Below are 288358 nucleotides of genomic sequence, written 5' to 3'. Positions count from 1 at the left end.
CAGGGAGACGCATCTACAAGCAGAGGAATGCCAAAGATTGCCAGCAAACCACCAGAAGCCAGGAGAGAGGCAGGAAACATTCCAAAGGAACCAATTGTGCCAACACTTGATCTTGGACTTCTAGCCTCCAGCACCGTAAGGCAATAATTTCTTTTGTTTAAGCCACCCAGTTTGTGGCACTTAGTCATGGCAGCCCCAGCGCTCAAACCAAGGCTCTCTTCTCTTCGAACATTCTCTCCGTAGGTAGTCTCATCCAGACGTGTAGCTTTCAAAGCCATCTGTATGCTGATGCCTCCCAAATTGTGTCTCTGGTCTTGATCTTTCCTCTGAGTTTCAGACTCTTACGTCCAATGGTCCGCTTGAAGGTGTTATAGGCATCTCAAACTTAATGTGTTTAACAACGACCTCTTCATTCTCTTCACCCGGATCTGCTCCTCCTCTTATCCCTCCATCTCAATAAACGGCAACTCCAACCTTCCAGTAGCTCAAATCAAGAATCTTGGAGTCACCTTTAATTCTTTTCTTTCCGTCATCCTCCACACCCAATCCACCAACAACTCCTCTTGACTTCATGTCCAATATGTAAGTCATGTCTATCTACTTCTCTCCACCTCACGCCCTCTGCCCTAGTCCAGTGCACTGTAACCTCTCACGTGTTGTCTGCACCACCTTCCCACCTGCCCTCTCTGTTTCCCCTGCCCCCCTCACGCCACACACACAATCCATTTTCCATCTAGCAGCCAGAGTGGGGTTTTTTTTGGGCTTAATTTTTAAATATAAATCAAACCATGCTTAAAACCCACCAGTGGCTTCCCATGTTGCAAAGAGACTTTAATCCCAGGTTTCGTTCTTTTTTTTTTTTAATTTTATTTATTTATTTTTTCCCCCAAAGCCCCAGTAGATAGTTGTACGTCATAGCTGCACATCCTTCTAGTTGCTGTATGTGGGACGCGGCCTCAGCATGGCCGGAGAAGCGGTGCGTCGGTGCGCGCCCGGGATCCAAACCCAGGCTGCCAGCAGCGGAGCGCGCACACTTAACCGCTAAGCCACGGGGCTGGCCCAATCTCAGGTTTCTAAGTTGTCCACCTTTGCCAGCCTCTCTGACCTCAGCTCATGCCACTTCGGGCTGTCCCACCACACCCCAGGTCCACTGGCCTTTTTTTCTGTTCCTTGAGCACGTCAAGCTCTTTTCTGCCTCAGGGCCTTGGCATGTGCCTTTCCCTCAGCCTGGAGAGCTCTTTCATTTGGCGCTTCATGTGGCTGCCTCCTCATCACTCAGCCTCTCCTTAGAGAGGCCTTCTCAGACCCACAAGTCTCTCTCTCCACGCTCTGTTACCCTGTCTGTACACCTCACGGAACTTTATCCTATCTGGCATGAACTTATTTATTTCTGTGTCAGTTATCTACTCCCCTCAACACACACACGCACACACAGACACACACACTCAAACACACACACGAATATCAACTCCACGAAGGCAGAGACTTGTCCCTCTTGTTCACCATTATTCATCTGGTACACAGCACTGACGTGTAAGGGGGGCCCAGCCAGAACGCAGTCAACATTCAATTTAAGCTTCTCCCACCCTGCCCCTGTGGTGGTCCAGACTTTAAGACACCCACAAGGAGGAGGGTGTTTGCTAAGTACGTGTGATCCCCTGCTTTCTACGCATCACTCTCCCTTTCTGTGTCTCAGTTTTCCCATATGTCAAGTGAGGGAATGAATTTAAACAGTGATGTCTTTCCTCTCCAAATCGGTGATTCATCTCCAGTATATACCAAGTGCTTCTGACCTAGACCAGCCACTGTAGAGGGTTGGGAAGGTCTTGGGGTTGAGCAGCATAGACCCAAGTCCAGGAGGCAGGTGAGACAGTGGACATGGGGCCAGGTAGAGAGGAAGAGGAGGCCTCATGGCATCATATACATCATCCTCAAAAACACTTTCCAAAGTCACAATTTTGCTGCTATTTGGTTCATGTTTGCTCCTCCATTAGACTGTAAGGTTCATGAGGGCAGGTGCCATGAATGATCTGCTCACCAGGGTATCCCCTACATCAATGGTGCTCAAACTTTTTGGTCTCAGGACCCCTTTCCACTCTTAAAATTTATTGAGGACCCCAAAGAGCTTTTGTTTATACTGGTTATATCTATAGATCAGAGGTTCTCCACTGGGGGCCATTTGGCTATGTCTGGAGACGTTTCTGGTTGTCACAACTTTCAAGAGGGAGGTGATGCTGGCATCTAGTGGGTAAAGGCCAGAGATGCTGCTAACATCCTACACTGCACAGGACAACCCCCATGACAAAGAGTTATCAGCCCAAAATGTCAATAGTGCCGATGTTGAGAAATCTTGCTGCAGATGTTTACCACATTAGAAGTTAAAACTGGAAAATTGTAAACATTTATTAATTCATTTAAAATAATGATAATAAACTCATTAAATGTTAGCATAAATAAATTTTTTAAATAACTATATTTTTTCAAAAAATATAGAACAATGCATTGTTTTATTTTGTAAATTTCTTTAATGTCTGGCTTGATAGAAGACAGCTGGATTTCCACATCTGTTTCTGCATTCAATCTGTTCCAATGAGTTGTCTTTGCTGAAGTGCATGAGGAAAATCTGGCCTTACACAATATGTAGTTGGAAAGGGGGAGCGTGTTTTAGGAGCCTTTTCAGATAACTCTGCATCTCATCTTTTTTATTACTACACCAAAACTCAACAACGGGGGTTTCTTTTTTTTTTTTTTTTTAAAGATTTTATTTATTTACTTTTTTCCCCCAAAGCCCCAGTAGATAGTTGTATGTCATAGCTGCACATCCTTCTAGTTGCTGTATGTGGGACGCGGCCTCAGCATGGCCGGAGAAGTGGTGCGTCGGTGCGCACCCGGGATCCGAACCCGGGCCGCCAGCAGCGGAGTGCGAGCACTTAACCGCTAAGCCACAGGGCCTGCCCCAACAACGGGAGTTTCTTAAAGGTTACTTACAATGTGGAATCTGAAACCACATCCATGAATTTTTTTTTTTTTTTAAAGATTTTATTTATTTATTTTTTCCCCCCAAAGCCCCAGTAGATAGTTGTATGTCATAGCTGCACATCCTTCTAGTTGCTGTATGTGGGACTCGGCCTCAGGATGGACGGAGAAGTGGTGCCTCGGTGCGCGCCCGGGATCCGAACCCGGGCCACCAGCATCAGAGCGTGCGCACTTAACCACCAAGCCACGGGGCCGGCCCCATGAATTTTTTTATATTTAGCTATTTTAAAATCCATTGGTCTGTCTTGAGCTTTGAATGAATCTTTTACCCACACATGATTTTGTGACCTCCTGTCTTGTGGGTTGAATTGTACCTCCCTCAAATTCATATGTTGAAGTCCTAACCCCCAATACTCAAGAACGCGGTTTTGTTTGGAAATAGGGTCATTGCAGATGTTATTAATTAAGATTAGGTCACACTGGAGTAGGGTGGACCCTAATCCAAAAGGACTGGTGTCCTCATAAAAAGGGGATATTTGGACACAGGGAGATTATCATATAAAGGTGACTGCATAGATCAGGTGATGTGTCTACAAGCCAAGGAACAGCAAAGATTGTCAGCAAACCACCAGAAGCTAGGAGAGAGGCATGAGATAGATTCTTCCTCATAGCCCTTGGAAGGAACCAACCCTGCCAACACCTTGATCTTGGACTTCTAGCCTCTAGAACTATAAGAGAATAAATTTCTGTTGTTTAAACTAAAGTATTGGTGTGTGGTACTTTGTTAAGGCAGCCCTAGGAAACTATTACGTCATGCACTGGTCATTTTGAAAATAGTGGTTCATTGAATGATGCAGATCTGCCAAACTTTGACGCATTTCATTATACTATACCAAAAATCACATTTGTTAATACCATCACAGATCTCATCAGAAAAGTCTGTATGTACTAAGAAGACGTCAAACTCACAGTGGCAGACACAGGTTTTCCAAAACTCTAATTTTCACTTGAAAGCTCAAATTTTATCATTGACAACAAATACCGTCATCTGTTTTCCTTGAAGTAACAGGCTCATTTGGTTCATATTCAAGAAAATATCTACCAGATACTCAAGTCTTAATAACCATAGTTTGTCAGTCATTCTTTCCAATAAATATGCTGATCCATGAAAGAAGCAGCTAGTTCAGTGTGCCACTCAAGAACAAACCAGTGTTTGTTCTCAAGGCAACCATCGGACTTGTGTATGTGTTTCCCCATTTCCCACACAGAATACTGAAGAGATGTGTACTCAAGGGCCAAGATTTAATAAAACTAATTTTGTTTTGTTTTGACTGTGACTGCATGGCTATGAAGAATACAATGACCGTAGTACATTAGGTACTGCTGCCTTGATTCATGTTAGGACAGCAACAGTTTTACCCACTATTGCTTTTGTACCATCAGTGCAAATGTCGCCACAGTGAAAAAAGCGAATAACGTCTTAGCGTTATTATTAAAATATCTTTGGGGGCTGGTCCGGTGGCGCAAGCGGTTAACTGCGCACGCTCTGCTGCGGCGGCCTGGGGTTCGCAGGTGCGGATCCCGGGGACGCACCAATGCACCGCTTGGCAAGCCACGATGTGGCAGCGTCCCATATAAAATGGAGGAAGATGGGCATGGATGTTAGCCCAGGGCCAGTCTTCCTCAGCAAAAAGAGGAGGATTGGCAGATGTTAGCTCAGGGCCAACCTCCCTCACAAAAAACATAAATAAATAAAATAAAATATCTTTGGCTTCACAGACCTCCTGAAAGGGTCTCAGAGACCCCACCAGGGGCCCATAGACCACACTTTGAGAACCACTGCTCTACATCAAGCATAGTGGTAAGAGTCAAACACATCTTTGCTGAAGGAATGATTGAATGAATGAATGAGTGAAGTAAATAAAGGAGTAGAGAAAGAGAGAAGGAAGGCCTAGTTTGCTTCTGTGCTTGGCTTCCTGTATCATCTGAAAGACTGGGCCCTACATAACTGGATTTTCAGCTGAAGATAGCTAATAGAGAGGGCTCTGTCGTGGGTTTGCCCCAAGCCTGGGAGATAATTCTGTGCATGAACATTGCTGTCGAGCTGTGTCTTTGGAGGGGCTCAGAGAGATGTGTCTTAAGAGCATACCCCAATATACCTTGGCTCAAAGAGCCCCATGGTCTTGGTGACATTATTATGACAAAAAAGAAGAATAGAGAGAAAGATCGTTTTAGTCTTCAACATATGAGGAAAAATAGTCATTATCATTTACCATCTAAGTCTAATGAACCAATCTTAAACATTTTCAAGTCCTTTTCGAAAAATTTACAGAAATAAGAACAAAGGGAGAGTGAAGAACAACTTTATTCAATATTCTAGTAAGAATTTAAACATGACAAACCTAAATTTTTTTTCCATATTTTCTGGGTTTTGAAGGTAACTGAAACAGGCAACATCTTCTGAATATAACCATCGTCTCATCCATTGTCATCAGCTGTCATGTCGTGCATGAACCACGCATCTTGTAAACACTGATTTCAGATTTGAAATACATCTATACTGGATTCTAGCTTCTCATCATTCCTAATTTCACGTCTTGCACTTGCAAATTCAAAACGCAATACTTGAGGAAGTTTTTGAAACCTTTGATGGCTCATAATTTTGTGGAAGAGAGAACAGTCATCTTCTTTGCTCCATAACTGCAAAAGAATTGTATTTTTAGGTTTATAAGCACCAGTCAGAATGAGCAATCCAATGATGTTATTTTAATTTCTACACCAGGTATTTCCTTCCAACCACCTTGAGTTGACACCAGCCTTTGCATTCGTCCACTTATGAACACCAACAGGCAGACGATGGTGCACAAGCATCACAAAAGGTGAAAGAATACTGTGACACGTCCTTGTAGTGAAACAGGAGAGTCCAGGTTCTTGTCTCTCCTACTGAGTGAGTGACTAGATGAGGACACCACATTTCCTTTTCTTCCTTAGAAATACATTGTTTACTCGTTGATTCTTGAATTTGACAAAATTCATCTAGGACATTGTCATCTGAAGACTCATATCCGAGATTTCACTGACGTAATCAATTTCCCCACCCTTGTTAACTCGAGTCTACAGTGATGCTATCTATCTCTCTGCGTTGAGGTTATGAATCATCTAATTATTTTGAAACATCTTCCTCTGTCAATTTTCTTCTCTGTCATTGTGGATGGAAAAGGAAAAAATTCTGATGTCTCAGTTGCGTTCAATGAAAGCAAAAGTCAGACTGTAAGATGGTGTCTCCAGTCTTCTCTTTATATCATCTGGCAATGCAATATTTTGGGCAACTGTATTAGTTTCTTTGTTGCTGTAAAAAAAAAATCACCACAAACTTGGTGACTTAAAACAACACAAATATATTACCTTATAGTTCTGGAGGTCAGAAGTCCAAAATGGGCTAAAATCAAGCTGTCAACAGGGCTGTGCTCCTTCTGGAGGCTCTAGGGGAGAATCATTTCCTTGCCTTGTCCAGGCTGCCCACATTCCCTGGCTCATGGCCCCATTCCTCCATCTTCAAAGCCAGCACTGGCCAGTCAAGTCTTTCTCATGCTGCATCACTATCATTCTCTGCTTTCATAGTCACATCTCCTTCTCTGACTCGTTTAGGGACCCTCGTGATTACACTGGGCCACCCAGATAGTCCAGAATAATCTCCCATCTCAAAGTCCTTAACTTAATCGCAACTTCAGAGTCTCTTTTGCCATTTAAGGTAACATATTCACGGGTCCCAGGGATTAGGATGTGGACATCTTCGGGGGCCATTATTCTGCCTACCACAGCAACACAATAAGAAACCTGTAGATGATACAACAGTGATGATTTATGTCACTATTACGTCATCCTTCTAGATAATTCCATCATTGTTCCATTTCCTTATATTTTCAGCCTTTTTAACATAGCTGAGAATAGTTGATAAATAATGATGAAATGATTCCTAGGATGAAGAAAAAGCAAAATTTTTCAAAAGATAGGAAAAATAAGATCACTGAAATCCTAAAGTATATCTTAGATTTACAAATGTGTCCAATGGATCCAAGTGGCAATTGCAAGATAGAGTAATTTTGGGGTTTTTTTGGTGAGGAAGATTAGCCCTGAGCTAACATCCTTTGCCAATCCTCCTCTTTTTGCTGAGGAAGACTGGCCCTGGGCTAACAACTGTGCTCATCTTCCCCTACTTTATATGTGGGACACCTGCCACAGCATGGCTTGACGAGTGTTGCATAGATCCACACCCAGGATCCAAACCCGTGAACCCCAGGCTGCTGGAGCGGAATGCGCAAACTCAACCACTACGGCACCGGGCTGGCCCCTAGAGTAATATTTTTCTATTTAAAAATAATAAGTACAATTTCCTTTATTCTTTGGAAAATCTGTAAGGAAGAATAAAAGCTATGGAATATTAAGCCTTACAAAAGAAATTAAGTTAGAACCAGGTGCAAAGAATCCTGATTATATCCTGAAGGTTAGGCTAGACTAGGCAGAAGCCCTATGTACTCCCAAATAAGAACATTAGTGCAGTGGATAAGACAAAACTTTGAATTCTGAACACTGAGGTAAAAATGTGTTGAGGGAAAACAAGTAGGGCAGAGAGGGCTGTATTAGTCAGGGTATGGTAAGCTGCTATAACATAAGTAAACCCCCAAATTCAGTGACTTTAAGAACATAAGAAAGCATATTTCTGTCACTCGTTCATATCCGAGGTGAACGTTGACAGTTGGCAGGTATCTCAGCTCCAGGTGGTGAGTCAGGGACCCAGGTTCCTTCCATCTTGTGGCTTTGCCCTCCTTTGGAAACTTGTTGTCATCTGTGTGGTTGAGCCTCCAGCTGGCCGGAATGGGTAATGCTCATAGAGAAGACCCAGCCTCTTACTCCATCCAGACTTAGCCCCAAAAAGGTGTGTGTCATATTCTATAGCAAGAACTTAGTCACATGACCACTCTCAACTCCAAAGGAGACTGGGACTTTGCAGCCCAGCTAGGTGCCCAGGAAGAAGAGAATGAATTTCGGTGCACAGCCGGCAGTCTCCCCCTCAGGGAATGACCAGATCCTTCGGTCATTGCAGACAAGCCCACTTCAGCTCCTGGAGGACTAGAAATAATGGACTACATTACAAAGCAGTAGTTCTTAGCAGGCCAAAATTGAGAATCAGAATTATCATGGAAGCTTTTTCTGATTCAGTTTTACTGAGTGAGACACTCTGAGGCGGTACCCAGGCCGTACATTTTGAGACAATTCCACAGACAATTCTGCTATGATTAAGATCCACTGTGAATTAGGAGAGGTAAATCCGGTGACTGAGGAGGCCCTTCTTACAGCTAGAGGCCATGCTGCGGTTTGCATCCTCAGGTGCGCTCTGCATCATCCTCAGGCCTGGGGTCCCCTCCCCAAACCCCAAGTCCCCGGGCCAGGTTCTGGCCCATAGCAGGCAGTGAGGGAATGTTCATTGAATTTACTGTGTTTACTCTCACAACAGAAAGAGCAGAGTGGAGAAGGTCTCTGAAATACCTTTAAACCAACAGACGGAAGCGTCCTGTGACTCAATCTGGTTTCAAAGATAAACGCAGATAAACCACCTCAGAGAAAAGGCACTCCCCAAGGGTCCCCTCCTATGAAGGGAAACCAAAGCTGGGCGTCCAGCAGCACTCCTCAGAGCTGGAAGACGAGACGCCGTACCACCACTCTCTGCACCGGCTCTGTGAGCCACCACGTCCCTCCACCCACCTCCCCCGAGGACCGGCCCCCACCCGGAACGTTCAAGCGCAGATGCTCCTGCAGTAGGTGTGTGTGGGGCTGAGACGCTGCAATTCCAACAACTCTCAGGCATTGCCAATGCCACTGGTCCATAGGCCAGGCTTCTCAAGTTCTCAAGTTCTAGAAAATACTCAATTCTAGAAAAGTACTTAGGTTCTAGAAAGCCAATGAGCAGGCCGAGGTGGGATGTGTTGGAGTAACGCAGAGACCCTTACCTGGCAGCCGCACCCACAGTTCTCTCCTCCCCACTGGGCTCCACTCTCCCCCTTCCCCAGGCCCTCCCTCTTTGGGGAGGAGACAGATTCCTGTCCCAAAGGTTAGGGGTCTTATGGCAGGGGCCAAAGATGTGACCCGGGGTGAAAAGTGAAATCTGGGGCTTGAGGTCCCCTTTACTATGGAGCATTATCTTCAAGCAGCCTTTGGATGGAGCAGAAGCCAAAGGACAGCTTTTCTCAATGACCCCAAGGCCAAGAATGTCAGAGCAGAGAGAAGATGGCTCTCTCCAGCTTGAGAAGAGAACTAGCTCGGACCCAAGTGATGGCTTTCCTCAGTCCTGCACGTTCGTGGCTCTAACAGGCTTTAGACTGGGCCATCCCTACCCTCAAGTTCATGCCGAATGCATTGAATCCCACAGCTGGGAAGCACCGTAGTGTCCTTGTCGAGGATCTATTTTCCCACTGAGGCAGACGGGCAAAAAATTACCTGCCTGAGGCCACCAAGTGAATATTATTTCCATGTTTCTGGGCTTCTAGCCCAGAGGTTTCCCAGGAAGTCCCACTGCCTACCAGACTCGTAGGAATCGAGGATGATAATCTGCACGCCCGGCCGCCTCCCTGCCTGGCAGCCAGCGGAAAGGGGCTGTTGGCCACGGGCCATGCTGGGTCACCTGGCTTGACCCCCCAGCTGCTTGCCTTGCAGAACGTCCTGTTTAATACTTTATTCCTCCCAGGGTTGCATTATTGATTCAGCCCCTCGCTGCCGGGTCTGACCAAACAAGCCCTGAGCATCTGTATAATGTCAACTTCATCAAAAATGCAGGAGTTGGGGTTTTACCCATCTGCACGCTACCTAGACGGTTTAAGTTGATGATTGGCGGTTTCTGTGAGCCAAGGAGGGCGCTGGCAGCCTGCAGGCTGGCTTCTGGCTTCTCTGAAGTGAGGCTGGGTCCCCAAGCTCTGGCGAACCCTGCATCCCCCATCTCTTGCAAGTGGGAAGGAGTTCGGGGATGGGATATTGACTGAGGTGGAGAGTTAGGAAGTTGGGAGTGATTTTTTAAAAATAAGCACCAACCACAAGTTTAGAAACAAATTCAGCAATGCATTATTATGCTGCTGTTAAATATTACAGACGAAAGTCTAATGAGATGAAGAAATGTCTACTCATCTATTTATTCAAAAACTATTTATTGAGCATCAACTATGTGCTAAGCACTAGATTAGAGAGGAGAATAAGGCATACAAGGTTCCGATTCTCATGGAGCTGAAATTCTATTGAAGAGAGAAAATCAGGCTCTAAAATGGAAATAATAATAACAGTTAACGTTTATTAAGCACTTAGTATGTGCCAGGTGCTGTTCTAAGTGCTTCACATAGAGAATGATTCTATTTTCAAGGTTATTTTTAAAAGCCTGTCTGTACATCTGCCCGTAGAAAAAGGACAGGAAGGATACGCACTGAAACTTAACAGACTCATCCCCAGATTGCAAATTTACGGAGGACTTTTATTTTCTTCTTTTTACTAACCCGTTATCTACATTTTCTTTTTGTCTAGAGCATAAGGGAGGAGAATTAAAGGGGGAAAGACATGTTCTTGTGCCCCAACCTCAAAGAAATCAGGCGGAGAGCCTCGAGACGCTTCTCATCACTGCCTGATATCTTCGGGCTCCGAGTATACAGGCACTGGTCTGCTCCAGCCACTCTGGGTTCTGTCCCAGCTTGGAAATCTATCGTCTCTTCCTCCCTGGAGAAGAGAGTCGCTGGAGACCCGTGAGGCTGCAGCCCGGAGCTGATGGCTTGTGGTCAGGGCCGGGGAGGGCGAGTCATCTGAGGATTGAGCCTTTAATGCAATGTCCCCAGGTTGGCATCGGGAGCCTCACTCCCTCCCGCCAGGAGTGCAGGTGCCAGGATCCAGCCTCCTCTCCTGATGAACCGCCAACCTAACCCTGGTAGCTGTGGCTGCTGGCCAGCGGGACTGGACCCCTGCCCTGGCCAGAGAAATGGACAACAGCTGTGCTACTGTCTGAAAGTCCTCACGCTCCTGAAGGCCCTGCTGGGCTGCTCTCTGGTTCTGAAGGCTCCCTGGTGGGCACCTTTGGGTGGATGGCCACCCCAGAGTGATAATAATAACCACAAAAACAGCAAGTTGCACCTGGGAAGCTTCAGCTTTGAGCTCTGGACACACAGGGAGGCTCAATGTCGAGTACTTTACATGTCTTAGTACATTTTTTTTTTTCGCTGAGGAAGATTCACCCTGAACTAACATCCGCTGCCAATCCTCCTCTTTTTTTGCTTGAGGAAGATTAGCCCTGAGCTAACATCTATGCCAGTCTTCCTCCACTTTGTACGTGGGACACCGCCACAGCACGGCTGGTGACTGGAGTAGGTCCACACCCAGGATCGGAACCCCCGAGCCCAGGCTGCTGAAGTGGCGTGCACGGAAATTTAACCACCCGGCTACAGGGCTGGGCCCATGTCTTAGTACATTTAATCCTCATTATTGTCATCATCATTATCCTCATTTTACCAATAATGAAACAGAGGCCCAGAGAGTCTAAGTCACTTACCCAAAGTCACACAGCCAGGAAGGATTCAGGCAGGCTGAATCCAGATCCCACACCCCTAACCTCTCTGCTACACTGTCACCCACTCTCTGGCTGGGATCTCTGGGGACATCGCCCTCCAGCCTCTTCCCCAGGACTTGTCACATGAGGAGGACAGGGCTCTGGTCACTGAGGAGGCAACAGAGTACTGAGTAAAGGGAAGAGGGTGGGGGTCAGGCAGTCCTGGCTTTGCATCCTGGCTGAGCCACCTACCACTGTGTGACCTTAGGCAAGTCATTTTACTTCTCTGGGCCTCTGCTTCCTCATCTCTATGGAGATGTAATGCCTGACTTTTCAGACTGCCAGGCAGATTACTTTCCGTACAGACAACTACTACTGTTGGTTGAACGCTTGCTAAGTCTGCCAGATGCTGTGCCAAGAGCGTGCCATGCATTATTGAACCTTCGTTAACGGCCTAGGACACTATGATCATCTCCACTTCACAGATGGAGAAACTGAGGCTTAACAAGAGAGAAGCAAAGTCAAGATCTGAACCCATGTTCTCTGAGGGCAGAAGCGCTAGTCTCAGCCCGTCTGCCATATGTGCCATGTCAGCATCAAACGAAATGATGCCTGTCAGGGGCTCAGCATGGTGCCCGGCTCGTGTGAGCCCTCGAGTGACCAAGCTGTTATTGCTGTTGATGTAGCGAGGACAGAGAAGATGTGTTTGCACCCGGCACACAGGAAGCCTTGGGTGAGTCACGTGCATTAAGCGGTTGCAGTTGTCCCGGGCAGGTCAGGGCAGCCTGCAGCACTCAGGGCCTCTTTGCTCAGCCCACTGAGGCTCCAAGGCGAGCAAGCAGGTCCCTGTTCTCCCCAGGACTCTACAGTTACGTGGCAAGTGAGGAAAGACCCACCGGCAGCAGTTACACAAAGGTTTCCTCCTCCACAAGCCAATGAGAGCAGACGGGAGACCTCAGAGGCCCTTCCAGCCCTGACACACTTCCCACCCTGCGCAGGACCGGCATGAGGTGAAACGCAGAATGACGCAGCTTGAGTGCTGTTTGATCAAACCATTTCCAGGGCACAGGCTGCCCACAGAGTGACTTTTCCTGGACAGACATTACCAGCTGGCCCAACACCCACCCAGGACAGGAGGAGATCCTTAGGAGGCTCTGGATCCCGGGCGTCCCAGCTGCTAGAAGGATGTACTTCTGTTCTCTGTCCATCCTACATGGACCCCACATTCAAAGGCCAATGGCCCCCCATGTCCATCAGAGGCCTCAGTAGCTCCTGTCTGACTCTAGATGGACTAAATCTGTGGTCAAGTTCTCCTAGTTTAGGGCCTGCCTAAAAGAAGATCTGGCATTACAATTGGAAGAAACCCTACCAACCTCCCATTGTGATCCCCTCACTTGAACAAACAGAGGCTCAGAGAAGTTAAGTGACTTATCCAAGGCCACACTGCCAGTAAGCGGTGTCACTGGAATTAGAACCAATATCTCTCGGCACCCATCTCAGGACTGCTTCCTCCCTCGCACCTGCTGCCCAGGCACCCAAGAAATATTCATTATTTGTCACCTGCTAAGTGATGACTCAAGACTTGAGGGTCTTGGTGGGGTTGGCCTTAACCTTGGATCCGAGTGGTCTTACCCAGGCCACAGAGGGATTCCTGGTGGTGCTGTTGAATGAAGCCGATGGGCAGCTTCTCAAGGAAGGCCAGGCTTCTCTACCTCCACATGCAGCATGGCGGGACACGCTTGGTGCATTCTGGTGGGGGGTCAAGTTCTGGCCCTGTGAACTTGGGCGAGTCATTTCAGCTCATCTGCAAAATGGGGAGGAAAATCCCTCCTTTATGGGCTTGTTGGGAGGAATGAGTGAAATAATGTGTCGAGCTCAGTGCCAGGCTTAGGGGATGCTCGGTGAAGGTGGACCGAGATCTTCTCAGCGCCAACATAGTAAGGTCTGTGTGAGAAGATGGGAAAAAGAATCAAAATCCATCAAATCTAAGACAACATCCATCATAAAACACACCATGAAGTGGTGTGCCACTCAGAATGAAAAATGCCACTGAATCAACTATGACTCACTGCTTTCTTTTTTTTTTTTTTTTTTTTTTTTTAAAGATTTTATTTATTTTATTTTTCCCCCCAAAGCCCCAGTGGATAGTTGTATGCCGTAGCTGCACATCCTTCTAGTTGCTGTATGCGGGACTCGGCCTCAGGATGAACGGAGAAGTGGTGCCTCGATGCGCACCCGGGATCCGAACCCGGGCCACCAGCATCGCAGCGCGCGCACTTAACCACCAAGCCACGGGGCCGGCCCTGACTCACTGCTTTCTTATCACCCAGAATTTGAGTTTCATGCTTGAAGAAAGAACTTTTTCAGCTTTGACATAGATTTTAATCACAGATCACTCTGTGCATACTTAAAATGAAAAAATAAAGAACACACACTGGTTACGGAATCCCTAAAACTTCTTCACGGTCAGAGCCCACCTCTTCTGAATTCCTTCCAACTTGGAGTCATTGGGGTTCACGCTTTCCCACGTAATATCACCCTCTTGCCTTTAGGAGCACTGGTGATGCAGCATTTTCTCAAAGAATCCAAGAAAGAAATACAAGTTATGGGTGCTGGGCTCCTAGGCTGGCTGCCCCATCATGTGGTACCAGCTCACTTTTGACCCCTTGTGGGCAAGGTTGCTAAACATGTAGGACCTGCCATCCCCCCAACCCCCTCCCACACCCATGTTGTTCCAAACTCCCCATGGATTTTCTACCCAGACATTGGCTCTCATTCTGCAAGCCTGACCCTGACGCTTTCGGTGTTTGCCCAGACAACAGCAACTGTAAGATGCCATCAATCATAAGATACATCCAAACTCCAGAGATGTACTATGTGCAAATACTTGCTAATAGAATGGATGGTTTTGGTAATAACATTTATTAAGGCCCCCCTCTGAGCCCGGCCCCATGCTAGCTGCTCCAACACACATCCTCCCTTGTGTCACGTCTCTTTCCTTTGAGTTTGTTGTTGTTATCATTCCCTGATAGATGAAGACACTGAAGCTCAGAGAGGTAAAGCAATTTGTCCAAGGTCACACAGCTGATAAGTGGAAAGCCAGGACCTGAACTGTGGTCTCTTTGATCTTGTCACAATAGCAGAGATAGACCCTCTCCTGGGTATTTCCTCCAAGGTGGCTTCTGAGCCCAATAGGTTCCTGAAAAATTGTCAGCCCTGACCTTGGGAAGCCTTTCCCATCTTTTGATTTCCTTACCTTAGAGAGTAATAAAAATAGTGTTCTGTGCCAGGTACTGTTTTAGCCGCTATATGTGTCCTAGCACTTTCAATGTCCCAACCACCCTACGGGGTGGGTTCTATCATTAGCGCCGTTTCACAGATGAGGAAACTGAGATACAGAGAGGTAACACCACATAGCTGGGAAAGGGAAGGACTGGGATTCAAATGCAGGCAGTTTGGCTCCAGATCTCACTCTCCTAACCCACCCCATCCCCCCATCTCACCAAACTGGCTCAGGAAACCCTCTGCCACTCCAAACCCCTCCCTCACCACTCCCACCCCTGCCACCATAAATCGTGTTAACTTTCATGGTGGCCAGGCCCCTCTCCTGCTGGGAGCAGGATCTGGGCTGTCAGGCTTGAGTCAGACGGCTAGCCTTCCCCAGCCAGGCCTGGCTTCCAAGTTTCTTCACGCTGGACCCAAACACAACACAATCCAGTGGCCTTGGCTGTTCTTCAGAAAAAAATGCGAAGGGTGTGTGGAAAGAAATCTAATTAGAATACCTCGGAGCCCAGCTCTTCCTACTATTAAATTAGACCCCTTTGAAGTCGAACTCAACTCATTACAATAATTTGAATGCCGAGGAATTGTCTCATATGATCCTGATCTGAGAAAAATTGCTTTTACAATTGCATTTATCTGTGTCCTGGTCTCTTCCCATTGGGACAAAGAATGGCTGTGGATGCCAAATGGTTCCCGCTTCAGAGAAGAGCTTGGGGAGGGCCCAGGGGGGCCGTTTCCCTATGGGCCAGAGCTGCTGAGATGCAGTGTTGAGGACACCACACAAATGTGGGGAGAGGGGAGCCCAGATTTCCTGCAACATCACAGCCATAGGCCCAAATCAGAGGGTCACACCAGGACTGGGAGGCTGGTGGGGAAGCTTAGAAGGTTGAGGCCAAATGCTTCACATGGTAAATGGGCCAGAAGAGGGATCCCCAAAAACAGATGCCCCTGGGACTGCATCAGAATCACCTGGCTGCAGACTCCAGGGTCCCACCCCCAGAGATTCTAGTTCTTCAGGTCGGCAGAGGGGTCCCATCATCTAATTTAAAGCTCCCTAGCGTGATTCTGAGGTGCGGCCAGGGTTGGGCCCTGCTGGCCTGGCGCCCTGGGGATCCTTCTGTGTTACTTTGGATCTGATTCCCTTCCACTACTTTGGATCTGATTCCCATCCACCACCCCCAAATCTCATTACTGCTACAGAAGGGGATTCCAGCACCCCCAGGCTGGCAAAATGCTAAAAGGGTCAGCACTGGGGGCCAATTCCCTTCTTTCCCTGGAGTGGGAGAACAGGACACACGGCCGCCAGTCCCGGAGTCCCTGGAGAACTCCTGTCTAATGCAGTGAGCTGCTTCCCGATATCTCCGTTTCACCGAGGATATTTTTGTGCCATTTACTGGGGGCACAAACAAGAGGTACTGTTTGCTTTGAATGTTTTTAAGGGAATGTGTTTTTTGGGATTCTGATGTCTGCCCATCTCTCCTGACCTAGTTCAAGTCTTGCCTCCTCTAAAAAAGCCTTTGCCAAATCCCCCACCCCACATGCGCTGTTCCTTTCCTGGCCTCCCGCAGCCCTCTGGATTGGCCCCTGGGCCAGCACGCGACCAGGTGCCCCGCTCCTTGCTGTTTCCCACTCTTCCTGATCTTTGCACATTATTGTGGGGACCCGTAACCAGCCATTTGGTTTTATAAAGTGCACTGGATCTAGTGAATGGAGCCCCAAAATGGATCTTCTCTAAAGCGAGCCCAGGCCAGGTTCTCAGTCAGAGATCTGATCAGTCATCCGTGAGGAGATCCCCTTGGGGCACAGGGAGCTCAGGGAGCAGGGCCCATCATCCCCTCTTCAGCGACGAGGAGGCTGAGCCCCCACCAAGGTCACACAGCCCAGAGTCCCCGCTCTCGCCCCCGTCCCTCATCCACCCAGAAGGTTGGCTTCTTGCTCCCTCTGAGTAAGCAAGTGAATGCCACGGTGTTCTTTCCTCCTGAGCCGCTATTTCCTGCCCAACAGGCAGGTTCAAGGAGGTTCCACATGGCCCCCTCCTCCCACAGAGGGTAGGAGCTGTGGATCCAGAGGCAGCTCCGACCCCCCGGGCTGGCCGCAGAGAGTGCGGCCCAGATAAGCCTCCCTGCGTGGGCCGGTCTGAAGAAAGAGCCAAATGTCCTTGAAGAGAATTGTGGTCAGAAAAATGACTTGGTCTCAATGGTCCTTTTTACTCAATAGAGCTTCTCTCTGGTGTCTCCAAGTCACAGCCACTTGCCTTCCTGACCCAGGGGCAGGGTCTCCACGGCTTGGGACACAGTAAGATACCAGCCACAGTGCTTTTCCAGTGACTGTTCATCCCTTACCTCCCCCTTCCTGAGACCCTAAAAAGAAGAACAAATCCAAATATCTGATTCCCAGAAAATGTTTTCACCAACAGCCATTAGTCCAACCCTGAAATGGAATAAATCCAACCCTTGCACTAGCTTGCAAAGAATACCCCTGCTGTGACATCACCGATGATGTCAAAGGCTGGCAACCCCACAGTTTGCAGCAAAACAACCACAGGGTACAACGTTTCAGATTTCCCTGCTTCCTTCTTCTGGTCTCTCAGTCATACTCTTACTAATTATCTATCCACACTGCCCTCTACTGGCCGACACAAGTACTGCAGTGCCTGAGACTCGTGACTCAGAACTGCTTCTTCCAATCTTCCACATCCTTTCCACCGGTCTTTCACTGTGGGGTTGCCAAAGAGGGTTCAGTCATTTGTGACCCCTTCATCCTCACAGCAACCCTAGCACAGAATATCATATGGGCTTTGGCACCACATAGACCTGGGTTCGAGTCCTGGCTCTGCCACTCTATGACCTTGGACCAGTCATATAATCTTGAAGCCTCAGTTTCTGTGTCTGTAAAATGGGAATGATAATGCCAGCAGGTTTCCTGTAAGGATTTACTGAGACCATTATGCAAAAGACTTATCGTAGTGCCTGGCAGAGAGTGAGTACCACGTTGAATTTTAAGCATTATTATTATTATTATTTTCAACTTTATATATGGGGAAACTGAGGCTCAGAGTGGCAAAGTGGTTTCCCAAGAGACACACAGATACGTGAAGAGTCCAGGAAGCAAACACATCTCTCTGATTCTACATTCTGGGCCTTTTTATTCAACGACCCTGCAGAATTCAGCCTTTAGAGTGAATTTGGGAACAAAAGTGCCTACTGAAGGCTCACAGAAGATCAGACAGGATAAAGTCACAGAAAGAGGACAGCACAAAGGACCCAGGGGATGAGGGAGATCCCTGCTTATTCCTGCCACCTCTCCTTGTGGATGTCAGAAGCACGACTGCAAAAAACATTAGGAAAAAAAGATGCGGTGGGGGGCATATAAGGAGAGGAGCCTCAGAGTCTGAGGAAGGGAGCTGGAAAATTAAACACCAAACATCACAAATTCACTGCCCCCCTCAATGCTCGCTAAGTCAAGTGGGCCCCCAGGGCTGGCCCCTTTCTAGATGGAGAAATGGCTGACAACCGAGGCAAAGGACCCAGCTCTGCTGCCAGCAATGGTCGGCCCCAGAGGCAACAGAGGCTCCCAAATTCCTGGTCTCTGATCTGCCTTGGAACATTCTCAGGCCAAAATAAATGTGGGAACCCTATGGTGGAGTCTTGGAGCTGGAAGAAAATCCAAGATGTCGCCCAGTGTAGCCCAGTCCTTCCAGGCAAAACCACAGCAAAACCATCCCGACAGATGCTAATTAGATGAATGGTTTTAAATTAAATAATGGGGGATGGGCGGGGAGCAGGGTGCCAAGGATAACTGGAACAGAAACTTTGTCCAGAGAAAACAGCTGTGAAGACCAAGAATTACTTAAGCACACACAAAGGAAGCCGGGCCACAGGTAGGGGCTTGTTTCCACCCAAGGGGCTGACGGCAAACTGCAGCTACGGAGCCTCACAGGGCCAGGGAGAGCTTTGCCCTGGCCCCTCCACTTCTCAGCCAGGCCTCTGGTCTCTCCCCCACCGCGGGTTCATCAACACCAGCCCCCCGAAGCCTCCCAGGCCTGCTGGTGGCCTCTCTGGCCTCCTCTCCCTCCTCTCCCACCTTCAGTTCTTGGAACTCACTGCCCATTCCCTCTCCCTTCTTGGCCTTTGCAACTGTAGTGCCGTTTGCCTGGAACACCATTCCCTCACCCACCACCCACCCCTGATCCTGGCTCACCCATTCCCGCTCTTCCTGGCGGTCTGGGCTCAGTCCTGGGAAGCCATTTACCACCCCCATCCCAAGAAATCATGGGATCCTGCCACCGTGTGCCGGGGGAGCTCCTGGTACCCTCCCACCCCAGCCCAGGCATGTCACTGCTGCCCCCAGCTAGGCTGGAGGTTCTCTGACAGCAGGGACTGTGGCCACCTTGTCACAGCTGTATCCCTTGGACTGAGCGCAAGCAGTAAACACTTCATAAATATTAGTGGATAGAAGAAAAATGAATGCTAGTTTCCCATAGCATGGCCAGCAGCTTCAATTTCCAAGAATAATGAGAAGTGGGTATCTAACATGCCCTCAAAGGTCTCTAAATAACAATAAAACACATTTATTTTTGTGTGTGTGAGGAAGATCAGCCCTGAGCTAACGTCTGTTGCCAATCCTCTTCTTTTTGCTGAGGAAGACAGGCCCTGGGCTAACATCCGTGCCCATCTTCCTCTACTTTATATGGGACGCCTCCACAGCATGGCTTGACAAGCTGTGCGTATGTCCACACCCGGGATCCGAACCTGCGAACCCCGGGCTGCAGAAGCAGAGTGCACGAACTTAACTGCTACACCACCAGGCCAGCCCCTAAAACACATTTATTAAATGCTTCTAATGCGCCATGCCCCGTGTTAGGTGCTCTGCACTCCCCATCTCAGTTAAATGCACACAACCCGGTGAGCCAGGGGCTGCTGTCACGATACCCCTCTCCAAGGTGGAGAAATGAAAATCAGAGGGGTTGAGTAACCTGCTCAAGATCACAGAGCCTTGACTTGATTGTGGGCCTGACTGGTCCCGGATCCCACGCAGTTGCTACGGGGCCAGCCTCTCCCCCATAACCCACCTCAGAAAGCCCCTCGTGTGCCACTCTACACCGAGCCTGCGGCAAAGTCAGCCCATTTCCTCTTCTCACATCTCAAGCCCAAATGGGGTCTGAGGGACACTCATCTCAGCCCCCGACCCGTCATGGGGCTGGAGCCCGGCAGAGCCCTGGAACATGGAACTCCCTGAGGACAGGGCAGGAGGAAGTGACAGCTGGCCCGAAGGGGGCTTTGTCTCCCAGGTCTGAAGGCGCCATCTGGGCCAGGCTGTCACACGCCTCATGTCAGTAAAGCAGAAGACTCAGAGACAGGGAGGGAAGCCAGCGGCAAGCAGACTGTCATCACAGGTTAGGTGTCCTGTCTGAGAACAACGGGAACTAGCTGAGGCTGCCTCCTCCATGCAGTCTTTCCTGATGCCACACTTGTGACCGAGTGTCGCTTGAGCTCCCAAGCCCTCTGCTGGCACCTGTGCTACAGCTCTGCCCCGCCCTTGTGTGGACCTTGTAGCCCAGCGACAAGCAGCTCTGCTACCAACCTCACCTCTCAAGTGCCCACTTACCTTGTCTGTAAAATGGGGCGGTTAATAGCACCCACCCCATGGGGCTGTTGGAAGGAGCGTGTATGTGTGTGTACTCATAGATGACTATAGATAATGAGACTATATAGAGGAGTGTGTAACGTGTGTGTGAGCCTGTAAATGCTTAGAACCATTCTTCGCATATAATAAGTGCTTAATAACCATCACCTGCTCTTATTAATGTCAATATGGTTATGGTAATATGCCAGGAAGGGACAGAGGACAATGCCTTTTACAAAATCCAGCCAAGGTTCCCAAACACCCATCTGTGAAACAGCCTCCAGGGGCCTCCCTGGGACATTTGTTAGTGACAGATTCGCAGGTCCCTCCTGGACCTCTGACTCTGAGCCCCTGAGACGGAGCCAGGAATTCATACTCTTACAACCTGTCCAGACGATTACAGTGCTCAGCCAGGTGTGGGGCCCCTGGGCTAGGCTGCTTCTTGAGTGAACAGAGTGGGCTCTGCTGTGATTCCAAAGTGGAGAGGGGTCACTCCCTCCCTCCCTCCCTTCCTCTTTTTCATCAGCATCTTGAACTTTTCTCTGCAGTGGTTTCTCCAGAACTCCTGGCAGACCTTCTCCTGACCACGTGAACCCTGGGTATATTAAATCTCATTTTCCACCCACTAAATGTCCTTGAGCAGTTTATTTCCCCTCCCCTGTGCAAACAAAGGTTTGCTACAAACGTGACCCGTGTACACTGGATTGCGGGGGCATGTCTGATCTACCAGAAAGATGCCTTGGAGCATCTAACTTCTCTTTACAGCTGAAGAAGCTGAGGCCCAGAGAGGCTATGTGATTTGTCCCCGGTCACACAGCAAGCAACCTTAGTGGAGACTACAGCTCAAGTCTCCGGCCTCCTAGCCACTGCCGTTTCCACTATGACAGACTCCTGTTCCAAATCCCATGGGACCGCTCATTTATACACCAATGATGAGGGTATGAGTTACAAAGTTTTATTTAGTGAATACTCTATGTACCAGGCATAGTGCTAACCGCTTTACATACATTCTGTCATGTAAGTCCCAGGAGCAGTTCTTCATCGTGGGCATTATTATCCTCATTTTGCCCTAAGTCTCAGCAAGGTGCAGTGACCTGCTCTACGCCACACAGCTGGGAAGGGCCGGGATCATGGGCAGGCCTGTCTGAGTCCAGAGCCGGGAGTCTTGGCTGCCACGCCAGCCCTGGAGCTAATGTCTCGCACCTCAAAACCTGCCCTTCCGTATCTACTCTGTGGGGCTGGGCGGGGACTCTGCAAACCGCAGTTCTGCTTTGCCAGCTGGCTCTGTGTCTGCTCCGCCATTAGGGGACTAACGGGAGACTGCGAGGCTGGAGCAGGAGGGGACTCGCCCCTCCCTGTTTGCTCCCTGGGCCTTCATCATGTCCCACCCAGCGACACCAGACCAGCTTGATTGCACCTCCTTCTTAAAAGTTGGGTCCCAGGCGCACGGGGCCCCTCCTCTGACCAGAAACACCAGCCCCAGCTGAGCCACACCCGCTCCTGACAGGTCTGAGTTTCAGCTCCACAGGGCCACTCCTCTGAGTTCCTCAGTCGTAATAATTCCACCCTCTTCCATTTGTTCTCCCGGCTTTAGGAGGCATCACTTCTGTGATGTTTCCTCATCAGGTTACCTACATACCTCAGTGTTCTATTTCGACCCTTTCTGTTCCTCAGTCAACAACTTTACGCCTAGTTAACAATTATTTATGTTACATTCTGTCTGTTTAAATAACTGATGTGGTTTCTGTCTCCTGACTGGATTTGACTGATCCAGGAGTGGTCCCAGGAAACAGAGCCCCAAAGATTAAATTTGGACATTGGTTGGCTCCTGTGAGGTCATCCTAGCAAGACAATTTCACCCCGGCAGAAGCAATTCCCTCTTGCAGCAGAAGCTGAAGACACTTGGCAGTTTTTCCGACAAGTGCAGAATGGATTCATTGCCCTCACCTCACCCCCACAGTCCAACACTAGCGAGCCAGCGCCCCCTGCTCAGAGGTCTGGGTCCCAGTCTCATGGAGCCTCTGAGCCCAGAGTCACCAGCACCAGCCAGAGCTCTCCTGAATGGACATGACATAGTTTAAGTTACTATAGCGGTTGCAAATAACAAAAGGAGGGTCAATGGCAGAGAGTACAATCCCAAGACATCAGTTTCACCTAAGCAGGACTGTTTATTGACTAACAGATCTCTCCAGAGCGAGAGAGCTTGCTCTCTTGGGCAGAGAACTAAGTCCGGGGGGGTGGACCAGGCCTGATTGTATGACCAGTGCTGCCCAACAAAACTGCCTGGGATTTCACCAAAGAGAACGTACAGATGCAAACCAGCACATGACAAGATCTTCAGCATCATTAACCATTAGGGAAACGCAATTTACAAGCCACAGCGAGATATCACGGCAAACCTATCAGACTGGCTAAAATCAAAAACAGTGACAATGTCAAAGGCTGATGAGGATGCAGAGAAACTGGATCACTCATACATTGCCACTGGGAGTGTAAAATGATACAGCCACTGCAGAAAACAGTTTGGCAGTTTCCTTAAAAACTGAACATGCAATTATCATATTACCCAGCAATTATACTCCTGGGCATTTATCCCAGAGAAATGAAAACTTACATTCATACACAAGAAAGCTGTACATGGGTGTGTATAGCAGTTTTCTTTGTAACAGCCATAAACTGGACACAATTCAGATGTCCTTTAATGGGTAAATGGTTAAACAAACTGTGATATATCCATACCATGGAATACTACACAGCAATAAAAAGGAACTATTGATACACAACAGTATACACAACTATTGATACAAATGAACTATTGATACACACAACGACCTGGGTCAATCTCCAGAGAATTATGCTGAGTGAAAGAAGTCAATCCCAAAAAGTTGAATACTACATGATTCCATGTATATAATATTCTTGGAATGACAAAACTATAGACATGGAGAACAGATTAGTGGTGACAGGGGTTAAGGAGAGGGTGGGGGCAGGAAGGAAGTGAGTGTGGCTAGAAAAGGGCAGCATGAGTGATCCTTGTGGGGATGGAGATGTTCTGTATCTTTGACTGTATCAATGTTAATATCCTGGTTGTGATACTGTCTATAGTTTTACAAGATGTTACCACTGGGGGAAACTGGATGAAGGGTACAGGGGATCTCTCCATACTATTTCTTACAACTGCATGTAAATCTACAGCTCAAAATAAAAAATTTAATTAAAAAAGTAAGTAAATAAAACACCTGAGAGTCCTTTTCAAAGCACCCACCCGAGTTGAGACTGATTCAATGGGTCTGGTGTGGGGGCCAGGTATGTGTTTTTTGGAAGTCTCCCCAGGAGTTAAAAACCACACAGTTAAATGATTTCTAAAGTCCCTTCACCTAAAAATTGAACATTTTCACATGAAAATATATCGTAATCCAAACATTTTATGGATTCGGGATTCAGGCTACCCCCTCCGACACCCGCCCTCCCGAGTCACCCCAGCAGAAAGGAAGAGGAAGCCCTGAAAGACGGAATCAGGACGTGAGGGGGCGGCCCGAGAAGGGGGCAGCTCTCTCTTTCACGGTCCAAGAACTGCCAACCGAGACTGTCAATCTAGCATAACTAAGAGCCACAGTGGCCGGGGACGGGATTAGAACCCGGCTTTCTGGCCCTGTGCTCAGCGGCTCAGCGGAGCGCTGGGCAGCCCCGCTGTGGTGTCGGAACAGTTAGAAATGGTTCTCATTATAACCAGGAAGTTTTTAAGCGTGTGGGTGGAAAGGAATGCCCATTCCTGTAATAACCATTCCTGCACACAATAAACCCCCACCAAGTGTCCTTGGCCCCGTTTTTGAGGGTGACAAATGGTGTCCCCACTGGCACAGACAGAAGCCTTTATCACACAAGCGAGAAACGTCTGGAGAAGAACAATAGCGGGAAAGGTCTTGGGGAGGACAGTGGTTCTCTGTGTCCCTGGGCGCAACTGGATAGCTGGCAGGGTGCCGGGGTGGGGGCTGTCGTCCTTCCCTCTTCATAATTAATCAACTAATTATCCTCTTCTCTGTGCTAATGAATCAATCACCCACGACTCTTTAAGGGAGACGGGTAATCGAGATGTTTCACTTCCTGGGGCCCCGCAGCCTCCCTCCTTTCTCCCTGGCTCCCACCAGACGGCTCCTCTGCCACCCGAGCAGAGAGCTGCCAGCTTGTGATCCGGAGCCAGTTAACTTCACAGCCACCATGCTGAGCAGGGAGGCGGGCGGCCCCAGGGCATCGCCAGCAGGACGCTGGAGCCCCACACTGAGCGAGGTTCCAATTCTCCCTCCTGGGGTGGCCAGCTCAGCCCCAGCAGCAGCCCAACCACAGGGTACTGCCTCAGATGTCACTGTTTCCTTCTTCCTGGTGTGTCCAGCAGCCCCCTCAGCTGCCAGCAGCAGTGTTACAAATCACTGCAGGAGGCCTGCAAATAGGAGGCATCTTCTCTACCATTTGCTAGCTGTCTAACTCTTGGCAAGTCACTTCCCCTCTCCGAGCCTTCCAGAGTTTCTGTCTCTGTAGAACTTTCTTCACAGAGTTATTGGGGGGTGAATGGGTAGAGGAGGTGCTGCCCAGTGCCTGGGCACAGAGTGGGTGCTCCACGAGTGGCAGCCACAGAGGGGATGGAGATGTTCTACTTCCACACTCCCAGACCCCACTGACCCCGTGGTAGATCCTCCGTGCAATTCAGCTCTTCACAGCTTTGACTTCAATAGGTTTGAAACACCTGATAGCCATTGAGTACCATGTTCTCGAAGAATATTTAAGGATATGGAGGAAGTCTCCCAAAGACTCCTGAGTGATAAGCACAGAGTAGCAAACTACATATGAAGCAGGATGCTAGTGTTGTCACAGGTGAAAAAAAGACAAATGAAATCCACCAAAACATTAGCAATGGCTTTCCTGGGCGATGGGATGATGGAGGGTGGGGGGACTGCAGGGAGGGTTCTTTTCATCATTATACCTCTAACATTTTTGAAATTTCTACCATGAACATTTAAAACCCATAGAAATACTATTTTATGTTTACATGCTATCTAAAATGTTTTTACATTATATATATAGAAAAGCTACCTATCTTTAAAATCTTTCAATAGAATTGTTTAAGGCAGAAGAGCTGATTTCCCTTCATTCATGCATTCAACTAGCATTTCTCTGGTTGTGGCAGCAGGCACAGGGGTGCAAGAGACCCAGACCTGACCCTCAGGAAGCTTGACAGGCTAGCAAGAAAGAAACCACAGGCATTATCAAAGAAGTCCAGGCAGTGTTCTGGGAATCTCGCGGCAGGAAGATCAAGGAAGGCCACTTAGACGAGATGCTGTACAGGCTGGTTTGGGACAGATGGAGTTGTGGGACTGGGACATGTGGTGCTATTTCACCCCACTGTACCCCAAACTAGGATGCTGGAAAAGATAAGTCTCCTGCTCCCTACTCTCTACCTCCTGCTCTTCCCTGGACACGGCACAGAAAAATATCCCTCTCTGGGCATCTCGGAGAATCACAGGACCACAGTGTGCCAGAGGTGGAAGGGTTCCTTAGAGATCATGGAATCGAATGTCCTCATTACGTATATGAGGAAATTGAGGCCCAGTGAGGGGAAGGGTCTCGTCCCCAAGGTCTCCTGATTTTCCATCCAGGGAACCACATAGCCTCACATTCAAGTGCAGACTTGGCTTCTAACACCATTGCTATAAAAGGTGTATCTTCCAGAAATAAGTGACAACAGCAGCACCACAGCCCCGTGATACTGCTCTGGATGCTACTAATTCCTTCCTCCTGGTTGACTTTTACATCTGACAAGAGTGTTATAATGTGATACAAATAGCTACACAGTCTTGAAAGTGAGCCTTCAGCTGCCTCAGTCCTGTACCTTGGAACTCTAAACTCTGATCATGGATTAGCCTGACATGTCACCCAAGTTCATCCTAAGAAAACTAACAATGGCTTCTACCTGCATGTTCCTCCACCCGTGTAAGAAAGAAAGTGCCCTCTCTTCCTGGCATACCCAACAGTGCCCTTTATTCACGTAATCAATGGCATCGTGGTTAAGGACAAAAACTTTGTAGCCAGAGAGACCCAGGGTCAAGTCCCTGCTCACCTCTTACTAGCTGTCTGACCTCAGGAAATTTACATAATTTTTCTGTTCCTTCTTCTCCTAATCTATAAAATGATTGTATACTACCCACAAGGTTGTTATGAAGATTAAATTAAATAACAGATATAGTGCTTAGCACTGTACTGAAAATTCAAGTCACTGGACTATGAGCCTGATCGGGGCAGGCCAGGGTTGGGTCTGCCCTGTCCTCCCTGAATCCCCAGGACCTATCAAAAAGCCTGGCCTTTAACAGAGGATCAAAAAAATTTGATGAATGAATGATGAGTGAATGAGTGAATGAATATGCTAGCCCAAATTAAAGATTCGATGTCATGATGATTATATCTGACAATGTCCTCTATTGGCATGTCTAAAAACAATACCATATTAAGAAAGGGGCTGGCCCCATGGCTTAGCGGTTAAGTGCGCGCGCTCTGCTGCTGGCAGCCCGGGGTTCAGATCCCGGGCGCGCACCGACGCACCGCTTCTCCGGCCATGCTGAGGCCGCGTCCCACATACAGCAACTAGAAGGATGTGCAACTATGACATACAACTATCTACTGGGGCTTTGGGGAAAAAAAGGAGGAGGATTGGCAATAGATGTTAGCTCAGGGCCAGTCTTCCTCAGCAAAAAGAGGAGGATTGGCATGGATGTTAGCTCAGGGCTGATCTTCCTCAAAAGAAAAAAAAGAAGAGAAAACAACCCAGAGGCTGATTTCACAGGTTTCCACTAAAGAATTGCTGGCAGGCGAAAGAGGGGTCTTGTGTTTCCAGCAGGATGCTGTACTAAACACTCTTCAGACTCTCCAACCAAAAACAACCAAATACGCCAACTAGAAAAAAATACTTTAATTGCAGCAATTAACTCTCAAAAAGGAAAGGCGTATTCAGAACCAAAAACTAAGTGAACACTGGAACTCAGAGATGTTAATGATGCTCTGAAGCTACATGAAGTGCAGATTGGAGAGGAAACCCAGGCCCCACCCAAGGTGAAGACATTAGGAGAAAATCCCCTCCACATAAAGCCAAGACCCCAAAAAGATACATATTGGTGTCAAGATGGACTAGAACCAAACCGCCCTACTCTCTACTCCCTGGGGACTACATGGCAAATTGCTTGTACTGAACCTTGGCAATGAGTAGAAGGGGGAAAAAAATCTCTCTTAGAATTTGTAGCTACAAGCCAGCCCTAATAAGAGGGTTTACAGCCTGAATTCACTCTACTTGGGTGGTCCAAAATACCAAGCCAAGAATCTAGTTTAAAGCAGTCTCAGGCTGGTGATGACCACAGGCTCCTGGCAGGAGTCATTGCAAATTCCCTGTAGGAATCTACCTTCAACACAGTCCCAAAGATTATCCAAAGGTGGAATTCTGATAAATGAGCTCACAGTCACAAGTACAAAACACACAAGAAAACCAGGCACCACGATTGAGAGTCAGCAGAGACAGGTAGTACGTCCAGACACATGAAGACCTCAAACACTGGAATTATCAGACTTAAAACTTAAAATAATTTTAACATATTTAATGACATTTTTAAAGGATATTGAACATATAAGTAAAGAGTGAGTGTCTATAAAAGTGACTTCATGGGGGCCGGCCCGGTGGCACAAGCGGTTAAGTGCGCACGCTCCGCTTCAGTGGCCCGGGGTTCCCCGGTTTGGATCCCAGGCACGCACCGATGCCCTGCTTGTCGAGACATGTTGTGGTGGTGTCCCATATAAAGTAGAGGAAGATGGGCACGGATGTTAGCTCAGGCCAAGCTACCTCAGGAAAAAAAAAAAAAAAAAAGAGGAGGATTGGCATCAGATGTTAGCTCAGGGCTGATCTTTCTCGCCAAAAAAAAAAAAGCGACTTCATGGATTTAAAAAAGAACTAGAAATGAAAAACATAATGACTGAAATTTAAAGCTTGGTAGATGAGTTTAACAGCAAATTAGACACAGTTGAAGAAGAATGAAACAGAAATCTTTTTGTTTTAATTTTTAATTAATTTATTTTTTTTATTGCAGTAACATTGGTTTGTAACATTGTATAAATTTCAGGCATACATCATTATACTTCTATTTCTGCATTGATTATATCATGTTCGCCACCCAAATATCAACTACAATCCATCATCACACACATGTGCCTAATCATCCCTTTCGCCCTCCTCCCTTCCCTCTTCCTCTCTGGTAACCACCAATGCAATCTCTATCTCTATGTGTTTGTTTGTTATTGTTTTTATCTTCTACTTATGAGTGAGATCATATGGTATTTGACTTTCTCCCTCTGACTTATTTCGCTTAGCATAGTACCCTCACGGTTCATCCATGTTGTCACAAATGGCTGGATTTCATCTTTTCTTATGGCTGAGTAATATTCCATTGTGTATATATACCACATCTTCTTCATCCATTAGTCCCGTGATGGGCACTGAGGCTACTTCCAAGTCTTGGCTATTGTGAATAATGCTGCAGTGAACACAAGGGTTCGTGTATCTTTATGCATTGGTGTTTTCATGTTCTTTGGATAAATACCCAGCAGTGGAATAGGTGGATCGCATGGTAATTCTATCCTTAATTTTTTGAGGAATCTCCATACCGTTTTCCATAGTGGCTGCACCAGTTTGCACTCCCACCAGCAGTGTATGAGAGGTCCCTTCTCTCCACATCCTCTCCAACACTTGTTGTTTCCTGTCTTGTTAATTATAGGCATTCTGACAGGCGTGAGTTGATATCTCATTGTAGTTTCGACTTGCATTTCTCTGATAGTTAATGATGTTGAACATCTTTTCATGTCCCTGTTGGCCATCTGTATATCTTCTTTGGAGAAATGTCTGTTCAGGTCTTTTGCCCATTTTTTAATTCGGTTGTTAGTTTTTTTGTTGTTGAGATGTATGAGTTCTCTATATATTTTGGAAATTAACCCCTTATCAGATATATGGTTTGCAAATACCTTCTCCCAATTGTTAGGTTGTCTTTTCGTTTTGTTGATGGTTTCCTTCATTGTGCATAAGATTTTCAATTTGATACAGTCCCATTTGTTTATTTTTTCTATTTTTTCTCTTGGCTGGTCTGACGTGGTGCTTGAAAATATGTCGCTGACACCAATGTCGAAGAGCATACTTCCCATGTTTTCTTCTAGAAGTTTCATGGTTTCAGGTCTTACATTCAAGTCTTTAATCCATTTTGAGTTAATTTTTGTGTATGGTGTAAGATAATGGTCTACTTTCATTTTTTTTGCATGTGGCTGTCCAGTTTTCCCAACACCATTTGTTGAAGAGACTTTCCTTTCTCCATTGTATGTTCTTGGCTCCTTTGTTGAAAATTAGCTGTCCATAGATGTGTGGGTTTATTTTTGGGCTCTCGATTCAGTTCCATTGATCTGTGTGTCTGTTTTTGTGCCAGTACCATGCTGTGAAACAGAAATCTTAGAGGTGGACAATATAAAAGAGAAATTAAGATACAGGGAGAATAATATGAAGAGTTGTAATATATACAGAAGGAAAAAGGAGAAAGAATGGGCAGAGGCAATATTTGAAGAGGTAATGGTCATTGAATCAGCCATTATCTCTGAGAAATTTCCATAAATAATGAAAATACATAGCCACGGATTTAAGAACCTAAAAAAGCCCAAGCAGAGTAACTGAAGAAATTAACACCTAATAGTGTTACCAGATTTAGCAAATAAAAATAGAAGACTCCTAGTTAAATTTGAATTTCAGATAACAATGAAGAATTTTTTTTTAGCATAAGTATGTCCCATGAAATATTTGGGACATACTTATACTAAAAATGTATTTGTTGTTTATCTGAAATTGAAATTTAACTAAGCACCCTGTATTTTTTTCTGGCAACTCTAATGCCTAGACACATTATAGAGAAACTGCAAAGCACCAAAGAAAGAGAGAAGTTCATAAAAACAGACAGAGATAAGACAGATAGCCTCCGTGTTGAAAAAAACATAACTAGAATTCTATATTTAGAGAAAATATCTTTAAAAATGAGACTAAAATAAAGACATTTTCAAACGAATAAAAACTGAACAGGTTTGCCATAAACAAAGCCTCGTTTTTTAAAAAATGCTAAGGGATTCCTTCAGGCAGAAGAAAAGTAATTCCAGATGGAAGGCCAGAGAAGTAAGAAGGAATGGAGAACAACGAAGATGGTGAATGTGTGGATAAATCTAAGCAACACTGATTGACCGAACCATTAATACCACGTGAGATTAAAGAACCCAAGTAGAATACGTGGCAACAATAGAATGAAAGAGGGATGATGACCTTTAAGCTTGTACTTAGGGGGAAGGATAATGGCAATTAACTTTAGAATTTTACTAAGGAAGTGGGTATGTTGACATTTCTAGAGTAATGACTCAAAGAATAGCAATAAACTACATAACTTTCAAACAGATGATTAGGATGAAATGAAAAAATAATAAATCTCCCCAAAATGACTAGAAAAGACAGGAAAAAAAAACCCAGAAAATGCAAAACAAATAGCAAAATAAAAATTCAAATAAATCATTAATTACCTAAAATCTCAATTATTAGGGTGGAATTTTTAAATCCACATAAGTACCACTTATACGAGTCACAACTAAAACATAAGTACCCAGAAGGTTTAAAAGTGAAAGAATGGAAAAGATATTCTAGGCAAATACCAACTAAATGAGAAAGATAGGGTAGTTATATTAACATCAGAAAAATAGACTTTAATGCAAATGGTATTATCAGAAATGAAGAGGGTCACTAAATAATGATGAAAAGTCCAATTCACCGAGAAGATACAACAATTCTAAACTTATATGCAACTAATAACATAACCTAAAACCAGTTAAGGAAAATTTGACAGACCTACAGAAGATATTGACAAGTCCACTGCATAGTAGAGATTTTAACACACTTTTCTCCGTAATTGATAGATAACACAGACCAGAAAAATCAGAAAGCATATAGAAAATTTGACTGACAGTTAATAAGCTTGATTTGATGGACATATATAGAACATTGCACTTGGTAAACTTTCAAGCTTACATGAATCAATTTTCACAAACATTTCAAAGATTTGGTGTCGTACAAATCACATTCTCTAAGCACAATGCAAATAAGTCAGAATCAATAACAAAAACATAATGGAGAAACCCCATACACTTCCAAATTTAAAAGAACATTTCTAAATAACTCATGGATCAAAAGAGAACTCACAACAGAAATTAGAAAATATTTAGAATGGAATGATAATGAAAATATTTTGTCAAAACTTGTGGGATACAGCTATAGCAACACCAGGAAGGAAATTTATAGCTTTAAATGGTTATATTACAAAGAATAAAAGATGAAAACTAATGAGTTAAATATTCTATTTAAGTATTTTCAGAGACTAAAGGAAACAATAAAGAGTAGAAATTAATGAAATAGAGAACATACATTTTAGAGGATCAATAAACCCAAAAGTTGATTATTTGAAAAAACCAATAAACCTGAATCTAACCATGAAGAAGCAATCAAACATACCCAAATTTAAGAGTGTATTAGTTTTCTATTGCTGCTATAACAAATTACCACAAACTTAGTGACTTAAAACAACACTGATTTATTATTTTACAATTCTGTAAGTCAGTAGTCTCATATGGGTCTCATCAGGCTAAAATTAAGGTGTCAGCAGGGTTGCATTTCTTTCTGGAGGCTCTAGGGGAGGGTCTGTTTTCTTGCTCATTCAGGTTGTTGGCAGATTTCAGTTCCTTGTGGTTGTAAGACTGAGATCCCCATTTCCTTGCTAGCTGTCAGCTTAGGATCATTTCCCACATTCCTTGGCTCATATCCCCTTTCTCTATCTTCAAAGCCAGCAATAGTGGTCAAGTCCCTCTCACACTTAGAATCTCTCCTTCCATGTCTGACTCAGCTAGGGAACGTTCTCCACTTTTAAGACTCATGTGATTAGATTGGGTTTACCTGGATAATCTAGAATACTCTCATCATCTCAAAATCCCTTAATCACATCTCCAAAGTCTCTTCTGCCATATCAGGTAATATACTCCCAGGTCCCAGAGATTAGGGCACAGACATCTTTGGGAGACCATTAGTCTACCTACATAGGAGCATTCTATAATTTTTCTGAACTTTCAAAAATGTCAATGTCATAAAGGTGTTTTCTTTTTTAAAAACTGGAAAACTGTTGTAGATTAAACAGGAGTAAAGAGACAGGACAACGAAATGTATTTTAGAGTGTAATGTGCAATACTTGATTGAATCCTGGATTTAAAAGAGATAAAACAGATATCAAGTTCGTTACTGTGGCAATGGGGAAATTTGAATATGGGCTGTATATTATATAACAGTATTTTATCAATGTTAAATTTCCCACGTGGGATCAGTGTATTGTGGTTATGTAGGAGAATGTCCTTGTTCTTAAAAAATATGAGCTTAATTGTTTCAGAGTCAAGTGTCATGATGTCTCTAACTTGCCCTAAAACTGTTCTGAAAAAACAATGAGAGAGGGCCGGCCCCATGGCTTAGCGGTTAAGTGCACGCGCTCCGCTGCTGGCGGCCCGGGTTCGGATCCCCGGGGGGCGCACCAATGCACCGCTTCTCCGGCCATGCTGAGGCCGCGTCCCACATACAGCAACTAGAAGGATATGCAGCTATGACATACAACTATCTGCTGGGGCTTTGGGGGAAAAAATAAATAAATAAAATTTAAAAAAAAAAAAAACAATGAGAGAAAAGGAAAGAGCACAGATGTGGCAAAATGTTAATATTTGGTGAATCTAGGGAAAAGATGGATAAGCATTCATTGTACTATTCTTGCAACTTTTGTTAGGTTTGAAATTTTTCAAAATAAAAAGTTGTGAGGGGCCAGCCCTGTGGCGTAGTGGTTAAGTCCAGCATGCTCTGCTTTGGCGGCCCGGGTTAGTGGGTTGGGATCCCGGGTGTGGACCTACACTGCTTGTCAAGCCATGCTGTGGTGGTGATCCACATACAAAACAGAGGAAGATGGGCACAGACGTTAGCTCAGGGCTAATTTTCCTCAAGCAAAAAAAGAGGAAGATTGGCAACAGATGTTAGCTCAGAGTGAATCTTCATCACCAAAATATTAATTAATTAAAAGTTGTGATATAATTAATGCTGAGGGAGAAATAAGATTAACAAAACTGAAAAAAAATTCTGGCAAAACTGATAAAAAGAAAAAAGAGGAAAAGCACAAGTAAACAATGATAAGAATGGAAAAGGGGGCATAACTACAGATGCTGTAGAGATTTAAAAAGATAAGCAGATATTATAAACAATTATATGCCAAGAAATTTGAAAGCTGAGATGAATTGGGCAAATCCGAAGAAAAAAGTATAGATTACCAAAACTGACTCAGGAAAAAATAGAAACTCTGGATAATCCTAAAACAATTAAAGAATTTTGTTTCAGTAAAAATCTTCCCACAATGAAAAGATCAACGCAGATGGTTTTATCAGCAAAATATTTGAATAAATATTTCCAAATTTATACAAACTATTCCAGAGTAATGCAAAGGAAGAAACACTCCCCAGCTCATTCCATTATGCATAATCTTGATTCTAAAACCTACTAAGAACAGTATGAGAAAGAAAAATTACATGCCAATCTCACTCGTGAACATAGATGAAAAATCCCAAACAAAATACTAGCAAACCAAACCCAGCAATGGGTAACCAAAAAAAGGTAATAAATACATCAGAACCAAGCTGCATTTATTTCAGGAATCCAAGATTGGTTTAACATTAGAAAATCACTCAATATACTTCGCTACATTAACAGACCAAAGAAGAAAAATAATATGGTCATTTCACTAGTGCAGAAAAATCATTTGATATCATTCAACATCCACTCGTGATTTTTTTAAAAAGAGTTAGCAAATTATAGGTAAAAAAAGAAATTTCTCCATTTGTTAAAGGGTATCCAGGAGAGCAAGAGAAAGAGAAAGAGAAGAAATAAATCCATCTTACATCAAACGTCATACTCAAAACATGACAGCACTTTCTTTATGATCATGAGCTGGATAGTGTCTCACTATCGCCCCTCTATTTGTCACAATACTGCAGTTCCTGGCCAATGTAGCCCTGCAATAAATAGAAACAAAAGGTATCCAAACTGGAAGGGAAGAAAAAGAATGCCATTATCATACAGAGAAACAAAAAAAATTATATACAAATTATTAGAATTAATAAAAATGTATTCAGAGTGATCGCTGAATACATAATCAATCTGTAGGATTCAGTTGCATTTCTAAACACTAGCAACAAAATTTGAGAATATAAGTTTAAAAATACAATACACAGGGCCCGCCCCGTGGCTCAGCAGTTAAGTGCGCGCGCTCCGCAGCTGGCAGCCCAGGTTTGGATCCCAGGCGCGCACCGACACACCACTTCTCCGGCCATGCTGAGGCCGCGTCCCACATACAGCAACTAGAAGGATGTGCAACTATGACATACAACTATCTACTGGGGCTTTGGGGAAAAAAAGGAGGAGGATTGGCAATAGATATTAGCTCAGAGCCGGTCTTCCACAGCAAAAAGAGGAGAATTGGCATGGATGTTAGCTCTGGGCTGATCTTCCTCACAAAAAAAATAATAATAAAAATAGAAAAAATAAAAATACAATACAATACAATCAAAATTTACAATTAAAATTTTGCATCAAAAATTTAAAAATTTTTAATTTAAAATTTTTAATTTTTTTTTTTTTAGAGTAAGAGGTGTTGATTTATTTTGTTTATTTATTTATTTTTTTGCTCAGGAAGATTTGCCCTGAGCTAACATCTTTGCTCACCTTCCTCTTTTTGTATGTGAGCCATCGCCACAGCATGGTCACTGACAGATGAGTGGTGTAAGTCCACGCCTGGGAACTGAACCTAGGCTGCCAAAGCGGAGCGCACCAAACTTAACCACTAGGCCACTGGGGCTGTCCCCATAATTTTTAATTTTTAATGCTAATGTTAGCATCAAAAAATATAAAGTAGGGGGTGCCGCCCGGGAGCGCAAGTGGTTAGGTGCGCAGGCTCCACTGCAGCGGCCCGGGGTTCGCCAGTTCAGATCCTGGGCACACGCCAACACACCACTTGGCAAGCCACGATGTGGCGGTGTCCCATATAAAGTAGAGGAAGATGGGCATGGATGTTAGCCCAGGGCCAATTTTTCTCAGCAAAAAAGAGGAGGATTGGTGTCGGATGTTAGCTCAGGGCTGATATCCCTCACACACACACACACAAATATATATATATATATAAAGTATCCAGGACTAAACTGAACAAAAATTGTGCAAGGCCTTTGTAGAGAAAATAAAGAATATCTAAATAAATGGAGAGAGGGCCAGCCCTGTGGCTTAGCGGTTAAGTGCGCATGCTCTGCTACTGGCGGCCCGGGTTCGGATCCCGGGCACGCACCGACGCACCGCTTCTCTGGCCATGCTGAGGCCGCGTCCCACATACAGCAACCACAACTAGAAAGATGTGCAACTATGACATACAACCATCTACTGGGGCTTTGGTGAAAAAAATAATAAATAAATAAATAAATAAATGGAGGGAGATACCCTGGATAGAAAGACACAATAAAATATATATGTCAATTTTTCCCTCAATTGCTCAAACCCTCAATAGAATTCTTTTTGTGGAACATACAGGCTGATTCTAAAATATATGCGGAAGTACAAAACACGAAGACACTTCAAAAGAACAAAAGGGGGCTTGTCTTTAAAAATATCAAAAATTATTTTAAAGCTATTCATTATTAAGCCAATGAAGTATTGGCACGGAAATTGACAAAATGATCAATGGAAAGGCTAGAACGCCTAGAAATAGACCCACACTTATATTGACATATGCGTTACGTCCAACTTGGCATTGTAGATCAATGAGAAAAGGATGGACTCTTCAATAATTGCTGCTGGGACACTTAGCCATACATGTGGGGGGGAAGGGAATGACATTGAATCCTTACCTCACACCATACACTGAAATCAGTCCCAGGTAGACTAAAGATTTACAAAGCTCTTTAGTAGAAAAACGAGAATAATTTTTTATGGCTTTGGGATAGGGGAAGGACTTCTTAAATAAGACATAAAAGAACTTACCACAAAGGAAAAGAATGATACATTTAATTACATTGAAATAAGAACTTCTTTCATCAAAGCACATCATAAAGAGAGTAAACAAACAAGCCATGAACTAGGAAAAGATATTTGCCATCCATGGTCAGAGGAGCATAAAGAACTACAAACCAAGAGTAAAAGACAAAACATTATATTTGTAACATAAATAAAAATCTAAAATAAAAATTAAAAAAAAGACAAAACAATCCAACAGGCAAAAGATTTAAAGCAAGCACTTCACAGAAGAAGAAAACAAATGACTAGTAAACATGTAAAGACATCCAACCCTATTGGAATTCAGGAAATGCAAGTTGAAACTGTAATGTTTTACCACATTTGCAAAATCAAAAAGTCTAATCATATCAAGTGTCATCAAAGATTGTGGAACAGTACAACATTGAACAAACGTGGTCACAAGATACCTTTGCTTGATTCCTGATCTTAAACGGAACACACACTGCTAGTTGGAGTGTAAATTGGTACAAGCCCTCTGAAAAACAATGTTGCACAATATAGAAAAGTTGACAGAGTGTGTTCTCTCTGAAGCAGCAACTCCACTCCCAAGTACCTGCTTTAAGAAACTCTTGTACCTGCACTACAGAAGCAGACAAAATGCTCACAGCAGCACCTTCTGTAACAGCAGAAACTGGAAACAACCAGAAAGTCGATCAGCTGCAGAACGCATAAATAAACTGTGAGATATCCATGCAGCAGAGAAAATAGATAAATTACAACTCCATGCAGCTGCACAGCTGTGTCTCAGGAACAAAATGCTGAATACTAAAAGGAAGTCACAGAAGAAGACAAGATTCAATTTATATAAAGTTCAAAGATGTGAGAAGCAGACAATATTTATTCTTAGAAATACATTCATCTGGTTAAACTACTTCTGAGGAGTGAGGTTAGGAAATAAGATTGAGAGAGTGGCACTCAAAGGACTTCAAAAATAATGCGAAGTTATTTTTCTTATACTGGGTGGTAGGTGCTGGGGAGGGAGAGAGGAGGTGATGTTAGTTCATTGAGGGGAGTTTTGCAAGTCAGTCCTCATTGAAAGGAGGGAGAGGGGTCACACGTTCCTTCACTGAGTGTGTTGGGAGGCAGAGATAAGGAAAATTGGGAGAGACACACAAAGGGAGTAAGAGAGACAGGAGGGTCTGGGGAAGATGGAAAGTGCAGAAGGCAAGTTTTCCAGGGAGTCCAGAATGGAAAGGTCAGTATTAACTACACTTTAGAATCTTTAACATTTGTCAACGCAATCCTTAGTGATCCCACCAGAGAGGTATTGTACCCATTGTACAGATGGAGCAACTGACATCCTCAGGCTAGTCTGCTCACTCCTCTTCCAGCTCTCAAATGCCCCAAGGCTAAGAGATCTCTTAGATCTCTTCTCCACCCGCACTCACTTCTGGGTGATCTCACCCAATCCACAGCTTTACATGTCATCTGTCCACTGATGATTTTCATATTGATATCTCCAACCAGACCTCTCCTGGGAACTACTGTCCAGTAGCCCTAGCAGCCTGCTCAACCTCCACACTTGGGTGTCTAATTGGCTTCTCAAATCTAATGTGTCCAAATGAGAATGCTTGGTTTTTCTCAGGATGAGGGAGCACTTCTCAGAGTCTTCCCCATCTCAGCAAATGGCGGCATCCTTCACCCCGGTCTCAGGTCAAAATTCTCAGGCCATCCCTGGCTCCCGTCTTCCCTTAGGCTCCACATTTAATCCAGGAGCAAACTCTGCGAGCTCTTCCTTCAAAATAAATCTTGAATCCAGCCACTTCTCGCCCTTCACCACATCCTCCCTGGTCTAAGGCCTCATGGTCTCTCATTAGCACACGGCAAATCTTCCTGCGTCCACTCTCTTTTTTCTTTTTTGTGAGGAAGATCAGCCCGGAGCTAACATCCATGCTAATCCTCCTTTTTTCTGAGGGAGACCGGCTCTGAGCTAACATCTATTGCCAATCCTCCTCCTTTTTTTTCCCCTTTTCCTCCCCAAAGCCCCAGTAGATAGTTGTATGTCATAGTTGCACATCCTTCTAGTTGCTGTACGTGGGACGCGGCCTCAGCATGGCCGGACAAGTGGCGTATCGGTGCGCGCCCGGGATCCAAACCCGGGCTGCCAGCAGCGGAGCGCACACTTAACCACTAAGCCACGGGGCCAGCCCCCCTGAGTCCACTCTTTACCCCCTTTTCCATCCACTCTCCACATAGCAATCAGAATGATCCCTTATTATGTAAACCATCCAGGTGGTGGTTATAAGGATGTGTTCACTTTGTAAAAATTCACTGAACTTCAGGCCTATCATTTTTGCACTGTTCTGAATGTATTTTATGCTTTAATAAAAAGTTCACTTCAGTTTCCTCCTCCTCTTCCTCTCTCTCTCCCCTTCCCTTCCCTTCTTTTCCTTTCTGAGCAATTTAGTGAAGACCACTAGGTGAGGTGGGGCCAGGCAAGGGTGGAGGTGGAGAAGACAGGTGAAGAGTGGCCTGGAGTAGGGTGGGGAGTCAGAGCCTGAGTGGGGTGAGGAGGACGTCCATCTGAGGAGGCAACCCTGAAGAGGTGTGGAAGGCCCCTCAGGGTAAGGGAGTCTGTCACACGGAGTGGGGATGGCCCAGCACTGGGGTGTTAGAGACTGACTGAATAAGGAGGGCCTTTCTTCAGGAGTGTGGCCAGGGGCAGAGCAGCAGGACTGAAGCCTAGTGAAGAAGACACCTGTGCAGCAGAACAGCCCTGAGTAAGGTGAAATAAATAGAAATGTAATGAGATGCCGGGAGCTCCTATACTACCACCACTGAAATAGCAATGAGCGCACCTACGTCCCAGATCTTGGTTTCCAAATACATTCCCCACTTAAAAAAAAAAACCCAGAGATCCTTGGAGAAATGGCTGATTTCAGGGCTGGGGCAGAGAAAGCACAAGAAGATCTTGTTGTGCCAGAAAGTGAGGAAACAAAGAAAGATGGGGGCATGTCACAAGGACAGAAAGTAGCCTGAAGGGGCTCCCACTGGCTAAATCAGGGACAAGTTGAGTATCAAAATAAATAATAATGTTAATATCACATCAACAGGCTAAAGAAAAGTCACATCATCTTATCAATAGATGCAGAGAAAGCATTTGACAAAATCCAACACCCAATAATAATAAAAACTCTCAGCGAACTAGGAATAGAGGGGAACTTCCTCAACTTGGTAAAAAAAAATCTATGAAAACCTACAGCTGACATCATGCCTAATGGCGAAGAACTTTCCTGCTAAGATCAGGTACAAGGCAAGGAGGTCCCCTCTCACAACAAATTTTCAACATTGTGCTGGAAGTCTCAGTTAACGCAATAAGACAAGAAAAGTAAATAAGAAGTATAAAGATTGTGAAGGAAGAAATAAAACTGCCTTTGTTCATAAATGAATTGATTGTCTATGTAGAAAATCCAAAAGAATCAACAACGACAACAAAAAACTCCTGGAACTGCAGCTTTATTCATAATGCTATAACTTGGAAGCAATCAAAATATCTAGGAATACAAAAAAAAATCTTGGAACTAATAAGCAATCATAACAGGGATACAGAATACAAGGTTAATATACAAAAGTCAATCACTTTCTTATATACCAGCAATGAACAAGTGGAACTTGAAATTAATAACAATATACCATTTACATTAGCACTCCCCAAAATGAAATCCTTAGTTAAATCTAACAAACTATGTACAATATCTATACGAGGGAAACTACAAAACTCTGAGGAAAGAAATCAAAGAATTAAATAAATTAAGAGATAGTCCATGTTCATGGATAGGAAGACTCAATATTGTCAAGATATCAGTTCTTCCCAACTTGATCTATAGATTCAATGCAATCCCAATCAAAATTTCAGCAAATTATTTTGTGGATATTGACAAACTGATTCTAAAGTTTATATGGAGAGGCAAAGGACTCAGAACAGCCAACACAATATCAAAGGAGAAGAACAAAGTTGAAGGACTGACACTACCCAACTTCAAGACTTACTATAAAGCTACAGTAATCAAGAAAGTGTGATATTGGCAAAAGAATACACAAATAGATCAATGGAACAGAATATAGAGCCCAGATATAGACTCACATAAATATAGTCAACTGATATTTGACAAAGGAGCAAAGGCAAAATGATGGAACAAAGATAGCTTTTTCAACAAATTGTGCTGGAACTACTAGGCATCCACATGCAAAAAACTTAATCTAGACACAGACCTTATACCCTTCACGAAAATTAACTCAAAATGCATCATAGATCTAGACGTAAAATGCAAAACTATAAAACTCCTGGAAGATAACATAGGAGAAAATCTAGTTAACCTTGGGTATAGTACAATCCATGAAAGAAATAATTGACAAGCTGGACTTCATTAAAGTTAAGAACTTCTACTCTGAGAAAGACAATATCAAGAGAACGATAAGACAAGCCACATATTGGGAAAAAAAATATTTGCAAAAGACATCTGATAAAAGACTATTACCCAAAATATACAAAGATCTTTTGAAACTCAACAAGAAAACAACCTAATTTAAAAATGGAAAAAATACCAAAACAGATACCTTACCAAAGAAGATATACAGATGTTAAATAATCACATGAAAAGATACTCAGCATCATATGTTATTAGGGAAATGTAAATTAAAACAATGAGATACCACTACACACCTATTCAAATGGCCAAAATCCAAAGCATTAACATCACCAAATGCTGGCGAGGATGTGGAGCAACAGAAACTCTCACTTGTTGGCAGGAATGCAAAATGGTACGGCCACGTTGGAAGACAGTTTGGCAGTTTCCTACAAAACTAAACATACTCTTACCATATGATCCAGCAATAACATTCTGTGGTATTTACCCAAATGAATTGAAAATTTAGGTCCACACAAAAACCTGAACACATATGTTTACAGCAGCTTCATCCATGATTGCCAAAACTTGGAAGCAACCAATACGTTCTTCAGTAGGTGAATGGATAAATAAACTATGGTATATCCAGATAATGGAATATTGTTCAGCACTACAAAGAAATGAGCTATTAAGCCATGAAAAGACATGAAGGAACCTTAAAATGCGTATTACTGACTGAAAGACACCAATCTGAAAAGGCTATATGTATGTGCTATATGATTCCAACTATATGACATTATGGAAAAGGGAAAACTTTGGAGACAGTAAAAAGATCAGTGGTTGCCAAAGGTTAGGGGGGAGGGAGGGATGAATAGACAGAGCATAGAGGATTTCTAGGACAATGAAACTATTCTGTATGATACTACAATGGTGCATACATGTCATTATACATTTGTCAAAATCATAGAATGCACTACACTGATAGTGAACCCCGATGTAAACTATAGATTTGGGGTGATGATGTCAATGTAGGTTTATCGATTGTAACAAATGTATCACTGTGGTGTGGGATGTTGATAGTGGGGGAGGCTGTTTGTATGAGTAGGCAGGAGGTATAAGGGAGATTTCTATACCTCCCACTCAATTTTACTGTGAACATAAAACTGCTCTAAAAAAATAGTCTATAAAAAATAACAATAACAGATTATAACCCATCAAATAAAATGGGAAATCATGATATAAATTAATAAATGAATAAATTGAAAGTGTGATGAGGATTGGGATATTTACAGTTTCCAAGAACCTCCCCACAAAATACTTATTATTTACAAGGATCAAAAGAGTAACTTGACAGTGGAGAAACCTGGCAGACACTCTTAATCAATGGCTCAAAGTGAACTTCATCGGTAATGGGACAAATCGAAATCAGACCACATGATGGGATGCAATGAGAAGAGACACAGCCTCACTTCTGTGATATTCCTACCAAAGATGCAAAAGATATCAAAAAATATCAGTCAAACCAAAAAAATATCAGTCAAAGCCAAACTGAGAGACATGCTACAAAATAACTGGCCTGTCATCTTCAAAAGTGTCAAGATCATGAAAGTTAAGGAATGACTGAGGAACTGTTCTAGACTGAAGGAGACGAAAGAGACATAACACTAAATGTTTCAGAAATTGTATCCTTTGCTATAAAGGACACTATTGGGACAAGTGGGGAAACTTGAGTGGAGTCTGAAGATTAGACAGTAGCAATGGATCAATGTTAATTTCCTGATTTTGATGGTTGTGTTGTGGTTCTGCAGAACTATCTTGTTTGCAGGCAATACACACTAAAGTATCGGGGGTAATGGGAACCACGGTGGCAACTGACTCTCAAATGTTACCAAAAAAAAAAAAAAAAGGTTTTTGTACTATTCTTGCAACGTTGAGGTTTTTCAAAATTAAAAAAATTGAAATTTATTTTATAGGCTATCTGCATGCTATAGAATGAAGTTGGATCCCTACCTCAAACCACATGCAAAAATTAACTCAAAATGGATCAATGGCTTAAACATAAGAGCTAAAACCATAAAACTCTTAGAATCAAACATAGGGGTAAATTTTCATGACCTTGGATTTGGCAATAGATTCTTAGACATAACATCAAAAGCACAAGCGGCAAAAATAAAAATGGATAAATTGGATTTCATCAAATTAAAAACTTCTGTGCATCAAAGGACATTATCAAGAGAGTGAAAAGACAATCTACAGAATGAGAGAAAATATTTGCAAATCATATATCTGATAAGGGGTTAATATCCAAAATATATAAAGAACTCATACAACTCAATTGCAAAAAAAAAAAAAATCTGTTTTAAAAATGGTCAGAAGATCTGAACAGACATTTTTCCAAAGAAGACATACAGACGGCTGACAGGCACATGAAAAGATGTTCAACATCACTAATCATCATGGAAATGCAAATAAAAACCACAGTGAGATACCACCTCACACCTGTTAGAATAGCTATCCTCAAAAAGACAAGAGATAACAAGTGTTGGTGAGGATGTGGACAAAAGGGAACACTTGTGCACTATTGGTGGGAATGTAAATTGGTGCAGCCCCTATGGAAAACAGTATGGAGGTTCCTCAAAAAATTAAAAATAGAACTGCCATGTGATCCAGCAACCTCACTTCTGGGTATATATCCAAACGAAACAAAAACAGGATATCAAAGAGATATATGTACTCCCATGTTCATTGCAGCATTATTCACAAAATCCAAAATACAGAACCAAACTTAGTGTCCATCAATGAACGAATGGATAAAGAAGGTGTGATATGTATACAGTGGAATATTATTCAGCCATGAGAAAGAAGAAAATCCTGCCATTTTGGATAACATGGATGGACTTGGAGGGCATTATGCTAAGTGAAATAAGTCATACAGAGAAAGACAAATACTACATGGTATCATTTATATGTGGAATCTAAAGAAAATGGTCAAACTCCTCGAAACAGAGAGTAGAAAAGTGATTGTCAAGGGCTGGAGGTGGGAGAAATAGGGAGAGGTTGGTAAAAGAGTACAAACTTTCAACTATAAGGTGAATAAGTTCTGAGAATCTAATGTAAAACATGTGTGATTATAGCTGTTAACACTGTATTATATAATTAAAGTTTGCTAAGACAATAGACTTTAAATGTTCTCATCAAAAAAAATAATAAATGAGGTGACAGATGTGTTAATTAACTAGATGGGGAAATCCTTTCACCATATCAAATCACCACAATGTACACTTTAAATATCTTACAGTTTTATATGTCAATTATATCTCAATAAAGCTGAAAAATAAAGTATTATTTTAACCTTCTCACATCTGTCTAAAAAAAATAAATAAATACAAATGGCCAACAAGTACATGAAAAGATGTTCAATATCATTAATCATTAGGGAATGCAAATCAAAACCACAATGAGATATCGCTTCATACACACTAGAATGGCTATAATTTTTTTTAATGGAAAATAGCAAGTAATGGGAAGGATGTGGAGAAATTGGAAACCTCATGCTTTGCTGGTGGGAATGTAAAATGATGCAGCCATTTTGGAAAACAGTTGACAGTTCCTCAAAATGTTACTAGATGACCAGCAATTCCACTCCTAGGTATTGTGGAAATTAATAAAAGAAACCTCAACTAAATTTGAGTCAGAAAGGCCTGTAGGGGGAGCTCTCACACCCTATGGTATATAGATAATCACTCCAAACAGGAAGAGACATAGGCTGGCATCTTGGACAGAAAGTAAACCTACTTTACTACTGAAGGAAGATTTCTCTCCCCACCCGGCAACAGCCCAGCCAATGAGAAATGCCACAGCTCAGCCAATGAAAAGCCTTTGCTGCCCTGACCTGTGAGTTTCCCCCAATGGACTGTCCTTTAGAACAGCCCCTCCCTACTCCCCCTTTTTCTCTATAAAAGCAGCTCCCCTTGTTTGTTTTCCTGATTCGCCTATGGTTTGCCATAGCAAGCATATCCTGAAGTGCAATTCTTTGGGCTATTCCCAAATAAACCCATTTCGAGGGTAAAACAACAGGCAAATTTCCCTTTTAAGTTGACAGTATATACTCAAAAGAATTCAAACAATTATATGTACATACATGTTCATAGCAGCACTATTTACAACAGCCAAAGGACATTTGGGAAACAACCCAAATGTCTAGGAATGGATGAATGGATAAACAAATTGTGGTGTGTACATACAATAAATTATTATTCAGCCATGAACAGAAATGAAGTATAGATACATACTACAACAGGGGTGAACCTCAAAAACATTATGCTAAGTGAAAAAAAGAAGACACAAAAGCCCACGTAGTGTATGATTCCATTTATATGAACTATCCAGAATAAGCAAATCCATAGGGACAAAAAATTTGGTGGTCGCCAGGGCCTGGGGGAAAGGGGAATGGAGAGTAACTGCTTAATGGGCACGGGATTTCCTTTGGGGATGATGAAAATGGTTTGGAACTAGACAGAAGTGGTGGCTGCATAACATTGTAAGTGAAGTAAATGCCACTGAATTGTTCACTTTAAAATGATTAGTTTTATATTATGTGAATTTCATCTTAATTTAAAAGAAAAAAGTCTACTAGTCTCCTTCCCTGAACCTCATCTTCTCCCTATATATGAAAAAAAAAATCCCTATAAACTTTCAGATTATAACTCAAAGTATAAAATAAATATGTATCCATACTGATACAAATAAGTGATTAAATTAAGAAATCAATAAATAGGTAAGAAGACACAAATCTCCCATGCACAGGAATTCCAAACCATTTATATAGCTACTCCCCCACTCCTCAAGGAGGTGGAGCTTAACTCCTTTCTCCTTAAGTATGGACTGCACATCACGACATCCTTCCAAGGAATAAAATATTGAAAAGGGTCAGAGGGAGTAACTTTACAGTGGAGAAATCTGGAAATATGGTATTAACCAAGTGATCAAGGATAATGTCACAGCAAAAAGTCCTGTTGATAACGTGTCCCTTGATATGATGTAATAGTACTTCACCTCTGTGGTCTTCCTCCCCAAAACCTGTAACCCCAATCTAGGCATGGAAAAAACATCAGACAATCCCAAATTGCGGGACGTGCTACAAAACACCTGACCAGTGCTCCTCAAGACAGTCAAGGTCATGAAAAACAAGGAGAGTCAGAGACCAGAGGAAACCATGGAGACACGACACCCAGGCATAATGTGATGTCCTGGATGGCATGCTAGAACAGGAAATGGACATTAGGGAAAAACTAGTGAAATTAGAATACACTGTGGAGTTTAGTTAGTAGTAGTGTACAAACACTGGTTCTTTAGTAGTGAAAAGTGGACCATACTAATGTGAGATGCTAACAATAGGGGAAACCGGGTGAAGGGTACACAGGAACACTTTTACCATCCTTGCAACTTTTCCGTCCATCTAAAACTATTCTCAAATAAAAGCTTTATTTTTTTAAAAAAAGGCAAGGACAGAGAAATAAATATTAATGCCATCATATATGCAAACATATGCATGTGTAATACATATATGCTTATATACGCACAGTATATCTCAGAATGTGTACTCCAGAAACCAATAACACTGGAAGCCTGAAGCACAGGGCAGGGAGGACACTGCATCCCCTTTCTATCTTTTGAATGTTGACTATGAATGGTTACAAAAAGAGTGTTCTTTGCTCCCCTCAGCAGTCCATGTACTAAAATCGGAACGGTACAGAGAATATTAGCATGGCCCCCGCACAAGGATGACGTGAAATTTGTAAAGCATTCTATATTTTTTAGTGTTTAGTGGGTATAGAGTTTCAGTTTTGGAAGATGAAAAAGTTGTAGAGATCTGTTGCACAGCAATGTGAATACAGTCGGCTCTCCGTATCCACGAGTTCCACATCCATGGCTTCAACCACCCTGGATGGAAAGGCCTATAATGATTCCATCTGTACTGAACATGTATAGACGTTATTTTCTTGTCATTATTCCCTAAATGATACAGTATAACAACTATTTCCATATCATTTATTAGCTATTATAAGTAATCTAGAGATGATTTAAAGTATACAGGAGGATGTGTGTAGGTTATATGCAAATACGACAGCATTTTATATAAAGGACTTGAGCATCCTCGGATTTTGGTATCCACAGGGGTCCTGAAAACAGTCCCCCACAGATACCAAGGGATGACTGTATACTAAATACTAATGAACTATACACTTAAAAATGGTTAAGATGGCAAATTTAATGTTATATGTTTTTTACCACAATAAAGAGAGAGTGGAGTGCCAAAGCAAAAGTGATAAAAAAATCTGTTCAGAGATGAATACCCAGTTTATCTGAATAATTATATTCTGTCATTTTCTGCATATTTGAAAAATTAAAGTCTCAGGCAAAGGATTCTACATATGCAAAGGCCCTGAGGCAGAATGAAGCATAGCCAGTGTGGGCTGGAGAGCAGGGAGCAAAGGACAAGGTGGCACAGGATGAGAGAATTAGGTGGGGACTCAATATACAGCCACAGAAGACAACACCCTTCCCGCACATTCCAGAGGCTCCCACCCCTGCCAGCCTGGAAGCCGCTCCTTTCTCAGGCATTAACAGGGCTTGAGTCTGCCTCCCAAATCACCCAGTGCCAGCCCCAGCCCAGGCCCTGCTTTATCCTGAACATGACAAGCTCATTGTTCCCCTTCTCCTGAAGGCTACTTCCCCTCCACACAAGAGGCAGTTCTGAGCCGACAGGTTTCTGTGGGCGGATGCCCCGGGGCAGGGATCACAAAGACACGACTGTCTGTGGCACCAGGATCCTCGCCTGATCCTCCAGCCCCCACATCAAAGAGGAGAGATCAAAGCTCCCGCCAGCTGCCCACAGCACACAGTCCAGCCCTGGTCCCGAGGCAGCTCTCTTGTGGCACATTTCACCCTCGGAGTTGAGGAGGGAGGTGGGGGCAGGACACCAGCAGGAGCTGGTAGGTGCTAGCTGGGTGCCCGCCAGGAGAGCCAAGCCACAGGGCAGCAGCATCTCCTATGTGCACAGCACTCTACAGTGCACAGCACACCACGAGGAAGGCAGGGCCGGTACTGATGTGATCAAGACAGGTAAGGAAATGGAATTGGAGTGGGCTGAGGTCACACAGCTGGCCAGAGGGCCCAGGCCCTCGAGCTCCCTGTCCAGCGCCCTTCCCAGGAGTACAAGAGGCTTCCACCCCCAGAGCGGCAGTCTGGCTAATGCAGACGCCGGGGCGAGGCCCCCAAACTGTACCACTTAGTAGCCGGGATCTTTGGGCAGACGATGGCCTTCTGACCCTGATCTCCGAAAGGTGCCAAGTGCAGTGTCTGGCACATGGTAAATATTCAACAGACAGTAGCTCTTCTTACTGTGAGGCCCCAGAAACAATCTACGGAGAGTTGTTACTGAACAGCCAACTCACGTACGCCAGGGAGCATTGCATGGGCTGAAATAGGAGGAGGGGTGAGGGCAGCAGAGAGGCAGAGCACCTCCTGCGCAGGCCCTGTAGGGTCGGGCTGCCTCAGGCCTCAGAGAGGACCCTCTAAGATAAACCCCCAGCCCCAGCCCCAGGCTCGGCTTTGCTGAGATTAAAGGCAATCAGAGCCACAGAAGAGGCAGTGGCAGCCAGAAGACCTGGGAGTCCAGTCCCAGAGCTGCTCATAATGCATCATGTTACTCTGGCTGAGTCACTTCCTCTCTGAGCCTCGTGTTTCTTTCATCAGTAAAATGAGGAGTCTGGACTTCATGAAATTGAAGGGCCTTTCAAAACTAAGATCCTATAAATGTATTTTATTCCCAAATTCCCCCTAAAATAAACAGATAGGTAGATAGATAGAGATGGATGGATGGATAGATGGATGGATGGATGGATGGATGATGGCTGGCTGGCTTGATGATGGATGGATGGATGGATGGATGGATGGAGGATGGATGATGGATGGATGGATGGATGGATGGATGGATGATGGATGGATAGCTGGATAGATAGAAAAAAAACTGGTTGGTTATTATCTTCTTTTAAGGCTGACTCCAGGAAAAAGAAATAAAGGCAGAAAGCAGGGAGGGAGGGAGGAGTGCTGGATGGGAGGAAGTTATCATTTAGGGCATCCAGGGACCAACTGCTAAAAAGTAAGTCCTATGGGGCTTCCTATGGGGCTGGTGCTCCAGGAATCAGGATAAGGCTCAGAGACTCAGACCTCAAAAGGTACAGAACAGAGGCCCCAGAAGGAAGGCCCGACTCTTGCCTGCTCCCAGCAAGGGCAAGCCCCTCCCTGTGACTCTGAGAAGAGTATTACTCGCCGCCAAACCACAGGCAGTCTAGCATCTGTAGGGGAATCGCCTTGTGCTGTGTTTGGACTGGAATCCTTAAAAGCCCCTCTCATTACAACCAGGCCTAAGGGAGGAAGCCAGACCTGGAGAGTCAGGAGCTGCCTCACCAACGGAAGAGACTACTCAGTTTATCAGATGCTGTATAAGACTGGTGAAATACTATACAATCTTAGTGAATAAATATTCCACAGATTAAAAAGAGCCATGTAATTTCTCCACGTCGGTGTTTAACCTCTTCTGTGAACCACCCACTTGAATACCTAACTCCCTTCTGGGCACCTGAGCAAAAGTGGTCACCGCAGACCTGTCTAAAATTCACCTCCCACAGCCTCCCCACCTCACTAAGTGGCCACTCTGTTCTGGATAATAGGACTAAAATTTTGGAATCATCCATGACCTTTTTTTAATCCCAATTATTAGCAAGTGTGATGGTTAATTTTATGTGTCAACTTGACAGCCCATGGGGGCCCGGATTAAGCATTATATCAGGGTGGGTCTGTGAAGGTGTTTCCCCCCAATGTGGGTGGGCAGCCTCCAATCCATTGAGGGCCTGAATAGAATAAAAGGGGAGGAAAGAGAAAGTTGTCCCTTTTTTCCTGCCTCACTGCTTGAGCTGGGGCATCTCGTCTCGTCTTCTCTGCCCTCAGACTGGGATTCACACCATCGGCTCCCTGGTTCTCAGGCTTCAGACTCGGACTGGATGACACCCAGGCTTTCCCGGGAATCCACCTTGCAGAGGGCAGATGGTGAGAATTCTCAGCCTCCACAATCACGTGAGCCAGCTCCTCAGGATAAATCTCCTCATACATACGTAAACGTGTGTGTGTGTCTCCTGTTGGTTCTGTTTCTCTGGAGAGCCCTGACTAACACAACAAGCCTTGCTGGTTTCACCTTTGCATAGTAGCTAACGCGTATTAGACGTGCTGTGTGCCAGACACTGGTCTGAGCACTTTGCATATTAAGTCATGTAATCTTCACATGACTCCAGGAAGTAGGAACTCTGATCCTCATCTTATAGATGGGGAAACTAAGGCACAGAGAGGGTAAGTAACTCTGAAGTGTCGGGAGTGAGATTTGAAGGCAGGCCGTGCAGCTCCAGGGCACAGGTGCTTCGCAACTACAACACACTGCCCTCCAAGGACTTCTCATTGCCTCCGTCACTAAGCTTGAGCCCCAGGCACCACCCTCTCTCACCAGTCTCCTAACTGGACACCCTGCTGCCCCCTCACTGCACCCCTAACAATCCATTCACAGCAGAGCAGCGGAGAGCTCTTTTAAAAGGAAAGTCCAATCGTGTCCCACCTTTGTTCAAAGCCTCCAGTGGCTCCCATGTCACTCAGAGCCAAAGTTAAAATACTCATCGTGACCTGCAAAGCACTGCATGATCTGACCTCATCTCCTCCCACGACCCCCTTCGCTCCCTCCACGTCAGCCACCAGGGCCTCTGTGCTCAACACACACAGAGGCCTTTGCACTTGCTGCTCCATTCCCTCTGCCTGGAACACCCTTCTCCCAGCTACCCACTGGGCTCCTGCCGTCACTCACCAGTAAAGTCTTCCTTGACAGCCCTTTTCACAATATCAACTGCCCTCTACCGCCCCTAATCTCCTTGTCCCCCTTACGGCCATAGCATGCTCATCACCTGCTCTGTGGCCTATCTGCTATCTATCTCCCCACCAGACAAAACCTTCCATAAGGGAGGGACCTGGGCTTGTTTTGTTCACTGCTGTATCCTCTGGGCTTAGAACAGTCCTTTATAGTAGGTGCTTAATAAATACGTGTTGCATAAATGAACGAACACATGACTAGGGAAGTGCCTCCAGTACAGCTGCAGTCCTGTGGGAGTTCAGAGGTGGCAGATTAGTCACAGCTGGGGATGGGAGTGTCACGTGGTTGGAGGGGACATGTGGGGAGAATTCTGGGAGAAGTTGAGGTCTGCACTGGGCCAGCCGGCTTTGCTGAGAGATTTGAGCACAGCTGCACAAAATGCATGCACCACCATGAGTAGGAATCTCAGCTGAGGTGGGCAGCAAAGGCGGGGGGCCCCCAAGGTGCTCTCCCTGGCTGATTGATAAACTCCTGCAGGTCAGTCCTACAGAATGGGTTCCAATTTGTCCTTCAGCCACATTGCGAATGACCATATGTGGTAGACCTTCTTGGATGTCCTTGGACCTTCTTGGATGTCCATGAATAGTCAAAACTGTAAATGTTGAATCTGCAAACCTCAACTCTGTTGCTTCAGGCCCTGTGAGAAAATCTAATGACGTCTTTGTAGGAGGAAATCAGAAAAATGAGATAGAAAATGGGATGGGTGATGCATGGGCACCCAGGGCGACAGGAGGCCAAAGTGAAAGAAGATGCCCAGTGGGGCTGAAGGAAGGCTCCATGGAAAAGGTGTCACACGACCTGGGTCTGGAAGGATAGTCTGAATTCTGTGTCAGTTAGAACGCTTTTGGTTGCAAACAATAGAAGACCTGAGTAAAAGTGAAAACTTAAGCCATAAGGATATTTATATTGGCTGAACAACAAGTTAAGTTCAAAGAAAGGTAGTCCCAGGGTTCGTTTAATGGCTCCAAGAGGACCTACACCCCTTTTTTCCTTCCTCTCCACCATCCTCAGCTGATCAGCTATCAGCTTTTCCTGCATACTTATTGCTTCACAGTAGCAGTGTGGCTGCCACAGCTCCAGGCATTACATCCTCCCACAACACTGTCTAAGGTAGGAAAGGAAGACCAAATGTCCAACATGGATAGGTAAACTGGTGCATTCATCAAACAGAAAGCCCAGGGAAGGGGCCGGCTCTGTGGCTTAGCGGTTAAGTGCGCGCGCTCTGATGCTGGCGGCCCGGGTTCGGATCCCGGGCGCGCCCCAAGGCACCACTTCTCCGTCCAGCGCGAGGCCGAGTCCCACGTACAGCAACTAGAAGGATGTGAACCTATGACATACAACTATCTGCTGGGGCTTTGGGGGGAAAAAAATGAATAAATAAAATCTTAAAAAAAAAAAAAAAAAAAAAAAAAAAGAAAGCCCAGGGAAATTTAAAAAATGAAAGAATGGAGTATTGCTACAAGTAACAGCGTGGATACTGCTGTTCAGCAAAAGAAGCCAGACATGGGGGATATTGATAATGGGTGGCCATGTATGTGTGGGGGTAAGGGGTATATGGGAAATCTCTGTGCACTCCTCTCAATTTTGCTGTGAACCTAAAACTGCTCTAAAAAAAGAAAAAAAAACTATCTTAAAAAAAATAAAAGAAGACACCTGGGTGATTCCACTTATGTGAAGCACAAGAGCAGGCAAGACTAATCTATGGTGATACAAGTCAGAATAATGGTTACCTCCAATAGGGCTATTGACTAGGAGGGGGCGTGAGGGAGCCTTCTAGTGTCCTAGAAATGTTTCATATTTTGATCTGAGTAGCAGTTACATGGATATATACACAAAAACTCACCGAGATGTGGCTACTTCACAGTGTGTGTTTGCTTATATTTCAATTTTTTTAAATCAACACATCAAGGAGAGAAAAAAAGGGGCCACAGGGCAGCCACCACACAGCCCTCTCTAACCAGTGGTGCCCCAGCAGCTTTCCCTAAATGTGTCTTGGGCCAGACACATGCACACCCCAATACCCATCACCAGCCCAAGGGGGATGGAAGCGCCATGACCGGCCAAGACCAATCACGATCCAGCCACTGGAGCCGGGCACCCTATTGCTGGAAGAAAACTAGGGTTCAGGTACAAAAGAAGCAGGATGAGAGCTGTTGGGTGGGCAGCCAGCAGTGTCTGCCACGACTGCAGACAGCCCAAGGAGAAGTGAGTCAATCCAGGCAGGCATCACAAAAGTGGAGCTAGCTACTGCTCACTGGGCACACCCATGTGCATGCATTGCGCAAAGCACTTACTCCTGCCTCTTCAAGATGGGGGCAAGTGAAGAAGGATGTGCAGAAATGATGAAGGGAAAAGGTCCAAAAATTATTGCCAAAAGCCAGCAATATCAGTCAGGGTTCCCAGAGAAAGAGAACCAATAGGATGAACAGATGGACGGATGGATGGGTGGATGGGTGGATGGATGGAAGGATGGGCGGATGGGTGGGTGGATGGGTGGATGGGTGGGTGGATGGGTGGGTGCATGGGTGGATGGGTGGATTTATCTTAAGGAATTGGCTCACACAATTGTGGGAGCTGGCAAGTCCAAAATCTGTAAGGAAGCAGGCTGGAATCTTCCAGAAAGCTGAAACTCAGACAGGAATTGGACAGTCTGAGGTGAATTTCTTCTCTCAGAAACCTCAGTTTTTGCTCTTAAGGTTTTCAATTGATTGGATGAGGCCCACCCACACTATCAAGGATGATCTCCTTTACTTAAAGGCAACTGATTGTAGGTTTTAACCACATCTACAAAATCCTTTCACAGCAACACCTAAATTGGTATTTGAATAAATAACCGGGTACTATAGCCCAGCCAAGCTGCCACATGATACTGACCGTGAACCGAGCTAACCCAACCTCACCTGTGCTTCCCTTACTCCATCTCCCACTTCCCCAATCACCCCCAACCCAATTCCCCATCTTCACCCGAGCTCAAATATCCCCAGAATTAACCCCCAGACAGTGGCATTCCCACGGTCAAGATCTCCAGGGGCATCACCCAGGAGGGTTCCACACTGGGTTGGGAGTGGCATGGAACCACAAAGATGTTTCTATCATGAACCTGGAGCAAGAGGCCCAGACTTGGCCAAATCAGCCACAAAAACCTGAAAAAGAAAAGACAAAAAACTGCTCCCAGATCAGCTGATCTTTCTCTGGGTTCTTGTTTTTTTCTGCTCCATGGATTCTTTGGTATTCACTGTCTCTCATAAGCATATTTCTGTGATATACACTGTAAATCTGCTTCATTTGAAATTCACAGTTAATGACCTATTCCCTCATATTCAGGAAACAGAGTGAGGTTCCGGCTTTTAAAGGCCAGGAGTTTACCAGCCAGAATATGACAAGTATTACAAAGTATAGGCCTGCTCTAAAAGCACTTAAGAAACAGTCTCCGTCAGAAATTTCAAGAATACCTTCAAATAACATCATTTATCTGCCAAGAGGCCAAAGGGGTGGGGAGTGATGGTGGAGAGTAGATGAGTATTTGATCAAATCCATACTTTCAACTCCCCGAGGGGGGATAAATATTTACTAACCCTTCTTACTCTAGAAAGGTGTGTGTGCACACTTGTGTGGGCAAGGGGAGTGGCATGGGTACAAGTGTGTGCAAGTACATGTGTGCACCGAAGCCCCATCCTCTCCGCCACCAGCCCCCATGGCTGACACAAGACAAACTGGACCATAGTCTGAACTCTGTGATCCAAGAGGTAATTTAATAAGGCGAGGATTCCTGTTTTCGGGTTGGCCCACTTAACTGAAACCCAAAGCCAGCGCTGGAGTAAATTGGGCTGAGGACAAATCGATCAGGCCCATCCGCACTTTCTCATTTTCAATAGAGTCAGGGCTTAACCAGGTTAACTTTTGTTAAACACATTACCCAGGTACTCTCCTCTTACCAGCCCAATGATTTTGTGTCGGCTCTGAAGGATTGTAATTGCAATCCAGCGAGACGCCAACTGAACAGTGTGATTTACTGAGGGCCGTGGAGTGCAGGCCGGCCTCCTACCTGCCGGCCGCGGGGCGGGAACTTTCCTCCCTGAATCTTGTCATGATTAACGGCCGAGGGCCCGGAACAAGGCGCCGTGTGAGAGGCTGTCCCTGGGGAGAACAGGCTGCTGCTGCTTTTGGACACTCATTCTGTGGTTCTCTCTAAGCCTGGATGGGGGGAGGAAGGGGCGGACGAGGGCCTCTTTGTTCCATGGACTAGAGACTCAGGAGGGCTGGGCTTCCAGGAACTGGCTTGGGTGCTGCTGGTCATTCTGAGTCGTGCTTGTTCTCAGGGGCAGTGTGACCCTCCTAATTGTTCTATAGGGAGCATCCCCAGCCTTACTTTCCGGTCTCCTCAGGCCTCAGGCCTCCCGGGGACAGGCCCAGCGCTCCCACGTCAGACCCCACCTTCTTCTCCAGCCTTCTCTCCCCTCTGCTCTCTTTGGGTCCGACTCCCACACACTCAGGTTTCTATCCTGCTCTGCTGTCACCTCATCTGTTGCCTGAGCAACTCACCCCACATCTCTGCATCCTAGTCTCCTCATCTGCTGACTCGGTGTGACCAGGACACCTGTTCATAGGGTTGTGAAGACAAAGCCTGGGGAGCAGCCTGCCCAGTGCCTGGCACACAGTGAGCTTTCAACCAATGTCAACTGTACTCATTTTCCCTAAGAAGAAGAGCTGGAAAGGACAGACATAACCACCGCTGGTGAGGAGGGGGAGACACTGGAACCCTCCTACACTGCTGGTGGGGATGTAAAATGGTGCGGCCACTGTGGAAACAGTTTAGCAGTTTCTTAAAGAGTTAAAAGTGCATTTACCATATGACCCAGAAATTTTCACACCTAGGTATTTACCCAAGAGAAATGAAAGCTTGTGTCCACACCAAGACTTGTACACGAATGTTCATAGCAGCTTTACTCGTAATACAGCAAAACCAGAAACAACCCAGATGTCCATCAACAGATGAAGGGATAAACAAAGTGTGGTACATCCACACAATGGAATATTATTTAGCACTAAAAAGATACCTGCTAACACATGGATAATCCACAAAATCGTTATGCTAAGTGAAAGAAGCTCGACACAAAAGACCACATAGCGTATTATTCCACACACAGGAAATGTCCAGAAAAGGCAAATATATAGAGACAGAAATTAGATTAGTGGTTGCCTGGGGCTCAGAATGGGACAAGGATCAACTATGAATGGGCCCCAGGGGTCTTATTGAGGTGGATAAACATTCTAAAACTTGATTGTGGGGATGGTTGTACAACTCAGTAAATTTACTAAAAAGTATTGAACAGTACAATAAAAATGGGTAGATTTTATGGAATGTAAATTATGCCTCAATAAAGTTGTTTAAAAAGAAAGAATGAGAGAGGCTAGAACCTGCCACTTACAAAGAGGGCTGCTTACTTCGTGGGATTTGGGGTTGTTTGTTTGTTTTGCCAGCAAGGGGTAACAAGCTTTTGTTGGGACTGAAAAAGCTCTTGTATGTGTCATTATATGAGATACTGGTATAGATTACCGAGTGCAGGGCTAGGTACAATGTTGGAAAAGACAGCAGGCATCGTTTCTAATGTATTAGCTCTCTTTCATTGGGAAAGGTCTCCCAGGAGAGGAAAGACTTAAGCGGGGTGTAATCGAGCTTTTACAATCACTACCTGCTCTCTGGATGTTCAGCACACGGAATACCTATAAAAATTCTTCGTCAGCGGGAACCGATTAGAAATTCAACTATGCGTGCATTGCCTGTGGAGCATTTTCCATGTGCACAAGTTACTGAATCGGGACCTCAGTTTCTTCATCTGTAAAATGGGATGATATTATCAGCAACCTCATATGTTTGATGTAAGGATTACTTGAGTTAATATATGGAAAGTGCTTAGGACAGGGCTGGGCACATGGCAAGCATCGGCTACGGTCATTACTGGTAAACCAGGCCCTTCTCCCCAGCTTAGCTGCAAGAGTGGCCTGGCTAATCAGTAGTTGTCAGTGTGGCTGCCACTGCTGACTTTCAGACTGTGCACCTCGCCCCTTTGGTAAGCAGAGAACAAGAGGGGCCACTCTCGCACACCCCCGCACCTGTCCTTTGAAGCAGCACTTATACATCTGAGATGTCACTGCCATTGTGCGATTATTTAAGCAATGGCTCTCTCTCCCACTGGAACACAAGTTGCACTGGGGCAGGGACCAGGCCAGTTTCTGCTTCCTGCTGTGTCCCCATCTGCCTGACACAGGGCCTAACAAGCTTGCAATAAAGATTTATGGAAGGAAGGAAAAAAGGAAGAGGAAGAGGAGGAGGGAGGGAAGGAGAAAAGAGCCACAAGCATTGGCGGGATCAACCTTCCCAAGATAAACGTTATTGTTGCCAAACAAACCTCCAGCCGTAAACCCAGAGTCTTCCAGTCCGGTGCCTGGAAGCACTGGGGGAAAGTAGGAATTTTAATTATAATGGGGGAACGACCCACAAATTGGTACCATATTGCTCTGTATTTCAGCTTTCTGGAGTTTAGCAGCATTGGGGTGGTAAAAACACAGAAAGTGCAGTAGCTGACGTGTATTGCTCTCAGTACTGCCAGGCGCTACTCTAAGCGCCTTACACATATTATTTAATCCCTCTGAGGCTGGTACTATTACTATCCCCACTTTGCAAACCAGAGGGTTTCAGTAAATTGCCCGAGGTCACACAGCTGAGTGGTAGAGCCCGATTTGGACTCACATAGTTTGACTCTGGAACCTGTGCCCTTAACTCCTACAAGATGCTTCCAGAAGAGGGGGAAGTGTTTAAGGAATTAATGAGTAGCATTTCTTCTCTGACACTGTGGAGCTTGGGAACCCATCATGAGAAAAAGGGCCACCCCCAACAACCCACATGGGTATGATAAGCTGGCAGCTCCCTCACAGCCTCTGTCACTCATTCAGTAAGTGTTTATGGAGCACTGAACCCTCTGTTTCCCCATCTGTAAGGTGGGAATAATAATAATAGACATGCTTTGTAGGATACGGCACTCAGAACACAGCCTTGCACACAGTAGGGGCTCAATAAGTGTTTGTTGTGTTGTTGTCAATTTAAGGCAGGCCTTGTCTGGGCAATGGGAACAGAAAGATGCAGAAGACAACGGCTTTCCCAAAGGGAGACCTCTGGATAGTAGGGGACATGGACAAATAAACCATCACAACCCAGTCATTCTTTAGAAAATGAAAAAGTTCCTCCTCAACCAAAATATGAGATCTTGGCGTTATTTAAAATATAAAATGCTATTTGAATTAAATAGACACGCACACAAATGAGCGCATGTAAAACTAGTGACATCTGAATAAGGTCAATGAATTGTACGAATGTCAGTTTCCAACAGGTTGTATCCACGTTAATTTCCTGGTAGTGATATTGCACTATAGTTATGCAAGATGTTACCCTTGGGGGAAACTGGGTGAGGGGTATATGAGATCTTTCTGTATTATTTCTTACAACTACATGTGAATCTATATCTCAAAATAAAAACTTTTTTAAAAAAGCCCCTGGATCTTTCAAGATAAGTTGGTCTGTCATGCAGGCACTATATAGGACATTTAATTCCACTAATAAACACACGTAAATGCTATTATGAGTATCTATATGAGATGATGGATGTTAACTAAACTTATTGTGGTAATCACTTCACAATATATGTAAGTCAAGTCATGATGCTGTACACCTTAAACTTATACAATGCTGTAGGTCAATTATATCTCAATAAAACTGAAAGGAAAAAATGCTATTATGCATATCTAGTTTGCCTGGAAATAATAGTAACGATAGTACCACCAATAGGTGTCCGGAGTGCTTTACAAGCATCACCTCCAGTCCTCACACGAGAGCTGCAAGACGGTGTTTTTTTTTTTTTTTTTTTTGGTGAGGAAGATCAGCCCTGAGCTAACATCCATGCTAATCCTCCTCTTTTTGCTGAGGAAGACCGGCTCTGAGCTAACATCTATTGCCAGTCCTCCTCCTTTTTTTTTTTTTTTGCCCCCAAAGCCCCGGTGTATGTCATAGTTGCACATCCTTCTAGTTGCTGTACGTGGGACACGCCCTCAGCATGGCCGGAGAAGCGGTGCGTTGGTGCGCGCCCGGGATCCGAACCCAGGCCGCCAGTAGCGGAGCGCGCGCACTTAACCGCTAAGCCACGGGGCCGGCCCCAAGATGGTATTTTTGATCTCTAAATTCAGCTGAGAGCTAAAATTTGATCAGAACACGAGGGAAATTATGGTCTGGCTTTGTGTCTGCTGAGAGGTTGTTGTCCAGTGAATCTTGCCTGGGGGCCACGATGTGCCACTTCTTCCCCTCTGTACCCCGACCCTTCCAAAAGCTTAAAGAAGGTGAGGTGGCTGTGGTTGACAAGGAAGAGGAGGGGGTTGGTGGGGCTGGTGATGTCAAGATAATAGTGACTCCTGAAAAGTCAGAGAAGTCAAAAATCTCCAATAGGGAGAAACCAAAGACTGATGGTGGTCAGACAGCCAAGGAAAGTGTGGCTCTTCGTTCAGTTCAGTGGTGCGATTTGCCAAAAGGCAGCAACGTTCTGTGGCCTGAAAGGTAATCCTTCCCTCTGCTTTTCTGAGAACAAGGTTACTCGTCCATTGTTTTGTTCTATAAAAGCAACTCCCAGGGGAAGTCACCGTGTGATATAAGACCCACCCGGGTGCATGTTGCCTTCTCCAAGCATTCCATCCAAATCAGGATTCAAAACGACGCTTAAACATCAACAGGAGAATCGGTCCTGTTCGGCCTGGGATATCCTTACTGAGCCTGGAAGGAGCATTTATACCTTTTAGAAATATTTAGAGACATTAGAAATAAATTTTATAAATATTTAGAAACTATAATTTTCTAAATTATATTTAGAATATAACACCAAATGATTGGGGGGGCCCCACTGGCCCAAACAAAGTCATTTTAGAAAAGAAGCCCTTCACTATGTCACTCCTGTCCTCTGGTAATTGTGCAGGAAGAAGGTGATGACATATCACTAATATCTCCAGGGGCCGGGGGCTCCCAAAAGCACCACACAAACTTGGTACAAGGAGGGAGCTTGGTTCCTAGGAGCTGAGTCATCTGCAGGGACATGAATCCTGGGTTGTTCGGATCTGGACCCAACGCAGCATTCCACTGGGGCAGCTGCCTTACTGGTCCTGGGAAGTTCTAGGGAAGATTGTTTTTTCCCGGCCTGTGGCGTAAGGATGAGTCATTTTTATGAACCACAGTGGAGCGTCTACTGAAGGAATGTGCCATGCGTGGAAAGGTCTGGATGGGAACATCATAAATTTTTAAGCACTAATGAGATCAATCCACAATCTCTTGGTGTAAAATATGGTTGGCTGCCCACCCTTCCCTCTGCAAGCCGAGCTCTCTGGCAAAAGGAAGCAGGACCTCAGGCCCTCACCGCATTTCCGGAAAGCAGTAGAATATGCCATCTAATGAGAATGTGACATGAGGAAGATATGTGGACAACTATTTAAGCCAAAGAGCCAATTCCAACTGATTCTCCATCTCTCACCTTCCTAAAAACAATAGTCATTTTCATCCCTCACCACTTACAAGAGAGGCGGAGAAGCCTGGTAACTAGGCACAGCAGTCAGGAGGGCGTGCTTTGGCCTCAGAGAACCCTGGGCAAGTTACCTGTGTCTCAGTTTCCTCACGTATAAAACATAGATGATAATAATTATACATTGTGAGAATTTAATGCAGTTACTCGGGTTCTTAGCGGTGGTGCTTGGCACATGGCACAGGGTCCACACAGGATTTATTCATAGCATACTCGCCCCTTCAGGCACCTTGCTAAGTCTTGCCTTTGCTATTTCATTAAACCCTCACAGCACCGCATGAGGTAGGTATTTTTTCCCCATTTTACAAAGGAAGAAACTGAGGCCCAGTGAGGTGAAGTGGCCTTGGCTACGGTTATGCAGCCTCCAAGCCCAGTAGGCCGCTCAGGGTCACCCCACTGCTGCACAGTGCACTCCCGCCGTCCTCATGTCCCCACCTCCCCATAGCGCCTTTCGCTTCTCCATCTCTCTCCTGTCACAGAGGTGCTCATCCTCCTGAGACCCGGATCCATTGATCTCAACACAAAAGCAGCTCTATTGGTGGCATCTTCCAGGCCAGGGCACCCCACGAGGGATCTTTGTGTGGACAGGGCCCCCCCAGCCTGAGCCACAGCCTCGTCCCCCGCCCAGCCCAGCCCGCAGCCCTGCCCCACGGCCTCCTGCTCCGGCCCGGGCCCGATTCTGCGTCTCTGCCCAAGAGTGGAGGCTCGGCTGTGCCTTTTCTCTCCCATAACCCAGGTACTAATTACTGCCCTGGCAAACGTGCTGCCAGCTTTTCAGAACTAACCAGCAAACAAAAAGCTTTTGCTCTCAATCAGCCTCTTTGGGCCTCTCAGCCACACAGGCGAGCGACGTTCCCTCACCTGTCAGCTTCACTTACAGAGGCCAACCCAGGAACAGAACCACTCACCATCGGCCAACCACACTCTTAAAGATGTGTTTCATGGAGACCAGGAAGGGGGGAATGTGTGTGTGAGTGAGTGTATGTGTGTGTGTGTGAGTGTGCAAGTGTGAATGTGAGTGAATGCATGTATATGTGTGTGAGTGAGTGAATGTGAGTGTGTGAGAGCATTGTGAGTGTGTGAGTCTATTTGAATGTGTATGGGTGAGTGTGTGAGTGAATGTGTGTGAGTATATGTGAGTGTGTGTGTTTGTGTTTCCCAAGGCCTCCTGATGCTGTGCCCAGAGAATTTGAGCTGAGGGATATGGTGGGGATGGGCAGGGGCTCCTGCTACTACTGACTGTTTCTGGAAGGACCCAGCACCACCTGAGAGACCCCAAACCTGAAAGCATCTGCTTTCCCACCTAAGCAGGCAGAGGAGGGGGGAGTGGACCATTGTCTTCATTTGGCAAATGGAGAAACTGAGGAAAGGCTGACATCCTGGCCTCTCTCCCCACACCCAGCACTCTTCAGAACACCATGCACCCCCCACCCCAAGCCCCTACTGCCTGGGCACCTCGGGCTGACCGCCCCAGTCCCAGCAATGTGGCTGCTTTGCTCGGTGCCCTGGAGCAAGTCACTCAAGCCTCCCTGGGACCCAGCTTGTCGTTAGTCTTAGTAATAGTCAACTGGGTGCCACGTACTGTTATCCTCATGACAGCCCTCTGCAGAGGGGGGCTGAGAGATGAGCATCCCCGTTTTACAGATGAAGGAACTGAGGCTCAGAGAGATTAAGTAACTAAACTTTTACAAACATCTGTGATTGTTTCCTTAAGATAAAATCATGGACATGCAACGGCTGGGCCAAAGGGCAGACAAAAAGAAGGCTCCTAACTTATCTTACCAATGGTCCTCCAAAATCTGGTACCAGCATGAGCTCCTACCAGCCAGTTTCCTTCTTTGTTTGAAAATTTCGGTCCCACCACTCTGAGGGCCTGACCTGCAGTCCGAAGGCCAATCCCTTCACCAGTTCTGCCAGAGGTCTCACAGGTCCCGAGAGACATCCTGGTGATCAGCCAAGGTGTCCCAAGGCTCTCCTGGTGGCAGACAGGTTACCGCCTCCCCCTTGTACACACACACACAGAAGTTGTACCCTGGCCTGTGTGTACAGATACAAATGAGTTCTATTGAGTCTGTTCAGCAGGTTGGGGGCTTGATCTCTTCCCAGAGCACTTCCAACCCAGTTAAGAAAGCTCAAGTGAAACATGAATAAGCAGGTACCGACAGAGACACCAAACATCCCTGAGATTGTTGGGGGATGGGATGGGCAGGGTTTTGATTAGGCAAGAGGATGTTCTCCAGGTGCGAGGGGGCTGCCAGTTCCATCCGGTACTCCTTTACAAAATAACTCCCCACACTGGAAAACTAAGCAAGATGCTGCCTAGTTCCCATCTCAGCACCTCCCAGAAAGCCTTTGGAGCTGGAGCAGCTCTGCGAAACATTTTCCAAATTCATTAGCCCTGCAAAAATCCAATTTTGCTTGCAAAATTTCCCCTGGCCCTACCAACGCTCTCTGCAATTGCTCCCCCTTTCATTCCACCCGTCCCCCACAATCTCCCCAACCTCTTCCCATTTCACTTGGCAAAAGGAAGGCTCAAGTGTTTGCTGCCGCCGGCAAAGAACTTGAACTTGGGTTTGGCCTTGACGTGAGAGGGAACAAACAGGGAACCACGCGTGGGTTAGTCCTTGCCCCCAACCATCCATCGCCCCCCGCCTGAGTTTCGTTAACCAGCTTGGGTTTTCTCTCAGCCCCCGTACCTGGGACTGTTTTCATAGCTACAGCCCAGTGCAAGGACGTGCTCTGCCTGGCTCTGTACCACCCCTACATCCCAGCACCCCAGAGCAAACACAGAGCCAACAGCCACGCGAAGCAGCCGCCTTGACTTACAGTCAAGCACAAGGGCTGCAAGTTCTACTTTATTTCCCCAGAAACACATGAAAAACTTGGCTCTTTCATTTGCTGACACAAATCTTTTCCACCTTTCCTTTCTTTTTTTCCTGTTATTCCTCTCTCCCCAGTGTCTTCCCTCACCTCCCACCTCCGCCCCAGTCACCAGAACGTAAATGAAAAGCTGCAGTTGTAGAGGCAGGGAGCTTGGACAAACTGACTCACGTCGAAAACAATTTTCCTTCTGAATCTGCGTCTCCTCGGGAGCACGCATCTGTTATCAGGCCTCACGGGCAGGAGGAGGCGTTCGCTGGCCCCTGGCTTGTGTTTGCCAGGAGCCCACAGGGACTGCCAGCTGTGAGGTTTGGCTGAGTTGGGGAATCTGTAGCCCGGGCACCCATCCTGAGGGCCTGGAGCCATACAATGGGTTCTCCTTTGTGGAAATTAATAAAAGAACTCAACTAAATGGGAGTCGGGAAGGCATGTAGCGGGAGCTCTCACACATCCTCAACTATGCCCAACAGGAAGAGACAGAGAGGTTACATCTCACAGGAAGTAAGACTACTTTACTGCTGAAGGAAGATTTCTCTCCCCACCAGGCAACAGCCCAGCCAATGAGAAATGCAGCAGCTCAGCCAATGAGAAGCCTTTGCTGCCCTGAACTGTTACTTTCCCCCAATGGACTTTCTTTAGAACAGCCCCTCCCTATTCTCCCTTTTTTCTCTATAAAAGCAAGCCCTCTCCTTTGTTTTCCTGATTTGCCTGTGGTTTGCTGTAGCATGCACATCCGGAATTGCAATTCTTTTGGTTATTCTCAAATAAACTTGTTCTGAGGCTTTTCAAGTTAACACCTTCAACCAGCCTGCTCACTGAATTCTCACCCAGCTCTACTCCCTCTCCCACCCATTCTCCCTAAACCACACCGTGACTGAGTCAGATGTATTTGCTCACACCAGACAGGAAAGTCCCCCAGACCCCTCCCCTCCATCCATACAGACTTGCTGAGGACAACCCCACCGTCACCCACGACACAGAAATGTCAGCACTACAAGGCTTCAGAGCAAAGCCAGAGGCCACAGAATCCTCCTGAGTCCTCTGCAAAAATGTTCACCACCTAAGCAAGCTGTTTGGATGCTGGAGTTGGCGGGGGAGGGGAGGCGTTTGGTAGTCTAATGTTGCTTTTGAGTCTGGGGACAGAGTCACCAATGGATTATATTGCTATATAGCGTATGTAGAGGGGCTAGGTATGTAGAAACCTGGCTAGGACATTTCACACATCACAGGAGGAACTCATCACCTAGACCAGGGCCTTGTCCACCGGCAACTCACAGGTCTGAGATCTGTGACAGCATCAGCACCTTTCAGAGGCTGGGGGAAGGGTTGGGAGGCATCAGATCTGGTGGAAATCCAGAGTGCTCCCACCCCACCCCAGCATCGCACATAAGTCCACAGGGGAGATGAGCAATCTAATCAAAGAGTTCTGTGGGTTTGATGATGGTGGTAGTAATAATATCCTGGCTCACTCGAGGTCACTTTTCTTCCTGAGAGCCCTAAGCATTTTCACAAAGACTGTCTTATTTGTCCTAAACAGTTCTAAGAAGGTGGAAATTGACAGGAATTGCATCATTGAGTTTTATAACAAAGCTGAGATCCAGAGAGGTTAAATCATTTGTTCAAGGTCATATAGCATAATAAACACTGAAATTGGCAGTTTCTTAAAAGTTACACATACATCTAACATGCAGCCCAGCCACTCCACTCCTAGGTATTTACCCAAGAAAATGAAAACATAAAGACTTGTACCCAAATATTTAAAGCAGCTTTATTTATAATAGCCAAAAACTGGAAACAACTCAAAGGTCCATCAACAGGTGAATGGATAAACAAATTGTGGTATATCCTTACAATGGAATACTACTCAGAAATAAAAAGAAACAAACTACTGATATATGAGCAAAGTTGATGAATCTCACAAACATTATACTAAGTGAAAGAAGCCAGACTCAAAAAGAAAAAAAAGTACACACCATAGATTCCATTTATACAAAAGTCTAGAAAATGCAAACTCATCAACGGTGATAGAAAGCAAGTCAGTGGTAGTGTGCGGATGGGAGGGATGGATAACAAAGGGCATGAGGAAGCTTTTAGAAATGATGGATATATTCAGTATCTTGATTGTGGTGATGGTTAACGGATATATTCATATGTTAAAACTCATCAAATTGTACACTTTAAATATGTGTGGTTTATTATAGGTCAAATTATACCTCAATAAAGCTGTAAAAAATTTACATGTAGAAAGGAGAAGGGGAGACAAGGCAAAGAGGAAATACTAGTAGGAAAATAAAGTGCTGGAAATGAAGTCAGTGTGCAGAACGTAAGCCGTGCTACCCGCTAGAGGCGAAACTCAAGTTTGTTTCTAAGTTTTCTAGCAGTGAAGACAAAGAGGGAAAACAATGATTTTAACGCAGTGAAATAGTGTCCAGGAAGTTAGAAATGGATCCATTGTTTGGGAAAAGCCCTGCAGTTCCCGATCCTGAGCACATGAGGCTGTTTGTCTCATGACTTCTCTGGAGCATAGTAACGCACACCCACTGCTGATAAATTCCTGAAGTTAGTACAGGCAGAAGCAGTGGTGTGCTGGTAAGCATTTAACAACTGGCTCTTGGGGTGGGGCAGTCCTGATTTGTAGTGTTTGCCAATTTCTGTGGTGTCAATACTCCCACCACAGCCAATGTCGAGCTACTAGAGTGAAGTCATTGAGCACAGACTTGGCAAGAGGTGTGCAGCAGCCACCATCATATAGTGTTTCCACCACACAGAGATGATAGATCTAAATAACCTCCAGAGCATAGATAACAGCAAACTGTAGGAAAATAATTAGGAAATGGTGAGTTTTGAATACTTACTGTCCTTGTTTTTAATATAATTTAATTGTAAGTTTATGTAATTTAATTTTTAATGATGGCTGAATAAAATTCCTGAGGATTTAACTATTGGATCTCATGATCTGGTGCTAGCCAGCTCCAGCACACCACTGGGCAGAAGCTAGAGGGTGTGACTGAAGCCAAAGTCTCCACGTGTCCCAAAGTCCTGGGGTTGGATGTGGTCACCAGAGCTGGGTGGCAGAAGAGGGTGACTGAAGACACCTGTCAGACACAGATGTAGGTGGCAATGCAGGTGGTGCTAAGGCGGTGGTCCTTGGTCCCAAGGAGGTAGTCAGCTACTCCCTGGAAGCCTCAGGGAATTAAGTGAGGGGGCTTCCAGCCATACACATACTTCAGAAATGCTTTCATTCCACGAGTGACCGGCCACAGACCCACAGAATCCACTGCTGGGAGCCCAATGGGTCCCTAATGCATGTATGGTGTCTTTGGTAGCTCTTGGCTTGAAGACTTACACCATCGGGGACTCACTACTGTGCATCATTCATTCACCCAAGATTTACTGAGTGGCCGCTCTGCCAAGCGCTGTGTTAGGTGCTGACCAGGCTGAACAGGACAGCGGTGATCCCCACTATCGTGAAACTTAAAGTCTGCTCCAACTGTTAAAAGATGACACCAGGGGCTTTGGAGCCAGAGCAACTCGGGCCCTCTCTTAGCTCTGCACCATCCTAGCTATGTGACTTTAGGAAAACGCTCACCCTTGGAGCCTCAGTTTCTTCAACTATAAAATGGGACTGTTGGCCTCTCTGCAAGATCATGTTTGAAATTGTCTGGCACAGGGCCTGGCTCACAGCAGGTGTTCCTGTGGGCCTTCTTCTGCCCTCCAAAGCCACACAGAGAAAGTCCAATTCCTTCTGCACATGAGATCCCTCCAGAAAAGTGGAAGCAGCTCTCTTAATAATAATAACTAACACATGTTAAAAAACAGAATTCAACTGAGTAAATTTAAAGATCAAATTAGCTTTATTCAACAACTCACAAATTGGGCAGCATCCCGTCTAGCAGATAGAAAGGCGCTCCAAAGAGCTGTACAAAATGGGAAACTTTTACAGGCAGAAGGAGGCAGGGACAAGAGAAGAAAAGATTCCCTCATCTTTCTTTGGGGGATAGAAGGGGTCTATCAGGCAGATTACCTCACTACTGCTGACCAGGAAATTCCAGATTGCCTGGGAGAGGCTGAGACTGCAATTAAGTCTTGGTTTGCTGACGTGGAGCTTAGCACAGCTGACTCCATTTTGGGCCTGTTGTTTCTTTCTTTCTTTTTTTTTTTTTTTAACACAGATTGAATTCTGTACCTCAGAAACTATTCTGAGGCTCTCTGTGTGTTAATTCATTTAATCCTTTCAACAACCATGCAAGATGGGCACTACCATTACGCAAATGAAAAAATGGAGGCCCAGAGAGGTTGAGTAACTTCCTAAAGTCACACAGCTAGTAAGTCATGGCACCAGGACATAAGCAGGGAAAGCAACCTCAAGCCCAACATGCCCTCCTCCTGAGGTGTTTTCAGGTATCACACTACTCTGGTTTCCCCCTACTTCCTTCAGCCCCAGAACTGGACTCACTGCTCCACACGCGCACCACCCAGGGGAGAAGGAGCAGGGCTGGTGGTTTTTCCTAATTGCTGGACTCACCCCACCAGTGGTTCGCAACCCCTGGGTCCCAGACGATACCTCCCCTGCTTTCTGCCCTCTTGGACTCTCACTGGTCCAAGGCAAAAACTGTTCTAGTAAAGTTACTAACTGCTCTTTCTTGGAAAATACTGTTCTTTAATCTGAGTTTATGTCACTTCCCTTTTTTAAAATGTTCTTCCTTTTATGATATGATAGTGGTGGTCTATTTTTGGCCACAGTTTTAATATCCTCAATTGGCAAAATAAAAAGTTTGTCACCCAAAGCGGTCCCAAGATGGCAAGAGGTGGATTTTACCAATCCACGAAAGCCCAAAGCCTGGTGGCTGTCCCCTTTCAGCAGGGACTCTCCCTGCAAGTCACCTGGGGCGATGCCCCTCTGCTCTCACGGAGCCACCCACTGGGAGGACCTCATGCAGGACACCAGTCGCAACTGTGTCTACTTCGGGGTGGCTCCCCCAAGAATTCCAGAGAGAACCACACCCTCAGCCTCCGCCTGACCCACTTGCAAAAACGATCTGGTGGCGTCACCCACTCGCCAGAGACGAGCGCTTGCTCCTCAGGCGTGCTCTGAGAGCGAGGGGACAGGTTGGCCGGGAGGAGCCCCTGCAGGTGGGAGCAGAGGTAACGCTTCACCCCAGAAGGAGAACAGGATAGGGGTCCTAAGATCTCAGCATGGAAACCTCTGTGCCGCCTGCTCAGGGTGAAGGGGGAGGAGGGGACAAAGGGAGAAGAGCTGCCAGAACCCAGGCAGCAGGGCCAGTGTGGGGGGCATGGGGGCAACTCTGGGGCCCTGCGGGAATTGTGGACAAAATCCAGAGAGGGGCCTTTCGTCTCCCCTGATGGAGGGCTCCAACGGAATTCCTGTCTCTCCCTCTCTTACCAACCCCTCTCACACCCTCATACGTGCACGCTCACACACACCCACACACTTTCTCACACACACACACCCTCATATGTGCACACACACACTTTCCCACACATACACACCCTCATACATGCACACTCACATACTTTCTCACGTACACACCCTCATGTGCACACACTCACACATACTTTCTCACTCATACACACACATTCTCATACTCTTTCACACACACTCACACTCACACGTTCACACGCCGCACCCCACAGCTGGCCCCGGGAGCAATCTCTCCACCGCGGGGTCCCCAGCGCGCCCCCAGGCGCTGGGCCGCCCTAGGGGCCTGGGCTAATCCGGATCAGGGAGCTGCCCCCTGTCACTCAGATGGGGGCCTGCTTGGGTCACACAGCCCCCGAGCCCGATGTGGTATTTGTAATCGTTGGCGGGCGTCCGGCCTGGCGGGGACGGAGGGGAGCTAAGCGGGGCCCGGCTGCGCCGCCCCAGGTCTGCGGGGCTCTGGTGCCAAAGCAGGGGAGGGCGCCCTCCGTCCCGGTGAGAGATGCGGCTGTGATGGGCAACGCCAAGGCCTGCGTTTCTTTAAGTCTTAAGGCAGCAACGACTCAGAACCAACGCCGGCAGCCAAGGGATGGTTTCAGCTGGGGACTGGTTAGGCCTCCAGAGAAACACCACCGACATGGCTTTGTTCTGTAGAAGGAGAAGCTCGTTCTCACTCAGCCTCCGGACAGGGTTGGTCTCACTGCTGCATCCCAGCACCTCCCGGAACAACCCAGTGAAGAACAAAGTCACCCAGAACTTAGCTACATCATCCCCTTCCATCCTGGCAGCAGCTCCAAGAGTGCCCATTTTGCAGATGGAGAAACTGAGTCTCAGTGAGATCAGATTACTTGTCCAGGGATCAGCCTGTAAGTGGTAGAGCCCAGAGAGGAATGCAGTCAAGGCAACCCCGAGCCCAAGCTTCTGAACATCATGCTTGTGAAGGAAAAAGTAGACACTTAGTATTTGTGGGCTGAATTTTTTGAAGTTCTCTGGGTGATTCTGCTGAACAGCTGCGTTTGGAAATATCCATCCGAGATGGCAAATGCTCCCCCTCAAACTCCTGGTGGACACTGGACTTTCCCACAAAAACTCTGCCCGCTTCCTGATTCCTGATAGAATAGCTATCGTATATGGAAAGGTTACTCTGGGCCAGGCTCTGTTCTGGGCCCTATATGTGAATGGACTCACTGAATCCTCCCTTACAGTCCTGTGGGGTAGGAACTATGGCCATCCCCATTAGACAGATGAGGAAACTGAGGCACAGAGTGATTAGGTAGCACAACTAGTAAGAGGCAGGGCTGGGATTTAAAGCCAGGCAGGACAGCTCACCCTCCCCCCGGGCGGCGACCCTTGGCGCTGCCCCCTGGCACATCCATGGGCTGTCGGTGGCTGGGGCAGCGGCATGTCGAGCTGTGTGATTTTTATCTTGACAAGTGGCCCTTTCACCGTTGTTATTTCCCCTCCACAGCCCAAAGCGGAAATGAGAAGGGGAGAAAAAGAAAGAGGGTGACAGCAGGGCCTGATGGATGTGCCCGGCTGGATCACACCTTGAAACCAAAAATCCATTCTCCTTTGTCTACACAAACAATGTGTGCGAGAGGTGGGCAGGAAGCGAACGCGACCCGCCCGCCCCAGCGGGAGAGCTTGGCACATCTCCGGGCCATGCGGGCACCTCCTACCCAGGGAGCGGGTGGGGGACGGAGGAGAGGCACACAGGGTCCGGATGGCGAGATCACGGAGGTGGGAGCATGACACCCCTAGCGGCCTGACACCAGGAGGGCTCCAGAGTGCCCAGGACAGGGGGAGAGAAGCTTTGCAGATCACCAGGCCTCTCCCACCATAAATGACCCTGAAGGAGGATCTGGAAAAACATCTCCTAGGTGGCCTCAAATGCCCTCAGAAACCCAGATCAACACACCCTGAACCCGGCCTAAACCTCCCAGGACGATGTGGGGCCGCACCCTGGGCAGTGTATGGCGAGACCTTGTCTCTGGTTCCTCCCACATGGGAGGCCTGTCTGGGGGATACAGAGGTGGGAGCCAGTCTACAATGGGCTTCCAGGAATGAGCCAGACACACACACGAAGTGTGACACCAGGCAGGTTGTCTAACCCCAGGCCCAGCAGGTGTGTGTTCACTGAGTTAACCTGATGATAATAATATTAATACAAAGCTAACATTTATCAACCACTTACTATGGACCAGGCACATACATGGATTATCTCCTGTAATCCTCCCAACACCTCATATAGATACCTCATCTGTGAAAATCCCTATTTTACAGATGAGAAACTGAGGCGCAGAGTGGTCAAGTAACGTGTCCAAGATCACACAGCTGGTAAGTGACAGAGCAAGGATTTGAACCCAGCAGCCTGGCTCCAGAAGATGAATACCAGCAAGGATGGGGATTTAGAGGACTGAGACAGGGACCAGCCAGGGGCTTTGGGGACGTTTGTATAAGCAGGTGGAATCTGGATGGAGAAGAGGAATGCCCCTGCCCCATGACCTGCCCCTCAGGAACCCCCAAGTCCCCTTCTCTCTGTTGATATAACCAGTCAGAGGTTGTTCTAAATGGGCAAAGCTGGCCTGCAGGTGAGCGGAGGCAGCCCAGGGGATGAAGCAGCGGTGGCAGGACCTGTGGTGAGCAGCGTAGACCTGCTCCGTCTGGCGGGGAGGAGCAGGCCCGGGAGTCAGGCTGAGACTGAATCCTGGCTCAGCCCCATGACCGGAGTGTTGAGGGCAGGAAACCAGACAGTGCCTAGAAAGCCCGGCCCCTCAAAACGTGTCAGCTGCCACTGGCTGGGCTCATTAATGAACAGGTGTCCTCACTCTCACTGACAAAGCATCACTCTTTCTGAGCCACCGGTGGGCACCTTTTGATGCCTTGGACGACTCAGCGTCCTCCAGTGCCTCCACCAGTAACCTGTGGCTCCCAGTATCTCAGCCGTAAATCCTCACCCAGCACCTCCAAGATGTCAGCCGGCCCCTGGGAACCCCACTGAATTTACGAGCTCCAAAGTCCAGATTCACTGGCGAGGGAAGAAAGGGATCAGGTTGCCCATCAGGGACCCGGTGCTCAGAAGCCATAAACCACGCTGGTGACGGCGGCATGACAGGCCCAGGGCCCTCGTGGGTCATTTGCGCTGTGCTTAATGGCCACGATGATGGGCAGTCGCTTTTGAGAACCCCGTGCGGGCCACTACTGAAGCTTTAAATCTGTCACAGGAGGTTAAGGGAGGAGCCACTTCTTTTCCTCTTCTTTTTGGGGTGCCTGAGCCCAGCCCTTTTCTTTTTTCTCTCTTGTTCCTTCTTGTTTGTTCTGCCATGGCCCGTGAGACGGCCAGGGCGCTCCAAACACACACATCGAATTCTAATTTGGGGGCACAAGGGAGTGACTGACTCTGCATTTCCCAATCATTTTTATTGTCTTTGAAACAATAGTCTGCTGTGTCTCAAAGCACACAGGCTCATCTCGGATGGGGCAGAGCATAAGGAACGAGGGGACCGGGAGGGGGGCGGCTGAGGCAGCAGCAGAGAGCAGGCTGTGGGGCAATGGGGATCTGGAGGCAACCATGGGAGGTCAGGATCCTTCGTGTGTCCACCAGCCCTGCCAGCCACAGCGGGGTCTGAGCTGCCACCCCTTAACTACTCTCTCCCTAGACCCCAACCTCAAGCCGGTTGCCTTGTGCTGGGGCAAAAATATTGGAGGTTTTTTCAATTGAGGTATAATTATCATATAACATATTAATTTCAGGTGTACAACATAATGATTCAATATTTGTGTATATTGTGACATGATCACACAATACATCTAGTCACCATACATAGTTACAAAAACTTTTTTTCTTGTAATGAGAACTTCTAAGATTTACTCTCTTAGCAACTTTCAAATATGTCATACGGTATTATTAACTATACTCATCATGTTGTACATTACATCCCCATGACTTATTTATTTGATAACTGGAAGTTTGTACCTTTTGACTCCCTTCACGCATTTCGCCCACCCTCAGCCTCCTTCTCCTCCAGCAACTACCAGTCTGTTCTCTGTATCTTTGAGCTTGGCTTTTTTGTTTGTTTTGATTTGATTTGTTTGTTGTTTAGGTTCCACATATAAGTGAAATCATACGATATTTGTCTTTCTTTGACTAACTTACTTCATTTAGCATAATGCCCTCAAGGTCCATCCATGTTGTCCCAAATGGTAGGATTTCATCTTTTTTTATAGCTGAGCAGTATTCCACTGTGTATATATGCCACATCTTCCTAATCCATTCATCCATCGATGGGCCCTTGTGTTGTTTCCATATCTTGGCTATTGTAAGTAATGCTGCAATGAACATGAGGGTGCATATATCTTTTCGAATTAGTGGTTTTGTTTTTTTGGATAAATACCCAGAAGTGGAATTGCTGGGTCATATGGTAGTTCTATTTTTAATTTTTTTAGGAACTTCCATACTGTTTTCCATAGTGGCTGCACCAATTTATATTCCCACCAAAAGTGCATGAGGATTCCCTTTTCTCCACATCCTCGCCAACACTTGTCATTTCTTGTCTTTTTGATGATAGCCATTCTAACAGGTATGAGATAATGTCTTATTGTGGTTTTGATTTGCATTTTCCTAATAATTAGTGACGTTGAGCATCTTTTCATGTGCTTGTTGGCCATCTATATATCTTCTTCAGAAATGTCTATTCAGGTCCTCTGCCCATTTTTCAATCAGATTGTTTTTTTGCTGTTGAGTTGTATGAGTTCTTCATATATTTTGGATATTAACCCCTTATTGGATATACGACTTGCAAATATTTTCTCCCATTCAGTAGGTTGTCTTTTCATTTTGTTGATGGTTTCCTTTGCTGTGCAGAAGCTTTTTAGTTTGATGCAGTCCCACTTGTTTATTTTTGCTTTTGATATGCCTTTGCTTCTGTGAGATCCAAAAAATCATTGCCAAGACCTATATTGAGGAGCTTACCACCTATGTTTTCTTCTAGGAGTTTTATGGTTTCAGGTCTTACATTCAAGTCTTTAATCCATTTTGAGTTAATTTTGTGTATGGTATAAGATAGTGGTCTAGTTTCATTCTTTTGCATGTGGCTGTCCAGTTTCTCAACACCATTTATTGAAGAAATCGTCCTTTACCCATTGTATATTCTTGCCTCCTTTGTCAGAGATTAAATGACTATATATGCATGGGTTTATTTCTGGGCTCTCTATTCTATTCCATTGTCTGTTTCTATGCCAATACCATATTGTTTGTTTTTTTTTTTAAAGATTTTATTTATTCATTTTTTTCCCCCCAAAGCCCCAGCAGATAGTTGTATGTCATAGGTTCACATCCTTCTAGTTGCTGTACGTGGGACTCGGCCTCGCGCTGGACGGAGAAGTGGTGCCTTGGGGCGCGCCCGGGATCCGAACCCGGGCCGCCAGCATCAGAGCGCGCGCACTTAACCGCTAAGCCACAGAGCCGGCCCAATACCATATTGTTTTGATTATTATAGCTTTGTAATATAGCTTGGAATCAGGGAGCGTGATGCCTCCAGCTTTGTTCTTCTTTCTTAAGATTGTTTTGTCGGGGCCGGCCCGGTGGCATAGCGGATAAGTGCACGCGCTCCGTTGTGGTAGCCGGGGTTCAGACCCCGGGCGCGCACCATCGTACCGCTTGTCAAACCATGCTGTGGCTATGTCCCATATAAAATGGAGGAAGATGGGCACCGAGGTTAGCCCAGGGCCAGTCTTCCTCAGCAAAAAGAGGAGGATTGGGGACAGCTGTTAGCTCAGGGCTGATCTTCCTCACAAAAATAAATAAATAAATGAAAGATTGCTTTGTCTATTCAAGGTCTTTTGTAGTTCCACACAAATTTTAGAATTGTTTGTTCTATTTCTGTAAAAAATGCCCATGGAATTTTTGATAGGGCTTGCATTGACTCTGTAGATTGCTTTGGGTAGTATAGACATTTTAACAATATTAATTCTTCCAATCCATGAACATGGAATATCTTTTCATTTATTTGTGTCTTCTTCATTTTCTTTCATCAATGTCCTATAGTTTTCAAGAACAGATCTTTCACCTCCTTGGTTAAGTTTATTCATAGGTATTTTATTCCTTTTGATGCAATTGTAAATGGGATTGTTTTCTTAATTTCTCTTATTGTTAGTGTATAGAAATGCAACAGATTTTGTGTATTGATTTTGTTTCCTATAATTTTACTGAATTCGTTTATTAGTTCTAACAGTTTTTTGGTGGGATCTTAGAGTTTTATATACATAAACTCATGTCATCCACAAATAGTGACAGTTTTACTTCTTCCTTTCCAGTTTGAATGCCTTTTATTTCTTTTTCTTGCCTAATTGCTTTCGCTAGGACTTTCAACACTATGTTGAATAAAAGTGGCAAGAGTGGGCATCCTTGTCATGTTCCTGGTCTTAGAGGAGAAGCTTTCAGCTTTTCACCATTGAGTATGATGTTAGCTAGGGGCTTGTCGTATATGGCCCGTATTATGCTGAGGTACGTTCCCTCTATGCCCACTTTGTTGAGAATGTTTATCGTAATGGATGTTGACTTTTGTCAAATGCTTTTTCTGCATCTATTGAGATGATCATACGATTTTTATCCTTCATTTTGTTAATGTAGTGTATCACGTTGATTGATTTGTGGATGTTGAACCATCCTGGCATTCCTGGAATAAATCCCACTCGATCATGACGTATGATCCATTTAATGTATTGTTGAATTCGGTTTGCTAATATTTTGTGGAGGATTTTTGCATCTATGTTCATAGGGGATATTGGCCTATAATTTTCTTTTCTTGTGGTATCCTTGTCTGGTTTTGGTATCAGGGTAATGCTAGCCTCATAAAATGAGTTTGGAAGCATTTCTTTCTCTTCAATTTTTTGAAAGATTTTGAGAAGGATAGGTACTAATTCTTCTTTGAATGTTTGGTAGAAGTCACCAGTGAAGCTGTCTGGTCCTGAACTTTTGTTTGTTGGGAGGTTTTTGATGACTGATTCAATCTTCTGGGGTCTTTTTTTCTGTTTTTTTTCCAGTTTTATTGAGAAATAATTGATATACATCAGTGTATAAGTTTAAGAGGGTCCAACATGACGATTTGATTTACATATATTGTGAAATGATTACCACAGTAGGTTCAGCTATCATCCATCATTTCATATGGATACAACAAAAATGAAAGAAAGAAGAAAGGGAAAAAGAAAAAAACTTTTCTTCCGATGAGAACTCTTAGGATTTACTCTCTTAACAACTTTCCTATATATCTCACAGCAGTGTTAACTACAGTCGTCATGTATATTACATTTCGAGTACTTACTTATCTTATAACTGGAAGTTCGTATCTTTTGACCAACCTCTTCCAATTCCCCCTCTCCCTAAGTATCGGGGTCTTAACCAGAGAGTAATCTCAAATTACCAAAAGCTGGTGCTCTTATTTGATCTAAGCCTCTGTGTGTGTGTGTGTGTGTGTCTGTGTGTCTGTGTGTGAGAGACAGAGAGAATTAAGGGCAAATGGGAGTATTATATGAACTATCCGTTGGTACAAGGAGAGAAAGATCCGACATCTCTTGGCAGGCTATGAAGTCCCTTTAATTAAGTAATAAATTTGGAACCAGGGAAATGAACATAGTAAAGAAACACTCGGTTTAATTACCCGTTCGTCTATTTGGCTCTGCCAGGACACTTCTGTGCCACTGTTGCCAAGACACGGCAGCACATGGGCACTCAGGCCAGAGGCTGCCCAAGCGTGCATTCCCGTGCAGCTCCAGCTCTTTCCATGTTGAGAAAGAGAGAAACAGAGGCTGGGAGAGGCAGAAGCGGGAAGACAGCCATGGCACGGGGTAATGGCTATAATTCCGTGAAAGGACTCTGGTGACACTGTAAACCACCAGACACAGCCGGAGCGGTTTGTCACCAGAGTCCGAGTGGAATTGACTCAAAAGGTATTGTTGCAGATTTTTCCAACATGAGTTCGAGAGGCTGTTTGTGTTTGCAAACGCTGCTCTCTGTTGTCTTGAGCCCAACGTTGCTATTAAGGAGCAAACCTGGTGGTATTGACCCCGAGTTCAACTCTGAGCCATTGCAGTGAGCAGCACGGCCTAATGATGCACCGTCTGCTAGTGCACCGTGGATTCAGAGCCCTGTGGAGAGCGAGGCAGGGTCTCTGGGGGCAGGCTGGAAGCCGGGAGCCAAAGGCTTCAGGATCCTATTTCTGTGTCCTTGGCAGACCTGGAGCTCTGCAAGTCTGATCAATGTGAAACCGAGGCCCAGCTGCTCACTGCGTGATAGGCCTCTGGGAATCCATGGTTTGGGTTCTGGAGCATTTCTAGAATCCAAGAGAACAGCAAAGTGAGGAGGTTTTGGGGTACCAGAAGTGGCCTTTGTGTCATTAAGGTGACCCAGGAGTGACTGAGGAATTACCTCCCACCTCCATCAGGGATCCCAAGCCTCAGTCACTGGTTTCCAGAACCTTCTGTGTGGAGGAATATGTAAGAATATGTATTTCTGGAGGAATATGTATTATGGAGAAATATGTATTTCTTGCTGTGTAGCGGGATATTCTTGTGGGATGGACCAAATCTTTCCTGCTCTGGCCTCTGATTTCTAAAATCTGCTCTTATAAACAGCTCTCGCTCACCAGACAGCCTTGTGCTGTGTCAAGAGTAAGTGAATCTGAAACAGCAGAGGAGATTGCCTTCAAAATACTCTTGACTTTAAAAATTAAGACAAAGAAAGCATTTGGCAAAGGACATTTCCGGTTTGGCCAAATCCAGGGCTTTGGAAAAATATCTAGAGACATTTCACCAAACCCAGAACAAAGCCAGCAGGGCCCAGCTCTGGTCATTATGGGTTATTTGCAGCTTGTTTCTTTCCAAGGCAATTTTCTTCTATCTGCGAGCTAAGCTCTTCTGACCCAGCCTGGTTTCCGCAGCTGCTATGCACAATTCCTCACCTTCACAACCTGACAGGCATTGGAGATAGCTCTGGCAGGCGGCAGGAATGTGCGGGCCCCAGCTCCAGTCCGAGCCCCTGGGACCCTGGCTCACTCTCTGCTGCTCTAGAGGCATCCAGAACAGTGCAACGGGCAGCACGCACACGGGACATAGCAGGTCAGAGTTCTCCAGGCGAGGCCCAGCCATCAGAAGGCCAATACCATGTGGTCCCCAAGCTCTGACAGGACAGATCCTGGACAGATGGCAGGAGCACAGGGAGAGGGTAAGATGGAGCCTTAACACACAGGCCAAGCTGAGAAGGTGTGTGGCTTGGTGGTTGAGCACTTAACCACACCACCCACCCACAGGGCTCTCTGCGCATTAAACGAGCTCCCGTGTGGGAAGTTGCTCTGTGTACGTGGAATGGATCTTCAGGCCCATTCTTATAGTCTCTCCATATTTTTTAAGTTTCATGATCTTCCTACCCCCTTGTAGTCCATTCTCTGTTAAAACTGGATCTGTGTTTGCTGCTCTCCTGTGCCTCACTCTGTCCTCAGGGACCTGCCCATCTAGGAGACAACCACTGCCACGCCCCAGTCACTCAAGGCCATCAGCTCCCATGTTCACCCTCATCCACACAGGGGGGAGGTCACCTAGTGGGGACAAGTTCTCCAGAGCTTTCCAGGAGGTCAATTCAACAGGTACATGATCCCCAGGGAGCATGTCCTCTGAACCTGCCTCCCTTTCGGGTAATGTGGTCCTAAGGGACACGTCACCCACCCTTGTTTTCCAACAGTGGCCGGATTGGGAAGGAAAGGGGAGGATTTTAGGCCACGAAACGGTCCAATTACCGGTACCTTATACCATATCAGCCATGACCCTACTCTGCCTTCAGCACCTCCTGCAAAAAGTGAGAGTGGTCGATGTTGAGACCTTTGGGGGAAGCATTTCTCCAAGAGCACCCACACACTCTTTTCTTATTATTTCTGATTTGTACGGCCATCAACAATTCCCAAGACAACAAACAAAACACCAAGGAGTAAAAGAACTGTGTGCTCCTGGGCACATTGATTTCCAGGTGCCTTTGTCCGACTCTCTGCTCGCCAAAGGGACCTTTTCCCAGCTGCCAAAGTCAGTCTCGGGATGGGGATCCTGAGCCCTCTCCTGGGCCGGGGTAACTTGTTCTTCCACAGGCGGACACTGAAAGTTGAGACCCAGAACAGGGTCTAACAAATTATCCTGGCCAATGGAGCTTGTTTTTGTCTGATTTTCTTCCCATTGCCAATGATGGCAAGTTGCGGGTACATCTGTGCCGAATATCGGCCTTTCATCTTTGATCCCTGCGCTGCGTGTCTCTCAGCTATTCAGACAGAGGCACAGCCTGGGACCACCACGCCACAGCAAGGCTTCTGGCTCATCCCGCTGAAGACCTCCGTTTAACTTAATGGACTAAACAGTGAACCATTTCTATATGATTAATTAATTAGAGTTCTACTAGGAAGGATAATAATATAACAACTTAAATAAGACTGCAAGCCCTAGCTGCCAGTTTATAAAGAATACCAAGACTAGCACAGTTAGAAAGACATTCAAGATGGAGGGAGCACAGAGTAGAGAACTCAGCTCTGACGAATGCCAGGCTTAGTTCAGGGGGGTCAAATCCAGAGTCCAAACGTTTGACCTAAGAGTTACCTGCCTTCTCTGAGCTTCCCTCCCTCGGATAGACGGCAGGATTGAGGTGTATTTGTCAGGGCTGTCGTGGAAATCCAATAGATGCAATGTATGAAAATTGCCAGGACAAAAGGCTTAAAACACATGGAAAATGTTTCTCCAGAAATTCCAGCACAACAGGTGGTACTAAGGATGGAAATAAACGGAAAGCGGTCTGTTAAACGTGGTCCATTCTGTTTTATCAGCAACGTCTTGTTTTTCACTGCACTTTTAATCTGCACACTCACCTCAAGTCCTTTGAAAGTAAGTAGATGAAAAGTCCTAACAAGAATCGTCTTAGTTGATTACAGATGAATAAATGATTGTGATTCACAGATGAGTGAATTACAGATGAGTAAAGGCAATTCTAGTTAGTAGATTTGCCGGTTGGTATCTGGATTCGTGGACATTAGCATTTTAGTTAGTGGTCCAGAACTGTCTCAATGCCCCTTCATGCCTCACCCAGGCCTCTTGTCTCCCCCATACTCCTCATCTCCCCTCCTCCCCACCCCCACACTCTTGGCCATATCACTACTCAAGGTCTCCCACATTGGGTCCCTCAACTGTCCTGGGGCTGATGACACAATATCTCAAGGCTTTGCTAAGATAACTCTTCATCTAAACCTAAACCTTTTTCTGTAAAGGACCAGATGGTAAATTTAGGCTTTGCAGGCCATACAGCCTCTGTCACCACTACTCAGCTCTGCCTTCACAGCATGAAAGCAACCACAGACGATAGCCAATAAGTGGGGCTGTGTTCCAAGAAAACTTTATTTACAAAAACAGGTGATGGGCCAGCTTTGGCCCAAGAATCTAAACAGTTCTTAGGTGTTAGTGGATTATAATAGTTCATACATTGGACTGGAGGCTCACTTCCTAACTTTAACCCTAAGTCATGATCAATGGGGGACATTTTAGACACTGGGAAAAGTCCAGTATCAAAGATACCTGAGACATGGGTACCTTTTAGGGTCTCTCAGTCACAACACTTGTACCTAAATCCCACCACACCCTGTCACCTGTAATGCTGGCATTTTCAGATTGCTGAAAGATCTCAAGCTTGACTAGATCTGTGGCTCTCAAGCTTGAAAGTGCAACAGAATCACCCAGATGGCTTGCTAGGACGCAGATTACTGGGCCCCACTCCCAGAGTTTCTGATTCAGTAGGTCTGAGGTGGAGCTAGAGGACTCACATTGCTAATAAATTCCCAGGCAATGCTGATGCTGTGGGTCCAGAGACCATGATTCAAGAACCAGTAGGCTACGTTAAAAACCTAAAGGTATACTGCCACCTAGTGGATACTTCTTAGTAGTACCCTACGCCAACTATTCCTTTGATTTTAAAGTGTATTAAAAATTACACATCTTTTGTCACGGAGAAGAATCAAATTCATAAGGCCAATTTGTCATGTGTATACTTACGATTCCATAACCATATTCCAAGCTTCTTTAAAGAAATGAGGTGTCACATTATTTATAACATGGCAGCAATTTTAAATCAACTTAAACCAGAAACAGATTATTTTCCACCAGGGGAAAAACACTTTAAATATCTAAATAGAATAAAACCGTTGCTGGCTCTGTTGTCTGGCCGCTCTCCTGTCGCCAGATGCACATACCTCTCCTGAGAGGCAAAATCCACACCCCAGCCCTCCAACCCGCTGTGGATGAACCACTTCGACCCGGTGCAACTGATGAAGTTCGGCAGGAGATCGGCCAAAATGAGCCCGTTTCAGACCCTGGACTTTGTAATCTTTGCACACACAGAACAGTAGCAATGGTAAAGGACCCTGGTCATGGGCAAATGTGTAAACATTTGCATCCCAACACTAAAAATGCAATTACCCACTCCCATCTACCCACCCCCGCAAAGGACTGAGGTCTCTCACTCCACCTGACACAAAATAAAGGGGTGCTACAGACGTCAATAGCAGATGACTTGGGATTCCATGCTTGGCAGGCTGCTGGGTTTTTGTCAGCTTGGAGAAACATATTAGGGCCGTGCTACAAAGGATGGCGTGGTACCAGGAGAACGGAAATGACAGAGACCGGAACGGTTTTTGATGCCAACAGTTTATATTTGATCTCCAGATGCGAAGCAGCTGACAGCTAATTAGTCCGACTTAGATCTACACAGATCCCCCTTTTTTTTTCCACACATGCTGTGGGCATGCTAATGCGAAAATGTGTCTGCCTGGGGTTGTGCTTTGATTGAGAATACTCTGGAATGAGCACAGTTGGAACCCCTGAGCACACTGGAGCCCCGGCACGTGGAACATCTGGTGAAACAGTCTGTTTCTCTCCTGCTTGGCCCGGGCGCAGGTACAGCAGTGGCGTTCTTTATTCAAGTGGCTGACTCCAGCCTCACGACGCTGGAGTAAATGGTTCAGCTTCGTGTTTCAGCATACGAGGCCACCATTAACTGCAAACCTCAGTGGTCAAGAGCTACTGGATGTGAATTCTGTGGCTACTAATGAAAAAGCAATTGTGGTCCATTAGTCAGTGAGCTGTTTGGGAGGAATGGCAAAGAGGCGCAGAGCGAGATGGGAGCGCTTGCTGACACACGGAGCAACACACGGAGACAGACACAGTTCCTCCTTTTTTCTTTGTGGCCAAACTCAAATGTTACAGCTTCTGGGGACAGGAGGAGCATCAAGACCCTCCTCTCCTCTGGCCCCAGAGGCTCAGAGCTGACACCTATGGAGCCCTACTGTGTGCGAGGCATTTTTAGAAGCACATGTAGTCTTCACAAGAACCCTACGAGGCAGGCACTCTTATTACCCTCATTTTGCAGATGAGGAATCAGAGACATGAAACTGATTGTCCCAGGTCAAAAGCTGGTAGGTGGAGAAGCTGAGATTTGATCTTGGAAGCCTTCTCCAAAGACCATGCTCTTAACTGCCACACCTAAGACTTCATGAATCGGGCTTGAGCTAAGCCATCCATGACAATCCATCCCTGTTGACTGGTCTGGGGAAACGCACAGGTGGCCTTCACTCCTCTGTAGTAGAATTACGCCTCCATGCTTACCATGACTTCACAGTGGACTAAGAGGATTTCCCTGCCCCCTGACTTTGGGCTTGGCCTTGTAACTTGCTCTGGCCAACGGGATATTTCACCATGTGATCCAACCGGGGATTTGAAACATGCTTGTCCTCATGGGCCCCAGAATGAGATTCACGGAGCTGACCCAAACTGGACTGAAGCCCAGAGCCAGGCCCAGCTGCACTCAGCCTTAACCAAAACACTTCAGCCGACCTGCTGGTTGTTGACTACACAGCATCGGGCACTGATACAGCTCATGGTCATGTTCTAGTCAATGATGCACTGGGAAAGCTTTCCAGAATAAGTGGAACCTCCACAGCAGAAACATTTTTTGACCCCGCCCCCTCTTCCTCCTTGGGCACTGGTGTGACAACATTATGCCTAGTGCTGGGCACCATCTGGTGACCACGGGCAACAAGCACAGAGATGAAAGGCCGATATGCTGAGGATGCCCAAGCAGAAAGAAGGGCTGATCCCAGGTTCTTGATGATCTTATCAAGCCACTGAACAATCGCCCACCTCCACATTTTTGTGAGAAAAACAATTTCCTCTCTGTTCAAGCCAGTATTAGTTGAGATTTCTATTATCACAGCCAAAGCCATTCCTGACTGCTATTGACTTTCTTAAGCTTGGCAAAAACCTTTACAGATTCTGTATTTTCACATCTCCCTCTTTTTTGTTTAGGTTGGCTGGTCTCTCCAGAATAGCAGGAGGGAAGTCACAAATCCATGCTGATGTCAATCGATCAATACCTGCTGATACTCACCCTGGAGCAATCAGTTCAGAGTCTCCCAAGTAACTAAAATCAACACTTGAATTTTGTTGGTTGATGTAGTCAAGCTTCTAGAACATTTCCTAGCATATAATAGGTGCTCAATAAAGCTTGTTAAATGAATAATTTAATTGAGTTGTTGATATTTCTCTGGATGGGCAATCACATGTGTCTCTTGGGAATCTGTTTTGGCTGCTTTGTCTTCTCAAAGGACATCCGGGAAATCACACCCAAGTAAAATTTTTTTTTTTTTTTGGTGAGGAAGATTAGCCCTGAACTAACACCTGTTGTCAATCCTCCTCTTTTTGCTGAGGAAGATTGGCCCTGGGCTAACATCCATGCCCATCTTCCTCTACTTTTATATGTAGGAGGCCCACCACAGCATGGCTTGATAAGCACTGGGTAGGTCCATGCCTGGGATCTGAATCTGCGAACCCTGGGCCACCAAAGCAGAGTGTGTGAATTCAACCACTATGCCACCAGGCCGGCCCCGACCCAAGTGAATTTTGTGTAGCCTACATGTCAAACAGACCTTCCAAATTCAATGGAAGTCTTCACATGACAGGTGTTACAAACAAAAAACATAACTTTATTGAGATAAAATTCTCATACCACAAAATTCACCTTTTAAAGGACACAGTTCAGTGGTTTTTTAACACATTCACAGGGTTGTGCAACCATCACCGCAATATAATTTTAGAATGTTTTCATCATCCCAAAAGGAAACCTCGTACCCATTAACAGTCATTTCCCATCACTCCCTCCCCCACCCCACCCCAGCCCCTGGCAATCACTAATCTACTTTCTGTCTTCATGGATTTGCGTATTCTGGACATTTCATATAAATGGAATTTTACAATGTGTCTGATCCTTTGTGTCTGACTTCCGTCACTTATCAAAATGTTTTCAAGCTTTTTTTTTTTTTTTAAAGATTTTATTTATTTATTTTCCCCCAAAGCCCCAGTAGATAGTTGTCTGTCATAGCTGCACATCCTTCTAGTTGCTGTATGTGGGACGCGGCCTCAGCATGGCCGGAGGAGCAGTGCGTTGGTTCACACCCGGGATCCGAACCCGGGCTGCTGGCAGCCGAGCGCACGCACTTAACCGTTAAGCCACGGGGCCAGCCCAAAATGTTTTCAAGCTTTACTCATGTTGTAGCATGTGTCAGTGCTTCATTCCTTTTTATTGCCGAATAATATTCCATTGTATGGCTATAGCATATTTTATTTGTCCATTTGTCAGTTGATGGACATTTGGATTACTTCCACTTTTTGGCTATGGTGAAGAATGCTGCTATTAACATTTGCCTTCAAGTTTTTGTGTGGCAATATATCTTCGTTTCTCTTGGGCACATACCCAGGAGTGGAATTGCTGGGTTATATGGTAACTCTATGTTTAACCTTTTGAGGAGCTGCCAGGCTGTGCCCCAAAGCAGATACGTCATTTTACACTCCCACCAGCAGCATATGGAGGGTTCCAATTTCTCCACACCCTCACTAGCACTTATTATCTGTCTCTCTGATTATAGGCATCCTGGTGGACATGAAGTGGTATCTCATCGTAGTTTTACTTTGTATTTCCCCGAGAGCACACAGTTTTGAGCATCTTTTCATGTGTTTATTGGCCATTTGTATCTCTTCTTTAGAACAATGTACAGACATAAATTTAATCTTATTCATATAGGTTAATTTTGCTGACAACTTTTGTGGGGCTCCATAACGAAAACAAAATTCTTTTTCCTTAATAATGAGCAAAGTATTATTAAAACCTAATTAACTCACGTGCCACTGATTTAGAACACCTTTATTCACAACAAAGGAAAAGACTTGCAAGAAAAGACTTTTAAGAAAAGACTTTTTGTTTTCTCAGCCACTGAAGTCCCATCACTTAATATGTCTGGCAGGAAAAAAAAAATCAGTCTAGCTGAACAAAACTAGTTTTGTTTTGTAACTAAAACTAGTTCATACGGTAACTAAAACTAGTTTACTGTGTACTTTGCAATTACAATTTTTCCCACTTTTTTTATTTATCTACTAATAAGTTTGTTCTCTTGAGTTGCTCTGTGCCAAGAATTATACTCGGTTCATTTAAACTTCACAAGAACCCTACGAGGTAGGTAGCATATATTAGTTATCTATGCTGTGTAACAAATCACCCCAAAATTTAGTGGCTTAAAACAACAACCACAATTAATTGTCCCTCGCAGTTTCTGTGGGTCAGGAGTTTGGGTAAGACACAGTGGGGATGGCTTGACTCTGCTAAACAACATCTGGTTTCTCAGTGGAAAGACTTGAAGGCTGAGGACTGAAATATCAAATTTCACTCACATATCTGGCACTTGATGCTGGCTGTTGATCGAGACCCTCACATGACCCATCCATGTTCTTCACAACATGGTGGCTGGATTCCAAGACGAGGCATCCTGAGAGAGAGCCAGGTGGAAGCCATATTTCCTCTACGACCCGGCCTCAGAAGTTACTCAGCATCACTTCCATCACAGTTATAAAGGCCCACCCAAGTTCAAGGAGACGAAACACAGACCCTCCCTGGTATGGATTGCATCATGCACTGTGACGGTTAATTTTATGTGTCAACTTGGCTGGGCCACAAGGTGCCCAGATGAAACACTATTTCTGGGTATGTCTGTGAGGGCATTTCTAGATAAGATTACTATTTGAATCAGTGGACTCAGTAAAGTAGATTGTGCTCACCAGTGTGGATGGGAATCATGCAACCCATTGAGGGCCTGAATAGAACAAAAAATGGAGGAAGGAGAGCTGGCCCAGTGGCGTAGCGGTTAAGTTCGTGCGCTCCGCTTTAGCGGCCCAGGGTTCACAGGTTCGGATCCCGGGTGCGGACAGACGCACCGCTTGTCAAGCCACGCTGTGGCAGCGTCCCATATAAAGTGGAGGAAGATGGGCACCAATGTTAGCCCAGGGCCAATCTTCCTCAGCAAAAAGAGAGGGGTTGGCAACATATGTTAGCTCAAGGCTAATCTTCCTCACAAAAAAAAAAAAAGTGGAGGAAGGGAGGATTCACTCTCTTCCTGCCTGCCTGTTGAGCTGCAACATGAGTCTTCTCCTGCCCTTGGACTCAGATTTACACCATTGGCTCCCCTGGTTCTCAGGCCTTTGGACCTGGACTGAGTTACACCACTGGCTTTCCTGGGTCTCCAGCTTGCAGATGGCAGATCATGGGACTTCTCATCCTTCAAAATCACGTGAGCCAATTCCTCATAATAAATCTATCTATATATTATATATGCACATATACACAAAAGTACATATACACGTGTATATATGTGTGTCTGTGCATACGTATTGGTTCCGTTTCTCTAAAACATGTACCCCCGTAACTCATATGTTGAAGTCCTAACCCTTATACCTCAGACTGTGAAATAGGGTCTTTACAGAACTAGTCAAGTTAAAATGAGGTCATTAGGGTGGGCCCTAATTCAATATCAGTGTTATCCTTATAAAACGGGGAAATTTGGAGACAAATATGCACACCAGGAGAACACCATGTGAAGATGGAGGCAGAGATTGGGATGATGCTTCTACATGTCAAGAAACACCAAAGATTGTCAGAAAACCACCCAAAGCTAGAGAAGTGGCATGGAGCAGATTCTCCTTCGCAGCACTCAGAAGGAACCAACCCTGCCGATCCCTTGATCTCAGACATCCAGACTCCAGAACCGTGAGACGTAATAAATGTCTGTTGCTTAAGCCACTTAGTTTGTGGTTCTTTGTTACAGCAGCCCTAGAAAACTAATCCACCATCTCTTGATGGAGGACCATCAACATCATATTGTAGAAGAGCGTGCGGAATGGGGTAGATATTGGTGTGGCCATTTTTGGAAACCACAATCTGCCATAGCCCATCCTCTGGCCAACAAAAATTTACATCCCTCCCACATGCAAGCTACGCTCATCTCTTCCTGCAAAACCACCAGGTCTCATCCCATTACAGCACCAGCTTAAAGTCCAGGATCTTGTCATCTAAATCAGGTCCAGATGAAGTTGAGGCTTCTGGACTATAGTTAAGGAGCACAGCCCCTCTCAATCCGAAGAGTCATCAATGAAAGAGACCAGTTATCTATCTGCCCCCACAGGCAGCATGCCATGGTGGGACAGGTCATTGAAGTCTTCTCCTTTCAAAGTAATCCTCATTCTCCTAAAGAGCCTGAAACCATCAACTCTAAAACTACATCAAGGATCTCTCTCGAATTTTATTCTTCCCTCGTGGCCTCCCTCCGTATAGAATTAGATGATCTCAAAGTTGGAAAGTGATTTAAAGTTTAAGCTAGCCCTGCACATAACCCAGACAAATCTCACTCCAGACACGATGTTGGGCGAAAGAAGTCAGACCCAAAAGAGTAGAGACTGTACGATTCCATTTACAGGAAGCTCAAAACTGGCAAACTAATCTGAAGTGATGGAAGACAGAATAACGGTTACCTTTGGGGGATAGTTTGACTGGGAGAGGTCACAAGGGATCCCTCTACAGCTTGACCTGGTTGGTGGTTGCACAGGTTTATAAATAGGTAAAAATTCATCTGTATGTACACTCAGGATTGTGGACTGTATGTAAGTTATACCTTAGTTTTTAAAAAAGAGGTTTGAGTTTGTCCTGTGGTTCCCATACTTAAGGATTTCATAAACCAATCGAATTCCAAGCTCCCTCCCCCAACTGGAGGAAATAATTTGCTACAATGACTATGGATTAATGTCATAACGGAAAAAGCTGAATGCTTGCTTCTTGGGTTAAAAAACGACTGATTTTGAAGCTATGCTCCGCAGCTACCACAAGAGGGCGCTAAACAGCGACCGTGATCTTCGAGGCGCTGTTGAATTGTCCTGCTTTCCTTCCCCACCCCGTTCTGTTGTCAGGCTCTGTCCCTATGCACACCGGCCTCCAAGCAGCAAGACAGGCCTAGACTAGTCCTTATTTGAGGGGTTCTGTTATATTAGTAAGAATGAGAAATGCCAAGACAGGATTTTGTAAAAATTGTGGTATATTTTAGATGTTTGACATTTAACCTTTACATCCATGTTACGAACGATATATGTACGGAAGATTCCATTCATTCTAGAGTGTATTTCTGAGATTGATGGGTATTTCTGCATCTCTCCCCACGGGACCATTTCCAGCTAAAGAAACACACACCTCCCCCTCCCAGCACACACCACGCACCACCACACACACACTAACGCACATGCACACACACGGGTTTCAGCCAGATGAGATGTTGTCTGTATCTCCCAGTTTCTCGTGGTCCCTCCAGCCTGTAAGCTCCCAACAGCCTGCAGGTTTCCAAACAAAACTCCAACAGTCTCATCCACAGGGACAAGACTGAATCCAAAGCTAAACTATTCATCCAAAATGTGAACATTTTTATAGAAAAGAGGTTGTGTTTTTTTTAATGATTCGACCATACGTGCTGGTTCTATTGCAGCAAAAAGCCAGATGGGACCTCTGGTGCTCAGATCCCTGGATTCTGCAAGTAGTTGTCATTTGTCAGAAACTGGATTTTGACTCTAACTTCCTTGGATTGGAGAAGCAGCCCAGGGAGAACACAAAGTTAATCCTGAGTAAGCAATGAGCTCCTGAAGAGACCCCAGAGGAGCGAGACCAGCGCGCACAGAACATCACTCAGTGGCGGCTCCCAGCCGAGTGCTGGAGGGGAAGAGAGGTCTGGGGAAGAGGGGTTTAAAAGCTCCCGGGGTTCCTGTTTCTTCAAAGCTTCAGACTGGCAGAAAGAGGAAGGCTCTGCTGGTCCTAAAAAAAAGCGAAGGCTTTTAGGGACAGGGAGCAAGTCACATGGAAATCCTACCTCCCTCGGAGATTTCTGAACATTCGGTTTGGCGTCATCTCGATTTGGAGGTAAGGAAAGAGAGCAGACCAAGTGTCGGAAATGTCCGTGAGGATGATCAACATATTCGTTTTTTTATTACTATTTTAACTCACATGGCACCCGCTATGAACCAGGCACCGGTCTAAGCACATTATACTCATTTACTCCTCCCAACAACCCTCTGAGGTCGGTATTATTAACAATTTTTAGAGCTGGAGAAACTGAAGCACAAAGTGGGTGGGTGATGTTATGGACTGAATTGTGACCCCCCCACCCCTCAAATTCGTATATTGAAGCCCTAAGCCCCAATGTGACTGTATTTGAAGACAGAGCCTTCAAGGAAGTCATTGAGGTTAAATGAGGTCATAATTGGGACCCTAATCCGGTAGAACTGGTGTCCTTATGAGAAGACGAAGAGACACCACGAGTGCACGAACACGGAGAAAAGGCCACGTGAGGACACAGCAAGAAGGCGCCATCTGCAGGCCAAGGAGAGAGTTCTCACCGGAAACCAACCCTGCTGGCACCTTGATCTTGGATTTCCAGCCTCCAGAACTTTGAAAAAATAAATTTCTGTTGCTTAAGCCAGCCGGTCTGTGGTATTCTGTTATGGCAGCCCTAGTGGCCTGAAACAGGTGGCTTAGATCTTTGCCTGGCAAATGGAAGAACCGACATTTGAATCCAGGCCATTTGGCACCTGAGTCCATGCTTTTAATGGCTATTACCCAGTGCCTGTTACCCGGAGAGAGGAGAGAGTAAGAGAGAGTCCTATTGGAGAATGTGATGGTGATCACAGGAACTGCCAACGTGCGTGGGCATTTACTCTGCCCTAGCCCACCAAGCTAAGTGCTTTGCATGGATTATCCACTTAATACCAACAACAATCCTGTGAGATTAGTGCTATTATTGCCCCCATTTTATTAAAGCCTTACGAGGGTTCCAATGGGGGCAAACTCACTCCAGAGCCAGTTTGGAACACTATGCTATGCTACAATTAATTATAGCTCTTAGAGATCTTTCTGTTATGGTAAGCTCCACCACCTGGCCAAAAACTGTTCAACTAGGCCCCCCAAGTGACAGAACACAGGTAAGTCAAGTAATAATTAAGCCCCCACATCTCTAAGAAGGCCTTTGAAATAAATGAGACAATGAGGAAGGTGTCTCCACTAAGACATCACAGTTTGGGGAAAAAATGGCCAGTGGGGAGGCAGGGAGAGAGGGGAGCGTAATCCAGCCAGGAGTGCTGCAGGGGAGAGATGAACAGGGCCACCACCCCTGCTCCCTTTGAATAAGCAATGGCTAATGGGGACTCAGCAGCAGCCACATTCGGGTCCAAGGAAGGTTGTAACATGGCCTCTGTCCCCCACCACACCCACCTAGTGAGAGAGAATACCCCCAACTTCCATTTCTGTCGCTGTCCTCTACAACCCCTCAAATAGGCCTTACTTTGTTTTTCAGGTGCTCAATTTCATCAGTCCCGTGGATGGGTTAGGAAAGACGGAAATAAGACAACTCCATCCTGCTGGCACAGCATTTCCCAAAGGGCGAGATGTGTCCCATAGGTGGGTGCACCTGAGACAGGTAGGTCCTTTCCAATTCTTTCTTGCCCTCATGACTGTGTCAAGGAGAAAGCCTCAGCTTGGTGCTAACATGTCTTTCATAACACCTCTCATATTTGCTCACATTTGAACAAAGAGAGAACAGACTTCAGATCCAGAGCCTTCTGTGGGCAGCAGAGTCTGCCTTCCCACCTTCTTAAAACTCCAAATTACACACACAGGGTTGGGCAACTCACCAATGCCCTGTTTGTATTTTTTAATCCTTTTTACTCTCTGTGTTGAATTTTAGATGATTTCTGTTGCTATGTCTTCAAGGTCACTAATCTCTTCTTCTGTGATGTCTAATCTGCAGTTAAATCCATCCAGTGTATTTTTCTTCTCAGACATGCCGTTTTCATGTCGAGAAGTTCTCTGTGGGTCTTTTTTATATCTTCATGTCTCTTAACTTTTTGATTATGTGGAGTACAGTTATAATAACTGTTTTGACTTCTTTGTCTCTTAATTCAAACGTCTGTGTCAGTTCTTCGTTAGTTTACATTAATTGATTTTTCTTCACATTATGAGTCCCATTTTCCAGTTTCTCTGATTAGATGCTAGATGTTGTGAATTTGATGTTGTTGGGTACTGGATGTTTCTGTGATTTTCATAATTATTCTTGATCTATGTTTTGGCATGCTGTTAAATTACTTGGACACAGTTTGATTCTTTCAGGTCTTACTTTTAAAATTGATTAGGCAAGACCCAAGCATTGTTTTAGAGTGAATTATTCTCCACTACCAAGGCAAAACCGTCTCAGTATCCTGCCCCAAGTATTACGAAGTTTTCCATTCTGGCTGGTGGAAAAATACTATTCCTGGCCGTGCATGAGTGCCAGGTACTCCTCCCTCTGATCCTTCTAGGTGGTTCTTTCCTCAGCTCAAGTCATTTCCTCACACACATGTGCTGATCAGCACTGTGTCTTGTACTTTAGGAGATGCTCTGCAGACTTCCAGAGTTCTCTCTCTGTGTGCAGCTCCCTCGTCTCCGGCACTCTGTACTGTGGTCTCCCCAGACTTGCAGCTCTACCTTTTTAACTGAGGGAGCCACTGGGCTCCACCCGGGTTCTCCCTGCTCCGCCACAGCCTGGAAGTTCTCTGAAGGTGGTAAGCTGGGGGGGGGGGGGTCCTGGGGCTACCCTTGTTTGTTTGCTCTCTCTTGGGGACCACTGGCCTTCCTTGCTTGATTTCTAGTATCTTGAAAACTGTTGATTCATCTGTGCTACGCTTTTCTTTTTGGTTGTTTCGAGTGGCAAGGTAAATCTGTTCTCTGTCACTCTATCTTGGTTGGAAATAGTAGTCTCCTGCTGACTCTCTCAATTAGATTTTATAATTTTCCTCATGTAGGTCCTGTGCCTTCTCATTAAATTTGTGTCTAAATATCTTCTAATTTTTATTGCTATTGTAACTGCTATTTCCTCCCATCTCCATTTCTAGACACTTATTTCTAGAGTGGAGAAAAACTATTAACTTTTGTATATGTAACATTTGTTGACAGATGTCCTGAAATTGAACCATGCATTGGTCATAAATTTATTCAGCAGCAAGTAACAGGAAGATGAGAGGTAGGCATCTAGGGCTGGTGCAGCTGCTCAGCAACGCCAACAGGGACCCAAGATCTGCTCCACTCTCCTCCATACATTGACTTTTGTCCTCATGCTTGTTACTTCATGGCACAAGATGGCTGCTACAATGCCAGGCCTCATGTATGTGATCCAAGCAGGAAGAAGGAAGGGGAAAGCAGGGAGTGACAACTCCCTTATCAAGAAAGCATAAGCTTTCTCAAAATAAATTAGATTGTGTCTTATTAGCAAGAACTCTAAAATTTGACTACCTGTAACAGAAAGTCAGTCTGGGGAAGGAAATCTTCAGCTGGAAATTTTACCACAAACTCACAAAAAAATCAGGGTTCTGGTTGGTAATGAAGAAAGGAGAATTGATATTAGAGAGGCAACTAACAGGTCTACAAGCTACTCTTGCATTCTTAGAATAAACCTAGCTGGCTCATAGTGAATCATTCTTTTAAATACATTGCCAGATGCAACTTTCAGGATCAAAGACTTGAACTAAGGTAGTGGAGGTGGAAACAGAAACATATTCAACTTATGTTCCAAGGAGCATCAAGGCCCTGCGATCAGACCTGATTAACTGCACACAGAGATGCTAGAAGAGGGGCCAGCCCCGTGGCATAGCAGTTAAGCGCGCACGCTCTGCTGCTGGCGGCCCAGGTTCAGATCCCAGGCGCGCACCGACACACCGCTCGTCAGGCCATGCTGTGGCGGCGTCCCATATAAAGTGGAGGAAGATGGGCACGGATGTTAGCCCAGGGCCAGTCTTCCTCAGCAAAAAGAGGAAGATTGGCATGGATGTTAGCTCAGGGCTGATCTTCCTCACACACACACTAAATAAATAAATAAAACCTTAAAAAAAAAATGCTAGAAGAAACAAAATAACAGAAAGTGCCAAATAAATTCAAAAAGGGAATAATCAATCACCAGTGTTATTAAATGTTAAATTGTCTTTAAATACTGAAGCTGAAATATTTGTGAAATTTTCTGAGTTGCAGATTTCTCTTAATTTGGAATGTCCTAATTATTTACCATTTTAATCAACAAGCAAAAAAAATCATACCAATCTTTCTCTCTGGACTTTTATTAAAATAAAACTACTGTTGTGATCATAGTATTATGGTCTTTTAAGTCATTATCCATCAGATACATACTGAAATATTTAGAGATGAAATTATGCATTTAGTAATTGCTTCAAATAACATGGAAAGGAGATAGAAATAACAATGAAACAAAATTGGCCATGAATCAATTATTGAAGATGGGTATTGAGTATACTGGATTCATTGTATTATTCTGCCTTCTTTTGAATGTGTTAGGAATTTCCCATAATAAAAATTTTAATGTTTGTGGAATGGAAACATGTATGTGTATGTTTGTGTATATACACATGTATATATACAAATATTTGTTTTGAAAATGAAGTGTTTAGTTGGGATTCTATTCCACAGGATATTTTCTTTTTAAAAAGAGAACTGTTGGGGCCAGCCCGGTGGCATAGCAGTTAAGTTCGCGTGCTCCCGCTTCAGCGGCCCAGGGTTCACAGGTTCGGATCCTGGGCACAGACCTATACACCGGTGGCTCATCGAGCCACGCCGTGGCAGCATCCCATATACAAAATAGAGAAAGATGGGCACGGATGTTAGCACAGGGCCAATCTTTCTCACAAAAAAATAAAATAAAATAAAAAATAAACATAAAAAATAAAAAGGGAACTTTCCTCGGTCAATATTCATGGGAGGACAGTTCTGCTACTTCCTGAACTTGGTCATGAGCAGCCGTGCGTACAGCCTGCACCGGCCCTCCCGTAGCCACTGCCACCTTCCTCATCACCGTCCTTAGCTTCAGAGTCTACAACCCCTGCTCTAGATGTTGTCCGATTCATAACAATATTCAAAGCGACAATGACTGCATTTACATACGCTGCCAGCAATCCTAAACCCAAAATGCTTCAAAGATTAAAGTCATACGCATTTAAAATACCTAGAAAAATAATATAATTAGAATTTATACAAAGTAGGTTTTTACAAAACAAGTACAGTACAAGAAATATATCTTATATCCAAGCACAAAAATGTGGAAATATACACGGAAGTATACATTTAAGAAAAAATATTTATTTTTAAATGCTGATTGCGCAAGCATAGACAGTTCTGGTTTACTGGTATAACTCTGAAGAGAACTTCAATTTGCTAGCAGAAATTTTCACTCCATTCTCAAGCTTCTAAGACATTTCCTAAAGGGATTAGACGGCTGTTCCTCTTTCCAAATTCTGTTTAATTTCAGCTGTATATTTCCCATAGAATCTTTCTGCTTTCTTGTTGAATTTGGCATTCCTTTCATTAATGTAGTCAATATCTGCATCATCATTATAGGGACGTCTCCGGCTATATTTGTCTCGTTTCTCAATTCTGGGGAAACAAGAAAATAATTTACAAAATTCAAAACTGCTCTCTTTTCTGATCTTAATAAAACATGGCCAAATAGTTAACAACAGAATCGGTACACTTAGCACACTTTGAAGAGGGAGGGGGGCAGCCCAGTTTTCATCAAGATCAAGTTGAAACTGCTAATTAACAGCACAACCCCGGGTATGAACCATGAAATTCAGTAAATACAAACTCATCCTCAGAATGCTCCTAAAAGAGCAATGATACATTGTTAGGAACTGGACACATGAAGTATTACTTAAAAGAAAATGACTATTACAATAATAATTATATTAATAATAACCACAGTTAATATGGAGGGCATAGTATGTACTAGACACTATTCTTAATACTTACATGTATTAACTCTTAAAATATAAATTCATTCTGCTCTGCCTAATATTCACCCCTGTCAGTATTAAGAAAGACACATATAACAAAGGTACATTTACTAGAACATTTGTATTTCTTCAAATCAAACAGTGGAATGGTTGCTCAAGTAAAAGCTTTTAAAGAAGAATAATTTTCTTTAGACTTTTCCCTGCTTCAATTATAACAATTCAATTTCATCGATATTTTGCACCTCCGTTCCAAATATAGACTCAACCCATACTTGCTGTCTGTCCCCAAAATCAACTAGAGATGCTAAGTCAGAAATTAACAAGAATATCATCCGTCTTTTCAATTCATTCTAAGCACATTAATCCATTTTGTTGTTAAACATTAAAATTTCAGGTTGCTGTACTGAATACGTACTGTTTTTCCAGATCTGTCACCATCCTATCAATTTCCTCTGTGGAAGGCACATGTGTTCCATGAAGAAGACTGTTGGATGTTGGGAAAAACTCTTCTCCACTGAAAAGACAGCAAAATGGACATACAGTAACACTACAAGTCCTCCACGTTTTCAAATTTCAAAGTAAACTACCAGTCACGATGAGAGAGAAAATATGTATGTATATTTACCGTGATCTCTCACCTTAACTTTTTTTAAAAAGGAAAATACGAAATTGGAAGGGACCTAAGAAATCACCCATTTCAACACCTTCATTCTACAGATGAAAGAGCTAAGGGCCAGAGGTTAAAGGACTTGCTTCCAGGTTCAGGTTCTCTTTCCACTAAAGCAGGGTGAGCCAGCGTGCATCTCTGTTTGTGAACAGTTCTAGTGCAACACAGCCACACCCATTTGTTTATGTAGCCTCTGGCTGCTTTCACATCACAATAGCAGGGTTGAGTAGTTGTGACAGAGACCGTAGGCCCACAAACCCTAAAATATTTACTCTCTGGTCCTTTACAGAAAAGGTTCACCCATCCCAGCACTAAAGCATTCTGCCTCCAAAATATCTGAGTAACTATGATAACCTGGGTGTTAAACATTCAACACCCAGTCTTAGAATGCCCAGCTAGAAACATAACCAGGTGGTCAGCTTAACTGCTGTGGAGTGAGCAACACTGTTGTCAAGACCAGAAACCATTCTTACACAGCTATTGACAGCCCTCACCTAAGCATTAAAGTGTGCTTGTATTTAAGTACACGTGTATCTATATATACACACACACAAATATATCCATATCACTTCAGGATGAAAAAAGGACTTGCATTAATGCTGTCAACTTACTGCTTTTCTCTCAGTCTCTCATATGTTTCCATGTCAGGTTTGATCTGTTTGGTAAGCCGATGATATTGGCGTAACTGGGCAGCAGCATAATCTAAAAATAACATGAGAATCAGAGATGATATATTTCCTTGTTTGGTCATTACTCTTCAGAGAAAAATCAAAATTATTAGTAATATATGCACAAGACACTAATCTGAGCATAGCCTCTATCCTGAAGATGCTGATAATACAGGCTCTGATTAATTTTACCACAAAGAATAAAAGAATCAGCTGACTAAAGTATAGCCTTCTTTACCTCTGCCCTATGAGACATATTTGTCTTTTCCTTGGGTTTAAGCCTCTTAGAGGATATTCCATGAAGGGACATATCCTTTCTTTTTTTTTTTTTTTTTAAAGATTTTATTTATTTATTTTTTCCCCCCAAAGCCCCAGTAGATAGTTGTATGTCATAGCTGCACATCCTTCTAGTTGCTGTATGTGGGACTCGGCCTCAGGATGGACGGAGAAGTGGTGCCTCGGTGCACGCCCGGGATCCGAACCCGGGCCACCAGCATCGGAGTGCGTGCACTCAACCACCAAGCCACGGGGCCGGCCCGGGACATATCCTTTCTTAAAACCAGAAACACTGAAGGCAATGCTTATCTAACAGGCCCACTCAATAAAGTAAAAGCCAGTTTTACCTGAAAATCCCAGATCAGGGTTTTTCCTCTTCTTTTTCCTCTCCCACCTTTCTGCATCTTCTGCGCTAATCTCGAGCAACTTCACTTTCTCATAGTCCTCTCCTCTTGCTGCACATTCCTAAAAAGAAAGGAAAAAAGCTAATACCCGCAATTATGATATAAGCAATTATTCGATCTATTTTAAATCAAGATTGAATAAAGCTCTCAAGCAATACTTTAAAAATGATTAATTTTTGAAGGAAATTTGGGAATCTGCTATGACATATACAAAGAGAGTGCATCAATTTAAAAAATAATACTTACTCAACATTTACAAGGTGTCAGACCCTCTTTTAAATGTTTTACATGCATTGACTCATTTAATTCATAATTAACTCAATTATTATTATAGTCCTTGTTTTACAGATGAGAAAACTTAAGGCACAGAGAGGTTAAATAACTCACCAGAAGTGTCGCAGCTGATAAAAAGCAGAGGCAGGATTTGAACTCTGGCAGTCTGGCTCCAGAGCCAGCATACAAAACCACCACTTTCTACCGTCTCAATACAACAGACATGATTGAATAAACCACATATGAAGACAGTAGAGTAGTTCCTAACCTTTTTCTTTTCTTCTTCCTGTAGTTCCCATTCCAAACGAGCTTTCTTGGCTTCCCAATTTGCAGGTAACTTAAGTCTTTTATCTTCTTCAACAACTTCCTGGTGATTTAATTTACGAGCTTCATTCTAAAACCACAAAAAGTTTGTCAGCTGAAACATGAAAATAAACCTAAACAAAGCTTGCCTTCCCTGAGGAGCATCAGGTTAAGACACATTAACAAGGGGATCACATTGTATCCTAAAAGTAATAGAGCCATCAAAGGAGTTTAAGCAAGGGAACAGACCAATTAGGTCTACACCTGTAGACAGTCAAGAAATGTGTTGGGCTGCACTGGTTTGCTGTTTCAGAGGCCTGGGGGTTAATGTCAGCTTTGGCTGTTTAGCTGTGTGGTCCCTTTGAGCAGATCCCTTAGGTTGGATCAGACACAGTTTCGCAAAGCGGGGAAGGCATACTACAGTGGCACTTAAGTAGACTTCAGATAGTATGAAATAATATCATATCACACAATGAAAAAGATATTCTACTTTCAATTCTCTTTTAATCCTGATTAATTCAAGGAAAAAGTCTCAATTTGGGGCTGGGGACTTTAAAACCTATCTTAATATCTCTAACCTTTTCCAAGTCTCTCCTCCTCTTAAAATATTTTAACAGTTTTACATTATGGCAAATGAAAGCCATCTTCCATTTGAATTACTCTATGAAGTCTTATTAAAAATAAATTTAACTACACAAAACAAAATTAGTATATCATCTTAAGAACAACTTAAGTTAGATGTTTCTTAGGTCACAAGCTGGTGGCAGTTTGTCCAGGAAGCCATGTCTCCTAATTTCTAACCACATGTTCTTTACACAGTCCCTTCAAATAAATATTTAAGTTGTGTTTAATTCCTTATTAGACTAACTCTTTCTGGGCAAAAAGAGAGGCTCCTCTCAACCACCAGCTCTCATATACTCTGGGCTCTGGCAATGACCTCCAGTTGAAGACACCAAGAACACAACTGTAGTCAAAGTTGTGTTTGTTGCTGAAGGAGACAGCAAACCATGGAGAACTGCAGGTATTTCAGTGAGAGGGTTTTACGAGGGCCTAGTTACAGGATTTGCATTTGTGCCCAGTGACTGGGGGGAAGGTTCAAGGGAAGTACAGCTGTGCTCTGGATTAGGCACTGTCAGAAAGCCAGGGCATTCTACAATTGGGTATCTTCAGTTTTTAATTTTTTCTAAAATTTTTTTTCTTTCTTTATTTTTTCCCCCAAAGCCCCAGTAGATAGCTGTCTGTCATAGCTGCATATCCTTCTAGTTGCTGTATGTGGGACGCAGCCTCAGCATGGCCAGAGAAGTGGTGCGTCGGTGCGCGCCTGGGATCCGAACCCAGGCCGCCAGTAGCAGAGCACGCGCACTTAACCGCTAAGCCACGGGCCGGCCCGGATATCTTTAGTTTTTACACAAGAGGCAAGATTAACAAGTTTTTATATAGGAAGCAGGATTAATGGAGTGAGACTAATGCTGTATTTGGTAATAGCAGTCACTGATGTTAGCAGAAGAAGGAGATATGTGGTCATTTCTGTGGTTTGTAACAGGCTTGTTTTTGTCTCACTCCAATAGTCAGAGTGATGGGGTTTTCTAAAACCACAGCCAAGCTGCCAGTCAGGCCACTTCAAGCGGAAATAGTCAAGACCTGCTTTTTCCTTTCTCAGCTCCAAATGACGGCCAGTCCATAGCTGGACTCTTATTCCTAATGTGAATTCTCTTCCTTTGCACTTGTTTCCTCTGCTTGGATATTTCTTCCTCCAACTTCTTTATTTGTCTGATACTATCTTACTCATCTTTCAAAAAGTAGCTTAGGTATCATCTCTTATATGAGGCACTGCCTGGAGACTCCCAAACTGTATTAATCTCTCTTCCTCTGCACTCTCAGGGCACTTTGTTCCTAATTCTAGCATGAGGCTTACCACAATGTCATTTCTGGCTATAAAGTTGTCTCCCCGACTTAAGAGCAGAAGCCTTATCAAAATCATCTGATTCCCCACCAACTAGCTGAACCACTGACAATACAGACTTCCTAAGATTCGCTGATTATTTTTGAATGAAGAGGCAACCAGCTCTCTTATTAACACTGGACAAGTTTCTTCCAGTCTCTAGCTCTACATATTATCCTAGATAAACAGAAGTTTATTAGAATCATACAGCGAAGAGACTGTTAGTAATAGAGATTCTCAAATAAGCCCAGATAAATTAAATCAGATTTGGGTGGGAGGAGGACTGGAGAGAGCACGTGTATTTTCAAAAGTGATTCCAATGTGCTGCCAGGGTTGAGAACACCGGGACAGATCTTTCATCCAGCTCTGCGAGTCAGGCGCGCTGCTGCGGCTTCCTTGTCTCCCCCCGAACGCGCACGGGCCTGGCCAGGGGACAGGTGTCAGCTGGCCTCCGGGGCTACTCACCCGCTTCAGGTGCAGCTCCCGGAATTTGCGCAGTCTCTGCTCGCGCTTCTGGGCGGCCAGCTCCTCGGCGGTCGCGAGGGGCTGCTCCTCCTCCGCGCTGTCCACCGGCCCCTGCGGCGAGGAGGGCCGGCTTGAGACGGGGCCGGTGCGGCTGCTCCCGACTGCGCGGCCGATTCCCCGCCGGTCCCGCCGGGCCGGGCCCTCCCCGCCGATCCCGACCCCACAGTGTCGGCGCCCCCCTGACCCGGCACCCAGGCTTCTCCTCCACCTCCTGCCACCCCCCCGGAGCCCTCCCCCACAATAACCCCTGGCTAGAGCCGGCGGCACTTACCTTCTCGGCTAGAGTCGCAGCCGCCATCACACCCTTCCTCCTCTCACTTCCGGCAACAACACAGAGCACTTCCGTCGGCTTTTGGATCGCCCCGCCGATACACGTTAATAACTTCTATAAGCCCCGCCCCTTCCTGGCAGCCTCCGGAATTTAGGGCCAATCCCTGCCCCTTGCAGCAGTGAGATGTTTTCGATTGGGCGGGGTCTTGCGCAGCCGCAAAAGGCCGCAGAGGCAGGGCGGGGCGCGAAGGGCCGGGACGCTCTCGGATGCGGGCGGCTGGGAAGGAACGGGCGAACGGGAAGCCTAGCAGACGGTCGCGTGCACCGCGTGCCGCTCCTTTGAAGGGAAGGTGCTTTCCCTTCAGCGCTTACCCTCAGTGTCACTTCCTCCGGGACAGGTCTCCTGTGGCTTACCTTGTCTCACTTAGACCCTTTAGAACTGTCATATGGCACAATTTTAATTCTCTTCAATAGTGTAAGATATTTTTATCATCTGTTCGTTTTCCTTTTTCTCCATCAACCTTGTAAACTACAGGAGAGCAGGGCCTGTCTCATCTTGTACATTCTTCCGTGCCCAGCAGGGAAACTGCCCCAGAACTAGTAACAGTGCTGAAGTTATTAATATAATTCAGTGAGGTGCTGGATACAACAGGAATATATGAAAATAATATTTTTTCTGCACTAACAAACCAATTAGATGTGGAAATGGAAAACGAATGAAAAGATATCTAGGTATAAAATTTAAACGGTAACATGAAAAATACGAAATAATTTGAACTACAAAAAAGTAAAATTTGAATAAATAATGAAGTATTTTATGGTTAACTTACTATAAAAACGTAGTATCACAAAAGTATCTCAAAGGAGTATTAATGTAATGTTATTCCCATCAGAATTCAGTGGGTTATTGTTTTTGTTTTTTGGAACTGGAAAATAACATGGCAAAATCTAACAGTTTGACAATGGAACCGAACTCAGTAGGTCAGTCTTTTGGTGAGTACAGAGCCAAAAAGCACAACCAAGACTGGAGTGGGTGAAGAAAAAGGGTTTATTGCTTGCACAGGCAACGTAGAACACGTGGGGATAGCTCCCAAGCAGTGCCCCCCCACACCCCACCACCCCACACACACACACACACACACACACACACACACTGGGGATAGCTCCCAAGCAGTGCCCCCCCACACCCCACCACCACACACACACACACACACACACACACACACACACACACACACACACACACACACACACACACACACACACACACACACACACACACACACACACACACACACACACACACACACACACCCCCGCACGGAGACTTTATACTCCGGAGTGCTGAGGCTATGTTACAACTGTGTAACAACTGGGCCTAAACAGGACGCATGTGCAGGCCATTACATAATGAGTTCAATGCCATTACATAAGAGCTCAATGCAACATGCCATTACATAACAGGTCCAAGGTAACTTTTGGACACTTAGAGCAGGAAGCAATTTGCAGGGGTCCTGCTGCAACTGTGGTAAGTTTCACTGTAGGATGGCAACATCTGCAACCATGAGGACATCAACCTCTGAAAAACAGCACATTTAGTTTTCTCCTTGTCTGGAAAACATTTGGCAGGCTATGTTTAGTTATGGATCAGATTTTCATTAACCTTTTCCTTGCCTGGTTTCTGGTCACAACACCACACTGCATTGGTGAGACTGTGAAGAAACATGAATTCATATATTGCTGGTAGGACTGAAAATTCGTAAAACCTTTAGGGAGGGCATTTTGGCAATAGCTATAAAAATTACAAAGGCATTTCCTCTTTGACCCAGCTATCACACTTCTGGAAATTTATCCTACAATTGCACAGGTATGAAATGACTTCTGTACAAGGTTGGTCATTTCCGTTTTTTGGTTTTTTTGTAAAAGCAAAAAATTGGAAACTCAAATGTCTGTGGATAGAAAACTGGTGAAATAAATTATGGTTCCATTCAGTGGAACATTATGAAGCTGTGAAAAGGAATGGGGCAGCTCTCTGTTTACTAATTTGGAAAGATCTCCAAAATATACTAAATATAAAATGCAAGGTGCAGAACTGCGTATATAGTATGCTACATTTAGGGGGGTTGTGGGTAGGGTTAGGGTTACTAAGAATATATTTTTATTTTGCACAAAGATCTGAGGAGGAATAGTCAAGACGCCAATATAAGTGATAATATTATATATGTAATATTTGGACCATATGAATATATTTCCAATTCCAAAATTAAGTTTTGTTTTTTTTTTTTTTTGGTGAGGAAGCTCAGCATGTGAGCTCAGCTCAGTTAGTGAGCTAACATCCACACTAATCCTCCTCATTTTGCTGAGGAAGACCGGCTCTGAGCTAACATCTATTGCCAATCCTCCTCCTTTTTTTCCCCAAAGCCCCAGTAGATAGTTGTATGTCATAGTTGCACATCCTTCCTGTTGCTGTATATGGGACGCGGCCTCGGCATGGCCGGAGAAGCGGTGCGTCGGTGCGCGCCCGGGATCCGAACCTGAGTCGCCAGTAGCGGAGCACGTGCACTTAACTGCTAAGCCACAGGGCCGGCCCGCAAAATTAAAAATTAATTTTAAAAGTTTGTATAGAAACACTGAGAACAGCCAAGAGTATTTTTGAATAAAAAATACGGAGAAGGGATTTATCTTACCAGGAATTAAGAGACTTCAGTAATGAACACTTGCACAGGAAATGACACACAAATCAATGGAACAGAACAGAAAATTCACATATAGATTCAGTGGGACAGTGATGCTTTATAGAATAGAATAGAATAAATGGTGCTTGCATAATTGGCTGAAATATGGACAGAAGAAAATTAGATTCCTATCTCACAGAATAGGGAATATCATCAATAGTCAGAAAATGAAAATTAAAACAACTATATGTGGTTTTATGCCTCTCAGATTGGTAAAAAATAAAAATACCAATAAAATCAAATAATGGAGAAGATTCTGTCACTGATTAGGTGCCTTGAGAAACTCAAAGGTGGGTTTGGAAGCAATTAACTGTTTTTCCAAGTTGTTTCTTTTCCTTTTGTGTGTTAAGGAGATTGTAACCACCAGCCATCCTGAAACTGACCAAGGGAGGCACTCAAGGGAGATGTAACCACCAGCCATCCTGAAATGACCAAGCCTCACCACAAGAGCTATGCCCCTGACCTTTGCCTTATTTTTAATGCAAAGATCTCTCCAGGAGGAGCTTAGGCCTCATTATGTGGAAGCACGTTCTCCAGCTGAGCCTGTGCAAGCAAATACCCGCCTCTTCCTTTTGAATATTCATTCTCCAACCAAATAAAAGTTCCTGCTTCCCTTTTTTCAGGGATGCCATGACTTTGGAAATGATTCCTTGGGGCCTCCTATTTGCTGCAAATACACTTTACTTTGTAAGACAACTTCCACTGGTGTCCAGTCTTCTTTAACTCACCAGGAGGCAAGCCCACTTGGTTAGGCATCAGTTCCAGAAACCTGCACTTCCAAGCATTGTTGGTAGGAATGAGAATTGCTACAACCTTTCAGAAAAGTTAATCAACAACATCTATTAAAATTATATGAGCCCTTTAACTCAGTAGACTCACTTTTGAGAATCTATCCTACAGAAATAAAAGCACTAGTATGTATACACTAGTATATGGGATGTTTATTACAGCAAAAGTCTCAAAACTGTCACAGAGACATCAGAACCTGTTGAGTTCTCCTATACTCAGGAAGATTTTGAAATATGTCATGAGGAAGTGACATCATATGTTTGGTGTAATTGACAGTCCCCAGGGTGAAGCTGGAAGGGAAGAAATGGAAGGGGAAAGGGGATTTAAATAGGTTTGGGGGGCTCTGTTTGCTGGGCTCACAGATATTCTGAGGCAGCACGGACAGAATTTTTTTCCAGTTTTTTTAATGTTTGTTGAACAGCTACCAGGTGCCAGACCCTATGATGAGTCCAGGTGGCACACAGAAGTAGTCAGGCGACACTTGCCTCAGAGATCTTAGACTTGCCTAGGAAGACAGAGGGACATTGGAGAAGAGAAGTGCTCATATGCTTCTTATTTTAGTGTTTTAAGAATCCTATTCATTTTTTTCTTTTTAATTGAAGTATAGTTGACAGACAATATTATATTAGTTTCAAGTGTACAACATAGTGATTCAACATTTATATACATTACAAAGTGATCACCACGATAAGACTAGTAGGCATCTGTCACCATACAGTTATTACAATATTATTGACTATATTCCCTACACTGTACATTACATCCCGTGACTTATTTATTTATAACTGGAAGTTTGTACTTAATCCTCTCACCTATTTCAACCATCCTCCTACCTCCCTCCCCTCTGGAGACCACCAGTGTGTTCTTTGTATCTATGAGTTTGTTTCTTTTTTGTTTTTTTGTTTGTTTTTTGAATCCGATTCATTCTTTTCTATATTCCTGCAAGTAAAATTGAGCTCTATATTGCCAATTTGCTTATAACACAAATTAATAAAATTACCAAGCCTAGCTTTAAAAAAATACAAATCTTCATAATTAACTAACGTAGTCTCTGGAAGAGATAAAAGAGAATCAGCATAGTGTTAAAAACAAAATTCAACTGAGTAAATTTTAAAGATCTTATTGGCTTTATTCAACAATTGATGAATCAGTCAGCATCCAGTCTAGCAGATAGAAAGGATCTCTGAGGAGCTGTACAAAATGAAAGATTTTTATAGGCAGAAGGGAGTGGGAACAAGGAAGTTATACTCGACAAAAAAGTGTGTTGGTCATTGCAAGGTTACTTTCCTGTAGGGGATGGCAGGAGTCCATCAGGCAGATTACCTAACTAGTGCTGGTCAGGTGATTGACTGGTTTAAGATTCCGTTTCTGGGAGAACTGAAACTGTAATTAAGTTTGGTTTGGTGTTGGGTTGTTAAGTTCGGTTGGTTTGTTAAGTTCGGTTTGGTGACTTCAAGCTTAGCATAAGCAACTCCATTTTGGGCGTGTTGTCTTGTTTTTAACAATAGAAAGGAGAGATAATATTCCACGTGATAAAAATTGCTCAACAAATCTGATTTTATAAGATAATGTATTAAGAACATTCACAGGAATGTCTATCTTGTTTTCCTGTGCAATATGGAGATTTGTGTGACTCTTCACAACTCTTTTGAACTGTATAATTTGTCTATCACAGCATGACAAGTCACCCCAAAACTTGATACATTAACACAACAACTATTATTATCTCTCACAGTTCTGGGAACTGACTGGGCTCAGCTAGGTGGTTCTCGCTTTGGGTATCGAATGTGGTTGCAGTCAGATTAGGGGCTGGGGCTGGAATCATTTCAAAGTCTCCTCACTCAAATGTCTGGTGGTTGATGTTAGTTGTCTGCCAGAATATCTACACATGGCCTCTCCATTTGGCCTAGGCTTCCTCAAAGCATGATGGCTAGGTTCCAAGAACAAGCATCCAAAGAGAACCAAGTGGAATCTGTTTCACCTTTTATGACCTAGCCTCAGAAGTCACATGGTGTCACTTCCTCCATAGTCACAGATTCAAGGATTAGGGACATAGACACTACCTCTCCATGGAAGGAGCATCAATGTCACACTATAAGAATAGAACATAGGATGGAAGATCTTCTACCATCTTGGAAAATTCAATTGGCCACAAGGCTTATTCTGTTCTTTGTTAATAAATCAATGTAAATGAAACTTGAACAAAGAGGTTTAATAAGACTTCAAATTTTTTTTTAACTGTTGCCCTGTCCCATAAAAAGAATTGTGCTAGATATTTTCTGTTTGCTCCTTTAGAACCACTCTCCACCAGCCTCCACCCTGTTCTGTGCCCATGAGCGCTGGCCTGTATGGAATGCATGGATAAGCTCTCTTGCCTATTGCTCTCTTCTCATTGGGTCCTGCCAATGAGTAGCACCTACAGAAGATCAAAGGTTCAGAAGAAATGAGGTCAGGATATTTATTCTCTGGCTGGATTATGGGTTGACTTCATTTCTCTAGTCACAGCTTCTGTCTGAAGACCCTCTCGTACCCTATTCTTCCCCTTGCTGCTCCCTCCCCTTGCCTCTTTAGGAGAAGGGGTAGCAATAGCTCCCCAATGTTGCTGGCTGTGGAATGCTTCACTCTCTTTGGTTGGTTTCTTTTAACCCAGTCTACAACTTTGTAAACAGTCCCTTTATTAAACTCTCCTTAACTACTTAGTTTGAGTTTGTAGGACTCAGACAAACTATTCTTCAAAACCTGTAATTCCGTTAAGTGATCTTCCTGGAAATAATTTTATAATAGACACTTTTGTATTCCTAAAGAATATAAATACTTGTAAGATTGCTCTGTCAAATCATCCATAATATAGAAAAAATAAAAGCCTATGACTCTGCTAGATTTGCTATTTTAATAGTGGTTAAGAAACTTGTCTCATTTAAATTAACTGCATTGAACAAGCAATTCCACACTTATTTAATTACATTTACGTAAGCACCGCAAAGAAGAAAGTATGAAGAGCTATAACAGGGGAAACTGACCCTTCAGGAGGTGGGGTTAGGGCTTCCCTGAAGAAAGACATTTAAGGAAATCTCAGGCAGGAGGGGACACATCTAGTCTCAACTGGTAAAAGTCAACAATTATTCATCATTTCCTATGAGCCAGACACTGGTCACAAATACTTCAGACATATTATCTAACTTGTTCTAAACTACCCTGTGACATGGGTATTGCTTTAATATTTCTTTTTCATAGATGAACCGAAGGTGAGTTAAATAACTGAGAATGGTTATACAGTTCATTATTGAATGACCGGATAGATATATGAAGAATGGTGTTCTATGCAGAATTTTCATTTTGAGAAGAAAGTCAAAGCCTCAAGTTAATCCAAGAAATCTTTCTGCATCATGGAGACGCTTGAGGAAGAGATCTCAAATACCCTGTCAATTTTTTCCTTCTTTCCTTCATTCAACAGCATGAAATTAATTCATACTCTGGACCAGTACAGTTCGGGGCGCAGGGAATCAGTTGTGACCAAGATAGAAATAGACCCTGTTCTCTTGGGGCTTAAGTTGTACTGAGCAACGGGCCAAAAAACTGCTATGCAGAGATTAAAATGGGATGACTTGATGGTGACTGGAGGCCTACTTTGGATTGGGTAATCAGAGATCTGAATTGCAAGGTTGGTCACTGGATGGCACAACCTGTACTCTGGGTTACTTTCTCACACATTTGGCGGTTTCTTCCTTTTATCCCATTTCCTCTTACTTCCGTTTACCGTCCGAACCACATACTCCGATACCGCCAACACCCAGCCTTTCCTGCGGTTTCACGCGCGCCGCTCAGGTGTGTCCACTCAATGCGCCTGCGCACAGGACGGGCCCAATCGGATACAGCCCAGAGCTGCGGGGGCGGGGATTGGTTCTCCGGCCGGGGGGAGGGGCAGCAGAAAGGGGCGGGTTTTTGTCCCGAAACCTGTGGCTGCTGGCTGCCGGAAGTGAGCCGAGAGTCGGTAAAGTTTGTTGTCGCCGGAAATCTCGGGGGTGGGGGGGGGTGCGGGAAGCGCAGCCGTGTGATGGCGGCAGAGGATAAGGCTGAGAAGGTGGGTGGCAGGGGTTGGGGGGACAGGGGAACCTTTGCGGCTAGAGGCGTGGCCTAGATGTAGAGGCGATGGGGAGGGAGGGAGGCGCAGACTGTGGGGTCAGGATCGGCGGGGAGGGCCCGGCGGGACCGGCGGGGAATCGGCCGCGCAGTCGGGGGCAGCCGAGCCGGCCCCGTCTCAAGCCGGCCCTCCTCGCCGCAGGGGCCGGTGGACAGCGCGGAGGAGGAGCAGGCCCTGGCGACCCCCGAGGAGCTGGCCGCCCAGAAGCGCGAGCAGCGACTGCGCAAATTCCGGGAGCTACACCTGAAACGGGTGAGTAGCCCCGGAGGCCAGCTGACACCTGTCCCCTGGCCAGGCCCGTGCGCGTTCGGGGAGAGACAAGGAAGCCGCAGCAGCGCGTCTGACAGACCCGCAGAGCTGGATGGAAGATCTGTCCCGGTGTTCTCAACCCTGGCAGCACATTCGAATCACTTTAGAATTTTTAAAAAGTATACATGCTTTAAAGCACACTTCCAGGGTGTCTGATTTAATCAGTTTCTGGAACCAGATATTAGTATTTTTTTAAGCAACTTCTCACATTCTCCTTTCAGTTCAAGTGACTTTATCAAACCCTTGTTTTTATAGAGAGGGATACTGCGGATCAGAGATGGAAAGGAATTAGTCTGTCGTCACACAGCGAGTAGGCCGATCACTCATTCATCCCCAAACAGTGTCGTCTCCCTCCGTCCCCACCCCCACCCCACCCCCGCATCTAGTGTGCGATAGCCAACTAGATAGTGCGGATATAGTAGTCAAAACGGTAAGTCTTCTGCTGGTTATGGAGGCAGGTCCATAACCAATAATTACTCCCACAATGGTAATGCCCTTTAGAGACGAACAAAGTGCCTCAGAGGAGCAGAGAAAAAAAGACTGACAACTAAAGATGGAGGTGACAACTAAGCTGCTTGAAAGATGAGTAGGCTATTATCAGACATATAAAGGAGTTGGGGGAGGAGGTGTCCAAGCAGCAGGTACAACTGCGAAGGAGGAGTCCTTATCAGGGTAGGAGGCCAGTAGGCAGCTGGGTGCAGCTGGAGACAAGGGTATGTTTGGGGAGGGTAGTTATCTCTGTTGGCCCAGAAAAACTCAGATCTAAAAACTAGTTGAACACACATACTTAATTCACTTGAAATATTGTATAAAGAATAGGAGGCCAGAGAATATGTGAAGAAGCAATGATATAATTAGAACATCACCTTTTTGCAATCTTTAATGAATCACTATCTAGCTAGTAATTAATGGCTGTGAACGTCACAAAAAGGGAAAAAATCAGAGATTACGTGTCTCCTGATGGAAATAAATCCAAATCTAGTCTGCTTTGGATGACCTATCATACAAGAAGACAGGTAACATCTATTTGGATTTATTTCCATATTTATGCTGACAAACTTTGTGTGTCCTGGTGGTAGAATGAAGCTCGAAAATTAAATCACCAGAAGTTGTGGAGGAAGATAAAAGACTTAAATTACCTGCAAACTGGGAAGCTAAGAAAGCTCGTTTGGAATGGGAATTGCAGGAAGAAAAAAAGAAAAAAGTAAGTGCAATTCTGCCATCCTCATAAGCTGTGGATTCAAAAACTGTTTTGGTGAGGTGGTATATAGCATGGTAGTTAAGCATTCTGGCTCTGTTCTCCTCTGTACCTCAGAGAGTTGTGAGAATAAAATATGTAAAACACTTAGCACAGTGCCTGGCACATAGTTACAGCCACATAAGCAGTGGATATTAGGGTACAAGGCTAAGCTACAGTAACAGAAGCTCCAACAATAAATGATAAAGCTTATTAGTCACTCATGTTATCAGTTCCCAGCTGAGCAGCCTAAGTCAGAGGGGCAGCTCTGTTCCATACAAGTGTCCATTCCGTTGTTGCTCTGCCATTCCCCAGCACGTTGTTGGCTGTCTGGATGGGCAAGGCTAAGTGGCTGCAAGTTCCAGCCAGCAAGAAAGGGTATAGTGTAGAGGCAGCACAGCCATGGTTTCAAGGTCTGACTTTGGAAGCAGCCTTCAGCACCTTTTTTTTTTTTTTTTTGTGAAGATGATCAGCCCTGAGCTAACATCCATGCTAATCCTCCTCTTTTTTCCTGAGGAAGACCGGCTCTGAGCTAACATCTATTGCCAATCCTCCTCCTCCTTTTTTTCCCCCACAAAGCCCCAGTAGATAGTTGTATGTCATAGTTGCACATCTTTCTAGTTGCTGTATGTGGGACGCAGCCTCAGCATGGCCGGAGAAGCGATGCATTGGTGCGCGCCCGGGATCCGAACCCGGGCTGCCAGTAGCAGAGTGCGCGCACCCAACCGCTAAGCCACGGGGCCGGCCGCTTCAGCACCTATTTTGTTGAAAATTTAAGTCACTTGACCTGATCCAACTGCAAGGGAGGTTGGGAGATGAGCAGCCATGAGCCCAGAAAGGAGGAGAGAAAGGATATTGATGGCCAACTCATGTGTCTACCACAGGTATTTTTGGTGTCAATGTTATAGATGTATTACTTCTTACAGACATTAGCAAATTCCAGTTTTCTTTGTTAGTCAACTTAGTCTTTTTTTTTTGCTGGGAAAGATTCGCCCTGAGCTAACATCTGTTGCCAATCTTCCTCTTCTTTTTTTCCTCCCCAAAGCCCCAGTACATAGTCGTACATTCTAGTTCTAAGTCCTTCTAGTTTTTCTGTGTGAGCCACTGCCACAGCATGGCTACTGACAGACGAGTGGTGTGGTTCTGTGCCCGGGAACCAAACCTGGCTCACCTAAGTGGAGCCCACCAAACTTGAACTGCTAGGCCATGAGGGCTGGCTGTCAATTCAGTCTTAGTGGCAGTTGTTAGGCCTTTCTTTTTTTTTTTTGTGAGGGAGATCAGCCCTGAGCTAACATCCATGCCAATCCTCCTCTTTTTGCTGAGGAAGACCGGCTCTGAGCTAACATCTATTGCCAATCCTCCTCCTTTTTTGCCTCCCCAAAGCCCCAGTAGATAGTTGTATGTCATAGTTGCACATCCTTCTAGTTGCTGTATGTGGGATGCAGCCTCAGCATGGCTGGAGAAGCGATTCATCGGTGCGCGCCCGGGATCCGAACCCAGGCCACCAGTGGCAGAGCACACGCACCCAACTGCTAAGCCACCGGGCTGGCCCAGGCCTTTCTTGATTTAAAAAGAATCAAGGAATTTTTTTTTTTTTTTTGTGAGGAAGATCAGCCCTGAGCTAACATCCATGCCAATCCTCCTCTTTTTGCTGAGGAAGACCACCTCTGAGCTAACATCTATTGCCAACCCTCCTCCTTTTTTTCCCCCAAAGCCCCAGTAGGTAGTTGTATGTCATAGTTGCACATCCTTCTACTTGCTGTATGTGGGACACAGCCTCAGCATGGCCTGAGAAGCGGTGCGTCGGTGCACACCCACAATCCAAACCCGGGCTGCCAGTAGCAGAGCACGCACACTTAACCGCTAAGGCTGGGGCCGGCCCTAGGAATCAAGAAATTATATAAGGTAATAGAGCTAATGTTTTTTCCCTCTTTTTAGGAATGTGCAGCAAGAGGAGAAGACTATGAGAAAGTGAAGTTGCTTGAGATCAGCACAGAAGATGCAGAAAGGTGGGAGAGAAAAAAGAGGAGGAAAAACCCCGATCTGGGATTTTCAGGTAAAACTGGCTTTTACTTTATTGAAGGGTCCTGTTAATGGCCCATTTAATAACAAGTTTAATAATGCCCCAACATCAAAATAGTCTGTGGTTCTCATTTTTTTTAGATTATGCTGCTGCCCAGTTACGTCAATATCATCGGTTGACCAAGCAGATCAAACCTGACATGGAAACATATGAAAGACAGAGAGAAAAACAGTTAAGTCTATAAGTGATTTAATAATGTACTCTTTGTATGTTACTGGAAGGACTTGTATTTAAGAGTCCTGATTCTGGAACTTGGCTTCCTGGCCTTGGGTCCTGGCTCCACCACTTACTAGCTGTGTCGCACAATTTTTCTTCCTCAGTTTCCTCATCTGTAAACAGGGAATAATAATGGGTGCTTACCTCAAAGGGTTATTGTAAAGGTTAAATGAATTCATACAATGCACTTAATGCTTGGCACACAGTAAGCACTGTATGTGTGTCAGCTATTATCATCATCATGATTACTAGCATTGCTATAACTGTGTCCCTTACTTGTAGAGGATACCTACTTTCATGATGTGCAGTAAGCACCGCTAAGCTGCACTCTTTCTTTCTCTAATTATGTAAGGCAGATAGTGTGCTTGAGGTAAACTCTGTTTTAATAACAACAGTGTAGTCAAGTGGAGAGAGCTATAAATTGTGCAGAACAGTGTGTTCTCATTCCATCTCTCCCACTGTATGAACTTTGTTGGATAAGTCCATTGACCTCTGGTCCTCAGCCAACTCATTTGGGCACTAGAGCAGATGATTTCTTAAATACCCTTTTTCAAGTCTGAATTCTGTTTCTTTGAAATCAAATATGATCCCAAAGGTTGCTATTGTTGACCACTAATTGTCCAGTTCTGAAAGTATAGGATCTTTATAGTGTTACTCATTACCTTGCTTTTTCTCAGTGGAGAGGAGTTCTACCCAACATCAAATAGTCTTCTTCATGGAACACATGTGCCTTCCACAGAGGAAATTGATAGGATGGTCATAGACTTGGAAAAGCAGTAAGTACCCCAAATGCAACCTAAAGATTTAGTACTAATTTCACACTTAATGACAAAATTACCTTTATAGTCTTGAAGTATAGCACCTGGATAAAAATTAAGGAACACTTGAATTATTAGTTTGAAGAATGGTCCCATTCACCACCTTTATATTTGTGTTCTGAATGGGGTCATTATTACACAGAATCAATAGAGTAATATAAAAATTCTCTCCAAGTAGTGTAATGTATCACTGCCCTTATATTTCAACGTGAACCTGGGTTCTGTCCCAAATATCATCTGATGGTACTGTTAACTTACAAAATTAAATTCAAGGAAGCTCACTGAAACTATTTCTTTGTAGAATCCTTTTCTAAAGATACTGCTTTCAGTCTTGAATGCTTTTCTAAAGATAGTGCTTTCAGTCTTAACTGTTAAGATCAAAAAATAAAGCAGCTTTTAATTCTGTTTGTTTCCATTACAGAATTGAAAAACGAGACAAATATAGCCGGAGACGTCCTTATAATGATGATGCAGACATTGACTACATTAATGAAAGGAATGCCAAATTCAACAAGAAGGCAGAAAGATTCTATGGGAAATATACAGCTGAAATTAAACAAAACTTGGAAAGAGGAACTGCTGTCTAACATTCAGGAACTGTTTTGACTGCCAAATTGTACCAATAAACCAGGACTGTCTATATCTTTCCTTTTATAATTTGTAAAGAATTGTTCTATGTCTATGTATTTTCATGCTTATATATTTATTATTCACTTGTTTTAGAAAAATCTGTCTTGTGTTAAACACCAAGTGTGTGCTTGATGTGTGTTCCCTGCTGGGCTTAAAATTCTTAGCTACAAACATGGGAGTCGTCATCATCCTAAAATCTGTCATACATTTGACTTGACCTAGAGTTGAACTTGGGAGCTTCAGAGGTGGGGTGCTAAACTGGTACTAATATTTCTTGTAAGCTATGTATGGTAGGTAGTGAAAGGAAGGTGACAGTGGCTACTGGAAATTCACCCTAGCCTCTCCTCCCCAGAATGGGTCACAGTTAACAGGTGCTTGCCCGTCATCTCATGCTCTACTCCATGGTCCAGGTGTGTTAATGGGGCAAACAGGGCAGGAGACTGATTCTCTAACGGCATTTTGTAAATATCCCATCTTCCAAACAGCAAACATCCGCTGGAAGAAAATAAGTTAAAACATTTGGTCAAAGCATTATTAAAACATAATACTGCCATTTGGTATTTAAAAAAAAGCCTAGGGCTGGCCCGGTGGCTTAGTGGTTAAGTGCGTGTGCTCCACTAATGGCGGCCCGGGTTCGGATCCTGGGCGCGCACCGAGGCACCACTTCTCCGGCCATGCTGAGGCCGCGTCCCACATATAGCAACTAGAAGGATGTACAACTATGACATACAACTATCTACTGGGGCTTTGGGGGGTGGGGGGAAAGGCGGAGGATTGGCAATAGATGTTAGCTCAGAGCCAGTCTTCCTCAGCAAAAAGAGGAGGATTAGCATGGATGTTAGCTCAGGGCTATCTTCCTCACAAAAAAAAAAAAAAAAAGCCTAATTGGCATTTTAACCTTATTTCAACTGTAACTAAAAAATTAGAACATGTGGTTTGAGTATAATTATGGGAAATGCAGGATAGAAAACCTGAAATCAGGAGTATTCCATAAAAAGTGAAGGAGATATCTACTTGTGCCATGTTATGTGAATCAACACATGATGAGGACTGGGATAAGTAAGTTGGGTACACCAGTAGGAAGCTCTGATTCAGTCAATGATGGGCTGACAAAGATGGTAATATAAGTGCTATTGATACAGATATCCAATGTTCTGTGAATAGGGAAATTTTAACATTATGGTACATTCATACAATTATAGAATGAAGCAGATTTATACTAACAGGAAAAGATGCTCATAATATAGCTATAGAAAGAGGTTTGTACAGGCATAGAAAAAAAAATCCAAGATGTACATCATACTATTTACAATGATTGCCTCTGGGGAATGGAAATAGAAGTAGTAATTTGACTTATTTTTTGAAGTAATTTGAGACACACACCTATGCTGCCCAATCTTATCAAAAAAGTAGTAATCTGGGGCCGGCCCAGTGGCGCAAGTGGTTAAGTGCGCGCGCGCTCCGCTGCGGCGGCCCGGGGTTCGCCGGTTTGGATCCCCGGGTGCACACCGACACAATGCTTGTCAAGCTGTGCTGTGGCGGTGTCCCATATAAAGTAGAGGAAGATGGGCACGGATGTTAGCCCAGGGCCAGTCTTCCTCAGCAAAAAGAGGAGGATTGGCAGATGTTAGCTCAGGGCCAATCTTCCTCACACACACATACAAAAAAGTAGTAATCCACCATAGTTTTATTTTGTTCTCCAGTATTATCAAAGAAGCATTTAATACCTTTGTACTGAGGGAAAAGAAAGGAGGGGAGGGAAAGGAAAGATTAGTAGGAATGGGTTTCACACTGACCTGGGTTTCAATGAAAAACAGGATTTCTCCAGAAGAGAAAAGCACTCCCAACAGCAACTGCAGCTTCAACCAAAAAAGCAGATTTATGATTTGAGGAATACTCTGAAGACGACTGGGTAGACAGGAAAGACACTAATTCAAAAAGGCAATACCATAATAAGCTCAGTATAGGCAAGGTCCATTTTGAAGAGCTACGGCAGGCACTGGAAACTGGAGCTCAGAAGATTGGTAATCTTCAGTTCGTAGATGGTAGTTAAAAGGCAGAAAGTGCAGGAAACTGGCAAGACAGCTTGTAGAGGCAGTAGGTCAGAGACAGAATCCTAACAGTCGGCAAAGAGGCAGTGTAGAAAATGGAAGAGGTCAAAGAAAAAAAGACAAATGCATGTAAACCCCTGAATGAAAGAAAATTTTGAGGGAGGACTCCATGGAGAAACAGTGAAAAGTGAGCACTCATAAGAACAAGTTTTACTTTACTACCTAAAATGTCTTCAGCAAAGAAAACCAAAGGACAACACACTGTGGTGAGTTCAGTAAGCACAGGTGCTTCTAGTTAGTTTACACCTTAAGTAAAAAAGCAGAGCATGACACCTGAACCTATCTAGGGCCTTGCTTTCCCAAGTGGTAGCCACCCACCGTTTGTGACTATCAATCACTTGAAATGGCTAGGGAAAACGGACGTGTGCTTTAAAGTGTACGATACACGCTGGATCACAATACCTAGTACCAAAAAAAAAAAAAAGTAAAACATCACAGTATTTCTTATACTAAATGTTGAAATATTTTAGATACGCTACAGTACATAATTCACTTCTTTTTACTTTTTTCAATGTGGCTCTAATATTTCTATTAGCACTAAATCTAGTCTCGGCATAATTTCTCATAACCAGCACCATATTGTCATCTTGTCCACAGGTTATATAGTAACAGGGTATAGTAACAGGGTATCACACCTGGGCAACTGCATAGCACTTATGTAATGACAGCCAGTCTAAGGGTATGCATAATTATTTTCTGTATTACAAAGCCTAGGAGAGGCTAAACAGTAGTCTTGGCCAGGCCCAACTAACAATGTCAGGTTAGACAGAAACTGATAGGACTTGATGGGGTGATTATGAAAAAAAATGGAAAAAGGATATAAACTACACTCTCTTTCCAGGATGCTGAGTAGTAAAGGGAAAATGACCCAACAGACTAACAGGAATGAAAGAGGAATTAGGAAGTCTCAAGCATGTTACTAGACTGAAGTTCTGAGAAGCCAATGATGATGGAGGCCAAAGAGCAAGATCACTGTAGAAGTGAAATCTCAGAAGTGGCACATAACCATAGTAACTAGCAAAATCTCTTATACAGTCATGTACCACATAACGTTTCGGTCCATGATGACCACATATACGACAGTGGTCCCATAAGATTAGTACCATATAGCCTAGGTGTGCAGTTGGCTATACCATCTAGGTTTGTGTAAGTATACTCTGTGATGTTCGCACAATGATGAAATCCCCTCAAGTCGCATTTCTCAGAACATATCCCTGTCGTTAAGCGACGCGTAACTATATGAAGAAAGGGGTTTTGTTGAAGAAGTTAGACAACTTGCCCAGTCACTTAGCTGTTAAGGGCTAGTATTTGAACACAAGTCATCATCAGAGCAGGTGCTTTTTTTTTTTTTTTTGTGAGGAAGATCGGCCCTGAGCTAGCCTCTGCCAATAGTCCTTTTTTGCTGAGGAAGACTGGCCCTCGGCTAACATCCATGCCCATCTTCCTCTACTTTATATGGGACGCCGCCACAGCATAACTTGCCAAGCGGTGCGTCAGTGCTCGCCCGGGATCCGAACCGGCGAACCCCAGGCTGCCGCAGCGGAGCACGTGCACTTAACCACCAGGCCGGCCCCTAGCAGGTGCTTTCTATTACCAGGTAATACAAGGTAAAAAACAGATTCTAGTATTACCTCATTAATTCATTTCAAAAGTGTCCTTCACAAGGAAATCCTTGAGTTCTGCAACTTTGCTAAGGAGTATACCAACTAACGATACTAACAGGGTGTTCAGGTTAACCACATTTTCAATTAAAATCTTAAAGCCAATCCTGATGTTTTCTTGGACTTTGCTGTAACCAAGCCAGTCTACCAATATTCTCAGGTCTCCTTACAATAAAAACAAACCTAACCATGTAAACTTTCTTACTCCTTTAGAAGCACATGTTACCCTCCCAATAACTTGTTGTTAACCTAAATGTGAAATAGACATGTTTACCCAAAGCACAACCCTTTCTTCCAGGCAATTCCCCCTGTTCAAACCAAGTGCTGTTGGCTTGAGGGATGAAAATGTAGCCAAGGCTATATACATGATACTTAACAAGAACTATATGTCCACAAATGTACATATCCAAGTCATTGTACATTTCAATTTCTCATGGGGTCAAAATTTTTTCAAGCAGTTCTATCCAACACAATGTTCTGAAAGAAATATTCTATTATCTACACTTTCCAATAAGATAGCCACTAGTCACATGGTGCTACCGAACACTTGAGAAGTGGCTAGTACAACTGAGGAACTGAATTTTAAGTAACCACATGTGGCTAATGGCTATGTATTATTGGAAAGCGCAGGTAAAATATGGGACAGCACAGCTTTAGTTAACAGCAATTTATGACCTTCACCACCTTTTTAAAAAGGCAACTTCTACTTAAGAATTTAGGACTTCAGCCTGCTTATCTATTCATCTAATCTCTGGGTATTTGTCTTTTCCTGACTTATTTGTTGTTTTGCCTCCAGTATTCTGCCCATTCCATTCTAATTTGCTATCCCTGCCTATTGGAAATCTATTTCATTCCTTTCTAAATTTAAGAGGCAGCTCAAGATGGTGGCAAAACAGGAAGACAGTACAAAAGAAAAACATACCCATACTTAAAAAAACATGTTTTTAATCCACTTGGATTTTTATTCTTTGCCCAAGTTTTAACAAGACACGTTTTATTGCTAAGGGCTAGCACATGGGCACAATAAATTAATTAAGCTGGTACCTTACATTCAAACATCTGATCCAGTATGTCAAATACTTGCAGAGATAATCTAAAAATGGCTTAACTCTTTCTATGATTCTGGTGTCCACTAATATGTATTAATGAGCAAAAACTACAGAAGTCTATGGGCAAAAACTACAGAAGTCTATAGTCAGCCTATTTAGACCAGCTATCCAGGATCTGTTGAGTTCACAGTCAAGTATAATATTCATTTTTGAAATTCTATGTGCTGGGCCAGCCCCAGTGGCCTAGTGGTTAAGTTGGGCACATTCTGATTTGGCGGCCCAGGTTCAGTTCCTGGGCTCAGATCTACACCACTTGTCTGTCAGTGGCCATGCTGTGGCAGCAGCTCACAGACAAAAAGAGGAAGATTGGGGGCAGATGTTAGCTCAGGGCACATCTTCCTCAGCAAAAAAAAAAAAGAGAGAAGAAAAGAAAAAGAAAAAATTCTATGTGCTTAGTTAAGGTCCTTTCCAGCTACAGCAGCATTAAAGAATTTGAAATTGATGAGCTTAATATTTAGAATACTTTTTAAAGCATAATGAAGAAATGCAACTAAACCTCACAAATTGTATAGTTCAATGAGGCATTTCCCATTCAACCTCTCTGGCTGAGTTTCCTGCCCTGAAGCTCATAGTTTAACTCCTCCAGGATAACACTGCCAGTATTCCATAAATTTTAGGCCAAACTTCTCAAATTTTAATGAGTATCCACGTCAACTGGCAATATTGTTAAGATTCAGACTAATTCAGGCCTGGGGTGGGAACTTAGGATACAGCATTTCTTTTCTCACAACCTCCCAGGTAAGGTCACTGAGCCCTATGCTGTCAGTCCATGGATCTGGATTTGAGATGAGCAAGGTTTTAAACAAGAGACACCTCCTTATTCTTCTTCATTAAATAAAGACTTATTATGTAATATATCATAATAAAATGACACTAAAATAATAAAAACAAGAAATTTATTAACAAATATATACAACACAAACACAGTTCAATTACTGTTTGTCTTATAAATTTCACCTCTATAAACCAACGGATACTATACAAAACATTTACAAGTGTATACATATATATATATAAAAGACTCCCACCTGTATGTAACCTCTCATCCATTTGTGCTATCTCATATCTGTAAAAAAATGTTAACATTTAAATATTAAGTATTTACATCTTTTTGTGTCGCTGTAACTTCACCAGTTACCACTAAATGGCTCACAGGGAGACAATAATGCTAGAAACACAAACATGCAATAAAGTGCATTTCAGGCAACCTTAGCTTTTTAGTTTTCTTTTTTAGACAGGTATCCACAGTCCATATGGACTTTTCTTCAGATTTATTTTTGGGGATCCTGAGAAGGTCTCTTGAGCAGTAGCTTTAGCTGATTTCTGAAGCATTGGCTTTGCTACAGAATTCTGTAAGAGAACAAATTCACAAAGTTAGCTTCCCAAACATACATACTGTATATACTTCAAATATGTGCTTTTTACATAATACATTAAATAATTCCATTTAAGATTGAAACTTAAAAGACATCAACCAAATGCAAAGTGCAGACCTTATTTATAACTTGATTCAACCGAACTGTAAAGCCAAGAAACTATTGCAGAAATCAGACATATGCAGGGCATATTACAATAGTGAGGTGTTAAAATAGTTTTGAGATTTTGTTTTTTAAGCCCTTAGCTGATTTTAAAAGATTCTGACTACAGAGTATTCTGAAATTCGCTTTTCAAATATTTCAACAATTAAAGTATAAGGGGAATATTTAAAACAAGGGAAAATATTGAAACTGAGAATGTGGCTATAAGATATAGAAAATGCCCATTATATCAGTCACTTGTAGAACTAGCACAAAAAAATATAAAAGATTAAGTCTATTTATCAATTGGCTTACTTAGTAGCTCCCAAATTATCACCACCAAGACAAAAACAATGAGCCTTCCAACAAAAATGAAAGCCGCACATAATGGAAATATGTTCTAGGTCCAATTGTTGAGTAGTTAATGCTTAGATATACTTACATTAGAGCTAAAAGCTATGCTTTTTTGCTGGGAAGACTTTTCATTGGGCTTTTTAGTTCCATCTTCTGTTAGCTTTTCCGGCAGCTAGATAAGAAAAAGCATATTTTTAAAAAACCATACCCTTGGTTTACAGTTGTGTATAAAAAGCAGCCCAACTACAAATTTAGTTATAGAGACACAAATCAACTTGAATCTAACCATACAGTTAAAGGCCTAAACAGCATAGTACTCTGTTGAGTTTTCCCCGTAACAAAATAGATTCAATATTAGGCTTAACACACTCTTCCCCATAAAGCAGTACTGTATTCCCCTGATGCAAATTCAAGTAACTCTGAAAGTAAAGTCATACCAGAAAATACATAGTTTCAAAGAACTAAGGCATTTGTCAGTTGGTTACCTAATTGTCTTAATGAAAAAGCAACTCAACTAAGATCTTATTTGTCTACTACTAATACTTAAGCAAACCCACATCTGGGTCTGAATGATAGGTTCACCTAGATAACACATCTTTCCTATGTTAACTGATTCTCTCAATTCCTAACTACTTAAGCCTTTAATACTATGAATTCTATGCTTTGGATTTCACATAACTTAAAAGCACAGCGCAATTTGCCAATGCACATCCTGCACATTTCTGGAGAATTATAATAAACTTATCTGCAAGTGAAGCAGGCCTCTTCTTCTGTAATCTCTCAAAACATCTGGAATATATTGCATATATTATAAAAGGGACATCTATATCACAGATGCCCCACCATTACAAAGTGTACTTTTGTTTAAAAAATTGTCTTTACTATCTTATCCAAATAGTACCTGTCCCAAATTCTAGCATGCACATGGATCTACCAACAAAAAACTAAGCTTTCAGTGTGTGAACATAAACTTCAAATTAGTTAAACCTCTGATGCTTTTGCCCATGTATCAATTACCAACAGATTTTCTTCATCAATGTCTGGAGACCACATTCATGATTTCTATAAGACAGAAATAAAGCAGATAAACTATACTGTATGTTGAGTACAGAATATGTGGGAACATAATGCTGCAAATGAAAACTACAGATAAATACTCTGTAAAGACTAGTTAGAAAAATCTGGTAACTACATAGAAATCACCAAAGCAACAGCTACAATTATGAATGTAATTAGTACTGTGTCAGCTGTAAATAAAGTTCATTATCTCCCATTCCCATGGGGGAGACTCTGTCTAGTACTGTCAGTTCTGCTATTTTGATTTTAATAAATTATATTCAGCTAGCCTTTCCAAGAAGCAGTCTAGTGTAAATCAAATAAAAATGGCTAATCAGATCTTTCTGGCAAAAGCTTTCTGAAGATTTTGTTTGGATAAATGTAGAATACTTACCTCAAACTTTGAAGCATTATTTGGTACAGCTGTTCCACGGTTTGTTTCTTTTGATACAAGAGCAGTTCTGAGACTAGCTGGCAAATCAAAGTTGGTTGTTCCTAAAGCTTTTGCTGCATTGGCTTTTGCTATTTCTAACAGCTCCATTCGATCTACGAAAGAACCACAAGACATTCATTAATCCTGCAGTATTTCTCCAAAAGGATTCAGAAGCACAACATAATTGTGTTTTATTTAGAACAGCATCAGAAGGATGTTTAAATGTTTTTATTTTCATGTGTAGAATATACCTTTATCCATGGAAACAAAGTTCTCTACCTTATTTTTTTTTTGGTGAGGAAGACTGGCCCTGAGCTAACATCTATTGCCAACCTTCCTCTTTTTTGGCTTGAGGAAGATTAGCCCTGAGCTAACATCTGTGCCCATCTTCCTCCACTTTGTGGGTCAGCACCACAGCATGGCTTGACAAGTGGCATAGGTCCACGACTGGGATCCGAACCTGTGAACCCAGGCCCGAAGCAGAGCACACACTTAACCACTACAACACGGGGCAGGCCCCCTGTACCTCATTTTTCGCTGAGAAAAGTAAGAACTCCTAAACAACCGCAACAGCTAGTTTTCAGTTTTCCTTACCGAAAGCATGAATTCCATATTGTTTTTGCTTTTTCTTCAAATATGTATTCTAAACGTCTAGTTTTTTTCTAACAGGTCTTTTAATATGGTACAACTCGCACACCTAATGAACCAATACCCACACATCACTAAACCCATTTCCAGAATTCCTTAAGATTTTTTTTGACCTAATATCCTTTTTTCTGTTCTATGAGCCTATCCAGAATACCACAAGTCATTTGTTCTAAAATGCCTGGACGAAATCCAATTCTGCTCGGTAGCACAGTATTACTAAACTAAAAACAGGAGCGTTTTGCTACTATCCTTCCCGTTCAATAGTTAACGGAGCCGCAGCTTCGCGTGGGTCAACAACTAAGTCACTAACATTGAGAAGGCTCCACTAACAACGGCCAGCCTCCCAAAGAAGGGATTCCTCCACCCGAGCCACTTCGCACCCTCCGCTGACTTTCAATCCCACGGGAAAGAACGTCCATTTTAAAAGTGGACGCCGACAGCAGTGCAGTTTTAACTGTTAAGCTGCTAACATCCTCCCCTCTTTCCTCCCAGCACAACTAAGATTCCAGGAAGCAAGGCAAATAAAAATACTGAAGCTACACAGCAACTCCGGCCGCCTCGCCTCCCAGACCGCCGCCACGCGAAAACAGCGCGATGGGAGAAGTCAGCGCGCGCTGTCCTTTCCCTGAGGACGGTCAGCCCTGGAACAGCCGCGCCGATCCCCCGCTACTCCCCACGCGGGTCGCCGCCACAGCACGGCCGGCGCCTGGCGTAGGCTGGCAGCCGGGCTCCACCCCGCGGCCCCGGGCCGCCCAGCGCCGACCGCGCCGCCCACCGCCAAGGCCTCACCTTCCTCACTCAGGCGGAAGGCGGTCGGGCTCCGCGACCTCGTCCTGGAGCGGGCCCTCCACCGCCCGCGCCCCTCCGGGGTGGGCGTGCGCCCGGAGCCGCAGGGGCGCCGCCGCCGCCGGCCCCGGGAGCGCGACCTGCTGCGGGAGCGGCGCCGCCAGGGGGACCCGGGGCGCCCGTCCCGGCGCCGGCGGGCGCGCGGCCGCGAGCGGCTGCGCGAGTAGGAGCGCGAGTAGCGCCTGTACTTCCGCTGGCGGCGCCTCCTGGCCCGGGACCCGGCGCAGCCCGCCCTCCGCGGCGGGCTCCGACTCCCGGACGCCGACCGACTCGAGACGCGGGCCCGGGCCCCAGAGCTTCCGGAGGACGAGCGGCTGCCGGACGCCGAGGACAGCCGGCTGGACCGGCCCGAGCGCGCGGCCGAGGGCGAGCCCGGCCACAGGTCGTTCACGTAGCGGGACATCGCTGCCTTCTCCCGGAGGATCCCTCCCCGGAAGCTCCGTTCCTGCAAACGAACCGGAGGAAACGAAGTGAAGGCCCGAAGCCAGTCAGCGGGCCCCCTTCCCGCGCCTGAGGTACCGGCGACCGAGCCCGTCACCAGAAAACTTACCACGCGCCGGCGACGCCTCACTTAAGACGGAGAGAAAGGCCCAAAGAACGCCTTCCCCTCGACGCTGAGGACGAAGAGGGGCTTTCGCAGCTGCTCTCGAACAGCCAACTCGCAACACCCCACCGTCCCGACGCGAACAGAGCGGACCGTCCACAGACGCGTCGAAAATACCAGAATCTGGCGGCCGGAGCATGCGCAGAGACGTTGGCGCGGTGGGCGTGGCTCTCCTCTCGCCCAACCGCCGCCCTTCCTCCTCTCTCTCCGAGACCCACCCCGCCCTGCGCAAAGGCCTCCGGGATGCGCATGCGCGACCGAGCCCCGGGGGGCGGGGCTGCTCCATGCCGTTATCCCGCATCCTGTGGCTGTTTTGGTTTCTCGGCTGGAGCTAGGGGAGTGAGGCGGTCCTGTAGATGCCGGTGGAATCGTTGCCTCCACCCTCTGGGAAGCTGCAGACTCGGGCTGTGCCTCCCTGGACTCTCCCTGACCACTTTGTCCTGACCTGTGTCCAGCGGGTGAGGGCGACCGCATCTGGACTCCGCCAGGCTGTCGGGCCTCGGCCCTCCCCGGGACGTCACCGGATCTCTGTAAATGCAATATTAACTTAGGAAAGGTTCTTCACTCCCATGTTCTGGCTAGTAAAGGTAAGAAAGGAGGAGACTGAGCATGCAAAGACACCCGTGGTTGACCTTAAATTTAATCTAGGGGGTCAGAATGACGTCTGAGATGTGTCTTCAGAGGACAGTGTGCTTGGTGTTGGGGATTGAACAACGGCGACTGTTTTGTTTCCAGGCATTTATCAATAGGATACATTCCAAACCAACCTATTGTTAATAAAGCATGACAATTGCCTTGAAATAACTGTTCATTGAATGAACTAACCACATCTGTAAGGAGAGTTAGTCATTATATGAGCCTCTTTGCAAGTCGAGTGGCATTTTTACAAAAGTTATTTTCTTTGGAGGGGGGATACAAGCTCACTTTTCTCTTATTCATTTTCACCCGACATCCCCAAGTATGCACAGAAGTGGAGGGAATAAAAACCTTATGACAGAATCTGCACCCACCCATGTGATCTGTCCTGCCTGGCACTTTCCATGGTATCATCCACGTCTCTGAGGAAGCATCATGATGGAAATAGTTCTTAAGTGAAGAAATGTTTCTTTAGAAACATTTTTCTAAGTAAGTTCACAAGTAAACAGAGAAGACACAGTGCCCATCTGCCAGCAACTTTTGCTGAAAGTTTTCATGAAGCTGTGTGAATGGACAGAAAAATAAAATGAATTTCAGATTTGACAAGTGTAAAAATGATGTGTTGGGGAAATAATGTGAAACTATGCATATAAGATGATGCAGTCTTGATCTCTTGGATATGAATAAGGAAAAGGTAGTAGGAGCCTCTGTAGATAGTTCATGGTGTCAGTCAAATGTGTGCCTAACATAAGGTGACTAGAAAAATGGTGGATGTTAACAGTAAGAATATTGGAAACATAATGGGAAACATTACTTTGCCCTTATGCAGAACACTGGTGTATTTGTCTCTAGAATACGTGCAGTCTACCTGTGTTAAAGTCTACAAGAAATGTGTTTCTTTATTTTTCTAAACAATGCAGTCTTCTCTGAGCATCTATCCACTCACCTGATTCGACATCCAATTTCAGTTATCATTAAAGCATCATGTACAGAATTTGTAGGCTAATTTAGGCAGAAATGAAGTGTTTACAATAGTAAGTCTTCCCATTTGAGAATGTGACACTTTTCTCCATTTGTTTCTTTTTTTCCTTCACTGTGGTAGGCAGATTAATGCCCCCCCAAAGTTGTGCACCCCTAATTCCCAGAACCTATGAATATGTTACCTTATAAGACAAAAAGAATTTTGCAGATGTGATTAGAATTAAGGACCTTGGGCCGGCTCCGTGGCTTAGCGGTTAAGTGTGCGCGCTCTGATACTGGCGGCCCGGTTCGGATCCCGGGAGCGCCCCGAGGCACCACTTCTCCGTCCAACGTGAGGCCGAGTCCCGCGTACAGCAACTAGAAGGATGTGAACCTATGACATACAACTATCTACTGGGGCTTTGGGGGGAAAAAACTGAATAAATAAAATCTTTAAAAAAAAAAAAAAAAAAAGAATTAAGGACCTTGAGATGAGATTATCCTGAACTATACAGGGTAGGCCTAATCTAATCACAGGAGAGATTCAAAGCATGAGAAGGATCCTGTGTCCTGCTGCTGCTTCTGAAATGTTGGGGGCTCTCTGCAAGGACCCAAGAGAGGTTTCTAGGAGCCAAGGGTGGCTCCCAGCTGACAGTCACCAAGAAAGCAAAGATCTCAGTCCTACAACCTCACAGAACTGAATTCTGCCAACACATGAATGAGCAAGGTGTTAAGGATTCTCCCCTAGGCCTCCAGAAGGAACACAGCCCTCCTGACACCTTGACTTTAGCTCAGTGAGACTTCTGACCTACAGAACTGTAAAATAATAAATTTAAGTTGATTTAAGCCACTAAGTTTGTGGTTGTTACTGAAGCAATAGGAAACTAATACATTCACTAAAATTTTATAGCTTTTTTCATACACATCTTGCACTTGTCTTGCTGGGTGTATTCTGAAATATTTTAATGGTATTTGTGGATTGTGAATAGGATCCTTTTTGTTATATGTTTACTTTGTTTTATGTGTTTCAACAGATGCACAACACCTAGCTGAGTTAGGTAAATAACACCTAGCTGAGTTTTTACACCCAATATGAAAAATTTTTTCCTTTGATAGGTAAATTCAACTCATTTACATTTATTGGAGTAACTGCAGGGTTGATCTTATCTCTTCCATTGGTGTCTATTATTTCTTTTACTTTGCTTTTTTCACTTTTTCCCATTTTATTTTGCCAGTCTGATCAAGGATCTCTTTTTTCCTCCCTCCCACTATTCATTTAGAGGTTCTGCCATGCTTCATCATGCCATTAATGGTTTAATGGGTATCTTTTTATCTCTACCAAACATATTTAAACCTGTTCCTCCTCCCCTCCTGTCTCTCCTTCCACAAATATTTATAGAATGTTTACTGTATTAGATACTATTGGGTAAGTTAAGAAAAATTTAATAATCCTTTCCCCTACCAAAATTAATTTTTTTTCATTAATTTTAATGACAACTAATTTTGTAACAAGTGAGTAAATCCAAAGATATATAAAGTACAAGCTAATAATCCATTCCCTAGAGGTATGGAATCCTCTAAAAGAGGTCCCCATTTTTCTTCCCCACAATTTAGAGGTAACCAATGTTAATATTTTAGCAAGTATTCTTCCAAACTCTTTCAAATACACAAGCATATGGAATTTTTGATGAATATGGGCTCATTCTAAACAAACTGATTTGATACTTGCTTTTATAATCAGTATCCTTTAAGATAAACCATATCAATCTAATTTATTTCTATTTATCAGCTGTATCATTTTCCATAGTCTAGAAGTATCAGAAATTAATCTTTTATCCCTTATTGCTTATTCACAGATATTCATATGGTGTCCAGTTTCTCCACCACTAAAAACTATGCCTTGGAACCAGTGTTGGGTTCTGAAAATGTCAGAGCAGTTCCAGAGCTCCTCTGCAGGCTCCTAATCCATGGCTTCAAGGTCAATAGAGCCATGTCCAGGATACAACCTGGAGCAGCACTACTCCAGGAGTTACCTCCAGGATACCTGAGGTGATAGCTCAAGGGGTAAGCTTAGCTCTCTCAGACTCAGAGGATTAGAGGAGCTTCCAACCATGGAGCTCATCTGAAGAGTGAGAGCTACAAAGAGGAAAAAGGAGCTCTGCGTGAATCTGACACCTAAGACAAATACATTGATCTTAGATCAGAGATGAGTTAAAACCAGACATCTCTGTTGTTAGAGCTGCTGTAGAATCATTAGCTACAATCACCAGTGCAGCATTCAAGGCAATTAACACCAAGATCAGTAAACTCCTGCCAATGGTTCAATCATTACCCAATGTGGGCTCACCCCTCCACTGCCTGCGATGACTGAGCCTCATCATAACAAGGCTGTTATTCGTACTGCTCCTCCTGATGACTGTTTCCTGGGTCAGTAGCTCTGGCATGGAAATAGCAGGCTTGCAACGTTATTCAGGAGGCACCCCTCAATATATCAAGCTGAACATATCTATTTCCTGCCATGAAGACTTATCACGTCTTCGAGGATATCTGCAACAACACCATGGAAGCTGATAAATCTGTCCCCATTGCAGCCACCATAGAGAGAGGTGTTAGGAATTTTCCTGTACCATGTCATTTAGCCTTTGAGGTGTCTACTCAGAAGCCAGGAAAAGCAAGCGAACAGCACACAGATCCAGCTGTGTACCTGACATTATCATTCCCAATAACCTACAAAGTGCAATTACTGGTGGTGTCATTACAATATAAGGATTGATCGGTGCCTTTACCTAAGAATATGACATTTGTGTATATGCCTCTTGGCACCTATATTGCTCATTTGAGGAGTGCTCTGCTCTGCACAGCAATATAACTCTTCAGTGCACACATCTGCTCACTAGGGTGCTGCTACTCAGTCAGACAAGTTGTCTCAGCCATACCCATCTGAACATTAGAAGAACCATAATTAACTCTACGTGGATTATGTTACACGACCTGCACTAGGAATTCGACTTCAGTAAAGGCAAAGTCACAGGCAACAGAATAACGGGAATGTCAACGGTCCAGAATAGAAAAAGAGCTACTGCACAGGGCTACACTATTCGTACTATGAGACTTCCTTTTCAAAGGCTATATGTCATGCAGTCTACTCTCTGTCCTGCTCCAAGTCCTTTCACAGCCTTTACTTGACCATACTCGACTTTTGCAACCCTGGCTCAACAACCAATGATCACAGGTACTGTCTCAGGAGACTCCACACTTGTCTGACCTCTGTGTAAAAATGAACTGTTCTATCGTCAACCTGACAAGTGATCTTTACTTCAAGGTACAATGCAGTGAAGCTGTGATGTTTTACCAATGGAACAGGATATTATACAGCAATTTGCCTTCCGTAAGCAAAGGACAATACATATCAACCATCTGGCCAATAAGACAGATGTGCTCAGAGTAGCCAGCTCTGGCTGTTGCCCCCATGTTCAACAACCATTTTTATCAAACTCCGTTGATGGATAAGTTTTTACTGAGAGACTTCCATCAGGATCTTATAGCAAGCTCTCATGTGCTAGATCCTTTATATGATGCAATTGGAACTAAATCTGACTTCTCTGGAATGTTCCATGCATCTCATGATGAGTCCACCCACTTGAATTATACTTTATGGCACATTGGATTACCTTAGATTGCTTTCCTCAATCCACTAGGCTGGCGTGGAGATTTGGCCTCTTGGGCAGCCTAATTCGGTGGAATATTATACCTTATAACGCTCACAATTTGCTAGGAGCAAAAGTTACACGCTACTTTAAGTACTGGTGCTTTTATTGTTATATGATAAAGTCTCAAAAGTGGAATTGCTGGGTTAAAGGATCTGTGTGACTTCATATATTACCATATTGCTTTCCAAAAAGGTTGTAGCAACAATGTATGAGAGAAAGCCTTTCTGATCCTCCAGACCAGTTCATTTCCCCTGTTATAGGTTATCCTATTTTCCTGTGCCTCATATTTTTAGCATTTATCACAATTGTAATAATTAAAGTTTTAATCCATTTTGTCATGTGTTATTTTCCTGCTAGAATATAAATTACACAAGGACAGCCTTGTTTTATTGTACCCCAACATTGCAGACAGTGCATTGCATATGGGAGGCACTCAGCTGGTGTTTACTGAATAAACAAATGAAACAGAATCTCAAATAAGTCTTGTAGGACAGGCAGAGGGAGAGGAAGGGAATAGTTTAGAGAGGAACAAAGGTCTTAGCAAAATCTTGGAAATAGAAAAATAGCCTATTTTATAATTTGGGGATAGAAAATAAGCCAGCTTGGCTACAGCAAAGAGTTTGTGGTGGGGAATTTTGGAAGATAAAGCTGGAGATGTGGAGTTGGGGCAGATTATGGTGAGCCATGAATCTGAACATCTGCTTATCAAGCAGCAGGGTCCTAGTTTGTCAGAAATACTGAATCTACCCTTCAAAAGCTGACAGGATATACTGAGATGGTAAATGGCTTTATTTAATTGGATTGGAAGGAAGAAAACACTTGCAGGATTTGGGGAATAGGGTTCAAAAGGCTTTCAACCTTAACATATACTCTTCTTAAACAGACACCTAAAACTGTCAGCTATACTACAACAATGCACAATCTCACACCTTTTTATGCACTCCAGAATACAATTATAAAATGCTGCCTATAATGAACACCTTTAGCTTCCTTTCTACAACTTCCAGAAACCTGTCATGAGGACAAATTCATTTACTAAAGGAATTTTAAACTCTATTTTTCCTTGACATTCTGCTGAAAAGATTTTGATTAAAATCACACGAAACAACAGAGCATAGGTGACATTGACAATAGTTTCTAGGAGGTACTAGGAATGCAACCAGATTGGAGTAGGCTCAAGAAAAAAATGGGAAAAAAGGATGTCAAGATAGTAGGTTTAAGCAAATTAGAGTTTTTAAATTGAGATATAATATACATAGCAAAACATTCATCCTTTTAAGGTATATAATCCAGTGGTTTTTAGTATATTCACAAGGTTGTGCAACCATCACCACTAATTCCAGAACTTTTTCATCACCCAAAAAAGAAAGCCCCCTACCCAATGGCAATCTTGCCTCATTCCCCTCACTCCCCAGTCCCCTGCAGCCACTAATCTACTTTCTGTCTCTATGGATTTGCCTATTATGGACATTTCATATAAAAGAAATCATACAACATATGGTTTTTTGTGTCTGGCTTCTTTTACTTAGCACATTGTCAAGGTTCATCCATGTTGTAGCACGTATCCATACTTCATTCTTTTTTATGGCTGAATAATATTCCATTGTGTGTATACACCACATTTTGTTTATCCATTCATCTGTTGATGGACATTTGAGTTGTTTCTACTTTTTGGCTATTATAAATAATGCTGCTATGAACATCCACATGCAAGTTTTTGTGTGAACATATGTCTTCAATTCTCTTGGGTACATACCTAGGAGTGGAATTGCTGGATCATTTGATAATGCCATGTTTAACTTTTTGTGGAATTGTCAAATTTTTTCACAGGGGCTGCAGCATTTTACATTCCCAATGTATGAGGGTTCCAATTTCTTTACATCCTCACCAACACTTTATCTTCCCCCTATTTTTTTTTTAATTATAGTCATCATAGTGGGTATGAATTTAGAGGACTTTTGCTGTGAAGAGAAGCAAAGAATTGGGCCAGTGGTTAGAGAAGGTGGTTGGATCAAGCTTTTGTTTGTCTTTTGTTTTTTGTTTTAAGATGGGATAAATTATAGCATGTTTGTATACTGATGGAAATAATATAGTAGAAAGGGGAAAATGGATGATGTAGGAGAGAGATTGGACAGTTGTGGGAGCCATGTTGTTGAGGAGGAGAGAGAATAGGTCCAGTGGACAAGTGGAGGAATTGGCCTTACATGGGAGCACACACCATTTACCCAGTATAACAGTGGTACTATGGTCTGAATGTTTGTGTCCCCCCAAATTCACAAGTTGAAATCTAGCCCACAAGATGACTGAATTAGGAGGTGAGGCCTTTGGGAGGTGATTAGGTCATGAGGGTGGAGCCCTCATGACTGGGATTAGTGCTCTTATAAAAGAGACCCCAGAGAGATCCCTCACCCCTTCCACCATGTAAGGACACAGCACGAAGTCAGTGGTCTGCAACCCATAGGAAGGCGTTGACCAGAATCCAACCATACTGGCACTCTGATCTTGGACTTCAGCCTTCAGAACCGTGAGAAATAAATGTCTGTTGTAATAAGCCACCCAGTCTGTGGTACTTTGTTATAATAGCCTGAATGGACTAAGACAGGTGGGGATGCAGAGCACGAGTACAGGTGGAGGTCGGATGATGGCTTGGTGGTGAGCACTTGTGGAAGTCCTCTTGTGATTTTTTTCCCCAGTGAAATAAGCAGCTGAGACTGAGGAGATACTGAAGGTCTGAAAGAAGAAGGTCCAGTATAGTCATTTAGGATGAAATTGACTAGATATAGTAGGACAGCTAGGCATCACTCAGAGCCACTTGAACTTAGTGATCATGTGTTTAAAATTAGACCAGTCAGTATTATTTTTCTCCAGCATCTAATCTTCTCTTACCATATTAGAGGTTTTCAGTACTTGAATGAATGAATAAATAAAGTGAGTTAATACTGAGTTTATGTTGCATGCGCAGAAGAGTTTTCAATTTGGTACTTATATGTCAATGGGAAATGCTTTTTGCTAGATTTCATTAAAATTAAGGACTTCAGATAAGAGCAAAGAATAGCACATCCTAGTTCAGTTTTTCTGATCAAGGTAATTAGAATAAACAAGGATTTTATTTTAGTGCCTTTATTCCTCATGAGGATGATGTTGCTGAATAAAGAAAGAAGGATGTAAAACTGACAACTAGTTTTGAATCTGTCCATCTACATATTGTTTTCAGAAAAGGGGGAAACTAGAAGTAAATGGTAGCTACTTTAAGGATCTGGTATTTTCTAGAAGTTTCTTTCAAAATTCTGAACTATGCTTATCTGTTCATTTATTCATTCAACAAGTATTTTCTCACTATCTCCTCTTTTACCAGTTACAGGAAAAACAAAACTAAATTAAACATGATTCCTACCTTGAAGTACATCACAGGCATCTAGATGTTACACTGTTTTTAGAAGCGACAGATATACTTTTATTTGAACCAATTCTTTTAGAGAACTTGGTCCTATGTAGCATCACATAAAATTAACTGATAGAGAATGTTATGAAATTTGTAAAATAAAAAGTTAAAACACATTAATAAGCTTAATACATTATATATAAAATCTTTCTGGTAGGACCTCTACTTTTTTTTAACAGTAAACAGTGTGCTCATAAAGGCTGCTTTGTCACAACTACAATCATGTGCTTCGTGGAATCTTAATTAGAATATACTATTAGAGTCTTAAGATTTTTATACGTCTTCTTTTGAAGACCATTTAGTGCTTTGAAGAATTAACAATTTTGTGAACCTGGCAGCGCTTGTGATTCAGACTTCCATTGAGATCAAGGGCAGAACTGCAGTCACTCGACTGCAGGACACACAGACGGACAGAGTGTGGCAGTGTTTAAATGCTCTTCTGAAAGCTGATGCCACAGCTCTGTGCATCAATTGCAAATGCATCCCAGAATTATATTTTTCCTTTCTATTGCCCTATATGTCACAGTCTGATTGCCAAACAGAGTATGGAAAATGAATAGGCAGTTTTCTTGCACAATTCTTAATAGATAAATGGTCAAAATGAACTCCATTGTTTAAGAAAAGCATAAACACAATTTAGTCACTGAATATGGCTGTATGTAGGCTGTTACTGTGGGGAATCTTGTTTTGGCTAAAGTATTATTTTCACTGAAAATTCTGACAGACCAAGGTTCTTTTTGTTTCCATAATCCTTAAAAATAAAAAATGAACAAACTTTTCAAATTACCAAGGTTTCACTTATGTAAATGTAGTTGTACATATAAAGTTTGATTGTGAATTTACTTTTCCAGGACTTTTAAATTATGAGCATTATTTGAATGAAAGAGAACCTATCTATTGATTATTTAAAATTGAAATGCAATTTTATTTTACAATTTTTTTTCTCATATGGTACATAAAATAGAACAAATCTGAAACCACTCCCAAAATTGTGTGTGTGTTTTCCTCATTGTCCTTCACATTCTAAGGTGATACCACTCATAGTGACTGAAATCAGAACAGGTAGCTTAAACAACAGACATTTATCTTTTCACAGTTCTGGAGACTGGAAATTCAAGATCAAGGTGCTGGTGGGGCTGGTTTCTGGGGAGGCCTCTGTTCCTGGCTGACAGATGGTCAGCTTCTCACTGTGCCCTCACATGGCCTTTTCTCTGTGCCTGTGGGCTCCTGGTGTCTCTTCCTCTTCTTAAAAGGACACCAGTTCTATTGGATTAGGGACCCACCTTTATGACCTCATTTAACCTTAACGACTTCCTTAAAGGCCCTATCTCCAAATATAGTCACACTGGGGGTTAGGGCTTCAACATATGAATGGGGGGACCACAATTCAGTCCCTAACAGTAGTTATTAACAGACATTATATAAAGATGATTTTAATTTGTGATTACTGTCCTTGTACATACACTTTGTCAGCATTCCTTTCCTTTCAGATATGCTGCCATCTCAAAGACTCTGCTTTGAGAAAATGTGATTCCTTATTTCCCACATTGCAATTCCATTCCAGTTAATTATAATACAGATACATCTGTTGAGTGCTCAGTGTATTCCAGGAATTGTCCCAGATTCTGGGGATATATCCATGAATGAACCATAGCCCTGTTCTTAAGTAACTCGTAGTCTGACCACACCTTTAGAAATTTGGAAAACTGCTACATTAAAAGATACCTAGGAGATCAGGAGTCCCTGACTGTGACCCACCTTACCTAAAAATAAACAAATAAATAGATACAGAATGTATAGATATAGAATGTAATGTCAGGTAGTGATAAATATTTTGGAGTAGAAAAAAGCTGAAGAAAAAGATGACAACTTGTAGGGGAGGCTGCTAGGCAAGACAGGGTGTGAGGGAAGGCATCTCTTCAGAGGTAACATCTGAGCAGAGACTTGAAAGGAGTGAAGGAGCGAGGCATGTGCATGTGTGGAGGACGAATGTTCCAGGTAGAGAGGACAAGTGCAAAGGCTCTAGGGCAGGAGTACGGTGTGTTTCAGGGTCTGCAAGGAAGCCGGTATGACAGAGAAGAGTGGGCCGGGGGAGAGTGATGCGTGATGATCCTGATCAGGTGGCCAGGAGCTAGAGCATGAAGGATCTTGTAGGATTTCATTCTACAAGATGAGAAGCCATTGAAGCATTTGGAGAACAGAAGTAATAGAATCTGATTTATATTTTAAAGCCTCTCTGGCTGCTGTGTGGAGAAAAGATGGGGAAGTGGAGTCCCCAGATGTAGCAGGGAGACAACTGCAGTGATTAGAGTGAGAAATGATGCTGGCTTGCACTAAAGTGACAGCATGGAGGTAACGTGTGTGTGTGTGTGTGTGCGCGCACATGTGCGCATGTGTGTTTTAAGGATGGCCCAATAGGTATTATCATATTTAATTAGTAATTTTTAATCATGACACATTACATACAAAAAATAACCAACACCTACAGTATTCCTCATCAGTAGTCCTTAAATCTGCCCATCAAAAACAAGGAAAGTCTAGGGGCCAGCCCGGTGGCGCAAGCAGTTAAGTGCGTGCACTCTGCTGCAGCCGCCCAGGGTTGGCCGGTTGGGATTTTTCCCGGGCATGCACCGACTCACCGCTTGTTAAGCCATGCTGTGGTGGCGTCCCACATAAAGTAGAGGAAGATGGGCATGGATGTTAGCCCAGGGCCAGTCTTCCTCAGCAAAAAAGGAGGATTGGCATCAGATGTTAGCTCAGGGCTGGTCTTCCTCACAAAAAAAAAAAAAAAAAAAGGAAAGTCTGAGAAACTGTCACAGTCAAGAGGAGACTGAGGCGACATGACAGCTAAATGTAATGTGGTATTCTGGATGGGATCCTGCAACAGAAAAAAGACATTAGGTAAAAACTAAGGAAATCTGTATAAACTATGGACTTCAGTTAATAATGTATCAATATTAGTTCATTAATTGTACCAGACTAATGCAAAATGTTAATAATAGGGAAACTGTGTGGGGAGGAGGGTAATATGGAAACTTTCTGTACTACCTGTCCATTTTTTCTGTAAATCCAAATTAAAAAGAAAAAGAAAAAAAAAGCCAACAATGTAACTCACATCCATGTACCCATGGAGATAGTGGGTAGTGATGGTTGCACAATGTGAATATACTTAATGCCACAGAACTATACACTTAAAAATGGTTAAAATGATAAATTTTATTTTATGTATATTTTACTACAATAAAAAAAGAAGTTTGCCATTTTTGCTTCAATTTTTTTCTGTTCACAATGTTTAGAATTAGGTGACTTGCTCAAGTCACACTACTAAGTGGCAGAACTGATATCTGAACCCATATTTGACTGCCTCCAAAGCCCATTTCTTAACCACCCTGCTTTATTGTTCCTCCATTAGGGTCCCTGGAACCCCCCTCCTCTTGTACTTTACATATATTCCAAGGTCTTACCTCCTCCAGAAAACTCTTCCTCATGTGATTGTATCCTGCTTTAGGTCCTAAGATTACTAGCACACCTTCATTCATTCAACAAATATCCATCGAGCATTTTCTAGGTACCAGGACCTATGCTAATACCTCTTCCATAACCGTGTAATCCTCATCACAGCTCTGTGTGAGAGGGACTGCTACAAACCTGAGAAAACCGCAGCTTAAAGGTTAAATCACTTGTTCAGTGTTATAGACCTACTGGTGCCCGAGCCAGGCATTAAACCCAGGTGTGTCTAGCTCTGAAGCCAAAGCTTTTATGACTTCCTTTGTTCACTGGAGACAAGAATATTATTTTTATTCTCTCTTGCATTGTGTTTATTATGAGGGGAAGTTCATGCCCCACATCTTAGTAGCTTGAGTTGCCCTCATTCTCTAATTGTCTACCTAAGTTTTATTATACCTCCCTCTGGTCGTTATTTCTTCTGTTTATGTCTTTTCTTTCTCCCATAAGATATGAGCTCCACACATACATGGAATTTTTTTTTTTACCTCTGTACCCTGGCATCTGAAACTAGAAGGAAATTGAGTGTCTTCTTCCAAGCCTCTGCCCTCTCTGAGGTTATATTTCAAATATTAGGCCACATAGCGATTCAGGGGAGCCAGGACTAGAACTGTTTATAACTTCCCAGGCAGGGAGAGCACGTGATGCCACAGGTCTTCAGTTTAAATATATAGGAAAACTAAGATCAGGGAATCAATGGTGTGTGAAAAGGTCTGTAAGACAACTTTAAATCTCTTTCATTAATCTTCTAATAGAACCATCCTCTTCAAGGTGATCTCCTCCTAATTACCAAAAGTTTTTTCTCAGTTTTCATCCTTCTTATCTTAGTGCCTCCTTTGTGAAGCTCTCCTTTCCTTGGCTACTGTGGCACTGCACTCGTCTAGTTCTCCTCCTAACTGTAATCACACTTTATTTTCTTTCATTCTTCCTCCTTCCACTTCCTAAAATGTAAGCAATTCCTGAGGTTGTCTTGAACCCTCTTTTTCTTTATTCTCACATCTACTTGAAGGGTTTCTGTACAAAAGGCCCCATATCTTTATCCTTTCTCCAAGATCTAGACATGGGGCTTTAGCTGTTTGAAGAATTCCACTTGTGCAAAGCTAACTTCCAACATCTACACTCCTCACCAAACCTGTTGCTCCCCGTAATGTTCGGTGCAATGTCATCCATTCTCTCTGTCAGGACCCATGGCTTCCTTAACATCTCTTGCCTGCACCTTTACAAAAGTACCTTAAGGAGTCTTCCTATCGTTAGTCAAATCCTACTTCAATGTATCCTAATAACTGATCCCAAAGTAATCTTAAGGTCAGCTCAGATATTTCCTTCTCCTGTGCAAACAGACTTACAGGGGATTTCCATTGCCTATGAAACAGCATTTTTCACCAGTTACAACATATGCAGCTCCTTGTTGGGCAGTAAGGGTGTCTAAGACTCATCTATTTTCTAAGACTACTGAAGCAAAGCTGGAAACCTTGCTTCGTAAGGCTCGGAGAGAATTGGCTGTGTCACTGAAGCTTTTTTCTAAGGTTTTAGAGATATACATATAATAGCTTTTTCTAATTTACAGATGCCAATATGAGGAATTAATGCAGACAAATGAATGGAATCCAGTATTGTGTGTAGTGAGAGGATTGGTGCTTCATGGACTTCTCTCTCTTTTTTTTTTTCTGTGAGGAAGATCAGCCCTGAGCTAACATCTGATGCCAATCCTCCTCTTTTTGCCAAGGAAGACTGGCCCAGGGCTAACATCAGTGCCCATCTTCCTCCACTTTATATGGATGCTGCCACAGCATGGCTTGACAAGCAGTGCATTGGTGCGCGCCCGGGATCTGAACCTATGACCTCCGGGCCGCCGCAGCAGAGTGCGTGCGCTTAACTGCTATGCCACCAGGCCGGCCCCCATGGACTTCTCTTATGAGCTTTTATCTTATGAATAAATGAACCAAGATTGGTGGTTGCGTTTGTAGAGACAGTTTTCTGTATCTGAATATTGGGAGTTAATAGTCCTAATCCACATGACCATTCCAGTTTGGGGGAAGTTCCTGATATAAGGTGGTGTTGCATTGGAAATAGAGTCCTGTTCCTCTTAGGGACAGAGTTCAATTTTGATGTTCTTGGTTTGGGCAATTTGTGGATTGGTTATCCTGGGTTTCTTCAACAACCATGAGCAAGCAGCGCTTCGAATTACTGAATTTAGGTAGAAGAATTTGCCATGGGATTAGGGATTGGGGAACTGGTTGGGGAAATTTTATTGGGGTCACAGTATTGGTAATGAGCGTAGGAAGAGGAGGACCTTGTAGGGCTTTGTTGAGTAAGTCTAATCCAAACAGTTTCATTACACAATTAAGGAGCGAAAAGTCCCAAAGAGGGACCATCAGTTTGATTACTAAAAATACAAAGTGGTAAGCCAGCCCTGATGGCCTAGTGGTTAAGTTTGGCACGCTCCACTTCGGTGGCCTGGGTTCTGTTCCCAGGTGCGAAACCACACCACACTCGTCTGTCGGTAGCCATGCTGTGGCGGTGGCTCACATAGAGGAACTGGAAGAATTTACAATTATACACAACTATGTACTGGGGCTTTGGAGGGGGGGAAAGGAAGAAAAAGGAGGAAGACTGGCAACAGATGTTAGCTTAGGGAGAATCTTCCCCTGCAAATAAATAAATAAGTAAATAAATAAATAAATAAAAATACAAAGTGGAAATTTTTCTTTTATTTCAGGATGAATAGGAAATATAATTGGGGAGGACTGATAAGTTAGGTTTTGGGGATGAGTCCATATCCCAGAGTTGATACCAAACTGTTTTTTTAGCAGGACATAAATATAAAAATATGTCAAGTTCTTCATCAATATGGGTACATATCCAAAATTCTACTTGATTAGTCATGGATGCTATTTTTTTGTACAGTGTCTATTAAAGGGTGTTTACATTCAACATTAGTAAAGCTTAATATAATTACTAATAATAAAACATGTTAATTTTGGCACTGGTGATCTTGTTCCATTGACTTGAGAAAGCTGTCTACGTTGTGTGGTTGTCTGCTTCTGGGGAAAATTTTTCTCTGGATATCCTTAATTTTAAGACAGCCGTGGGTTGATAGGTCCAAGAGTCTGAAGGAGCTCTTTTTAGTTGAAAGACATGGACCTAAGTTTCAACACTCTCTAATTTGACTGCTATCTGAGAGGTTAAAAGAAGCTGATGGGGCCCTTCCTATCAAGGTTCAAGTGCAGTTTTTGGATGATGTCTTTTCTAGAATACTGTCACTGGGGCCCAATGTGTGGGACAAAGTCCTCATCAGGTGGAGGGTCTCTGAAGGCCTCTTTGACTTTTTGGAAATAAGCTTTTGAATATTGCATTAGAGCCTTACAGTATTGGGTCATGTCAGAGTTCACAGGAGCTAGATGAGCATGGGGTTCTATAATTAAGGGCCTGTGTCACCCCATGATGATCATGTTCATAAGGTCTCAGATTATGTTTTCCAAAAGGTGTTGATCTTATTGTCATAAGAGCTAAAGGTAACACTTTAGGCCAAGGTAATCCTGTGGTCTCAGTTAATTTTGCCAATTTTAATTTTAGAATGCCATTGGTGCACTCAACTTTTCCTGAAGATTGAGGATGACAGGACAGTGGTAGTGCCATAATGTTTGAATAACCTTTTTAGTTGTTTTATAATTTTCCCAGTAAAGTGAATCCCTCTATCACTTTAAGTTAAGTTTGGGATTCTCCAAAGTGGAAAAACATTTTCTAATAACTTCTTTGCTACAGTGGTGGCATTAGCTTTCCAACATGGAAAAGCTTCTACCCATCTAAAAAACAGACATACTATTGTTAAGTACATATTGATAGCCCACAGAAGGAGGCAAATGAATAAAATCCAACTGCAAATGTTCAACTGGTCCAGATGGTAGGGGAGCAGTTCCTGGAGCTGCTTTAATGGATTTACCCGGGTTATATGATTGCCAGGTTAAACACTGATTATAGATGTTTTGCACTTTCTTAGAACGGTTATCCCACCAATACTTTGTTTCATAATATGAATCATTTTGTCAGTCCCATGGTGAATAGTCATATGGAGTGCTCATAAAAGTGTGAGATTCAGATTCCTGAGAGATTCAGGAAGCACCAGGTGGCCATCCAGTCTTCTCAAAGTCTTCTTTTTATAATAAATTGCATCTTTCTTGGTGTCACTTTTGTTTTTCAGTATCAGATAACTTTGTCTGTTAAACAAGCTGTCATAAGTGATCCGATTTGGATCAACTTTATGGAGTTCATTCAAGTTACAGAGCTCTGGTACATTTAGGAATCTCTTAAGTTGCAGCCTTAGTATGCAAGTTGGCCATAGCATTTCCGTAATGTTCATGGTCTGATTTGTAGGAGCTCCAACTTTTATGAGTAACTGGTGAAGGCAGTAATAGTGCAGAGACATCAGCAATCTGTGGTCCATTTTCTATAGGCATGCCATCTGATGTTAGGAATTCCCTCTGTTTCTATAGTATACCAAAATCATGGACTATTCCAAAAGCATACTTATTATTGGTATACTTATTTACAGTTTTACCTTTGGCTAATTCACAGGCTTGAGGGCAAATGTTTCTACAGGTTGGGCTGAATTAAATTGGGGAAGAACTTCTTTTTCTAATAATTCATGTTGAGTAGTAATAGCACATCGAGCCTGATATTTTCCTGCAGAATTTTTGGCATAGGAGCCATCAACATAGAGTATTAATTCAGATTGGCTAATGGGGTTTCCTGTAAAACTAATCTAGGATTCAAATTATAAGAAACCAATTCAACACAGTTATGAGTCTCTGCTTTGCTGGGTAAAGGTAGGAGGGTAGCAGAGTTTAAAGAGTTACAGCAAAGAATGTATAGGTTTGAAGGAGACAGAAGCAGAATCTCATAAGATGTTAGCCTATTGACTGAGAAATGCTGTGAATGCTCAGTATTTAGTAAACTTTCTACAGCATGAGGAACCTGTAGGTATAAATAATTTCCCTGAATGAGTTCCGAGGAAGATTCTACAATTTTAGTGGCTGGGCTACCGCTTTTAAACAATTTGGATATGCCCTGGCTACTGGGTCCAACTGCAGGCTGTAATAGGCTATAGATCTATTTTTCCCTCCACGTTTTTGAGGACTCCTAAAGCCCAATTGTTCTGTTCATGGATGAACAATGTGAAAAGTTTAGTATAGCTGAGGAGCTCTAATGTAAGAGGATTTTGTAAAGCCCATTTGAGTTCAGCAAAGGTTTCCTCATGTTTTATTTCCTAAAGAAGAGGTTCTTGGCACTACTTTTAGTTATCTCATAGAGCAGGGAAGCCAATAATGAAAAATATGAGACCAAGATCTACAATATCTCACAAGGCCAAGGAATCCTCACAGGTCTAGCATAATTTTGAATGGTATTTATTCTTTCTGAAGACAAAAAGATTCCTTTTGCAGATTAGTCATGACCTAGATAATGAGCCATCTCTCGTGAGAACTGAAGCTTATCTTGAGAGGCCTTATGGCCTTTATAAGCCAGTTGTTGTAACAGATATGTTGAATCGATTCCTGAGTTCTCTTTAGATGAGGAACAAAGAACCAAATCATCTACATACTGAATCAAGGTAGAATTTCTGAGAAATCGCAGCAGAGTGTTTAAATCCTGCTGTTAAACTTGTGAAAAGTATAAGGAACCTCAGTAAAATCCCTGATGCATTACAGTCCAATTATACTGTTGATTTTTCCAAGTAAAAGCAAATAAATATTGACTTACTTTGTCTACTAGGATGCTAAATAAAGTAGAGAATGGTTTACCACAACCATAAACTATTTGGATTCTGCTGGCATATTTGCCAACAAAGTATTTAGGTTTGGTACCACCGGAAACTTCAGTATCAATCTTATTTGTGGCTCTAAGGTCTTGTACAACTCTCCATCCCCGTCTATGGGTTTTCTTTACAAGCAAGATAGGAGTATTGCAAAAACTGGTACAGGGAATAATAAGCCTCTGACTTACTAAATTTTCTGTTATAGGGGTGAGCCCTTGTATGGCTTCAGGCTTTAAGGAGTACTGAGGCAACTTAGGAAGCAGTTTAGAAGGATCAATCTGAATTTTAATGGGTTTGGCACTTTTGATTTTTTTCACATCTGTGGAAGAAGAGGCCCACAGAGTATGAGGATTTCAGAGAGATCTATAGCATCTATACTTTTATGGAATTTAATAGTCTCCTCAGGACAATCAGTCTGGGCTTGGAGAACACAAAATGCTTCAGCGTCTGATGAGTCTGGAAATTCTAAGGTTATTCTAAGGTTATTTCTTGTAAGGTTATTTATTTGGCCTCCTAATTTAGAAAGAAGGTCTCTCTACCTAGGAAAATTCACAGGGGCAGTATCACATAATATGAAACAGCCAAGGGTAACAGTTACGGGTTCTAATAAAGTAACTCTTTGAACTTGATTGGAAACTCCCACTGCTAAGATATTTTTATTACTCCAAGGAAGTTCTGCATGTATCATGGTGGGTTTAAAGTAAATAGAGCTGCTCCAGTATCTATGAACATGGTAGAAATTTCTCCATTTAAGTTTAGTTTAATTTTCCTTGTTGATTTAAAGGAATTGTTGGAAGCAGCCCACTGGGCAATTTCTCAGAGCCCTGTCATTGTTGACAGTTACCACAAAAATCTGGGAGTTGAGGGCTCTCTCTTATAAGGCAAGTGGATTGTTTAATTGGCCCTCTATTTAAAAGTAGGTGGTTCTTTTTCCAATGTCCCTTTTGATTACAGTATTGATAAGTTTCTTTACTAATAGGGGCAAAACTTAGAGTAGGAGTGGATCTCTCAAAGTTGGGTCAAGGTCCCTGTAATTCTTGCAATTGTAGGGCCATAAGTTTATTTGCTCGATAGCCTTTTTTCTGTTCTATTGTTCTTTCAAAATGTTCAGCAAGATGTTGAAGCTCTGGGAGAGGAGTGACTTCCCGTTCTAATTTATGTTTCTTTAACAAATCGTTGAGTTCTGGGTGAAGCCCATTAACAAAATGTGCTCAGAAGGCAAAACTAGTCCCAGGGTTTTTGAGACCAAAGTGTTGTCTAAATACTACTTCTAAACGCATTCAGAAATCTGCCACTGGTTCATCATTTTTTGTTTAAAGGATTAGATTATGGCCCAATCAATTCTCACGGGAAAAACTTTGGGAACTACCTCAGGAAGCAGTTGACTTATCTTCTTGCTCTTTTTATTCTATTTCTAGAGGCATGTTTGGTGGGGTCCTCAAAATCTTAGGTAGGGACTTCCCAATGTTTCTTGAAGCCATTTGGGAGCATCTCCTGGACTCACTATTATGTTAACAGACTGATAAAAATCAGGGAGTCCAAGATCATAGGTGCCAAGAAGAATTTTAAATTCTTCTATAAATTTAATTTGGTCCTTCTCAAGGTCTGAAAAATCATTTTCAATGGCTCAAAGCATGGCTCCAGACCGGGGTTTAAATTCTGCTGAGGCTAGTATCCCTGGTTCATTAGAAGGTCTTATCTTAAAGGACATCTGATATTCAGGAAATTTGGGGGAAAAGGGTAAAAGATCAAAGAGGTTAGTGGTTCACAAGAATCAGGTAAAGGAGGATAAAGAGGAGCAGAGGGATGAGTTGGAGGTCACTTGAGTCATTCATGTCAGTCAGAGCTTTAGCCTTAAGTTTTTCATTGGTTCATTGTAATGATTTCTTTAGAGAGGCTATCTTGGAGTTATTTTGTCTTTTGGAGGCCTCCATACCAATCAAAGAATGCATTTCATTGTTTTTGAAGGGTCGAGATCATCTCTTTTCAGAGGTACCCCTAAAGTGGACTATCTTATCTAAGTTAAAGGTTCCTCAAAGTGGCCACTGTAATTCCAGTTATCCTATGTAGAGTGCACCCATTTTTCCAAAAAGGGACAAGATCCTGTTTCTTAAGTGGGTAAACATATAGGAAGCAGGAATTTTTGAGGGAGGTGGGAAAAGTCTTAGACCAGGTGGAACTAATCTTTGCCTTTAGATTCCCTAAAATGACTATATCTATAGGGAGCCCAGGAATTTTACTGCTGTCTAGAAATCCAGGGAATCATGAGTTACAGACATAAGGGTGACCAAAGCTTGAACAAAACACAGGTATGCACAATAAAGTCAAAGAGCTCAAAACACAAAGAGAGTGGAGCTCAGATCCATAAGATAGACTTATGCTAGAACTCCGTGGTCGGTGAGAAAGCAGTGAGCACAATGGGCTCTGTAGGTACCATCACCTGGTTACTCACTGGCCTCGGGGCTCATCAGGGGTCTTCTTCAGATCCCACTTCTGACACCAGAAACTGCCAAAAATAAAATCAGGTCAAATTAAAATGTTAAGAGTTTATTGTGCATACAACAGAACAGCTTGCAAACTGGGAGACTTCAGACTGAAAATGGCAAGAATCACAAAGGCATGTCACTACAGGATGGCTTATAACAAGAGACTGAGGAAGTTGTTTAACCTTTACAGTGACTGGTTGTTACAATGGGGGTTTCCAGGTGGCAGGGGATTGGTTAAAAGTGATTATCTTATACCACTATAAGAAGACAATTTAAGTTTCATTTATGATTATCAGAGGCATTTACAAGAAATAATCTACATTAAGTTTCACTTACATTCATGAAATAAACTAGATTAAGTTTTGCTTACATGGCTTAACTAGTTTTGTCTGCTTGGGGGATTTTTAAGTCTAGTCTCCATTTTATTTTAACAGACCAAATTCGGCCTACAAGGCCCTTCCTTATCCCCTTGGCCAAAAGTAATTACTTGGTGGTTCTCTTTAGCCAAGGATAATTGGTATTGGGGAGGGTTGGGGAGAATCCTCTTAAAACAGGGACCAAAATTCCATAGTTAAGAAGGATAAAAGGACTGATTGTAGGGAGAGCCAATCTGGGACAAAATTAAAACAAACCAAAACACACACACACACACACCATAATGTAATAGATAATAATTATACATAAGTGTTATTTATTTAACATAAAAATATGGAACACAAGTGTTTACTCCAAAATACATATGCTGTATTATTTATCTTTCAGTTACATAAATGCTATTATTTAAACAAAATAGGACTATTTAACAGTGATAATTAGTAATAATAGGATTAATTAAACAAATAATGTATGAGAAATATATAACAATATTTTTATGCATTTCTCTGATCCAGCAGTTAATTAACTTTTGTAAACTACTAAATATTAAAATTTTGTAGGCTATATTATTCTGTATTAAGATGCAGAAATATAAGACTTTTTAAAAGGAAAACATAAATACAATAGGATTAACTAAAGAGGCATTGTTATATATATTAAAAAATAACCATGGCATGTTTCTTTCCAACTCATGAAACAGGATATTTTTACTCTTTCTGTTTCCTTTTCCAATAGTACTTCTCTGAACTGCCCGCAGCCTTCAGGACATCCTTCTTTTCTTTTATGTAGTGGTAAAACTGAATACAGTCGAATGGAAAATTCTCTTTGACTTGCAGTTGTGCTCTTATCAAGCCTACATTACACTGATTCCTGGTGTCAGTCCAATGTGATGACATCAATCTAAATATCCTCTCAACAAAAACATTTGAGCACGGAATACTTAGGATTTTACTTATGAGCAAAAGCAAGTTTTTATACTTGTAGGAATTTGCTTCCAGCTCTCCAAAAACGTCCATCCATTTTTTATCTACAGGCTTGTTTGGGTAGACCAGCTGTTTGTCTATCAAGTCCTTTGCATCTATAAATTCATCATAGAGGTTATCCATGTCTAAAATGTCCATCATTTTTAAACATTCTGAAGCACATTGGATGTCATTGTAAGTTAAACCTCTCTTTCTCAGGGAAAATGGTTTTAAAGCACAGAGGTAATTTGAATTTGTGAAATCGAAATTGGATTCCAAAAAAGTTATAGTTCTAGTAAAGAAATTGAGAAAGTCTTGTTTAATTTGATTACCCTTTTCTGGTGACGTTTTTTTCAGTTCTAAAGCAGTCTTCTTTCCAAAAAATGAGTCATTTTTTCGCCGTATGAGTTTTTGTCGCAACTTACACATAATATCAAATAACTCAGGTGCAGACAGTTTATCCTTTTCTAGGCTCCTTATGGCTTCTTCAAAGACCATCAAGCAGTTTTGGAGAAACAGCATATAAATTTCTGTTGTACTGTAAGCTTTTTCTCCATTCTCATCCTCAATGTATTTCCAAATTAGAGAAGGACATTCTTCTTTTCCCACACTTTGAAAATAGGATTTTATGGTAGGCCAACATTTTAACATCTTTTCTATGGCTGGCAACAATGACAGCCATCTTGTAGGCATATGTCTAAGAAGGCTATCTCCTTCCATTTCTACAAAGTCAAAAATCTCATTAAGTACTTCTGTATGTTTTGAGGAAATTGAAAAGTAACCAAAAATCTTCATTATGAAAGCCTCGATGTCACAGGAAAGCAAATCACACCCCTTCTTAGCAGTCTTGTGTACAAGGTGTGCAGGACATTTAGCAGGTAAGATCTTTTCATTTTCTTTGGTAAGAAGTTTATAGACTGAATGGAATTTGCTGAAATTTACATCTGCACTGTCTGCTGAATATGCAGATAGGTGAGCAAAGTCTAGTTTGTATTTGGACAGCATATCCATGATCTTTTGTTTTATGTTTTCTGAGGTTTCATTAAAATCTTCATAGAAATCAAGAAGACGATTTGAAACTCCATTTTTCAAATCAAAGTACCTAAGAGCTAGGGGGAACACTTTTTTATTGCCATGATTCAACACATCGCTTGATATACCATAGAAAGCATGATTGCTGGTAAGATCTGACAGAATCAGCTCTACACTGTAAGGGGCCAACACGTCTGTGATCAAAATTTCCCCTTTTGTTCGCCCACAGGACATTTTAGTTGCAACCTCCGAATCGGGAAATGTAACTTTACTCAGTTTCATAGAGCAGTCAAGGGAGCGATATGATAATGCATGTTCATTCGTGTGGTACGCCCAAGCTAATTCAGCGGCTGCTATTTTCCATTGAGCATTGGTGTCTTTTTGGGAGACAAAAACACTTTGAATTGATTCCAAAGTACTCGCTTGTCTCATCCCAGACTTGTGGGATTCAGTCTCCATATGGGCTTTTACATCCCCTTCTCCACCGTGCCCAACCCCAAATTCTTTCCTGCATATTGTGCAGTATGCTCTGTTGGGATTATTTACCTCCCTAATCCAGCTGTATATGTCCTTCCATCTGACGTTAAAATAACACAGCCGTTTAGTCTTCTTTTTCGGTATTGTCTGGGTCATGCTGGTGTTGGTATTGTACTCACTTGCATTTTCATTATTCGAACTCTTAGAAAACATGGTCACAATATTCACAAAGTTAAAAATTAAACTAGCACTATCTCCATACAAAGCACAACAGTTAACTAGACTGTTAACAGTCACGATTAGAACTGGAGTTGCTCTGAGAGAACGCTACAATGGATACATTATTGTGAACCACAAATCAATCATGGTTGCCAGTATCAATCGCCAACTGAAGGCAGACAATCGCTGTATTCATTTATCACTAAAAATGGTGTTGTCTTCAGCCTCTTTTTGGGGGACAATAATATGGGTTTTGTATCTTCCCTCTCCCCCCATCTTTGGCACTCATTGCTGACAACCAGGACTTTCTTCACCCAGGAAGGGTTTCTTGGAACGTGGGACTTTCAGGGACAGTCCCAATCTGGTATAGTTGGTCACCAAAAATAAAGCTCATTACTCTCCCATTTTCATGAGTGAGAGCCTATCTAGTATTTTCAGATTTGCTATTTTGACATAGCAAATTATATTTAGCTAGACTTTCTGAGAAGTTTAGTCTAAGGTAAATCAAATAAAAATGGTTAACAAGATCTCTCTGGCAGTAGTTTTTCTGAAGGTTTTGTTTGGATAAATGTAGAATACTTACCTCAAACTTTGCAGTATTTGGTACAGCTGTTTCACAGTTTCTTTCTTTAGCTACAGGAACAGTTTTGAGACTAACTGGCAAGTCAAGGTTGGCTATTCCTAACGACTTGGCTGCGCTGGCTTTTGCTATTTCTAATAGCTCCATTTTATCTACAAAGGACAAAGACAAACACTCGTTAATTCTACAGCGTATCCCAAAAAGGCTAAGAATGACAAATTAAGTATGCAATTTATTATAAAAGCAATATAAAGATGCTCACTTATGTTTATAAAATACTTGACAATAATGTTAATGCCAGTAAATGTAAAAAAGGGTGGAGACAGAAACTGCAAAGAGAAAGGAAAGTTAACACTGTTCTTTCCACAGTCATTAGTTAACTTATTAAGAACTGAAGGCAATATTTGTTAAATGCTGCTCAAAAAAAAATGCTGCTTAGAGCTGGTAAACTTAATGTTGTCATTGATAGACATTAAGAAATTCCATTAAGAACTGCCAACATTAGGGCCGGCCCATGGCTTGGCGGTTGGGAGCGCTCGCTCTGCTGCTGGCGGCCTGGGTTCGGATCCCAGGCGCGCACCGGCACGCCGCTTCTCCAGCCATGCTGAGGCAGCGTCCCATGTGCAGCAACTGGAAGGATGTGCAGCTATGACATACAACTATCTACTGCGGCTTTGGGGGAAAAAAATAAAATAAATTAAAAAAAAAAAACAACTGCCTACACTAGATTCCTCCATCTTGAGCCATTTAACAGTCAAAATTAATCTTTAATCCTGAGGGGTATCATGTCCCTTTAAAAATAGGCTATGGATTGCATTGTACTGTTTGTCTACTAATCAGCTAATGTCCCCCCCCAAAACCCAAAGCTTCACAGATTTCATGCATCAAAGGAAATCAAAGAAATTAAATGACACAACAACCTTGGTTCCTTAGCTTACTCATATAGTGTCGCCTTACATCTAAAAAAGGTGAACCTATGCGCTTCTCTTAACGACAAATGACCCACCCACCTTTTTCACTTAAGTGAAACGGAGTTCTGCTCCACGACCTCTTCCTGGATCTCTCCCTCCAACTGCTGTGTTCTTTCGGGTACACCATAGGGTCAAAGCCGTAGTACCGTCGCCCCGGCGAGACCGCGTAGGCCCTTCTGTAATACGACCTTCCCCGAGAGCCGGACTGCTGCGGGAACTCGACCGGCTCCGCGAGGAAGACCGCGAGTGGCGCCTGGACTTTCTCAGGTGGCGCTTTCTGGAATGAGACCTTGACCTGCTCCTTCTCCCGGGCCCGGCCCGATTCCTGGATGACGACCGACTCGAGACGCTGGAAAGGGACCGAGAGCCTCTGGAAGAAGGGGCGAGCCTGGCCACAAGTCGTTCACGTAGCTAAGACATCGTTGTTTCTGGCTTTTGAAAAGGGTCACTTCCCAAAAGCCTAGATTATTTCCTAAACGGCGGTTCTAACCCCGACGATTTTCCCCGGGAGGGGATATTTGGCAGTCTGGAGACATTTCTGGTTGTTACAACTGGGAGAAGGACACTGGCATCTAGTGGGTAGAGGCCGGTGATGCAGATAAGCATTTTACAGTGCACAGGCCAGCCCCTCATATACAAAATTATCCGGCCCAAAATATCAGTAGTGCCTAGGCTGAGAAACTGTGCCTTAAAGCAAAGAGGAAAAAAGGCCAAGTCCAGAGGCGGGTCACAGCGCCAGAATTAGCGCCGCACAGGACCGCGCACGCCGAACCGAGAGGTCCCGCCTCCCGGTAGTGCCCCCGCCCCTCCCGGAGGCGGAGCTACGGCGAGGGCGGGGCCCGGCGCTGAGAAAATAAACAAGACTTAAAAACCCCAACTAGTGCTGGGGGCCCCCAAAACCAGACCCACTTTTTGCACCACGCGGGACCCGGCACTCTTCCTGCCACCCACGCCTGAGATAACTGCAAGACCGACCCCAGCTCTAGAAAACTTACCACCTCACTCAAGAGAGATACAAAGGCCCAACAGACGCCTTCCTCTCGAAAGCTTGGGATAAAGAGCCACTTCTCCCATCTACGCTAGAAACGTGTACCCAACTACCACTCCCGACGTCCAGATGCAAACTGAGCGCAGCGGAAAGCCCCTGCAGCTGGAGCCCGGGGCATGCGCAGAGACGTTGGCGCGGTGGGCGTGGCTCCTCCGGCCCGTCCTCCGCCCTTTCTCCTCCCTCCCCGCGCCCCGCCCTACGCCCCTGTCTCCGCATGCGCGACCGAGCCCGGGTTCGGAGCTGTTCCATCCGGGTATCCGGCGGCCTGTGGCTGTTTTGCTTTCTTGGCTGCGAGTGCGAGAGTGAGGCGGCCGGGTGAGGCTGGACTCCGGGCTCCGGACTGACTGACTGCACGGGCGGGGCTGGTCGTAAGTGCCCAGCGGGAGTGGGGAAGGGGAGGGACCGCCGCCGGCCGGATAGGGCTCGGGCCCGGGACCGTGTGCCCGGCGGGTGCTGACTGAGTCGTTGCCTCCTCTGGGACGCTGCAGGCTCGGGCTGACCCTGCCTGGTCACTTCCTCCTGACCTGTGTCCGGCGGGAGAGGACGACCGCGACCGGACTCCGCCAGGCTCCTGGGCCGCGGCCCTCCCCGGGACGTCACCGGTTCCTTGAAAATCGCCTTGTCCCCCCTGTTTTAGAGCTGGAGAAACCGAGCCCCCGAGAGGAAGTGTTACTGACCCTCCAAGTCCCAGTCCACTCTGCACCTAAAATCCGAGTCTGGAGGGCGGAGTTTGAGCCTGAGTGTGCAGCTAACAACCCAGAGAAAAATGGTTCGGGGCGGGGCCCTTGGGATGAACCGAAAATAACACTTTTTGGATTGCTGTTCGTCCCAGGGAAGGAAGAAGGAGTGAATTTTCCAGATTGAACTTGTCCTAAAGGCATATTAGCACTGGTTATAATCAGTTTTTAATATTTAATTTTTTAAAGGGAGTTTACAATAGGATTCATTGCTCTTTTTTAGGATATCACGTTTTTTGGACAACCGTGATTGCTGACTACAGAGTAGCTTAATGGACGGGCTCAGATTCGCTGTAGGAGTTTGGGTGTTTTCTTGATTATTAACAAGTTATACGTAATTCAGGCTTTTCATGTTCCGAAGTAGAGATAATATGGATGTGTCTCAGGCTAGGTCTGTACAGCCCAGCTCGGAGGAATGTTTTATGTAATTTCTTAAGACAATTTAGGTCGGCTATGGTAGTTTAGTAGTGGATTTTTTTGGTCTCAATTAATATTAACTTCAATTTTGTGGGTTTTTTTGACTGGAAAACATCTGTTAGAATCAGAGATAGAGATATTAGGATGAAATGGATGTACTTCACATAGGAATGACACCAAGAGGCAAGCTTGGAGAAGGAAAATATAATGAAGTGAAAGGAAGTGATGTGGGTAGAAGACCTGCAGTGCAGTGTTTAATTTCTTAATCTGAGTTGGAGGAAACAGGTTCTATGATAAACTGTGTAAATTCCTAAGAGAAATATTTTTCGTGTGAGTCCACGCTTTAACTCAGAGCCAAAGTTTATCATTTGTCTCTCCGCTATGTTAGTGCTCCCGGGTTGTAAATATCTAAATCATATAATAACTTGGTTTGAAATTAAAATTAATAATCATTATAAAACTTTTTCGGTATTTGGATACCCACCTTGGTTCCTATTACTTAAATGTGCCAAAGCCCTTTTTTAAGTTAAAAAAGTACTAAATGAATCCAAATTTTGTTTTCCAAAGTTGTAGTGTGGAAGTTCATCAAAAGCTGAATCAGGGTCGCCTCGTGGCTTAGCGGTTAAGTGCGCGCGCTCCGCTACTGGCAGCCCGGTTCGGATCCTGGGCGTGCACTGATGCACCGCTTCTCCGGCCATGCTGAGGCCGCGTCCCACATACAGCAACTAGGAGGATGTGCAACTACGACATACAGCTATCTACTGGGGCTTTGGGGGAAAAATAAATAAATAAATAAAATTAAAAAAAAAAGCTAAATCAAATATTCTGAAGTATGTGTAGTCAAAATAAAGTATTTGTAACTTCACTTTTATTAAATTATTCTTGAACTATTATTTTCTAGCAACATAAATCAGATTTGCAGCAAGTAAATGGGAGTACTTTATTTAGTTGGTTTTGTTTGTTTTTTTAAGTGACCTGAAAAAAATGTCTGGATTTCTAGAAGGCTTGAGATGCTCAGAATGCGTTGATTGGGGAGAAAAGCGAAATACTATTGCTTCCGTTACTGCTGGTGTTCTAGTAAGTGTCATTGATAATTTGGGCCTTCATTGTTTTGGTCTGTTTCTTTTTATGTGTTTTGAATTCTGCATGATGTTTTGAAATATGTACTATTTATTTTATCTTTGAGCACTGGATTTATTTTAATAAATGTTGATATTGTTTATGAGGAAGTTGAGTCATTTCAAGAGTTCCCATTATGTTTTGAAATTTGATGAGTCCATTGATTGTTTTTCTTTAACTGCATGGTAAAAATGGTATAATAAGACAGTATATTTTATACATTTATTCATTATATGGATTATGCCTCCTCTTAACGAGCACATTAAGTTACCAGGAAGTGGTTAAGAAACAATCAGGTCAAAACCGGTCAAGAGATATGATTGCATTTCTCCATAAACCAGAGTTAACTTTCTTCTCAATCTCATTTAAAAAGGAAGGAAGGGAGAGAGGGAGAAAGAAAGGAAGGAAGGAAGGAACTCATTCAAATATATTGCTTAGAAGAAATTTAGAGTGTAAAATTCTTACCTACATTGCAAATCCCTCAAGGCATCTGATATTTGTGTTTTATGCCCTTATGTAGTCTCATGCTCTAAAGAGTTGAGTTTTAAGTAAACAAAAAAAAATTTGCGTTTAAATATCTCCTCTTTGCTTAGTCTCTGACGCTTATAACCTATGAAAAATAATTATTCCAAAGTAATGGCAAAATATATAACTAGAAATCTTGCTCTTACAAACATCAAAAAAAAAAAAGCTTTAAATTTTAGTCTGTAAAGAAAATATCTTGAATACTTTGAGCTGAAGGTGAAAAAAAAAAGTGAAAGTACTTGTGCTAGCCAGTAAAAATGTCATTAATAGAGTATGGATCTGTCTATAACCTGATAAAAAGAATTTGATTAGCCTAAAATAGTAATTTAAGTAATTGCCAGAAGATGGCAGTTCCTGGAGCTAACTGGGTCAGAGCTGGGAGTGCAGGGTAGAGAAGGGGGTTACTTTCAAAACCTAAGCTACTTATCAGAATTTGGTTAATAACGTTTTATTGTAAGTTCCTGCTCAGGTGATAAAAAATATTTGTGCAATTTTGTTTTGTTTTTGTTTTTGTGTTGGTAAGGAAGATTGGCCCTGAGCTGACATCTGTTGCCAGTCTTCCTCTTTTTGCTTGAGGAAGATTGTCCCTGAGCTAACAGCGGTGCCAGTCTTCCTATATTTTGTATGTGGGATGCTGCCACAGCCTGGCTTGACAAGCAGTGTGTAGGTCTGAGCCCAGGATCTGAACCCGTGAATACCAGGCCGCCGAAGCAGAGTGCTCGAACTTAACCACTATGCCACTGGGCTGGCGCCTGTGCAGTTTTAATGTTTTTTCATTATATATTTATCCTTGATAATATCCACACCAGATTCAATTAAGATAGATTATAATTTGGTGTTGAAACTGAATTTAGCATAGTACCTGAAACCATCTGCAGACTGCACTGTAATTCATCAAAAGGAAAAGCAGAACTGCAGAACCATTACTTACTTCACACCACCAAGAGAAAAGCTAAAATTCTATCCACAGTAATTATTCCCCATATTATTTCGAATGATTTTTTTTCATTTTCAATAATAGCTCTTTCTGGAGGCTTATAATATATCAGCAACAGGGCACTCCTTCTGTCCTTTGGAATCTGAATCACTTTTTTCCTTTCCCCTGCCATGAGATACTATAATTTATTTCTAGCTCACAAAATTAGATTACAGACTTTATTATGACAATATAAAATAACGACTGAAGTAGACTTAGAAAAGTTCATGTTAATAAATATTAATTGCTGTCGGGCTTAAGGATATCTAATATTCAATCAGATATTAAGCCATGTGCAAATTATATGCAAGAAACTGCTGGAACATTTAAGAAAATTTTGAAATTCATTTGAAGGGATTTCTTCACTTAGATACCTTTCTTTTTAGCTGGTAAGATATGAAATTACTGTAATTTCTCCGTGGTATCCCCCTTTTTGGTTTGTTTTAGTTTTTTACAGGGTGGTGGATCATCATAGATGCGGCTGTCATTTATCCTACGATGGAAGACTTCAACCACTCATACCACGCCTGCGGTGTCATAGCAACCATAGCCTTCCTGATGTAAGTGTTGTTAGTGACTCGACTTACATAGATTGTCACAAAATAAAAATCTTTTGCGTACATTTGAGTAGAGTTAAAGTTTTTAAATGTTACCAAATTAACATATTGGATGTGGTTTAAAAGTCAAATCATAAAGAAATTATAAAGTAAAGTCAAATTATAAAGAAAAGCAACAGTCCTCTTTTCTATTCTTCTTCTACCTCTCCTCTCCCATTTCTGTCTCCCAGCTTTTCTCAGCTGTCCTTTTATTTCTATACTACCAATGTGTATAACTTTCCTTTTAGGTCAGAAACCATGTACTTTGTCTAAGGGTTTGTTTATTCATTCATTCAACAAATATTCATTAAGCTTCTATATTCCCAGGCTCTGCTCTAGATACAGGAAATGCAGTAGTGAATAACAGCAGGAAAAATCCATGCCTTTGTGGAATTTATACTTTAATGAATGAGGTAGATTGTAACTAAAGAGAAATAAATTAAATATATAGTATGTAAGATAAGGATAAGTGCTAGAGAAAAAAAGCAGAGGAGGGAGATATGAGATGTCAACAAGCATGTAGAAATTTTAAATAGAGTCAAGGAAGGCCTCACTAAGAAGGTGATTTTTGAGTAAAGACTTGAAGAAATGAAGGAACTGATCATGGGGATATATGAGAGGATCATTCCAGACAGACAGAACAGCAAGTACAAAGGCTTTATGGCAAGGAGACCAGTATGGCTGGAGTGAAGTGTCAAGGTCTTACAAGCCAGAGAACATGGAGGAACTGTTCCAGACTGAGAAGACTAAGGAGACATGAGAACAAAATGTACCTCCTGATTCTGGACAGGATCCTTTTGCTCTTAAGAGCATTATTGGGACAACTAGGGAACTTGAATAAGATCTGATGATTGGATAGTGGTAATGGATCATTGTTAATTTCCTGATTTTGCTGGCTGTATTGTGGTTCTGTAGAACTGTCTTGTTTTTAAGAAATACTTACAAATTTCTGGAGTTATGGGGGCTATTTGAACTATATTTCCAAGTTTTCTGTAGGTATGAGATTATATGAAAAACTGGTAATACCAGAGAACAAATCATGATTGTTCATGTCAGAATGTGCCTGATAGTAAAGGCTGACAAGGCAGGGTCATGGCTGTCTGACAGCGGGCTATGAAATTTATTTAGATGGCTCAGCAAGGAGAACCAAGAGCTACGAACCACTAACCTGAGAACATCTGCATTTTTTTTTAAATATGAAACTTGTTTTAAAATATACTTACTGTACATACCAAATAATTTAGTTAATATAGAGATTACTGAAAATAATTATGAGTATTTTGATCATTCTAAAACTTAGATTTGAATGAATAAATTAAGACTTCGGATTATTGTGAAAAAATTAGGGTTTATCTGTTCAACACATGTATTGATCACCTGCTAGGCATTGAGAATAAAAATGGGAAACCAGACAGACACAGCCCCTGCCCTCATGAAGCTTACATTCTAGTGGTAGACACACACACATACACACACAAATATATATATCATGTTTTCTAACTTTTTAACTAGATATATTGTGAACATTTTCCCATGACATTTAAAATTTTCCAAGGGTACTTCTAAAGAAAGCAAGGCTATCTCAACTTAGAGTGGTATCCTCTGAAAGTCAGTGAAAGACTTCTTATGTTTGGAACATGTATCAGGGATTGAAAAAAGGAGATTTTACCACTTGAATCTCTTCGTGCTGAGTACGTCTGGTGTGTACAAGTGGAAAACTAGATAGGACCAAACTAGAGATTGTTCCAGTCTTAGCAAGAATAATTTTGAGAATTTTACTCTCAAATTTTAACAAGCGTCAGAATCAGCTGAGGGATTTGTTAAAACTCAGATTGCTGGGCCCCATACCCAGAGTTTCTGCTTCATAAACTTGGGGTGGAGCAAGGGAATTTTCTTTCTAAAGAGTACCCAGGTGATGCTGGTTCTGCTGGTCTGAGCACTATAACCACTGCTGTAGAGGGTCTCTAGTTGAAGGGACTTGCCTAAGGTCCTGTGAACCGTTACTCAAGACTCATGAAGCCTTACATTAAATTTGAGGAACTCCAGCTTATTGTATCTGGTAATGTGATGTCATGGATAGTTTCCTCCTGGAGTCAGAGACCCTGATTTCTTGGTTTTGTTGTATTCACACAGGATTAATGCAGTATCGAATGGACAAGTCCGAGGTGATAGCTACAGTGAAGGTTGCCTGGGTCAAACAGGTAAATAGGTGCAAACAACATCTTACTATATACCCTTAAAATGTGAATTATACATGGAAGGGCCACTTGTCTATCTCCTTCAGATCAGGGATGGGGGGGGTGTATCTGAGCAGAGGTTATAGGTTCCAAGGCATAAGGTAAAAGTTGCATTTGGTCAAAGTTCGCCATATGGTACGAATATGCAGCTTTGAGTATGTAACCCTGTACGATAATATGTAGATAAATGTATACAGTATGCAGTAAAGGACGTTATATAGTAAGGAATACATGTGCAAAATAGAATTTATAGTACTTTAAGCTATACCGTATAAATTATTTTCTTCCCTTTTTTGCCAACCTTCTTTGATTGAATTAGCATTTTTGAAATACCTTAGAATCATAGTTTTTTGTATGTTTTAAAATGCACAACATAAAATTTACCATTGTAACCATTTTTAAGTGTACAGTTCAGTAGTGTTAAGTACATTCACATTGCTGTGCAACCAGCATCCAGAACTCTTTTCATCTTGCAAAACTGAATAGAGTAATAGAATTTTAGTGCTTAGGTTCACCTAGGCCCTTCCTTCTCAACTGAGGAACTCATGTCCCCTGGACTCCATGACCATGTACCCGAGATAGGCAGAATACAGGACACGTGTGACACAGTTTCCTAGAGAGTCCAGTTTACTCAAAGATTTGAGGGTACAGATATTTATTAAGCAGTTTAAATGATGAACTTATGATATTACACCCGTACAAAAATAAACCTGGATACAGGCAAATTTCAAGTGACTTTTTTTTTTTTTTTTAGTGAAACAGGAGAAACTGCAGTAGTCAGCTCTGGTCTATGCTTTTAGACTCTCCTTTGGTTCATTCGCTCTCTTCGTAGATGATCTTAAGTAGAAGAGATCCAGGAACACTGATCTACTGCCACCTTGTGAACTCGGAACGATTAAATGAATGTTAACAGTCAGCGTTGATAATAATAAGCCAATAATAGCTAGAGCTAGGACTAGAATATGGCCATCAGATCTCTAAATAAAATTTGTTAGCTAGCTCAGCTTTGGGGGTCCAGAGCCAGTTATATTTGTTTTACTATCACATCTGTGAGTAACAGCTTATTATTTCAGAACTTTTGTTTTATGTTTTGGGTGTGAAATCAGAAATTTATTTATAACATTCTGTTTGCTGCCCTTTTGTGAATGAGGCAGTGTTTTGATTAAAATGTATTTGTGCTAATTAAGTAAAGTCGTCTCAGAATTCATTTTAGGCAGTCTAATGACTCCATTTATTTTATAGCAAATCTTCATAAATATATCAATGTGATTTATAAGTTGGTTGTCTTCCTCTGTAAACATAATTTTAATGCAACTTTCCTAAGTGCCAGCTACAATAAATTTGAACTTACTTTGCTACCTGACTTCCCTGCGAGTGAAGTATGGTGGTGTTTAGATTCACATATCACTGAATATGAATTTTCTGTTAAGTATACCTATGTCATCGTTTGAAAGTTCTCTGGGAGCATTTTAAACTTTGGAGCACAATTTCTGAAAATATATGGAGAATGAGCCTCTAAATATGGTGAAAGACATTTTGTGAGATTTTTATAGGAAGGTTGAGTCAAGTTTTTCTCAGTGTACATAGTTGGGGAAAGTAATAGATGCTTAGAATATATAGACCAGCCAATAAGAAATGGCCCGCGTCTGCTCTGATGATTCTCAGTACGGCTTCTTCCAGTGTTCAGATTTTAGACTTTGATGGCAACTGCACGTTTTTTCTGTTTGGGTTTTTGTTTTCTTTTTGAAAAGTCAGTTGAACTTACTGTTGCCGTATGAGAAACAATTCTGGTAAAATGTTACTTCTTTTAAGGTGCTCGCATCTGGCTGTTCATTGGTTTCATGTTGGCCTTTGGATCTCTGATTGCATCTATGTGGATTCTCTTTGGAGGTTATGTTGCTAAAGGTAAGAGAAAGCACACTTTACGTTTTACTCCGATGGAATACTGAAATTTTGTGTTAAAGTTGCTTATTTTAGAATAAAGCTTTTTTCATATAGATCAGCTAACTGCTAGCAGCACATTTGTGCCTGGGAACTCCCATCTCCCTGTCAGTATTTCGTTTCATTTGTGTGGTATGTTTTTAGCATTCCTTTCTTCTGTATTTTTGCTTCTAATCTAGAGCCTGGAGGAATGGGACACAGCTCCATACCTTGCTTCTCTTTGGCTTCTAAAAACCTCAAAAGCAGAATACATATGTTGTGTCGCTACTTGGCAAGTTTTGATTTGCTGAATAATATCCTTGCAAAGCTCTAACATCCTAGAATTGAAGTTAATTGAGCTAACCCTCCCTAATAATACGATATCTCCTTTTAGATAGAAAAGTAAGTTAATACTTAATGTGCTCTGCTATAAAAGGCCAGTTTAAGGCGAGCTCAGGAAAAGGCCTGCTCTTAGATCCCTGGCTGAAATTTCACCTTGAGGGACCCCAGAAAAATATGCAATCCACTCAGTGTTCCAGATAAAATTGACTGTGCTTATCATAGTAAAAATACAATATTAATGATCTGCAAAAACCGGACCAGCAGAGATCTAATCTAGTTCATATTTTAATACTTTACTTCTTTGAATAAAATCTAATTCTTGGGTTAAAATCATGGGTTTTCTGAATTTTTATTAAAATCACTTAAATCTTACAGACAGGAATGAGAGGCATTTTTAATATTTTTTTTCTTTTGTTCATATAATTTATTGTTAAAACTATATTACTGAAAATGTAGAAAAGAAAAGAAAAAGTAAACATAATAATCTACTGCTCTTAAATATTTTGGTATATTTCCTTTGGTCTCTTTTCTTGTGTTTTTTATGTAGTTATAAAGACAATTTTGAACCCAGCTTTTTGCATTTAACATGATTTCATAAGTACTTCTCTTATTGCTACAAAATCTTTGTCACCATCATATTTTAAAAACAAAAAGTTACTTTTTTCTCATGAGAATTGCATAATAGATGTTGATAATGGAAAACTGAAAATATAAGAGAGCTCAAAGAAGAAAATAAAATTACTGATAATTCTTCTTTCCCAGATGCAACTATTAATGCAGAGCCCCTTTTTGTAGGAAAGTCTTCATTACACAGAATTTTAAGTTATTTTCCTAAAGCCTTCTGGAGCCAGGTTATGCTTTGAGAATTATTAGCAGCAGGTCTGTAATTTATAAAGTTGGGCTTTATATAGGATCTTTATGAGCCATTCTAGTGGTGATAGTTATTTAATGTGGAATATTTAATGTGGCCTTCTAGTCATGAAGGGCTGTACAAACCAGCTGTAATGGTAATCAGATTAATTTAAAACTATTCAGAGGAAAAGTTGATACTTCATCTATTCATCGTGCCTCAGTTTGTCAATCAGTGAGTAATCACTGACAGCTCCGATAGTAGAAATTTATGAGAATTTCAGCTTCAATCCAGGGTAGAATTGGGACAAAATGTTCCCCTGGCAGTCTTGCCCATCTTAGTGAATGGTTAGTCTGTCCCTCCAGGTGTTTAGGCCAAAAACCCTGGGTGGTTAAGGCCTGTCAAAGACGACACCTCGGGCCGGCTCCGTGGCTTAGCGGTTAAGTGCGCGCGCTCTGATGCTGGCGGCCCGGGTTCGGATCCCGGGAGCGCCCCGAGGCACCACTTCTCCGTCCAACGCGAGGCCGAGTCCCACGTACAGCAACTAGAAGGATGTGAACCTATGACATACAACTCTCTACTGGGGCTTTGGGGGGAAAAAACTGAATAAATAAAATCTTTAAAAAAAAAAAAAAAAAAAACACGACACCTCTCTTTCTCTCATACCCCGTATCTAAGCCATCAGCAAACCTTGTTGACTCTGCCATTAAAATATATCTTGAATCTGACTGCTTTTTACCTGCTCCACTGCTCCCACCCTGGTTCAGTCCAGTCCAGTCCAGTCCTTGCCTGATGTCCTGAAATAGCCTCCTCCTGGGTTTCTGTTTCTCCCCTTGCCCCGTTTTGTCTGCTCTCACCACAGCAGGCGGAGGGATCCTATGAAAATATGTCAGCTCCTGGCACGTCTGCTCACAACCCTCCCGTGGCTTCTCTTCCACCCAGAGTAAACATCAAAGTCCTCGCTGTGACTGCAAGGCTCTGTAGGATCTTTGCCCCCAGCCTGCCCTCGTACTTCTCTGATCCGTCCCCTGCTTTTCTCTCTTTGCCCTGTGACCATTCCTCTAATGCACCAGCATGCTCCCACCCCAGGGCTTTTGCACTTGCTGTTCTGCTGCTTCTGCATGGCTCCTGCCCTCGCTTCCTTCTTCATGTCCTTATGCCACTGTCACCTTCTCATGAGGTCTTCCTGGCCACCTGTATAAATATCATCATTCACTGCATTTCCTATACCTTTCCTGCTTCATTTTTTTTCCTTACTTATTTATTCTCTGTATTGTCTAGCTCCATGAAGGCAAAAACATTTGCCTGTTTTATTTACTGCCGTATCCTCAGCACATTAAATAGTGCCGAGCATAGTGTGCACTCGGTAAATATTTGTTAAATGAGTGAAGGGAGCTCTCTTTTATTAAATCAAAGCTAGACTCTGTCATATGTAGTATGTCATTTAATACTCAAACCAGCCATAGTTACCAGAAAAACCAATTATGTTAGGCAGGAAAACTGATACTTGCCAGTATATCAGAAACTAAATATTTGAGATCATAAACCTCTAAATATTATAATTATTTTTACAGAAAAAACCATAGTGTACCCTGGAATTGCTGTATTTTTCCAAAATGCCTTCATCTTTTTTGGGTAAGTTTGTTTTGCATTCTTCATTCTATTTTTTTTAATTCTCTTTTTATAATAGTTTCTTTTATGTCCTTTACTATATTTAGTTGCTTAATTTACCCCTGTCCAATGCCCCTCCCCCATGTTATTGTCATAAAATATGAAGAATGAGACTGAGAAAGCTATTTTTAATACATGGGTTGGTTTGCTGCCAACCTTGGGAACATACATTGATTCTTAAAATTGCCATCACCTCCCCTTTAATGAAGAACTGTGATTTGCTTAGATTTAGTTACGTAACACTGACAGTCTTCATTTTAAATCTGAATCTCTAACAGTTGCTTTTAATGAAAGCCTGCTTAAAACCATTTCTCCTTAAAATTTTGTTTCTGGGTGCATTTTATAGTTCCTTCTATCCTTGGTGTCATTAGAATGTGTTCATGAAATTTGAGGTGTAGAGGAAAAGCCCTAACATTTTTTATCCTTCTGATGCAATGACAAATTGAAAGATTACTAAAACCCCTAAAAACCTTATTACTTTTATCAATAATCTTCTCTAGTGTTCATTCTTTCCTGGACACTTAGGGCCTGCCCTTTCCCTTACTCCTAGTCTCCCACTCCCCCCACAAAAAAAAAAAAAACCTTCAAAACTTCTCTTTATCCTCTGCATCAGGAATTCTTGACCTCTATTCCATGGGTAGGCTTCTGAAGATGGGGAACCACCAGACGTTTCCGTATGTAAAACATTGGGTGTTTCTGCTTATTTCTGGGAAAAGAGTCTGTGGCTTTCATCAGATTTTCAGAGAAGTCCCCAATCTAAAAAAGGTTAAAAAAAACTGCTTTATGTTCTAGAACAGTCTATTCCAGGACTTTTCCTTCCCTATCCCTTTCCACCCACCCCCAAAAAGAAAATGGATGCCCCATATCTACTTGAACAACTCATGAAATGCTGTAGTTGCCCTTCAGTAATCGTCAGCAGTTGGTATTCACACTTATTCCATTCCACCATCAGGCATTTTTTGCAATTTTATAAAATCAATTTGGAAATAAGAAAAATGTGAACTTAGATGTGGCAAAATACGCAACCTCTTTGGGTCATGCTTTGTGTCCTGAAACTAGCGGAGAAAACCCAAAGAGTTAGGGAAAAAAAAGTTAATCCATTGACTTTTATGCAGAAAATAATAATGACCAAAGTTTATTGAGCAATTATTGTGTACGAGGCACATTCTTGGTGCTTTACACGTATCTCTCAGTTAACCCCCAGAGCAACTCTGGGAGTGACTCCATGATCATCCCCGTTTGATATGTGAGGAAGTGGGTGCAGAGAAGTCAGGTAACTTGTTTGAGATCATGGCTAAAATTGGGGCTATCTGACTCCAAAGTTCAGGCTCTGGCTACTCTGATGATGAAATTTGGGATGAATTCAATTGACATTTTCTCCTTTTGCTGAGTTTAGTATTAGTTCTGTTCCCCCCCCCCCGCCTTTTTTTAAAGAATGTAACAGTGTACTTGAAAAATGCAAAATGAGTAAACCTCATCCCCCCAACTTATGAAATAAAATTTGGGTTTCTTATTTTGTTGGGTAATGTAGCATGTGTTTATGAGAGGGGCAGTGTTGCTATTTAGGATTTCGTTTCCTTTCCAGCTCAGTGCTGAGGCTTGAGCATCTTTAAAGAAGGCCCGGGCGTCCTGAGCTCACTACTGCAGTATCTCCACAGGGTAGAGGTGTTGGGGGCACTCAGCGCCCCACAACTTCAGGGTCAGAGGCAGGGGCACAGAAAGCTTCAGGATGAAGTGGGGGGAGCGGGGGATATACTAAGAGCCAGACAGGGAGGGGCCAACAGCAGCCTTCTTGATTTCAATCGTCATGTACTCTGGCAGAGATGAAGGATCCAGTAAGCTCCGCCGTGCCGTGCTGCTTTTGGCAGAGAAGTCACTGTGTCACGGCGGGGGGAACAGAGGATGGAGAGGGGAAGGTTGGTGGGAAAGTTTCTCTCTTCCAACAGGGAAGACATATAATTTCATGCAGTGGTTACCACATCTCACAAAACGTTGGAAACCAATCATTGACTTGTCAAATTAGTTATAATAAATTAGTTTTCTATGCGACGAGTTTGGTTAATTTCTCATTTATTACTATTATACCTAATAAATCTAAAAACTCATTAGGTTGTGTGAAAATATTATAAGCAAATTGAAATTAAATTCAACCAATAGACACCATTATCAGAATAGTTGTAACCGATTACCTGCCATTCTGATTTATAACAGAACAATTCTCAGCAACATCTTAGAAATTATGATTTCAGAAATCACAAACAGATGTCAGTACCAAAGGTGACCATGTGATGGTGTAGGAGGGACTGGCTGTTGCCCAAGAAACTCTTTTTTTTTTTTTTTTTTTACAGTTTTTTTTTTTTTACAGTTGACAGTTTTCATCTGTTGACCAGTTCCGAAGTTACCGACTCTCTTTTAAGCTATCTGGAGAGCAGAGACCCCTAATAACCAACTTGGGATTTTCTCTTTTGCAGCAATAGATCTGATATTCACTGGAAGAGCAGAGATCAAATCACCGTTTGCAGGTTTATGAAATCTTTTGTAAAGAGAAATTAATATACTTCCGAAAGAGTATAGCCAACTTCCTGGCTGCATTTTTGTTTTCATCCGAAAACACTGAAGTGTTTGCCTTTATAAAAGCCTATGAAACCTGCTTTAAATTGATCATTATGATTGCGGGTTTAACCCTGAGTATACACCAGTAATTGGACAACCGATGACAAAACAAATTGAAATGCAGCATATGCCATTGAAATGCCTACTGTCTTCAGTTTCCCTCGCACTTACCCCCCACATCCAAGCCCTGTTGAATCTGCCTCTTGAATTGTCTTAAACCTGTTCTCTCCGTGTCCACTTCCACTGTTTATGTGTGGTTGTCGTCATCCCTTCCTGAGCAGTTTGCATCCCTAACTGGCTCCTCCCTTGGATCCAGTTTTCCTGCTAAAACATAGCTCTAATCCTCTCATTTCCCATCTTAAAATTTTTCAGAACTCGGAGCTGTCTACAGAAGAGTTCAACACTAGTGGCCATCCAGCCAAATTCTGCCCACAGTTCTGTTTGATTTAGCCTATACAGTATTTTTTTGTTTTATTGAGCTGATATTGAAAAATCAAGAGATTTTACATAAAAATCTGAATTTGGGGCTTTTCTTGAAAAACTGAAAGATCTGACAAGCCTGTACCCCACACTGCAACAGTCGCCTGGAGCTTCTGAATAGTTGTTCCTTTTAAATAGGGGATGCATCTCTGCGTAGCCCCATTTCATTCATTGCCTGGCACTGGTTCCCACTTGCCCCCTTTAGTAGACCATACAAGCTGGCACCTGCCCTCTTGACTCATTTAAGGCACCTGGGGCCCCTGTAGGCCATTTACCACCCTGGTCAATTGGCTTACCAAACCCTGGCCACCTCCATTCCCTATCCTCCTTGTCTCTTAAACTATAATCTAGCCATATTGGACTCTTCCCTGTTCTGCTACACATCAAATATCAATATCAATACCCATATACATCTTCTTATGCATATAATTGCCCTCTTGCCCCTCTTAAACTTAAGCCTTAAGGACAACTATAGACACTTCCCCACCTAAACCCTAGGCTAAGCTCTGCAAGCACATTTTCCTGAGGCCCCATGGTCTTTTATTGCTCTTTGCCTTTTGATACACTGTTTCCCTCCTTGAAACATCTTCCTTCCTCATCCCACTAGCTCTGGTTCCTACCAACCTCCCATTTGAACTCCTGCTTATCCTTCAGTGGTCATCTAGTATTACCACCTCTGTGAATCCTTTTCTAACACATCCAGGCAGAATAAATTTTATGTGTTTCTGTGCTCCCTTAACATTTGGTATATATACCACTAATACGTACTGCATCGTGTCATCAAGGATGTGAGCAACTTGAGGGCAGGGACCATATCTTATCTTTAGAGCCCTGGCGTCTAGCACCTAGCACCTTTACACTCAAAAAGGATTTGTTGAATGAATTTGATAAAATTGGACATATAACAGTTCCATACTAAGCACTGGTTAACTTTTTAAGAGGAATGTGTGTCTTCAATGCTCAAAAGTTAAGGGTGGGGGAAGCAGGTGGTAAACAACACAGTTGAGCACGGGGGAAGAATTTCCTACCTTAGGATGACCGGTTTCTGCTCTTATACAGACAGCCCATGGTGTTTTTCATACAACTTATCAGTCATTCTTTGTTGCTGGTTTCCCACCATTCTAAATTTCCCATGTTCTTCCTTTCCCCCAGACTTAGCTCATCATGTGATGTTTCTTATTTTATTCACAGAGGACTGGTTTTTAAGTTTGGCCGCACTGAAGACTTATGGCAGTGAACACATCTGATTTCCTACTGCACAGCAGCCCTGCATGGGTTTTTTTTTTACTACTCACTCCCTATCTTTTGTAATGCCATTTTCTAAACTTATTTCTGAGTGTGGTCTCAGCTTAAATTTGTGTAATACTAAAATCATGAGAACTCCCTATTTAAACAGCAACAACAAAAATCTATTGTGGTATGCATTTGATTAACATAAAATATTAAATAAAAATATTTCACATGAGTCATTTTTATTAAGGTTTATCATGGTATAATTTGTAAAAATAAAAAGAAATTATGGATACATCTTATATGAGTATTTGTCATATCCAAGGTCCAAAAACTGCAATTAAAGTGCTCTGAAGATTTAATGTGTTTATTTAAATGTGGCCTCTTCTGTGTCAAATGTTAAAAGAAATATAAACATTTCCTTGTTTTTAAAAACTATTTGGTGGTCAGAATTTTTTCTCACTATACTTTGTGTTTGGCTTATATAGTTTTGCCAGAAATTCTATAAACATGTCAATATAGGCAGCTCTTGAGGATCTCCCAAGGGGTGAGTGAACATGTCAGAAGAGAGAAGCTCTGTGATCCAGCCACCAGGCTCCTCAAAGGTGTCCCTTCGGTGCCACTGATTCAGGGAGGGAAAGGGTGGTGATAACTCAGCCATGACATATGGTCCCAGTGGGACGCTGACAGTCACTCCACATCCACCATTGAAGGAAAGAGGAAAAAGATAGGGACTTGACACTAGTCTTTACTCAGGTGACAAACTTTTTTGTTGTTGGTTTGATAATAACTTGGATTTCATGTTTTCATTGTATCTCTGTACTGAACCACTAAGCTCAAAATAGACCAGCAAGGTCAATTATAATTATAAGCATTAATTACTGGGAATTCTCAATAGTCTGTCCCTCTTTAGAACTCTGTTATCCCCCAGGCTCCCCACCTTGGCAAAATGGGAGTTGTTTTTTTTTTTAATGAACTAGCTAACTGTGGGATACGTATTCTTCAAAACTACAGCTTGAAATGTTTTCTTTCATAAAAGTTTCTACAATTAGCCCTTCATTAAACACAGAGTATCTCTTAGATGATTTAAATTTGTGGTACTCTTTTCCATGTCAGCCATGGTTATCTCTCAGTATATGTGTTGAATATTGCCTGGTCATCAAGACACTACTCAAGGAAATGACTGTGTTGCTGTCATCCCACAGCAAATCCCTCAGGTGAGTTTTAGATCCACAGGATGTGAGAATTGGAGGAGTTCTTAGGGGTTGAAGTCCATCTTCTCTTTTTACAGATGAGGGGACCCAGACCATGGAAATTTGAATGATTTCCTCAAGGTTATAGAACTAGTTTTTAAATCATAAGGCAATAGATCTCCACAATTGAACATGACATCTTTCTCCACAATTAAATTCAGAATGTGCTCGGGGAATGAGAACTGCCTTGTGAACCTGCTGGAATAAAAACATAACGTCTGCATTACAGGACTAAATATAAGTGAGTTCTTAATTTTTCCCTGTTTTGTATCGTCTGCTCTGCTGATGTAGACAAGGGTTAATGGGGTGACATACTTTATTAAGTATGAGAAGGAATCTAAGAACTGTCAATAAAATTGAACCAAAACCTTAATTATGTGTCTGCACCCAAGAAAATATTGATAGTATCATCTTTAATGAAACCAAACATTTATTTAAAACTATTATGAAATTACCACTTAAATAAGTTTTTGGTCTTTTATTTTTAATATCAAATCTACCTCTGACCTTGTTTCATTGTACATAAGGAGACTTTGCTGTAACGAGTGTTTGTTGCACACAAAAAAAGGTGGGTAACAGTGAAAGGAAATTGTCTTGTTTTCACACAGGCCTTGTTTTCCTTGGATGCTTCTGCTTAAAATCCACTAGCCAAATGATGAAACTGTAAAAGCAAAGCAAACGTTTTTAATTACAGAGGAACCCTTATACTCTTAAAATTTGAATACATATTGATTCTGGCTTGATCTTTTGAAACTTACATTCATCAAAATGTCTCATCACAAAGGCCTTAGAGGTTTTTTCATAAAATCTGAATTGGAAGAGCTCTTAGATCTAATTTCATATAGCTCTTTACATTGATCATTGATAAACAGTCGTCTGGCTTTTGTTTGAATGCCTCCAGTGACAGGGGACTCACTACCGTATGAAGTAGCTCATTCCATTTTGCAGACACTTCACATTGTTAGCAATTTATACTGCATTGCCCACTGGGCCTAGTTAAATTCTTTGGAGAAGCATAGAAAAAATATTTTTCCTCTTCTACATGACAGTCTTTCAAGAGTTTGTTCTGAGGTCTTTGGGTCTTCTGCAAGCTGAATATATCCTGAGTTGCACCATGTTACACCCTGCCATACAACATCACTGCATGTTGAGTAGCTGAGATCACAAAATTCTACAACTGGAAATCAGAGTAGCTAACATTTATGGGGTGTTTTCTATGGATCAATGTGCTAACATTTCACACACATTATCTCCTTTAAGTCCTTGCAACAGCCTGGTGAGACATTGCTATTTTCATCTCTATTTCAGGGATGGGGATACTGAAGCTCTGAGAGATCACAGAGCTAGAGGTGGCAGAACCCAGATCTGTCTGAATCCAGAATGTGGGATTTGATGTCATTTCACAAGTCAGGAAAAAGCCCCAGAGAAGTAAAGTGACTTGCCTGAGGGCACCAGCCTGCCAGTGGGTGAGCTAGACTAGAATTCAGATCTTCCTCCTAGAACATGCTCTTTTCCCTGGGCCTCTCCAAGAGGGAGGAGTCAGTTGGCAGCCTCCTAATCTGTTTTCCCCTTTTGCTTTAAAAGCTAGCTCTCCTCATTTGAGTTGAACGAGCATTTGTTGGACCCTCACTGTGTGTCTGGAACATTTATTTTAAATCAGAAGCAGGGGTGATACCAGGGTGACAAGGCTAGGTTTTGAGATTTTGCATAAAACAGCAGGAGGAACTCTTAACACATTTTGTTGTGTTTTTCTGCCAAAATGGTGGTGTTTATATTTCTTGGCAATAAAATCCTTTAAAAAATAAACTGCAAATACTTGCTCAGAAGCCAATGGATGATCTTCGGCATATCGCACTCATTTCAGAATCCATCCTACATGCTTGAGCCTGTCACTCTACTCAACTCTCAGACATTCATTTCATTGCATCATTTCCGCACTTCAACCTGCGGGAGCTTACCGTTGCCTGGAGGACGCTGCAGGCGGCTCTAGCCCACCCTTGATCTTCCTCCTACCCACTCTCCGCTGAGCCAGGTTGCTTCAAGCATCACCTGTTCTTGCTCACAATCTTCCCCTTGCTTGGGATGCCTTTCACATCCTGCCGCTTAGCCAAATCCAACACAACTTCAAGTTCCATTTTCCCGACCTCCCCAGCATCAAGACATCCCCCTCCCGTTCTTCCAGCAGCTACGGCCAGGGTTACTCATGTAGCATCTAATTGATAGAGCTGTGCACATATAAAGATCCCGTCCTTCTGAGGGGTTAAAACCCTAGTTTCTCTGCACTCCCACATGATACTCAGAACAGGGGCCTGTCCACAGTAGACTTGCAAAAAAAGTTCCTTTCTCCAGAAAGGTTAACTGTGGAATTAATTTTAATAAGTGGATATCAGTGGCTTCTTGTGCTTTGGAGAGCATGAAATAAAATCCATGGCCTATTAAATTCAAATAAAGAGTTGAAGGAAGCAATTTATTCTCTTAGTGAAGGCACATGACATGAAAAATTGTGTTAAGCTGAATTTCTGTAAATCAGTATCTGATTTAGGATCATTATAATCGACAGGAAGATAGAGGATAGGTATATGTAGCTCCTTGAGAACTAGAACTATATTTTATTTAGATGTGTCTCTCCAGCTCTTCACACAAGAGCTCTGTAACATATTAGGTAATGCATTTAATGGAATTAATGAATGAGTGCATCTTAGCAGAACCATCCCAGGATGAGATGGGTGCCCTTGGGGAGTGGTGAGTGCCCTATCCCAGGAAGTGCCAGGCATGGTCTGAGCAGCCAGTGAAGGAATGTCCCTTCCAACCCCCAGCAGTCTGGTTCTATAAATGCAATAAGGACATTCAATAGTGTTTAAAATTTCTTTTTGGATGAATTACAAAAAAAAAAAAAACTCACTGGATTTATCAGCTTTGGATGTTTGAATTCTTGCCTCTTTAATGGATATTTGGCTTTTCAAATGCAAACTGTGTTATACTGCTGAATAAACTGTTCTACTCAGCTGTAAGAAAGTTAAATCAGAAGAGTGGGGGAGAAATAACTGTTCTCCAGTAGCTGCCTGAACACATACACACGTGCTGTGTCTTTGGAGCCAAACAGACTCCAATTCAAATTCCTCCTGTTCTGTTTACTAGCTCTGTCATTTTGGACAAGTTACTCGTCATCTTTAAGATGGGGATACTTACTCTTGTGCAGGGTTGTTGTGAGGATAAAATCAGATAATACTGAAAAGCAATTAGCACAAAATCGGAAACAGTAGGCTTGCAAAACCTGACAGCTATTATGCTTACACATTCCTTCGTGGTTGGCTAAACCCCAAGTAATAAACTTTCACATTCACGGGGTGGTTTGCGTTTCACAGAATGTAGTTATCTCATTGTTATCTCACTTGATCTTCAAAACAATCCAGTGAGGTGGCACAAAGATTACTATTCTCATTTTACCAGTGAGAGAGGTCAAGGAATGTGCCTATATGATACCTTGCAGGCTGGTGACTGGAATCCAGGTCTTCTCATTCCGGGTACACACTCGTTCCATTTCACCTGCTGCTGCAGGGGCTAGTGCTAGGTGGCGTTCCTCAGATTCCTTCATTTATTCAGCAAATATTTATTACTACTCAAATAATTGAGCTGGATATTTGTCGTGTTTGTGGTGCCCCTGGTTAATTAGCGGAGTGCGTGGTATAGAATAGTTGCTTAATAAATACTTGTGGGATGAATGGATGGATTATAACAGCTTTCTAAGGCCTGTCACTAGATTACCCTGCTTCTGCTAAAGGGGTAAGAACACCTTCAGGGGACTAACTGGGAGAGACCGGCTGTTGGGAGAGGCCAAGAGCCAAGGGCTGTAGAGAGAAGTTGGTGCAAGATCAGGCAGGTTACATGCAACAACATGGATGACTCTCAGAATAATTACTCTGAGTAAAAGAAGCCAGAAAAAGAGCATGTACTGTGTGATTCCATTTATATAAAATTATAGAAAATGTAAACCAATCCGTAGGACAGAAAGCAGTTCAGTGGTTGCCTGGGGGTGGAACGGGTTGGCGTAGGGAGGGAGGAGTTTCAAGGAGGCACGAGGAATTGTTTAGTGGTGGTGAATGTGTTCATTATCTTGATTGTGGTGATGGTTTCATGGACATATAAATATGTTTGTATGTATCAAATTGTATACTTTAAATATGTGCAGTTCCTTGTCAATTCTACCTCCATAAAGCTGTTTGAGGAAGAGGAGGAAAGAGAAAAGGAGATGAAGGAGGAGGAAAAGGAGAGAAGGCAGGTTCTATCTGTTGGTTCTCTCTGTTGTGCCCCTATAGACACAAATGCCAACACCCATAATAAGGCTGGTTTTCTGTCCCTTTAGTGGTCAGTATCTTGGCATGCTGGGTGGAGAAAGGATGGGCCTGGGACTCAGAAGGCCTGGTTCCTGGTTTTGTCTCTGCCACTCAGAAAGATGTGATGCTGGGCATTAGCCTGACTTCTGTTGGCCCCAGCTTCCCATTTATGACTTGGCAATATTGATCCCTGCTTGCCCAGCCAACCTCAGCGTCAACTGGAAGAATACCTAAGGTGACAGACATCCGAGTGCTTTGTGAACTGTGAGTGTAGGTCAAAGGGAGGAGGGCAGTGGGGTGACAGGGTATGAACTCTGACCTTGTTTCTAGCCCAGTCATGACAACAAATGCTACAGTGTAACAGAAACCCTCAGCAGCAGCTGAGTTGTTTGAGCTCTAGGTCCCTCGGCTAAATGACTCCAGACTCCTATACTACAAGTTTTCTTGTGTCCACTAGCTATCATTTATCAAAAGCTATGTTCTAGATTCAGTTCTGCCACGCACATCCTGTGAGAGCTTGGAGAGTCGTGGCTCCACTGGGAGCTTCTGTGAAATGGGGGATTGGACTTGCTGGCCCCTGTGGTTCCTTCTGGCTCTTGCATTGCAGGATTCTATCACCTTCATATCAAACTATTTGCCCACTTTGATGACTCCAGATGGGGAGAAGCGTGGCCAGCGACAGTTTTCTCATCCCTGACCCTCAATGACTTTGAGGCATCAGAGAAATGGTCACCTTTGCCACCTCCCACCCCCACCAACACGCGCACACACACATGCACACATGCATCATGGATTTGCTCCTCCCCCAATGTTCTTCATTTTCCTTTGTGTTTTATGTTACTCGCATAAACACCAAGTTAACATATATACACAGATATTTTTTTAAGTTCATTCACTCAAAATCTATGAAATTAATAGGTTAAAAATCTTACCTTCCAGAAAGTTTGGTCATCAAAATATTTAGCCTCATGAGGTGCTTTCCATATTTTGAGTTTTAAGAGACAACCTGTTTAAATTCATAATTAAATGTTAAATATTTGGAGCACAGCATTTGTTATCTCAAAATTAATCAAAATATCCTATATCAACTATGATATCAACAAAAATCCTTTTTCCTTCCACAACCAGGAGACAGACAAATTGAAGCACTGTCCTTCCTGCACCAGCTTAATTAATTCTACAGACATCTTTTAAAAGGAATTGGCAAGAGCAGTTATCTCCAAAAGATCTCGATTACACTGAGAGGTATATGATAGCCACAAATCTGACACGCTTCCCAAGACGGAATAGAGGGGCCCTGCCAGACAGTGCTCCCACTCAGAAGCTGATCCATGTAAAACACAAGAGCTACCATGGAGAGCGACTCAAATTAGGCGCCCCTGTGGATCCCTGGACACCGGCTCCAATAAACTCCTGGCAACCTCAGCTAAAGATTCCACTTGTGTAGCTAGGAAAGTAGTTTATAATAACTTGCTTTTGTGCCTGTTCTTTTCATCTGTGCAGCCTCTGCCCAGAGAGCTTGGCCCTATGCATTCCCTCAGCCGCGCAAAGTCTGCTGAATTTCCCAGGCGACAGTTAAGTGAGCACTTAACATTTCACATGAAGCAGGGAAATACCACTGATAGACTTATCAGTGTATTTTTAAGGATGATCGATCTCAATGTATTAAATAGTAAGATTAACAAGAGTAGACGTGTGCTTATTCACATTTTCCTTTTGTAATGCACGCCTTTAACTGATATTGGCATGTATGGTGCGATCAGCACACCTCATTTAGCTAGCGTTACTCAGAAATGATCTCTATCGCCTACGTGAATCCTCGAGATAGCTGAGGCTTACTCATCACTGATGAAAATCCATCTAAAATATATTATATTTTCTTGTCTTGTGAGACAACACTGAATGCATTTTGATTTTTTTTTTTCTTAATCAGAACCGTTGCTAGGAACAACCATTTATGAAATGTGCTGTACAATGCAGAGAAGGTATATAGCTGCTGAGGGTTGCTGGCCTCTTCTCGGCAGCCCAAGCTTTTCGTGTTCTAGAGTCTGGTTTTAAGAATTTCTATTTTTCTGTTAGGCTCTCTGCTTTCACTTCAAACTTCTACTGTTGTGCCTTACCTCTAGAAACCTATTCCATCTCTACTCTGCTATTTCTAATCTGCCTGAACCAGGAAACCCAATAATCATACTTAATAGGATTGTTTCTTAAATAAGTATAGACAGGCTCCAGTTAAGGGGGTCTCTTTATGAGTAAAATGCTCAGCTTTAGGAGGTCAACGGGTGCTATCTTGGCTGCTTGGGAGCCTCTTTCCCCTTCCACTGTGCAAGTTCTTTTTAATCACCAGTTCCCTTTTGTCCAAAGCAACGTGGAAAAAGGAAAGCTCATTGGTCTGAACTCTTAAAGGAGTAATATAAGTGTCTTTTCCTCTGTTCTCTTTTTTGACCCCAGTAAAGCATAAGAAAAGCCCTCCCAGGTGCTTTGCAAGACAGTGCAGGTCAGTGTCACTTTGTCAAGACCAGTGATGATGGTAAATGATGTGAGAGCCCAGTGCAGGGTTGCCAGATAAAATCCAGGATGCTCAATTAAATTTTGAATTCAAAAAATCGGCGCCTTATATTTTCACTTGCTAAATCTGGCAACCGTACTTGGGGTGGGACTGCCACCATGGATGGATAGAATGTAAACTTGGGGAGGGAGCATTTTTCCCATCTGTATTTCATGAATACTCAGACTCTGTCGAAAGCTGAGGCCAATTGGTACATTAAAGCAATTCTAGTCAATCTTACTCTCTAAAACTACCCAGGTAACTCCAAAAAGTACCTTCATCCATGTTTTAGAGCTAAAAGGAAGCCAAATGATTTGTTACCGTAATCCTTTCATTTTACAGAAAAGCCAGCCACGGCCCAGAGAGAGTAAAACGATATGCCCAAGGTCCCACAACTCTTTGGTGTCTGCTTATGTCATTTTGTCTCTTATTTGTCATTCACTCCCTGCTTAGGGACACAATAATGAGTGTCTAACCAATAAAAGCTGTTTGCTTGTAGAATAAAAATGAACAGTTCTGGACAGAATGCGTGATTCATCTAGCACATAAGTAAGACTGGCAAATGAGTAACCTCCCAAGATTCTTTGCTGTTCTGTCATATTGCAGGAGCAAAAACCTACTTTACTCCTCTGTTTAAAGATCTCCAATGGCTTCCCATCTCTCAGAATGATCTTGCTTCTTGCTACCACTCTGTCCTCAACCCCTATCGCTTTCCCCCTCACTCTATCCACATCAGCTACACTGACCCCCTTGCTGTTCCCCAAACATTGCAAAGCATGCTCCTGCCTCAGGGCCTTTGCACTTGCTGTCCCTTTTCTTGGAATGCTCTTCTCCAAAATAAACACATGATTTGTCTCCCTCCTTCTCTCCATTCAGATTTCTGCTTAAAGTTCAGTTTATCAGATAGGCCTTCCCTTCCCACCCTTCTAAAAGAGCACCCCACCCTCACAACTACTCTATCTTCCCCTCCCTGATTTATTTCTCTTCATAGCACTTATTGCCTTTTGACATAGTTAACATTTATTTGTTTGTTTATTCTCAAACGCCCCTCCCGAACTGGAATATCAGCTCCGCAAAGTCAGGGAATTCATTTGTTCACCACTGCGTCCCTAAGTGCCTGAGACCAATGCTTGGTTCATAGTAGATACTGAATAAGTATTTGCTGAACAAAATAATATTATGGATGTCCTCAGGGAATAAAAGGTAAAATTTTTGGTATAAGGTTCTCCTTGGCCTTCTGTACAAAACTGAGTGAAATCACCAGCCCCGGGCTCAAGAGGCCGCAATGTCATCATTCATCCCTACTTATAACCTCGGGAAAGTCTCTTCCTTTCCCTGGCTCTCAGAGTCCACATCTGCAGCAGGTGACCTCTGAGGGCCTTGCCAGTTCCGAAATGATGTGATTCTGTGTTTGGGTTTTTTTTGTGTGTATGTGAGGAAGATTAGCCCCGAGCTAACATCCGATGCCAATGCTCCTCTTCTTGCCGAGGAAGATTGGCCCTGGGCTCACATCTGTGCCCATCTTCTTCTACTTTATATGGGACACCGCCACAGCATGGCTTGACAAGCGGTGCGTCAGTGCATGCCCGGAATCCGAACCTGCGAACCCTCAGGCCACCAAAGCAGAGCATATGCACTTAACCACTGCACCACCGGGCCGGCCCCTGTGTTTGTTTTTCAATCAAGGTCCAAGCACTTTGCTTCATTTGGCTGGAGCTGAGGGGGTCAGTTCATATGGGCACATGTACACCCAGCCATCAGGCAGGTGCACTCTGGCCCCAGGCCCTGCGCCCTGGGCAATGGCAGAAGAAGGGTGCTCTCACACTGACCTGTTAGGAGACCAGATACCATACCGACAGCCATGACCCAGCTCAGTGCCCCGACGTCAATGAGCGCCTGGTAGCCGATCCTAGAAATGACAAAGCAGAGATAGTCACATTCAGGCATCAGGCTACAGAGGTCACTGGCATCAAAAAGGACTGTTTGCATCAGTAGTGACACTGTCAGGAAGGGTCATCAGGAGAACAAGCGTCTTCTCCCCAGGCGGTACATTCGCCTGTCATGTTCCCACAAAGCCATGCAGACATGTAGGGGGTAAGGGGGGATTCCAAGACCCTCTTTGGCTTACTTTAATCCTCAGATCCCGTGGATAATGAACTAGACCAGGAATCAGAGAACCCAAGTTCAAGTCCCAGTTCTGTCACTAGCTACGTGGGCAAGGTAGTGCTCTCTCAGAGCCCCGAGTTTCCTCATTAGGCAGTTAAAGATGAAGGCTTGCTTTATTTCTATCAGGGCAAGGTGGGGTACAGCTTGGCTATCAGACTCATCTCTCCTGCCCACCCCCCCTTGAACATACTTCTCTGTCCTCTCTCCTTCAAGGCAACCCCAGGACTTCACTTTAAATTATTAGGGGGTCCTGGGAGGACATCTACATGACCTTGCAGTAGGCAAAGATTTGTTAATCAGGACACAGAAGACCTAAACATAAAGAGAACAATGATAAACTGGACTACATTAAAATTAAGGACTTCTGGGGCTGGCATGGTGGCATAGTAGTTAAGTTTGCATGCTCTGCTTCGGTGGCCTGGGGTTCATGGGTTCGGATCCCAGGCGCAGACCTATGCACTGCTCATTAAGCCACGCTGTGGCGGTGTCCCATATACAAAATGGGGGAAGATGGGCACGGATGTTAGCTCAGGGCTAATCTTCCTCACCAACAAAAAAAAAATTAAGAACTCCTGTTCATCAAAAGACACCATCAAGAAAGTGAAAGATGGGGCTGGGCAGGTGGCATAGTGGTTAAGTTCACATGCCCCGCTTTGGTGGTCTGGGGTTCAGGGGTTCAGATCCCATGTGCGGACCTGCGCACCGCTTGTCAAGCCATGCTGTGGCAGCAGCCCATATAAAGCAGAGGAAGATGGACATGGATGTTAGCCCAGGGCCAATCTTCCTCAGCAAAAAAGAGAAGGATTGGCAAGAGATGTTAGCTCAGGGCTAATCGGAAAAAAAAAAAAAGTGAAAGATGACCCATAAAATGGGAGAAGATATTCACAATACATATATCTGACAAAGGACCTATATCCAGAATATATAAAGAATTCCTACAAATCAATAAGAAAAAGGCAGAACAGCCCAATAGATAAGTGGGCAAAAGAACATGAACAGACATTTCACAAGAGGAGATATTCAAATGTCCAAAAAGCATATGAAAAGTACTCCACTTAATTAGTCACCAGGGAAATTAAAATTAAACAATAAGTTTGATGCCTAAATGGATAAAATCAAAAAGAAGGAAAATATGGAGTGTTAGCCACTATAGCGGGTAAAGAGAATTCTCATGTACTACTGGTGATTAGATTGGCGCAAACCACCATGGAAACTGGTAGTGTCACTAAAGCGGATCGTATGAATACTGTATGATCCAACAATTCCACTTCTAGATATATAATCAACAGAAGTGCATTCGTATGTTCAAAAAAAAAAAAGTGCTAGAATGTTTATAGCAGCAATACTAGAATGTTCGTAATAGCTCCAAACTGGAAAGTACCCAAATGCTCATCAATAACAGATGAATAAATTGTGCTGTAGCCACACAATGGAACACTTGTTTTAACTGTGTTTTCTTAGATTTTGTGTTTGTCTGCATGGCACTCTTTTATCACAGGGCCAAACTAATGGCCAAAGTTGTTTACCTCTCTCTCTTGCAAGTCAGCTTTCGTGAGAGCACAAAACTCATCTTACAACCCCCCCAACCACAAACTCTAAAATACGGATTTTCACTTTCTGCCCAGTAGAGGACGTCCCCACCTCATTACACCCCACCACGATAGTCCTAAAGCATAGTCTCAGTTCCTCGCTCCTGCTGCCCTGTCCCTGCGTGTGCTAAGGTTTCATGTGGCCCTGCGTGGTGTGCTGTGTCTCTCACTTCCAGGGGAACTGTGAGTAACATTAAACTTTCCTTTCAATGACATTGACCTCTCCATGGAGTCACTCAGTCACCTTTATAAATTAAACCCAAGCACAATTCAACACTATACCCTGATGCAAATGAACAATCTACAGAGATACTCAACAACACAGGTGAACTACAATGTTGAAGCCAGGCACACAAGAACACAGACTTCCCGTATGAGTCCATGTATATAAAGGACAAAAGCAGGCAAAACTGGTCGATCTGTCAGAAGTCAGAGGAGTGATTGTCTCGGGCTGGGACATGAAGGAGTTCTGGGTGCTGGTCGCATGGGCGTGTCAGAAGATTCATCAAGTGGTACCCTTATGATATTTGCAGTTTTCTGGATGTAGATTATACTACAAAAAAAATTTTTTTTAAAAGTAATATTAAGTAGCAGAATAGAAGCTAAACCCAAATCCGCTGACTGCCAGCCCACAGTTCACTCTATCCTGATGCCATCCGAAAGCAGACATGGATGAAGAAGAAATTGACAGAGTAACACTTCCACGCAGGGTGGGTCCCCCGTGCCAGGCCCTCGGCTGATGCTTTACCGTCTGATTTCACATGATCCCCACAGCAGCCCCGTGAGCAAGCTGTTAGGGCCCCTGTTTCACAAATGGGGAGGTCCAGGTTAGGAAAGTGGACCAAGCGTTCCAATGTCACGCCGCTTGGAATGGGTGGCTCTGGGGATTCAAACCAGGCAGATCTGTCTACCCACAAAGGCCGGCCAGATCTTTCCCAAATTTCAGCATTTGAGGGTCATCTTCACAAATTTGGCCATATTGGCATTCCAGGGATACTATTTTTTAAGAAAATATTTTTCTTTAAATAGACGTTTTTATATTTAAATAAATGAATTTAAAAGGAAACTTTGTGTCACCAGTGCAAATAGAAGAGAAATGGGAGGTAACTGTAAAAAGAGATACAAAGAAAACAAAACATTGCTAAAATCTCCCCCAGACGTGGCAGCCTGGGCAAGTCTCCCAGCCTGAGGCTTCCTCTGCTGTCGTCCACACCAGAGGTCAGCCAGTGTCAGAAGGCTGCAGAGACATTCAGCACTAAATGGAGACTTTCTCCCTGATGCAGTCAAAGGATTGTATGAGAATTGAAAAAGAGCATCTGCACTGCATGATTCAGTGTTCTTTAAGTGTGTCTTCACACCACTTAAAATGCCACAATTTGTGAGAAACGCTCCACCCACCTCTGAGCACAGCATCTAACTCATTCACATTCGCTCACCTGAATAGGAAATTGGCAAATACCATTTGCAGACTGAATGAAAAGTCACCTGACTTGCCCAGTGACACCAAGCTAATAAAGTAGCCGATTCACGCTCCACGTGAAGTATTCTGACCGCCAGCTCAGCCCTTTCTCCGTCTTTCCACTATATACGATGCCCCTCCTATGGAAGCAGCAGCATCAAGCATCATCATAAAGAAAGGGGCCATGTGTTGGGTATTTACTGCATGCCAAGCACTGTCCTGAGCCCTTTAATTACTATGTGTTACTGAATCTTCACAGCAGCCTTGAGACGTAGACCTTATTATCCCGTTTACAGATAGAAAACTGAGACTTAAAGAGAGTTTGAAGACCAGGCCTAAGGTCATATAACTGGTAAATGTCTGTCTCTCCCTGAAGCCTGTCCTTTTACTTCCAACAGACCAAAGGCCTCCCCAAGAGAGATCATCGCTATTACTCTGCCTCTCCCTTTGCCAGGTTCCTGCAGAGGAGAGAGGGCTTTTGCTTGGTCCTCCACTGTCATCCTGATGAGCGTTTACTTGCAGAGGTATGCCGGAGCCAGCTCACACAGGCTCACTGACCAGTTGTTCTCATCTCTTCCCAACTCCATGGTCAGAGATGTCAACTTGATGCTTGAAATTGACCAGGGTGGGAGTATTTGCACCATAGAAATCAGCAAATGCTCTAAGTCAGGGCTTTGTTTTCCTGGAGAGCCGGTGGTTAAGTCTTTAGCAGCACACCATTGGTGGCCTGATTTTTTTTTTTTCCCTAGGCCAGTAGTTCTCAAACTCAAGCTTGCATGAGAATCACCTAGAGAGCTTGTTAAAACACAGACCACTGGGCCCCACCCCCAGATTTCTAATTGAGCAGGCCTGGCATGGGGTATGATTTGCATTTCTAACGAGTTCCCAGGTGATGCTGGTGCTGTTGAGGATCACTGTTCTAGGAGAGCCACAGAATCACAGAACTGGTGAGCTAGAATTGTCACTGGTCTAGAAGTAACAGGTTGGCAGCCCATGAGCAGAATTTGGCCCACACTAACAATTTTGAATCTTTTGCCAGTGCTTGGGAAAGTGCATGCATAACTCTGGATTCCTGGCTTCTCTTGAAAAGTCATTAGATCTGGTGACACAGCCTGGGTCCCTGCACAGTAACAGTTACCTGGCGCTGGAGATCAACTGCCCACCGTTTCTCAGCCTCCCCTCTCTAGTTCCATTTTTTACCTTACCTGCCTGGCCCCTACAGGCATCTGGGCTTGGGACCCTGCTAGAACAACCCTCATTTTTGGAGGGGGACTCAGAGGCCCAGAGAGAGGAAAGGAGTTGCTAAGAGTCGCACGGCTATTAAAGCAGTGGTAGGCACGGCACTGGAGCCCATGACTGAGATGCTTTGCTTCACACAGACCATCCCCTCCCCACCCCCAAGTGGGATCCTCCTCACTCCAAGCAGCTCGAGGAGGGATGTCTCACCTGCCCATATATGATTCCTATCATTTGGGGCTATGGTCTTCTCTGTGGTCAGAGCTATAAGGGATCCAGCCCTCCATGATTCTCTGAGATACCTCCAAACACGACGAGCTCCTCATCACTGACTTCAGGTGCTCACCACCCTTACAGCCAGATTCCAGCCAAGCAACCTTGGGCAGATAACTCCCCCTAAGTATCATTTCTTAGAGTATGATAATAATACCCCACAGCGTGGTTGTGAGGATTAAATGAGATGTTGCATGTAATGATTTTAGCATAATGCCTAACACTTAGAAAGCAGTCAATAAACAGTAGTGATTATCATCAGTAATATTATTATCACTATATTAGTTCATCTAGAAAAATCTATCCCTGTATCGTGCCCAAGTCACCTTCATTTTCTGTGAGCCACATCCAGAAGATACTAGCACAACCTCCAGGAGGTGACACCCAGGGTTCTAGTGTGTCAAACCAATCACTGCTGTCCATTGTCTGGAGGGCACAGGATCTGTCTCTGGTCCAGAGGCTCATGCTCCCACCTCACAGTGAGACCTTGGCCAAGCCCCTTACCTCTCTGGGCCTCAGGGATGGACTGTGCTTAGCATTTTCCTACCTGAACGTATCATACAGCGCCTGGCCTCAAGTAGCTTCCAACAGCCCTATGATGGGAGCTACTATCATTATCTTCATTTACAATCAGGCGACCGAGGCTCAGACAGGTTAGGCAGCATGCCCACCTGGTAAGAGGTGAAGACCAGTCTGGCTCCACGGCACCCTCTTCACCATGACCTAAACCATCAGGGATTGAAAAACGGATTCATCCGGCGTGGGCCTGACTGACCCGCTCTGTCTACATTTGGGGGACCTCAGGACTGTCTGCTTCTGCCCTGCCCCTAAGCTTCCCTTTTTGAAAAGAAGTGGCCTGGAGAGGTGATGACTCCACACAAGGTAGGGGCTGGGCAGAACTTCTGAATAAGTCGGCCAACAAACATTCCCTGAGGCCTGCTGAATCCCTGTGCCTGAAAGCATGCACCCCGGCTCAGGGCTCCAGGCACATTTCTTCCTGAATTGGATGGGAGTGTTCAGAGGGTAAGTCAAGTGACCCACATGGGATCCCCGGCCCAGCTGGCATGTAGCACCATCTGCACGATGTAGGCGATCCCTCCGAGCAGACCCGGCAAGCCGAAGGTGTAGTGCACGCCGCAGCTGTCGTGGATCACCACCTTGCGGTTTAAACACACCTGGGGACAAACGCGTCATGATAAGTAGATCTACACATGAGACTGATAGTCCCTACCCACGCTTTTCACAGGTCCTTGGCATCCAGGTCTGCTAAAGGGGGATGGGCATTAGGCTCACCTAAAGAAGAGCTTCTCAGACCTGAGTGTGCACTCATGTCACCTGGGGAGCTTGTTAAAATGCAGAGTCGGATTTGGGGGGGGGGGGGTGTCTGGGGCCTGAGACTCTGCATTTCTAACAAAGTCCCAGGTGATGCCAATGCTGCTGGTCCATGGACCAAACTTTGAATAGCAAAGGTCTGGCCCCTTTTGGGCTAGATAATTTTGTGTTGTGAGGGGGGCCGTCCTAAGCATTGTAGGATGCGTAGCAGCATCCTTGGCCTGTACCCTCTAGATGCCAGCGGCACCCCCCCACCTTGTGTCAATAAAAAATATCTCCAGATATTGTCAAATGTCTCTGGGGAGTGATTGAGACCCACTGGTCTAGCTCAACTCATGCCATCTCAAAGACAACACGGCTGGTCTAACTCAACTCATGCCATCTCAAAGACAACACGGCTGATTAGAAGAAAAGTCAGAAGAAAAGAATCTGGCCACATCTCCAGACTCCCATTCAGCGCTGCTGCTACCTCACCTCTTAGCCTCCCAGCTGGCCTTGAGCCAACAGATGTGGATACAAATGCATATTCAATCAGGTTAGTTCCCTCCTTAGAATCCCCATTGTCTTCAGAATAAAAACCCAGACTCCTCAACCAGCCCAAGAGATATAGCTGAGCATCTCCCATCTCTCAAGGTTTTGGTCCTACCTCACTCCCAAGTGAACCCTTTGCTTCAGCCACAGAAATGTTTCTACTTCCCTGCTGGGCCATATGCTTTTTCACACCGTTGAACACACTGTTCCTTCTGCCTGGAATACATTGCCCGTCTCTTTGCCTGGCTAATGTTCGTTATCTGTCAACACTTGGCTGAGACATCCTCTGCTTTGGGAAGCATTTCCTGACCCATCTCAGGCTAGCTTAGATGGGCTTCTGTAGCTGTTATCACACCGTGATGTGTTAATTTGTCCATTTCTCTCGCTACACTATAGCTTGGGAAGCAGGATAAGTGTCAAAACATATGTGCTGAATGAATGAATGAATCATCTTTGAATCATTCCCCCAGTGATAGAATCAAAGATATTGAGGCACAGAGAAAGTAATGGACACTGAGCCTGATGATAACTTATGCATTTTTTGCTGTGCCCTTCCTCCTTTCATCATAGGGCCTCCGAGCCAGAGAAAATAAAAGACATTGGTTCCCATTCCAAAGATGAAAAGTAGACTGCCCCATCTTTGGTCAAATCAAACTGTTGGTAAGTTCTTCCTTATTTTGGGTTGAAGCTGCCTCTCTGAATTCCACTGTTCACCCAAATTCAGCCTCTTGAGCCATCCAAAAGTCTATTCCTTTTTCCTCCATCAAGCCCTCAAACCCACGAGGATTTGTTGTTCCTAAATATTTCTCTTAGAAGTGTGTTATAACAAATTGGCTATAATGTGGTATTATGGTATTATTGGTACCTGTTGAATGTTGAAGGAAGAAAAATCCATCCACTTAGAAGAATAACTAAATGATTAGAATTGGACATGACCTGGATTCTCAGTGCAGCATCCTTCTTCTGGATGCTGCCCTTCCCACCCCATTCACACGGTTCATGGGCAGCAGCCACATATGGACATGCCCCACCTCCCACCCCAGCCAAAGATGGGCACATTATCCAAGTTAGACTAATGAGCACCTTCTCCAGAGAACTTGGAATTGAGGCCAAGAGATTCTAGCTGGCTGCTTTCTTGAAGAGAGACTGCATTCCACCACGAGGAGTAGGAGCAGGAAAAGAGGAAGGAAGTCTACAGAGTGAGAATAAAGCAGATATTCGGGAAAAGCAAAGGAAGAAGAAGAGCGGGGACGTCTTGGGCTCCCACAATGCTCCCATCCCTGACGCCAGCCATCTCTGGGTTCCCAGCAGCCTCCCTGTCCTTGGGTTCTCTGACATCCCAGTAGCCTTACACTAAATTCCCCCTTACACCTGAGCAAGCTAGAATGGGTTCTGTTACTAGCTCCCCAGATCCTAACAAATGAACCATCCCACACGGGCGGGTCTCTCACCCAAGCTTTGAAGCCAACCTGAGAAAGTGCCAACACCTGCCTAATGCAGCCCATGGCGCCACACCATGGCCCACTGCAGTCCCAGGGTCCTGCTGGTCTGAGGCAAAGCAGAGCGTATTCATTGCCCAGCTCCTTACCGGCAGGCATTTGGCTCCCCCGATGGAGATTAGCCCAGCTACAAGGCCCAGCACCATGGAGATCCAAGGAGAAGAGATCAGGTGACACGAGGCACCCACAGCCACACCTCCTGCCAGCACTGCATTGTGGATATGAGTCTGCAAAGAAATAACTTGTGGGTAAATGAGGGGAGGCACAGAGAGGACAGCATCTTGCCCAAAGTTACTCAGCCAACTGGAGCAAGGCAATGCTGCAATGTCCTTCCTGCTTCACTGATCCGGAAACCGTCCCCCCCACCGTTGAGACTACGTGGCCTTTATCACTGGTCTTATCTCACCCCGCTTCCCAGGCTCAGGGACCAGTCACCCTGATTGGGAGGCATTTAGGGAATCAGCTTGAAAGTGCAGTTACTCGGCATCCTAGCCACCTTCACAATGATAAGTGATGCGTCCTTGGGCACGTAACCACTCAGTGCTCCGACTTCTCTACCAGAAGAATGGGGTTTTGATTATACCTACTTAATACAAGTTATTGTAAGAATTAAGTGAATTAACACATGTAAAAGCCTTAGCCCAGTGCCTGGTACAGAATATGAGTAAATGCCCAATAAATAGAAGCCATTATTGTTGTTTTTATTATTTTTATTATTATTGGCTACTTGGGCCCTAGGCCGCCCTGTATGACCGGCCCTTGTTGCTGGGTCGTGTCTGTGCTGTCCTTCCTTCCTCTAGAACTGAGCCTTCCTTGCTCTTAGTCTACTACCCCCTGCCCCGCTCAACTCTAACCAGGTCTTGGAGCTCTGGGCCCTGGGACCAGCTTCTGGGCTTCCCTGACCTGATGACCACAGCTGCCTCCCTGGATGTCCCACCTTGTCTGATCCCAGACTCCTTGTCACCATGGAACTCACCTGTGGGGACACCCACCTCCCCTTAGTGCCTTTAACCTGTCATCCATGGCCACATTCTCTCCACTCCAGGCCTCGCTGTCTGTCTAGACTTTTCCCACCACCTCTGGCTGGCTGAGCCCACACCCTGTTCATCACGGGGACTTATTTCGTCTTTAGCTCTACCCTCTCACCATCTCTACCCCCGGAACTCACACATGGTCCCCCAGCTACACTGACAACAGCAGCTAATGTCTGCCCGGCATTTACTCCACACGGAGCACTTTACATAGGAGGCAGTTGAGGCTCAAAAGTTGAAGTGGCTTGACCAAGGTCACATGGCTAGGGTAACATACTTCTTTACTTCTGATCATTCCATTCTTGAGATTTCTTGGGGGAAGGGGAGAGGCTGCCTAATTCTATTCTAGTTTCTCTGCTGACTCTTGCTCATGGTAGCTGGCTTTCATAACCAGCAGAAATGGGGTGCAAACTTGGGTCTACGTGATGTCAATGCCAATGGACTAAAGCACTCCCCGCAGAGAGCCTTTGATCATTTCAGCCTCCTATGTTCCAGTGCCCATTGTGAGAACCCAGTGTTCTTATGCTCCATGACACTGCAGGAGGGCTGCAGGGCTCCATCACCCCACATGCTCTTTCCCAACCCATGGGCTGGTGCCGGGTGGGACAGGGCATGAATATGTGTGTCCAGCCTAGAAGACCCAAGTGCTGCCCAAGGGGCAGAACTTTCCTCACCACGTTGATCTTCCCTCGGGGGTTAGATAAGGCCGACACCGAGATGGCTGTCACCGTGCTGACCGCAAGAGCATAGTGAGTGTTGAACATGGCATTCTTCCTTTCGTTTGTCAAGTCCAGCAGAGCAGAGTTGAAACTTGGCCAGAACATCCACAAGAAGAGGGTGCCTGGGGGCCAGAGAGGGTTGATGGCGGGAACGGGCACTCCTGCTCCAGAGCCTGAGGCTCTGGGGCCTTCAGACAGGAGCATCCCGGAGCTGGCAAGTCCCAGTTTTGTCACTTCCTAGTTATGTGACTTTGGGCCAGTCATGTCTCCTCTCTGAATTCTCAAGTTGGTAGGGCCCAGCTGACTTTACATGAAGGGAAACTAAGGCCCAGAGAGTTGAAGTCACCACACCCCAGGCCTCCTGACCCCAGCCTGTGATGGCCAAATACTTATTTTAAAAAATTATCATGCTGCTTTCATTTAGCACATGGCCTGATATTCAGTCACCTGCTGTCGAGCTCAGCGCTCAATTTCCTCTACGCTCTCCCAATAGTCTGAGTTCATCGTTTTCACTGCAGTTTTGCAAAACACAACTTTATTACACTTCTCTTCCCATCCTGTTCCTTCCTCCACTCCTGGACCCTACTTTCTTCACTTGTCCAGTGCCCCCCCTTAACTTGAGAACAAAAGGATTGGGTAAACTTATCTAAACTCCAGTGTAACGAGTCTCTCCTCTATTTTGGATATTAATTCAGAGAGCTCCTCTAGAGGGCAATGCTTCATTCAGAGGTGTGAATTCATCCAACACTCCCTGAGGAAATGAGTCATTATGGAGGGGCTTCAGACACCCAGAGCAGGTTGCTAAAGGAGCGAGATTTTTCCACAGACCACCCACCCCATCTTGTCCTTACCCAGCATGGCAAACAAACTGGTGCTCGTTGCTGTCTGATCTTTCTCCTTTGCTTCCTCGAGCAGAGGCTTTGAGAGGCACCAGTCCACTATCAGCCCAAAATAGGCTGCAAACACATGGACATACATCAGGCTTAGGTGGTTGTCCATCTGCAACAAAACCGCACAGGCACAGTGAATGTCAGCATCCTCTGCCCACGGGCAAACCCCATGGAGAAAGTTCTGAGCTTCACGTAGGAAGTGTGACTTAAAGTCAGGAGACTGGTGTTCGGGGGTTATCCAGCCCAGCAGTTCCCCTTTCAGAGGAGCCCCATGTGTTTACTCCAGGGACGTTGCTGGGTGGCCTTATCAGTGGTTCTTAAATGCCTTTGGCCAAGCTCCACTTAGGTGGGGCAAAGGCCACATGGACACACGCCCTACTTTTGGGTGGAATTTCACGGAGTGATGAGTAATATAAACTTTGCAACATGAAGTAGCCAGACTTCTTATAATACTGAGCTAAAGTCTTTTTTTTTTTTTTTGAGGACGATTGGCCCCGAGCTAACATCTGTTGCCAATCTTCCTCTTTTTCTTTTTTCTACCCAAAGCCCCAGTACATAGTTGTATATCATAGTTGTAGAGTTGTAGCTCTTCTATGTGGGACGCCACCTCAGCATGGCTTGATGAGCAGTGAGTAGGTCCGAGCCCAGGATCCGAAGCAGAGAACCCCGGGCCGCCAAAGCGGAACACACGAACTTAAGAACTACACCACGGGGCCAGCCCCCCAGAACTAAATTCTGGATATATAATTTTGCTTTATGGAAGCAATTTCTGAGACCGTGAAGTAACTGCTTGAGCTAAAGCCGATCCTAATCTTGCTTTATGAATACCAAATTTAGAAATCCTTAATAACTGACTTAGTGGACTACTGGTAAGTCCTGTCAACTGTGCCTTCAAAAAATATCCAGAACTGGCAGAATTTTTACCACCACACCTCACTGACCCCACCTCGGTTTAGGCCACCATCACAGGTACCTCAAATTATTGCAATAACCTTCTAACTGGTCTCCCCATTTCCAACCTTGTCCTCTACTGACTATTCTCCATGCAGTGGCCAGAGGGGCCCTGTTAAAATCCAAGTCAGCTCATGGCACATCTCTGCTCAGAATCATCCAATGGCTCCTGTCTCATTTAATGTCAAAGTCAGCCTTCTTGCTATGACTTATAGGACCCTGTGTGATCTGCTGTCCCCCAGACCTCCGCCTAACACACCGTCCTTGCTCTTCCTCAACCCCCCGGGTTTTGGGGGTTTGATGCTCCCTCATCAGTCCCACTTCCCACTGGCTGTTCCACTGCCTGGAATGCAGGGTAGAGGGAGTGGTCTACTTGGGTGCAGGCAATAAGGGGGTCCATTGCCTGTAGAGAATTTAAAACAATAATAAAAGCAACTAAAAGTCTGTCTGCTTTTTGTTATCACCATGTGCCAACAGTTCTAAACAGTGTCGGTGATAAAATACCCTTCCCGGAAGAGGCAGACCACTCCCACCGCCTGCCCTTGATCTGCTGCTGTGCTCAGATACCCACATGGCTTGCACACTTGCTGCCTTTATGTCTTTTCTCAAAAATTATTTACTCAGTGAAGCCTTCCCTGGCCACTCTATCTAACATTTTCTCCCCCTCCCTAACTCTTCGTGTCTCCTTTCCCCATTTTATTTTTTCTCCTTAGTATGTCTTTATCGGTAACATGCTCTATCTTTGCCTATTTTATTGTTTATTGGCAGTCTTTCCCTCTCGAATGGAAGTACCATGACAGTTATATTTTTCCACTGCCTGGAAGAGTGCAGGACGTAATAGGCACGGAAGAAATATTTGTGAAATGAATGAACGGTACAGAACCCTCAGTCGTATAGATAAATGAAAGTCTGTGGAATTTCCTTGAAGAACTGAAAAGAGGGCTTGCATTTTAAATCTCTTTGAGGTCCCCCAGGAATCCAAGAACCACATTTGGGGATCGTTGGCTTGGAATACTCATTTCTTTTTTTTTTTTTTTTTTAAAGATTTTATTTATTTATTTTTCCCCCCAAAGCCCCAGTAGATAGTTGTGTGTCATAGCTGCACATCCTTCTAGTTGCTGTATGTGGGACGCGGCCTCAGCATGGCCGGAGAAGCAGCGCGTCGGTGCGAGCCCGGGATCCGAACCCGGGCCGCCAGCAGTGGAGCGCGCTCACTTAACCACCAAGCCACGGGGCCGGCCCAGGAATACTCATTTCTTGAGTTGCCTCCACTGAAAACGGCTCTGTAAGCCCTCCCCTGGAGCAGCTAAACTAGCAAATTGAAGCTGCAGACAAGAGATGGCGTTGAATTAGTGCAGCCTTTTAAGACGATCATTATGAAGACCGTAACAAAGAAGGAAAAGGTTTATAATGCGCTGCCCACAGTGAGTGTTCCATCTCTGGGAATGTATCTCTTTTCCTGACAGCCATGCTTATTACTGTGTGCACCATCTTCCTTGCCGGCTGCAGCTGATTGGACCAGAGCAGATATATGACTCAGCAGACCAATCAGATTCGCTCTTCCTGGACTATAGAATTGAGACTAGCTGAGAGAAGAGTGCAGTTTTTTGCAGGATGTGGGGCATTGAAATGCAGGGACAAATTGGGGGGTGGGGGTGGGGAGAGGATATGTTTTCCATTAAAGCGAAAGCTAGTGTGCAGAGAAATTAGATGTATGGAGAGGAACAGAACCAAAGATGGAGAGAATGAACTACGTAGGATCTTAAAAGGCTTCTCATATCCAGTTCCAGTCTCTTCCTGAGTCTGGCTGCATTTCCTGCCCTTGGTGGTCCTTATACTAAATTCCTCTCATTCTGCCTAAGAAAGCTCCAGTGGAATTTTCTTCCTTGGAACCAAGGAGTTGTAATTAATCCTTACAGTAAGCAGAGAGAAAAGGCAGAAAATGAAAGTGTGCCTACGGGAATCCATGAGCCTCTAGTGATATAAATAAATAAATATGTGACAGAATGAAGGGAGGAGAATGGAAAGCTCTTTCTCACAGAAGAATGCAGAAAACCAATATTGGCAATCATCATGGTGCTTACTAATTGATTCAGGCAAAAAAAAATTCAATGGATGCTCAAACCAGTGAGTGAAAGTTTGATAAGAGACAGGATATTTACCAGATATTATCTCCCCACAAGATGTTTATTAACTACAAAGGGGAAAATAGTAACTTTACAGTGGAGATCTTGGCAGACACCATCTTAACCAAGTGATGAAATGCAACATTCTCAGTAATGGGACAAATTGACAGCGTGTGTCTCTTCATATGATGTACTGACGAGGACACACCATCACTTCCTGCCAAAAATGCATACCCTCCATCTAATGATGAGGAAACAGTAGACAAACTGACATGCTACAAAATAACTGGCTTGTAACTTCAAAATATGTCGAGTTCATGAAAGATAAAGAAAGACCAAGAAACTGTTCCAGATTGAAGGAGTTTAAAGAGACATGAGAACTAAATGCAAGGTATGATCCTGGACCAGAAAGATTTTTTTCTTTTTCTATAACAGGTTATTATTGGGACAACTAGTGAAATGTGAATAAGATAATAATATTGTATCAATGTTAATTTCCCAATTTTGTTAACTGAACATGGTTATGTAAGAGAATGCCCTTGTTTATAGGAAATATACACTGAAGTATTTAGGGGTTAAAATAAAGTCATATATACAGATGAAGAAAACCAAAAATTAATAAATAATAAGAACTCACAGTATTACCTTCCAGACCATTGTTCCTTTTTCCTCCCCAAATATCTGCAGCTCCCTTGAAGAACATGCCAGTAGACTCTCCCCTCCTTGCTGCAGTAATCTGCCTGCCTCTTAGTCACTGAGGATTTCAGCTCCTACCTTACAATCTTTCTCTCTATCACTCCTCCAAGTCATCATCTTAGTCCAACAACTTCCTCTCTCTGTTCCTTCACCCTCTCTTCTAATATCTTTTCCTACGTTACATTTCCACCACCCGCATCCACTGTCAAACCTTAGACCTTGTCATTATCAGTAACTGTGCAACCTCCAAAATCTCAATTTCAAGCCTCCCACCTTACAACAATCACCACCTCCTATCTGTCCTGCTCACCTCCTTAAGTGTCCTCATGCCAACAATTCCAATCAATTGATCCTGATAATAACAATGATGAAAATAACAGTTAGAACTGCCTGGGGCCGGCCCCCTGGCTTAGCGGTTAAGTGCGCGCGCTCCGCTACTGGCGGCCCAGGTTCGGATCCTGGGTGCGCACCGACGCACCCCTTCTCCGGCCATGCTGAAGCCACGTCCCACATACAGCAACTAGAAGGATGTGCAGCTATGACATACAACTATCTACTGGGGCTTTGGGGAAAAAAAGGAGGAGGAGGATTGGCAATAGATGTTAGCTCAGAGCCGGTCTTCCTCAGCAAAAAAAGAGGAGGATTAGTATGGATGTTAGCTCAGGGCTGATCTCCCTCACAAAAAAAAAAAGAACTGCCAGAGCACTTACCCTGCGCCCGGCACTGTTCTAAACACTTTATATATGTTAACTTGTTGAATCCTCTCAACAGCCCTAAGAAATAGGTGTTCTTATTATTCCCATTCTACAGATAGGAAAACTGAGGCACAGAGAGGTTAACTAAGTTGTCTGAACTTACTCAGCGAGTGTGGGTTGAACTGAGATTTGAACCCAGGCGGACTGGCTGCAGAATCAGTGCAGAGTGCTCTTAACCACTAGGCTTCCCGTTTTTGCTGTTCATTGTCCCTGTCACGTTCTCGCTCCTTCCTTAACCAGTTTAGATTCCATGACCTACCATTATATTCCCTCCCTTGCAAATAGCCCCATCTCTGGCCTCTCTTGGTCTCCATGGGTCTCTCTGGGCAGAACCCCAGGCTGGTCAAGTCCAGCTCTCTGATTCTTCCACACCTGCCCTGGAGCAGTGAAGGGCCTGGAGAACTGCACACAGCCCCAGTCACGTGTGCATTTTCCATCTGACCACGACCCCAAGGGGGTCCTGGTTCTGCCCTGCAGTCCTCCTGCCTCTCTCTGGTCCTCTCAGTCTTCCACTCTCAGAGAGGTCCATATCACACCTTCCCTCTCCTCAACCCCATCCCTCCCTGCTCCCCTCACACTCAGCTGATGACTTTGCCTCTTGTTTCTCTGAGAAAATACAAGCAATAAGTAGAGAATTTTCTCCCTGCAGGAGACTGGACCTGTGGAACCTAGCACCAAATCTACCAGCCTTCCCACAGTCCCAGCCTTCTCTCCCATCATTAAGATGAGCTGTCCACGCACCTCTCTAAAGCTTCCCCCCACCGGCGCCCAGAGTCCCACTCCCTCTTTCCAACTCAAAGACTTGACTCCCACAGTTCAGCTCTCTTCTGCCTCATCAGTTTTCTCTCTCTCTCTACTGGATTATTCTTTTTTTTTTTTTTTTTTTTTTTTAAAGATTTTATTTATTTTGTTTTTTCCCCCCAAAGCCCCAGCAGATAGTTGCATGTCATAGCTGCACACCCTTCTAGTTGCTGTATGTGGGACTCAGCCTCAGGATGGAGAGAGAAGTGGTGCCTCGATGCGCACCTGGGATCCGAACCCTGGCCGCCAGCTTTGCAGCGCGCGCACTTAACCACCAAGCCACAGGGCCGGCCCTCTACTGGATTATTCTAACTGGCATATAAATATCATCTATCTTGGAAATAAACACGCAAATAAACAAAATCTCCCTTGATCCCATTCGACCCTCCAGCTTCTACTCCATTTCTCTGATCCCCTTTGTAGCAAAACTCCCTGGAAGGGTTGCCTCTGCACACTGCCTCTACTGACTCACCTCCCACATCTTAAAACAATCAACTCAGGCTTTTGCCCCTAACCTTCTCCAAAGCCACACTTATCAAGTTCCACTTGTCAAATCCAGTGGTCAGTGCTCTAAAGGCTCAATCCTCAGTCTTCTTCTCATCTCTATTTACACTCACCTCCTTGGCTGATGATCTCCTTGGCTTTAACCGCCACCTATATCTTAATGCTAAAATTCATATCCCTAGCCTCAAGCTTTCTTCTAAGCTCCAGTCTTGTACATTTCCATTCAATGTCTCCCCTGGGATGCCCAATGCACATCTCTAGCCCTCACCTTAACCCCAGCACATTCAGAACTGAACTGGATTTTCCCTCCCAGATCTACACCACCCCAATACTCCTCATCTCAGTAAATGGCACCATCATCTACCCAGTTGCTCCGGATCAAAACCTTGGAGTCGTTTTTGACCCTTTTTTTTTTCTCACACTCCTCGTGCCGTCCATCGCCAAATCCTGTCAGTTCTGCCTTCAAAGTGCAGCCAGAATCCAGCCTTCCCCCCACCTTCATGGCCATCATCCTATGCAAGCCTGGGTAATGGCAATAGCTTCCTCTCTGGTCTGCACCTGCTCCTCTTTTGCCCTCTTTGGTCTTTTCTGAACCCACAAGCCAGAGTGGTTCTCTTAAAACATAAGTCAGGGGCCGGCCCTGTGGCATAGTGGTTAAGTTCAGCATGCTCCACTTCAGAGGCACAGGTTCACAGGTTGGGACCCCAGGCGCTGACCTACACCACTTGTCAGCCATGCTGTGGCGGCGACCTACACACAAAATAGAGGAAGATTGGCAACAGATATTAGCTCATGGCTAATCTTCCTCAAGCAAAAAAAAAAAAAAAAAGAGGAAGATTGCAACAGATGTTAGCTCAGGGTGAATCTTCCTCAGCAAAAAAAAAAAAAAAAAGAACATAAGTCAGACCATCTCTCTCCTTTGCTCAAAACTCCCCAGTGTTGGCTGTATTTCTCAGAGTAAAATCCAAAGTCTTTATTCTGGGATATTGAGGCATAGCAAAGAGGCCCCATGCTTTTATTAAAAAAAGAATGCATCATCTAATTTAATTAATTCAATTACTCCCCAAACCCTATGCGGTAGTTACGTTATCTTCATATTAAAGTTGAAGAAACTGAAGCCGTTTATCCCCGAGTCATGTGGGGGATTTATGGCAGAGCCGGGGTCCAAACCTGATCTTTGACTCCAAGTCCAGTGTTCTTTCTCCTAAACCACGCTGGGTTCTGGGTTCTCACTGTGCTCTGCAGCTATCTCACTGTGTGATCTTGGGCAATCACTTCCCGCCTCTGGGCATCAGCTTTCTCATCTGTGATCAGCTCTCATCTTACTTGACCATGCCTGACCTCAGGGTCAGGACTATGGCAGAGGAGCTGGGAGAGCCATCTGGACCGGCCTTACCTTCACAGCTGGCCTCAGCCTTAGACTTTTGACAGTTTCCCCCGGTGAGATCACGTGTACAGTTACTGACACACGCTGACTGGTTTGAAAGAAGATGCTGGCCATGAAGCTTGTTGGACCACTGCAGGTGGGGCCCTGGGAGTTAATTCTCTTTTTATACATCCCATAATTATCTTGTGAATAGCATGATCCTACAGTACCATATTTTGGAAACGAAAGGCATTTGTTTGCTATGTTTAAACATTTAGCATAGACTACACTTTTGTCACCCCATTTGGACCTGTCTTTATTTTTTAAAATCCCAGAAGCCTCATCAAATGGAGGCAGTACCCTCTCCTTCAGCCTCCTCGCCGCTCTTCCCCAAGGTCCCTCCTCACGGCACCATGACTCACGTCCAACCACTTCTTGCCGAATACCCTCAAGATGACAAAGGCTGTCACTTCCAACAGCGCCATCAACACCAGCTGCACCAGGTTGACCTTCCCCAGGACGGTGCCCACGGAGATCAGCACAGAGATGGCACTCACGGTGGCCAGCTGAATACTGGGGAGAGAGGGTGAGACAGGGATGATTAAGACAGAAGGATGCCTCCCATTTATTCATTCATTTATTTACTCATTCAACAAACACTTGTTGAGGGCCTATACTCTGCCTGGCACCGTTCAAGAAACTGGAGGCACAGTAGGAGAACAAGAAGACAAGATTTCTGCCCACGTGGGGATGGATGCTGCCCAGCCTGGGGTCTCCTTCGTCCGTTTCCCCCCATAAGAGTGACATCTACCTTCTGAGAGAATGATCTGCACACACTCATCCATGCTGAGGATGCTCTGGGTTCTCACAGGAATGTCACGGTGAGTTACAGAGGCTGACTGTTTCCTCAGGGCCCCTTTCCTGCATCTGACAACTGTGATTCTGCCCACGACTTCTTCTCTTCTGCCATCATCACTCACAGATGCTCGGTAGAGGGCGCTCTTGACCTGCCGGCCCGCCCGCCATTCAGTCACCCTCTACCCTCATCTCTCCTTCTCCGTGGTAGTGAAGAGACTGGGTTTGGAAGTAGGACAAGCCTGGCTTCCCGTCCCAGCTTTTCCACTTGAGCAGCTATTTAAGCTCACGGAGCCCGTTTCTCCATCTGTTAAATAAGATGATAATAATACTTATCTCATGACTGTGCTATCAGGGATGAGAAGGAATATTCTTGCATCTAGCACCATGAGTGGCACAAAAAACTAACTCCGGAGTAGAAGCCGGCGTTATTAGCACTGTTACTGATCCCTTCCTTCCCTTGACAAATGAGCAAGCTCATTGTGGGGATTCAGAAAGAGAAAGCAATTTTTTATTTCAAGGCACTTATGATTCAGCTGGAGGGGCAGGGCTGGCATCACGAGCCTGTTGATTAAGACCACCTGTGACTTCACACGTAGTGACATCACTCATATCATCAGGGTGGGCTTCCTGGGGGAGGTGGCACTGAGCAGGACAATTGGTTAAACCAACCAACCCTCCTCTGGGCACCTTGCTCTGAGACCCCCTCCTCCCTCTAGGAGTTGATGATGATCATCACCACCACCACCACCACTACAATAATAATAATAATAATTTATTGAGCATTATGTATAACAGGCTTGCAACTACATCACTTCATTTAAATTTTAATCTTCCAAGTAACCTTCTGTAAATGGTGCTTGGGTACCATTCGGTACCTCCATTTTACAGAAGAGGACCCTGAGACCAGTGGAGGTGACTCTTTTGGCAATGGCCACACAGCTAGTTAATGACAAACGAGAGGTTCCAACCCAGGTGGCCTGGATCCAAAGCCTGTGCTCTAAAGTCGGGACACAGCCTCCCCAGTGTTTGCTGCTGAGGTAGTGTCCTGCTTAAGGCTCAGGGACTTCAGAGGGCAGGCCAGAGGAGGGCCCAGGGCCGGGGGCAGGAGTCTCACAGGGACCAGGAACTGTTTAGAATAAGGGGTCACTCAATGTCTCACTGCGGCTGGCCATGTTATGTCTTTTGCGTGAGTGCTCATTCAATTGGCAAAGGCCTAATTCAAGAGGATGTGAGCCAGTGGTGGGACTTCAGATCTCAGGGGCCAGTTGGGGCTGGGGAGGTGTTGAGACAGTGAAGTACAGTGGTTAGAAGTGCAGTCTCCATCCAGGCTGCCTAGGCTGGAATCCTGACTCAGCCACTTCCTGGCTGTGTGGCGTTGGGCAAATTACTTAACTACCCTGTGCCTCAGTGTCCTCATCCAGAAGGTGAAGGTAAGGTCTATGGAGCTGTTGTGAGGGCAAAGTCAGCTAATATATGTCAAGCCCAATAAGGCGGTTGGTTATTGCTGTGACAGGCCCTCCTAGACCTCTCCAAATACAGCATTAAAAATATCACAGGGGGCCAGCCCGGTGGCGCAAGCGGTTAAGTGCACGCACTCCGCTGCGGCAGCCCGGGGTTCGCCGGTTTGGATCCCGGGTGCGCACACCGACACACTGCTTGGCAAGCCATGCTGTGGTGGCGTCCCATATAAAGTGGAGGAAGATGGGCATGGATGTTAGCCCAGGGCCAGTCTCCCTCAGCAAAAAAAGAGGAGGATTGGCAGATGTTAGCACAGGGCTGATCTCCTCACAAAGAAAAAAAAAAAAAATCACACATTTTAGGGGTCCTTTTATTTTCATTTTTGTTCCAATAACCATTTACTAAGTCCTTGCTGTGGGAGGAAAACAAAGGCGGACAAAGCCGAATAATACAGGCCCCTGCCCTGAAGAAACTGGTCATCCGTGACTCAAGGCAGAACCAATTCAGTGCCAAGTCAGGCTGCACTGTGTGGGTGCGGCCGAGGGGGAGAGTGCCCTGTCTGGGAGGCGGCCTGGGCACCGCCCACAGCCCCGCCTGGGCAGGAAAGGTCAGGAAGGAGCCCATTGTTCAAATCTGTGAAGCCAGTTCCAATGGCGGTCACAGCTGGGAGGGTCCAGGGGTCGGGTGGGGCAGGGGAGTTCACTCAGGCTGCAAATGGCCTCTTCTTGTTTTCCCGGATTGAGTCAAGAACAAACTGGTCCCTGTGGGCGGGCCGTCAGAAGAAGGGAGCAGCCAGAGATGCCTGGGGACTAACGTGCAGGAGGCTGAAGGCTTGTGTGACCTGAAGCCAAGGTCACGCCAGACCAGGACCACCGCTGTCAGAGTTTCCCCAGAGCGCCCTTTGTCACTTCCCAGATGGTTCCTGGTTATCGAATCCCCATGGGGATTAGCTCTAACGTGTTTCAAAAGAAAAAATGTGGGGCTGGCCTGGTTGCATAGTGGTTAAGTTCATGCTCGTTCTGCTTTGGTGGCCCAGGGTTCCTTGGTTCGGATCCTGGGCGGGGATCTACATACCGCTCATCAAGCCATGCTGAGGCAGTGTCCCACACAGAAGAACTAGAAGGATCTACAACTAGGATATACAACTATGTACCGGGGCTTTGGGGAGAAAAAGAAAAAATGTGGAGAGTTTTTTTTTAGGGCCGGTGGAGAGCTGGCTTGACGGTGTTTCATGTCACGACCAGTCTGGAGTGTACAGGAAGGGTAACAGATCGTCAAAACTGAAGCCATTTCCACCACTTAGCTGTGTGATCCTAGGCAAGTGCGTTATGCTCTCCGGGCGTCTATTTCCTTGCCTTTATACGTGGGACCCCTACCTGGGAGGGTTAAACAAATAATGTTTGTGAAGCACCCGGCACAGAGCCTGGCTCACGGACAGATGTTCAACAGCAGCATCTGAGGTTTTGCAGGGTCTCGGGGGGAGGGTGGAACGGCCTTGAGAGGTGACAGGGTCACCAAGATGCCTAAGATGGGATTTACCATCATCTGGGCAGGACATAGAGTTAGAGCTGGATAAAACCTAAAAACAATTTTTAAGGAAAAATTTTACCTAGTTTCTCCTTTCGAGTGCTAATGCCTTTTTTTGGGGTGTGTACAGCTCAGTGGATTCAGATATATCTACCCTTGTGTAACCATCACCCGGGATAACATCGAGAACATTTACTGCACCCCATAAGGTTTTTTTGTGCCCCTTCCCAATCAATAACCACCGCCTTCCCAGGTAACCATTATCCTGACTCCTAGCAACACTGGTTAATTATGCTAGTTCTTGGAATTTCTTATACATGTAGCTAAATAGATCAAAGTTAATTTAAAGAAACTAAAGGCATGGCTAGTTCTTGTCCACCAGCATTTGAGGACTGAGAGTACTTCTTTCTTTTCAAGAGCCTCTCTCTCTGAGTGTGACATATCTATTTCTTTTTGTCTAATCCCTATTAACTTTTCCTCAAACCTATATTTACTGTGTAACTTTACAAAATCATAATCAATAATAAAGAAAGAATGGACTCCAGGACGGCTGTAGATCTGGGCCCCTTGCGATGCCACAGAGTAGGGTTGTCAGATAAAATAGAGGATGCCTAGTTAAATTTGAATTTTAGATAAACAATGAATAATTTGTTGGTATAAATAAGTCCTACATATTGCATGGTGTTGATGCTAGAAAAAGAAGGGGACACCCCAGCTCTTCTAGAACCCGTCTTCTAGGGCGCCAGGCCCTCAAGGACCCAAAAGCAATCCAGCGGCCATCCAGTTACCTGGATGGTTCGATGACTATTTCGTTCAAGGAGGCTGGGTTTAGGAAGCCGTCCACCAGGACAGCCCACTGTACCCCGAAGGCCAGCGTGAAGAGGTTGAAGGCCACACTGCTCCAGCCGTGTCTCCGCAAAGACGAGATGAGGAAGCCCAAGCCAAGGACCGCCATGACAGTAACATCCTGGAGGGCTGTTCAGGGAGGAGATGTTGAGAAGGAGGAAGAGAGGCAGACAAGGTGGAGGCTGTGTGACATTACAGTTTTACAGAACGGCAGCTGGAAGGGACATTAAAGGTCATTTAAGGGCCGCCCCGTGGCTTAGCGGTTAAGTGCGCGCGCTCCGCTGCTGGTGGCCCGGGGTTCGGATCCCGGGCGTGCACCGACGCACCGCTTCTCGGGTCATGCTGAGGCCGCATCCCACATGCAGCAACTAGAAGGATGTGCAGCTATGACATACAACTATCTACTGGGGCTTTAAGGGGAAAAAAATAAATAAATAAAATCTTAAAAAAAAAAAAAGGTCATTTAAGAGTGCTTGGTCAAGTTACTTCAGTTTTCTCATCTGAGTAATGAGGATAACAGATATGTACCACGCAGGGTTGAGGTTGGATGTGCTAATCCTGGTTAAGCACGAAGGCAGGGCCTGGCCCATAGTGAGCACTCAGTAAATGTAGCAATTATTGTATTAAACATAATGATATGAATAAGCGTAGAGCCTCAGGACCAGTCCTTGGTACGTGGTTGATACTCAGTAAAGCTAATTACTGCTGCTCTTAAGGATCAGGTTCAACCTCCTGATCATGCACAAGACAAAATAAGGCCACAGGAGCCAGTGACTTGGCCCAGGTCACCCAGAAAAGAGGGGGCGGAAACAGGTCCAGAGGTTCTCTTGGCAAGAACCAAATTATCTTCGCAGAAAACAGCTCTCTCCCTTTGCCACCTGCCGAGAGGGACCTGGTGGGCCAGCAGAAAGCACTAGGGCCATCTGGGTGACGCTCACCTTTCCCAGCCTCAGACCCTATGCAGGATCTGCTGTGACACGGGAGCATAAGAGACTTACCTAATGATAGGGAGAGGTCCAGCAAAAGGCAAAGGGGGGACGCTTTGACCAGGTTTGAAAGATGGTTAGCAGCTTGGGCTCTGGAACTAGACAAGCCTGGGTTCAAATCAGGGCTCTGGCACTTTCCACCTATGTGGCTTCTAGGTATTTAATGTCTCTGAGCTTAGTAACAGCCTACATTTGTTAAGCGTTAACTTTGTGCCAACACTGTTTTAATCACTGTCATAGACTGTCCTGTTTAGTCCCCACAACCACCCTTCGAGGTGGGTGCTGTTATCATCACCATTTTACAGATATGAAAACCAAGGCACGGAGAAGTTAGGGAAAATCCCCCAGCTGGTAGAGCCGGGATTTAAACCTCGACTGTCTGTGCTCTGGAGCCTGTGCCTTTAATGACCACACTATCTGCCCTCTCAGTTTTCCCATCTGTTCAATGGGAAAAATAAGCATACCTCCTTCCTCAGGTTGCCAGGATCAAATGGTATAATGCGCACGATCGCTCAGAATAGTCAAGACTATTTTATCAATAAACATCAACTATTTTCACGTGTGTGTAGATGCCTGGCGAGAGATCTTGAAGGAATTTTTTCCCATGGATATTATCTCCAAGTTTGGGAGAATTTTACTTTTTTTTTCATTTTCAGTGTTTAAATTTGCTACAACCAGCATGAGACAGTAAACAATTTTTTTAAAGGAAAAAAGCATGGGCTTCGAGTTCAGAAAGTTCTGTTTGATTCTAGCTCTGTCATTCCCTATTAGGTTAAACCATATTAAATTGCCAATATTTGATTTTTTGGACCAATAAAAATGGCCATTTATATGTTTTAACCATACAGCTGCATGGCCTTGTAGTCTGCTTACTTTCCTCATCAGCTAAACAAGAGCAGTTATACCCTCCTCAGAGGGAGCTGGGGGATCTGAAGGAGCAACGTTTTGTTCAAGTGCATAGTGCCTGGCATGTGGAGAATGCTCAGTGAGTAGTGGTTCTTCACGTGCCCCCGCCCCCCCCCCAACCTCATCACCATCACAGCAGTAAGAACTCACCTGGTCTCCACTGGTCTCCAGCCCTGGCTCTGATAACAGTGAGGAGGCTCTCATTTCCAGAACTCTCCAAAGTCTCAGAAAGCCCTTTCAAGTTACATTTAAATTCATTTTCATCGAAAAATACGCATACCTAGGGTCTTGCATATAGGGCTCGGATGGGTGTTGATGTTTCAGATCAACCTGACAAAACTGGGATGTAGGAGACCCCCGAGGACCTCCCATGGGATCTGGGGTCTTGAGGAGTGGGTGAGAAGTGGGCAGTCGGGAAGATTCAACTTCTTGTAACTTCTCCTCTGACACGGAGGAGGGGGAGGTGCAGGCAATGTCTCAGTCTCCTGCTTGCGTCCTTTTAGGAATGGGGGCACATTTTGTATAGGGGGTTCCTCTTGGGATTGCTCAGATTTCTTTAGGAGCCAAGCAGGAAACTATGTGTATGAAGGCTGCAATGCATTTTGGGGAGTGATGAGGCCTCTGGCCAATTGAGACTGCACACTCCACTGTAAATATTCAAATTCAGTCTTTTATTAAACACTGCTGTTAAAAAAAAAACACCCACCTCTGCCATTTTGCAGCAACGTTATATGCATAGGGACTTTTTGAAGATTCCACGAGTAGGGAGACCCTTCCATTTTCCTCCCATTTTATAGAAGGGGACCAGAGAGAGCCTGTGACTTCCTCAAGGCCACACAGCATGCCAGCAGCAGAGCCAAGCTCTGAACTCCTGGTACGGTGCCCTTCCACCAGCCTAAGCTGCCTCTTGCTCTCATTTGCCCTCATCTCAGTAAGGGACCTTAGGCAAGTCCCTTGCCCTCTTTAGGCCTCAGTTTCCCTATCTGTAACACATGGGAGTTGGACTTGATACTCTCTAAGGACCTCACTGCTCTGGCATATTCCAAGGAGGAGATCAGTGAGTGGGGAGAGGAGGGTCACCAGGATTAGGGCACAGGTGGGGCCCTAAAGATTACAAAATCAGAGGATCTTGGGTGGGGAGCTTTATCAGGCACAGCTGCTGTCCCAGCTGCCAGGTATAGGGGCTCAGGGCCTTCTTCCCCAAGGCCTCACACGGTCCCTGAGGGAGGAGTTGGGCTTCAGCCAGCAGGATGAACTTAGAGTTGCAGTTTCTGGGAGCTGTTGACAGAGCTCATTTACCCCAAACTGATCAGTAACAACATTTGATCTCAGGTCCCTCTTCTCTCACCCCTGCATTCTCCCACTTTCTCTCCCAGGCTCCCAGGGCTCTGGGCCCACACTCGCTCCTCCCCGTCTCACTATCTGGACCCCCACTTCAGGGCTGGGTCCCAGCTTGGGGCATTCCCACTGGTGTCAGCCTCCACCTCTCAGAGCCTGCGCTGCACCCACCTCAGCTTCTGGTCTGATAAGCGAATGGACTCTAATGTGTTCAGGGGTGATAAGGAGTGGATGTGCTACTGGGGCCCCAACGACTGGGCCCCAGAAGAGAACTTCACCGTCTAAGGCAGGCCTTCAGTAGAAGTTTACGAAAGCCCCAGGACTTGGAGAAAGAAAGTCTAACCTGGGAGTCCAGCAGTGGGAGATGGGGCAATAATTACCCTCATTGTAGCAGCTGGCACACATACAGTGCCCTCCACACACCAGGCACGGTTCTAGGTGCCTTACAGCCTAAACCTACAACAACCTCATGCAGTAGGTACTATTCATTATCCCCATTTTACAAATGAGGAAAGGGAGGCACAGAGAGGTGCTATAACTAGCCTAGGTCACACAGCTAGCAAATAGTGGTGGGAGATCTGAATCCTGACCATCTGGCTTTAACCACTATGCCATCCTGCCTCGCCTTACAGCATAGACAGTATAAAGGTGAAGAGTGTGGGCCTCTGAGTCAGGGAGTCAGGGTTCAGAGCCTGGCTCTACCTGTGTGTCCCAGCTTCCTAACCTGTAAAATGGGTATGAAACAACGACACCTGCTCAGAGGATTGCTGAGCACAGTGAGTGCTGTGAGTAGTGAGCTCAATGGCTCATGCAGATCACTGAGCACTGGGTGCACAGTAAGTGTCAGGAACTGTACTCCCATGCCTGCCACTTATTAGCTGTGCGACTTTGGGCAGGACTGTTCCCCCTTCCTCCAGCCTAGCTCCGATTCTAGCTCTGTGTCCCCACCCACCATTACCCCTCCCTCTGGCCTGCAGACACTTCGGCACCAACAGCTCTGAAGCCAGCCCCAGCTTTTGTCCCCCAGGCTCTGGGCTTGATCTCCACACCATGCTCCCCACTGCTGACTGGGAAGACCTCTGCAGCCCCAGGCTGGGACCATCCATGGAGCCCCATGCTGCCTTCCCCTCCCCACAGCTTCTAGTCCCACCCCACACTCACCCCCGCAGCAGCCTGGGAAGAGAAAAAGAATTTTCCCAATCAAAGGGGCAGCCAAGGCTAAGATGGAAGGTACTGGGATTTGCAGGTATTTACATGTCACTGGCAAAGCTCCTCTTGTGTTTTAGTAGCTCTCCTCCCTGTTTCTAAAGAGTATGGAGGGAACTGTATGGTAGCCACAGTGTGGGAGCAGGATGGTCCCCCAATGTGGCAGCCCTAGAGTAGGCTCTGTGAGATAGATTGTTACAGGAATGGCCCCAGATGGATCATCCCTTCCAGTAGAGACACCTCCCACTTGGGGTGGTCCTTGTGATCTGGTTGGCCAATGGGACATTAGTAAACACGATAGAAGCAGAGGCTTGAAAAGCACCTGTGCAGTGGGGTTTGCCCTCTCTTACTGCGGTAACTCTTCTGCCGCCATGGGAAGAAGTCTGGGCTAGTCTACTGGAGCCACATGGGCTAGCTGCCAGTCAGCACCGACTGCCAAACACGCGAATGAGGCCATCTGGGGCCATCCTGTCCCAGTCAAACCTCCAGGCTGGAAATGCATGACCCTAGGTGACCCTAGGTGAAACCAACAGAAGAACCACAGCTCTGAGCCCAGCCCAAATTGCTGAGCCACAGAATCATGATCATGAGCAAATTAAATGGTTGTGATTTTAATCCACTAAGTTTGGGGGTGGTTTGTTATGCAGCAATAGATAACCGATACGCTCTGCTTCCCCTGAGCATCTCGCAGGCACCTCAACCCCAAGCCCAAAATGAACACATCGTTGTTCATTTACCCCACAATCTGTGCCTCTCATCTCAGGAACTGGCGCCTCCATCTGCCAAATCACACTTCTGAAGCCGTCCTTCACGCTTCCTTCATTTTCACCAAGGACAGCTGATGTTATCTCCTTACATCTCTTGAATCTGACTCTTTGCTTCCCCTCCACTGTCCCTGCACTTCCGGCCTCATCACAGGTCATCCAGACCAATGGTTAACAGAATAGGGAAGACACCCTCGGAAGATGCTCCAGACAATCCATAGGGGCTGCTGGAAGAAGATATTAGCCCTCCTGGTTCTATTCATTTTTACAAAAAAGTAAGAAATTTAACTTTATTAATAATAAAAGCTAATACTTTTTCTCAGTGTTTATATGTATTAATTCTTTCAATCCTTTAACAACTTAATGAAATAAGTACTATCATCATGTGGCAGAGGTTAAAACAGAGGCAGAGAGAGGTTGAGTCATTTGCCCAAGGTCTCACAGCTAAGAAGAGGCAGAGGCAAGATTTGAATCAGTCTCACTCCAGTAGTTCTCAAACTTTCGTGTGCGTTAGAGTCACTAGAGGGCTTAGTAAAACACAAATTGCTGGGCCCCACTCCTAGAGTTTCTGATCAGTAGGTATGGATGAGAGCCCAAGAATCTGCATTTCTAACAAGCTCCCAGGAGATGCTGAGGTGGCTGGTCTGGGGACCACACTTTGAGAACCACCGATCTAGGCTATTCTACTCTAAAGGCACTTGGTGAAGTTTGCAACTCTGCAAGTCCTTAATATTCAGATTAACACAGGAGCCTCCTCTCACTTGCTCAGGATGTCAGTTTAGAGTCTCTTAGCCTTGGGAGATGTCCTGAGGGAATATCGGGCAACTGGGATATCACCACCCCCTGGTGACCTGTGTTTCTCTGTATTCATCATGTTGCAACTAATGGCAAGGTTTTATTTTTTGGTTTTTTTTTTTTTTAATTTAACTCTTTATTATGGAAAATTTTAAGCACACACAAAAACAGAGAAAGCAGCATGGTGATTCTCACGCACCCATTCCCAGCTTTGATGATTGGTCATGGGACCAATCTTTTTTTTATCCTTCTTCCACTTGTTTTCTTTTTTTTTTCCGGCACGGAGCAGACCTCAGACATCATTCCATTTCAATATGTTTCTCTAACAAATAAGGCCTTTCAAAAAACCCACTATGCTATTAGCACACCTAATGAAACTAACAATAATTCCTATATATCATATAATAGTCACACTATATTCAGATTTCCCAATGGTCTCAAAAATGTCTTTTTTAGAATTGGCCAGTTCAAATAACTTATTGTAGTTTACATGGACTGGATTAGATTAAGTGGATCGACAGATTAAGTTACCTAGTTTTAACTCAACTAACCTTCACAAAATGGACCAATGGCTTAACCAACTCCTGCCAAAAACACAGATTGGAGGAAAAACAGTAATGGAGCCAAGCATACCAAACACAGGGCAGAGTGATACTTCTCCTTGTGCAAACTTGTTGTCAGTCACATTCAAAATTAAAAAAAAAAAAAAAGTCAGTCTAATCAGATCTGACAAGAAGTCAACCAAGATAATTTGAAATTATCCAGAAGACTCTGAGGAATGGATTTATATCCATTATCATTAATGGTAACGATGGACCTTGCCTTGAGACTGACTGATACCATTATGACCAGAAATTTGAAAATATTATATATTTCATTTTGATCTCCTTTGAATTTTCTAATTTGCGTGGTTATGTATTATAATGTACAAAATATATGAATGCAGCAGTGCTTGAGTATCACATATAAATGTGGTGCATGCTTGAAAAATGATGTGCACAATCAGAAAAGTTTGAAGCCCTCTGGTCCATAGTACAGTGCAGCCTCCACACTGGTCTCCTGCTTCAAGTCATGCCCCTTCCTCCATCCCTTACACCAGCCCTGGAATGGCTTTTTCCATAATCAAAACCCAAACTTGTCAGACTCCTGCTTCCTATTAGGTCAGCAGAATGAAGGTCAAACTTACTCAACCCATTGGGTCCACCATACCCTGCCTCCCTCTTTATGCTCCAACTACACTGCAATGTTAGACCGTGCCTGATCCACTCCAATAAGTGCACACACAATGGCTCCTGCTGTGCTCTCCACCCTCTATTTTCACATGGTTAACTCCTACTGAGCCTCCAAAACCTGGCTGGGCAGTCACCTTCCTCCAGACGCCTTCCCAGACATTACTGTCTCCCCCAGGTTGTGGGTTGTGGGCCCTCCTCTGTGCTTCTGTATGAAGTGAGTAACTGAGGACACTCGATGTTAGCAGCACAGCATAGGGGTGAAGAACGCAGACCCTGGATCCAATCTACAGAGTTGGAATACTGGCTCCTACATCTGCTGGTTATGACCAGTGACTCAACCTCACTGTAAAATGGAGCTGTGAAGCACAATGGTTAAGCGCATAGAAACTAAAATCAGGCTGCCTAAATTTAAATCTGCTGTGTTATTGCTAGCTGCGTGACCTTGGGCAAATTACTCAACGTCCATGTGCCTAGTTTCCTGATATGAAACACGGAGATCATAATAGTATCAATCTCATGGGATCATTGAGAGAGTCCAGTGTAAAGCGTTTAGAATAGTGCCTGGTACATAGTAAGTGCTCAGTAAATATCAGCTCTAATTAGCATGTGTCTGGATCCCGCACTGGATGTAATACAGAGTCGAAAGAATGAATGAAAGAATGAATGCATTGAATTACATTGTATTCGATTTAAGAGAACTAAAGTCAATTGAAATGAATTAAAATTGTGCCCAGGCCTTTTTCTGTCCAGCTCTGAAGGCCCCTCTCTGGGCTGGCCCATTCAGTGGTGTAGGGCTTCCCTCCCTAAGTTATCTCATTGTCCTTCTTCCCATGGCTGAGGGCCCAGCAATGCCTTCCCTTTGCTTCCAGTTAACTAGTCAGTTAGCATCACTTAGGAACAAGCAAGCACTCAACTAGCCTCAACCTTCAGCTTTGTCTCAGGGACGTTGCTCAAGAGCCCCGTCCATTATCATGAACAACATATCGGCCCACTAAGATGCTTGAAAACTCATCTCAATTTAAAAGAAAAGCAAAAGCCACACCACTGTGGGCATCTGTCATGTTTATAGTTGTTCTCATCACAGTCTGTGAATATTTTTAGCTGCATATAAAATAACAAGCATCCTCCACTCCCTTTCAGCCATACCTTATGGCTCTGGATTTGCAGACAGAACGCAGACTTCCCAGCCCCTAAGTGAGAAGAAGAAGGCTGGGGGCAGGGGAGAGGCAAGACTAAAACTTCCAAAAGGAGGGTGGTACAGAAATGAGCAAGAGAGTCCACAAAAAGGTAACAAAACCCCCAAACCCAAAAAGAATGTGAAATTTCTTGCTGCTATGCAGAGAGAAGTGGGGGGAGGGGGAAGCAGAGAAAGCAGAGAATTATGAAGACCATTCGGCAAAGGGAATTCTGGGAACACAGAAAAGGAGGCCTCTCACTCCACCCTAACAAATCAAGGAAAGCTTCATGGAAGAGGTGACGCCTGTGCTGCTCCTAAAGGAGAGCCTACATTGTTGGCTGGGTCTTTGCACAACCTCTAGAAGAAGATGAGAGAAGTCTCTTCCTTTTGGAAGACTTTTTGGAAAGGAATATCGAGGCCCCTGGAGGACCACAGAACTCCTCTGCCCCTGCCCCTGCTATTTGCCTCTGTGACTACCTCCCCTCTGAACACTCACCTCGATAGTTCCCCAGGAGCTTCCTCTGATCCTTTGAGGACATGTCATAGGAGGTGTAAAAGAAGAAGAGGAGAATGAAAATCACCTCCAGTATTACGATCAACCGGGGCAGGCAGCACCGCACAGAGCGCGGGTACTTAGAGTCCATCCTGCGCTCGTCTCAGGGCAGGGGCTCCACCAGCACCAGGTTTCACCCCTCTGTCCCAACACCCATGCAAGGGAGTGACAGAGGAGACAGCCGCCAAAGGCCTTATCTCAGGCTGCAAGGCTGGCTCTGCTGGCCTGTCTATGGAGTTAACACGAGCAGAGGGAGTATGACAGGGAGGGAGAGGAAATGCATTTACTCCAACATTAACTCTTTCATTCAATCATTCATTTATTTATTTATTCAACACGTAGTTGCTGCATTCCCATCATCAGGCAGGCACTGTGCTCAATTTAAAAGAAGGCATTCATTCACTTGGCACCCAAACATAAGAATCCTCCTTCATTCATTACTTCAGTTTACCCTCATCATATCCTTGCAAGAAAGGCAGAGAATGAATCAACGCTCTTATTTTAAAAATGGGGAAACTGAGGCTCAGAGAGGGCACCCAGTGAACTCTTAATAAGGATGTATTGAAGGAGAATGAAAGAATGAATGAAAGCAAAGAACAATACTAAGCCCTAGGAAGGATACAGACAGGACCCAGGGAGAACTAACTCCTCAGAGTTACACAGTTGACATTATTTATATTTGAATCTGTAATTAAATCCACTTGTTCCTAAACCTTTTAAGGGTAGTTGGGGGAGAGAAAGGAGAGTTGGGTCCAACTCTAGTAACAACCTGGGGGGATTCCTGATCCAGCTCTAGGCTGAAGTTGCCCCCACCTCTGGTTACCTCACAGAGCAGCCCAGGGCTCTCCTGGGGCACGGGCACTGCAGTGTATTTGAGGAAAGCCACCAGCCTCGGCAACCCCATCCCACGGCGGTGGACAGTCCCTTGGAATGGGATTTAAGGGACCTGGGAGCCAGTTCTGACCCTGCAGCTAATTTCTCCTATAGCCTATATCGCAGAAAGGAGGGATGGAGGGAGGCAGGAAGGAAGGAACAGAAGTTTTCTTACCGTCTATCCACTGGCCCCAGCCACTGGCCACTGAGTATAGACTGAATTTGTGTGTCCCTAGAGAATAAAACTGGGCTAGGAGTTGCAAGGAGGCAGATTTTGGCCCAATGTGAGTGAAGACTTTATTGACCATTATGGCTGCCCGATGAAATAGGCTGCTCATGAGGTAGTGAGCACCCTGTCACTAGAAGAATGCAAGCAGAAGCTGATGGCTACTTGTCAGAGATGTCTTGGAAGTGATTCATATGTGGATCGCAGGAGATTTTAATCACCTGGTAGAATCTTGTCATTTTGTTTTTAGATGAAGAAACTAAGACCTGAAGGTCATATCCAAGGTCATATAGCCAGTTGGCATCAGTCACTTCTTGCCCAGCACAGCTTTATTTACAGAAGGAAAAATTTGAGAATAACCTAGATATCCAGTAGGGGAGGATTGGTTAAGTAAACTACAGGACACACAACTTGCCACCCATATGATGCTTCTGAACATATGTGGGAAAATTCCAGAGGAAAATGCTTTTAAGGTTTATCAAAATTGGCACAGAGGATATACTATTTGGCAAAAAAGCAAGTTACAGAACAGTGTGTATAGTATGTTCCCACTTTTATAAAATAATAACAAGATGTTAATGCAAGCATAGAAAAAAAAATTGGGTACAAACCACTAACACTGGTTACTATTGCTCTAGATGTTTTCCAAAGCTCTCATATGCTAAGCACTTACCATTGCTAGGCACTGTTCTAGGCACTTTACATGTATGAACTCAGTGACCCTGTGAAGTGGGTACTATTAGCCTTATATTACAAACGAGGAATCTGAGGCACAGAGAGGTTAAGTGACTTGCCCAAGGTTACAGAGCTAGTAAGTAGAAAAGCTGGGATTTACACCCAGGCAGTCTGACTTCACACCTGGGTGTTTGACCACTTAATTCTAGCCCAGATAACTTCTAAGTCTTCTTCCAATTCTAAAAGTCTAGGGACGTAGGATTCTAAGCGCTCTGCTACCTCAATAGTAAATAAGGGAGAAGGTGCCTTGACCCCTAGAGGTCAGAGATCAGAGGTCTCTATTCCCCTCTTGGTCACCCCTGGTTCTAGATTCAACAATCTCTGGCCTTTTTCTGGAAGCCAGCACTTCCTATAAACTGGCTTTCCTTAAGGAGGGACTCCCCTATGTGGGGGATAAATGAATGTGACCCCTGCTGGCCTGGGACCAGTACCAGCAGCTTGTAAACCAGGCAGCCAGACCCACCTGCCCAGGGGCATCAGACATCAGCCAGATGACACTAAAGATTTGCAGTCACAGCCAGTCCCCGTGCCTGCAGCCCCCAGAAGGTTGTGTTTACCAGCTGGCAACCTCTGTATGGCTGGCAGCTGATCCCATGGCACCCCAAATCCCTGTATGTCTTGATCCTGCCCCAATGAGGGAATAACTGCTTGTTGAGGAGGCCTAGCTCCTCACTGAACAGAGAGGCTCTCTTTAATAAAGGGAGGTTCCCCCTGCTGTTGGCCTCCCCCAACAGATTTGTCAAAAGAGGAGTTTTCTCTCTTGCCGTCTGACTCTTGCAAAAAGCCTCTGTTTTGACTACAATGCCAGATATTCTGTCTCCAAATCTTCAAGGCAGGTCACCTGGTACAAAAAAGCACAGGGGATCTAGGGCAGATGTGTCATAAAACAAATATCGTTAAATGTGAATTGTTGAATCTAGGTGGGAGGTGAATGGCTTTTCACTGTACAATTCTTTCAACTTGTTTTTGTATGTTTGAAATTTTTCATGATAAAACGTTGGGAAAAAAAGCACTCCGGGCACCTGCTGCTCCCTCTGCCTAAAACACTGCCCCCACCAGACCCCTGCATGCTCTCACCCTCACCCACTCAGACCCAAGCAACATGAGAGAAGGCACTTTTGACTGTATCCTCAGCACCTGGCACTCGGTCCATAGTACACGCTCAATACATTATTTTGAACAAATAACAGCTGCCATTTCTGGAACGCCAAGCACTGGACCAACCATTCTGCATACATTATTTCATTTAATCTTCCCCGTAAGCCTGCAAGTATAGGCATTATCACCCCATTTTACAGATGAGGAAACTGCTGCTCAGAGAGGTGATGTGAGTACCCAAAGACACACAGCTAATAAATGGCAGAGCTGGGACCCAACCCAGATCCATCTGATGCCCCAGCTTGTGCTGCTAACTACTTTGTGATTCTCCCTTCCATTTACCAAACCAGCCACAGTCTCAGCTTCCTGACGAGTCAAATAAGATGAGCTGCCCTGCTTCCCCCACAGGGTTAGTACAAATGGGAAAATACGCAAGTATGCCTGCAACCTGTGTTGTAGAAATGAAGGTGGGCACGTGGTGCATGACTGCGGCCTCCTGGTCTGAGCGGCCAGGCTTCCTCCGGGAGTGATGAGTTAAGTCCGAGAGACTGCAGCTTCCACACGTAATCATGTGTTTTCTGCAGAAACAGGACTTGATGAGAGCACTCACCATGCTGCGCCCATGCTGCGCCCTCCTCAGCCAAGTCAAGCCTTGTAAAGTTCAGTCTGCGCACTGACCAAGGAGGTGGGTAGGTCCTCCATTCCCTCTCTGGAAGTTTGTCCACACCAAGGGTGTGATCCTGCTCTGGGCATGCCTGGCTAAACAGTGGCTAACTCAATCATTCATTCAATCAACAAACATGAGCTTTGGAATCAGGCAACCTGGGTTCAAACCCTGGGTCTGCAAATTATTAGCTGTGTGACCTTGGGTAAGACAGTCATTCTCTCTGAGTCTGTTTTTTCGTCTCTACAGTGGAGAAAATCAGTGTCAATCTCACAAGGTGGTTGTGAAGATTAAATGAGGTAGTAACATCAAGTGTTAGATGTACAGAAAACACTCCATAAATGTTAGCAATTCTTACTACTGCACAAGCTTGGCACGTTTACCACAGAAAACTTTGAAATGCAGAGATGCGTAAAGTTTACATAAAGCGCCCATGATCTCAACATCTCCAAAACCCAGCTCCATTTTTTTTATGCATGTATCTTTTCAGACTTTTTTCTATTCATGTGAATTTATGCCTTGGTTTTTTTTCCCTATAAAAACAGGATTATACAGCACATAGTGTTTGGTAACTTGCCTGTTTCATGAACAGTATATCATAAGCAGTTTCCAAGCCAGGAGAATCTTTCCACAACACTATAGCATGGTGGCTAAGACCCCAGGCTCTGACACCGCACTACCTGGGTTAGAATCCTAGCTCTCTCACTTACTGTGTAACCTTAGGCAAATGACTTAACTGCTCTGTGCCATAGTTTTCTCATCTGTAATATGGTGCCAGTAATAATCTTGACCGCACAGGGTTGTTGTAAGGATTAGATCAAAATGCATATGGTACTTAGAGCGGTGACTGCATATAGTAAGTGCTATGCGTAATCATTCTCCATGCTCCACTGACTTCCATGCATCATTTGTTTGACCAACCCCCCCTCTGTGGGCTATCTGCGTTATTTCCAAACTGTTTCTGTTCTAAACACTACAACGAACATCCTCCATTAACAGGGTTCTCTGGGGGATACAGATTCATGTACAAGAGGTGGCCATCCCAAGGTCTGGACTTTTCTGTGACTCCTGTGGGACAGGAAGAAAGCTCCAGGCAGTTGGGACAGCCCTGTCTGGTGGGCTTGAGGGGACTGAAGCTGCTCAAACAGGTGGGAATGCAATTTCCTTATTTGTGAAACAGGGTATGAGAGACTAGCCTTTCTCCAGGGCTATTCTGACCTCAGCTGAAGTTCAAGTGCAAATCCCAACCCCTTGCCCATCAGAAAGCCCCAGGAGAAGAGGAAGGACAGCCCTGAATTCCCGTCTGGCCCTTGGGCTTTTGAATGAAAGCAAATGATTTCCCTTCCCTGTCTGACTCATCTGTAAAACGGCCACTGCTGATCTCCCCTGTTCCTGAGTCGTGGTAGAGGTGTGGGAACCAGGGGGCTCCATGGCAGGCAGGAGGCCTGCCTCATCTCAGCCCAGTTCTGCGCCCTTGGGATCCCAAAGGGCCATTTCAGGGCTCAGATGGGAAAGGCTGGCACTTAGCTACAGCCAAAGGGGCTTGGCCTAGGGTAGACCAGGAAAAGAGAGGGTCCAGCTGGGGCAGGAGGAGTGAGAGAGAAGGGAACGGAGAAGGGCAGTCTACTGTGGCTTGTCCTTGGGCTCTTGGCAAGGAGGCCATTCCCATCATTCCACTCTAGCTAATCACCAGATTAACAACCCCAACCATCAACAGCCGCTTATAGGCACCAGAGCACGTGCCTATAGCGTCAAGGCTTGATCTCGCTTAGCTTGTGCCTTGAGCTAAATTGCTCCACCATAACAATTGTGTGACTTTGTATTCTCTGAGCCTCGGTTTTCTCATCTGTAAAATGGAGCTAACATGACCTGCCTTTAAACATAGGGCTTAAAGTGTCTCCAGAGGCCATGCTGGCACTGGGTGGGCAGGTGATTCAGCTAAGGACACCAGTGAGCTGGCCTCTGAGTTGGGACTGGAACCCAGACCTCCACGTTGCTTCTTCTCGGGCCATCACCCTGAGATTCTCTCCGCCCTTTCTCTGCTCCCATGTAGCCCTATACCCAGCAGAAACTCTCAGCCACACGCTCCAATAGCTCCCAGGCACTCCACACTTCTGCCACAGCCTGGAATGCCCTTGTCAGGAAAAGATTTGATGGCAGGCTAGACAGTGAGCTCCAGAAAGCCAGCACATGTCCCATCTTTCCTCTGGGTTACTCACCTGTCCATTCCACAGTGTGCCATGGCACTGTCCTAGACAACAGAAACATAGTGGGGAGTGGAAAAGATCCCAGATATGCCCCTAACCTCACGGAGTTGACTGTCTTAGTCCTGGGTGATCTGGAACCTTGCACTCATGGAGACGAGGGCTATTCAGGTTTGGGGTCCCCATGGAGTCTGGAGCCAGGACCACACCATGAACCTATACCTTCAAGCCTCCAGCCATATTGATTTAGGTCCTGCCTATATCCTCCTCCATGGACCAATCTTCCGTGGCAGCTGAAGTCTTTCTGCTGCTCCAAGCAGAGCATTCATTCAGTTCCTTTCACGATGATGGGCAGCCTTGGTGAAACTGAGCTCACAGTGTTTGTTACCCTTGGCCGCCCAGTGCCACTGCATCAACATTCTGGAGTAGAGGTGAGGGATGAAAAACAAGTATACTGTTAACAGTAATTGCTTGCTGTTACCTACCGTATGCCTGGTTCTAGAGGTTCATTATCCTGCAAACCTTAAAACAAACCTGAGTGGAAACAGAGGCTCTGAGAGATTCAGTAACTTGCGCAAGCCAGTAAGTGGCCAAGCTGGAATTTCAATCCTGGTCTGAAAATCAGGTACTGTGGCCATTTTTCTAAACTGCATCTCTACAAGGTATGGATCCAATCCCCAAGAAGCTTTTTGTCTAAAAGGGTGGACAAGCCTCACCCAAGAAACCACAAATTAGGAGCAGCATTGATGGAGATGCCCTGTGTGGGAGCAACAGCAGAAAGGAGGGAAGATAAGGTTGTAGTGAGTTTGAGAACAGTGAGGAGATAAGGCTTGCTTGGCTGGGGAGGCCTGGAAAAGGACCCATAAACAGTGGGTCCCCATTGTGACCAGCTCTGGATGCCATAATAAAGAGAACGGGTTTTCTCTTTCAGGCACTGGGGGATCTTTGAAGATCTGTGACAGAATAAAGTAACAGAGAGAACCAGTTAAGGATGATGCATTTGGTATAAATTACAAGTTCCTTCTTTGGGTGGGTATTGATTAAGGGGGGTGATCACAGGGGTCTACCCAACCCAGGACAAAACAAGATGGCATCTACTTCCTGGAAGTTTTTAAAATGTGCTGGAAGACCATCTAACAGTCCCACTGTTGGTGAGTGCTTAAGTTAATACAGCCACTTGATATGAGATTCTGCAACCATCAGAAGTATTTAGGAAGGGTGCATTATAACAAGTAAAAATGCTTATGTAAAACAAGATACAAAACTGAATATCTAGTATGATCACCATTCTATTTAATAAGAGTAATAACAACATTAATAGTAATAATATAACCATCCATGGGGAAAAACTGGAAAGAAAAGAAAAAATATAGAATGCGAACATTGGTTGTGTGAAGGTGATGAGATCCAGCTACCACCAGACCCAGTTTTTTTCCCTCCAGCTACGTTTCTACATTTTCCCAGTTTTCTTTAACGACATACATTCTTCTTTTTCTCTTTCTCTTCAAAAAAGCTTTGCCGTTTTTTCTAATTGTTCTTTTGCCCCACCTGCGTGGCAGTGGAGTAATGAGAAGTAAACGAAAAAATAGATGCAAAGCCCTTCGCACGACGCCAGGCACAAAATCGGCGTTCTAGAACCGTTAGGTGAGAATGATCGCTGGCCCGGCGGCCCCGCCTCCGAGAAGCCCGGTCACAGCCGAGCAGCCTCTCACCTTGCCCTCCATCCCCAGGGCCCCGGCCCCCAGCCCCGGGGCAGACACGCGCCCGACGCCGCCGCTCTCGCGGTCAAGCAGGCACGGCGGCACAGAACCCGCCGCCCGGCCCGCCCTGCGGACGTGGAGCCCGGGCCGCCCCACACACCTCCGGCAGCCTCGCGCGACGTCGCGCGCACCCACGGCCCCGCCCCCGTGACGCGCCTCCAGGGGGCGGGACCGCAGCGGCTCCGCCCCGCGCCTCCTCCGATTGGCCGCCGCGCTGTCACCACGTCGCGGGAAGCTGGCAGGGTGTATGTGTGTGTCTGTGGGGTTTGCTTTGTCATTCGTACCCCCGTCGCGCGCTGACGCGGCCGGCCTGGCCGAGCGCTCCAGGATCCGCAGCAAAGGCCCCCGGCGCTGCCCCCGGAGACTCCCGGATGAGGAGGATGCTACGAGCCCCTTACATAAGGACGCGACTGAGTGGAGCACATGTCAGCGCTGAAACAGCACATGCCGCAAACCCAGGCCTCCCCATTTCACAGGGTGCTAGTGGTAGTCTACTATGACTAGAGCACGGTATGCTCTGGTATGGACTATAATACAATGAAACGCAACCCAATAATAATGAAGTGTACCTTCGCAACAAGACATAATATAGGATGTTATATTTATAGGGCCTATTTATAAGCCTCTATTTAAACCTTTTCTGATAGGCCCAGGCGCGGGCCCAGACACCATAATGATTGGCGCATTTTTCTGTCCTTCAAAGAGGCGGGTTCTAGAGTCCTTTTTGCCTCAATGGGCCCTAGGATTGGCCGGCAGCGGCGTGGCGGCGCCTTCGATTGGCCCCGAAGGCCGTCCGTCGGGGCCGAGGAGGCGGGGCAGGCGGCTGGCTGGTGCTGGGGCGGGCGGGCCCCGGAATTGTCATTTCTTTGTTTCCGAAGGCGGAGGAGGCTCCGAACCCCCCCCTCCCATCGCACCCCCCCCCCCCACGGGTGCTGGCTCCATGTCTGTGTGACCGGCCCCAGGGGTAGAGTCCAGGCCCGACGCGGGGCGGGCCGGCGGCGGCGGCGGCTGAGGTGCGAGACGGCGGCGGCGGCGGCGCGGGCACCGGCCCCCCAGCGGGAGGATGAAGCGGCGGAACGCCGACTGCAGTAAGCTCCGCCGTCCCCTAAAGCGGAACCGGATCACCGAGGGCATCTACGGCAGGTGAGCGGCGGCGCCCCCGCCCCCGCCGGCCCGGCCCCGCGGCTCCCAGCCGGCTCCGGAGGGGCCCGGCCCCGTTATGTAACCCCGACTAGGCCGCACGCCCGCGCCGGGGGCTCCCCGGAGGAGCGCTGCCCGGGGGTCCCTGGCCGGTCCGCCGGGGGCGCGGGCGTGGCGGGGGCTGCGGGCCGGGCTGGGAGGGCGCGGCGGGCGCTGGCCCAGGGAGCCGCCGCGCCGCCGTTGGGAGGGCCCGGCCCTCCGGGGGGAGGGGCGGCGAGCCCCCTCCCCGCCCGCGCCGCCCGCCCCGAGGGCCGCTCCCGGGGCCGACCGGCCTCCGCACGCCCCCAGCCCCGCTCCCGCCTGGGGGTCGCGGGCCTGAACCGGGGGGCACGACGACCATATGCACCGGGGGGAGAGGCTGACAAAGTTAGGAGCAGACAGTGGCCCCGTGGCCCCCGGCAGACTGGGCAGGTGGCCACGTTGCCTCTTCTGTCGCCTTTTGCTTCTCTTATGGGATCTCAAACTTGGCACCGAGGGCTGAAGCCAATACCCCCAAATCATGCTCTGTGGCCCCGCTCCAGACTCAAAAGGAGCTGATGATCATTTTCTCAGCAAACATTATTGTGACAATTTCAAGCAGGTAGTTTTCTTCAGATTTAAAAGGGATTTTCTCCAAACTCCCCCCCTTTTTTTTTTCCACTCCAAAAGGAAAGCAGTGTCTGTTTAACTGGAAATTGAATTCGGTACTCTGAGGGGGAGAAGGACAACAGGGGGCAACTTAGTGACAGTCACAGCTTCCCTAAGCAGAATTTGTGTACCACTGTTATTTTCTGGTTCTTCTCAGAATGTTAATTCTAAATGGTACTTGTCTTGAGAAAGAACTTATGTCAGTGGAGAAGTAATTAATTTACAGAGGAGAATTCTCAGTATGTGGATATAGGCTTAATTGAGTCCTCATGGTGTTCTACAAGCTAGCTTTTCTAGCTGTGGGACTTAGAGAAATATGTGAGGTGGCTGATGACACCCAAGTTGTCCTAGCATAACTGTACACCTTGCACATGCTGTTGTTTACACATGTGGAGTGATTGCTTTTCACAGGCAGCTGATTGATGTAAACATTTGAGGGTTTCTTTCTTTCAAGTTTAAAAGCATTAAGAAGTCAAAGTAAAAAGTTCTGGGATATATTCTTATGTAATGAGCCATAGATCATAGGAATAATTCATTCATTCAACAAATGTATACATTTTGTGCCAGGCCCTGTTCTAGCCAGTAAGAGTACAGCAGTGAGTAAAACAGGCCAAAATCCATGCTGAATCAGTCAAACCTGACCATATTAACTAAAACTGTGAAAGCAGTCGATTTAGTGGGTGGGGGAAAGGTCTCTTCAAGTTATACACACCATAATTCTTGAATTAAAAAGGCCTTTTTTCTTGGCTATTGAAAAAGATTTGAACAACTTAATGTTAATAGTGACACAAGAATAGAAAAAGCATATTAAACGGAGTTGGTAGACCAAGGACAACTGTGGCATTTGAATGGCTGCTGTTTTCAGTAACATATGATGGTCTACCTCCATTTATAGCAAGAAGGTTGGGAATCCCATATTTACATGTCTTTGGTTGTATTTCAACTTCTCTTTGTATTTGAACAAATATGCCCAGTTGAGTACCTGTGCCATAGTAGCCACTCGGTCAGTGGGAATCAATGTGAAGAAGTGAATTCATTGTCTAATGAAAATCTGTTATTTTACTGATGATCTTTTGGAATTTGAATTCTTACCCTAAAGGTTAATAGTAAATATCCTATGCAAGTTATTCAGAGTTTCATCTGTAAAATTTTAAAAAATCAACAGTGCTTCAGCTCTCAAATCTGTTTGCTCTCCTCTGTTTGGCATTAAGTTAAATGTTAATAAAAGACCTAAATATATTTCTACCTATCTTTCCTGTTGGAGCATCATATATCAAATGAACATGCTCAGTTATCTGTTTCTTAGTTTTTATTATGGAGTATCGGACTGAAGAACAAGATCGTAGTTTTGTTTTTTTTCCTCTAATTCTGTTTTTAAAAAGATTTAGAAAATTTCCAATTATTTCTAAAGCAAACAGAATGAGGGGTTAGTTACAAATCATGGTGCCTGAGGAATTGTGACTATCAAACTTCTGTTGATGATCAAATTTAAGTCTATACTAAATTGTTTTTCACACCATCTATTGCCCATTTTGTTTCTCAACATCTGGCCAATTTTGGACTCATAAAACATAGAGCTTTGTTTTTTTTCTGAGGCTCTGTTGACAGTTTTAACACCCACTATCTACTGTTTCGTAGTGTAACCTTTCATGGACTTATTATTTTCATGTTCTCAGTCTGTACAACTTGCTGAGCCTCGGCATAGCCAAGAGGTAGCTGTGGTGAGGAGAGCGCTGGGCCGCTGGCGTGAGGAGACCTAGCTTCAGACTCTCAATCCCGGCTCTGCCGCTCTGGGTGGCAGGGCATCCGCAGCCTTGATCCTCGGTTCCCTCATCTGTCAAATGAGTTTTGAGGGCTGGAGAAGATAACGTACAGTTTGTGAAACTCTTTATAAATTTTAGCATGCTGTACAAACATTATTTGCCACGTTGTTATCCCATGTTTGGTTTATTCTTTAAGGAGGCAGGAAGGACTATAAGATTTGGTACAACTATAAACAAAAGTCGAGTAGTCAAAACAAGGAGTCAGTTGCTGCTTGGTTTTGCTGGAAAAAATCCTGTTGCCGAGACGCTTTTAATCATGGGCTCCAATCCAGCAACTGTGACTGAGGTGATTGTCAAATGATATCATTATTGTCAGTGTGATGGCTGTGATAGAATTCTGCTTCAGGGTCAAGGGAGAAAGAAAATGGATTTTAGACATTATATTAATGTTAGCTACATTTAGATATATGCCCATCATTTGAAAACTGAAACATATAGAAGTATGTTATTCCAGTCAAGTTAACAATCAAGAATGAGAGAAAGGAGACAGGAATGGTGATCATTTTCTTTTATGTTATTCAGGGCTGAAATTCAATGTTATTTAAAAAAAGTTCTGAGCCAACACAGAGCCTGACACAGAGTAGTAGGAATTCAGTGCTCAGTAAATTCTGAGTGAGTGAATTATTAAATAAATGAATATAAGCTAATCCATTCCACTCATTTAAGAACCTGCGTTGTTCAGGGAATTATGGAGGATACAGGGTAAGACATAGTTCCTTGTCTTCAAGGAGTTTGTAGTCTAGTAAGCCATAATAATGCTCTCTTAAATTTTGTACAGTGGTTTTGAGGTTCCGGAGAACTTTGAGTTCTGTTCAAGTAAAAATATTTTTGTTGAATGAAATTTTAGCGTGCTGTTTTAGTGGTTCACCTAATGTATTAACAGCTTTATGTTGCCCTGTGCTATTTTATGAAGTGGACAGTCGCCACCAAGTGAAGGAATATTTTCTAACTCAAATGAGATAAATACAAAAGTACTTTGGAAATTATGAAAAAAGTTATTAATAAAAGAAAGTAAAATGAATAACTCTACTTAATTATTACATGTCAGAGGTCCTTGGGTTTTATGGCTGTGATTCTCTCCCTGTGTCTGCCTTCACACACGCACCAGACACTCCAACAGTAATATCTAATTACATGCAGTGATTCTCTAGGTGAGGGGAGTTGGAGTGCCGTGTAGTTTTCAAAAGTCTTAAGGGGATTCTGTGTGGTTCCCCTACCTTTCACCTTGCCATGCTGCCCACTCCCTTCCTTCTGAGAATCACTGGCTTTATAATGGGAAGATGAGGAGATAAGGTGTGGTGAGTAGACAATAGAGGCAGAAACATTTATGTTTGAAGTCTCTGCAGTTAAAATTGTTACTTAACCAAGTAAGTATAATAAGAATTTTAAGCGAGGCACGTGTTTTAAGCTTCAGGAAACTATTTTATATCTTTGTTACTAGTGGTTGATGGAAACACCCCTTCTCTTGTGAATTTATGAATACTTCCTGTCCTCCTCTGCTGGGTTCTGCTTTAGTGTATTGCCTGAAGCTTAGGCAGGGCAATACTGTACCTGACTCTTACATTTTTACAGCTTAGTTCCTTAAAACTAGGACTGAGGACTCAGGACTTCCCTAGTATATATGATACCTTTTCCCATCTTTATTTCAGAGAAGAGTTTTCTGGCCTTTGACTTTTTAAGTGATCAAAGTTTGCATCCTTCTCAGCTTCCTAATTTCCTTTTTCAGACTCGTGTGTGAATAATCTGGTCTCCAGAGATTTCACTTTACTGCCTTCCTGCCTCCTTAATGATGTTTCCTAAGCTGAGTTTAGACTCCTTTGGGCTATGCTTATTAAAGCCACTGGAGGCTGGCATGACCCTTGGCTGCCTTGATTGTACATGTGTTCTGCAACTGAAACCCCAGATACCAATGTTGCAACCTCACAGCTAAAAGCATTTTGGTAATCTTGGTAGGCTGTAACTTCAACAATGCTGGACCTGACATAAAAGTGATAAATTGGGTATTGTTTTAGAGGGGTATTGGGGAAGGGGGTAAGTACAATGGAGAAATTGAAATACTTTCACTAACCTTTCCAGCAAGGTGTTTAGCTAAAGCCTTATATTTGTGGTTTCCATGAAATACCAATCTGCCACACTGAAATTTGTACTTAATTTTTGCTAGTAGTGTACTACCTTAAAAAAAAAAGTGCTTTCCTCCAACTCTCATTTATGATTCTTCTCGTCTGAGCATTCTTGGCAGGTTAGTTTCATTAGATGTTTTGAAAATCCCTTTAAATTGCTGCTATAAGTTGAGGTGGGGAAAAGAGGGAACCTGATCTATTTCAGATTATTTGCTTAAAAGCTTCCTGTTTTATCAGTGATATTCTCCTTTTTCTTCACATTGATTCCATGGCCATTCTTGAACCTTACTAGATTTGGAGATTGATTTTAACAGTACACTTAATAACTTATTAATTATTTTCACGTTCTTGTTATATGCCTATATGTTGTGGACCCAATCCATGTTATGTAAGCGCTTACATTTCCAGAGTCTTTTTCTGTGGCCATTTCTCCCAGATCTCCCCACTCGTGTTAATCCTTTGGTGTTTTACTTGTGTGTATGTGTGTTTTGTTTTGTTTTGTCATCTTCTACGCTACCATCCAGGTGATACTTAAGGGGATATAACAAGATATATGTCTTACGGAGTCTGGAGGGTCAGATAGAAATTTTACAAACATGGTTAAGAGCTCAAAGTTAAATACTCTAGTTGGGTTACTTTTCTTGATAAAATTTAGTGTGCTTTTCAAATATACTGATTACTTTATTCTCTAGGCTTACTAGATTTGGGTGTAATTATTTTAGTTGGATTGTTTTCAAGAAATAGATCCAGAAGAAAAATAAGTTGGCCGCTCAACAAACTGTGTAAGTATAATGGTACATACCAACAGTGGAAACACATACCCTTTGCTAGACTGTTTTTCCATCGTGGATTTCCTCAGATTTCCTTAAGGTCTCCCACCTTCAGGCACATGCATCCTGGTAATGGAAACTTTAAAAAATGTAATCAGTTGTTGAGTATATTGTTTGAGGGTTTATATCTTTACTTTGACTTTTACTTATCTGACATCAGTTGGCCTCAGCTCATGAACCTTCCTGTCATCCCCAGGCTTAGAAGCCCCTTCATAGCACTGGACTCCATTTCTTTGTTCTTTTTTCTCTGCTGCCCTTAAGAATGATGAGCTCACATTGAGGCATGGGATTGTAACATCAGAAATAATTTATCTCTCACCCCATCTCCTCTGTCGCCTTGTCTTTTTTAGAGGTTTTGCATTTAGTAGATTGAAATGGTGCAGCTGGTGCACGTTAGGTGTATCCGTAGCCAGCGCTGATTCATGGGAGCTGCTTGGGCTCTGTTTCCTACCCCACACAAGCAGGGTGGCTAGAAATAATCCTGCTCTGCCTTTACTTTGTCTTCAAAACACGTTTGAAAACCAAGCAAGCTGCTCAGCGCTGAGGCCAGCATTGCCTGTCTGCAGTGAGGGCCCCCGGGCTCCAGAGAGCGTGAATGCCACGTTCACCGTCAGACACGAACTCCTGTCTCAGCTCAGAGAAATACTAAGGCTGACGTCTTCTTTCTCAGACCTAATAAGTATTATTTGCTGGTCTTTTTCTAGGCTTGACAAGCTGCACCTCATGCACTGTTCATTGTGTTTCTGACTTTTGAAAAAAATAAGTTATCTTCTTTTTAATTACATGTTTCTGTATTACAATAACCATTCTAGGAGTGTGTCTATTGTTGGAAAGCAGTTTGAGTTGTTCCATCGTTTGTGCCATAGTTATTTCTGTAAAGAACATTTGACTTAAAAATTTTTTTCTGCGGAGCTTCATAGTGTGTTTACAAATTCATAGTTTATGAATTAAGATACTGAGGGTTTATTCTTTCATAAAATGTCTGCTCATTTTTAAAAAACTTTGAGAATTAAAGAATTATATAACTTGAATATGTATGTAGGAAGGGATGTAAAGAAGGAAAATATTAGTTTTGAGCATCTTGTGTGAGATGAGAAAGTTAGTGTGATGGATAAGCATATGGGCTTTGAAGTCATGAACTTGGGTTCAAATAATGTCCCTGACACTAGTTATGTGATCTTGAACACATCATCTGCCTACTTTACCCCTCAGTTTTCTCCTCTGTAAAGTGAGGATAGTAAATAATATTACCTACTTTATAGGATTGTTAACAGGATAATTGAGATAAGTCATGTAAAATACTTAGCATAGTGCCTGACATGGACTAATTGCTGAAAAAGTTGCTTGCTATTACTACTGTTGTTATGATGTTTTTATCTTCATTCTCTTATTTGGTTGCAGTAAGGGTATTAGCTTCAGTTTCACAGGTGAGGAAACCGAGGTTGTGGGAGGTTTAGTTACTTGATAGACCCGTATCTGTCTAACTCCAAAGTCTGTCCTCTTTTTGTTTTACTGTATTGTGCCACTTCATCCTTTCTGAATGGTGTTTATGTGTAATAACTCACATGATCCTCTCAAACTCTCCACTATATGTAGGGCAAGTGTCATTGTCTTCATTTTCCAGGTGAAGCAACAGATACCAGGAGTTTCTTATGCAAGGCAATTAACTCTTTTTTCTTTCTCAAAATGAGAATTTCTCCTCTATTAAATAAAAAATCAATATAGACATGACAACAGGGCAGAATGTGATCCTGGACCAGGATCAATCGATTGATCTATCTATCTATTGCTATAAAGGATATTAGTGAGATAATTACTGAAATTTGAATAAGGTCTGTAGATCAGATAATAGTACTATATCAATGTTAATTTTCTGATTTTGATAATTGTGCTGTGGTTATATAAGAGAATATCCTTATTTTCAAGAAATTTAGGAGTAAAGGGGTATTATGTATGCAAATTATTTTCAAGTGGTTCAGGAAAAAAAATTATGTATACATATATAGGGAGAGAATGATAACAGACACGATAAAATGTGTTATCATTTATGGAATCTGGGTGACAAATATAAGGGAATTCTTCGTACTATTTATGCAATTTTTCTGTAAGTCTAAAATTATTTCAAAATGAAGAGTTAAAAAAATAAAAGTAACACATGCTTGTTATGAAAAATTAAAGCAGTATGACAATGTATGAGTATAATGTAAAAGGCCTTAGTACTGCTGCTCTGTGATGATCACTGTTATGTAATTTATAAGTATGGTTCCTTTTTTTTTTCTGTATAAGCAAACGTTTATTTCTTTCTTAACGAAATTAGGATTCTGTTCTAGTTTACATAAAATTTTCCACTTAATCTCATCCATTTCTTTACATAGAAATTCACCTTATTTTTTTTTGGCAGTAACACAGCATTCCGTGTAAAATTCACTCTGTTCTCTGCTGTCTCCTAACTCCCATTTCTGTGCTCTTTCAACAGTGCCCTGTAGCCTATTAGTTCCCTGTTCGTTGTGTTTCTTTCCTATAAAATGGTAATAACTGCCCTGCTTATTTCGCAGTCGTAACAATAAAATGAGATAATTGACATGAAATGTTTGGAAAAGTTACAAGTGTGATATAAATGTAAGGTGTGATTAGGTAGAAGATAATTACTATTGAAGATAGGAAGTGTAATACTTGACTTGTTTATGAAGTGAATTTCCAATGTTTATACAATGTTAACAGAATTTTTTTAGGGCCGGTGGGTTGCTTTCTTTCTCCTAATGTGCTCCTTCACCCCTCTTCATCCCAAAACCCAGAGTCCATGCTGCTGAAAGTGTTTTTGAAGCAGAAATTCTAAAGCTCCGAACTCTCCAGTTGCATTAGTTTACGGTACCTGCCCTTGGTATCTCTGTAGTCTATATAATCCTTTATAAAAATACTATACCACACAATTCTTAAAAGCTTGTTCTTAGTGATTTCCATTTTAGGGTTTTTTTCCTTTTAAAATGGGCATATTTCATGCTGTTAAATTTGTCGTTGCAGTGGCTGTGTATGTATATATGTATCAGTCTGTGTGAGTATGTATGTGTGTAATTGACTCTAGAAAGGTTCTCTTTGCAGTCTGCAGGAGGCCTGGAATAGAAAAGAGCAATATGGAACAGCATAGGTCTTCTCAGGCTGCTCGCCTTTTCTGGATTTTACAAAAGGGTGTGGTTGCAGAACATAGCAGTGGTTCTAGTCCATTTTATCTTGAGGCTGATGCACAACTTTCTGTAGTCCACCATTTCTTAAATTTTTTTGTCTCAGGACCTCTTTACACTCTTAAAAATGAGAATCCCAAAGAGCTTCGGTTTATATAAGTTATATCTATCAATATTTAATGTATTAGAAATTAAGACAGAAAAACTTTAAATAATTACTAGTTCATATAAAAGTAACAGTAATAAACCCATGAGAAGAGTGGTATGGTTTTACATTTTTGCAGATTTTTTTAAATGTCAGACTTGATATTAAAGACGACAGAAGACACTTTGAGAACCCTCACTGTAGTGAGAGCCAGTGGCAGATAAGCCAAATGGAGTGATAGTCTGGCATCCAGAGCAAGGCTGGTTCGATTCATTTCTTCCTAAGAACAGGTTGGAAGCAGGTGCATGGTAATCCTTCAGGCGGAAGCTGTGTTTGTTATCTTTGTTGATGTTGCTTTGTTCAGACACCCTTCCCAGTCACCTGTGCATCGTCTCTCCCTCTACCTGCGTTGTAAGTGTGTACTTTGATAAAAGCCCTGCTGTTGGTCCCAAACACTCTTGTGCATTGCAGGTCATTGATTCAACAAATATTTGTTAAGCTCCTGCAGTGTGCAAGGTGTTATGCTGGACACTGAGAATAAAGCAGGGAACAAAATGGACAGCTCCTTTGTTCTTGTGGACTTTACATTTAAACGGTTAATTACACAAAATATTATATAATTACACAAAATATTCTTATGGTATAGGATGCTATGGGAGCATATAATGAGGTAACAGTCTTTACTTTGGGGTCAGGGAGGCCTATTTTGAGGAAGTGATGGTCATGCTGTGTGCTTAAGGAAGAGTGGTAATGGAAGTGCTTCATTTAGTTTAAATTGTACTTAAGTAGGTGTCTTGTCTGTGACTCAGAAGGAAATGTAGAAAATGGAAGAATTAACCCTGAACAATTTGAATGTTCCCAGTTGAGGGAAGGACAGCTAGCAGTTGGGAGATAAGTACTGATTATCTGAGTTGATTGTTGTCTTCTTTCTGAAACATTGTGGAATTCAGTGGAAGTTCTATGACAATGAGAAGTTTATACTATAGACTAGTACTTCTCAAATTTTAGTGTATGCACAAATCATCTAAGGATCTGGTTAAAATGCAGGCTTAGATTAAATAGACCATCTTCAGGGGTGGGCCCTGAAAAACTGCTTTCCTAAAAAGCTGATACGTGATGCTGATGCTGCTGGTCCATGGACCACACTTTGAGTAGCAAGACTATAATTACGCATAATAAGACCAGCAGAAGTAGCGGCTGGACAGATATTCTAGAGGTGATGTCCAGTAGGGAGAGGTGTTAGATAAGAGAAGACAAAGCAGTTTGGTGCAAGAAGTATCATGCTACATAATGAAAGCTAAAAGCGACTCGCAGTTGCTGTTACAGAGGACAGGAAAGCTAGGGATTGAGATAGATGACCACTAGCACAGCCAGTGAAATATTCCACAGAGTCATTTCTGTGGTGAGGCCCGAGTGAACTAAATGGCCGTTAGTCTGCCTAGGGAAAAGGTCAGGTACTGAGGATTGATGGCCATCCTGTGGTAATTATGTGGGCTCCAGAAAATGATCTAAGTGACGAGCAGCTAGAGGTACTAGAGAGAAGGTGCACTTTACTTGGAAAAAGAAGAATGTTCAGTACTACTTCTCATTAATCATAGATGATTAATCTATAGATGGAGGGTATGGCTAGATAGATTCAGGTAAAAAATGGTTGTAAATGGCAAGGGTAGGAAGAGAGTGGGGGGAAAAAAAGAATCTTATATTTAATATCCACTTTGAAAGAATCACCACCATTAAGCCTAATAGTTGCATGTCTCTATTTCGCTGGTACCCAGAATAGAAGCTGATAGCACCATCAGAAGACATTATTGGTCTGCCCTTGTTTTACTACATATATTATTAAGGAAAATATCTTTTTGCTGCAGTTATTCTTTAAATTTTTATTCAAGATATTTTATAGTTATTAGTAAATTTCTTTGGATCAGAGACTTAAAGTAACATCAAGTTAGCCATAAGTCATTTGATGAACTGTATATATAAAAATATTTTATATTTAATCATATATTCTTCATGGTTTAAAAGAAATATTTTGAAAGACTGTAATGGCTTAAAACCCTGTCTAATTTTCTCCCCCTTTAGAATGTCATCTCATTGGTTTTGGCAAAATCTTACGACTTTCAGAACATGGAAGGAAAGGAATTGGCGTTTCTACGCTGATGAGCAATCATTCTGGATTACTTGTCTTTTAACTTTTCTACATGTGCCTATATAAGGATAATGGGCATAGTTTACTGATAGAAGGCTAAGTGAGTACTGAATCAGGAAACTGTCTTAAACTTTCTAAAACCTTGTAAGACTGAAATGAATCAATAGAATTCAAGACTAATCCTACAGTAAAATCAACTTTGTTAATTAGGTTGCCTCTTGACTTTTAGGGGCAGGCCCACCTTTAAAAAAGGAGCCTAAGTTACAAAGCTGTGAGGGTATGGCATATATTTGTGAACTTGAAAGATCAAGTTTCCTTAGATATCTGTACTTCTAAACTGGACTCAGTAAGAACTGGGTATCAAGAAACATCAAAGGTATGAAAGCAGTTGTTTGAAAAGAAGTGAAATACTTAAAAAGGGACCCCCTTGAAGTCACAGAGTTGAAAAAAAGTAGTCATTGTAACAAACATTATCACTTCTGTACTGCCTTAGGTTTACATGATTGAGTTATCAAAAAGTATTCAACAGGCTGCCATTCTTTGGATAATGCTATATAAATAGTGAAACGGAATGTTGCTGGCTAGACTGGGATGCTGCCATGCCTTGAGCATTTGGGACAGAGAGCAAGTTGGTGGTACCTTCTCCACCTGGGGCATGGTAACAACTAGACATGATGAGGTGCCCGTCACATCCATTCAGCTACATTCCAGAGACAGCCCATGGGGAAAAGGATTCATCAGAGAAGTAGATACGTTTTCATGCCATTTCTTAAATGGCTTAGGAACATGGAGGAGAGGCTATTATTTCTTCTTTAAAACCTAGAAACAATGAAAAATCCTTTCAGTTTTAAAGCCAAGCAGCTTAGAAATCGAGTTTCAAACTAGATTTGTGCTCCTGAATGTCTGCATGACTCAGTTGTTCCTTCTAATATGATTTGCCTTGCTCTCCACTGGATCAGTGATGGATTAAATGAGTGGGACTGAAGGCCTTGTCCTCATCTGGCAACATGACTCTAGTGAAATGAAACTATAAAAGGTGGGACTTTGGATTCAAACCCGTGTTCTTCTAGTTTGCCCTGGGCTCCTCAATTCTACAGCACACCTCTTAGTTGAAACTTATTATCAAGCCCCAAGAAGTTCTACCAAGAATTAGTGTTAGAAATTGACCCTGGGGCCGGCCCCGTGGCTTAGCGGTTAAGTGCGCGTGCTCCGCTGCTGGCGGCCCGGGTTTGGATCCCTGGCGCGCACCGACGCACCGCTTCTCCAGCCATGCTGAGGCCGCGTCCCACATACAGCAACTAGAAGGATGTGCAGCTGTGACATACAACTATCTACTGGGGCTTTGGGGGAAAAATAAATAAATAAAATTATAAAAAAAAAAATAGAAGAAAGAAATTGACCCTGGTTGCAAATTATTTATCATTATGATACTGTGTCATTAAGGGTCATATGTGTCTATTCTTGACATCTTTTACCTGTGTGGCTTCAGAGGGCACAGAAAGAATCCTCAATGCTGAATCCTGCTTTCGTTGTTTCCCCCCAGGTATATGTCTTTTTGTACCTTATTTTTCTGTGTGTGTGTGTATGTGTATGTGTGAGGAAGATCAGCCATGAGCTAACATCTGATGCCAATCTTCCTCTTTTGCTGAGGAAGACTGGCCCTGAGCTAACATCCGTGCCCATCTTCCTCTACTTTATATGGGACACTGCCACAGCATGGCTCGACAAGCAGTGTGTCGATGCGCGCCCAGGATCCCAACCGGAGAACCCTGGGCCGCCGCAGCGGAGCATGGGCACTTAACTGCCTGTGCCACTGGGCCAGCCCCTTTTTGTACCTTATTTTAATATGTTTCAAAATTATTTATTGAAAGTCTTGATTTTGTTGTTGGTGGTGTATATTCAAACAGCTAATTTAATCACATCAATATTGGAATGTATGCATTGCACAACACCATGCAAGGTTCTAGCCCAAGTCAAAGTGAATTTTAGGTATTTCCAATCTGTATAGCTTAGAAAACCTTTTTTAAAAAAATACCTGAATTTAACCTGCTCTAGAATTGATCGGGTTAAGGACATAGAATTAGGGGCTTATTAATAGATAGAATCTGAAGGCTTCTATTATTTATTTTAGAACTAATGAACTAGAAGAATGGACTTTTAGATTATGTGAAAAATAATAATTTTTTTATCCATGTCTTTACCTACTTTTGAGCTACTGCAGTGCTTAGATATGTGTTCTGACTGGCTTGTCAGAGTGTCCTTCTATTTAACCTAAGTCCAGAGGGAACTAGGAGCACACATTTACATCTCAGCTAGAGCAAGGCTGAGATGCTGTAGGATTTTTTCTTTAATGTACATTTTTGTACCCTCACAGCCCTTAGTAGTGATTGGCATCTGCTCCCTAAGTTAATTTCTGCCTATTTGGGGAAGTAATTTGGTTCTTGTTTGGTTAACGCAGATGAATGCTACAGAGAGGCAAGAGGAGAGAGGAGAGAAAGAATTCTTAAGCATGTAGGGATATGCATCGAGAATTTCAGAGACTCCTCAGACGGATGTAGAGGGGTGGAAAACAGCAAATTTGAAGCCTTTCAACCGTGACATTTTCTTCTAATGAAGAACAGCGTGAAAGCTGTAATTTTGAGAGTGTTGCAGTATTTTGAAGTCAGACACTTAGCACATTTTAAAATAGTGGTGAGATTTAATTTTTTTTTTTCCATTTTAGATGGAATTAAGTATTTTTGGTCACCATCTTGTTTTGATAGTTGTGGTCTCAGAATCAACACCAGAGCTTGTAAAATTTAGATGGGCCATGGCGGCGTCTCTTTTTCTCCTTTATCTCCATTGTTTTCATGGTATATGAAGATATCTTTTGTCTCTTAAACAAAATAGTGCCTTTTCTTTTTCTACTTCTTCACAAATGACTTTGAATTAATTCGTTATTTTTGTGTTTTGCAGTACATTTTTATACCTGAAATTCCTGGTAGTGTGGGCACTTGTCCTCCTGGCAGATTTTGTCCTGGAGTTCAGATTTGAATACCTGTGGCCATTTTGGCTTTTCATCAGGAGCGTCTATGATTCCTTCAGATACCAGGGACTGGTATGTTTATTAATACATGTTTTTCAAACATAAAGGATTTAATTACCCTTCTGAGAAAATCTTCTATAACTGATAGTGAAACTGTTTAAAGTAGATTTTATTAACAATACTTAGGAGACTGTATTGAGCTAATGGGGTCTGTGGACTGAAACTGACCTCTAAGACTATTTTATCTGAACCCACTGATCAAATCATTAGGCTCCCTCCTCCCCTCCCATTCCAGTGAGAAGAAGGGGAGGGAGAGCGGGAGGACTTGGGGAGGGAGGTGGGAGTGGAGGAAGCAATAATTGCCCAGTCCTACTCTGAAGTACTTCTGAGGAATTAGGTTAGAGTTAGAGCAGTGGTTCTCAAACTTTCTGGTCTCAGGACCCCTTAACACTCTTAATAATTATTCAGGACTCCAAAGAGCTTTTATTTATGTGGGTTACATCTATCCACGTTTCCTGTATTGGAAATTAAAACTGAAAAAAATTTGAATCCTTACTTATGAATTCACTTAAAAATAACAATAACAAACCCATTATTGTTAATATAAATTACATTTTTTTAATGAAAAATAACTATATTTTCCAAAACAAAAAAAATTAGAAGATTGGCTACGTTTTTGCAAATCTTTTTAATGTCTGGCTTAATGGGAGACAGCTGGATTTTCATATCTGCTTCTGAACTCAGTTGATTGCAATATCCATGTAGCTTCTAGAAAACGCCACCGTACTCCTGAGTGAATGAACATGAAAAAGGTAGATAAGGTCTTAGTATTATTATGAAAACAATTTTGACCTGGAAAACTCTCTGAGAGGATCTCAGAGACCCCTTGGGATCCCCAGACCATGTTTTGAGAACTGCTGGGTTAGAGCAAGGACACAAGCCTGGGCTTCTTCCCTTGGTTGACTTGTGGTTCTCTTGTGTCCCATAGCCACATCTTAAACCTGTGACTCTTCTACCCAGGCCTGGTGCTTTGGTCAGAGCAAGTCCATGCATTGAAAAGATGGATTTGAGCTCATGTCCTATTGGTAATAGATAGTGGTGTGTCCAGAGGAAGGCAGCATTATTAAAATTATTAATGTCATCATAATTCTTACTACTGTTGTGGTTCATCTGTGTTCCAACAGCCTATCTTTAAGAATGTTTTGTGAGGAGAGAGGAGCCTTTTCTGTGTTAAAATTCTAGTTCTTTTAGGTAACCCACCTGTGGAGTTCAGATGAACTCAATGTGAACCAACCTCAGTTTGTCCTGGTCCAGTTCTTCCTCATGATTTGAGGCCATAAATAGAATTACTCTTTAATATTAAATTAACCACTACTTTTTAAAGATTTTATTTATTTATTTTTCCCCCAAAGCCCCAGTACGTAGTTGTCTGTCATAGCTGCACATCCTTCTAGTTGCTGTATGTGGGACGCGGCCTCAGCATGGCTGGAGGAGTGGTGCCTCGGTGCGCACCCGGGATCCGAACCCGGGCCGCCGGCAGCGGAGCGCACGCACTTAACCGCTAAGCCACGGGGCCGGCCCTAACCACTACTTTTTATATGGCTGATTTAAAATGTTTAAAATTTCCTGTTGTAACTTGCTCTGTAGTTATTGCATGGTAGTTCAGATTTTGTCCAACATGCTTTTAATAATCTCTGTTTGAAAATAACGAGTTCTAATATGTGTTTTTTATTTTATTTTGTTTTTCCCTATAGGCCTTCTCAGTATTTTTTGTTTGTGTGGCATTCACGTCAAATATAATATGTCTGCTGTTCATCCCCATACAGTGGCTTTTTTTTGCTGCTAGCACATATGTGTGGGTTCAGTATGTATGGCACACAGGTAAGTCTTAATGGTGTCTTAGGTGGATAGAAATCTTAGATTCAAACTTTTTTAGTGTGGTGATTGCTTTGAATAAATTATTTAGAGTTGAGTTTAATGTGGACATTTTAAAGTTGCCTTTTCCTAGTAGATTATAATATACCTTTAAAATATATTTTATCTTTTTTTCATAATTGAATCAAAAGTTGAAGCCTTTATGATTTGACTTCTTGATTGTAGGCATTTCAGTTACCAACTCTTATTATGAAGATATCCATTTTTTTAAAAAGTTAAAGTGATTTCTATTTAGGTAGACTGGAAGACAGCCATGTGCCAAATAGGAAAAATGTTCCTGGAGTTTCAGCATTGAAAAGAATGTCAGAGGTCATTTAGTTGAACCCTTATTTGGTACAAGCATCCCCACAGCTGCCGACCCCGTGGCTTAGCGGTTAAGTGCGTGCTCTGCTACTGGCGGCCCGAGTTCGGAACCCCGGGCGCGCACGGATGCACCGCTTGTCCGGCCATGCTGAGGCCGCGTCCCACATACAGTAACTAGAAGGATGTGCAGCTATGACATACAACTATCTACTGGGCTTTGGGGAGAAAAAGGAGAAGAAAAGGAGGAGGATTGGCAATAGGCGTAAGCTTAGGGCCGGTCTTCGTCAGCAAAAAGAGGAGGATTGGCGTGGATGTTAGCTCAGGGCTGATCTTCCTCACAAAAAAAAAAAAAAAAAGGCTTTCCCCAGAAAAATATAGGGAATATACAAAACTTTTCCTTAAAATTTCAAGGGGCCTACAGACCATTTTCTCACGCCCAAACACTGGACCCCCCTGCAGTAGAGCCACACTGAATGAATGTAACCTCCCATCCACGTTAATATTTCTTTAGAGATTTAAAGACACTGTCATATCCTCTCAAGTCTTCTTTTCTGTAGGCAAAACATCTCTGGTTTCGTCAGCTTCTCCTTGTATGTTATTTTAAGCACTTTCACCATCCAGATCCCCTAGTTCTTAGTTATTCTCTTAACCAAAATGTACTATTTCAGGTGTGTTCTGACTTGAGTGGAGCTACACAGCCACCTCACTTCTTCTTAGAGCTATACTTTTGCTATTTCAAACTAAGATGAGATGAGGTGTTTTGACAGCTCTGGTCCACTGAGGAAGCCTGAACATGGGATGCATGGGGATGTGAGGATTGGCTCTCAGATCATCAGGCTCATCTGCAAAGCTGCATGAAACTTGATTCTTAGGCCCAGCTGCAACCTGTAGCGTTTTGACCACCGAGGGAGCGCTGACTAATGAAAGCTCTCTGGAGCAACCTTCATCCTCTTCTCAGAGCTGCTAAGAGGATGATGTTGGCTCATGTAGAAGACACAATTCAGCTCTGTGTTTTAAAGTATCCACTTTGAGCATGGTTTTCTCCATCTTGAGCACTCTCTCATATCTGACTTGATTTATAACTAGCATGACGGTTCCTCAGTCTGCTTTCCTCTCATTAAAGTGATTTTTCTTTATACCAGTTTTTACTTATATTTCCTTGTCCTGGGCCTCAGTTTTGAGTGAGTTGCCATTTATACTCGCCATTCTCTCTAGGTCTCAATTTACTCTCTGTCATATGAAGGTGGAGTAATCTAGATAATGTCTAAGGGAGCCTTCTAGCTCAGATAATCTGTGGCTCTGATGAACCGTAATGATTTCCTAAATTACTTTAATAATGTCTTAGTAGTTGAGAAAAAACTACTCATAAAACTATTAATAGAACCTATTGGGAACGAGCTCAGTGGTGACCCACAGGGCAGCAATGAAGCTGGGGTCATAAATGATACTGGCCTCTCTTTAGCTCTAGACTCAGAAATGCGTGTGGGAATAGCTAAGTTGTGAAGTGTGTTTTAATTTGGAATGATTAGTCCAAACAAACAAAACAAAACAAAACAAACTCTCTGTTCTCATTGGGCCTGACAAATATGAGTGCAGTTATATAACTTGGGATTAATTTCTCTTCCAATTGTTAAAAGTTTAAATTCTTTCTTAAGAATATTAGGAATGGTTGATGAAATTATATATTGCCACAAAAGAATGATAATTTTATATCATAAACTTTTTTTCCTTGCTGTTAAGAGGAAAAAAACAGGATACAAAACTGTGTATGTACAACGTGACTATTACACTTGTCCAAAGATATTTCCAAGGTGGTTTTATTTTATTTATTTGATAGGTGTAGAAATACAGGTATTTATGTCTAAATTTTTGTGTTTTTTTCTGTAATGTGTTTATTATGTATGACAGCTTTAGAAATTAGTATAGGGAGTAGGAAATATAAATTTTTGAAAATGCATTTTGAAATGAATTTGAAAATGCATTATCCTAAGGATTGCTGTTTGTCTTTCTACGTTGTAAAAATACCCTTTTGTTGGTATGTTAAATCTATAAGAATGGTTGAGGCCATTAGCTGCCTTCACAGAGCTTCGAGTGTCTTCTTACCTTGCAGACTAGGTCTCGGGGAACTGAGGTTCTTCTGACTTAATATTTTCTCTGTGAACTTTGACCCAATTTGTATAAACTTTGGGCCTCACTTTACTCTTCAATAAAATGAGGAAGTTGGACTAAATGATCTTCTTTCCAGTTCCAAAATTCTATGATTTTTCTTTTGTTTCATCCTAAAGATCCTTAGCAAAAAGCCATTTAGTCCTTCAGGTCACTGATTTTTCCTTCCTATTCTTTCTTCTGTAACTTGCTCGCCTTACACAGTCTCAAAGGAGCTCTTTCCAGAGTTACTGGACCTCATGCCTGTGTGGTCCATCTTCATAAAATATCCCATTATTAGTCATGTCCTGACAGAGATGGACCTAGCCTGCAGATTTGGATTCTAAAAACCAATGAAAGTTATTCCATTATTTGCGTCTTATTTATTCTGTTGCAAGTTGCTTTTTCCTCCCTTGAAAATTATTTTTAATTAGAAAAGGAATATGAGCTTGTAGTTAAAAAAATTTTTTAACAGTGTTTAAGTGTCAGAAACATTTCTTTGTGCTGACACTCATTCTTAAGAGTTTATTTTTTTACATACTTCATATTAGTATAGCTCTTCATTCTTTTGAAAAACTACATCATATTTCATTATATCATAATTAGACAGTTTCCTATTGATAGTCATTTAAATTAATTCTAAATTTTTGGTATTGCAAATAATAATACAGTGAATATTCTTATACATTTATGCCAGGGCTCTTTTATATTTCTATAGGGTAGATTCCTGGAATTGGAATTTCTGGGTCAAAGGTCTAAGTGTTTTAAATTTAATTATACTGCCAAATTGCCTTCTAAAAAAGTTGCCCCAATTTATATTATTGCCAAGTATGAGAATGAACCCTTTACTATACCCTCCCTATACTTTTACCTGTCTTTTAAATTTTTGCTTATCTGATGGGTTAAAATAATGGAATTCCATTTTTTAAATTTGTTTCTCCCTAATCAGTAGTGAAGTTCAGCATCTTTTCATATGTTTTTTAGCTATTTATATATATATATTTTTTATGACTTGCAGATTTTTTTCTTCAGGTGCCTTTTTATTGATTTGTAGAGCTCTTTGTATGCTGGGGCTATGACTCCTTTGTTTTACATATGTTGTAAATATTTTTCTGCTAGATTGTTTGTCTTTTATTTTTGTCTATGATTCCATGGCATCTTTTTGTCATATAAAAGCTTTCAGTTTGGATCAAATTGCTTTTTAATTAGTTTGAAAGTCTTAATGAAAGTTATTGTAGTTTAACCAGTCTCCCAAACAATCCATCTCTTATGTTAGTTAATGTATCATTGATGCTTGTCTCTCTGCTGCTTTCCCACAGAGAGAGGAGTGTGTTTGCCCACAGTGTCCCTCTGGATACTCTTTGTTTATATTGAAGCAGCAATTAGATTTAAAGATCTCAAAAATTTTCATGTAGACCTTTGCCGTCCATTTGCTGCTCACTGGTGAGTATTATGTATTCTTAATCTGTAATTCAAGTCAATGTTTTTAGTGTAGAATGGTAAATACAATTTAAAATTTTTTCTTAGAGATTTTACGTGAACCCAGAAGACAACATAACATGATGGTAAAGAGCATGAGCCCTCGATTCAGGCAGATGAGTGTTTGAATCCCAGCTCTGTCCCCTGACAGCTTTGTTGCCTTGGACATGTCACCCTCTCTAAGCCTTAGTTCTCTGACCTGTATACTGGGGACCTGTCCGTTGGGGTCATGAGAAAGATGAAATGACGTGATAAAAGTAAAGTGTTTAACTTAATGCCAAGCACATAGGTGTCTGATAAATGTTATCTATTTTTATTATAATCAGATAATGATTCCAAAAAGTCTTGATGAAATATGTGGCTGTTTTATGAAGCTTAAATGAACTTATAATTTCCTTAGTCTGTTTTCAAAAGCAAGAGAGTATTATTAATGATTTTTAAAGGAAACTTACTTTTCCTTAGGAAATGTAAATGAATATTAAGACATTATTCATTTAACCTTAACCATGAGACATTTTTTAAAATGAGCACTGTTGTGGAAATCACCACTTAATGTATATTTCTTTTAAACACACTAATTTTTGCTAATATTTATGGCAGAAACCAAAATAAAGAGAAATCAACTAAAAAAAATAGTATCCAATATTTTTAAAGTCTTTTCACAAATAAATGAATTAAATAAACCTGGTCAATAAAACTTGTCACTTTGAATTTGTAGTGAGATCACATTTAGACTAATTATAATTGATAAGTTTTAATGTTAATGAAGCTTAATATGAGTTTTGACAGTGTTTGCAGAGGCTTTCAAATGGTGTTAGACAGACTGATGAGCTGAATGAAAATATTTCAACTTTTTATCCCAGAGATTAGGGTTATAAGTACAGCTGGTTTAGTTTGGGAGTATAAACCAAATGTTAACACTGATAATGTCAGATACTTATTTAAATGATTTTTGAATTTATGTATGACAGAGTGTTTTATGAACTAATTTTCCAGGAATAGCTGGTGACAGTACCCCTCAGGCAGCAAGAAGATTAAGTTAAAGTAGTCACCTGAATTTGACCATCCTTCTAGTATTAAAAACCAAATGATGTCTTTTTGATTTTTAACGTTTACGATGTTTACTTATGATCACCCATAAAATCTCCACCCTGTTATATTCTTAAAAGCATACAGATGCTGAGGTTCTAATAATGCACAAGGCAGTTCAGTGTTAATCAAAGACGTTAGCGACTGTATCCAGCAGTCACTGTGGTAACTTCTTGAGTTAGTTTGAAGAATGCCAGTCTGACGGGCAGCCTCTGTGGTCCAGCAGTCCTGCTGTTCCCTGGGGTTTGTTCTGTGTGCCAAATGCCTCCGATTTCCACAGCAGACATTACATTTATTTATGTGTTTACTGAATACTCAACTACCATCATCATCTAGAATTTATTTCTTAATTTCAGTTGTAGATGTTCTCATGTGCTTGATGCACATGCTTGTTGTTTTTAACTTGAACTTACCGGCTGGATTGTCTTCTTTCTAGTATTGGGTACCCTGTGGTCACTTTGGGCTTTGGCTTCAAAAGTTATGTAAGCTACAAAATGCGGCTAAGGAAGCAAAAGGAAGTGCAAAAAGAGAACGAATTTTACATGCAGCTTCTTCAACAAGCCCTCCCCCCGGAGCAGCAGATGTTACAGAAGCAAGAAAAAGAGGCCGAGGAAGGTAGGTCTTTACCCTAAAGCTGTTGGCTTAATAGGTTAGTCATTATTTTGTCTGTCAGTAGAATCCTTTTTTTGGAAAAGTTGCTAGAATTCAGAAAATTACCAAGGATTTTCCTGTTTTCTGGTGTTCCTCTTCACGGCATTGCTTAGTTTGGTCGTGAAATACAGAGTGTGGGTGATGTTTTCTACCTAGTGTCTGAGGACCATGTGCTTTTAAATATGGTTATTTTATTTTATTATTTTTATAACTTATTTTATATTTTAATATTTGTTATAAATATTTTAAAATATTTATTCTCAGTAGCAAAGTAGTATATATAACCATGTGAGTTTGTAATTGAAGCAAACCAAGAACCAAAGTATAAGCAAGAGAGAGATGTGGACATATAGAACTGTTTTATAAGTCAAAATTCTTCTGAGTAGAGCCAAGATAGATAGGTCCCATACTAAATGATTCATATAATGTAGTGTGGATCTTAAATTGAACCTTTTCTAGTAGGACTTCTCTAATGAGCGTATTACCAATTCAGTAGATGAGTTGACAGCAATACCAGTTATCTTTAGTTTGAGAGTTCAAAGTTTGGGGTCGTGTTTTTAGTTGATATATGCCAAAATCTTATTCTCTGGTGTGGTGCAAAAATATCTCTTCGAGTAGACTTTGGCAGATTGGAATGTGTAGACCTGATACAGAAAATTCTTTACAAGTGGACTAGTAAATAATATAGACTTCTTATTACCTCAATGCTAGAGTCAAGAAAAGGATAGATGCTCTGTATCCTAACATCATAGCTCTTCTCTTGTTTCATTTATTTTATTTTATTTTTTTTATAATTTTTTATTTATTTATTTTTTCCCCCAAAGCCCCAGTAGATAGTTGTATGTCATCCTTCCAGTTGCTGTATGTGGGACGCGGCCTCAGCATAGCTGGACAAGCAGTGCGCCAGTGCACGCCCGGGATCCGAACCCAGGCTGCCAGCAGTGGAGCGCGCGCACTTAACCGCCAAGCCACGGGGCCGGCCCTCTTGTTTCATTTAATCTCTTTCTTTTCAGTAAAGTCATTAACAGTTTGTTTCATCCAAGCATCTTTTAAAATATAGTCTCTTAGAGTCAGATCTTCCTGTGTCCTCTCACCCCAGTGATAGACGTTTGATTTGACTGATAAATGAAGTATGACTTAATTATAAAATCCTCATCTTATTTGCAAGGCCAAAAGTTTAGTGGCTTGGTGTTTGTAAATGATGGTAATCTTCTAAATGTACAGCTTTTCAAATTTATTTGGATTTACTTCTTGAAGTTAGCATAATGTGGTGTGGTTATTGCTTCTAAATAAGTTTGCAAATTAATGTAGTGAGTTTCTAAGCATAGATACTGCAGTTTGTTGAATCAGTCTATTCTGTGTTTTTATACAACTAAATATTCCAGTGTGGTTTTTTGTGTTTGTTGGTTTGTTTTTGGTATTGTAGCAGCCAAAGGATTACCTGATATGGATTCCTCAATCCTTATACATCATAACGGAGGTATTCCAGCCAACAAAAAACTCTCCACAACTTTGCCAGAGATAGAATACCGAGAAAAAGGAAAAGAAAAAGACAAGGATGCCAAAAAACACAACCTAGGAATAAATAACAACAATATTCTACAACCTGTAGACTCTAAAATACAAGAAATCGAGTATATGGAAAACCATATCAACAGTAAAAGATTAAATAATGATCTTGTGGGAAGTACAGAAAATCTCTTGAAAGAGGACTCATGCACTGCTTCCTCAAAAAATTACAAAAATGCCAGTGGAGTTGTGAACTCCTCACCGCGAAGTCACAGCGCTACAAATGGGAGCATTCCTTCCTCGTCCAGTAAAAATGAGAAGAAGCAGAAATGCACCAGCAAGAGCCCAGGTGCACACAAGGACTTAATGGAAAACTGTATTCCTAATAACCAACTAAGCAAACCAGACGCACTGGTAAGGTAAGTGTGTGTGCTGTGTCCTTACCAACACTTTCCAATAAACTTGACTCAGGGCTTGAGAAACAAACACTTCATGGGGGCCTGTCGGAGTTGTTTGCGATCAGATATTGTGGCTGTTAACTCTGTGCTATTTGACACGTTAGTGTTTATTTCGCATGGGTTTGTTGGCCACCTAAGTGCCATTGTCCTGAAGCATTGACTCCAGCTCTTTCCAGTGTCCTGAGTAAGAGGTGGCAGTGATTACTTTCCACGTTCGACAGATTGACGTGTAACTTGCTTCTTCTAGAGGTGTTGAGAGGTGGGTCTCTAGTCCTTGTCCTTTCTGTTTGCATACCCAAAGTTCTTGTGCTATGGACAGTGTCCTGTTCACGCAGATCTCTTTGTCAGACAGGTACAGAAGGGGAGAGGTGGTGGTGGTGGAGAAAGTTATCCTCACCACCTTGTGCTTGTTTTTGTTTCTCCACTTAAAATGTGAATTATCCCCCAAATAACTCTGGGAAAGTTAGGTTTGAGAAGTAATCTCTTTCTAAAAATTTTGTAGGTAAATACAATGTTAGACATGGATTTTAATCAGAAATGTTCCTTTTCCCATCTTTAAAAAAATAACGTTGTATTACCTTGACTGGCTCAGACTTAATTTTGCTGTATTTTATATATGTTATGTATTTTATAAAATACACATATGTTCCTTTTACCTCATATCTTTCAATTTGGAAACTGGGATCTGAACTGGACATTTTTTTTACATATAACTCAAGAGGGCAATTGTAACTCCCTCCCTCCACTAAGTTATCTTATATTCCTCTTCCTTTGGCTTGTTTAAGAGCAGGCAATTTATTTAGGGGGAGAAGATTTCCAGCGTTATAAATTATATGAACTAGATTATTAATTTGTTTTAATTTTCTGGTTGGCACCTAGATTAAGGGAAATATATTTGGGTTCTACTGATAAAGGCTCTAGAAGTTTCATAGCCCCCAGCCACGTTTGGAAGCATACCATGCTGTTGCTGATGCCAGGCTGGCATTCACATCTCTTTGTTATGAGGTTGTGCCCATCAGGCCCTGCAGAGAAAGCATTCAGCAGAGAACCCTCCTCCAGATGCCCATGGGAGAAAGACCAATTAGTTGACCTTCTATTTCAAAGGGAATATCCCACAAATTTACTAAATACTATAAATGAAACCTTGCTTTCCTTTAACATCCGTTCTCCCACCCGATTTTAATAATTGCAGTTGAGTCAAAACGGTTTTCCTCTGTTGGGTTTTGCAGAGAGAACAGTCAAGGCTCAGTCTTGTGACACCTTCTCAGTTGGGCCCCAGTTGTGATGTTGACTCACTCTACTACCTAATCTGCCTCTAGTAAAGAAGTTCAAGGACTCAGATGGCCAGTTTTCCATTACGTGGGTCCAGTGCCACTGTGCCTGCTCCTGGGGCGTTTACCTCTTCCTGTGGTCACTAATGTGCCTTGATATGACAGGCCCCAGAGTATTACTCTGTTTTAGGGAATACCTGCTGTCAAATACATAAATAGAAAATATTATATTTAAATAGTTATATAAGCTTCCATAGGATTATTTTCAACTTTTAATGTAATATTATAAAAAAATAAGGATATGATCTAAATATCCAACAGCAGGGAAGAAATTTAAATAAATATGGTCCATGCATTTGATGCACTTTTAATACAGACATTACAAAATCGTATTTTTTGAGCCCTATTAAACAATATAGGGAAGTGCTCATGACATAGTATTTCATGAAGAAAGTAGAAAGCGATTTTATTAAAAACATCTGTTTTTCTAATATACACAGAACAAGAATTTGAAGGGAAACAGAACAAAATGATAACAATAGTTGTTGGTCCATGATAGTACTGGGACTTTTCTTTTTCTCTTTTTACTTTCATGCATTTTCAAATTTTTCTACGATGAGCAACAATGAAAGTTTATAAAAAGAAGAGAATCTATCTGAGCAAATTATCCAGCTTGGCCTTGGCAGGAGGCTTTATCACACTTCCTCTCACCCTTCTTGGGCTATCTCCTGTTTCCTCTTGTTTGACTTCATGTATGTTTTGATGGATATTAATAAGACTGTAACTGATCCAAACCTGACATGTTTGAGTTGTTAGCTAGACAGTGTGTTTGTTATCTTCAGATGGAGCGAGCTGGACTCAGTCGTCTGTAAGGCTCCTTCTGATGCAAACATAGATGGGCTGACTGAGTACATGAGCCCTTGACTACTGCAGACACACCCAGGGTTGTGTACAGGTCCAGGCTGGCTATAGGGAGCAAATTAATCTACCCTTTTAAAAATGTTTTTTTAAATCAAACAGTACTGTATTATTAGTAATAAATTAATTGCAACATATTCTACAGCTATGTTTGTCTCAATACCATGGTTGAGAACTGCCATATTTGAGGAACCAATTCAGTGTCTTTTGTGGGAAAAATTCATTAGTACACTACTTTCAAAAAGAATTCTTGTAGATCGATCAAAATAAGGTTTGATGGCCATTCTCTGTGAAGGAGCAAGCAGTTTTTCGGGTCTTTCTCTATCTCTCCGAGCTCCATGGGTGTTCTCCAGTGTGCTGTATGCCACAGATTGGCAAACGACTACACACAAGCCAAATCTGGCCCAATGCCTGTTTTTTTCTTTTTTTTTTTTTTGAGGAAGATCAGCCCTGAGCTAACATCCGTGCTAATCCTCCTCTTTTTGCTGAGGAGGACTGGCTCTGAGCTAACATCTATTGCCAATCCTCCTCCTTTTTTTGTTTTTTCCCCCAAAGCCCCAGTAGATAGTTGTATGTCATCGTTGCATATCATTCTAGTTGCTGTATGTGGGACGTGGCCTCAGCATGGCCGGAGAAGCAGTACGTTGGTGCGTGCCCTGGATCCGAGCCTGGGCCGCCAGTAGCGGAGCGCGCGCACTTAACCGCTAAGCCACGGGGCCGGCCCCAAATGCCTGTTTTTGTAAAAAGTTTTATTGGAAGACAACCACGCTCATTCATTTACGTAACATCTATGGCGCCTTTGCACTACAGTGGCAGAGTTGAGTAGCTGACCATATGGCCTACAAAGCCAAAGATACTTACTATCTAGCCCTTTACAGAAAAAGTATGTTGATAGGTCGCCAAGGTTAAGGAATGTGGGAGAAGGAGGGGAACTTGGGAATAAGTGTTGCCTGTAGTATCTTTCCCAGGAAAAGTTTGGGAGCTTGCTAAAGCCAGTCCAAAGTCCTTTTTTGGTTTGAGAAATACATATCTTACAAAATGACCTGATTTCTGCCAGCTTGATTTCTGAATTCTTTACCCAAGATATTTAGAAACAGACTTATAATGTTGGTAGCCAAAAATATTTTTAATTCTGACATGGGAGAATTCTAGACAAAAACAGAAAAAGCAATGAGTAAGATCGGTTACTTTTACTGAGTGCTGGGTTAGAGAGGAATAATGTAAATTAGAATGAGGTTTGCTTAAATTGTTTCTTCAGTGGTCAATTTAAAAATATTTTAAGTGTGAAAAAAATCATAGAAAATTTAGGTAGAGAAAACAGGAAAACAGTCCCACTACTATGACACAAGTTACTGTTAAAATTTTGTTGTATTTTCTTTTCATCAACTAAATTTAGATGGTTGTGGCCATAGTGTTTGGGTAGTTTTTGTGTCCTACTTTTTTCACTTAAATTATATCAAAATCATTTTCCCAACTTAGCCTAACCCTCATTTTCACTTGATGTAGAATATTCCGTGGCAGGTCTGTGCGATCATTCAGCAGTCACTCTCAGATCGGACAGCTCAGGGTGCGCCACCTGAGCCGCTTTCCTGCAATTTCAGGGCCTGCAAGCAGAAGAGCCAACAGTTTTGTTTGCACTTGGCACAAAGCTCCCTCTCAAATACAGCCCAAGACTAAGGCTGTGGGGTTTCTTGTTGGTGATTGTTACTTGTTTCAGTTTCCTTGTTAAGGGAGCGAATTTAAAACTTTGAGTACAAAATGTAAAGTGATCCATATTCTGTAGAAATGTTGAAGCAAAAGTCTCCTTTTGGTTTATTTCCATTCCACTTCTTTTTTTTGTATTCGAGACAGAAGATTCATCTTTTTATTTTTAGTGCTTATTCTTAATGTCAACTCTTGAACATAGTTGAATAATATCTGGTGCGCAAAGTCATAAAGGAGGAGCATCCACAGTTTGCCTAGTAGAGATGCTTTTAACACGACTGCGTAGAATTTAGAATGATGATTTTTTTTTTTGAACTTCAAGAGATCTAAGAGACATCTAGACCAGGCTCCCCAATCCTTTCTTTTTTATCAGTGAAGTAAACAAGCCCTGGGAGGTTAAATAGCTCCTCCAAGTGACCCAGCTAGAGTGGCAGTGGTAGGACCAGAACTGAAGTTTCTTGACTTCTGTTCTTGACCATTCTGCATAAAAAAGCTTATCAACCTGCTTGCTTTATTTTTCTGCTTTATATTTGCGTTTTTGTTTGTTTTAAATGCACATACAGCTGAAGTTGGCTCAAGGATTGGCACAAGAGCTAGATTTTTTTATGCTTTCATGGCTAAAATCTATAGAGAAGTGCTTAGAATTTCAGAATTCATTTATTTTCCTGTCTTCTAGAGAGATGCTGTTCTAGGTGTTTTAAAAATTCTTGCTCTTGCCAAAGACACAAGGACTACTTATCTCTGAGCAGAAGGGAGCCATCCATTCCTACCCTTGAAAACTTACAAGGTCTCTGAGAATTCTACTCTAGGTAGGGCTAGCTTGGGAACTAGTCTGGTCCAGACAGCCTAGAGCCACCCAGCATGGAATTTGCCCTTGAGAGATAATTCCGGTGGTAGGCTTAGCTTGACAGCAGCAGACCCTAAGAGCCCTGAACTGGAAGATTTAAGACTAGGGGTGCAACCATCAACTTATCCTGAGGAGAGGCCACCATTTGCTTGGAGGGCCTAGGGTCCTGGGGTGTGGGTATTGCCGTGGTAGTAAGTTCGGAGAAAGTTTGAAGCCATGTGGGAGGAGGGAGAGCCTTTTCTTCAGGGAAAAAAGAAAATATGGGGTAAGTTGTAATATATTGAATACTCATTGTTTGATTCCTTTCTAAATTCATTTGGTTATTTTAGGCACACCAAAATATTATTACTTACAACTTTGTTCATACAAATTTGTTCATACAATTCTGCTTATTTGGAGACTTCAGAGCCCAGTGGGAGTGGGGGAGGCGGCGGGGAGCGGGGCAGGGGTGTTGAGGGAGATGGAGGAGAAAATGGTTATCAGGATTTTTCTAGTAATCTCGAAGCAAGTGATGTCCCAGCCTCAGAGGGGAAGGAGGGGGAGAGAGGGGATAGAGAAGCACTTGAAGAAATTTTAACTCATTCACTTACACTGAGGAGTGTTTAACATACGCTCACACCCAGGAACTAACTAATATTACTAGATCTAAGTCTCAGAGAAATATTTTTGGAGCATATAGATTGATGACAACATACTTTATAAATAGGCTATATAATGTTCTAGAACATCTGTGAGCATATTGATTAGTATTGTGTTTTAGTAGGCTGTGATATGAGTATTTGGGACTCATGTCTTTCTAGTTTAAGCTGGTGGGTAAGCAAAATGTCATTGCTCTTCATTCCACTATATACATATAAACCTTGTGTTTATGTTTTATAGTTTTAGGTTTCTCTTAAAAAGGGGGGTGATGATAGCAAAAGCTAAAAACAGCGAGCTTTCCCCTATGACTGGACTTGCTGGTGGCACAGATTGCCCAGATGTGGTCTCACTAGTAGTTCACAGTCTTTTGTCCTTCTGAATTGAATCTTGTCTTCTAGGTACCAGCATTCGGGGGTGTTGTATAACCTCTGACTTATACATAAGGCTCCTTAGTGTGGTCTTGCTGTTTGGGGAAAAACAACAGGAGACAGTTTACAGTACTTCCTATTTTTCGTTTCTCCACATTTTAAGGTATCTACACACAATTAAAAATTATATATCTGTTGAAAAGAAAGGGCCATATTTTTAGATACTAATTTTTAATAATCAGTGGATTCAGTATGATTCAGTGTGAATAACTGTGAAAAAGAGCAAAGTGAAGAGAGAATCCAAGAAGCCCCTATTTGTCATCTTAGAGAAGCATTTCAAAGCAGCAAGGAAAACTGGAGGCTAATGCTATTTACCAGAAGAAGAAAGAGACACCAGTTTTTCTTGCAACTATCCATCTTTCCTTTCCCTTGTAGGGAGCTGCCTGGGTACCGGCCTGAAGCAGCGTGAGGGGTGAGTGGGGCTGGCTCCCAGCTCCAGGGCCAGGAAGAGCAGAAACTTGCTGGTTCCAAGTTGCAGCAGCAAATGGGGAAGATTCAGGGCATGGAACCCAAGATTGTAGACACAAGGCAAGACTAGAATCCACAGCTGAGACCGACTATGAGGAAGAAACGAGACAGAGTAGTCAATTCGGGAGGTGGAGCTTATGAGCGTTCCCTGGGACAGGTACCCAGGGGGAGAGAGGGCCTTTTGTGGACCATTCCAGCCCTCCACCAAGGCTGTGGAGAGTCCTAAGTGGGGAATCACGTAGTTTAAGTGGGAAAGGTTACAGAAGATTCTCTTGAAAGGTGGAAACCCATCTTAAAAGAAGGTAATGGAAAGACCCCAAGATTGATTGTTGGAGGAAGTAGCAAAACAGAGCATGTAGTATGAACCCATTACAAAACACAGGTGGGTAGAGTTCTCATGTACATGGAAATTTATTTGAAATAGTATGTACCAAATGGTTAACTGTAGTTGATTATGGGGATATTTACTTTCTAAATTGTCTATTTCTATATAGTTCGAATTTTTACACAGGCTTATTATACCCATAATAGAATGTAAGCTCAACGAGGGCAGGGACCTCCTTTCCTCTTGTCTGCCACAGTGCACTGCGCTTGGCACAGAACAGATACTCAATAAATACTTGTTGAGTGAATATTACCTTTGTGCAGGGAAAATATTAGAAAGAGGGGGAATAAAAGATGGACCTCAGTAATTTCATTGCAGTGCAGTGCAGTGCAGCCAAAAGCTTCTGAAGCTAGAAAACTTAAATATTATATTAGACCAGGCCAAGGACCAGACATCCAGTGTCACTATATGTTGTTTTTGAGTAGGCTGTTACTGATTTTATTTCTAAAAAGTAGAAAGACTTTCCAGTCTAAGCTCCTTTTCTTGGTGTTTCCCAGGAAGTTGTTAAATTCAGTGCTTTTTTCCAAAGGCTGTGCAGAAGTTCAAGAATTTCTGGAAGTTATGAGGGACGGGGGAGAAAACTCCAAGGGACTGCTGTCGAAAAAGCCATTTGCTCTGGCAGCAGGTTGGTTGTGGTTCAGGGCCAAGGAATCTAGGCACAAGCCACATCTCAGCCAGGAACTCGGAGGAGAATCTCAGTTTGCCTTGTCTGATTCATCTCTCCTGGTGGGTCGTGCTCTCTCTCCCCTCCTCACCCAGGCCATTCTCTTTGTCTTTGTGGTAGCTGGAGAGAGAGCTCAGATCCCACGTTTCTGTTCCAACCTTCCCTCCAAGGAAATCTCCCAGGGTAGGAAATGTGTTGACTGCTTATATATCATCTCAGGTGCTCTGAGAGAGAACAGTATATTTGTTTGTTCTCCTTTGTGTTTGAATACATTTTGCTGTGTGTCAGGAATAGTTTGCGGAAGAAAACGTGACCTTGGGAGACCGTGATTTGGGCTTTGGGGCTTTCCCCTGGCTGCTTTCCCTCCGTGTGCCACCTGCACAGCACGCTGACAAACGACTGCTGCAAAATGACTTGCCTGACACCCTCCCAATGAGTGATGGCTACCAAAGCAGGCCTTTCGGCTTCTACAGGGGCACATGGTAATTTATTTGTAACAGTATCATTTCTAGGTGAGAGGTAAGATTTAGTAAAGATGTATGAAATTTTAGAATGAAGATTATGAAAACTGGACACTTAGAGATTCTAACTAGATTAGATTAAATATGTTGGGTATAGCTGCTACTACATTGTTTGGGAATTGTTAAGTGGAAAAAATAAGTAGTAGAGCCATATATTTCTATTTAGTAAGTTTAGTGTGTGTTTTCTGTCTCTATGGAAACATGTTTTTGATTTGTTTGTCTAACATTGTCTCTGAGCAGATATATATTGTCAGACCAGATTGTATTTTCATTTTCTGCCATGATGATGATATTTAAGGAGCCGATTGGTTTTATTTGGTTAGCTTGGTTTATATTAATTTACAATATAGTTTGAGTTTATTTTAACCATTGCAGTGATTTAAAGTTATACTATTCTGGGATATAAATGTGGTAATAGAAGCATGATAATTTTATACTTAAACTGGGCTATTTTGTGACTTGAAAACCATGTAGCACTTTAGAAACTAGGCATTAATGAATTCAAGCCAGCGATTTACCTAATGTCTCCATATCCAGGTGATCAAAGAAGACAATTATCTATGTTGTATGGATAAATAAATTATGAAATAATACATAAATTATTTGGGGGAGGAGTCTGCATTAGAAACATTTTTATGTTGAGTACTGAGAGTTTGTTCTAACAAAACAGGGATTTCTAGTTAGACAGTTGGAAAGTTTCCTCCCTAGAATTTGGAAGGAGCTGCTGTAAGTCTTTGTGTTAAATTCTGAGTTAGTGTCCCTGCTGGCACATCATGAATTGAGATTTCCAGCTAAGGGGATTAGGGGTGGATTCCCTGAAGGGGAGGTACTCCAAGGAAAAGGAACTATATTCTTTAAATGTTACTCACGCTCTCATTTAGAAACTAGCTGTTTGACTACTTTGACAGCCAGTGTGGGTATACTTCAGTCTGTGTAAATCTCTCGGGGATCTTTTAGACCTTCTTTCTAGCCAGCTGGGACTCTCAGGATTAAAACAAGTTTTGATTTCTTTTTTATGGGAAGAAGGACAACTCTTCTCTCTCATAAGGTACATTTCACCTTTCTTGGTAGAGTGTTGTAACAGATTTAAGAGAAGCACAGAATAATGAACTGGAAAGGACCAGTGCCCTTACTCTCCCCTGGCTCTAGAGCAGGTGTGGCAGACTCAGACCCCTATGGGAGCGAGGCAGGACACAGGCTGAGGGAGGCAGGCTGGGATTGGCGTCATTTGTGTTCAGTGCTGCCCCTGGGGGAGTTGGGGAGCACATACCCTTCCAAATGGAACAGCCAGTTGTTGCCATGGGGGATTGCAGGCTCAATGTTGCTAAATCTTCTGATATTTTGGAGATATGCTGAAAACAGATATCTTTATGTGAAATGTTCCAGTAAAAACGTTTGTTTACATCATATGGGGGAGGGTCAAACAAAACATGTTTGTGAGCCAGATTGGCTCACCAGTTTGCAACCTCTGCACCTGACCCTTCCTGTTATTCTTGTGCTTTGTTCCTTCACCCCCTGACCCTGCCAATCAAAACTTGACGCCTATAGGAAGGACTTTTATATCTGGTAAGTCCTATGAACTCATCTGCCATGTATTAATGGGACCTTTTTGTCTTCTCCTCTCCTTCAGTTCCTTGTGCTCCTGGAAAACATGCACCTGTTGACAGTGCCTCCACCCAGAGTCAAAGATCACCCACCCCCTTTATTGTTGAATCCCCATACCTGAGGCTTTCAGAGGACTTAGAAGGAGAGGGGACAGCCTTGTGATAAGAAGGGTGGTTTGGGTCTCTCGTGTTCCTCAAACTGTTTGGTGCAGAGAGCTGCTTAGGCCTTCTGTGCCTAGGACTGGTGACTTTTTCTACACCAAGATGTTTTTCTCTTGTGTTCTTGGACCATAAAATACACCAAAACTCAGGACGTGAACACTGGTTATTTACAGACTTCACAGGCCAGCTGGTGTAGAGTCTGGACCTCCCTGTACCATCCCTTGTCACATGTGTATAGTGCAGCGTGATGTCAGAGCAGTGCCTGCTCCCTCTTTCCAGAGGGAGCTGAGCAGGGCAATAAACTGTAGCTCTAGGAGCTTGATTTAGAAAAACTATGGTTTTGATAGGAACTGGTGAGTGGGAAGTAGCTGATGTAGATTTAGGAACCGAGGCAGTCTCTACTTCAGCAAGTTCAGTTCCCCTTCTGTGGAGTGACCTAAAAAGTTTATGAAGTAAAAGAGTTGGATTTTCCCGAAGGCTTTCAGCTTATTCTGAAACTGGCCTGTGACGTGGGCAAATCTAAGAGTAACAGTGAACACTGGAAAGCAGATTAACAGCCTCCTCTTCTAAAATAAATTTTCTCTCAATTATGAAATAATAATTGAAATGTTAAAAATAAGTTGTACATGTTGATTATATCCAACTCTGAAGATAAAGACAGAGTTGCTATCTTATCCCCTCAGTCTTCGCTCGCACACATGTTCTGTTTGCAAAATGGAGCTCATACGACATGTAATGTTTTGTAACTTGGTCTTTTTCACTCACTGTATCATGAGCGTTTTCCCATGTCATTGACGATTCTTCCTCAGCGGTTTTTTAATGATTGCATGTCCGTCAGACACATGAATATACGATTTGTTTAACCAATCTTCTGTTGAATATTTAAGTGTTTCTGATCTTTTTTTCTTATTATAAGTAATGCTGCAGCAAACACACTTTTACATAAGTCTGGTGTGTATCTCCAGCCCTCCAAATGCATGTTTGGAAGTGGAATCCTGCGTTAACAGATATGAACACTTTAAAGACTTTTGATACGAACTATCAAATCTGACCACATCCTTTAAGGACCTTATTAAAAATGCTAGTTCGTGGCTCTCATAGCTTTATTCTTGAAGGGTTTCAAGAAGTCAGTTTCCTCTTTCACTAAATGACCAGTTGTGTGAATACCTCTAGAATTCATTTTCTTTTTTTTTGGGTGTGAGGAAGATCAGCCCTGAGCCAACATCCATGCTAATCCTTCTCTTTTTGCTGAGGAAGACCGGCTCTGAGCTAACATCTATTGCCCATCCTCCTCCTTTTATTTTTCCCCCGAAGCCCCAGTAGATAGTTGTATGTCATAGTTGCACATCCTTCTAGTTGCTGTATGTGGGACTCGGCCTCAGCGTGGCCGGAGAAGCGGTGTGTCGGTGCGCGCCCGGGATCCGAACCCCGGGCCGCCAGTAGCGGAGCGCGCGCACTTAACCGCTAAGCCACGGGGCGGCCCTAGAATTCATTTTCTATCTTTGCATTTCTTAGTGAAAATGAACGTATTTGCCTTTTGTGTTTGACGGATTAGGGAACAGAGATGTAAGGTACTTTGTAATATGGATTCACCTAGTAGTCAGGTCATCAGACTATGGCTTATTTTTGGATATTTATTCCTGGTAAGCAATTGTAGTAACCACAGTGAGACCTGAGACAGCTTCATTTTGCTATTTCCAAAGCTGTGGTTTATGGAATATACTGGAACAGCTTCAATTCAGTGTAGGCCTCACTTAGGATGAGATACATTCACGTTTTTATGTGAATGACCCATGCTGCCTGTCCTGTCAGTGTGAATGACTTGGAAAAGGGAGGAGGGGAAGGAAGGAGTTGGTGGAGAGAGTAGACAGTATTTCTCCTGGGGACAGAGCTTTGATTTATGAGCTCAGCTTTCTGCATAGACAGCTGTGTGGTCCCTAAACAAGTCTTGTCTTGTATGATTAATGTATGCCAGGGGATCTCCTAATGGAATTAGGTGCTTACCAAGATGAAGCAGTTGCTCTTCATTCATTCTTTTCATGTGCCACTTGCCTTCTTGATAAGCAAACATCCATTTACCCCTGTCTCTTTCAGCCACTGTTTAAACTGAAAATCTGACAACCTGCTGTAGATAGGTTGTTTCCAGAGCCTCATATGTTACAACACTGACCTGTTCTATTCTAAGCACCGAGGAGATGAACAGAGTGAGGGTTACAGACATGGTCTGGAAGGATTGGAAGAAACCTTAGAAATACAGTTCCAGCTTCTAATTTTATAGCACAGTCATTCCCTGGCTTCAAGAACTTATAGTCTTTTTAGAGATAAGATGAATACATAGGAAAATATTAAAAACCAAAACAAATTAAAAAACAGCACAGGGCAATGGTTTAGTGCCAAACGAAAAGCACTCACAGTGAGGGCTTTTGGATTTCAGGAGCGGGAACTTTGGGGCCTGGAGATCACCGCGTCAGGCTGGAGAGTTTGTTTAGTTTGTTGTTTGTTTCTATTTTTTGACTGGGCCTTGAAGAATGAATGAGATTTGAAAATTGGAGGCCATTTCTCCTAGAGGGGTGGTATCATTAAAGGCAGAAGATGTCTGGAAACGAGGAGTGGGTCATTTTGGCTGGTGTGACAGGTTTGTTAGAAAAATCTGTCTTTCAGTCAGTTGGCTGTATAATTTGGAGATGACCTTCTGAAGCCCCTTTTCTTACAGAACAAGTAGCATCGTAAGTTCTGTGTTTTCTTGCAGAACCTATAGCATCTCTGTCACCAGTTCTTTGGAGTTCAGAGATAACCAGCCGAGCCAAGGCTCCTTATCTTCCTGATAGGCCCGTGGGGTCAAGCCAGCAGCCCATAGAAATCTACACTTAGGTAGTTTTCTGGAGTGGGTATGGAGTGTGACTCATAGAGTATTTGGGGAACCCAGTCATCCCTAGGTGAAGTCCTGGCTAAGAAAAGGTCTCCCTCTTTTTGGCAGAACTTGCTTCCTACCCCGAAACCTTAAAGTGCCCTCAGTCAGGCCTCAGAAAGCCTCAGGCTTTATAAACCATGAAGTTATTGGCAGTATCCATTGGAGACTTTTAAACTTTCAGTGAAGTCATAGTACTGTGGGTTGTAATTCAGCTAATTCACAAAGGTTAGGGATTATAAACATTTAGACATAAATATCTCACTACCTTTTCAGATACTTAAAAACAATACCCCTTTCAACTAAAGGCTGATACTTGAATACTGTACTTTGTTTTACTACCAGATGTATTTAAAGATACTCAAAGATATTTCTCCTGCTTAGCCTGCCTGAAAGGCTAATGTTTGAGCTTCATTCTTTTGGTCAACTAGAAGATTACCCCTTATTAAAATGTAAATCTTTTCCTCTTAAAATTACATAATTATCAAGCATTTACATTATAGCTTACCTTAGTTGGGTGAGTTGAGGGAGGAGGTGAGATAGAGGTGAGGTTTGGAGTGGGTAAGAGAGATCCTCAATTTGGCTGTTTTTTTCCTCCTTTCCTTTGATTCCCTATTTACTGAAATTAATTTTAAGGGTTATGAACTATTACTTCTGCCTCATTTTCTTCCTGACCACTGGCTTCTAATTTAGGTTGCAGCTATTGACATTTTAGTAAACCCCATGAATACATTTGAAGATTTTGCATTAACCTCTTAACACCATTTAATCAGTACTTTTTGGTGCTTCTCATCAATAAATTATATATCTGCATTTTACCTAGGAAGTATTGACCTTCAGAACCAAAGGGTTAAGTATACCATTAAGACAAGTAGTAGTTATCTATCTAATAAATGCCCCTGGCACTTGACTGGCTTGATTTAGTTCAATTTACTAATTCACATAATTCTTTTAAAAAACTCATGCATGCATTCCTCTATTGAGCATATGCAGAAATTGATATATATCGTAGAAAATAGGATTGGATGGTGCATCCATACAGTGGAATATTATGCAACAGTTAAATTGTTTATGAAAAATTTCTAATGGTGTGGGAAGGTGCTTAAGATATGAACTGTATATGTGGTACACTCTCACCAGTATTAAAAATATTTACATGTGTGAAGAAAGAGAAAGAAAAAAAGACAAACAGAAAAGAAGTAAAGCAAATGCAAATAGTGAGTGGTTCTGTCTGGATGAGAGGATTGTGAGTTTTTTACATTTTTATTCTTTAAACTTTTCTGTTGTTGTGTGCAGTTTTTTATATTGACTGGGTATCACTTTTGCAGTAAAAAATCCAGTAAGCATTGTAAATCATTTTACCACCTACCTCGGTAAAGATGTAAAATATAGTAAACGTTCAAGGTTGAATTAATGCTTTCTGTAGGGAGACAATGAAAAATTTCCCTCATAAATTTCAAAAATTACTGAGCATTTCCCATTTAGCACTTTAAGTTATCTTACATGTCATCATGCAGTCTCCAGGTTAAGAAACCTGAGAAGGCTGACGTTAATTCACAGGTTTGCTGCAGCTGTTTGGAAAACAATAATTCAGACTTTTACAAAATTAATGGTAGCTGTTATGAAAATCCAGAAGCATTCTAGTTCTAGTCTTGTAAAATTATTATTTTATTTTTGAAAATAAACTTTTTATTGAAGTGTAACACACATCCACAAAAGTGCACAAATCTTAAGTGTACAACTTATGAATTTTCATGAAGTGAACATACTCTTGGAACCACGTCATTTTATTTTTGTTGTATTGTGCTGCTATAGGTCTTTGACAAAATTTTCATAGTTCTACATAAAAAATATATTGTTGTTTAGTGTTCTGTGGTCTCCAGAAGTTACACTCGAGATATTTGGCACTTTTTGCGCTCATAACTGCATTAACTCTTTGAGTTTTTACATTTTTTAAGGAGCCCTAAAATTTCATTCCGAATATTGTTATTCTTAGTTCATGGTAGGAAAACTGGCTTTTATAGATTAAAGAATGCAAAAAAGTAATAACTTCAAAATTATTGACATCTAGCTTCTGCAGATTGAATTTTTCTTTCATCCCCATCTGGGGCACATGCTGTGCTCCAGTCAGCTGGTTGTGTGGAACTTGATTCCTGTGCCTCTGAGTATGATACAGCTTAGGTTGCTAATCTGAGGAAGCAGATCAGCAGCCAGCAGTAAGTGTGTCAGGCCTAGAAATGCTAGACCAAGCTGGGAGGAACTTTAGAGATCATTAGCCTCAGATGGGGAAACTGAGTTCTAGAAGGTTGCATGCCTTGCCCAGGGTCGCAGAGTTGGCACCAGAGCTGAGTCTAGAATCTTGATCCTAAACGTTACTAAACCATGCTAAGTCCTTATTCTCATTAAAACTCACACCTTCTACTAAAAATACAATCCTCAGACTGTGAAATCGACTTCTCAAGAAAGATAAATTACCTAACATGCTTTTCAGCCAAACTTCTTAATGGGGATAACCTGACAGCATCGACCTGTTTTGGAAAATATCCCTTGGGTTACTCCTGGTGAGTGAGGGATGGTGTGTAATTGTTTAGAGCAGTTCCGAGAGTAACTGGAATAACCCTGGCAATAGGGAATGTGTGGCGTGATGGATGTTGACTTGTGACCCTTCCCTGGGGAGCTTTTCTGGAACACAAGGTCTCCAGTCTGTGCTCCCGGGCACTGGACAGGGGGCCTGGCTTCTGTGCCTGGGAGATGACCATCGAGGTTTTATGACTTCTTGTTTTTGAGATTTTATTTCAGTTGGCTAAAGGTAGATAGGTAAGTAAAGCTGCTCTTCTAAGGGAGGCCAGGCAACATATATTTAGTAAGTATTGAACACTGTGGTGGGCTTTGGGGATTTTGTGCTTAATAAAACATGTCTATAAGGACTTACTCGATGGAGCTGGTGGCTCCAAGGAGAGATCACCATTGCCCTCCAGAAATCTTGGTTCTGTTGGTATGCTGGATTAGTGAAATGCACGGGAGTCTCATGGAGCAAACTGATTTTTGCCTCCCTGTGAGTTTGTAGGAAAAGTTGTCTCCCAAGTCTCACATGGCAGCCATCCTTGGCCTCACCATCAGGGCCACTCTCCACTGTCCCATCTACCAGATCTGTTCTACCTTTCTCACTCTGTTCCCTAAGTACAAGCTCTCCTCAGAGGCCAGGTTGATTGCTCCATCCCTAAATATCTATGGCTGCTCCTGCCTTTGAGCCTTTGAGCGTGTTTGCTCCCTTGTTTAGAATGCCCCCTCTTCTCTTTTTACTTCTCCAAATCCTGCCCAACCTTCAATACCCTGCTCAATTCCCATCTTCTCTCTTCAGAACTCATGTGCACTTCCACCCATACCATGCTGGGGATGACACAGCCATAATTCAGCCTACTGGAGAAGAGAGTGGACTCTGGAGCTAGGTCCAGTGTGATGCTGGGCTGGAACCTTTCCTGCGTCTAGATTTCTTCATCTGTAAAGATGGGAATAATAATTGCACTTAGCCCATAGGTGTGCAAATTAAATGAGTTCATACCATTAAAGCCTATAGAACAGTGCCTGGCACCTAAGTTCTTATTAAATATTAGTTATTATTCCTTCTACCATGGGTGTAACATGGCCTTCCTTGTGTTATTGTTTAATCATTTTAAGTATCTATTGATTGGCCTCCAGTGAAATTGTAAAGTCCTCTCATAAAGAAAGAGGCTTGATTGTAAACTTTTCGTTGATGCTTTTCGGCCCTACATGTGCATGTAATAGTTCCCCAGTACATATCGCTTCACATGAAACTATTGTATTAAAGAAAATAGATGGAACAGGAGTAAGGAATTGAAAAGATAGGCTTCAGCTCACAGAAGGCATTTTCTTCTGATTCTTAGAGCATGTAATTTGTTCCTTTTTTCATTGTTGTTGAGGCTAATGAGCTCTTCTGTCACAATCACCAGAAGTGTGAACATTGTTTAGCAAGGACGCTAGCAATTTCAGGAGGTTGTCTCAGACACTGTTTTCTTCTAGGCCTGTGGTGGGAGGGAATCTCAGACAGTAGATCCTGATCTATCAGAATATCTTAAAGCAGGTGGGTCATGAGCGGGTTGTTTTGAACATATCTCCCTTGCTGAGGGGCATGCGAAATTCATCAGTAGGGAACCTTACCCTTCAGCCACCCTCTCTCTGCCTTCCCCTCACCTGTCAATGTTCACAAACATTTGGGGGAAATGAAAGTTATCTTCTGGTGGGAAGAGGTGGGCACCAGGCAGAAGCAGTTAGTAAAAAGCTGATGGCAGACCGGAGTCGTGGCAACGGCAGCGGCTGCCAGGGGTCCTCCACTGTCCACCCGGCAGTCCAGGACTTCAGCCAGGGTCTCCCCCAGAGCCCTGTGGGCACCCTTTCTGTGATGAAAATGCTGTGTTTCTCCTTCTCCTAGGCTGGAACAAGACATTAAAAAGTTAAAGGCTGACCTGCAGGCCAGCAGGCAAGTGGAACAAGAACTCCGCAGTCAGATCAGCTCCCTCTCGAGCACCGAGCGAGGGATCCGCTCAGAGATGGGCCAGCTCCGGCAGGAGAACGAGCTGCTGCAGAACAAGTACGTGCACCTTTTGGGCCTCTGGCCACCAGTCAAGCCAGCCTCATTGTTTCTCTTGTTTCCAGGGATTGGAGCTCAAGATTCATGATGACAAAGGGACCTAGCAGAGGGGTTTTTAAATAAAATATTTAAAATATTTAATTTCGTACCAGATATTCAACATATTATAAAATCTATACAAATTTACTTCATTGTAATAAAACAATTTAATATTACCATTTTGTCTTCTCTCATTTAATGACTTCTCTTAGTTTAAAATAGTTATGGAGCTTTTGTTATAAGTAAAATTGACAAGTAGTTCTGCCACAACTTGAAACTCTTGCTCCTTTGAGTGAAAGTTTCCAGAGGATTAGACTCTACTTGGATTTCTGGAACTAAAAAATGACACTGAACTTTGATTTTACTTGAAGAGGCAGGCAAAATTCTTCTGTGTGATTCCTTGTGTGCTTTCTATTAATTCCTCCTGGAGTTACTTCTTGGCTCAATGTGGGTCTGTCCCTTTTTTTAATCTCTAGGCAATGTGTGTCTTGGGTGGTGATTACTATTATAGGCTCTGGGCTTTCCCTATTGAAAGAGGAGTCCTTCACCATTTTTAAGGAAAGTAACTCAAAAGCTAGAGCGTTATAGCCAAATAACCTCTCCATTGCTTCTGAGCCACATATGTGATGCTCTGGCATTGATACATAGAGAACATCTCACCTTATATTGATATATTGAGATAAGCTCACCTTATATTGATATGTAAAGCTGGGGCTGGTAGTAGGCAGGGAATGGAATACAGCTGAAATTTCTATCTGAAATTAAGCATCCTGTGACTCTAAGGATGAGATCTATTTTGGGACACTCTGAGAAAACGTCTCACAGCTGGAAAGGAAAGGCTGCAATCGGCTGCAGCATAATTGTATTCAGACAAAGAAATTCCTTCCCCCTCCCACCCTTTTCCTCAGTTTCAGTGGGGCTGGTTCCACCAGCTCTTCCTTGGTCGGACTGCGTTCTTTCAAGGTGCTTTGAGGCACTAGAATTAGTTCTACAGCTATTTTTCCCTCTGATAGAATCTTGTTTTATCCTACTTTCTGGATTACCTTCTGTAGATCGCTTATCTTAATAGAGCAGAGTCTACGTATGAGTCTGTATCTTGTAAGGCAGCTTATTTATTGGTGTTTAGGAATTGTTAAATAACAATGACAGTGTGTTTTCCCTGGGCACTCTGGGAATTGATATTTATGATTTGTTGTTCACACCTCCTGTTTACTTTGGCCTTAACATGATAAAGAGGAGCCGTGTTTCTCCGGGGTTTATGGTAGGCATTTCTAATTATAAAGCTCTGTATGACTATCATTTCCATATAGGCTACATAATGCTGTGCAGATGAAGCAAAAAGACAAGCAGAACATCAGCCAGTTGGAGAAAAAGCTAAAAGCTGAGCAGGAAGCCCGAAGTTTTGTAGAAAAGCAATTAATGGAAGAGAAAAAAAGGAAGAAGTTAGAAGAAGCTACTGCTGCCCGGGCTGTTGCATTTGCTGCTGCGTCTAGGTATGTCCATGTCACCTGAGTGCTTAATGCAAGGTTGTCTTTCCTGGTACCAAGACAGACCTGGAAATTTGATGCCTGGGGCAGGATTGGAAACACAACAACTGTGCACGGATGGATTGCTTTTAAGTACTGCTTTGTTAGCTGGTTCAGCCTCATCTGTGGAAGCTTGCTCTGTCTTATAACAAATTCATCCCTCAGTGACCTCATTGCTAAAGTGGGATGAGGGGATCACCATGCCTCCCATACCTGGGAGGCAAAGTGCTGCTCATCAAAGGGTTTCCAGTCACTTGCTGTAAGATTAATAATTACTAAACACTTTGAGAGATTGCAATCTGGAATTTTGTTCCCTTTAGGGAACTGTTATTACTCTCTACTCTTAGGTGTGTGTGTTTCTGGAGTTTTTATCTTAAAATGGAAGAAAGATAAAATCTTGGTTGCCCAAGCACTGTATACTGACTACTCATGTCTTTGTTGGATATCAGCAAACTGTCAAATGAACTGGAAAAGATGAAGAAAAAAAAAAAAGAAAGATGTCACTCTTAGATATCATTGAATTTTTGGAGTGATGAAAACTGGGGACTACCTCCTATACACCATTGAAAAGTATGCCAGTATTCCAGAAACTGATGTGTCACTGCCATCTGGAGAAAGGAGAAAAGATAGTTAAGAGCCTTTTTGGGGGGAGGGAGGGTTGGGGGTCTTCTATTCACTTTATCACTTTTTCTTTTTTCTTTGTTTTTTTGGCTAGGGAAGTCCATCTGCATGGTGGGGGTCAGTTATGGGTTTACAAATGAAGAGTGAGGGTAAACTATTATTATTTATTTCATTTTAAGTTTCTATCCTAATTTGTATCTATGTGATATAATTCTGCTGTAATTCTTCCTTGAGTTTTGCTTTTTTGTATTTGGCATGTTAATAGCCTTCTTTTGGGTTCTGGCATTTGCAGAATAATTGATGCTTCATCATGTCACCTTTTAGGAAGTAACAGGCAGAGAACTCTTTCTCCTGTGTGGTCATGCTTCCCCCAGCAGACTCTACTGCAGACGGCTGAGGTCACTTGGCCCATCAGCATCTATAGAGACTCACATGACCCTTCACTAGCCTGCCGAGGATGTGGGGTTTTTTTTGTTTGTTTATTCGTTTAGAGATTTGTAAGCATTTCTGAAGCACTTGCTGGAGAGTTTCCTAAGCAGTCATCTAGTGTGGCTTGTGCTGTCCTTCATTCATCCAGCACCTACGCTTTTTTAAAGATTTTATTTATTTATTTATTTCCCCCCAAAGCCCCAGTAGATAGTTGCATGTTATAGCTTCACATCCTTCTAGTTGCTGTACGTGGGACGCGGCCTCAGCATGGCCAGAGAAGCGGTGTGTCGGTGCGCGCCCGGGATCCAAACCCGGGCCGCCAGCAGCGGAGCGCGTGCACCCAACTGCTAAGCCACGGGGCTGGCCCTCAGTGGATTTTTTAAAAAAGGGTAGGTGTTGGGCCGGCCCCATGGCTTAGTGGTTAAGTGCGCTCCACTGCTGGCGGCCCGGGTTTGGATCCCGAGCGCACACCGACACACCGCTTCTCCGGCCATGCTGAGGCCGCATCCCATGTACAGCAACTAGAAGGATGTGAAGCTATGACATGCAACTATCTACTGGGGCTTTGGGGAGAAAAAGGGGAAAAAAAGGAGGAGGATTGGCAATAGATGTTAGCTCAGGGCTGGTCTTCCTCAGCAAAAAGAGGAGGATTAACACGGATGTTAGCTCAGGGCTGATCGTCCTTACAAAAAAAAAAAAAAATCCACTGAGAAGGATATGACAGTTCTTGAACCGTATTTTTTAGTGTCTCTTATGCCTGAGAATCAGTAAATTGGTTTCAGTCTTGACCCTAAATCCCTTTTGCTTCCAGTTCAGCTTATTTCTTTTCGTCTTATCTCTGCATGGTCCTTGTTTGCCATCACTTATATAGAGGCTGTTTTTATTTTTAAGTAAATCTCAAGGCATATGTCTCTCCCTGGACTTCTTTTTTGGTAGGCAAAGGACACCTTCTTTCTCCATCAGGCCGTTTTTGAAACCTAAACAGTTAATCAGCTTTGGATCGGCCATTGTCATCATCTTTTTTAGTTTGTCCTTATTATAGCCCTGAGAAGCAACCTAATGCTGCTCCCTTTTTCTGTTTACTCCAGGCTTGTGACAACTTCATGACTAAAGAAAGGTGAAATTCCCAATGCCTAGCCCCTCAAAAGTGAACATTTTTTTTAGCTCACTGCCCCCTGCTGGAGACAGCACATATCTGGTTCTCTTGCTCAGCCTGTGTGCATTGTCTCACTTGTATGGCTTGGTGGGAGCTTGCTGGATTGGGAAGCTGGAAAACCTGAGTTCTTATCCCAGTTCTGTGACCTACAAGCTAGGTGACCTTGGACTAGTGTTATGTCTATGTAGCTTCAATTTTCTTATCTGGAAAATGGGATAATATACCCTACACCAGTAAAGAAGATAGTCTGGGTAAGGTACCTAGCTTGGCGCCTGGCTCATATTAGACACCCAATTAATGATAATTATTTTAGGTCATTGTTGAAATTATCAAAGAACAGAGAGAATGAGCAGACTGAGCTGAAAGCTAAAACCCACCTGCCTCTGGAGTTTAAGAGAAATATGACCTGCAGTGTATGTCAACCTATAGTCTTTTAAATCCCTCCATTTCCTTCTCTTCTGTTTTAAAAGGGGAGAGTGCACCGAAACCTTACGGAATCGGATCAGAGAATTAGAAGCAGAGGGCAAGAAGCTCACGATGGACATGAAGGTGAAGGAAGACCAGATCAGAGAACTAGAACTGAAAGTTCAGGTAATAGGGGAACGCAGACTTCCTCACACTTGAGCTCCTCTTGTGTGTGAGACTTATGCTCCACGCTGCAGTGTGGAGATGGTGCCTCTTCATATAGACCAAATCCCATTGCATCTGAAAATCTCTGTACGACAAAAAGAGGCTCTTATCTTGTCCAGCTCATTCAAGTCGTATTTAATTTAGCCTGATTCTAATACAAGCCAGAAGTGTGGATGGTCTCTTGACATGATTTATACCAGAATTTGACTTACTGTAGATTGATTTCACTTTCTTAGGGTATAGACCAGATTAATGTCCTTTGGATCTTATACACCTCTTCCTAGCCCTATCCCTCTATCCATCGCCAGGGAATTGACCATTCTGGATGGCTCTGAGCCTTGCAGATTGAAATTCTGAGCAGTGCATGATGAGGAAAGCTGCCAATGCTGAGGACATAGCCAGTTTTTTGGGCTGTATGTACCTTAGCCAAGTATTTAGCATTGGCTTCTCAAAGGGACATTTAAAACTAATATCAAATATTGTAAAGTTACAGTAATTTGAATCGTGTGGAACTGGTAAGAAATTACTAGCAGGTCGGTGTAGTAGAATAGATGACCAAGAGACAGCCTAAAATGTGCAGTAAAGTGGCATCAGAAGTGGATGGGAACATTGAGGACTAGTCAGTAAAACAGCTAGATGACTGGAAAAAAGAAAATACAATTAGAAGCTCATCTCATATCAAACAAAAAGAAACTCCAGATGAAGAGTTGAATGCAGGAAGAAAAGAACTTTTTTTTTAAACTAGGTGAAAATATAGTGGAATTTATGTGATCTTAAAACACGGGAAGTCTTTCTAAGCAAAAATAATGGAAGAAATCACAAAGCAAAAAAAAATAAATGAAAAAATCAATTGGGGAGGGGCCGGCCCCGTGGTGTAGCGGTTAAGTGCGTGCGCTCCGCTGCTGGCGGCCCGGGTTCGGATGGGGCGCCCACCGATGCACCACTTGTCAGGCCATGCTGTGGCGGCATTCTGTGTAAAGTGGAGGAAGATGGGCACGGATGTTAGCTCAGGGCCAGTCTTCCTCAGCAAGAAGAGGAGGATTGGCATGGATGTTAGCTCAGGGCTGGTCTTCCTCACACACACAAAAAATAATAAATAAAGTAATATTAAAAAAAAAAAAATCACTTGGGGAGGGTACAGGTACTGCAACAAGTATAAGGAATTAATACTCTCGATTTGTAAATAGTTCATAAAATTACTAAGAAAAAGCTCAAATATACAGAAGAATAGGCAAAGGATGTGAACAAATAATTCACAGAAGAAATATAAATGGCTGATGAGAACATAAGAATTATTTTCATCAATCACCAAAGAAATTAGATTAAAATTAGATATCATTTATCTCCTCTGAAATGAGCAGAGAATTTTCAAATGATAGTATCAGCTTGGGCGAGGATGTGATGAAACGGGCTTCATACATTGCTGAGGGAAGTGTGACTTTCTGGAAAAGGTCATGTAATTTTTTAGTATTTCCTTTTTTAGGATTCTTCCTAAGGTAAATATTTAAAAATCTCACCAGTGATTGATATACAGAGATGTTCATCATAGTCATTATATATAATTACAAAAAAAATTAGAAACAATCTTAATAATAGGAAATGCAGTTAATAAGTTATGGTACATAAATGTGGGAATATTATATAGCCGTTAAAATTACATTTTCAAAGAACAGTTGAGATTATGTAAGTTTTTAAAAAACTGTATACAAAACTATACATATAATGGGATTTTAGTTATGCTAAAAGATACACATAATCCTTAAAAAAGACTCAAAGAAAATATATCAAATTTTTCACAGTATTGGGATTTTTTTCATTTTCTTCTTTGAACTTTAACACATTTCTGAATTCTCTGTAGTAAGTTTGGATTTCTCTCTTAAAATGAAAAAATTAAAATATCTGTGTATATATATATATATATTTATTGGCTACATTACCGGAACTTTTAAGTGGGGTTGTTCTGCATTGTGCCCTGTCAAAATAATTAACATTTTTATAATTTTTAGTGCAAGTTGAGAGTAGAGTTTTGGCAAATTTGACTATAGCGTTATAGCAACATTTGCAGCTGGCAGCAAAGAAAAAGTTTTTTGTGGTTCTGAGGTAGGCTTGTAAGAAAGTGTTTTATTTGGAGACAGAGTCCATGTTATCTAGATACAGCCCACACAGTCAAATTTATCTACTAAAATGTTTTTGTACATGTACATTATCGTATAAATACATTTTACACTCCAAATGGTAAGGTCTAAACCCAGGAAATACCAGAATTCTGTGTTCTAGGGGCCCGGTCAATAATAGTGGTATTTTATTTGTGATTTCAGGCTAATTTGTAGACATCGATGCCAAAACTATCTTGTAACATTGCTGCTTTGATGATGTTGATAGGAGCTTCGGAAGTATAAGGAAAATGAGAAGGACACTGAGGTGTTAATGTCAGCCCTCTCAGCCATGCAAGATAAAACGCAGCATCTGGAGAACAGCCTGAGCGCAGAGACGAGAATCAAGCTGGACCTGTTCTCCGCACTGGGGGATGCAAAGCGACAGCTCGAGATTGCCCAAGGTAGGAGAGTGGCGGGCCCAGGTGAGGTGGACGCCTGAGGACGCACCAGGCCCCAGAGAGCAGGGCTCCCTTAGAGCTCAGAACCAGAGGCATTGCAGTTTGCTCTTCAAGTGGTTTGATAAGTGCCCAACATTGACATCTAGGAATCATCCCCTCCCATTCTGCATACATATTTTGAGATGAGAACATGTTAAGTGCAGGGCGTACAGAGAAGAGTATGCGTTTCTATGCCTAAGGAGCTCACAGTGTTGTTAAAGAAATAGAGGACTACAGAGCTGCCGAAAGATGCTGGGGTGCAGCAGTTATGTACAGGGTGTGTGGGAACATAGAGAGAGGCAGGGACTAACCAGACTGGGGAGTTAGGAGGGCCATTTCTCAGGGGAGCTGATGTCTGAGCTGGGTCTTGAATGATGACGAGGGGTTAGCCCAGTGAAGAAGCAGTGTAGTGGGGGGAGGAGGGGTAGAGAGGCTCCTAAACAGAAGAAACAGCCTGGGCCAGGCCAGGTAGGCAGGAGGGTCTGGTGTGTCCAGAGCTGCAGCTGGCTCTGCTTGGTTGCAGCGGAGGTTGTAAGTGAGGGAGTGGTGGGAGGAGAGTCTGCAGAGCAGGCTATTCACTCAGCAGAGATTTATTGAGACCTACTATGTGCCAGGCACTGTGAGAATCCCTGAGGGAACAGAGAGTAACAAGCAGATATATAATATATCAGATGGTGATGGGCACAGTGCAGAAAATACAGCAGTGGTGAGGCAGGGTATGTGGGGCTGCTGGCTTCACATGGTGGTCATGAAAGAACCTTGGAATAGGCAGCATTTGAGCAGACACTGAGAGGAAGGAAGCAAGGGAACCACCTAAAGCTTTGGGGGAAAAACACTTCAGGCGAAGGGAGCATGTGTGGTGTCCAGTGGGGCTGCAGCCTGAGTGACGGCAGAGTTGTCAGAGTCAGAAGTAGCAGGAGCCACATCCTGCCAGCCTTTGTAGCCCATGGAAGGAACTTTGAACTTTACTCTGAGTGACGTGGGAAGCTTTGGAAGGCTTCTGAACAGAGGCATGACATGACCTGATGAACAGAAATTTGGATTTTGTCCAAGAAATTGATTAACCACCAATAGATTACTAAAAAAAATTTTCAAACAGTTGACTTAGTAGAAGGAAAAGAATATTTCAACAGGTACTTGAAGAGCATTCCCACCTACTCTGTATAAAGCATTGTACTAGAAGCTAAAGAGGAGACAAAGATAAACAGGACATAGTCTAGTGGGGGATCCACTAGGGCAGTGGTGCTCAAACTGTTTGGTCTTAGGGACCCCTTTACACTCTTAAAATTATTGAGTATCCCAAGAAAGGTTTCTTCAAGTGGATTATATCTATCAATATTTACCTATTAGAAAGTAAAACTTAAAACTTAAGATAACTTGCTGTACATATTACTTGTTAACATAAATAACATTCTTTTGAGAAATAACTGTATTTTCCAAAACAAAAAAAATTTAATGAGAGAAGTGGCATTGTTTTACATTTAGCAGATCTCTTTAATTTCTGGCTTAATAGAAAATAGTTTGATTCTCATCTCTGTTTCTACATTCAATCTGTTGTAATTTCATTTGTCATGTCATTTCTGGAAGACTCCACTTATGCTCGAGAGGAAGTGAGTGTGAAGAAGGCAAATAATGTCTTAGTACTATTATGAAGATAGTTTGAACCCTGTGAGAATTGCTGCACTAGGGCAAGCCAGGCAGAAAGGCCTGCTGCCATTAGGTAGAGGCAGAGGGCTTGAAAGACCAGAGGAGAGATCAGGGGTGGCTTCATGCGGGAGGAGACATGGAGTGGGCTTTGAAGGATGAATTCTGAGAGCAGAGAATGGCAGAGAAGAACATTGTTACCTGAGGGAATAGGGTAAGTGAAGGAAAGAAAGTGCTAGCAATGTCCAGGTGAGCAGTCCAGTGGCCTCAAGCTGGGGGACGTGGAAGAAGAGAGTGGGAGATTAGGAGGACCGTGAACAAAGCCCTATTAGAGAATGTATTCCGTAGATTTTCAAGAGGAAGGGGGTGACATGTTCTGGCTGTTATTTTGGAAATCTCAGTGTGAAAGGTGGATTTGGAAGGTGAGATTGAGTGGAGGCAGAGAGAAAGCTATCACTATCTTCTCTGTAAGAGCTGATGAATGGGGAGACGAGGATGGTCCAGACAGGGGAGCAAAGGAAAGTGGAGATGCCTGAGGGATCTGGGAGGATGAAGTTTCTGGAACCAAGGAAGAAGAGCAGAACAGATTTAAGGAATGAGAAGAGAGAATGATTTTGGTTGGGATGTTTTAATTTGGGGTTGCTTCCTGGACACCCAGGGGAAAAGTCTTCATCAGTCAGTGAGAATTTGTGGCCTAAACCCCAGAGAGAGGGGTAGAGGTGGGATGTAGAAGTTGTGAGAAGTTAGTGAAGCCATAGGAGTGGCTTGGGATGGCCCAGGTGGTAGAGCAAAAAGAGAACGGAGTTGAGAATCAGGCTTATTAATCTGTGGACTCAAGGAAAGGCATTTACAAAGAAAGTTCCTGGGAATCCTGCTTTAAAGCCAAACTTCTGACCGTACACTGGTTTCTTTGCATGCCTAACTCAGCTCCCTGAGAAGTGGCCACCCCTCTCTGCCTCATCTCCTTCACTTGGGTTTGCAGACTTGGAAGAGATTACCCCCTGCAGTGAAGAGCACCTGGTCTCAGGGTATCCGAGGGGAGCCTGGCCTCCCAGCACAGACTGTGCTTCGTTATCAGCCCAGGAATTCTTGTAAAGCCACAAAGAAGCAAAGGGAACTTCTTTTCCAAAGCTCTGGGAATGTTTGCATGTTACTGATTAAAGAAAGCAAACTTAAACCTGCATGGAAAAAAAAACAGTGGCTCACATTTCAGATACCGTTAGGTATTTTATTCATCTGAGGCTTTTGTTCAAAGGGAAGGAGGATATTTGATGCTAACTTGAAGCTGAGGAGACATGAAGGGAGGCAGAGGAAGCAGTTCCTTTCCACTGCCCTTTGCTGCTGCTGTCCCCACTACTTCCCTCCACTGTCATGCTCAGAATATTCTAAGAAGAACCCAGCTTTGTAATTCAGATCAAACCCCTTGTTGCTTTTCTCCTTCCTACTTTCTATATCATTTGATTCATCCTGGTTCCAAAATGACTTTCATCTCTACTACATCCTTTTTAAAAATATGCCACCACGCTCTCTTACATTTCAAATATATTACCCTCTTCTGTGGGACTCAAAATGAGTGCAGCTCAAATGCGGCCTCCTCCTTTTTTAAGCATTTAAATTTCTGAATGGCTGCTCCTAAGTGTTCTTCCCCTAGTAGACCAGGGAGCTTCAAAGCGTGATGGAAATGGCATGGGCTTTGGAACAGTGTGGTCCTGGGTTTAAATCCTGCTCCACCTCTTAATAACTGAATGACTTGGGCAAGATGTGTAACTTGCCGAGCCTCAGCTGCCTACTGTGCTGGGCAGGAGGGCTATGGTAATGGAGACCAAAGTAGACCCAGGCTCTGCCCTCCTGGAGCTCGTGCCCCAGTGGAGAGATGGTCACACAAATCGTCACCCCGTGAAGAGTTACCAGAGACGGAAGAGTGCGGTAGGCAGGTAGGAGCGCAGACTCGAGCCGACTGCAGAGATTTGAATCCTGGCTCTGTCACTCAACCTCTCTATGCCTCAGTTTCCTCATCTCCAAAGTGGATGATGTTGATGATAATTCCCACCTCATAGGGTTGCGGTGATAAATAAATTAGGATATGTAAGCACTTAGAACAGTGCCTGGCACACATGTGTTAGCTATTGTGCTTATTATCATTATTACAAAGAATAAAGTGACAGAAAGGAAAGTTTAGGGTGCGTTGAGAATCTAGGAGTTTGGGGGAGGGGTAGGGTCTGATTTAGATGGGAGGATCAGGGAAAGCTTCGTGATGAAGTAGAAACAGAAACCTCAAGAGTTAATAACACAGAGAACAGGAGACGCACAGAAAGGGAAGCAGCCTGAGGCAGGCAGGAGCTGGTTGGATCAAGAAGCGAGTGTAGTGAGGGGAGGATGTGCTGTGAGGCCGAGTCGGGCAATGTTACTAACTCGGTCCCCCAAGTGCAGATTGGGCAGTGGGTCTGAGGGGCACTGTGCCAAGAGGCAGGGGCGAGCGATCCGCGTCACCTGAGCACCCCCGGGCCCAGCCGCAGAGCTCCGTTTATTTTCTATAAGAACCGTGGGGCAGTGTATTGTTGTTACTGATTCTGAGGCCTTGGTCGTTCTCTGTTCTTTGCTCTGACACTCAGAAATAGTCCATCCTCCCAGAAAAGTATTCCAGCTCGAGAGGTAGAGCCGTAGTTCAAGGTGGGCACCCTCTTAGGCTGCCGTAGGTGACTGCCGTGCTCAAAACGTGGCTCCTGGAAATTGACCTCTTTGTTTAGTCACACCTACGTGAACAGACTCCCTTTTTACTGTAAACCATGGCCCACAGGCCAAAGTGCTGCCTGTTCTTGTACGGCCCATGGGCTAAGAATGGTTTTTACATTTTTCCATGGTTTAAAGAAAAAACACAACAAAGACAATGTGTGACTCACAACACCTAGAATATATACTGTTTGGCCCTGTACAGGAAAAATTTGCCTACCCTTACAAATCATCAAAGCTGGAGTTGAATCTACTTGAGATTGGCCCAAGAGGGCACTGTGCTGAGTGAGCCCTCCCTTCTCACTAATGGTGGGTCTTTGATCTTTCAGGACAAATTCTTCAGAAAGACCAGGAAATCAAGGACCTAAAACAGAAGATCGCGGAAGTCATGGCTGTTATGCCCAGCATAACGTACAGTGCTGCCACCAGCCCCCTGAGCCCCGTTTCCCCTCACTACTCTTCCAAATTTGTGGAGACCAGCCCCTCTGGACTCGATCCCAATGCCTCTGTTTACCAGCCCCTGAAGAAATGAAGGCCCACTGTGGTTTTGCCCAAACGTTTGGTTACCAGAAGGCATCGCAGAGGAGCGTCTCTGGCAGTCAAGATAAAAAAAGTTTATATTGTATTTTGTGGGACTGTATATGTTGTCCTTTTTAAAAAGGGGGGAAAAGATAACACCCAAGTCTGATTAGAACTGCCCATCAGTTTTTCTTGTAAATTTTTAGAAGACCTCACAGAACTTTGCAGTTTATTTTTCTCGGCCAATACATTAAAACCATTCTTGGATTTCAAGTAGCCAATTTTGCCTTTTATGTATTCTTACAGTTTCCTCTTGAAGAAAAAAAAAGCAGAATTTTTGCTTCTCAACCCTTTATTTTTGTTTGGTCTTATTTTGTTGTTAAATAAGCAAGCCTAACCTGCACATTGGATTCACGTGGGATGATAATGGGAACTTTTAGTTTTTAGAGTGAGAGGGTTAAATAACCTAACCCAGCTTTGATTTTATAGCTGCATTAAAGAAGATGATTATTGATATTATAGAAAACAGAAGTCAATTACCTCTTCAAGGAGCAAACACATTCAAGGAGTGTCATTTCAGCTGAGGTGATGAGACTAGCTGTGAGAATGTCACAGGGGTTGTGTTAGAAATGTTTATATTCCCATCGGTGTGTTTAGTCCTAGAAAATTGCCAGCCGCAGTCTTGTTCACAGTGCCTTGGGAAAAGACATTTCAAGAGGAAACTTGGTGATTTGAAACTATTTTCCCCCTTTACCATCATCCCTCTTCTCTCTGTATCAAGCTCACTGCGGATCCCGCTGTAAAACCGGTGGGTAGCTGGGCTGTTGTTTCCACCACGGCTGCATCTTCCGTTTCCTTTCTTAGCAAGCACCACCGTGTTCTGGACTTGTCCCGAGGCGAGCACCTTGGGAGGGGAGCTGGGCGGTGTCAGTGTACGCGAGACTGCGATGACAGCTAACAAAAGCTGCGGTTCTCGGTTTTGTTTTTTCTTTTTAATTTCATTTCATTTAACTGTGCTTTCCACTGCTCATCATCTTGTGTTTGTCGCTTTAAAGGAAACTTGATTATTCCTCAGCTCTTGTGCCAAGGAGGGTTTTTTTTTTTTTTAAGAGTTTTCAACTCAAAACTCTGCACAAAGATCTCAGTTTCAAGTGTATATTGCACATTGGTAGAAAAGTGCTTGCACAGGCAACTTTTGGAAGTGTTTAAGAGTCAGGGTGGGGGGAGGGGCTGGGAGAGGGCGGGGCAAAGCAAAATTGTATTTGGAAACTAGGAAAATTAAGAAACCGAATAGATTGGTTTTGCTTCCTTGCCATGGATTCTGGAAGGACATAGTTCTTCTAAAATTTCCTGTTGATTGGCATGTACGTCTCATTTAAAGCAAATTAAGTAGGATAAGCAAGTCAGTCAAATAGAAGTATTAAAAAGAATCATCCTTTTAATTACAGATCTTATTTTGGGATAAAAAACTTCTAGCTTTAGCCAGGTGTGCATGTTGCTGCCATTTTGCATTTTTGAATCATCTTGTGTAATTGTCACCATGAAAGTGTTACTCAGAATTGTCATGGGTTTTTCTCATCTTTGTGCAAAAACATGGAAAATTGTCATTGACTGTGTTGAGGTTTCCCCCATTTTGCTGCCTTTTGGGACACTATTTTCTTTAAATATTTGGTCTTGGCTGCATTCTTTTTTTTTCCCCTGTGGGGTTCAAAAGAATAAACGTTTTGTTACAGATAAAACTAGTTTTCTGCCTTTTTAACTTTTCAGGAGGGCACCGTAAGGTAGATTGTTCTGAATGGGCCTTAGATTGCTGCTCTTGTTCTCCCTCATCTCAGCAGCGTCCGAGCCTCAGCCTTGGGGAGCAGATAGTCCATCCAGGGTTTCAAGCTGGTTTTAGCTCTAGTCTTACTTAAGACACATCCATTCTCACTCTCTCTCCCTCCGCCTTCCTCCCCCTCCTCCCTCCCCCCGTCCCTCTTTCTCTTGGGTATCTGATTAGAACCTAGGCTGACTTGTTTTCTGGTACAACCCTCCTTTCCTAAAAAAGCAAGTTAGGGGTGGGATTGGAAGGTAGCTGAGAAAACTTAAGAGCACATTTCCTCCCTATTTTCCAGAATCTTTTTGGGCCACTTTGTGGCCAATACCTTGTTGGGTTTCTTATCTCCTACAGATCCTGAACTGACCTCCAAGGTAACCACTTCTATAGTCCTCCCTTGTTTCTAGAAGCTGTGTCTGTTTTCATCTGCTGAGAAGCCAGCTGCCTCTCCTGGCCCATTTTCCTCTCTTGGGCATTGTTACAGTTGATCTTGGCTCCAGTTCTGGAAAATTCTGCTCTTGGCACCTCACCCTCCGTCCCTATTGCTGGATAGCCTTCCTGAGTCTTGGCCATTTAGGCTCTTGCAGACTCACCACTCTTAGTACCATGAGCAGAGTTCCCCAGGGGAAACGCCTTGGCTTGGCTTTTGCCTTTGCCTTCCCTGAAGGAATGTGTCTGCCTACAGCATTCCCATTGGCACATTCTTTTTCACCAAGGAACTCTCCAGTTGTCTTTGTTATTTTAGGCCCATTGTAAAGTGCTTCTACGTCTTAGTACATTATAATTTATTACATGCCATAAAGCAGTGTTTGCCCTTCTGGATGGTTAAATATTTACAGAAAAAGCAGGCTGAGTATCTTTTGACTGGCTGAATAACCTCTCTTTATTGACATCTCCCAGCTTGACATAAGGAAACAGCTGTCGTGTGTCCATTCTCTTGGTGTTAATCTTTCCAAGAGACCCTATAAAATGAGAATGAACAATTCCTCATGGCTCTTGGCCTGAAGGAAAGGAAGAGTCCTTTCTCTCACCCTCCCAGTTCCCCATGCTTACCCGGCTATATTCATCTAGCTGTGGCAAGCCACCTGGGAGGACAGAACATTTCTAACAGCTGCTATCAGATTGCTTCTTGTGAAATTCACATCACACCAGAGGGAGGTAAAGAGGTAAACCGGAACCTACCGCAAGGCCAATTCATGAAGTCCAACTAGTAAACTGTTTTCAAGGGGGCTGTGCTAGCTGGACGCGGTTAGGTCCAGCTCTGAGACCTATGAATGCCTGGTTTTCTGTGACTCGCGATGTTTACTGCTGAGCTGGCTTCTTCACAGGCCCGCAGCACTTGCCCGAGGGCATCCGCCTCTCTCAGGGCCCTTGTCTCCTCCAGGCCATGCGGAACCCTGTGGCATGGGCAAGCCCTCTAGATGGAGATGGCAGTTAGCTCCCAGCTTTGTCGCCACCGGCTCTGTGACTCACCTCTCTGGGGTGGCTGTCACTTCCTCACCTTTAAGGAGTAGTATCCTTTGCTGCCCTGCTTGCTGGAAGGAGTTGCTATGGGAACTGGGTGAAATGACACAACAGAGTGCTCTGCAAACTATCCGGGCCTGCCACATGGAAGGCCAGCACTGCAGCCAGGAGTTGTGGTGAGGCAGGGACCTGGCGGAGAATTCCTGTCCCTGGGGCTCGCTCCATCCCCCACAGCCTGGCTCATCACAAGTGTGGTCCCAGACTGAAGGCCAGCAGCTTCAGCATCCCCTGGGAGCTCTTCCCCAGACCCCGCCCCCCATCTTAATCTGCATTTAACAGGATCTCCAGGTCATTCGGTTGCATGTTAGTTGTTTAGAAGCCCTGTCCTGAGCCGACTCTCCTAACTTGAAGACTCAGCACTGTCACTCTCTTCTAGTTCAGAAAAAGCCAACGCTCAGGCTTTGACAGTTCAGAATTAAGAGCTTAATTGATTAGGGGCAAGCTGGAGATGAAGAACTCGAAGCCTTATACATTTTGCTTATCATCCCCTCCCCCACCCCCGTTAGAACGTAAGCTCTGCGAGGGCAGGGATGTTTGTTTGTTTATGGCTGTAACCCCAGAACCCAGGACAATGACTGCCACATAGTAGGTGCTCATTAAGTATTTACTGAATGAATAGGTCAATTAATAGATGAGATGAAATAGAAACAGATTTCATGTAATCTGAAATACTGTGCCGTAACCGAATCAGCCCCTCTCTGTAATAGTACTATTAGAATGACTATTAGTGACTATTATGACTATTAGTATAAACAGAACTGTTTCTAGAAGGAGAGGGGAAAATTTGAAGTGGTGCATTTGCTGTGACATTTTCTATCTGCCTGTCTCTGGTGTCTGCTGAAACCTTGTTTTTTTGGGTCAGATTTTCTCTACAAATGCCTGCTTGACTTAGCCAGGTGCAAAGATTTCCTAAACAGCTGGATGCACTGAGAACGGTCACTCCTCTGCCAGGGAAGCCTCGCAGAACGGGGCCTAGCCATTCTTCCCCCGCTGGAGCCTTCGACCCGATTGCCCCAGGACCGCTGCATCTTGAGTCAATGTGGGGATTTTTCATTTTGACAGTAATGGAATTATAAAGCATTTCCTCTAGGAAGGTATCTGGTTAAATGAATGTCTCGAGGATCTCCTTCCCTCTGACCAGGTGGCCACACTTCCTTTCTTGCCTCCCTCCTTCCTTGGGCTTTCTGGGTTCCTGCTTTATTTCTGTCTCAGGGTTTGCTTCTCATTCCTCTGCCTTTGCCTGAGGTTCTAGTCTTAAATCTCCTCAGGATGGCCTTGCTGGGGCCCTGGGCTCACCCTGCCTTTATACCTCTGATCTCTGTCCTAAGAATCCCAGGCTTAGCGTCACACAATGTGGTGTGGCCTTTTAAGCCCTATCCAAGAAGTGTGGACTGGTTTGCCCTGGGAGATGGTCCATTCTGCCCCTATTCTCCAGTTCTGCAGCCTCCAGACGCCTTAGGGTGGAGAGGGAGGTGGGACCAAGTGTGGGCAGGACCTTTGTGTGGTGGCCCTGGCCTGGCCCCAGTGCCTTCAGCATCGTCAGTTCCTCGCTGTTCTCTTTCCTTTTGTTCTCAGAGGCCTAAGCTCTTTTGGCACAGTATCTGGTACCAGGCCTATACTTATCTAGAACAATGGTTCTCAAACTTGAGGTTCAGCAGAACCACCCGAATGGCTTGTTAAAACACAAATTGCTGGGCCCCAACCCCAGAATTTCTGATTCAGGAGGTCTGGGGTAGGGCCTGAAAAACTGTGTTTCTAACAAGTTCCCAAGTGAGGCTGGGTCCTGGGACCCCACTTTGAGAACCACTGACGAGAGCGAGGGCTGGCCCGGGGGCCAAGCCCTGCCTGAAGCCATCCCCTCCAGCTGCCACCAGAGGGCACATGCGACCTGAGTGAGAGGTCTGTTCTCACCTCCAGCTGCCGGCTCTGCTGGCCAACAGAGGTTCTTCCCTAAGGCCTTCTTTCTTTCTAATTGTAACTTTTGTTGTTATGTATAAGGAAGAAGAAATATTGATCTGAAAAATAAGGTGGGTTCTCCAAGTCTGTCTCTGACAAATAAACGTCTGATGGACCAGCCTTTTGAAGGTGTTGAATGTCCCAGCTTTCAAGAAATGGAACGCTGTCCCCACGGGAGAAGGCCTCCCGGCCCTCCCTCAGCACACTGAAGTAAGGACCTTCTTTCAGAACGTCCTGGAATCATTAACTATTCAGAACCCAAGGGGCAGATAAGATTATAGGTGATTTTTATTCTCCTTTTTATACTTTACTGTATATTCCAAATTTTCTACAATATATTACTTTTATAATAAAAAACAATAATGGTTTTTAAAACACATTTTAAATGTAATTAAAAGCCAAAACAACAAAAAAGCCAACACCCCCCAAGGGGGGAGTTGGGGTGAGCAGCTTGGGTTAAAGGGAACCCCCAGCTGGAACTTGCCCCCCATTCTGCTTGTCGGCTCCACCCAGCTCTCTACCTGAGGTGGGGCGAGTGGGACCACAGGAGGCCGCATGCTCAGGAAGGCTGCAACCCAGGGACAGACGGCTGCCTGTGAGGGCTCTGTCACCTCTCTGGTTCACCTGTCACTGGAGCTTGTGGCGATGCCCCAACCCAAGCACAGCGCCAAGTCACATTCAGTGCTGCTGTCCTCACGCACCAGGGCTTCCCAGGGCCACGTGGGTGGGAGCAGGGCAAAGATATTAAAACTTAAAAACCTTAGAGAGGTTCCTACTTAGCGGCCTACAGACATGTTTTGTTTGACCTGCATAGAATTGAATAAGTTTGCTCTAACATTGACAAATTAGGAGATTTCACATTACCCAGATTTTTTTGTTTTCTGCTGAACAATCTGCAGATCTGGCATCTCACTGCTGGCATCCCTCTCCATGCATGCAGAGCGTGGAGGAGGCCTCAGGTCTCAACCCTGGGTGCTCATTAGAATCACCTGAGGAGCTCTTAAAAACACCCGTGTCCAGGGCCCACCCCCAGAGAGCCGGATTTAACTGGGCTGGGGTGGAACCTGGGCATTGTTTTTGTTTGTTTGTTTGTTTTTAAACTCCCCAGGGGGTTCTAATGTACAGTTGGGGTTGAGAAACTGGGAACTAGAGGGTAGTAAGAGGAAGCCTCAGGCCCTGCTGGGGCCCGGGGCCTCGGAGGATGTGTTGTGGCCAAACTGAGATGTGAGGGAGGCTGGTCTGTCTGCCCGCCTCCCCTGTGGAGACCCTGGCCGGCTCTCTTCTTCCTTCTGGCCCCTGGACTTCCCTCCAGGCCCTTGTCCTGGATTCCCCTTGCCGACCACATTTATCACACTGATTTAAATTGTTAGCCCTCTGGTTTCCAAAAAGAAATTCTGTTAGCATCATCTCAAATTTGTTGTTATTATGCGTTCTTTTCTTATCTGAGGTTTTTTATACAGCAAGCCATAGAAATGGACAGTGGCCAGGATAAACCCAAAAGGGAACTAAGTGGAAAGGGATGGGGCGAGCACTACAGGGTTGTCTGGAAGCTGGAGAAGCCAGCTGGGGCTCCCGGAGGCAGGGGCTGCTCAGCGGGGCCTGTGCCCTGCCCCCAGGGTGAAAGGTCCAGGACCCAGCCTCTCTCCAGCAGGAGTCTCGGGAGACTGTGGCAGACGTGTATTACTGCTCCCGATTATCCCTTCCATCCCCACTGAGAGGACTGTACATCCACCCTCCTGGGTGTCAGAATCGGCTCATGGAAGGCGAGTGGACATCACATGTGCCAGATCTGAGCAGAAGCTTTAAATGCACCTGAGTGGTCCAGGTCAGCCTCCTCCTCTCTGCCAGGAGAACCGTATTTCCCAGGGAGGGGCCACACCTGGCTGAGAGCTGAGCAGAGTCAAAGCCAACCCTCAGACCCGTGAGCCAAAAATATGTTATTGGTGTAAGCCACTGAGCTCTGGGGCTGTTACGTTAGCACAGCAGAAGCTGACACACACAGAGGAAGAGTCCAGGCTTGAGTCCTATGTCCTCCCCTTGGCTGAACCCTGGAGCCAAGTGGAGAGCAGGAGCCTGGGGAAGGAGATGCTGGGCCCCCTCAGTGTCATGGTGGGAGACAGAGCCATGTCCCCCGCCCCAGGCTGCACACATAAACAGAGAGGTTCTTACAAAAGAGAAACCAGGGTGCTGCTGGGCTGCGGACAAGGAAGCCCACCAAGGGCCACCACACCAGCAGTTCCAGGAGCCCAAGCCCAAGGCAGTGAGTGCTGGCCTTCCCGCCACCAGGCCCCTGTCATTATCTTCCTCTCCCACGAGCTCCACGGTTTAAGGATTTTGCTAATAAACAAAAGCAATTACATATATTAATTCATTACTACCAGTATCGTATTACTCCAGGGTGTAGCTGCTCATAGAACTTCTGATCTACCACCTGGGCCAGTGGAGCCAAAAAGCAAGAGAATTCAACCTTTCAAGTCACCTGTGCAGCCTTTTTGAAATATCAAAAATAGCTCTGAGAGTCTGTTACAACTTCCCAGGCCTCTATCTGTCTGGGCCCACAGGTGGGAAGTGACAGCTTAATATGCTCCCTCTCCTGAGAGTGTGTCATTCCAGCAGCTGACACTGGAAGCCACAAATGCCCTCAAGAACCAAAGGAATTGGCCCAGCAGGAGCACTTCAGGCGCAGTGGCAGGCTGGTGCAGCCCACACCGGGGGCCTTCCGTCAGGGAGGCCCTGTGGGTAAGGCCGCTCTGCTGGCTGATGGACCCCGACTCTGAATAATCGGAACTCCTTGTGAGAGCAGAGGGGTTTGGTGTGACCCCGTCCCCAGGACGCTTTCTGCTGCACAGAGCCTGGGCCAGGTTTCCTACAGTCTCTGTGCCTCCCTTTCCTCATCCATCAAATGGGGGTGATGAAAACAGTCCCCAGGTCACAGGGTGGCTGTGAGAATTCAGTGAACCAGGATCCGCTGGGCACTGGGCTGGTTAGCACTTGACCTCACCCATCGCTTCACTGGTCCTCATGGCTGTTTTAGGAGGAATGTGCAAGAAGCGGGCTGGGGAGTTGGTTGCAAGGATGATATGAGCTAATGCATGTAAGTCTCAAAGCTCCTTTAAATGGCCGTGTGTGTGTGTGTGTGTGTGTGTGTGTGTGTCTGCATCCACCTTCCCTCCCCCCAGGTGATCTCGCCTCCCCAGGTTTCAGAGTTCCAAATTCTGTTTCTTTGCTGATGACTCCCACATTCCTGATCTCCAGCTTAGACCTCGCTCCTCAGCTGCAGACTTGTGTTTCCAGATCCCGGACATCTCCTCTGGGAGGTCTCATGGGCATCTTTGACTCAGTGTGTTTCAGCTGAGTTCCTCATTTCCCCCAAACCTGTCGTCCTCCATCCTTCCGGTTGCTCAGGCTGTCCCTGGATCCTCCCTGACTCCTCTCTTTCTCTCACACCCCACATGTAATCTGTCAGCAGATCTGGTCAGCTCGCCCTAGAAAATATTTCCAGAACTTGACCCGTTCTCACCTCCTCCACTGCTACCATCTTGGCTGACCCACCTCCTCTCTCACCTGGACTTCTGCAGGAACCCCCTCACTACTCTTCCTGCTTCAGCCCTTGCCCCACATGGTCCAGTTTCAACAAAGCAGCCAGAGAGATGCTGTCAGAACATAGGTCAAATGGCGTCAAAGCCCCCAATGGTTCTATATCCACCTCAGAGCAAAGGATAGAGGGCTTAGCATGTCCCACCAGCCTGTACACAACACATCCTCCACCTACCTCTCTGACCTCCTCTCCTCCCACTCCCCCTTGAACAGAGCCTCCTTGCTAATCCCACCAGGCACACTCCTGCCTCAGGACCTTTGCATTAGCTGCCCCCACCTTTTTTCAAATAAACATTCTATTTTAGAATAGTTTTAGATTTACAGAAAAACTGATAAGAGAGTACAGAAGTTCCTGTATACCCCACACCCAGTTTCCTCTATTATTAAACATCTTACATTAATTTGGTACATTTGTTACAATTAATGAACCAATATTGATACATTACTATTAACTAAAGGCCATCCTTAATTCAGATTTCCTCAGTTTTTCCTGATGTCCCTCTTTCAGTCCCAGGATCCCATCCAGGAAACCACGTTACATTTTGTCATGTCTCTTTATGCTCCTCTTGGCTGTGACAGTTCTATTCTTTCTTTTTCGAATGTCTGACTCATTTCCTTACCTCCTTCTGGTCTTTACTCAGTTACCTTCCCAATGAGCCCTTCCCTGACCAGCTAAGCAAGCAGTCTCCATCCCCCTTCTCTGCTTTATTCTTCTCAGTGTTCATTACTATTGATCATATTTTTAACTTTTACTTATTTTGTGGTTTGTCTCTCTGCCCTGACAGAAATGGCAGCACCATGAAGGTAGGGATTTGGGGCTGCTCTGCTCACTGCTGTATCCCTGGCACCTAGTATTGTGCCTGGCACACAGTAGGTGCTCAATAAATGTCTGCTGGATGAAAGAACGAGCGCTGGAATCTGACTGGAAGCCTGATCCTCTTTCCATCCATCTTCTGCGCTCCCTCCCGATAAGAAGAGAAAATCTCTCTGAGCACTTCCCGGGAGCCGTACCCCGTGTCCATCTACCCTCCTTTACTCCCACAACCATCCCGACGGGTTGGGCGAGTTGTCTTGCCCTCATGGCCAAGGAAACTGAGGCTCAGACAGGCAGGGGCCCACAGGCAGGGAGTGGAGAAGCCTCTGTCTTCCTGGAATCTACCAGCCTCCCTGAGACGCACATCTGGTCCAACCTGGGATTCCCCCGTCGTTAGAGGGAGGGGCTTGTGCCCAGGCTGGCAGAGGGAGAGCCATCCAGCCCAAGCGGGACTCGTGCACGTTCAAGGAGCGGTCTAGCGGGCAGGGGGCGCTCCTGGCCTTGCCTCGGTTGGACCCTCGCCACGGCTCTGTGCAGTGAGCAGACTGGGCCGCGTCCAAGCTCGCACAGCCGACGGGGGAGGAGCTGGGCGGGGAGGCAGGTTTCCTGGCTGGCGGGGCCCGCAGCTCCCTTGAGTGAGGAGGGGATTTGTCTGCAAGATCCCAGCTTCAGGCAACAGGAGCGAGTGGGCAACTGTGGCGTCCCCCCGGCCTCTACAGCCTTCTTCCACCGGACCCTGCCTTTCCTTAGGGGACTCACGTCTCATCTTCCTAACCTGCTCGGTGGCTGGAATCTACAGCGCCTACTTCCGGGGCGGAGTCAATCCGCCAATGGCATCCGTCAGACCACCCTGATTGGTTCAGGGGTGGAAACGCACCCCAAGGAGGACCAATGAGATGCGAGGAGACATCGCCGGCTTTCAGAGGAGGAGCGCCTCCCTTCTCCCACCCAAACTGCCGCGTGGTGCGAAGACCTGAAGTCCCGGGTGGCCGAGCCCATTTTCGGCAGGCTGTCGCGGGCTGTACACGAGGCCCTGGGTAAAGAACCTCACTCAGAGGCTGGCCAGGGTGAAGAAGGGAGACGGGGCGGCCCTCGCCCCCTGGTGCTCACTGACCACAGCGCCTAGCACGGGCTGGGGGTCCCATGGATAACGGGCATCTAGCTGCAGGAAACTTTTCCTGAGTAAATGAACGGATGGATGAATGATGCCTGCCCTCATCTCCCCATCCCAAATGTCTCTAAGCCTCAGTTGCCTAATGTGTATAACGAGCGTAATAATAGTATCTACCTCCTAGAATTATTGAGGGAACTAAATGAATTAATATGTCTGGCATACAGTAGGTACATAACAAACGTCCATTATTTTTATTATCATCATCATCGTCATTATGTCGCTCTGGGAGCCTCAATTTGCTCATCTGTGAAACAGGAATTCATTTATTTATTCAACAAACTGCTGATCATCATCCAGGTGCCAGGCATTGTGGTTAAGATCTGGGACAGTTACGGAGATGAACGGGCCATGGTCTCTGCCTGCAGGAATTAGCCTTCTGGAGTGGCAGGCAGTCAAGAGTTAACACCCAGTGGGAGGAGAGCCACGGTATATGGAAAGTCTACTGTACAGACGTGGGGTGACCTGGGGTGGTGAGCAGCTACCTCCAGAGTTGGGCTCCTTGAGGTGAGGGACGGGAGCTGACCCCATGTCCCCTGCTCTTTCCAGTACATCGAGTTGGCACGAAAACATTTGGGATGGGCTCTAGTTGTTGACCTGAGCCAGACAGAAAAGGGAAGATAGACCACCAGAGAGCCCAAGGTTTAGGGTAGGTAGATAGAAAAAAGTTAAGGGTCAGGGAAGAATGAATCAAGTTGTATATCTGATATTTTTCCCCTAAAATGTTATCTTAATTTTTAAAAATTATGTGAAATAGTGTATAAATCTGATTCTATAGACTTTTATCTTTTTTGAAAAATGAGGGAAATTTTTGTTCTCATGGAGGTCCAATATCTGATATGGGCAGCCAAATTACACCGCCACCTGGTGGCAGCATACTAAAGTCACAGGTTTGTTTTATTTTGTTGGAGAGAACAAAACACTGGAAGCTCAATTTTTGGACATGAACAAAGCCACTTCCCCCTTTCCTCTTCTCCCCACCCCTTTGCTAAAACCCAGCTTCCATAGTTGAAGCTCCCAAGTTCCAAGCTTTTTGCCTGAGCCACACCTGCTCCTCCTCCCTGCCTCTTGCCCTTCACCAGCCCTGGAGAGCCTCAGGCCCGTTTTCCCTCCAGCTCTAAGTCGGTGCTAACACCTCCGCAAGCCCTCAGCCCAGCCCCCAAGGGGACTGTGGGAAGAGGGAGAGATTGAAGAGCCCAAGGGTAATGGTTAAGAGTACAGATGCTACAGTTGGACTGATGTGGGTTCAAATCCCCACTGACCACTTGTTGGTTATGGGTCTCTGGACCTCTCTAAGGCCTCACTGAGCCTCAGTTTCCCCATCTGAAAAATGGGATGGAGTTTGAATTCAACAAGAGACTTCTTGTACTTTTTACTACCTGTCTTTCTACTTCTTTTTCTACAAGAGCTGGAGTGGGCAGAGACCAAGAAATGACAGGGAGGAGTGGGACGGAGAGGAGCATGGAGTCACCTCCATTGCAGTTCCCCTCTTGGGGCCCCTCTCCAGAAATGGTGAAGGCCTGTCCCTGCCTGGAGCTCCCTCACAGTCTCCCTCCCGGGCTCCCCTCCCCATCGTAGTCCGTCCAGTTCCCTCTTCCAGACTTCCTCAGAGCCTGGTCCCTAAGACCCCGCACCATCTTATAATCCACTTAGTGCTGAAAGGGCAGTGACTGAGCAAAGATCCGTTGGCCCCTCCATGGGGTCCAGAGAGGGCAATGCTTAACCCTCTCAAATGGCTCACAAAAGATAGTGTCCAGGCGCTCAGGAAGGGGGGAAGTTTCGGAGCTGGGCTTCCCCAATTTTGGCAACCGCCAGAGCCCAGGCCGGAAGCTTAGGATACCAGCCTTCAGCCTGATGCTGATGCTGCCTGGATCTTATTTTGTGGCCTTGGACAAGTCACTTACTCTGTTGAGCCTTGATTTCCCCATCTGTAAAAGGGAGCTCTCCATCTAGTCCAGCTCCAACGACGTGGCCGCTGGGGCTGCTGAAGGGGTGGGCAGGGTTGGGGTGTCTTCTCCCCTCCCTGCCTCCTTGGGGAGCCCCAGGACCCTGCTTGGCGGAGGAGGCACTGTTTCCCTGGGGAAGTGGATCCTGGGGGGGGCCCTGTGATGCTCCCCCACGCTCACTGTGGGCAGCCGGTGCTAAGTGCTGTATTAATTATTACCAACTCCCCCTGGGAGGCAAATTCAAAGTGAGGTCACCATGGTAACTCAGACAGTTGCAATGTGACCAAATTTTGAAAGTGCTCAACATGTTCCAGGCAAATTACCTCTCTGTGGAAGAGAAAAGAATGGGGCCTCAATCCCACACCTCAGTGGCCTGAGGAAGAAAAGCCCAGGAGTTCCCGCGGGGCCTGGAAGTTTCTACAAGAGAGAGTGAGGCAGGGGCAGGGCACGGAGATGAGAGCTCCTGCCTCGAGAGGCCAGAGCAGAGCTGGAAATGACCTCCGGGGTCCTGAAGGAGGCCTGGCCAGAGAGGCCGAGACCCTGGGTTATAGGCCCAGCTCTGCACTGTCTTGTCTGCAGCCCAGGCTGGTGCCTCAACCACTCTCGGCCTCCAGTAAAGCCTCACGCAGCACGTATCTCTTCAAGGATCAAAGAGATGAGCCAGTGGACTGTTAACCTCTGGAGGGCCAGGGGGTTTTGCTAATCAGGCCTCCAAGGCAGAGAGACCTGGATCCAAATCCCACTTCTGCCACTCAGCAGCTGTGCAACCTTGGGCCGGTGACTTTGCCCCTCTGAGCTTTGGCTCCCTTACCTGTGAGAGCGGGGCTAATAGTAATCCCTCCCCCTCTGGGTGGTCGTGAAGTTTAAATAAAATCCTCCATAGAAAGTGCTCAGCATGCAACCTGTACACAGTAGGTGCTAATGTCATCATTGTTGCTGCCACTTAATGTGTCCCATGTGCCAGGCTCTGAGTTGAGCAAGTTACACGTGATCTAACATGAAATCCTCACCACTTTCCTCCCAGGAGATGGTTGCTATCATTAACCCCACTTTACAGATGTGGGAACTAAGGTTGGCAAGGTGAGGCGACTTGCTGAGGTGCACAGACTCCCATGGGGTGGGGCCTGATTCTGACCCGGGTCAGTCTGCCTCTAGAACTCAAGCCCCTAACTGTTCACTGCACGGTGTGAGGATGAAATGAGACGTGTTGAGTGCCCAACACAAGTGCGTGGCACACAGTTGGTGCTCATTAAATAGTGGGCACCCATAGGCACCTCCAGGTTTTGTGCCACAGCCACTGAATTGCCCCTGACCCCCGTCTTTTGGGGCTTGGGAATCTGGATCTGGTTGATTCAGAACTTCCACGGCTCAGGAGGTGATGGGGGAATTAGAGGCAGAGACCCAAGAGCAGGTCCCCTCTTCAGGCCACTGCCCACAGGGGTGCCCGTGGCTATCTGCATGACAATGGCCCTGCCTCATCCTCTTCACTGTCCCTGGTCCCTGCTGCCCTCACTCTGTGGGGACACAGATGGCCAGGGGCTACCTCTGACCTCATCCACCCTAGCTGCTCTCTGGCCTTGCACAGCCCCACCTACCCTTTCCTGCTGGGTCAGCATCCACCCCACCCTGCCCTCCAGCCACCCTCAGGCAGAACTGGGTTTCCCAGGACAGAATGAGGTCAGGCCTGCCAAGTGATAGATGGATTTAATAACCAGCCATTCCTACCACCTGCCCATCTGCCCTTCACTATCCCAGGCCCGTGGAGGGTCCAGAGTCAGCCTCATCAGTCAGGGGAGAGCTGTCAGAGGGGTGGAGACCACACTCCCAGCCAGTGCAGGGCAGTCCGGGAGCCCAGAGCAGCTCAAAGCTGAAAATGGGATATGGACACCCCAGGTTTAGCCCTTCTCCTTGGTGGTGGTATGGCCTTGAGCAAACCACTGCTCTTCTCTGAGCCTCAGTTTCTCCATCTGCAAAATGGAGTAAACAATCCCCACCGCCAGCCTCCTGGGGTCGCTGTAGGCACGGAGCCAGTAGCAGGTGGATCTCACTTTCTGAATCTCCGTGCACGTGGAAGGCGTGTTCTGGTTCCTGATCAACTTGGCTGCTCTCTGGGTGGGTTCCCCCAGAAGCAGACGCTGAGACAAGGATGAGAGAAGTCCCCTGGGGCGGTGATCCCTAGAGGCACTGGTGGCGGAGTGAGGCAGGGAAGGAAAAATCCAATTCAGGGTACGCTAGTGAGCAGGCTGCAGCGGGGACCACCAGGGCTCAGCCCTTCTGGAGAGTTGCAGGAGATGGGGTAGAATGGGCCTCAGATTTGTCCTAATCAAGAGATGAGGAGGCTGGGCTATTCGTCCACCAGCTCCCATCCTCCTTTGGTTGAGAACTGCTCCAGACACATCAGCATCCTAGCACTTCCGGCCTGTGACGGCTGAGCGTGCCCTCTGGCCAGAGGAAGCCCTCGGAGTCGCAGGAACTCACATAGGAGGCCGTCCCGGGCACGGCGGTCCTGAGGTCCTGAGGGGGATGCAGGCAGGGCTCCACACACGATCTTGTGTACTGTTCTCCTCACGTGGACCTTATGAGGGAGGTACTATCATTGGCGCCATCTGGCAGATGAGGAATCTGAGGCTCAAAGAGGTGACATTCACTTGCCCAAGGCCACTCAGCTCAGAAGGAGGACTGGCGAGGATTAGAAGTGAGTGGCCTCAGGGGCTTTGGTCTTTCCACTGCCTCGAAACAGGCAGGACCCATTTGCATGTGGGTTGCAACCAGTACTGTGCTGATAAATGTTTAACAATGGGAGACAAAAAGCCCTGGCTTATAGTGTTTGCTGGTGGCCGTGGTGTAAATACTCCCACCATGGCCAATTTCAAGCTACCAAAGTGAGGCCTGTCACAGAACACAGAGCTGGGAAAAGATGCTCACAGTCGGCTCTCGTGAGCTGGTGTAAGCTGGCTCCAGCACACCGCCGGAGGGAACATTTTTGGTCTCGTCTCCCACCCAGCATGGCCCTCGGTACCAGTCAGACTGAGTTTCTCTCTAGGGTGCAAACACCTCGCACCTGTTCCAGCTCCCACCCCTGCTATTCTTGCCCTCTGGAACTCCCTTTCCTCCTCTCCATGTGTCCAAATCTCACTCAGCTTTTAAGAGCCTGCTCTGGTCCCACCGCCTCCAGGCTGTATTTGTTAGTCAGGATACTACCACAAGCTGCTATAACAAACAACCCCATAATCTCAGTAATTTAATATAATCTCTGTATTGCCCCCTTGTCCTGCAGTCCACTGCAAACGGTGGTGGTGGGCGGGGCGGAACCCAGCCTGGAACCCAGATTCTCCCTCCTGGAACCCAGATTCCTTCCACTTGTAAATGCTACCATCATCAACACTTCACGTCCAAGATCACCACAAAAGGGGGAGAGAGCGTGGAGGATCCCCCGAGGGTTTTGTGACCAGGCCTAGAACTGACGCTCATCACTGCTACCCACTTCGTGGCCCAGAACCGCCCCTCCCAACTGCAGGGGGCCAGGAAGGGTGGTTTAGCTGGAAATGTGACTTTCTTCCGAGGAGAAAATGAAACCGTGCAAAGCCAGCTTCTGCTTCTGCTTCCCCAACTTCCACAGTCCAAGTAACTTCTTTCTCTTCTAGATTCTTCCAGAACATACTGTCCGTAAACTGTTTTCTTTGGTCTTCGACTCGGACTGCCCAGCTTCATTACTGGGTCGGTCTTTTCTGCCTCTATAAACTCAGAGGCTGAGCTACGGAAGGTCCTAGGAGCAGGGTTCCCAATGCTTGCTTCAGGTGTGAATCACCTGTGGATTTGGAGTCTCCAGGCCCGAAAATGTAGGGCTGGGAGAGGGCCCAGCAATCAGTGTTTTTAACCAGCTTTCAAGTAGTTCAGATGTACAGCTAACGCTGGAACCACTGATCTAGTCCAAACGTCCCATTTCGTGGATGTGGACACTGAGGCCCAGAGAGGAGGAGGAATTTGCCCTAAACCACAGAGTAAGTAAAAGCTGGATCTGAAACTTGAAGCCAGGGTTCCTGACTTCTAACCCTTGGCTCTGTCACACCATGGTGTGTCTCCCCTAAAAGACCTGGCTGTAAACTCCAGCACGAGACACTGGTAGATGCTGAGTTGGTCACGGGTTATCAAGATGGCCTTAGTGGTGAAAAGAGAGAGACCTGGATGTGAGCTCTAGAGGTGGGCAGACCTGGGTTCAAACTCCACCTATTCCACCGACTTGTTTTGGGATTTGGGGCAAGTCCTTTCCCTCTCTGAGCCTCGGTTTCCTCACCTGGAAAATGGAGATGATGATAGAACCTATCATAGTGGGGTTAGGAGGATAAAATACATGAAAAGTGCTCAGTGCAGTGTCGGGTACATTCTCAATAAACACTTATTGTTGGCTCTGATGGTCAAGGTGAGTGTCCTCGAGGAGCACAAGGGCCTCTGGAAACAACCTCGAGGATGAGGCTAATCCAGGAGACAGCCTCGTCTGGGTAGTTTCAGCCACTGTGCCGACACATTTTTCATGCAAGTCAGCTCCCAAAATGTACATGCCGAGACTTGGAAACTCAAGCTGCACAGCTTGATCTTGGTTTTTATCCAATTTGGCGAACAACTAATTGTTTCAAAAATATACCCAAGCTGTGTGTGTGCATACCCAAGCCTGGGCGCTGCTTCTGTGCAGAGGCTGTATGGGTCCCAGCCCACAGAGGGCCTTGTCAGTTAGGCAAGGCTAGGCTCTGCTGCAATAACAAATGACCCCACATCTCCCTGGCTTAGAACAATGAAGGATGGTTTCTCAGTCACTCTCCACATCCACTGTGGCTCAGCTTGGGCTCTGCTTGTGGTAGGCACTCAGGCATGTGGGCTGAACGAGCAGCTACCAACTCGATTGTTGCTGTCCCCTGTGGCCAAGGGAAAGAGGGCTCTGGAGGGTCTCACTGGGGCAGTAAAGTGCTCTGCCCTGGAAGGGATCCACATCGTTGCTTGAGTCCGAATGCAAACACCACCTCACTGAGGCAAATCCTTGAGCCCATCTCCTTCCCTGTCTGCACAAAGGGGATTAGAACAGTACCTGCCTCATAGGATTGGTGCCAGGGGCTGCCTGACATGATGCTATGGAATTCTTAGAACAGCCCCTGGGATGGAGAAAGAACTTGATAAATAATGGGTTATAACATCCAAAAAGGGGAAACAAGCCAAATGTCCATCAACAGATGAATGAATAAACAAAATGTGGTATATCCATACCATGGAATACTATTCAGCCATGAAAAGGAATCAAGTACTGATACATGCTACAACATGGATGAACCTCAAGAATACACTAAGTGAAAAAGCCAGTCATAAGAGTTCTCGTAGGATATGATTCCATTTATATGACATGTCCAGAATAGGCAAATCCATAGAGACAGAAAGTAGACTAGTGGTTGCCACGGGCTGGGGGTAGGAAGGAATTAAGAGTGACTGTTCATGGGTACAAGGTTTCATTTTGGGGTGATGGAAATGTTCTGGAATTAGATAATGGGAATGGTTGCACAACATTGTGACTGTACTAAAACCCACTGAATTGTACACTTTAAAATGAGGACAGGGGCCGGCCCCGTGGCTTAGCGGTTGAGTGTGCGCGCTTCGCTGCTGGCTGCCCGGGTTCAGATCCCGGGCGCGCACCAATGCACCGTTTCTCAGGCCATGCTGAGGCCGCGTCCCACATACAGCAACTAGAAGGATGTGCAGCTATGACATACAACTATCTACTGGGGCTTTGGGGGGAAAATAAATAAATAAATAAAATTAAAATGAGGACATTTATGTTAATGAATTGTATCTCAATAATATAAAAAACATTAAAATGAATAATTAATAAAAATAACAAATAAACAATGGGTAAGAAATACTCCCTTCCTCCCTACAGAGTTGTTCACCCCCCCACCCAAAAACTGTGAGCCTGCCCATTATATTCCTCATCTTCATGTTGTCATTTCTGTGACCGGTCTGTCTCCCCTGGCCCCAGGGGCCCTTCGAGGCTGTGGTGGAGCCTGGCTGTTTTCCATCCTCTCTGTAGCCTGCTCCCTGCAGGCAGTGCTCTCTCACTCACATTCACACAGCTGTGCCTGCGCCGTGTGTAGGTGTGTGTGAGTGTGTGTGTGTGTGAGAGTGTGTGTGTGTGTAGGTGTGTGTGAGTGTGTGTGTGTGTGTGGGTGTGGGTGTGTGTGTATGTGTGTGTAGGTGTGTGTGAGTATGTGTGTGTAGGTGTGTGTGAGAGTGTGTGTGTGTGTAGGTGTGTGTGTGTGTGAGTGTGTATGTGTGTGTGTGTGTGTGTGTGTGAGTATGTGTGTGTAGGTGTGTGTGAGTGTGTGTGTAGGGTGTGTGTGTGTGTAGGTGTGTGTGTGTGTGTGTGTAGGGTGTGTGTGTGTGTGTGTAGGTGTGTGTGTGTGTGTGTGTAGGGTGTGTGTGTGTGTATGTAGGTGTGTGTGTATGTGTGTGTGTGTATGTGTGTGTAGGTGTGTGTGTGTATGTGTGTGTAGGTGTGTGTGAGTGTGTGTGTAGGGTGTGTGTGTGTAGGTGTGTGTGAGTGTGTGTGTGAGTGTGTATGTGTGGGTGTGGGTGTGGGTGTGTGTGTAGGTGTGTGTGTGTATGTGTGTAGGTGTGTGTGAGTGTGTGTGTGTGTGTGTAGGTGTGTGTGAGTGTGTGTGTGTGAGTGTGTGTGTGTAGGTGTGTGAGTGTGTGTGTGTAGGGTGTGTGTGTGGGTGTATGTGTGTGTAGGTGTGTGTGAGTGTGTGTGTGTAGGGTGTGTGTGTGTAGGTGTGTGTGTGTGTAGGTGTGTGTGTGTATGTGTGTGTAGGT

The 288358-nt window shown here is 43.8% G+C and overlaps 6 protein-coding genes, 2 long non-coding RNA genes and 1 other non-coding gene across 13 annotated transcripts; 5 read left to right on the top strand and 4 right to left on the bottom strand.

The window, feature by feature from the left end:
• Nucleotides 1-46742: 46742 nt before the first annotated feature.
• Nucleotides 46743-46846, top strand: LOC147914125 (U6 spliceosomal RNA). The gene has a single exon (XR_015555892.1). It is a non-coding gene; the product is annotated as a U6 spliceosomal RNA (small nuclear RNA).
• Nucleotides 46847-94513: 47667 nt separating this feature from the next.
• On the bottom strand, nt 94514-100601 carry LOC101388404 (pre-mRNA-splicing factor SYF2). The gene is made up of 7 exons (XM_004425746.3): nt 100516-100601; nt 100185-100295; nt 97743-97868; nt 97145-97262; nt 96465-96555; nt 95602-95700; nt 94514-94827 (listed from the first exon to the last, which is right to left on the bottom strand). Exons 1-7 carry the CDS (start codon nt 100540-100542, stop codon nt 94662-94664), a joined length of 738 nt encoding a protein of 245 aa, XP_004425803.1. The 5' UTR covers nt 100543-100601; the 3' UTR covers nt 94514-94661.
• A 7449-nt stretch (nt 100602-108050) lies between these two features.
• LOC101393965 (pre-mRNA-splicing factor SYF2-like) lies at nt 108051-113592 on the top strand. Its single transcript, XM_004426124.3, is given in 8 exon segments — nt 108051-108119; nt 108321-108431; nt 109568-109589; nt 109592-109692; nt 111664-111781; nt 111889-111979; nt 112702-112800; nt 113264-113592. Coding segments are annotated over 8 exon segments (735 nt in total). The 5' UTR covers nt 108051-108092; the 3' UTR covers nt 113430-113592.
• A 5640-nt stretch (nt 113593-119232) lies between these two features.
• On the bottom strand, nt 119233-123992 carry RSRP1 (arginine and serine rich protein 1). Of its 3 annotated transcripts, XR_015555818.1 has the most exons (5): nt 123758-123992; nt 123151-123652; nt 121242-121826; nt 120313-121013; nt 119632-119703 (listed from the first exon to the last, which is right to left on the bottom strand). XR_015555818.1 is itself a non-coding variant. In XM_087446550.1 (4 exons), the coding sequence occupies exons 1-4, from the start codon at nt 123608-123610 to the stop codon at nt 119584-119586; spliced, it is 816 nt and encodes a 271-aa protein (XP_087302676.1). In that variant the 3' UTR covers nt 119233-119583. The 3 variants fall into 3 exon arrangements, 1 of the variants encoding a protein (XP_087302676.1); XM_087446550.1 differs by lacking the exon at nt 123758-123992 and having other exon boundaries at nt 119233-119703; nt 120313-120396; nt 121675-121826; nt 123151-123610; XR_015555819.1 differs by lacking the exon at nt 119632-119703 and having other exon boundaries at nt 120322-120396.
• Nucleotides 123993-124046: 54 nt separating this feature from the next.
• LOC147914124 (uncharacterized) lies at nt 124047-129450 on the top strand. Its single transcript, XR_015555822.1, has 2 exons — nt 124047-124398; nt 127264-129450. It is a non-coding gene; the product is annotated as an uncharacterized LOC147914124 (long non-coding RNA).
• A 6213-nt stretch (nt 129451-135663) lies between these two features.
• Nucleotides 135664-150171, bottom strand: LOC106801110 (uncharacterized). 2 transcript variants are annotated; one of them, XR_015555821.1, is made up of 3 exons: nt 149017-150171; nt 148010-148158; nt 135664-144381 (listed from the first exon to the last, which is right to left on the bottom strand). It is a non-coding gene; the product is annotated as an uncharacterized LOC106801110 (long non-coding RNA). The 2 variants fall into 2 exon arrangements; XR_015555820.1 differs by lacking the exon at nt 135664-144381 and adding an exon at nt 145054-147408 and having other exon boundaries at nt 149017-150164.
• Nucleotides 150172-150245: 74 nt separating this feature from the next.
• On the top strand, nt 150246-166176 carry TMEM50A (transmembrane protein 50A). 2 transcript variants are annotated; one of them, XM_087446551.1, is made up of 7 exons: nt 150246-150340; nt 152151-152256; nt 154247-154359; nt 156529-156596; nt 158445-158537; nt 161319-161379; nt 165700-166176. In XM_087446551.1, the coding sequence occupies exons 2-7, from the start codon at nt 152164-152166 to the stop codon at nt 165743-165745; spliced, it is 474 nt and encodes a 157-aa protein (XP_087302677.1). In that variant the 5' UTR covers nt 150246-150340; nt 152151-152163; the 3' UTR covers nt 165746-166176. The 2 variants fall into 2 exon arrangements, with proteins under 2 accessions (XP_087302677.1, XP_004425804.1); XM_004425747.3 differs by having other exon boundaries at nt 150251-150393.
• Nucleotides 166177-170786: 4610 nt separating this feature from the next.
• RHCE (Rh blood group CcEe antigens) lies at nt 170787-207534 on the bottom strand. The gene is made up of 10 exons (XM_087445754.1): nt 207387-207534; nt 198429-198615; nt 194220-194370; nt 186560-186707; nt 185664-185830; nt 184048-184185; nt 181638-181771; nt 175703-175782; nt 172258-172331; nt 170787-170798 (listed from the first exon to the last, which is right to left on the bottom strand). The coding sequence occupies exons 1-10, from the start codon at nt 207532-207534 to the stop codon at nt 170787-170789; spliced, it is 1239 nt and encodes a 412-aa protein (XP_087301880.1).
• An 8368-nt stretch (nt 207535-215902) lies between these two features.
• MACO1 (macoilin 1) lies at nt 215903-268955 on the top strand. The gene is made up of 11 exons (XM_087446549.1): nt 215903-216146; nt 230029-230170; nt 231853-231979; nt 235801-235924; nt 237486-237664; nt 239127-239628; nt 256637-256795; nt 258145-258327; nt 261037-261157; nt 263579-263753; nt 268493-268955. The coding sequence occupies exons 1-11, from the start codon at nt 216067-216069 to the stop codon at nt 268693-268695; spliced, it is 1995 nt and encodes a 664-aa protein (XP_087302675.1). The 5' UTR covers nt 215903-216066; the 3' UTR covers nt 268696-268955.
• Nucleotides 268956-288358: the final 19403 nt, after the last annotated feature.

The sequence above is a fragment of the Ceratotherium simum genome, chromosome 22 (assembly GCF_057802395.1).
Source record: "Ceratotherium simum simum isolate JZ-2026a chromosome 22, ASM5780239v1, whole genome shotgun sequence".
NCBI classification, from domain to species: domain Eukaryota; kingdom Metazoa; phylum Chordata; class Mammalia; order Perissodactyla; family Rhinocerotidae; genus Ceratotherium; species Ceratotherium simum.
The sequence above is the reverse complement of the archived record's forward strand: the minus strand, read 5'-3'. Positions and strand labels throughout refer to the sequence as shown.

Excerpts from the sequence above, each read along its gene's own strand:
- RHCE (XM_087445754.1), bottom strand. The coding sequence starts at position 207,534 with ATGGACTCTAAGTACCCGCGCTCTGTGCGGTGCTGCCTGCCCCGGTTG. Across the intron at positions 186,708-194,219 it reads TCGGCAAGAAGTGGTTGGAC|ATGGACAACCACCTAAGCCT; the intron begins GTGAGTCATGGT and ends GTTTTGTTGCAG. Across the intron at positions 181,772-184,047 it reads GGGGAGCCAAATGCCTGCCG|GTGTGTTTAAACCGCAAGGT; the intron begins GTAAGGAGCTGG and ends GTTTGTCCCCAG.
- TMEM50A (XM_087446551.1), top strand. The coding sequence starts at position 152,164 with ATGTCTGGATTTCTAGAAGGCTTGAGATGCTCAGAATGCGTTGATTGG. Across the intron at positions 154,360-156,528 it reads GCAACCATAGCCTTCCTGAT|GATTAATGCAGTATCGAATG; the intron begins GTAAGTGTTGTT and ends GTATTCACACAG. Across the intron at positions 156,597-158,444 it reads AGGTTGCCTGGGTCAAACAG|GTGCTCGCATCTGGCTGTTC; the intron begins GTAAATAGGTGC and ends ACTTCTTTTAAG.
- LOC101388404 (XM_004425746.3), bottom strand. The coding sequence starts at position 100,542 with ATGGCGGCTGCGACTCTAGCCGAGAAG. Across the intron at positions 97,869-100,184 it reads GGGAGCTGCACCTGAAGCGG|AATGAAGCTCGTAAATTAAA; the intron begins GTGAGTAGCCCC and ends TTGTGGTTTTAG. Across the intron at positions 96,556-97,144 it reads CCCTGATCTGGGATTTTCAG|ATTATGCTGCTGCCCAGTTA; the intron begins GTAAAACTGGCT and ends TGTTATTTTTAG.
- RSRP1 (XM_087446550.1), bottom strand. The coding sequence starts at position 123,610 with ATGTCCCGCTACGTGAACGACCTGTGGCCGGGCTCGCCCTCGGCCGCG. Across the intron at positions 120,397-121,674 it reads ATAATGCTTCAAAGTTTGAG|CTGCCGGAAAAGCTAACAGA; the intron begins GTAAGTATTCTA and ends TTTCTTATCTAG. Across the intron at positions 119,704-120,312 it reads GCATAGCTTTTAGCTCTAAT|AATTCTGTAGCAAAGCCAAT; the intron begins GTAAGTATATCT and ends GTTCTCTTACAG.
- MACO1 (XM_087446549.1), top strand. The coding sequence starts at position 216,067 with ATGAAGCGGCGGAACGCCGACTGCAGTAAGCTCCGCCGTCCCCTAAAG. Across the intron at positions 231,980-235,800 it reads TCAGTATGTATGGCACACAG|AGAGAGGAGTGTGTTTGCCC; the intron begins GTAAGTCTTAAT and ends GCTTTCCCACAG. Across the intron at positions 237,665-239,126 it reads AGAAAAAGAGGCCGAGGAAG|CAGCCAAAGGATTACCTGAT; the intron begins GTAGGTCTTTAC and ends TTGGTATTGTAG.